Genomic DNA, 288,358 nt, shown 5'->3' with positions numbered 1-288,358 from the left:
TCCCCAGTTCAAATACCATGCAGCAGAGGGCAGTAGCACATATAGAGTAACTACCAGCTTTTGCACTATACCTGAAAAATACAAACACGCGCATGTTCTAATCATCCATTTATTTGACAAACATTGATACATTTTTTAAAAAACCAAAAACACCAGTTATCTTGATGCATATATTTATAACTTTAAAAGCATTTATCTTCTCAACAGTTATATATATATATATATATATATATATATATATACACATACATACACACACACACAGACACACACACACACACAAGTATACAACAGGGAACTCTTGCTAGACCTCAGAAGCTAGGACTATGTGACACATTCTTTCCGCACAAGAATGTCAGAAAGTAATTATTGTTTCCATTACAAAAAGTGGTGAGTTATCAAAGCTTTGATTTCTGACCCCTGATAATTTGAGTGGAAACCCCTAATTTCATATTTACATAGATATCAAACAAATAGGACACACATGTTCTGACTTTTTCAAATAGAATATACATGTATGCAGACTTCCAGTTGCTGTAGGACCTGCAGCACATACATCTGTATGTGCCGCAAGGCCTACAGCAACTGGAAGACATCTCTGAGCCATACTAGGGTTCACTGCACTTATTTATTTACTTATTAAATTTCTTAATCGCCCATCTGGCCGGTCACCCAGCCAGTCTGGGCGATGAACAACAATACAACAGTTTTAAAACAATAACATTCTACATTAAAACATCATATTTCTAAAAAAATACCCTAACCCACCCCAACAACCATGTTTTTAATGCATGGCGGAAGCTCATTAAAGAGGGGGCATGGCGGAGTTCCCTAGGGAGGGAGTTCCACAGAGTGGGGGCCACCACAGAGAAGGCCCTCTCCCTTGTCCTCACCACCCTAACTGTCCTGGCTGATGGGACGGAGAGAAGGCCATCCGAGGCTGATCTTGTTGAGTGGCCTGTCTAGTGTTGCTGGAGGTTCTCCTTAAGATAGGCTGGGCCGGAACCATATAGGGTTTTATTCAAAACCAACACCTTGAATTTGGCCTGGAAAACAACTGGTAACCAGTGCAACTCCTTCAGCACCAGAGTGATGTGATCATGCTGGCAGCTGCCTTTAATCAGGTAAGCTGCTGCGTTCTGTACCAGCTGCAGCTTCTGAACCATCTTCAAGGGTAACCCCACGTAAAGCACATTACAGTAGTCTAGACGAGAGGAGACCAGAGCATGTACTACCGATGGGAGCAGATGGTCGGGAAGGAAGGGGCGCAGCCGCCGTATCAGATGGAGTTGGTACAGTGCTGTCTGGCTCAGAGCTGACACCTGAGCCTCCATGGACAGCTGGGAGTCTAAAATGACCCTCAGGCTGCACATACATGGAGACCACTGGTACATTGTGTAAATCTCCGATATCACTGACCTTTATCACCCTGTGATGTTGTACTAGAAGCACTGGGTATAACATGCAGTGTTGCAAATTGATTGTATCACTGGCTTGTGCAGTGAACTGGATGCATATTCTGGGTACATTGAATGAATCCCAGCGCTTCCCCTAGACTTTCCAGAATCCAGCAAACCTGGTGCTGGATTGTAGTAGATCCTGGTATCGTTTTCATTCTTAGGCAGAACCTAAAATCTGGCCAACTCAGTTTAATTAGTTCTAAGATAATGTATTTCAGATCTTTAAGGGGGAGGGAGCTGTTGGTGGTGGCATCTCTGCTACAGAATATCCTTCCCAGAGAAGCTCACCTGGAGCCAATTTTATAGTCTTTTCAGCACCAAGTGCAGACCTTTTTTTATTCAGCCAGGCCTTCTAAATAACTGATGTCTTTTAGCTTGGGCCTCTCAAGGTTTTTAGCTTAAGGGCACAATCCTATGCATGTTTTGACCAAAGAAAAGTCCTGCAACTCCCAGCATTCGCCAGCTAACTATGCTTACATCCTTAATAGTTTTTTTTATACTATATTTTAATATTCTATTTGTTTGTCAGCCTCCCAGAGAACCTGTGTTATGGGACTGCTACCTAAATACATTAAGTAAGTAGACATATAAGTAAGTAAAAGATTATTTAAATCTTTTAAACCATTTAATTTTATCAGGTCGTGAAAGACAGACCCTCTCACATCTACCACACCTGCTATATCTGTTATCAGTTATCAATTCTTCTAATGGTAAATAACTTCGTACACAAACCAAAACCAGCAGGGAGTTGTCTTGTTCAGTATGCAAGATGCTTCAGTGGCTTGTTGGCTTGACTAAGGGTGCAATTCTATGCATGTTTAGACATGCGTATGATTGTGCCCTAAATGTGTTGTACTTGGCTAAAACTGCACTGGCTACATATTAGCTACTAAGCCAAGTACAAGGTCTTGCTGTTGGTTTATAAAACCCTGAAGAGCCAGTGTGGTGTAGTGGCTAGAGTGTTGGACTGGGAGTCAGGAGATCCAGGTTCTAGTCCCCACTTGGCCATGGAAGCTCACTGGGTGACTTTGGTACAGTCACAGACTCTCAGCCCAACCTACCTCACAGGGTTGTTGTTGTGAGGATAAAATGGAGAGGAGGAGGATTATGTACACCGTCTTGGGTTCCTTAAGGATGAAAAAAGGCGGGATATAAATGTAATAAATAAACAAACAAACAGCTTGGTACCAGGTTACCTGATAGACTGCCTTCCCTAATACAGACCGGTAAGATTCTTAAGGTTATCAGAGGAGGTCTTGCTGGCTATAACACAGTCTGCAGATTGCCAGCTTGCAGCAATACAGAAGTGGGCCTTCTCTGTGGTGGCACCCAAGTTATGGAATGATCTCCCCTGTGGTATTCGGGAGGCGCCAACTGTAGCATGCTTAGGCAGTTATTAAAGACCCATCTCTTCACCCAGGTTTTCCCTGAGTGAGTGTGCAGCCCAGTTTAATTATGGTGTGGTATTGGTTTTAATTTTTTTATTAATGTTTTATATTAATGTTTTCACAATTATTACGTATTTTAATTTTATTATCATAATGTATTTCAATGTACATCATAATATATTTTAATGTATTTCATTTTCTTGTAAACCGCTTACAGATATTTTTAAATATGGTCAGTGGTATATAAATCTATTGAAGAAGAAGAGGAAGAAGAAGAAGAAGAAGAAGAAGAAGAAGAAGAAGAAGAAGAAGAAGAAGAAGAAACAAACCTTGAGATTTAAATGGACAGAAATGGATTAATTGTCACAGACAAGAGAAGTATGTACTTCTGTCAACACAGAATCCTCTCTGACTTCCCTGATTTAAAAGAAAACATCTAGAAAATGAAATGTACCATAACTCATGATTTTACTGAATTTAAATATTTCAGCAGCAGTCTTTGACTTCTGGGTTATTATAAAAGCCTCCACTCCATTTCTGGACAATACAGTGTGTACTCGAAGCACAAAAACGTTTTTCTTAATTAGATAATTTTTCCAACACACACACACACACACACACACACACACACAGGCTGTCCCCCCATCTACACTGTATCCCCCTCATTTCTGCTGGGAGAGAAAAGCCTAGTTAATTTTGCTTTCGCTAAATGAGAAGTCAGAATATTTGGGCCTGTGATGCTGTGGCAAACTTTCTCCTCACTGCATATACAAATAATTTTCATCCAAATCAGAAAGCCAAATACTGCAGGCATGGAATTACCACTGGCACTTCCCAGTTCTTGGTGGTTGATAGTCAGCTGGTCGGTGGAGAATGGGCAAGTCTGTCAATTCCAGTTCCATTCATTTTCTGACTTTTCTTACCTTAAATTTGTTTCAGCCCAATTCCACAACACATGTGCAGATTTTATTTTTTTAAAAATCCACATGAAATTTGTATGGATTTTTGTGCACACTTCCCCTAATATATGCACTTCTGTGCACCCTTTGTCCAAAAGTACAGTTTTTGTGTAAAGTTCTTGGTAATGTATGTATTTTCTCTATGGCTCAAACTAAACTTTCTCCTAATCACACATAGTGGAGCGATGCATGATTGTTTTCCTGACTCTTCTGCAAGTGCACACAGCTCCAATTTGTGGAGAGTTGGGAGATTTAAGTGCCCCCACCCTATTTTCATCCTGAAATTCCACTTCCCTCCCGCATGGAGAGCAGGGTTAAAAAAGAAAAGAAGTCTCCTTTAGAATCAGTGCCACCTAAACACTGCCACCTAAGGGGTGTGTCCATGGGCGATTTGCTGCCAGCTGGCTGTGTTTGGAGGTCATTCAGGGCACGTGATGACATCACAGCCATCTCGCAGTCATCCCAGAACTTTTTGCAGAAAAAACGGATTTCCTGAGACTACTTAGAGTCCCATTCTTTTCCTTAAGTTGGATTCTCCGCACTACAGTTGTTGTGTGTCCCAAACCCCACACTGATCTCGGGTATGCTAGTCCTGCCCGGGGGTGTGCCTTTCACCATGACCCCGGTCAAGGAGTGTTTCCTGTCCCTGTGTTTCCCAGCACAAACATATGTGTGTCTACTCAGAAGTAACCCCCATTGTGGTCAATAAAGCTTGTTCTGAAATGCGCACTCCCAAAGTTACTGAGATTCCCATGCATCGAAATAGCACATTTAGGAGCCTTAAAGCTATGTTGAAGCTGCATGCCTTTGATGTTCGCTTCCTTGCTTTTTGGAAGCAATTAATTCACATCTTCGATCCTTTGCAGCATAGGGATCTTCAGGGGAAAGGAGAAGAGGATTAGAAAGGGGGCTGGCTGGAGCCACAGTGCTTCAAATATTCATAGGGTTAACTCTCCTCTCTGAAGCACTATGTCGAAGTTGCATATCTTTGATATTTGATTCCTTGCTTTTTGGAAGTAATTAATTCACAGCTTCGATCATTCATAGCATTGGGAGCTTCAGGGGGAAGGAGAAAGGGGGTAGAACCTGGACTGGGGAGGGGGAAGCCTCTCTTATTGGTTGAGCAGCCCCTGCCAGTCTGATGCTGTTCAGTTTCAATCCCCCTCCCACCCCACCCAGACGTATGTTCCCATGAAGTGACTTATAATGGTGTGGTGCACTTGTTTGTGGGTCCCTGTGCGGACCAAAGCTGATCCCTTGAAAAATCTGGGTAATCCTCCACTCACTTCTCTTTCCATTGTCATGGAGATCCCCCACCCACCCCCCGTATCTGGGATTTCACACCTTCACTGAATAAGTTTATGTCCTGAGTTTTGTCTCTGAAGATACATCCAGAAATTACATTCTTTTTAATAATATAGGAACTGGCTAGAACCAGTTAACTCCTTTATAATTATATAAAAGATTCTTGTGCTCTCTGTCAGATCATCCTCTCTGCAATGAACTCTGCATGTGCTCTGAAATAATTATTGACAATTGATTTTTGTTTGGAATTCTGTGTCTGTGATTGTTGCCTCCTCTTTCGTTTCCTCCCCATCCCCCAAAAAAATCTTTTTTTTTTTTAAGGTAAGCAGTATATAAATCAATTAAGGGTGCGATCCTATCAGGGCAGGCAGCCACCTCTGAACTTGGAAGCGACCGCCTATCTAATGCAGGGCAGAAGCATGGAGGAGATTGTCCCATCTGCGCTTCACCCGCCTTGCATTTACAGCTACACAGCCGATTTCGGCTGTCTAGCCATGGGACCCGCTCCAGCCGGTTAAGCTGCTCCAGCTGGTCCAGGGACTACAGAAGCAAGCAAGCTCCCAAAGAGCGAGTGACCAGAACGAGCAAACAGGGGGAGCAAACAGGAGTTGGCCAGGGGAGTTGCAGTGGAAGAACAGACAAAGGAGACAAAGGAGACAGAGGCTAAGAGGTAAGTGGGCTGCAGGAAGCCCAGGGGGCTGCCCTTTATCCTTCTGAGTGGCTGTGAGCTCACCAGGTGCTTCTGAGAGCCCCAACTGAATTGGGGGAGTGTGGCCTGAGTACTCCCAGCAGCTGAGTGGGCGGGAAGCTTCAGTCTGTTTCCCACCTCCCAGGTGAGCAGAGCAGAGCAAGCTGGACCAGCTGGTCCAGGGACTACAGAAGCAAGCAGGCTCCCAGAGAGCGAGCGACCAGAGCGAGCAAACAGGGGGAGCAAACAGGAGTTGGCCAGAGGAGGTCAAGGGGGAGGCCCCTAACATTTTTTTCTTTTTCTTTTTTAACTTTTTTTTTTCATTTATTTGTCTTGTAACACACACTTCCACACCAGTGGGACTCTGCTTTTAACCTCTAGTGAGTAGAGGAGCAGGAACAGGGTAGTCTAGAACGATCACAAAGCTAGACACAAAAGGGGAAAAGAGGCTATGGAAGGACAAGGCTCTGCAGTGCTGGTGACCTGCAAGGTGTGTGCAATGTTTGTTTTCTTGCCTAGGGATGGCGGAAAATTCCACCACGGATTTCAGTGAGGCTGAATGCACTGGCATTCGGCCCCCCGAAATCCATGGCGGAACGGCCTGCCACAACCCCCCCACCACCCCCGCAGATCCCCCCCGGGATGACACTTACTTGAGGTGGATGTTCCGGATGGCAGCGGCTCCAGCGGCGGCTGCAGCGGTGGTGGCGGCTGGTCTTTCAACCGGCTGCTACAGCCGCCATTTGCACTCTGGTCTGTTTTTATTTTTACCCAGACGTGATAGGCTACATAAAGACTTACATAGCCTATCACATCTGGATTAAAAAAAACAAAAAACGGCATACACAAATGCCATTTGCATTCCTTATTTTTCGCCGTTTTAGTCTACGTAAATATTTACGTAGACTATTACTAGGCTAAAGATGTCCGGCTGCGGGCGGAGCCAGCTGGCGGCTCCACGGAATCCCCGCAGAGCGGAGCCGGCTGGGCAGGACTTCGGGGGAAGGGACGGAGCACCTCCCCCCCGCACCGTGAAGCAGATCTGCGAAATGGTAAGTGACTTTCGGACATCCCTATTCTTGCCTGAGAACAACATGGCCTACACCTGCAACAAGTGCAAGTTGATCATGCTGCTGGAAGAAAAAGTAAGTTGGCTGGAGTGGCGACTGTCGACCCTCCAGGGAATAAGAGAACACGAAGAGTTCTTGGACAGAATGGGGGAACTACAGCAGCAAAGTGAATCATAGAATCATAGAATAGTAGGGTTGGAAGGGGCTTACAAAGCCATCGAGTCCAACCCCCTGCCCAATGCAGGAATCCAAGTCAGAAGGTTGAAGACCAGAAGCTTGAAGAGCAACAGCAAGCTGAGGCAGAAGTGGGACATGCTGAGGTGAGGAAAAATGCAGTAGAGGATACTCCTTGGAAAAGGGTGACAGTTAGGAGAAGAAGAACTAGATGCCACTTTGCAGCAGTGGAAGCAGTGGAGCTGTGGAACCGATTCTAGGTACTGGAGAATGAGACTGGAGGACAGCCTGCAGAGGAAGAATTACAATGGAACCTACATGAGAGTGAGCAAGAGGCTGAAGAGGCTCTGTCAAACAGAGGCGATGAAACCCAGGTATACAACAACAAGAAGAGAAGAGTGGTAGTAGTGGGAGACTCCTTGCTGTGGGGGATTGAGACCCAAGTATGTTGCGAGGACCCGTGGACTTGCCAGGTATGTTGTCTCCCGGGAAGACGGATTAGAGACTTGACTGAAAGGTTGCCTGCACTCATAAAGTCCACTGACAGGTATCCCTTTCTTCTCATCCATGTGCGAACAAATGATACTGCCAAGCGGAGCTATGAAGGAATCAAGTCAGACTTTGAAGCTTTGGGAAGGAAGCTCAAGAACTTTGGGGCCTAGATAGTTTTCTCATCCATCCTTCCAGTAGTTAGAAGAGAGATAGAAAGGGAAAGAAAAAATACTCTGGGTGAATGACTGGCTACGAAGGTGGTGCCGACGAGAGAGATTTGGATTCTGGGACCATGGGCTATACTTCCTGGAAGATGGCCTGTTGGCAAGGGACGGGTTGCACCTCACAATGGATGGGAAGAATGTGTTTGGCCACAGCATGAAGAACTTCATCAGGAGGGCTTTAAACTGAATCCTACGGGGAAGGGTGATGTAAAGTTGGGGTTAACAATGGACGTAGGCGCATGCACTGCAACGGAGAGAACAGCTCTGATAGCGCCCAATAATAGTCTTCACAAACATATAGGAAGAAAGCCAGACTATGAAGCACATGGTCTTCGATGTCTATATACTAATGCCCAGAGTATGGGAAACAAACAGAACGAACTTGAACTTTTAATACAAGAGGGAAATTATGACTTGATAGGTATAACTGAGACTTGGTGGGATGACTCTCATGACTGGAATACAGCAATTGAAGGATATAACTTGTTCAAAAAGAACAGGCGGAACAGAAAGGGAGGTGGGGTTGCACTGTATGTGAAAAATATATATCTCTGCACAGAAATACAGGAGGATGAGCTTGGTAGCCCCATCGAGAGCATTTGGATCAAAATAAATGGAGCAAAGAATAAAAGGAACCTGGTGGTCGGAGTCTACTACTGGCCACCCAATCAACGAGAAGACGAGGATGAAACTTTTGAAAAGCAAATAGCCAATGTTTTAAGGAAGCATGATGTAGTAGTAATGGGGGACTTCAATTTCCCTGATATTTGTTGGGAGACAAATTCTGCAAAACATGGCCCCTCCACGAAACTCCTGCTAGGGATGGGGGAGAATTTCTCCATGAATCTTCGGCATTCGGCCCCCCAAAAGTGTTGGGGAAATTCTCCACCGGCCCCCTGCCCCCCCGGGATGGGACTTATCTTCGGCGAATGTCCCTCTCGGCGGTGGGTCCTGGTGGCGGTTCAGCGGCAGTACGGCGGCGGTTCGGCGGGGGCGGGGGTGGCGGCCGGTCTCCCGACCAGCTGCCGCCGCCGCCGCCACCATTATGAAATAAAAAAGTACAGTAAAAAAAAAAAAAAACCCACACCCGTGATAGGCTACGTGACGATTTACGTAGCCTACCATGGCTAGATTTCCAAAGTCAGCCGTGATAGGCTATGTAAATCGTCACATAGCCTATCACGGATGACTTTGGGGGAAAAAAAAAGCGCGTACGCAATTTGCGTTCCTTATTTTAGCACGTCTAGTCTACATAAAGATTTACGTAGACTACGGCGAAAATAAGGGAACGCTATTTGCCTTGCCCTTATTTTCGCCATAGTCTACATAAATCTTTACGTAGACTAGACATGCCAAAATAAGGAACGCAAATGGCGGTGCCCATGGGGCGCCGCCATTTGCGTACGCACTTTTTTTTTTTCCAAAGTCACCCATGATAGGCTACGTGACGATTTACGTAACCTATCACAGCTGACTTTGGAAAACTAGCCGTGATAGGCTACTCAAATCGTTACGTAGCCTATCACGTGTGTGTGTGTGTGTGTTTTTGTTTTACTTTTTTTTTCGCGGCTGGGGAGACGGGGCGCTCCTCCCCGGCCTGAATTTCGCCGGCAAGGGATGGGGCGCCTCCCCCCCAGCCTGAATTTCGGCCGGGCGAGGCGGGGCGCCTCCCCCCCTCGCCTGAACTTCGGGGGGAGAACCGAAGCGCCTCCCCCCCAACGCAAAGCAAGCTGCGGGACAAGGTAAGTCCCTTTCGTCCATCCCTACTCCTGACTTGTGTGGCGGATAACTTCCTCCTACAGAAAGTAGAGGAAAGAACTAGAGGATTGGCTATCCTTGACTTGATCCTAACCAACAGAGGTGACTTAGGGGATAAAGTAGCAGTTACAGGAACTCTGGGGGAAAGCGACCATGTTGCACTTGAGTTCTTGGTTCTAAGGGAAGCAAAAGCCGAGTGTAGTCAAACGCGTACCCTGGATTTTAGGAAAGCTGATTTTAATAAACTCAAAACAATGATCAATAAGGTTCCATGGCAAGCGATGGTAATGAGAAAAGGAGTCCAAGATGGGTGGGAGCTTTTGAAAAAGGAAATTCTCAAGGCACAATTACAAACAATTCCAACAAGAAGAAAAGGTGGAAGACAACAGAAGAAGCCAATGTGGCTTCACAAAAAGCTTAGAGATGACCTGAAAACAAAAAAGGACACATATAGGAAGTGGAAAGAAGGCCAAGCAACAAAGGAAGAGTACAGGCAGGTAGCACAGAATTGCAGGGATGGCGTCAGGAAGGCTAAAGCTGAGAACGAGCTGAGGTTAGCAAGGGATGCTAAAAAGAATAAAAAGGCTTTCTTCAGCTACGTGCATAATAAAGGGCAGTGGAAAGAAATGGTTGTTCAGCTATTAAATAAGGATGGCAAAAGGATAACAGATGACAAAGAAAAAGCAGAAGTGCTCAATTCCTACTTTGGCTCAGTCTTCTCCCAAAAGAGGGTCTACGACCCCCCTGGCAAAGGTGAAGTACAGGCTGAAGGGGCAGGATTGCAGCTTGAGATCAATAGGCATATGGTCAAGGAACACCTAATTACTTTGCATGAGGTCAAATCTCCACGGCCAGATGAACTGCATCCTAAAGAAATAAAGAACTGGCAGAAGAACTCTCAGAACCGCTGTCTATTCTCTTTGAGAAATCATGGAGGATGGGTGAAGTGCCAGATGACTGGAGGAGGGCTAATGTTGTCCCTATCTTCAAAAAGGGTACAAAGGAGGAACCTGGGAACTACAGACCAGTCAGTCTGACATCAATCCCTGGGAAAATTCTGGAGCAGATGATCAAGCAATCCATCTGGAAGCACCTTGAAAACAATGCAGTGATTACTCGAAGCCAACATGGATTTGTCAAGAACAAATCCTGCCAGATGAATCTGTGTTCAAACTACCGCACAATTGCGCTCATTTCACATGCCAGCAAGGTGATGCTCAAAATCCTACAAGCTAGGCTTCAGCAGTATGCGAACCGAGAACTACCGGAAGTACAAGCTGGGTTTCAAAGAGGCAGAGGAACTAGAGATCAAATCGCCAACATTCGCTGGATCATGAAGAAAGCAAGAGAATTCCAGAAAAATGTCTATTTCTGCTTCACTGACTATGCTAAAGCCAAAGCCTTTGAGTGTGTGGATCACAACAAACTGTGGCAAATTCTTAAAGTGATGGAGTACCAGACCACCTTACCTGTCTCCTGAGAAACCTGTACGAGGGACAAGAAGCAACAGTAAGAAACAGACATGGAACAACCAATTGGTTCAAAATTGGGAAAGGAGTACAACAAGGCTGCATATTGTCGCCCTGCTTATTTAACTTATATGCAGAGTACATCATGAGAAATGCCGGGTTGGATGAATCACAGGTCGGAATTAAGATTGCCAGGAGAATTATCAACAACCTCCGATATGCAGACGATACCACCCTAATGGCAGAAAGTGAAGAGGATCTCAAGAGCCTCTTGTTGAGGGTGAAAGAGGAGAGTGCAAAAGCTGGTTTGAAACTTAACATTAAAAAAACTAAGATCATGGCATCTGGCCCCATCACTTCTTGGCATATAGAAGGGGAAGAAATGGAAGCAGTGACAGATTTTATTTTCTTGGGCTCCAAGATCACCGCAGACGGTGACTGCAGCCATGAAATGAAAAGACACTTGCTCCTTGGGAGGAAAGCTATGGCAAACCTAGACAGCATAGTAAGAAGCAGAGACATCACCTTGCCGACAAAAGTCCGTCTAATCAAAGCTATGGTTTTCTCAGTAGTAATGTATGGCTGTGAGAGCTGGACTATAAGGAAGGCTGAGCATCGAAGAATTGATGCTTTCGAACTGTGGTGCAGGAGAAGACTCTTATGAGTCCCCTGGACTGCAAGGAGGTCAAATCAGTCCATCCTAAAGGAAATCAACCCTGAGTGCTCATTGGAAGGACAGATACTGAAGCTGAAGCTCAAATATTTTGGCCAACTAATGCGAAGAGAAAACTCTCTGGAAAAGACCCTGATGCTGGGAAAGACTGAAGGCAAAAGGAGAAGGGGACAGCAGAGGATGAGATGGCTAGATAGCATCACCGATGCAATGAATATGAACTTGAGCACGCTCTGGGAGACAGCGCAGGACAGGAAGGCCTGGCGTGCTATGGTCCATGGGGTCATGAAGAGTCGGACACGACTGAATGACTGAACAACAACAATACCTTACTAAAGGTTGTTCAGGATAGTAGTTACTGATATAGAGTGGAGAGGGGGATGTAGGGTTGTCATCTTTCAACCTCCAGATCATTTCTGTACCTTTAAAAAATCTGAAGCAAATAAGGTTCTGCTTGGCACAGCAGGCAGGACAGACAAAGGGAGCATTGAATGAATATGGTAAGAGGAACAAGGTCTGCTTCTACTCTCACCACTTTGAAGCCTCAAAGGGACAGTTATGATAATTGGCCTCTAAACTGACAACTGGCTTGCCTAAAAGGAAGTGAAGAAGGAATGGCTAAGGGAAAGAAAGATGGGGTGGGGCAGGGCAGGGGGAACAAGCAAACAAAGAACCCTAGGAATCAGTACTGCAGGAGAATAAATGTATAGAGGTTTTCATGAATAGAAAAGTGCTCTCTTGCAGCCAGAAACTGGGACATGATGCCCAGGAAAGTTGTGAAAAGAAAAGGTAAAAAGGTAAGGTAAAGGTGTCCCCAACCAGTCGTGTCCGACTCTAGGGTGCGGTGCTCATCCCCGTTTCTAAGCCGAAGAGCCAGCACTGTCCGAAGACGCTTCCGTGGTCATGTGGCCGGCATGACTGAACACCGAGGTGCACGGAACGCTGTCACCTTTCCCGCCGAGGCGGTACCTATTTATCTACTTGCAATTTCTTGCTTTCGAACTGCTAGGTTGGCAGAAGCTGGGACTGAAGACGGGAGCTCACTCCGTCACGCAGCACTCGGGTCTCGAACTGCTGACCTGCCGACCTTCCAGTCTGCAGTTCAGCGTCTTAACCACTAAGCCACCGCGGCCCTGTGAAAAGAAAACTCTATCACCAAATAAGAGGAGGCTCAGTAGATATCCACCAAAGGTTTCTAAAGCACAAACTACACATTATGTGCAGTTGAACAGAACAGTACCATGATAGCCTGTTTAGACGAGGAAAAACTGATCAGCTGTGGAGAAGCAGTAGGAGATGTGGTGCTTAACCTTTTCCCCCACCCACCATTTAATGGTTAAGGTGCTTGAGCTGTGTGTGAGAGAGAGTGTATGTGTGAATGGATAAATGGCCAGGGGTGAGGGATGGAGGTCATGATAATTTTCAGAGAGAGTGTGGGATGACTCTGCGCCCCAGCCCCACCATTTATTCACTCAACTATGCCCATCAGAAGCAACATCTCTTGATCAGAATGGGCTGTCTTCATGTATCGTGTACTTTGGTCCTCTTAGATACTGAGTGCCCTGTATCTCAAAAGGAATTTAGAAAACCACTCCAATGGTATAACATAATTTTATATTGTAAAATATTTTAGAAAGATAGGACCACAAAGAAGAAACAGAGATCCCTTGTTGCTCTTTTCCAAAGAGGTAGTCTAAGTGAAGCCTGTGGTCCTGGCCTCATCAAAGCCAACAGAGATTCTTCTATTGACTACATTGGGGTTGGTGTTACTTACAGCTAATGTGTGGAATACCATGAAAAACAGAGGCTTCTAGACTGTGGTTTTGATGTTATGACAAACCATGGATTTGACCCTTCTTTGATAGCCACTATTTAAGAAGTTCAGATACAGCAAGAAAGAGTGGATTTGTTGCTAACTGGGAAGGGAAGCTTTAAATCTCCAGTCCTTGCACACAAAGGGGAGGGTGGGTGGAGTATGGAAGCCGCAGGCTCATGCCAGCTTCTTCTTCTGAACTGGGCCTATGTCAGTGTCCCTTATGTACGTTTTGACACCAGTAGAAATCCTTATGCATTTCATACATGCTTTCTAGGGTTTAAAGCAGGGGTGCATCCCATTTCAAAGATGCTCTCTGTAACAATATGAAAGAACTGCTGGATGTGGCCTGGATGGGCTGTGCTTCCTGGGAGGAGCCAGGAAATAGTTAAGGGTAACACCTATTACTTCTGGTCTGAGCAGAGAGAAGCCACAGCTTGAGAGAGCTCTGTGGAAAAGGCTTTGTTTAAATAAAACTTAGGTTTGTTTGGAAGGCAGAGTCTGTTTGAGTCTGTGAGATGCAGGCTGGATCTACACTTACCGCCTTTTTTTGCTTCCAATGAGGTTTCACCGCCCGCCTTTCACACTATGCAGTACCCGCCTCGAATTGGAACTGGAATTTCCCACTTCCGTGCTCCCGCTTTCAATACCCTAATATCCCGGTATTTCCCCTTAATGTGCTCTGATTTTCTGCCTTTGCTACCATATCCGGTCGTAGTCCCCTCCCCTGCCTGTCCATATACGGCGGTGTTTGTATTTCCCTCCTGTCCAGTCACAGCTCTCAATGGCCCCATGTCTTCATCCAGCTACTGATCACATAGCTTCCTCAGCAGCTCCCATTTCCTCAGCAACAAACAAAGGGCTGGATGTGTGCACGCTTGACTGATCTCGGAAGCTAAGCGGGGTCGGCCCCGGTCAGTAGTTGGATGGGCGACCGCCTGGGAATCAGGCTTCCTGCACTGAGCAGGGGGTTATTCTATCCCTTCACAACTTCGAATCTTCAAAGATCATGCCTGAATTAGAAAAAAAAAACATCGCGGAGAAGCCCCGATTCTGCGAGGATAACGGCTTAATTTTAAAAAACACACAACAGGAACGGGGGATAGGATGGGGTAAAACTTAGTCTATTTGAAGGGATAGAACAACCCCCTGCTCAGTGCAGGAAGCCTGATTCCCAGGTGGTCGCCCATCCAACTACTCACCGGGGCCGACCCTGCTTAGCATCCGAGATCAGACAAGCGCACGCAGGAAAACAGCACAGCGCTCAAGTGTGAATCGAGCTCGCGCATTTGATGAAGCACTGCAACGAGGAAAATGGGTGAGTGTGAATAATCACGTTTTAATGCGAGAGCGTTTAACCCGACGGGACACTGAATTCATTGCGATGGCGGGCGCAATGTAGATCGGCCTGCAGTCCACCAGCTTGGAAACATGATGACAGCAGTGACTGAAGAAGAATAACAAACAATGAGTAGAGAGAGAGAGAAAGAGGGAAAAAAGAGACAGTGAAAATGAAAGGCCTGAAGCCACATTAAACGTGCAAGCTCAGAACTTAGCCCAGGTATGGACACCCTGGAAAGAAGAGTTTAATCTCTATGTGGACATTGCAGTGGCAGATAAAGAGGGATCTGTGAAAATGAACTGTTTCTGTATTTGATTAGAGTAAGGGGGAGAGAAGTATTTGAGACACTGTGTGCAAACATTCCCCAAGCACAGGGTACTTTGGCTTCAATAATATGTTGTTCTGATGCCCACTGCAATCCCAGAAAGCATGAAACAGTATAAAGATATAGCTTTTTCAAGTGGAACCAAGCAATAGGGGAAGGCATTGGGGAATACTGCATCAGTTTAAAGATGTAGCAGCCAGCTGCAATTTTGGAGATATCAAAGACTTCTTAATAATGGGCCAGATAGTGTGTGGAACACAGGACATGCAAGTAAGAGAGAGATTGCTGAGGGAAGCAGACTTGACCTTAGAGAAAAGCCTGGGGATTTGGGAGGCAGCTGAGTTCTCCAAAGATGGGATTAGAGCCCTGGAAGGACAGACCATGGAACCTGTACATTTAGTATAGAAGAAAGAGAGGAAGAAACCAGATGTAAGGACAGCAGTGAACACCATAGAGGAGCAATGCAAAACTGTGGGGAAAACACATACAAGAGAAAAAGAAAGTTGCCCAGCATATGGGAAGAAATGCCACAACTGTGACAAACTTAACCACAATGCATTTAAGTGTCTATCAAAACAGAAACAGCCCAGAGCTAGAGTGCATACCATAAATATGGAAAGTAACAGCAATTGTGAAGGCATTCTGTGGATAACTGATCAAGGAGTAAACACACTGCAGGAAAAGTCAACAGGACAACATAAATAATTGTATGCAACCATGTGCCTGGGGGATAAAGCGTTAGACTGTGGTGCCAGCTTCAACATTATCCCCATCTACCTAGTGAACCCCAATATACCATTGGAAGAGACTAATCAGCTTTTAAGAGTGTATAATCACACTACATCAAAAGCAGTAGGAAAATGCAAACTCAAAACTTCTAACCCAAAGAAAAACAAGAAATACATTAGATTACCAGAGACCAGTACCACTATTAGGCCTTAAGGTGGTCCAGGCTATGAAAATGATAAAGGTACAGTTTTAGAGCAGATTTACAGTAGATAATGGAGTGATGGAAAATACAGATGAAGCTGGAATCAAGAAGGGACCTCAAAGGGAATTCTGGGATGTGTTTGAAGGAGAGGCCTAAATGCCATAGGAAAAGATGCACACACCAGAGATATCTGGGGAGGGACACTGTGTATAGGTGTTTCTATGCAAATGCTAGAAGCATCTGAGCCAAAATGGGAGAGTTGGAGTGCTTGGTTTTAAAGGAGAACCTGGATATAGTGGGCATCACAAAAACCTGGTGGAATGGAGAGAACCAGTGAGATGCAGTTGTCTCTGGTTATAAACTCTACAAGAAAGACAGGGAAGGGCGTACTGGGGGAGGTGTTGCTCTGTATGTCAAAGAGGGCACAGTGTCAAGCAGACTAGAACACCTAAAAGGGATAGCCTCTTCCACAGAAGCACTGTGGGTGACAATACCAGGTTCCAAAACTAATTTAGTGCTAGGAACATGCTATCGTTTCCCAGACTAGAATGCCCAGGGTGACCTTGAGAAGCAAAACAAAATTGGGGAGGCCTCCAAATGAGGAAGAGTTGAAATAATGGGTGACTTCAATTACCCCCACATTGACAGGATAAATGCATATTCCATGACAGGTTAAAATTCTTGATGCCCTAAACAACTGTGTCCTAGAACAGTTGGTCATGGAACTGACCAGAGGGGAGGTGACCCTGAATTTAATCCTAAGTGGTGTTGCCCAGGCCCTATTAAGAGATGTAAATGTTGTTGAACCAATGGAAACAGTGACCACAATGCTGTCAGATATATATATATATATATATATATATATATATATATGGAAAATTGCCCAGGAAGTCCAACACAGTCACATTTGACTTCAAAAGAGGAAACTTCTCTAAAATATAGGAACTGCTGAAAAGGAAGTTGAAAGGGGGAGTCAAGATGGTTAAATCCTTTCAAAATGCTTAGAGGTTGCTCAAAACCACAATTATAGAAGCTCAGCTAAAATGTATACCACAAGTTAGGAAAGGTAGCAGCAAGTATAAGAGGTCACTGGCATGGTTAACAAAGAGCATCAAGGAAGCCATGAGAGAAAAGAAAAGCCCTATTTTCTCTCATGGTTTCCTTCAGATAATGGAATTCTTGCCCAAGTGAGGAAAACAAAAGGGAGCACAAGCTTGCACAAAAGCGATGCAAGCCAAGCAGACAATAAGATATGCAAAAAAAAAAGCATTTTGAAGAGCATATCGCTAACAACATCAAGGCCAACAATAAAGAATTGTAGAGCTGGAAAAGGTGCAGAAAAGGGCAACTAAAATGATAAAGAGGCTGGAGCATCTCCCCTATGAGGGAAGGTTACAACAGCTGGGTTTAGCTTGGAAAAAAGGAGGGTGAGAAGAGACATGACAGAGGTGTACCAAATCGTGCATGGTGTGGAGATGTGGATAGGAAGACATTTTTCTCCCTTTCTCATAATACTAGAACCCAGGGCCATCCCATGAAGCTAATCAGTGAGAGATTCAGGACAGATAAAGGGTAGTACTTCTTCACACAGCACATAGTTAAACTATGGAATTCGCTACCACAAGATGTAGTGATGGTCACCAATTTGGAAGGCTTTACAAGGGGGGTAGACAAACTCCTGGAAGAGAAGGCTATCAATAGCTACTAGAAATGATGGCTATGTGTTGCTTCCAGTATCAGAGGCAGTATACCTATGTACACCAGTTGCTAGGGAACATGGGCAGGAGGGTGCTATTGCACTTGTGTCCTGCTTGTGGATTCCCAGTCGACAGCTGGTTGGCCACTGTGTGAACAGAATTCTGGACTAGATGGACCCTTGGTCTGATCAAGCAGGGCTCTTCTTATGTTCTTATGAGATGGACAATTCAATGGAGTTTATAAACTAGAGATCAATACAAGTGTGAAGTTACCCAAGAGGAAAGTACTGGTAGTTTTAATAAAGCCTTTGAAAGAAGAATTATGAAGTACTAGGTATGTACGAAAGGTACTTACCTTTCGCGGATTATGTTGATGGTTGGGGGGGGAGGAGTTCCGTCCCTCCCCCCAGAATCCTGGCCGGGGGAGGAGGCGCTCCATTCCTCCCCCCCCCCCGGAATCCTGGCCGGCCGCCTGTGCTCCGCAGGGATTCTGCGGAGCCGCCAGCCGGCTCCGCCAGCAGCCGGACATCTGGCCACTGGCTAGCAGGGACGCAAATGGCGGTGGCCGTAGCTGCCGCTGTTTGTGTCCCTGCAGTCAGCCGTGATAGGCTATGTAAATGTTTACGTAGCCTATCACGGCTGACTTTAAAAAAAAACACGCGCATACGCAAATGGTGGCAGCCATGGCCGCCGCCATTTGCGTTCCTTATTTTGGCACATCTTATTCTACGTAAACATTTACGTAGACTAAGACGGCGAAAATAAGGGGAATGCAAATAGCGTAGCGTCTACGCTATTTGCGTTCCCCTTATTTTCGCCATCTTAGTCTACGTAAATGTTTACGTAGACTAAGACGTGCCAAAATAAGGAACACAAATGGCGGCGGCCATGGGCGCCGCCATTTGCGTACGCGTGTTTTGTTTTTGTTTTTGTTTTAGTCAGCCGTGATAGGCTATGTAAAGATTTACATAGCCTATCACGTGTTTTTTTTTAACCTAGCCGTGATAGGCTACGTAAATCTTTACGTAGCCTATCACTTTTTTTGTTTTGTTTTGTTTTTTTAACTGGAAATGGCGGCGGCAGCCAGTCAGAAGACCGGCTGCCTCAGCCGCCGCTGTCGGAGCCACCGCCACCAGGAAGATCCGCCCAAGGTAAGTCTCGTCCCGGGGGGGGCGGGGGGCAGGCTGTTCCGCCACCGATTTCGGGGGGCCAAATGCGCTGGCATTCGGCCTCCCCGAGATCCATGGCGGAATTTTTTACATCCCTATGAAGTACACAATCGTGGGGAATTATTTAACCAGTAGAGAAAAGTGCAGACTGGATAAACATTCTGATGGTGACCTGAAAATCATCAGGGAAACTCAGAATATGCATAGATCCAAACCCCTTAAATAAAGCACTGAGAAGTCCTTTTCCATTGCCTACTATTGAAGATATATTGCCAGATCTGTGAAAAGCAAGGCTATACTCTGCCTGTGATGTCTAAACTAGATTCTGGCATATCCAGTTATTTGACAACATTTGCTACACCCTTTGGGAGGTACTGCTGGCTAAGAATGCCAATGGGCATCAGTCCTGCCCCCAATGCATTTCAAAACAGCCTTCTCTACCGTATCTGGTCGTAGTCCCCTCCCCCGCCTGTCCGTATACGGCGGTGTTTGTATTTCCCTCCTGTCCAATCCTCGTGTGGCACAGAGTGGTAGGTGGCAGTATTGCAACCGAAACTCTCCCCACAACCTGAGTTCGATCCCAGCGGAAGCTGGGTCCCGGGTAGCCGGCTCAGGTCGACTCAGCCTTCCATCCTTCCAAGATCGGTAAAATGAGTACCCAGCTTGCTGGGGGAAAGGTGGTCACGACTGCGGAAGGCAATGGCAAACCACCCCGCTATAGTCTGCCATGAAAACGCCAGCGAAAGCGGCGTCCCTCTAGGAGTCAGCAATGACTCGGTGCTTGCACAGGAGGAACCTTTCCTTTCCCTGTCCAATCACAGGTCTCAACAGCCCCATGTCTTCTTCCAGCTACTGATCGCATAGCTTCCTCAGCAGCCCCCGTTTCCTCAGCAACATGCAAAGGGCTGGATGTGCGTGTGCTTGTCTGATCTTGGAAGCTAAGCAGGGTCGGCCCCAGTCAGTAGTTGGATGGGTGACCACCTGGGAATCAGGCTTCCTGCACTGAGCAGGGGGTTATTCTATCCCTTCAAATGAGACTAAATTTTACCCCCTCCTATCCCCCACTCCTGTTTTTTTTTAAAAAAAAAAATTAAGGCATTATCCTCGCAGAAATGGGGCTTCTCTGCGATGTTTTTTTTTCTAATTCAGGCATGATCTTCGAAGATTCGAAGTTGTGAAGCTTCACAACTTCAAATCTTCAAGTTGATGCCTGAATTAGGAAAAAAACATTGCGGAGAAGCCCCGATTTTGCGAGGATAATGCCTTATTTTTATTAAAAACAAAACAAAACAAAACAGGAGCGGGGTATAGGAGGGGGTAAAACTTAGTCACATTTAAAGGGATAGAACCACCCCCTGCTCAGTGCAGGAAGCCTGATTCCCAGGTGGTCGCCCATCCAACCACTGACAGGGGCCAACCCTACTTAGTATCCGAGATCAGACAAGCGCGCACAGGAAAACAGCACAGCGCTTGAGTGTGAACCGAGGTCGCGCATTCGATGAAGCACTGTAATGGGGGAAATGGGTGGGTGTGAATAATCACGTTTTAATGCAAGAGCATTTAACCTGAAGGGACACTGAATTCATTGCGATGGCGGGTGCAATGTAGATCAGCCCCAAGTCAGAGCATCCTTGATAGATGGCTGTCCAGCCCCATCTTGAATGCCTCCAGTGTGGGAGAGCCCACCACTTCCCTAAGGAATTGGTTCCATTGTCGTATTGCTCTAACAGTCAGGAAGTTTTTCCTGATGTTCAGCCGGAATCTGGCTTCCTGTAACTTGAGCCCATTATTCCATGTCCTGCACTGTGGGATGATCAAGAAGAGATCCTGGCCTTCCTCTCTGTGACAATCTTTCAAGTAGTTGAAGAGTGCTATCATATCTCCCCTCAGCCTTCTCTTCTCAAGGATCAAGGCATGCCCAGTTCTTTCAGTCTCTCTTCATAGGGCTTTGTTTCCAGTCCCCTGATAATCTTTGTTGCCCTCCTCTGAACCTTCCTTTTTACCCTTTTTGAAGATAGGGACAACATTAGCCCTCCTCCAGTCATCTGGCACTTCACCCGTCCTCCTTGATTTCTCAAAGAGAATAGACAGCGGTTCTGAGAGTTCTTCTGCCAGTTCCTTTATTACTCTAGGATGCAGGTCATCTGGCCCTGGAGAGTTGAACTCATGCAAAGTAATTAGGTGTTCCTTGACCATATGCCTATCAATCTCAAGCTGTAATCCTGCCCCTTCAGCCTGTACTTCACCTTTGCCAGGGGGGTCATAGACCCTCTTTTGGGAGAAGACTGAGCCAAAGTAGGAACTGAGCACCTCTGCCTTTTCTTTGTCATCTGTTATCCTTTTGTCATCCTTATTTAATAGCTGAACAACCATTTCTTTCCACTGCCCTTTACTTTGCACGTAGCTGAAGAAAGCCTTTTTGTTGCTTTTAGCATCCCTCGCTAACCTCAGCTCGTTCTCAGCTTTAGCCTTCCTGACGCCATCCCTGCAATTCTGTGCTACCTGCCTGTACTCTTCCTTTGTTGCCTGGCCTTCTTTCCACTTCCTATATGTGTCCTTTTTTGTTTTCAGGTCATCTCTAAGCTTTTTGTGAAGCCACATTGGCTTCTTCTGTTGTCTTCCACCTTTTCTTCTTGTTGGAATTGTTTGTAATTGTGCCTTGAGAATTTCCTTTTTTAAAAGCTCCCACCCACCTTGGACTCCTTTTCTCGTTAGAGTCACTTGCCATGGGACCTCACTGATCATTGTTCTGAGTTTATTAAAATCAGCTTTCCTAAAATCCAGGGTACGCGTTTGACTACGCTCGGCTTTTGCTTCCCTTAGAACCAAGAACTCAAGTGCAACATGGTCGCTTTCCCCCAGAGTTCCTGTAACTGCTACTTTATCCACTAAGTCATCTCTGTTGGTTAGGATCAAGTCAAGGATAGCCAATCCTCTAGTTCCTTCCTCTACTTTCTGTAGGAGGAAGTTATCTGCCACACAAGTCAGGAATTTCCTGGAGGGGCCATGTGTTGCAGAATTTGTCTCCCAACAAATATCGGGGAAATTGAAGTCCCCCTTTACTACTACATCGTGCTTCCATAAAGCATTGGCTATCTGCTTTTCAAAAGTTTCATCCTCATCTTCTCCTTGATTGGGTGGCCAGTAGTAGACTCCAACCATCAGGTTCCTTTTATTCTTTGCTCCATTTATTTTGATCCAGATGTTCTTGACGGGGCTACCAAGCTCATCCTCCTGTATTTCTGTGCAGAGATATGTATTTTTCACATACAGTGCAACCCCACCTCCCTTTCTGTTCCTCCTGTTCTTTTTGAACAAGTTATATCTTTTAATTGCTGTATTCCAGTCATGACAGTCATCCCACCAAGTCTCAGTTATACCTATCAAGTCATAATTTCCATCCTGTATTAAGAGTTCAAGTTCATTCTGTTTGTTTCCCATACTCTGGGCATTAGTATATAGACACTGAAGACCATGTGCTTCATAGTCTGGCTTTCTTCCTACATGTGTCTGAAGACTATTATTGGGTGCTATTAGAGCTGTTCTCTCCATTGTGGTGCATGAGCCTTCGTCCATTGTTACCCCCAACTTTACATCTCCCTTCCCCGTAGGATTCAGTTTAAAGCCCTCCTGATGAAGTTCTTCATGCTGTGGCCAAACACATTCTTCCCATCCTTTGTGAGGTGCAACCCATCCCTTGCCAACAGCCCATCTTCCAGGAAGTATAGCCCATGGTCCCAGAATCCAAATCTCTCTTGTCGGCACCACTTTCATAGCCAGTCATTCACCCGGAATATTTTTCTTTCCCTTTCTAGCCCTCTTCTAACTACTGGAAGGATGGATGAGAAAACTATCTGGGCCCCAAAGTTCTTGAGCTTCCTTCCCAAAGCTTCAAAGTCTGACGTGATTTCTTCATACCTCCGCTTGGTGGTATCATTTGTTCGCACATGGATGAGAAGAAAGGGATACCTGTCAGTAGGGGTGCACGAAAGTCCCTTACCTGTCCTCGAAGCTTTTCACGGTGGGGGGAGGCACTTCGCTGCTCCCCCCGCGAAGTTCAGGCGGGGGGGAGGCTTCCCGCCTCACCCGGCCAAAATTCAGGCTGGGGAGGAGGCGCCTCGCCTCACCCGGCCGCGAACTAAACAGTTAAAAAAAAAATGGCCCCATGATAGGCTACGTGACGATTAACGTAGCCTATCACGGCTAGATCTGCATAGTCAGCCGTGACAGGCTTCGTAAATCGTCACGTAGCCTATCACGGGTGACTTTAAAATTAAAAAAAAGCGCGTACGCAAATGGCGGCCCCCATAGGGAGCCACCATTCGCGTTCCTTATTTGGTCGCTGTAGTCTACGTAAATCTTTACGTAGACTACGGCGACCAAATAAGGAATGGGAATGGCGGCTCCCTATGGGGGCCGCCATTATCCGTACGCGCTTTTTTTTTTTTAAGTCACCTGTGATAGGCTACGTGACGATTTACGTAGCCTATCACGGCTGACTTTGCAAATCTAGCCGTGATAGGCTACGTTAATCGTCACGTAGCCTATCACGGGGGCGTTTTTTTTTTCTTTTATTGGAATGGCGGCGGTGGCAGCCGGTCGAAAGACCGGCTGCCGCTCCCGCCCCGGACGAAGACCCGCCGAACTGCCGGCCGGACCCGCCGCCGGGAGGGACATTCGCCAAAGGTAAGTCCCGTCCCGGGGGGGGGTGCGGGGGGGTGCGGAGAATTTCTCCCCGAAACTTGTTCGGGGGGCCAAACACGTTGGCGCTCGGCCCCCCGAAGTTTCGGGGAGAAATTCTCCGCCAACCCTACCTGTCAGTGGGCTTTATGAGTGCAGGCAGCCTTTCAGTCACATCTCTAATCCATCTTCCTGGGAGACAACATACCTGGCAAGTCCACGGGTCTTCGCGACATACTTGGATTTTGATTCCACACAGCAAGGAGTTTCCCACTACTACTACTCTTCTCTTCTTGTTGTAGGCCTGGGTTTCATTGCCTCTGCTTGACTGACCTTCAGCTCTTGCTCACTCTCATGCAGGTTCCCCTGTAATTCTTCCTCTGCAGGCTGTCCTCCTGTCTCATCCTCAAGTACCTGGAATCGGTTCTACAACTCCACTGCTTCCACTGGTGCAGAGTGGCGTCTAGTTCTTCTTCTCCTGTCACCCTTTTCCAAGGAGTATCCTCTACTGCATTTTTCCTCACCTCAGCATTTCCCACTTCTGTCTCAGCTTGCTGTTGCTCTTCAAGCAGAGTCTTCACTTTGCTGCTGTAGTTCCCCCATTCTGTCCAAGAACTCTTCATGTTCTCTTATTCCCCAGAGGGTCGACAGTCGCCACTCCAGTCCACTTATTTTTTCGTCCAGCAGCGTGATCAACTTGCACTTGTTACAGGTGTAGGCCATGTTGTTCTTAGGCAAGAAAACACACATTGCACACACCTTGCAGGTCACCGCCACTGGAGAATCTTGTCCTTCCATAGCCTCTATTCCCTTTTTGTGTCTAGCTTTGTGATTGTTCTAGACTAGCCTGTGCCTGCTCCTCTACTCAGTAGAAGTTAAAAGCAGAGTCCCACTGGTGTGGAAGTGTGTGTTACAAGACAAATAAATGAAAAAAAAAAAAGTTTGTTAAAAAAGAAAAAGAAAAAAATGTTAGGGGCCTCCCCCTTGACCTCCTCTGGCCAACTCCTGTTTGCTCCCTCTGTTCGCTCGCTCTGGTCACTCTCTCTCTCTGGGAGCTTGCTTGCTTCTGTAGTCCCTGGACCAGCTGGAGCAGCTTGCTGTGCTCTGCTCTGCTCTGCTCTGCTCTGCTCAGCTGGGAGGCGGGAAACAGACTGAAGCTTCCTGCCCACACAGCTGCTGGGAGTACTCAGGCCACACACACCCAATTCAGTTGGAGCTCTCAGAAGCACCTGGTGAGCTCACAGCCACTCAGAAGGATAAAGGACAGCCCCCTGGGCTTCCTGCAGCCCACTTACCTCTTAGCCTCTGTCTCCTTTGTCTCTTCTACTTCCTGGTGAGCTCACAGCCACTCAGAAGGAAAAAGGACAGCCCCCCTGGGCTTCCTGCAGCCCACTTACCTCTTTGCCTCTGTCTCCTTTGTCTCTTCTACCACTGTAACTCCCCTGGCCAACTCCTGTTTGCTCCCCCTGTTCGCTCACTCTGGTTGCTCGCTCTCTGGAGCTTGCTTGCTTCTGTAGTTCCTGGACCAACTGAAGCAGCTTGCTCTGCTCTGCTCTGCTCTGCTCTGCTCTGCTCAGCTGGGAGGCAGGAAACAGACTAACCAAAAACAAAAGTGCACCAGTACACATATGAATGCACAGTTGATGTCCAGACTCACTGTAATGTCTGGAAAATATAAGGAAAAACCCTTTACTCAATGCACCAAAGCATCTGCAATGCATGATTATGTATTTACAGAAGTGTGATATACAAATCAACTACTGCCCTGGCAGAGACCTAGTGTTAGCAGATACCCCGAGCTGGGCATCCCTACCAGAAGCTGCCATGGAGGGATCAGTGGAAGCTGAAGCAGAAACCATCAATATGGTACAGTACTTACCCATATCAGAGGAAAGACTGAGAGCTATTCGGGAAGACAACATCCTCCAGAGATTAAAGCTCATGATATTACAGGGTTGGCCAGAAACAAAAGATGCATGTACTATGAGAGATAACACCATTCTTCCAGATACAGGATGTACAGAATGTGTGCACAATGCCATCAACTTCCAGGGAGAAGAAACAGTCATACCAGAAGCCTTTCAGACAGAAATCATGCACAAAGTACATTCATCACACCTGAGAAATGCAGGATGTCTACAACAGGCCAGGAATGAATGAGCAACTGAAGACTTTCATGGGGAAACGTGAAGTATGCAGCTCCTGGGAAGACTGCCAACCCAAAGAAACACTATTACAGCATGACATTCCAGAGAGACCTTAGGCAAAAGTAGGTGTGGATTTGTTTAGCTGGGTTGACAAGGAATATATAATCATTGTAGATTATTTTTCAAATGATTGGAAGATAGACTATTTCTCAGATATCTCTGCCAGAACAGTAATATGTAAGATAAAAGTACACTTTATACGATATGGGGTACCAGACACTGTGTGTTCAGATGATGGGCCCCAGGTTGTTGCAGCAGAATTCCAGAAATTCAGCAAGAACTGGGATTTTGAAGACACCACTTCATCACCTGGGTACTCTCAAAATAATGGCAAAGTAGAATCTGCAGTAAAAACAGCTAAGAAACTCCCAGTAAAAATAAAAGCGGCAGGGTAGACCCATATCTAGCACTTCTAGATCATCAGAACACTTTATCCCAAGGCCTAAACTCAAGTCCAGAACAAAGGTTAATGGGTCAAAGAACAAAGACACTTTTACCAACAAGTGGGAGGCTATTAGAACCAGGGGTTATAGCAGTATCCCTCGGTGAACTGAAAAGTCAGCAACAACAGAGATAGGCCCTGTACTACAACCAACCATCAAGAGATCTTGCAGGCCTAGAGCCAGGGGACACAGTGAGAATCCAACCCCTAACAAAACAGGACAGAGTCTGGCACAAGGCAACTGTAATTCAACACAATAACCCACAATCATATAAGGTACAGATTTTACAGCAGATGAATACTGCGACATAACAGAAGGCATCTAGGGAAAACAACAGAAGAATCAGGTGAGGCCATACATTCAAATGAGGGACAAGCATGTAACCAGCAGAGGGTCCTGCGGGATGAGACAAGAAGGGAATCTTTGCCATGTGCTGACCAGGTCAGAGACACACCAGAGTATAGTCCAGGGGAGATGAATGCAAACGAAGACACTGCAGCAAGGACACACCCTGAGTCTAGAGGGGAACAGACTATTGAGTCTATGAGGGTGCAGTCCACCAACTTTGAAACACTCTTGGGGGCTGCATTCCAGTGGTGAGTGGGGCCAAATGCAAAAGGATCAGTACCAAAATTATTTTAGATTAAAGCTCATGCTGCTAGTAACTAAGTCTTAAGAGAGGCATTTCAACCTTTTAAAGTGTGTGTGTGTGGGACTGAGAGAGGGAGAGAGAGAGAGAGAGAGAGAGAGACTGCACAAAAGCTGGGAACCCATGAAACAATCTATGGTTGGGGCAATTGGGTGGGAACTGGGGAAGGGGGAGGCCTTGTGTGGATCTGAACCTCTGGTTTAAAGTAATGTGTCTGAATTTCCTCTGTGATTTCTGTATTTGCCACATCTCCAGGAAGCTGTCGTTAAACGACTAAAAATACAAATTGACGATCCTTCCCCCCACCACCAAAAAAGAAAGAAAGAAAGAAACCTTTAAATTAACTACACATAGCATTCATGTTTTACCTGCCTCAGAAAAGCACTGCAAGGAACCATAAGCAGAAAAGACCTCACTACCTAATCTTCCTCCTCAGCAATAAGAAAAAAATTACATGTTGTTCCTGAAAGTGGTACTTTAGCACAGTAGGCAGCTCTTATGTTGTGACAAGATAATGTGTGTGTAAAGCACTCCTATAATTTAGCTGTCACACAGACACAGCTCTTTGACTACATCTGGGTTGAAAGAATTTGCTTTGATTTGCTAAAATATACCAGGCAATTTTAATTTTGTCGCAATAGAATTTACTCAGCTTGATCAGAATTGTTTCCCCACCCACCTCCCTCTGTGGTTTTCCGTGGCAAGAAATTGTTACCTGCGTTTTGCTAGGTTGCAAAGGCAAGGAGAAATATTTACAGCTTGGTGCTCTGCGAACATACAGTATACCTGCCATTTTTGGAATATTTGGAAATAAAAAGGGTCATTTTCAGCCCCTAAGGAAAGAATGATCAGAAGATACTAATATCTAGTGGAAAATTTGGTGATGATTGTGTGTGGGGGTTCCTTAATGAGAGGATGGACATATCACTCCCAGTACTGACAATACCTGCCTTTGCTGCTGGAAAACAATTTCATGACCTTCTAGCCTTATTCTTCTATCTGGGACAGGGATGTGTGGAGGGACGGTGATGTAGCTCATTACACATCACTAGCGCTATTGGTATATCAGGTTAACCAAAAGTTAACCTGTGTGAACCTTGTGATTCCCTATTCTCTGTCTTTTACAACTTGGCAAAGCTAAATACTGTAATACATCTATATGGTAAATATTTTCAATATTGTCATACTGATCCCTATACCTGGAACAGACTCTGGCTCTCAATTGTCATGGTCTATGAGAATTCTCTCTCTCTCCCAGCTCCCTGTCCAACTGACCATGCATCTTGTGTTTGGCCAATGGGACAGACTGGGGATTCTGCTGGTGTCTTGGCCACCCTGCTACCCAGCAGCCTCCTTACCTGTGATGACAAAGGTGGTCTTGGATTTGATGCTGAGGTCCCCCAGGCTGTTGGTTTTGGAGGACATCAACTTTCATGCCGAGGGCATCTTGTCTGGGGTGGCTCAGGTTTTCATGACAATCATGGGACTGTCCCAGTATGTCATCAGCCCAGCAGAAGTAGCAGGGCACGCTCTAGACTTGTTTTTTCAGCTGGTCATGGGGATGATGATCTGAAGGAGGGGGGTTGTAAATCAGTCCCTTTGTCATGGTCAGATCACCTCCTGTTGAGGTTTAGACTGACAGCGGCCTTTCCCCTCTGCAAGAGTGGGGAACCTATTAAGATGGTCCTCCCCTAGAGGTTGATCCAGATGGTTTCCACAGGGCTCTAATGGGTTTTCCAGCTGATTTGTCTGGCATTCCTATTGCAACCCTGGTCAATTTGTAGAATGCAGAAATGACCTGGGCAGTTGACACAATATCTCCTGAGTGCCCTTTCCTCAGTAGAACTTGTACAGCTCCATGGTATACCTCAGAGCTGAGAACAATGAAACAAAATAGGAGAGAGCTTGTATTCAGATGGAGGAAAACTCCCAAAAATGTAATGAAACATTGGTGAGTGACTATACTCAAGCATATTCAAGGGCAGTGAAGGTGGCAAAAAAAAAAACACCGTAACCCTCTCTGCCTTTGTTGAGTCCTCTATGTGCAATCCAGCAGAGCTTTCTGGAGTTTATTTCATGGTGGCCCTAAGGATGCTGGGGATCCATCAGTGGCCTGGTGTGATATGTTTGCAAAGCACTTCCAAGATAATCTCTTGCATCCACCGGGACTTAGACGTCACTGTTATAGAGGTATCCAGAGCACAGTCTTATTCAGTTTTGTTGGATAAGTTTTAGTTGGTACAGCTCAAGGACATTGACAAGGTGCTTGGACAGGTTTGAGCCACTTCTATATTGGATCTTTGCCCCTCTAGGCTTATAAAAACCAGCAGGGAGGGAACAGCTGGCTGGGCGAATGAGGTGATTAATGTCTCCTGACAAGATGGAGTAGTCCCGAGCCACCTGAAAGAGGTGGTGGTGAGACCATTCCTGAAGAAATGTTCCCTGGACCTGGAAGATCTTAACAACTTTAGGCCAGTGGCAATTGTTCCTTTCCTGGGCAAGGTCCTTGAGCAGGTGGTAGCCAGCCAGCTCCAGATACTCTTGGATGAGACCAATTATCTAGATCCATTTCAGTCAGGGTTCAGGACCATGTTTTGGCATGGAAACAGCCTTGGTCACTCTGTATAGGGATGGGTGGATTACTCACCCGCTTCCGGTCCGGGGCATCTGCTGTGGGGGAGGCGATCCGTCCCTCCCCCCTGGAATCCTCCCCGGCTGGCTCTGCTCCACGGCAAAGTCGCAGAGCCGCCAGCCAGGGCCGACCGCAGCCAGATTTTCGGCCGCTGCTGCCACAATGCGGATGCAAATGACGGCCGCTATGCCAGCCGCCATTTGCGTCTGTGCCTTAGGCCATGATAGGCTATGTAAGTATTTACGTAGCCAAAGAGCAGGGGCGGAAATGGCGCCCATTACGCCATTTGCACCCCTGCTCTTTGGCGTGATAGGCTACATAAGTATTTACATAGCCTATCACGGCCTAATGCAGGGACGCAAATGGCAGCCGCAGCAGCCCAACAGCAGCCAGAAGATGACCCACAGCCGCCGCCGCCAGGTAGGCTCTGTCCCGGGGGGATTCTGCAGGGTGGCGGGAGGGATTGCTCTGTTCCACCACAGACTCCGGGGGGGGGGGCGAATTCTAAAGAATCCAGCCTCACTGGAGTCCGTGGCAGAATTCTCCAGCATCCCTAACTCTGTATGATGACTTACGTTGGGAGACAGACAGAGGGAGTGTGACGCTATTGATACTCGTGGATCTCTCAGCAGCTTTCAGTACTAACCATGGTATCCTTCTGCAGCAACTGTCTGAACTGGGAGTGGGGGGTACTGCATTGGAGTGGTCTGCTCCGACTTGGATGGCCTGATCCAGAAAGTGATGCTTGGGGAATATTGCTTGGCCATGGACTCTCCAGCATGGAGTTCCTCAGGGGTTGGTTTTGTCTCCCATGCTATTTAACATCAACATGAAAGCACTGAGTGGGGTCATCCAGAGTTTTGGAGTGCATTGCCATCAGTATTCTGATGACATGCATGTCTGTCTTCTTTTCATCTTCATCAGGTGAACCTGTGGATGTGCTAAATCAGTGCCTGGCTCTGTCAATGGACTGGATGAGAGCTAATAAACTAAAGCTCAATCCAGACAAGACTGAGATGCTGTTAGTGGGTGGTTCTTCTGGCTGGATGGAGTGTGCTCAACCTGTTCTGGATAGGGTTGCTCTCCCCCTGAAGGAGCAGGTTCATAGCTTATTTGTTTATTTATTTATTTCTATACCGCCTAATAGCCGAAGCTTGAGGGTTTTCCTGGAGCCATTTCTATTACTTGAGGCTCAAGTGGCCTTAGTGGCATAGAGTGCCTTCTACAAGCTTCAGTTTAACCCCCTATCTGAACAAGGATAATCTGGCTTCATGGCAACCTCCAAGTTAGACTACTACAATGTGCTCTATGTAGGACTGCCCTTTAGGACTGTTCAGAAGCTGCAGTTTATGCAAAATATGCCAGCCAGCATATAATAAGCAGAACCAGAATGTCTGAGCATATAACACTAATCCTGCCTTGCTTGGATTGGCTACCTGTATGTTTCCAATCCTGATTCAAGGTGCTGGTTTTAACCTATAATGCCTTACAGATCAGGACCATAATATCTGATCTGAGGCCTTCCACCAAGTCCCTCATCCGAGGGAGGCTTAGAAGGTGACAACAAGCGAGAGGGCCCCCCAATATGAAACGATCTCTGCACTGAGGACCACTTGGCACCAACACTGTCATCTTTTCGGTGCCAGGTTAAGACAGTCCTCTACTCCCAGCCATTAAATGGAATATGATGGGGCATTTATGTCAGTTGTTTTTATCAGGCCCTGTATTTTACTGTAACTGTTGTAGCTGTTTTAAATTTTGTATGTTAATGATTTTATACGACGTTTTCATTATCTTGTATTTGTGGCTTGTAATTTTTGTGAACTGCCCAGAGATCTTCGGCTATTAGGCAGCACAGAAATAAAATAAATACATACATAAATAAAATCTATCAAAACACCTCCTTCTGCAGATGCCCTCTCAGTTCCTTTCTAGAACCAACCTAGCCTCACTTTGACATCTCTTCTCTGAACTTCTGATACTTTTTTAATTCATTTTCACCATTAAGTCAATCACTAACTTCTACTTTTATCCCCTTTTGCTTCCTGCTAATGAAAATAGTTATATGGAAGTCGCTACTCCCAGATGTAGTGATGACCACCAACTTCAATGGCTTCAAAATGGAGTTGGGCAGATTTATAGAGGATAATGCTATCAGTGGCTTCTAGTCACGATGGCTATATAACTGTATTACCTCCAGTATCAGAAGCAGTATGCCTTTCAATACCAGTTGCTGCAAACATAAGCAGGTGAATGCTGTTGCAATTATATCCTGCTTGTGGGCTTCCCATGGGCATCTAATTGGCCACTGTGTGAACAGAATGCTGGACTAGATGGGCCTTTTGGCTGGTCCAGCACTTCTCTTCTTACATTCATAAAATATCTAAGCCTTCTGAGTGTGGATCACATCTTTCTAGGCTCTATGCAATGTCTAGTGTAGCAACAGGAGCACCAGTAGTAGAAGTAGTAAGGGAACAAGAAAAAGAAACAGAAGTGGCAGCAGCAATAAATATCAATGGAGATAAAAACCTAAAAAGAACAAACACATACTTGCTAATATTTTTGAGAGAACAGCTAAGTTTAAAATGCTATGCATTGATTTGATTTTAATGAAAATAATTTCACAATTTATACATGGATGGATGGATGGATGGATGGAGACAGACAGACAGACAACTGGTTGACCTGCCATGTTGTTGCAGTGGAGCAAATCAGGTGGAACTTGAGTTTCCTTGGCACTGGCTGCCATTTATTGAGCTGCTATGATGATCCTAAAGAAAATCACACCAGACAGAAAAGCCATGCGGAAGAAGGATAAATGAAGCAGAGGCCTAGGATTCAAAGGGAGACTTCCAGGGTTTGAGAAGGCAGCAGGCTGATGAAAGCAAAGAAGGCTAGGAAGGGTGAGTTGCAAGAGGAACTGGTCCAGAGGAATGAGGCATAGAGAAACTGTTCTGAGAAGGAAAGGAAAATTGGGACAGATAATGGGCAGACATAAAGGCTGAGATCCACATATTTATTTGATTTGAAATGAGCAGCCAAATCTTTGACTTCATGTCTCTAGATCATAACATCTATAAACTTTTCATCCGTTTCTAACTGTGTTTTGCCGTTTTTGCCTGTAGCCTTGCACCACACTTCACATTTGTCTAGGATTAAATTGAGATGTTTGCTTCACATGTATATAGCATCTAAAAAATAATCTCCCCCCTCCCAGTTGCATTTTAAGTGCTAATGCAAAGCAGATATAAGCAGTAATGATAATATTCCCGTTATGAGGATTAAATAGCCACACTAGAAACATTTATTGTGCACAGTTGGGTACAAAGTTCAACATACCTTTGTTGGCAGCACTTTAGATTTCTGGCTGATAAGGTACAGAAAAAAGGAGGTTGCAAACTGCATGCACAGAATTTGACTCAGGAATGAGATCATATATTTGTATACAATAGACATTTGCCACTTCTGGATGTAGGCTAGATTCTGGCATGAAGAAAACGAGCTTGAAAAGCCAGAATGTGAGTAGGCAGGAACTTAAAACAGATTTGCCTCTGAATTACAAGAAGAATGAAGCTCGAGTGCTGTATCTAATAAGTATAATGGTTTTCAAAACGGTGGTGCTGTGCATTCAAGAGCCCAAGTGGTAGTAAATAAAGGCATTAAAAACCCACTTATGCAAACTGACTGGTGGAAAATATTTTCTTTTTGTGGTGGTGCATGGGAAACATAATCTTGCCTAGGGGGCAGTGTGGAAAACTGGCTAAGCAGAAAAGGGGAGGGAGGAGTTGTGGTTGCCATGATATTTGTGCTAGTTATTATGAGTAGGGGAATTTCATTTGTGGCTGGATCCCACATGGAGTCAATATACACAAGATGTGGTCTTAACAAGTCGAACTTTGATTGTTACAAGGGGAACATTTGGGGTAAATAAATCCAATTCCAAAGCCTCCCAAGCAGCAAACCCAGAACTTTCCCATCAACTGTTCTCCATTAGCTGTTCTCCATCAGCAGTACTTAGTCAGTGAGAACTTCTTGCCAAGAGGCCCTTAACCTGCCTTAAGCGTGTTTTTTTTGCTTCTTAAGTCATACCCTCAGAGGAACTGGTTGGGATTTAGCTTAATGTCTATTCCAGGTAAATTGGTTGAAAGCATTATTAAAGATAAAACTAGTAAGCACATCGAAGGACAAGCCCTGCTGAAATAGAATCAGCATGAATTCTGCAAAGGTAAGTCCTGTCTCCCTAACCTTTTAGAGTTCTTTAAGAGTTTCAGTAGACATGTAGACAGGGGTGATCTGGTAGACATTGTCTAGTTGGACTTCCAAAAGGCTTTTGTCAAAGCCCCTCGCTAAAGACTCCTGAGCAAATTTAGCAGTCATGGAATAAGAGGAGAGGTCCTCTTACGAATCAGTAACTGGTTGAAGAACAGGAAGCAGAGAGTAGGAATAAAATTCTTCCAGTGGAGGGATGTAAATAGTGGAGTCCCACAGGAATCTGTATTGGGACCAAAGCTTTTCAACTTATTCATAAATGATCTGGAATTAGGAATGAGCAGTGAAGTAGCCAAGTTTGCTGATGACACCAAATTATTTAGGATGGTTAAAACAAAAACGGATTGTGAGGAGCTCCAAAAGGATCTCTCCAAACTGGGAGAATGGGCATCTAAATGACAAATGGGGCTCTATGTAAGCAAGTGTAAAGTGATGTACATTGGGGCAAAAAATGCCAACTTCAAGTATAACCTGGTGGGATCTGAACTAGTGGTGATCAACCAAGACAGAGATCATAGCATCATAGAATAGTAGGGTTGGAAGGGGCCTACAAGGCCACCGAGTCCAACCCTCTGCTCAGTGCAGGAATCCAAGTCAGAGCAGCCCTGACAGACGGCTGTCCAGCCTCATCTTGAATGCCTCCAGTGTGGGAGAGCCCACTACCTCCCTAGGTAATTGGTTCCATTGTCGTATTGCTCTAACAGTCAGGAAGTTTTTCCTGATGTTCAGCTGGAATCTGGCTTCCTGCAACTGGAGACCATTATTCCGTGTCCTGCACTCTGGGATGATGGAGAAGAGATGCTAGCCTTCCTCTCTGTGACAACTTGAAGTACTTGAAGAGTGCTATCATATCTCCCCTCAGTCTTCTCTTCTCAAGGCTAAACATGCCTAGTTCTTTCAGTCTCTCTTCATAGGGCTTTGTTTCCAGTCCCCTGATCATCTTTGTTGCCCTCATCTGAACCCTCTCCAGTTTGTCTGCAGCCTTCTTAAAATGTGGTGCCCAGAACTGGACACAGTACGCCAGATGAGGCCTAACCAGTGCTGAGTAGAGGGGAACTAGTACTTCCCGGGATTTGGAAGCTATGCTTCTATTAATGCAGCCCAAAAGAGCATTTGCCTTTTTTGCAGCCACATCACATTGTTGGCTCACATTCAGCTTGTGATCGACAACAATTCCAAGATCCTTCTCACTTGTAGTATTGTTGAGCCACATATCTCCCATCTTGTAACTGTGCATTTGGTTTCTTTTTCCTAAGTGCAGAACCTGGCATTTCTCCCTATTACAGTTCATTCTGTTGTTTTCTGCCCAGCACTCCAGTCTATCAAGATCACTTTGATCTTGTTTCTGTCTTCCAAAGTATTAGCTACCCTGCCCAATTTTGTGTCATCTGCAAATGTGATCAGCATTCCCTGCACCTCCTCTTCCAAGTCATTAATAAAAATGTTGAAGAGCACTGGGCCCAGGACTGAGCCCTGCGGTACCTCACCCATTACCTCTCCCCAGTTTGAGAAGATCCCATTGATAAGCACTGTTTGAGTCCAATTCTGTAGCCAACTGTGGATCCGCTGGATCGTTGTTTCATCTAGCCCACTTTGAGCTAGTTTGCTCATCAGGATATCATAGGGCACTTTGTCAAAAGCTTTGCTGAAGTCGAGGTATATTATGTCCACACCATTCCCACAGTCCACAAGGGAGGTTACTCGATCAAAAAGATGAGATCAGGTTCATCTGGCAAGATTTGTTCTTGACAAATCCATGTTGGCTTCACGTAATCACTACATTGTTTTCAAGGTGCTTCCAGATGGATTGCTTTATCATCTCCTCCAGAATTTTCCCAGGGATTGATGTCAGACTGACTGATCTGTAGTCCTCAGGTTCCTCTTTTTTACCCTTTTTGAAGATAGGGACCACATTAGCCCTCCTTCAGTCATCTGGCACTCCACCCGTCATCTGGCACTCCACCCGTCCTCCATGATTTCTCAAAGATAATAGTGGTTCTGAGAGTTCTTCTGCCAGTTCCTTTATTACTCTAGGATGCAGTTCATCTGATCTTGGGGTTGTTGTGGACAGCTTGATGAAAATGGCAACCCCCTGTAAAAAAAAAAGAAGAAGAAGAAGAAGAAGCAAACTCTATGTTAGGCATAATTAGAAAAGGAACTGAGAATAAAACTGCCTGACTTCCGGTTGGAACCAATGTCGCTCTGGTAGCATCCCACGGGCGCTCCCATAGGAGCTTTCTCAAACAGCTTTTTAAAAGGTTGATAAACCTTTTCTTTCCCCCTTGGAATTAAAAGGGGGCAAGGCAACATCTGGATAATATCTTGGAGAAAAGTACCCCCCATGAGATAGTGGGGGGGGGGCTGGATTCCAGGATTATCTCTCCAGAGCTTTACCAATGCAAAAAGCTGTACTGAGACTCCTATGTCATAGGAGAAAACAGGGCTGATGTGTTCCATAATAATATATGCTTTAAGAAATATCAACAACTTCTGAGGGGTGATTTAAGAAATGTTAACAATATTTGAGAACATCTGAGGACCTGCAACATCTGTTTGAGAGAAACATGTCTGCGCCGAGGAGAAGAAAGGAGCCAGCATCAACTTCCCCTGCACCCCCTGTGTCAAACGTTTCGAGAAGAGAAGATATAGGGGAATTATTTACTCTGATAAAGACTTTATCTTCGCAATTTATGGAGCAAGCCAAAAGACTGGATTTAATCCAAAATTCCATCACCGCCTTGCAAGGAGCTGTAGATTTAATTAATGCATCATGGCAAAAAATGGAGATGAAAATTAATGAGCTAGAAGACTGAGTGGCAGGAAATGAAACTACGACACGAATTTGTTTTAAAAATGCCTCTGATAGAATTTCTGAACTAGAGGCCTTCACGAAGAGATCCAATGTATGTATTATTGGGATTAAAAATCTGTCTAATGATGTAAAAGTGCCTATTTTTATGGATAAACTTTTGCATGAGATACTCCCTATCCCATCTGATTATTTACTTGATATTGTGCAGGCATTTCATGTGCCAAATGATAAAGGGACTGATTACACTATCATAGTCCAATTTGCAAAAGTCTCCACAAAGAATTATATCCTGCGTTTGGCAAAAGAGGGTGGAAGCCTTTCCTGGAAACAAGATAAAGTTATGTTATTTCCCGACTACATCAAAGAGGTGGTGAATAAAAGAAGTCGATTTATCAAAGCAAAAAACATGGCAAAACAAATGAACTTACAATATTACTTAAAATATCCTGCAACACTTTGTATTGTGTCTGAAGGTCAGATGAAGAAGTTTCTAAATCATGAAATGGCGAAGACATGGCTGAATGTAAAAATGCATGAGAATTCTGTTACAACCCCATGAACTGGAATCTTTAAACAAGCTTTGTTAACTGCTTGTGTTTAGTCTACATGATCCAGGCTAGGTCAGAAGATAAATAATTATACATATATTCGTTTATTCTCTTTCATCTTTCTTTTTTTTTTGCTTTTCTTTATATGTTTTATTTCAAAATAGATATGGTATGCTGTATTTAAATTTATTGTTTGAGGGTAATTGTGCACATGCATTTCTATATAAAATATATTACTGATTGTTGAAGGTTTATTTTAAGTTTTATTATTATATAACACTATATTATTATTATTAATATAGGCTACTGGGAATGAACTGTAGACCTGTTTCTTTGATATAAGATTCTTATATTCTTTGATATAAGATTGATGATATGATATTGAAATGTAAGGTTGTTTATTAAATTGTAAGATTGTTAAGGTTATAGATATAGTTTTTAAAATAGAATGGCATTGGGGGCCGGGGGGGGGTATTGGAGTTTAAACTTAATTCTTTAAAGGGGAGGGAGAGGGAGAGGGGGAGGGAAGGGGAAAGAATCTTTTTTCTTCACTTCCTTTCCTCCTCCCTTTTCCTTTTTTTTTTCTTTTTCCTTCTCTTCTTGTTATTGTGGTGTCCTCATCAGAATATTGTATTGTTGGGAAATTGTAGTATTGATCAGGTTGTTGGTAATGTTGGTATTATTTCATTTATAATGGTAAATAAATAAAAAATATTTAAAAAGAGAGAATAAAACTGCCAATATCACACTGCCCTTATACAAATCTATGGTGTGACCACACTTAGAATACTGTGAACAGTTCTGGTCACCACACCTAAAAAAGGATATTGTAAAGCTGGAGAAAGTGCAGAGGAGGGCAACTAAAATGATCAAAGGGTGGAACAACTCTCTTATGAGGGAAGGTTACAACAGCTGGGATTGTTTAGCTTGGAAAAAAGGAGAGTAAGGGGAGACATGATAGAGGTTTACAAAATTACGCATTGGTGTGGAGAATGTGAATGGGGAGGCATTTTTCTCCCTCTCTCATAATACTAGAACCCAGGGTCACCCCATGAAGCTGATCAGTGAGAGATTCCGGACAGATAAAAGGAAGTATTTCTTCACACAACACATAGTTAAACTACGGAATTCGCTACCACAAGATGTAGTGATGGCCATCAGTTTGGAAAGCTTTAAAAGGGGCTTAGACAATTCCTGGAGGAGAAGGCTAACAATGGCTACTAGTCCTGATGGCTATGTGCTACTTCCAGTATCAGGGGCAGTATACCTGTGTACACCCATTGCTGGGGAACATGGGTGGGAGGGTGCTGTTGCACTCCTGTCCTGCTTGTGGTTTCCTGGTCGACAGCTGGTTGGCCACTGTGTGGACAGAATGCTGAACTAGATGGACCCTTGGTCCGATCCACCATGGCTCTGCTTATGTTCTTATGGTTTTATTTCCCAGATTTGCCTGGAATTTGCCAGGACTTGGTTTCCATGAAAAGACAGATTGTACCAGTACAGTACAGTTTGTGGGCTGCATCGTATGTCCTATTGCAATCTTTTAAGATCAGTGGACAGTGCGTTCTTGATTGCCCCACCCATAGCAGACACATCCTTAATGTCTGCTCCTTAAGAGTGAAACTCCATTCCCTTTAATTCTCAGCACAGCCTACAGTATATACTGCCTATTCTTTTGCGGTGACTCTTGTTGGATGATGCTGGTATTATGGAGATGGTTTTAGTGGTCATTTCAAAATCTTATTGGGGGAGGTGTATTTTACATTAGTTAAAAGTTGTTACCTTTTAGAGATGATTCTGTCTGGTTTAGAGATGTTATGACATGCCTGCAAATGAAAGAAATAACAATTATTCTGAAAATTAATGACGGCATTTTGTGTTTCATTCCATTGCCATTTACTATCTAAGGGGAAAAGCTGCTGAACAGGACTGAATTTACTAACCCACATGTTTGGCAGGCTCAAGATCTAGATCAGCCTTCCCCAACTTGGCACCCTCCAGATGTTTTAGACAACAAGCCCTGTCATCTCTTAGCATTAGCCATGCTGGCTGGGGCTGATAGGAGTTTGAATCCAAAAGATCTGGAAGACGCTAGGTTGGAGGAGGCTGATCTACATAATTACATGGTTGGTGCACAGCCATATGATGGCATTTAGAAAAGAAGCTCAAGGCACTGTATTTTCCAGTTGTAAAATTGATAAATGACCTCTTTTCTTACTAGGAGACCAAAGGCTGATGAAATCATTAATTTCTTTTATTCCCACCCACTTAATCCATAAAAGATTATGGGTTCTGTCCAGTGGTGGCCATGCCTAAGCAGAAAGCTCTTCAGCTCATACTAGTCGGGGTACCTGATTTTTGCAGGCCACACAGTACCCACTTAAGCCCCCTTCCCCAAAAGCCGCTTGTGAGGGTTGGGAGACACTCCAGAACAGAATAGAATATATGCTGCGGAAAGGTAGGAAGGAAGGAGCGGAGAAGACCTGCACAAGAGGAAGAGCTTTCTGTTTAGGCAAAGCTACCATTGGATAAAACCCAGTTAAAATGCAAATGTTGATATTGGATGTCCTTCATAACTGAATTCTTCTGTAGGAAGAGCTATCTGGTCTGGATATGATGCCAACCAAACAACAGACCTTATTCAACCAGCATTATCATTCTGCTGCAGCTGCTGCTTGGCTTTTAGAAGTCACGTAAAATATAATCCAGACTCACTTTAGATTATTGTTTTTGCTGGTCTTTTGTTTAGACATTTAGGGTGCAATCCTATGCATGCGCAATCCTACTGTGTCACATTACAGCAGTCCAAAGTGCCATTAAAAAAAAATGAAAACAAACAGTAGATTAGAATATTAGTGGATTATGAACACTCTAAGCTCCTAGTATGTTAAGAAAGCTGGTGAGAGGATCATCCTTCAAAAATTAATTCATTATATGGCTCTTCATATTTGTCATCAGTTTACCCGGATTCAAAGTGAAAGAACAAGTGGTCATTCACAGATACTAAGGGACTCCACAGTATGTTCCAGAAGCATATGCAAACACTAATATAGGTAGTCAAATGCCAGCTCAGTTAGACAGGTCATTCTCTCCCTCCCATTTTAATTCAAGTAAGAAGGAACTATTTTAGTGAAAAAAGAAATGATCACTCGGACCCACAATCTGACATAGAGGGTTATGCACCCCACCTTTTCCAGAAAAAAAATACTCAAGCTCAATAACAACATACTATTTTTTTTTTACATTTATGACTTGTTAACCTTATCTGTTGCAAAGCCATCACAGTGGTGTACAACCATTTTGATTTTTTTTTTGAAACCTTAAAACAATAAAAATACTTTAAAAACACTTTTTTAAAAGCCACCCATAACAGCCCAAGGACCAAAGTACAATAACATGAATTCAACTGTGAAGATTAAACACACACATCTATTTCACACACCCTTGCATATTGGAGAATGGACAAAAACTCTTTCATACAGCAAGAGAAATGATGAACACACTGAAGGTAGAGGTACTTGCCAAGCCCATAGATGTAGATGAGTTCTGGCACATCAAACCCTTTCAGGCACAAGTGAATAATTACTCCTTATTTGGATCAAAGTGCCCAATCCAGATCAAGACCACAGCGGCGGGAGGGGCAAATGGTTAAAGCCCCCTATCTCTCCCACCAAACTCCTTAGCCAGATCGGAGACCCGGCAGCTGCTATTTACTCTAAAAAAAAAAAAAATTCATGTACTTTGTAATTGAGTGAATAGTGTCACATAATTTGGCCGCCTAGACCAAAGAGATTATGTCAAATCTGACAGTGAACGCTAGTGAAACTTTTGGACAATTATTAGTAGTAATAAATAACTAGTGAATCAGTGGCATGTGAATATGAACTGTGTATGTACTGGTCCCCTTGAAATGTGACAAAATAATAATTTAAATTTTTTTAAAAAATAATTGAACTAATTTTAATAATTAAAAATAATAACTAAAATAATTTTAAAATATTCATGTACTTGCTAGTTGTGTGAATGGTGTCACATAATTTGACCACCTAGCCCAAAGAGGTTATGTCAAATCTGTCAGTGAACTCCAGTGAACCTTTTGGACAATTATAATTGTACTAATTTGTACTAACAGATCAATAGTGAATCAATGACATGTGAATATGAGCTGTGTATGAACTGGTCCCCTTGAAATGTGACAAAATAATAATTAAAGAATCTATCACCATTTAAAGAAGGCTCAACTAAGTTTGATTCAACATTGTTCCAATTCTGTCTTGGACTGTTAATAACTGAATGTTGACAGCCATGAGCAAATAAGTTATTTTGTGCTATTTTTCATAAACTCTAAAGCCAGCTGTTAACAGTGGTGTGCCTGAGAACAGGAGGCAAGTATTCTGTAAATGGATTAACACGAATCTTGGCATAATTTTACATATCACACCAAATGCTGAACTGTAATAATAATAAGAATCAGTTACATTATACAAATGTATTATGTAAATCAGAGGTGAGCAACACGCAGCCTCCATGCAGCCCACCCCACCCCAAAGTGTAATTTTTTTCCTGAAAATATGCTGTCTGTTGCTGCTACAGAGCACCAAAAGGGGCCAACATTAGCTTACAAACAAACTGATTTTGACCTTTTGGGCACTCTATAGGCAGTACAGATGCATTTTTAAAAAATAAAATAAAATAAAGTAATAATTTTTATTTTGGGGGGGCAGCAATTGTGCAGGAGGGTGCAGTCCACAGGGAAGGAGTCCAAGAGGTGGTGAAAGTGATCCCTGGATCTCCTGCAATTGCCCACCCTGATGCAAATAATCAGCTTGAAATCATAACAACCTATTACTAGACTTGGTTGTTACCAACAAGCTTTAATAGATGGAAATGTTTCACTTATTTAGTTGTTGCCTTTTAGTAAAAGGTTTCCATTCAACTGCAGTGTTTAAAGGCTGGCTGTTACAGGTAAGAAATGTCCTTTATTTATTTATTTTTTAATGAAGAGCTGTCTGGATACTATGCTAATTGAAGAACAGAGTTCATTCTCTGTGCAAAAGAAAAAAAGATTTCTCAATGAACCACTTTGAGATGGAAGCTATTTGATTTATTTATTTTTTCTGAATGACGCAAGGCTGAGCTCAAGAGAGTCAGATCAAAACCAGTTAAAGAGACAAAGATGTTGAGAAGGAGTGAGAGTCCAGCTGGGATTCCTGCTAGCCACAGACTCACAATCAAAACTTTGATAAAACATGATCCTTCTGAAGTCCAGGTTCTCTAGGGGAGGTAAAGCAATTTAAACTGAGACAATGAATATTTGGCACCAAAAATAAATAAGAACATTTTTAAAAGAAGGAAATAAATCTTAACACAGCATACAGAGGCTTGATAAAAATGCAAAGATCTAATTCAAAAGAGGAAGGTTGCATAACTTCAGCTTCAATGACATGCTAACATAAAAGGAAACATTCCTGTTGAGGCATTGAATTTCATTTTCTAACACATAGTGTTTCAATAAAGAAAGAACTTTGAGAATTTTGGTAAATTCTTATCAAAAACAAACAAATTCTCACCCACCTGCACCAGCGTCATTCACTATGTACCTGGCATGGAGAGCTTCCTGCCATAAAGCTGTTAAAGATGAGGAGCCAGTCCAAAAAAAGAGGTGGCAACCCAAATTAAAACCTAGACTTCTGAGAGCTAAACACTCAAAGGCACTGGGCCTGGATGAAATCTGTCCATTTCAGTTTCACCCACATTTGATTTTTTAAAAAACTCTCACGTTTGTTTGTCCTGTACATGGGGAACTTCGCAAATTTTGGTAAATCCTTATTAAAACTTAACTGAAATGAAATTCTCACCTATCACTGGGTATGTATGTATAGGATTTCACAGTTAGATCCACATCCAAAAGATCATAAACAACACTTGGCTACAGCAAAACCAATAAAGATAGTTACGTATGTTCCAATAAGCTTCATGTGAGCATGACTAGAAATCAGCCTCTGCTAAAGAATTCCAGTTATTGGCCTCATAGAGGTCATTTCAGAAATTCTCTAGGTGAATGAACAGTTATCTGAGAAGCATAAGGGAGCAGTCCTATGTTCCCTAAACAGTGTCTGGGGGACATAGGATTGTTTGGTTTCCTAGATCCGAGCTCAAAGACAGGTTCCGAGCTCGGAGCCAAGAAACTGCACTCCCTGCCCCTGCCCCTCCCTCTCATAGTTGGTGCAGAGATAACTTTGCCAGCTACCTCTCCACGCTCGGTAAACAGAGTACGGAGATGGGGGGAAAGAGGGCGTTCCTCATGGCAGGGATGTGAGGAGACCAGGGCAGCTGGCTTATGCCTTTTCTATTACTGCCCCAACCTCCTTCTCTCCCGCTCCCTGAAGCCTCCACTAGATGGGCAAAATCGCCCATCTAGCTTAAATGCAGCACAGGAGGCACAAGGCACCTCCTGCTCTGCACTGGATACATGTAAGCTTCCTAATTCAGAGTATTTACCATAGACCTCCTCCCTCAGAAAAGGACTCCCAACAAGTTGCTAGAGGATAATAAGACAGACCACCTTCAGCTATGATAGGTGCCACAAACCACTCCAACCTTGAAAATATAGTTTCTAGAATGAGAAACGTAGAGCCGTTGTTGCCATTGCCATCTAAAACAACAACAATGGGGCAGCAGCAGGTCAGGCAGAACAGTAGCGGGGCGGGGAAGCAGCCAGGAGAGTGAAGGGGCAGAAGGCACATTGCCCATGGGCTGTCAAAGCTGGCAGTGTCTCTGAAAAATAATATAATGGAACTTGCTGTTGATGTTAACCTGAGTCTATTACCCTTTAGAACGAAGAACAGGATGCAGATGCAGACTATGTTCTGTTCTTTGTAAGTCAGAGCTTATGAAGGTGTAGCTCTGAACTCTGTTTTTTCAGTGCCAAAACTCAAACCTGGAACCTGTGAAGGGATAAAAGGTATGCTCTCCCTTGGGCATGTGCAAAAGTTCCTGTTACTCAACACTGAGGAACCACAGTTATCATGCACACACGCACACGTATGTAAGAAAAGGGGAGGCATTTCCGTAACAGGATGTGATGGCAAGCTTGAACCCCAGTGCCTGCCATTTCAGGAATTGCAACTGATTGCTAGATTGCTAATGCTTAGGTCTTTCTCTTGAGAAATATCTGAGACTTTGATCCCCCAAATGGCTGCCAACTCTCTTTGCTTTGCCCATCATCTTCCTTTTGAGAGTCTCTCTTCCCTTAATCATTCTCTTCATCTTTTCTGAACTGAAGGTGCCAAATGGAACAGAATGGGAGAGAATAGTAAGCAGGGCCTATGGTTGATAAGGCACATTCTTCTTAGTAACCCTAGCGGAATGTGGCTGCTATGCCCTTATGTGATCCTGGAGCAGTGTCTGAACAGCAAATTCAGTTTCTCTGATTCAACTAATGCTTTATACTTCTTCCTCCCTAGTAACAAGCTGCAACTGTTTTTCCTGTAGACATATGAGATACTACGTCAGAAATGTTCACTGCCATAATAATGGGACAAAAACAAATGTGAAGATCAAATAGACACCATCTTCCCATGGATACATAAAATACCTAACAGAGAAGGCATGGGGCCTGCCAATGGAGTCAACCAGAAAGGCCAGAGAGAGAAGAGGTGGAGTTGTGGCCCAGATGGTGGTATTGGACTGCCTTACAACTAATTACCATTAAAATGTTCCTGAGCTCTCAAATGGTGACCTCAGAAGTTACGGCTGCAGCACAGCCTTACAGATTGCCCCCACTGCCTCAGCTTCTTCCAGGGCCTGCAGAAGCCTCCCTCACGACAGGTGTGTGGGTCTTCTTGGTGTTACTGTTGCTGTGTGAAGAGTGGCTGTTGAGCCATAAAATACTATGATATCTTTTCACTATTCTTTCTGCACCCTCTAGCTAAGTATGCATAAACAGCAGTCAGAAAATAGTAAGCCCCTATTAGAGAGAGAAAATAAGCACACAAGCGCTTGTGTCCCTTGCATAGGGGCACTATAAAAACTTCTGAGCTGGCCCCACAGAGACTCCTGTGGTATTTTGTGTGTGAATAACCCTAGAAAAACAGGACTTTAAAAATGCATTGCCATGCATTGCATTCAGCAGAAAATGTCACTGAACTAATATGTTTCCATGGTCAAAGATTTGTCTTTCACGTACACTGAGCAATTGCTAGGAAATGTATCCAGGATGGAGGGCTTCTATCTATTTCTGAGAGCTTATTGTATACTATGTTCTTGGGACTTTTATCAAGGTGACAATTATGCTAATGAGTCTCTCTCTAATCTCCCAATAATTCAGGGCAACTAAAAATAGGCCCTTTAGAAACAATGAATCATCATAACTTCACTGTGGAAAGCTGAATCCATTTTAAAATTGGAGTCACAGCTTCACAGCTTCCGCCAAGCAGGCAGCTGATAAAATTGATCAAACTATTTTCTTCTATTTGTGGTTTCCTGTTTGCTAGGATAGAAAATTAGGATCCAAATAAAAAGTATTCAGAGTTGACATAGAGAGGAGGGAGGAGAACCAAAGGAAGAGTAATAGTGGGGCTAAAAGATCAGGATAGTAACCTATAAAAAGCTAGACAGGATGATGCCAGATAGAATGACTATCATAAAGAGGAAGCATGTGAAATGCAGATATTTCTAACAGCCCTGCTTTGAACACACTACAAACTCAGTATGGGTCAGAAAGACTGAAAATACTAAATAAATAAATAAATATAGGCATTTCAGTGTTTCCTGTGTGGACAATGTCATAATATAGTTTAGTCCAGGGAAGGGCAACTTGTGGCTCTCCACATCTTTTGTTCTGCAGCTCCCATCATCCCTTACCATTGGCTATGCTGGCTAGGGACGATGGGAGTTGTAGGCCAAAACATCTAGAATGTCACAAGTCGCCCACCTGGTCTAGTCACCAGGGGTGCCTCTAGACCACACATAGGCAACTTGTAGCCCTCCAGGTATTGTAGGACTGCAGCTCTCAATATGCCTCACCATTGGCTATGCTGGCTAGGGCTGATGGGAATTGCAATCCAACAATTTTAAAATTTTTGTGAACCGCCCAGAGAGTTTCAGCTACTGTGTGCTATAGAAATGTAATAAATAAATCAACTTCCGGAGGGCCACACATTCCCCACCCCTAATCTTGGCAGAGAGCTCCTAGTGCTACCAATCAAAAGACATTGTGCAGCTCTTCCATCTTTCCCTCCTTAATGGATTTTCTGTGGTTAAAAAAAGCAGCAGTGGTAAAACATGGGAGGGTTACAAATGGTAGACAACAACATCTGGGGCCCCAATAAAACTCCATAAATGATGTGGGGTGATTGCACTGTAAAAAATCCATCTGGAAGCACCCCAGGTGACACTGGACTTAGCTGTATCTGGCTGGAGTCAGGGGTTTCCTGTTACTGACATATAATGTTTGAGAGAGTAAAAGAATAAAGGTCTTATCTAGCTTCCTGACTGGTATGTCATCTAATTCCTTCCATGACGTAGCAGCAAAACATTATCTGGGAAACCCTAACTTCATCACCAAGCTAGGTGCTTTAGCAGTATTTGAGACTTTTTCTTCTCGGTGTGTCCACCAAATACCCAAGATTGACCAAAGGCCTGCTGCTCACCACCATTCAAAGGTCTGTTTACAATGGGTCCACTGCACTTGTACAATTGGTGTAGCTAAGCGACTTCCCTAGCACAATGTCAGTAGTGTAAGCTGATGCAACCGGCTTTTCCGGGTTAACTCACAAAGAGACAGTATATTGAAGAGCAGTTGCTGCTATTTTCTTTTTAAAAAACCTCATCATGACTGCAGCAATTTGAAGCAACAGTTCTTAAAGCAAAGGGTGGGTGTATCTGAATGTTGTTTCATGCACTTGACATCACAGCCATCAAGTGACGAGAATATGCACAGGTGTTTGTGGACTCACCCTTAACATCCTCTTTGTAACTATGTGGGAGGCAAAAGGCATGTAAAGAGTAAAAGGAGAGAGAGAGAGAGAGAATGAGAGAGTCATATAATAATGAAGGGGTGGGGTCATTTCAGCCAGTATCAGCAGCCATTTTTCTGACAGTGAGATCAGTTTAAAAAGCTCCTGAAGAATTGTCACTGCATGGGACATTTGAAGCTAGGCTAAACAAAATGTGAGGAAGCAAAAATGCTATATTTGCCAGGGGATGGAGTGGCTGCTCTAAAAGAACATTGCAGCTGTGACTCACACAGCAGAATTAGCAACTCTTACCTTTATGGGGCTGTATTTCCTCCACATCTCTTTTGGACAGTCTGTGACTGATCAGAACCTCATTTCCTTTTCATATACTAATTTGCTTGTCATTTAAGTCTTTTTTATAAACCTGGAAAGCCGGTCTTTAAATTAAAAGCAGGTTTCTTTCTATTCCTAAGTCTTAGACCTGGTTTATACATTAGCTCCAGCAGTGGTTCTTGTTGTGTGATAGTGCGGTGCTCCCATACCTATCTACCATATGGATAACTACATGTATGAATCAGGACTCCATGCTGACATCCAGGCACATCACCAGATCCATGCAAGCTCCCTCGTCTTTTTTTAATAGGAGACAAACCATACACATTGGAGGCGCATTTTATTTATTAGGTCATGTCCACAGTAGATGTGAGAGGATGTGCCTGTTCCTTTACCACATGAAGGACAGCACCACGAGGGCTAATAGATGAACTGAGGCATAGATACTGGGCTTTCATACTGACCCCATAATGCCCATTACTGGGAAAGAGTAATGGGTGACCAGCCAGATGGGCGATTAATAAATAAATAAATAAATAGCTACTGATAGCTAAACATGTATGCCCTACTACTGCAACTGGCTGGCCACTGTTGAGAACAGGATGATATCCTAGATGATTCAGGGGGCTGTTAGGTACCATCTAGTGAGCCATGTCACCAAATGACAAAACTCTTAAGTAAAACTGTTCCATACAATGGCATTGTATAAAGTCAGTTCTTAGTGTTCCCTCAGTAGTAAGGATAGCCTTAGAATGACATGGTACCAGGGATATTGCTGGGCATTTAACAGATTTGGGGCCCAGGCCCATAGGACACAAATCTGCATATGCTAATATATATCTATATATGCACATTTAGAAATAATTACTAGGATTTAATTAAATTTCACATGGGGCAAAGCCAGGCAATCAATTCCTCATCCAAATAATCTCAAATAAAATAAATTCTTCAATTAATGTGCACCCTGACCCAGATCATCCGAAGCTAACAGAAAAAGCATTTTTTCTATCTTAGTTGCCATGCAAGGGAAGACTGGGGTGGGGGTGGGGATTGCAGCATGTGAGAAGGGGAGTGTTAACCTTCCCTTTCACACTTCAATCACCCTTGAAAATATCCTACAGAGTCTGCACTGGAATGTGCCATCGTCACCCATTGGCTATCACTTGCCCAGGTTTGGTGATTAAGCTGAGAGGGAGGGCTTCCATTGGCACCAATGGATTATCAGGGCTCTGTGGAATAGATCTAGGGCCTGAAAAATAGACCTAGGCCCAGTCCTAGCAACAGCCCTGCCTGGGTCCACTAGACTCTGGAGCTGGGGAGATATTCTTCCTTGACCTGCCCTCTAACTTCCTTTAGATACAAAATTGCTCTTACACCAAGGAGAATAAGGCCCAGTGTGGTCATTTCAAAAAACCCTTGCATATAGGTATTATATAACTTCTCTATATTTTGCATATAAATAGAATACTTCACAGGTTTATTAATGTCCCAGTTTGATGTGCCCACTAAGCCTGACTCAATAAAGCTTCCATTATGACAAACATTATTGGGAAAGTTGCTAAATTAGTCAGATTGACAAGTTTTAAATAGCCTAAATGCTGACTGATTGAATTTTGTATTTCTTGAGAACATCTCGCTCCTGTAACTGGCATAATGTTACCACAGATGCTCTTACTGGAAAAGATCCTTTCAGATTCTCCCCATCCTGCCCTGTCTGTTCCCTTGGATGGGTCACTGCTTTAGAATCTACATCTCTTGAACAACAGTACACATAAATAACACATTAGTGAAAGCAGGTCAAAATCCTCAGAAATGGGTATTCCAAAACTATAGACTATCACAAATTATACAATGTATAATTGCCACAAATTGCAAATCCTATTATTCTTTGTTACCTTGTGTAAGCAGCCAAGATGAGCCCAATGCATTCATTTTGGCAATGAGAAGTGAGAAGTGAGAAGGCAAATTTTGGCCCACATCTATTGTGAACATGTCTATCAGGATTAGAAATATAGCTGTCTGAAAGTTACTATGTCAAATGAAACAAACCCAAAATAGAGACCCAATTCTCAAGAGAACGGTTCCCAGAGTGGGGCTGAGAATTATGTTTTGCCTGTGATGGAATCATCACGAGAGCCTTTTGTCACAGTCAAAACTTTTGTCACAGTCTCAGAATGCAGCTAACCTCCAAACCTGGGCAAGTGTAGGATATTTTTGTAAGCCTATACTGTAAGAATGGCTATTTAGAACAGATGGCATGGTGACATGGTTGATTGGGGAACACAAGAGTGGCATATTGCAGAAGAGATACTCCTGACACATTCAGGAACATCTGAGTCGAATTTGTCAAACAGAGCCTTTTAATGAATCACATTCAGCCCCTCGAGCATAAGTCAAAGTCCCTTAGTCATACCCTCAAAGCCTTTTACCCATCCCCACCTCTTATCCCCTCTTCCAGCTTTCAGTTCTGTTTTATTTTCCATCTTTCCCCCTTCTTTCTCTTCCTTTATTTCCTCTTTTCCCTTTGTTGTCATTAGTAGTTTAAGGATGCAGTCCTATACTTAGGATTAAGTAAGCCCATTAAGGCTACAGTCCTATGCATGTTTAGGCAGAAAAACATCCTACAAAGTCTTACAGCTGGCTGGGGAATGCTGGGAGTTGTAGGATATTTTTTCTGTCTAAATACGCATAGGATTGCACCCTAATCCAATGGGACTTACTTCTGAGTAAACATATATAGGATTGCACTGAAAGTTGAATGGTTTCTGAGTATAGGAAATTTGAGGAGGGAAGAGAAATTATTTTGGCATGCCAGTCTGTAGTCTGGGGATGATTTGGGGTTCTATCAAATCTTACTCTAACTGAAGTGCCATTTATTTCAATGAGTCTACTCTAAATAGGATTAACAATGGATACAACCTTGGTTTGTACTGTAAATTATTATACAAGAAAGTAGAAGGGTCCCTTGAAGATTTGACTTAAAAAAATAATTTAAAAAAGGAAATGTGTTTGCAGTTGCTTTATTGTTGCTTAGAGCTGAGGTGTCCTTCCAGGACTTGTGGTTCTGCAGCAGCATTCCCAGTAACTGTTATTACGCACTGCCAGCAATGATGTCCTAAAATATGGATGTCGATGTTGGCACAGGCCTTCACTACTTACAACAAACCAAGTGAATGGCCTTGTAGGATGTGGCTGAGGGAATTAAGTAAAAATGGGCCCTGAAACTCAGACAAGTTCTCCTAATTAGTAAATCCCTATGAAAGGAATAAGTAGTACTACCACTAGGAGTAGGTGAGGCCTGTAAAAACTTAAGGGAGATAAAATGAAAAAGCTACCAATGCAGGTACCTACTCTCTCTTTAAGTATCTGTGGACTGTCGTTGTGTTCCTTTAACCAAATGGGCAGTAGTTAAACTACTTTTCATGTAGCTGAATAGTAATTACAACTACTTTATGCAAAGTAGTGCAGACTACATCATTAAATTATTTTTGTTGGTGGCTAACTATTGTAATTTCACAACCAAAAATTATTATTTTCACCTATCAGGCAAAAAAACAAAAACCACCTATTGTTTAAATAATTCATTTTTTATTTTCATACTGAAATCTCCATATAAATATAAATAAAAATACCAAATCAATCACTAAGAAGAATGTGGGCATTCCTACAATTACCTGCAGAGGTTGCGGCAAGCCCCTTCCATTCCATTTAAGGAGCATGCTTAGCTTGTAGCATTTCTAAGGGAGTTGGCTGCACTCAGAATATTCTAACAATTCAGCCTGACCTAAGAAAAGAGCAGTTGCACCAGATGAGTGGAAATACCTGCAGATTGTGCTTTTTACCAGCTTCTTTGACTACTTATAGCCGCCTTCCCCAATTTGCATCCCTCCTGATGTTTTGGACTACAATGCCCACCATCCCTGATTATTAGCAATGCTGGCTGTGGTTAATGGGAGTCATAGTCCAAAACATTTGGCGGGATCCATGTTGGGGAAGGCTGACTTACTGGTATGTCCTGGGACCAAAGTCTTACAGCACAATCCTATGCATATCTACTCAGAAGTCCATAGAGTTCAATAGGACTTACTCCCAGGTATGTATAGGACTGCAGCCTAATAGGGATCCTTCCAAAAGGAAACTAGAGACACATATGAATGGTTCAGCTTTTACAGAACACCTTTACAGGTTATTTGACTAAACTAAATGTCGAAAATCCTTAAATTCCAGAAAATTGTTTTGCGTGAAAGTTAAAGTCTTTCAGCATGGCTTACAGTGATTAAAAACAGCACAACACATAAAACCCATACAAAGTATTTTTAAAAAACAAGAACCTCAGCAGAAAAACAAATTAAATATGCTAAAAAGTTTAGAAGGTCCAAGATATCAAAAAGTCCTGGGCCAGAAAAATGTCTGCACCTACAGCTGTAACAACATCAAACTTAGCACCAGGCAAGTTTTCCCAAAGACAGCATTTGATACTGTGGGAGCAGCATGACTCTTTATTCACCATCCTCTAGCCTCCAAAGGTGATGCTGGAGACTCAGAGGAGGGCCTCTGAGAATGATCTTAATACTTGGTCAGGTTCAATGCAGCAGAAAGGGATCATTCAGGTAGCTGAGACCCATACTATTTACGGTTCCAGAGTAGACAAAACCAGTGCAAACCTAAAGTCTGCTCCTTTGACCACACCAGCACAAGCAGTCATAATGGCCCAGTTCAGATAACCATATCTTGGTCATATATGCGTTATATCAAATATAATACATTGTTACAGGGCTGACGCCAAGGGTAGGCATGGTTGGGCACTTGCTGAGGGCCCACACCACAGCAGGGGCAAACTTAAAAGACTCCCCAGGAATTGATTCTCTTCTTCACTGTTGCAGTCTGCTTGTTCACGTGCCTCTCGCTCTGGCCCAGACAGCAGTGGTGGTGAGAAGGACGAGCTGCCATTGTTTACTTGCTCGCTGGTTCTCTGCCTGTCAAGCAAACAAGTGCATCTGTGTACAATAAGCAAAACAATACATTAAGCAAAATGTCTTCCATCTCAGGAAGCAGTAGCGGAACAAAAATCTGGATGTATACTCTATCTTTCAGTCTCCCAACAGAGTTATTTATACTGGTGAGGTCTATAAATATGCTCCTTTAGGGATTGGATTAAATTTAATACCGAGTCATTACTAATGCGTTCAAAAATTAAATTATAAAACATTTGTGATGGTGTCATCTGTCTCAATGGGAATGCGTTGCTATCATAACCATTTTGTAATTGCTTTGCCTCTCCGTTCTGAATTGAAGAATCATTTATCACAAAAAATGTGAATAAAGCAGTAAATTGCAGCTGTTCTGGATGCTTCTCTTGGCAATTACCATCTTCTTTGGTCTTAACCAAATACTGCATTATATCATCAAAATAAATGTTCATACATTAAAGAAGGCCAATATAGCCTAACGCACATTGTCGTATTTTTCATTGTTGGTCATAGTGCCTTAAATCTTTGCCAAATAACTCTGTGGAGGATTTTACCAGTAAACAGCATTCTAAGGCAGTTATTGGGGAAGGGGCATTTCTAACTAAATGTAATGACAGATGTGTTTGATAGTCCTTGGGGAAAACATGGTAGTAGGAATAAAGAACAGCTGCCCTAAACTCCCTCATCATTTTTCAGGCGATTTTGAGGCATGCTTCTGTGGCATCAAACAGTCATGTGAACACTTGCACACCTCAAATCAGACTACATTTTTACTTCCCACAGACGCATGAACCCTAGGGATTTCAGGGCTGTGCACATCTGATCAGTGATTCAGCAGGGAGGAGAAAAGAGTTGATAGGCACTCATCAGAGTCTCTAACGGGGGGCATACATGCTTAGCCCTGACAGGTATATCAAGCAGGGAAATAATGTATGCAGCATCCATTTCCATGTGCAGGTTCCTGTCAATATATGTTTCAGTGTCCATACAGCTCCTAGCTGAAATCGAGGTGACGTCGTTCAACTTCCAGCCTGATCCCAAGCACATTTACTTAGGAGCCATCTTATTAATGTCAAGGCAATGTCTGACCGAATATGCTTAGAACTGTAGACATAGCTCTCTCTTTTAAAGGATGATCTAATCGAGAAAAAAAAGGTGAGAGCTTGAAATACCTCTCACAGTGACTGAATACACATCACCCTAAAAATACTTGGGATCCCTGCACCTTTAATAGCTGTGCAGAGGAGAGAATTTCAGCAGGTGTCACTTGTCATGTAGCCGAAATTCCCTCTTCCACACAAGCCATTAATAACGTGGCAATGTATGCATTGTCAAAAAACAGGAAATACCTCACCAAAAAGATGACAGGGGTTTGTATAAAATTTTCATCTGCTAATTTATATGTATAGATGCACATTTAGGAATCATTACTAGAATGTAAGTGGAATCGCAATACACCTCGCCCTAGTGGGGAAGGCTGTGACCGGATGAGTGCAGTTCAGTCCGCTCTTTAGGTACTGCTAAGTATGGATGGGCAATTTCACAGCCTTTGCATGTCCTTCTTATGGTTCTTTATCTTTAAAATGAACTTGGACTGGACAGCCTTCAAATAAAAAATGCTTTCAAATAGCAGACTGTCCTCTGCAACCTTAGGTGCAGGAGCTCTGTCCTCTTTTGCATCTGGCCAGGCTACTAGGGTATGATGACCCTGCCATGAAGTCCACTGTTGTTCTCCAGGCTCCTGGCATGACATTGTTCTTTAAATGCAGTGAGCTGAGAGCTGTGAAGCTGATTGTAGCGGCAGCGCAGTTAAAGGCTGGAAGGGTCGAAAGGAGCCAGGAAAGGAACAGAAAGTTTCAGCTGTGGGGTGCAAGATGTCATCTGGACAGCAGCTCTACCCATTAAAAACGATGAAAGGCATGCAAGATTCTCAGAAGCCAAGTCTACCCAGCTTTGTAGACCTGGCACCCAGGCCTCGCCACCACACAAGTCATCAGATCTCTCATCAGAAATGGCAGACCAGTCCTTTGTTCTAATTATGTATGCATATACTTTGCTGTCCCCAGTAAAAATTCCTGTGGATCAGGGCTGTGCACATTAGCCACCCTCCCCCGCCACCATGTACTCATCTCCATGGAGGTAGCTTTGAAACATAACTGAGTTTGGAAGAAAGCCCTTTCCTGTGTGCCTGACAAGTGGGCCTCTGTAAGCGAGGGTTTCTTCAAAAGTGTCTCTCCTGCTGATCGTAATCACCAAGCAGGTTCATGCAGAGATAGGCGGTCCCCCAGATAGCCAAGCCCTAAGCCAGAAATAAGACAGTGATAAACCATAATTATGTGACAGCTGATTACAGCAATTTCACAAGTTCAGGTTAACAAAGGATAACAGCAGTTATTGCATAGATGAACATGCAACTTGTGCTTAGTCCCACCTCACTTCCAAGCAGAGAGATGGACAGACTCCCCTGGACTCATCAGACTGACTCAGAAAGGATCCAATTTGTTTCCTTCCTCCCCGCTCCCAAATCAGAAACCAGTTGGTTCATTTCCTGAGACAATCCTCAGAATTCAGGAAATGAGAAACCCCCCTCCACCTGGCCCAGCTCGCCACAAAGCACTATCCCCCCGCCCCAAACTAGGGATAGTGACAGGAACAGTGGTAATAAATACAGAGGAGAAAGGAACCCTCTTCCAGCCCAGATATTGATCCTCTAGCTGTAGACGGGTTTGGGGGAGGGAGATTTAAAAGTTCACCTCTCTTTTCAGGCCACCTTTTAAGAACTCCAGACATTCATTTCTGAGCCATCTCTACTCCCAAGCAAGTGGTCTTACCAGCAATTCTACACAGGTTTTCTCAGAAGCAAGTCCCACTGCATTTAATGGGTTGCTTCTAGGCATGTGTTCATCGGATTGCAGTCTTAGAATCAGGGCCTAAACCCTTTGGTTTTGTCACCCCAATGAAACCTTCCCCAACCTGGTGCCATCCAGATGTGTCCCAGCTAGCACTGCTGGCTGGGGTGGGCTAAGAATTATAGTCTCGCCACATCCGGAGAGCACCAGGTTGGGGAAAGTTACCTTAATCCTACATCACACACAAGTACAAATAACAGAGTTCCATGGCATCTTGACATTTCACAAATATATTGTGGCAATAGCTACAGATAGAAGGCTGTCCCTCTTTGAAGATAGGCTCAGAAATGAAACTGCATATCATTTATGTTATTTAATATCACTTAAGGTCAATTGTACATTCTAAGTTCCACATCTAGAGAGGCCAAAAGTAACCGAGAGTGACTAACCCAATAGCTGGCCCTCCTAACAATGGTCTTGGCAGTTAATGGTGCTTTGCTACGCTTAGTGCCAATGCTGCACGAACTAGTAGCAATAACCCAAGACAAATGTACTGACAGTGGTTTCACAGGCCGGGCTGCATAGAGTATAAGATTAATGAATGTTCCTCTAACAGTCGTCTTTAAATCGGGGTGGGGGGGTAATATATTTTTAATATATTAATATATGTTTCCAGTTACAGATGGATAAACAGATGGATGGAAAACTCCACTGAATAGAGTGTTGGCTGCATGTCATTCTCTGACTGACAGCAAATAAATATCATATGGAGTAAACCTGCAAACTAATATAATGCTATTTACTAAACTCCATCAAAATGGGATGGGCCGCTTGCCAAGGTTTCATTAGAGCAAATGTCATGTAGGGCTGAATAACCTCTTCAAGGCAATAACACACCTCAAATTAGTAATTACTGTTGAATGGAAGGTTTTTTTTGTTTTTTTTTTAAGATATCTCTGCATTGGAATTTGGCCCACATGTTCCACAACATGGAAAATGTTTGCCAGTTGCCATTTTTGTTCTTGAAAATGCTCCAGAATGTTTTTACATGTCATATTTAGCTTATTAGCCAACCACAGGGCAGCTCCTCAAATAAAGATCTGTTTTCCATGCACATTAAAGGGGCACAGGAGTGAAGGTGACTCCCCAAAAAAGGTTCTGTCATTATAAGCTTCAAAATTCTACTGCTTATTAAAATGACACCTTTTGAGCTAATGACTTGAAACCTGGCAGGCATAATCAACTTCATGAGTTCTACAATTGGGCAAAATTTCAGGTTGATCCAATACAAAGTGACACAGATAGAGCACATTAAAATGTACTGAAAATTGACACTTCTGAGCTTTTTATGCTAAACTGCGGCACAACATTATATATTTCAAAATCTGGGGGAACTACTGATGTAGTTTACTCAGGCTTGTTGAAGAGGTGTGCCTTTCATTGGTCTGGTGAAATTCTGAACAGTAGTTTAAAAGTTATCAAGGTTTTTCAACCCAATGAAAGCCTATGGGAGCAACTGCTGGCAAAGTTACATCAGGCATGCTCAGTTTCACTCTGAAGTTAGAATGCTGCCAGTACTCCAGTGGTTTGAATTCCACTGTTCCTGTCAGCATTCTGACAGCAGAGGAGGGGTAGCAGGAGGCTGTCAAATGTGATGGGTGAGGTAATTCTGAAGGCTGAGGGAATCACTCTCACTGATTGACAGACCACTGGTGAAGAGAGGGAGGAAAAGTAAAAAGCTATGCTGGAAAAGCTGTGGCTTACTTGGAAGTAAGCTATTGAACTTACAGGAATATGTCTATTCATGTGTACACATTTTAAGTTGGGCTTAAAATGTGTACAAGATTCTAAATGGGCTTCTTAAAGAATAAACTGTATTTCTAGCATCTTGAGATTAGGACCATGTCTCCATGACAACGGAAAGAGAAGCAAATAGAGGAGTATCGGATTTTTTTAAAGGAATCAGCTTTGCTGCACTTTGGTCTATGCAGGGCTCCAGGAGCGAGTGCTCCGCACCAGTAAAAATCGCTTAACACAACACATTTCCTGGTGGGGTGGGGGTTGGAGTGAATGTCACCTGACTTGCAGCAGCTGTTCAATCAATAAGAGAGGCTTCCCACCCACCTCCGCTCTCCACCCCTTTCTCCTTTCCCCTGAAACTCCAGATGCACCTGCATTTCAGAAGCAAGCCTCATTGAGCACAATGGGAGTTACTTATGAGTAGACACATATGCTTGTGCTGGGGAAGGGGGGGGAGGAAACACAGGGATGGGAAACCAGCCCCCTTCCTAACTGCAGGATCTCTATAATGAAGGTGTGAAGTAGTTACTTCCTAAGGCAATAAACCAAGACATGGAGACTCTCAGGTTCAGTAAAGTGCTTTACAGGCTTAAGGAAAGTGCTTTAAACTCTGTATTCAGTTCAGGTAGATCTCTGAGGGCAAGACTCATTCAGCACAGTTGGAATTACTTCTGTGGAGACACTAGTGGGTTCGTTCTAGGAAAGAGAGCATAAACCACAGGGATGGGGAAACCAGCCCCCATTGTAACCCAATGCTGCACAGGATCACTGTAACGTAGGTGTGTTTTAGTTACTTCTGAAGGCAATAAACCAACCCATGGAGAAACATAGGTTTGGTAAAGTGCTTTACAGGCTTCAGGGAATCAGTGCTTTAAAATATGTATTTCAATTCAGGGGGATCTCTGTAAATCCTGATGTGTGCAAGCGTCACTGAACACAATGGGAGTTACTTCTGAGTAGACACTAATTGGTTTGTGCTTGGAAACATAAGGGACAGGAAACACCCCTTGACCAGGGTCAAGGCACACCCCTGGGCAGGGCTAGCATAGCCAAGATAAATGCGGTGGTTGGAGAACACAACAGCTATACCCCAGAGAACCCAACTTAAGGAAAAGAATTGGACTTTAGCAGTCTCAGGAAATCTGGGTTTTCCCTGATAAGCTCTGGGGTGGCTGCTGGATGGCCACCATGTCATGTATCCCTAATGACCTCAATACGCAGCCAGCTCAAAGTAAATCCCTCATAGAGGTCTCTCTTTTTTGGATGTACTTTGGATCTTTCCAGTTTTCTCATACTTCTTGATATCCATGATACTAATCCAGGAAAGAGAAAGCAGTAACCAGGAAGAAAAATGGCACGGACATATTAACAGGTGGAAGAAACAATAGCACCAAGCAGGATTTTAAAAGGCTCGTATTTAGACAAAGCATTGGCAGAAGTATTCCCTCCCTGAAATTGCTATTTTCAGCCCAAGAATAAAAATGGGAAAATATCCAACACAGATCTATTAGATATACATTCCTTGGTTTCTGTCACCCTCTTGTCTATAGGCTTCATGCTACTACTTCTTATTGGTTGGGAACCAAAGAGCTACTTTGGACATGCTCAAGGGCTTTTTCCCAGTGGCAGTTTTATAGCCCGCCCCCCTTGAATAGCTGATATGTTATATTACAAAACACTTATTCACATCTCACCCTCTCAATACATACAGTTTCAACAGCAGCTTGCTATACAGCAGGGCTGGGCAACTTGTGGCTCTCCAGATGTTGGACTGCAGGCCTCATTGCAGTGGCTCTCCAGATGTTGGACTGCAGGCCTTGGCCAGCATAGCCTGTGGTAAGGGGTGATGGAAGTTGCTGTGTAACAACATTTGGGGAGGGGCACAAGTTGTCGACCCCTGCTCTACATCAGCCTTCCCCAACCTGGGGACGTTTTTGGAGCACAACTCCTAGAATTCCTGACCACTGCCCATGCTGGCTGAGGCTGAGAGTGATGAAGTCCAAAACATCTGGAGGGCACCAGGTTGGTGCCACTCCTCTACAGCTTAGGGAGATCCCTTTTGAAAATCACAAGTCAAAAGCCTTGTTGGGCAAATGGACATAACTGTGTGATTCTGCCATTACGTTTTCCCCTTACAATAACCCGTATGAGAGAGGTCTCATTCTCTGTAATTTCCATAGAAACATGGTTAGATGAAGCCAAAGGAAAATCACTTGCCCAGGCATGCAGGAAGCTTTTATTCTATACCTCAAATGGCAAAATATCTTAAAAGTTGGACCATCTACATGGGAAAACTCCTCTGAATTCTTCTAGCTACATAGCAAACCTGAATCTGGTTTTGCAGCCCTCTGGCTTCATTGTTGTACACATTGACTAAAACATCCTCACACCCAGTGAATCATTCTCCAATTCTACCACTGGTGGCCTGTGGATACACTACTACACTTTAGAGTACTTTTCTATACTGAAATGTTATGCCTTCAGAGATGGTCAATTTATTAATGATTTTAAAAATACAGTCTAAAGATGGCTTTTCCCACCTGTAGTCTTAAACTGCAAGTCCAAAGATGGAAGCCAATAAGAAAGTACCTTGTGATATAATTTCGTCAAATATGACTCTTCAGACTCTTCCAGGCCTCCTGTGTAACATTAAGGAAATCAAGAATTGCTGACCTGTGTAACCTTATTCATTTCTTTTGGCCACAGTGTTGCTATTTGTGGCTTATAATACCACAGCTAGATAGGGATGATGTGACCCGGAAGCAAAGCCACTCCTTTACTTACCGCTAGACCTTTGTGGCTCCAGTGAGCCCGCAGTGAGGTCTTTACCCTGGATCCATGAGTTGCTATAGCTCTTAGTGGGAAACAGTTGGATTTGCACATGAACACATTCATTAAAACCAAAAGGACAGAAATCAAGCCTATGATAAGGAGGCATTTTGATAAGCAGTCAAGTCAAACATTTTATTGTTTGTGGTGAATGGCCATTACAAACAACATAAGCTATCTGAGAGCATTTAATTTGGAAAGATCTTTTAAAAAAGGATTGCAAAAAATATATTCAAAACACAGTCTGGAATCGAATGGTGCCATCCACCAGAGAAACAGATTTTCCCCTTCTCTCTGCAACTTCCCATGTGCTCCCCAAATCTACACTGGAGGGTTGGGGAACCCTCTGGAGCAGATCCAGAGTGTGTGCAATGGGTTGTAGGGGGGAGGAGAGGAAGGGAAAGTCCTGCTGTGCGAGTAGAAGTCCTAATCTTTTAAAAATTTATTTATTTATACATTAAGTTGTCCTGAGTGCCATTTTGCATGGAAAAGCGGGATCGAAATTTAATTAATAAAATAATGAATAATAAAACATTAGGAACATAGGAAGCTGCCTTGTACTGAGTCAGACCATGGGTCTATCTAAGCCCAGTATTGTCGACACGGACCAGTGGCAACTCTTCAGGATTTCAGGCAGGAGCTTTTTCAGGCCTACCTGGAGATGCCCGGGATCGAACTTGGGACCTTCTGCCTGCAAAGTAAGTGCTCTATCACTGAGCTACAGCCTCTTCGCATTGATATGCTGCCCTTCAGTTTACCAGAACTCCCAGCGCTGATGATTAATGGCTTTGTTTCTGAATCACTATATATAAATCAAGGCAAGGTTATCAGTGCTGCTGTATCCAGTTTCTATGGAACTGTTTGCAAGATATATTGGCCAGGATACTGACATTAAAATAGTGCTCATATAAGAGCAAGAGTTCAAAATAAGCTTATATGCAGATGATATTATGCTACACAACTGCTTCATTCTTCCTCTGAGGCCCTTGTTCTGGTCCCCTCATCATGGGAACCCAGGACAGGGCCTTTTTAGTTGCGGCACCAAGGATTTAGAATAACCAAATGTGGAGGTCTGCCTGGCCCCCTCATGGCCTGTCACTTGTGATAAGATCAATCTAGATTTTCCATTCATGTCAATCTAATTTCAGGTAAATTTTTCCAACTGAGTCAACAAAACAGATAAATCAGAATACTTGGGGATTTGAGCCAGCTTCTTCCAACTGACTTCAATGAAACCAAGTTTACACTAACAGTTTATGTGGTTGACTTTTTCTGGTTGATTACTAAGGTCAGAGTGAAGCTTTCTTTTGAAGGGCAGTCTTTCACCGCTCCCCTTCAGTCATGGATTTAAATATGTTATGGTGTAATGTTTGTGATACTTTTAAATTGTTGCTCAGTGATGGTCTAATGATGTTTGCATAGCGACAATATTAGCTCACTAAACATCCAGGGATATTCTACTTGGAAAAGAGCCAGTTCTTAATTTATTCTCTGTGGCAGAGAGACAGAAATTTATCCAGCTCTGACTGCTCAGTGTACACAAACTAACAACCACATGAGAGGATCTTGAGGATTGAAAAAGCGAAGGAAAGGGGCATTTTCAACTGCATGGATTTTAATTCTGATAAGAGAAACAGAGACTTTCTTTGACTGCTTACACACCCTCATCATTGTTCAGTAATTCGGGGCTCTTGTATTCTCTGTAGCTTAATTCAGCATAAACCACACATACAATAAGCAATTACGAAATGCAAGGAGAGCAATAATCACCTGTAAAATAGTCTAGACTCTAAATCTAAACTGTGGTCAAGATCCAATGGTCTTTGTATACCTGGGAAGGGCAACCTCTGGCCAGCCAGCGGAGCCTTGGGCTTGCTCTCTGGGTCTGGAGGGGGCTTTCGGAGGAGTTGGGGAAAAGAATACCCTTCTTAACAATGGTCTGTGATTGAAAACAGTAAATGAATGGCCCTGTGCACTGCTCCCCATCCCAATGGAGGGCAAGTGGTATGCAAGGGAATCCCCCTGTTATCTCCAATCACAGGTCAGAGATAACATGGGGGTTGGGAGAGTGGCAGCTTCACCTGTCCTGCATCCTCTCCCCAATGGGTCTTCACTGTATACACTAAGGCTTTTTTTGCCCTCTTTGCAGCATAGCCTCTATCACCACCACCACAAGCGGCTCTTCAAATCAAGGAGGCCTCCAGACCAGGATTTGCACCAGCACAAGGAGATGCGGTCAGAAGGAAAAGTCAGCAACTTTGTCCCTGTATAAGTGAAGCGGGGTTCCTTGGATCCCAGCTTGTGTGCGCGTTTGAGTATGGTGATTTATCACAAGCCTGAGTCTCCTGCTTGACATCAGCCACCCATGCAAAACAGGAGATAAATACTTTCTAAAAGAACATGAAGGGATACCCTTCCATGTTCCCAAAATCAAACTGTATACAAGAAAGCAACTTTCTTGCTGTAAAGAGAAATGCCACTGAAGAGAATACAGCTAACCGTAGTCCATTCATCATGAACAGTGAATTATTCGCTTTAGTTTTTCCACTACGCCACCCCTTTCTGTGGCAAGCCATCATGACTACAAGTACAGGAATAAAATGGAGTTTTCTTCTGCTGCCTTGTTCCTGAACACATAATAAACACCTACATTCCTTTGTAGAACAATACTATGTTTAGAAAGTAAAAATAATAAAATGAGGATCCCTAACCATGTACATGCTCATCTGGCCACCCCCTGTGTCAGGATTCCTTTTGCCACTGCTGAACTTCAAAGGCCAAATCAAAACACAGACAAGAGGCTTCAATCCACAGCTTTTAATCCAATTACTTCAATGGGTCATACGGATGCAAATTGTCAGTGACTTACAGTCTACAAAGGAAATGCCTTCAGGGAGTTCAAAAGAAAGTTACGAAAGTTGCCCGCCGTTTGAAGAAAAGGCAGGCTCACCATCCTGACTTAAGGGATTGGCTGGGGATCTCCCTCTCTCTCTTGAGGCCTCTAAATGCAGCTGTTCACGCCGGGCCAATCGGGCAGACTGTCTAAGCTCCGCCCCTGCCATCTCTCTCTCAGCTCTGCATCTGCACCTGGCATCTAAGAATTCAGGTTCTCCAAGCCCTGCCTCTCCCTGTTCGCTATCTCTCGCGGGGTGTGTGTGTGTATGAAGAGGGGCCCTCTCCATCCAGCTGTGCCTTTGAAGCCTGAGGAGTCTGCCTATCCATCTCTGTACAAGCCTGGGAAATTTCCTCCCCCATGTCTAGCGGTTCTTCTTCAGAATCTGAACTACTCTGCCACTCTCTGTGCTCAGAGGCAGCTCTGTCACCCTGACTATACATGTGTAACATATGCATGATAATTTAAATGTTTGTGTTTGAATTGTAAAATGTTATCCAGGTAAATTAGAGCTAATGAAATGTTGGTGTGTGAAAGGCAGGAGGGGTTTGTGAGTGAGAGAATTTAAAAGGAGAGAGCAGACAGTTTAATGGTTAGATAGGGTTTAGGGATTCAGTGAATGTTCATCTAGTGAGTGGGGTTTGGGGTGAAGGGTTTAAAAGGGGTAGGTATGTAGGTTAGGCATAAGTATAGGATGATTAAATAATAACCTATATAACTGTTCTTGTATTTAATATGTTAGTTGTTTTATTATATATATATCATCACACGTATTGGTTTGATTTATTAACGCTACCAAATAGAAAAGTCTATTTTCCTGTTACTACTGTTTTGTTTGTTTGTTTGTTTTATTAAATTTTTTAACCGCCCATCTGGCCGGACACCTGGCCACTCTGGGCAATGTACAACAATACAATTTAAACAGTAAAATCACACATTAAAACATTGTCTAAAAATACCCTGACCCACCCCAGATGCCTGCCTGGAAGGAAATGAGTTAAAGGATTAAAGGAAACCAGTCAACCGACTGGGTGTCTCCTTCACACAGGGTAAAAGGGCTGAAGGTTTGGGATTCAGTAAGGACAGCTGGCCAAAGTTGAGGCAAACATCCTGGTGGGGGGTTTTGTTCCAGTTTCAACAGGTGGGAACTGGAAGGATAATAACCTGGAGCAGGAATGCCACAACAGGCTTTTCAGAAAGGATGCTGGGCCTGTTTGCCACTGCACCCATCACCTGATGCGCTCTAGGTGGTCATTGGGTGTGTGTGTGTGTGCTGGACATCAGCCCCAAAGTCCAACCCTAGCCATACTACTGAGGACAGAACCCACATTTAAGAAAATGGACCCTTTGAAATAATAATCTGGGGCCATCCTGCTAGGCAGTAGTTAAGTTACAAGTAGAATCTAGCCACCAATCTTTAACAATCTGCTCTGACAATGTACACTTCCTCTAATTCTTGCTAAGTCAACACTCACTTTATATGTATTTATCATATTAACCTGTGTTCAGTTTCATAGTGGTTGCATTGTATTTTACAGTTTAGTGTTCTAACTGGTTTTATTTAAAAGACTGATTTCCCCCACCTGCCATACACACACACACACACACACACACACGTGCAAACACACACAAATAACACAATGATCCACAATAGACAATGTCGTTGATAATGCTACCCTTGAGAATAAGAGCGGGTTTTTCAGGATTATGTTCCTTCTTGTATGTTTTTGCAGCTGAACTAGACACAATTGATAAGCAGCAGTACAATCATTTTTGTTAACACACAGCAAATAGATACTAGAATGAATGAAGTATTTAGAGGTATCTGAGACAGCTTAGCTCAGGATTATTTATCCATCTAGAGGGATGACAAAGTCCATTTCTGAATGCAGATTTTGAGCATTGCTCTGCTGATCCAGGTGCTTACAGAACATTCATGAGGCCTGGGGCAAGGTGCTGGGATCTTATAATGAGTGAAAACATGGCTGGATTTTGTTCTCTGTCAAGATGACAAAGGGAACAAAGGCTCACATATGGAAGCATGGTAAAACCAGCCAAATGTCAAACAAGGAATCTTTGCTCCCAACAGGCAATGAAAGGAAATGATGGTGCTGCCTCATGTTTACAGTATAAACCATAAGGCTGTTAATACTGAAATGGAGAAAGAATGAACACACACGTGCGCGCACGCACGCACACAGACACACACCAGAGTGAAGGAAGCGTATGCTTAACAGGAATATTGTTAATGTAAAAAAAAAAGTTCTGCCTCCACAAAAGTATTTTGGCTTTTTGAAAAGATTGATCATAGTGTCTCCTTGACAGCTGCTTATGGGCTAACTTTCATTCATTGTATAGGTTTAAAAATACTCTGCTCCAGTGAAAACATATGAGTTGAAAAACCTTCATATAAATGACAGCACTCAAATATATTCAGTTGTTGGGCGTGTGTGACGCTTGTTAAGAGAAAAACATCCATGTCCTTGTCAGATTTTTGTGGAGAGCAAGCATTATGCTTGCACAGCTAAATGCATCCAAGTGCCCAGCTACCTCATGGAGAGCACCTTTCTGTGTCCTGCTCATATTAACCTGTGTGGCGTACCCCACTTTCTCTCATACAAGCTTTGCAGCTACATCAGTAAAAGCCTGAAGCCAGAGTTGCCTGCTAACTCCTCCACATGCTTCAGCTAAGCTAGTTATACACAAGCGAAACAGGGTCATCTCAGGTATGACCTCCCTCTTCCACACCTGATGCTGGGTTTATTATGCATGGATATTGCTGTTACCGACACTCATCCTCATCCTTCATTGTATGGTCACAGACCCATTAAAACCACACAAATAAATCATAATCGTTAAAACGTAGAAATATAAACACTGAATCATTTACACAAAAGAAAGAATAAAAGCATAGTCATTAAAACATACACATATCGAAATATGTACATATATTTAAAACAAAATGTGATACAAAAGTTAAAACATGAGATATGAAATGGGAGTTACAATTAATATAAACAAATTGTCTTACGAGACCTTTGGGTGGAAAAGAGGAACTTAGCCACTAGCTCTGTCACTGATCTGTTTATACCAGCTAAAAAAAATTCCAAATACCATTCCAATCGGTTTTGCCAACTTACCCTCCAGCCCACACCTTACTTGGAGTGTAGTATGTTGACAAAGACACTTAATAAGGTAGAGCAATCTTTTGTCAATGGAGGAGTGGTATAGCTTGGCCCATAACCTGTCTCTCGATATTGTGTCAAAGGCAGATTTCAGATCTATAAATGAGGCAAACAGACCATTTCCAAAATAGTTCATATATTTCTCCTCCAAGTGACTTAAAACTAGGCAATGGTCAAGAATTGATCTGCCCTTCCTGGAACCTGCTTTTTTGTTCCCCAAGATATTTTCACCCTTTATCCAAGTGGCAAGCCTCGAATTTAAATAGCAAGCATACAACTTCCCCACTATGGACAGTAAGCCAATGGGCATATAATTTGAAGGATCCTCTCTATCACCTTTTTTGAATATTGGAATCACAATAGCCTCAAGCCATGCCAGGGGGAGTTGGCCAGTGTTATTAATAAGTGCGAAGATATTAGCTAAAAGAGGAGTCCACCAGTCTATATTGGTCTTCAAAATTTCAGAAGTTAATTTATCTGAACCCAGGGCTTTTTCAGGTTTAAGAGAAATGATCAGAGTCGCTATATCAGCCTGGGATACCGGGTCCTATTGTGGCAAATTATTTAGATCCAGGGAAAATAGATTTTCCTTTGGCTGCTCCCTAGATTCTGCAAACATTTTAGATAAGTGATGCTCACAAACATTACCTGGAATATTACAGCTAATTGAACCTGAAGAATCACCCAAGGCACTGGTGACCTGTGCCCAGAATAATTTAGAGTTATTATTTAACGAGGAATCTATTAGTGCCTTCCACCTGTTTTGTACTACTTGTTTCTTCGTTTTATAACGCTTTTTTGGCTGAGTCTTTCTGAGGTAAGACTACGCCTGTTTCTGCCAGTTAGCCAGTCCAGATTAAAGTGGTTGGAGGCTGTGGATCAGTTTCAACAACACGTTTCCTGCTACCCCAAAAAAGAACATACAAAACATTCTTTCAAAAAAACCTATGGAAGTATCTACCATCAACAGCTCTATGGGAAGGATTTCAGGAGAGAGGCAGACAAAAAAGACCTCAGGGCCTAACCTAGTTGGACTCCCCCCACCCCCCCCAACGGGCTATCTACCATCAGCTGCCCTGAGGGAGGGAGATGAGGATAACACCAGACACCGGGTCCTGTTCCGGCCGGACACTCCCTGCCCCCAGGACCATCTTCCACCAACTTCCCTGAGGGAAGGATCCTTACTTATTTCTATTTTTATTGGTTAATATTGTTTATTGTGGTTTTATTATTTTTATATATCAGTTGTAAGCTGCCTTCATAGAATTTGTATCCTGAAAGGTGGCATATAAATAATCATAATAAATACATACATAAATAAATAGTGTTTGTAGCGCAGTTCCTTACCTTAGAAGTGACCCTGAATCCTTATTACAAGCTCACTCAGCATGAATGGCCTCCACATAGTTATTAGGGCTGTGCACTGCTTTGGCCTGAGGCCGAAACTCTGAGTCGAAGTGGGCTGCTTTGGGTCACTTTGAGCCCCTTCTGAGGCATAGTGGAGGGGGCATGAAGCAACCTGGAGAGGGTCAGGGGCTCCTCAAAGCACTCGGTGTGCTTCAGAGCTTCAGCACCCCTGGCCCAGCCATGCCAGGGCCTTACCTGAGCCGCCGCCACCGCCGCCGCCCTCACTGCCATCCTTACCACCGCCTCCACCCCCGCCATCCTCGCCGCCACCACCATTATCACCGCTGTCCTTGCTGTCCGTCCTCACCACCTCTGCCGATGTCCTCGCCAACGCCAACTCCTGAGGCCTGGATGCGCGCCAACTCTTATTGCGGGAGTCACCTTTTAAAAAAAAACTTCCTGGAAATTGCCATTTTAAAAATGGCGACTTCCTGCAATCGGCACGTGTGTCCAGGCCTCAGGAGTTGCTGGCAGTGGAGAAGGCAATGAGGACGAGGACAGCGGCAGTGGTGGAAGTGAGGATGACAGCGACAGCAACGGCTATGATGGGGCGATGGCAATCACGGCAGCAGAGAAGGTGGCAGCGATAATGGCGGCAGAGGAGGAGGAAGAGGCGGCGGCAAGGTAAGGGTTTTGCGCAGGGGCATTGGGGGGGACCTGAAGCGGGGTTCAACATCCGAATCCTGCTTTGGGTTCAAGGCCAAGTTGGGTGGGGGGCCCCCCGAATCTGCCCGAGCCGAATCGGGCCTGCCTCCGAAGCCATGAAGCGGCGTCCGAGTCGGATCAGGGGGTCCCTGCACAGCCCTAATAATTATCAGCTTCCAACCTTAGCTGATGGCATTCCCTCCCAGAGTTGGTGGTGGAGGCTGGCTGCATATCACTAAGGGAAGTGGAGTGTCTGTCTAATGTCTGTCTGAAGAATGTCTAGTGTAAGACTATCTTCTTCTAACTCTATACCCTTACCAAAAGACTAGATGGTATTTATCGGGCCTTTCCTGTGAAAGTGGAGCAATGTCTTGATCTGTTTTAAGATACCAGGCTCGCCATGAATAAGCACTTTTGCCTATGAATAAGCACTTTTGCCCATATGAAGACAAACTGGGGATCTTTGTGAAAGAAAGGTGAGATAGAGATAGACTTTCAGATTATACCAGGTGAGCAACTCGTGGCCCTCTAGATGTTGTTGGACTGCAACTCTCATCAGCGCTACCCAGCATAGCCAATAGTGAGGGATGGAGTTCCAGTCCAAAAACACCTGGAGGGCCATTATATGAAATGTCTACAGTTTAACATGTTGCATCCCTAATTCTCTGTTACAGAAATAAAACAGATCATCATCATAGAGAGAGGGCAAGGCAGAGGTTGGCTTGGTATGGCCATATAATGCTTTGCTGGGGCAGAAACACAATTTCTAAGTAGCTGCATGTAGGTCAATGGAACATGAGACTTCTGTGTGCAACTGAGCACTGGTTTGGATTGGGAAGGAATCTGAGAGGGGCAACTGAATTAGACTGACTTTTACTATGAACTGTATTCACAGTATTTTTGGATTGGATATCCAAACCAGCCGTTGACAGAAAATAACAAGATGGGGTAGGCTGGTGGTGTAATGACTTCTATTGCAGTGTTTTAAAGCATTGTTTAACAACCCTGAAGCTACACATGGTTACTTCAAGGTTTGGCCAGGACATTTATTGCAAATGGTACTGGGGGCAGCGGTGGTTAATTGGAACAGGAGTCACAGCTTTGCATACAGAACGCCCCAGGTTCAATCCCCAGGATTTCCAAGTAGAGTTGGAAAAAGCTGCTACCTGAAAGCCCGGAGAGCAGCTGCCAGTCAGTGTAGAAACAATTCTGAGCTGGATGGACCAATGGTCTAACTCAGTATAAGCAACTTCCTATGTTATTCCAATACTGAAGGTTGTTTTTTGCTAACAAAATTGCTTCTCCAATTGCCACCACGGGTATAATCTTACAGAAGTCCTACTTAGAGTAGCCCCATTGAAATGAATGGGACTTAAGCGTAACATAAGCCCCATTCATTTCAATGGGTCTACTCTAAGTAGGACTTCTGCTTTTACCACACAAATCGTCTTTTGTTTTTTTTACCCATAATGGGAAAGCAACTAACCAACCCCTTTCTCCTACCTCTCTGCTGCACCCGCAATCTGCTTTACATGCTCCCAACCTTAGTTCCCTAGAAAGGCAAACCAACATTCCTGAGAATGGATAGCTCCACTTCAAGATGAACATGCATGACACTCTTAGCTGGATTACTGTGCAGGGCTGATCTAAGCCACACACTCTCAGCCACGGGCCCCTAATGCAATAGGAGGATAATATTGATGGACACTTTGCATTTGAAATGGTAGAGCACATTTTAAAACATTTGCCTTAATAACATACTCACATTTCTTTACATGAAATAGCTGAGCTGAGTTAGAAAGAGCATGAACTCCTACCTTTACTGCTATCTTTTGTTTCTGGGTGGACATGCTACTGCGCAATCATGGGTACTTTAAAATCTTGGGTTTCTCCATTGTTTTCTATGGGGAGCTATCATTTCTGCCTTAGGAAGCCCTCACCCAAAGAAGTTTCACAAATAACCAGTAATGCCCTTCTCCGAAACATATCTCCTTTTCGGCTTATCTCTATGAATCACTGTTCCTCTAGAATTTCCAGCATGGGTAGGTTTTTAATCACATGCACAGATTTAGCCCAGGAATTGCCCTAATTAGTAGAGTTGTTGTTAGCAATTCCACTTAAAGGGTAATTAATTAGCATGCATCCTCTTGTAAGTGACACAGCACAAGTAAATAGGTTAAATGTGAAAACACCGTTTTTAAAACCTCCGAGTGCTTGTTGATAGGCAGGGATGCAATCAAATGCCGCTCTAAACTATCCCACTAGATTGCATATGGCCTATTAAATAGAGTGGAATACATTTGACAATAGCAAACTACAGTTTTGGCTGCAGCATCAGGATTATTTCAAGGAGCATTTTACTAAGATCAGGCCATACAAGGAATATGGAAGCCTGAGAAGTCTGTTCCTGGGCCAAGTTCCAAGCAGTCTGTAGAGAAAATAGCAGATGCCTGTATACATATAGACACGTGTACATAGGTACATGTTTGGCTACCTATGATTTTTCTACATGGAACTTTCCATTTGGGAAATTCACCTTCTTTACAGTGGCCTTTTGCTTTTCTTTCTTACCTCCTCTCCCTTGGTTTCCTCCCCACATGTGAAATGTAGACAAGAAATGTTGTTTTCTTTTGCTTAGGGTGCAAATCTATGCATGTTTAGCCAGAAAAAGTCCTAGAGTTCCCAGCATTCCCCAGTCGAAGCCACCCATGATGGGTTATTTGAGGGTTAAACAACCTTTGCATAACCCTAGAATATACTGAGGGTTGTTTAACCTTTGTATAACCACCCTCCCCAATGGTCAGGTTCAGACAACACACCACAACCCCATTAGGGGTTGCATATCCATAATGGTGGCCACACATGTCTGGAACATGCCACAGCTCATCGTGGGTTAAATAACCTATGGTGAGCGCAGTGTGTTGTGTGAACTAGGTCAATGTGTTGAAAAGAAATAAAAAAGTGTACTTTACAAATAGCTGGCAATCTTAAACAGAGATTCCAAACTTGTGTGTAGCAAGGATCATCCATGGTGTTCCTAGATGACAAAGGGATGACAAATAGATGACAAAAGGTTGACAGATTTAATAAGGAATAAGCCTGATGTTCCCCTTCATGGATCACTGCCTTGTTGTGGCGAAGGGGCTTGCGTAACTCAGTGAAGCCATAAGCTATGCCGTGCAGGGCCACCCAAGACGGACAGGTCGTGACAGAGAGTTCTGACAAAATGTGGTCCACTAGAGAAGGAAATGGCAACCCACTCCAGTATCCTTGCCAATAAAACCCCATGGAACGTAACACAAGGCTAAAAGATATGACGCCAGAAGATGAGACCCTCAGGCCAGAAGGTGTCCAATATACTACTGGGGAAGAGCAGAGGGTATTTCCAAGTAGCGCCAGAAAAAGTGAAGCGGCTGGGCCAAAGCCGAAACGACACTCAGCTGTGGATGTGTCTGGTGGGGAAAAGAAAATCCGATGCTGTAAAGAACAATATTGTTTAGGAACCTGGAATGTCAGATCAATGAATCAAGGTAAGCTAGAGGTGGTCAGACATGAGATGGCAAGATTGAACATCAACATCTTGGGAATCAGCGAACTAAAATGGACAGGCATGGGCGAATTTAATTCAGGTGACCATCATATCTACTACTGTGGGCAAGAATCCCTTAGAAGAAATGGAGTAGCACTCATAGTCAACAAAAGGGTGGGAAAAGCAGTACTGGGGTACAATCTTAAAAATGATAGAATGATCTCAGTACGAATCCAAGGCAAACCATTCAACATCACAGTAATTCAAGTCTATGCCCCAACCACTGAGGCCGAAGAAGCTGAGGTTGATTGGTTCTATGAAGACCTACAACACCTTCTAGAACTAACACCAAAAAAAGATATCCTCTTCATCATAGGGGATTGGAATGCTAAAGTAGGAAGCCAAGAAATCACTGGGATAACAGGCAGGCATGGCCTTGGTGCACAAAATGAAGCAGGACAAAAGCTAATAGAGTTTTGCCAGGAGAACACGCTGATCATAGCAAACACTCTTTTCCAACAGCACAAGAGGCGACTCTGCACATGGACATCACCAGATGGTCAATATCGAAATCAGATGGATTATGTCCTTTGCAGTCAAAGATGGAGAAGCTCTATACAGTCAGTACACACAAGACTTGGAGCTGACTGTGGCTCAGATCATGAGCTTCTTGTTGCAAAATTTCAGCTTAAATTGAAGAACGTAGGGAAAACCACTAAACCATTCAGGTATGACCTAAATCATATCCCTTATGAATATACAGTGGAGGTGAGGAATAGATTTCAGGGATTAGACCTGATAGACAGAGTGCCTGAGGAACTATGGACGGAGGTCCGTAACATTGTTCAGGAGGCAGCAACTCAATCCATCCCAAAGAAAAAGAAATGCAAGAAAGCAAAGTGGCTGTCTGATGAGGCTTTACAAGTCGCTGAGGAAAGAAGGGAAGCAAAAAGCAAGGGAGAAAGGGGAAGATATATCCAACTGAATGCAGAGTTCCAGAGAATAGCTAGCACGGAGAGACAAGAAGGCCTTCTTAAATAAACGATGCAAAGAAATAGAGTGAAACAATCGAATGGGAAAGACTAGATATCTCTTCAAGAAAACTGGAGATCTCAAGGGAACGTTTTGTGCAAAGACGGGCATGATAAAGGACAAAGAAGGCAGGGACCTAACAGAAGCAGATGAGATTAAGAAGAGGTGGCAAGAATACACAGAAGAACTATACAGGAAAGATCTTAATGTCCCTGATAGCCATGATAGTGCGGCCACTGAACTTGAGCCAGACATCCTCGAGAGTGAAGTCAAGTGGGCCTTAGGAAGCATTACTAACAACAAAGCTAGCGGAGATGACAGTATTCCAGCTGAGCTATTTAAAATCCTAAAAGATGATGCTGTTAAAGTGCTGCATTCAATATGCCAACAAAGTTGGAACACTCAACATTGGCCGCAAGACTGGAAAAGATCAGTTTACATTCCAATTCCAAAGAAGGGCAATGCCAAAGAGTGTTCAAACTACCGCACAATTGCGCTCATTTCACATGCCAGCAAGGTGATGCTCAAAATCCTACAAGCTAGGCTTCAGCAGTATGCGAACCGAGAACTACCGGAAGTACAAGCTGGGTTTCGAAGAGGCAGAGGAACTAGAGATCAAATCACCAACATTCACTGGATCATGGAGAAAGCAAGAGAATTCCAGAAAAAGTCTATTTCTGCTTCATTGACTACGCTAAAGCCTTTGATTGTGTGGATCACAACAAACTGTGGCAAATTCTTAAAGTGATGGGAGTACCAGACCACCTTACCTGTCTCCTGAGAAACCTGTACGAGGGTCAAGAAGCACCAGTAAGAACCAGACATGGAACAACCGAGTGGTTCAAAATTGGGAAAGGAGTACGACAAGGCTGCATATTGTCACCCTGCTTATTTAACTTATATGCAGAGTACATCATGAGAAACGCCGGGTTGGATGAATCAGAGGTCGGAATTAAGATTGCCGGGAGAATTATCAACAACCTCCGATATGCAGATGATACCACCCTAATGGCAGAAAGCGAAGAGGATCTAAAGAGCCTCTTGTTGAGGGTGAAAGAGGAGAGTGCAAAAGCTGGTTTGAAACTCAACATTAAAAAAAAACTAAGATCATGGCATCTGGCCCCATCACTTCCTGGCATATAGAAGGGGAAGGAATGGAAGCAGTGACAGATTTTACTTTCTTGGGCTCCAAGATCACCGCAGACGGTGACTGTAGCCATGAAATTAAAAGACGCTTGTTCCTTGGGAGGAAAACTATGGCAAACCTAGACAGCATAGTAAGAAGCGGAGACATCACCTTGCCGACAAAGGTCCGTCTAATCAAAGCTATGGTTTTCCCAGTAGTAATGTATGGCTGTGAGAGCTGGACTATAAGGAAGGCTGAGCGCCGAAGAATTGATGCTTTCGAACTCTGGTGCTGGAGAAGACTCTTACAAGTCCCCTGGACTGCAAGGTGGTCAAATCAGTCCATCCTAAAGGAAATCAACCCTGAGTGCTCATTGGAAGGACAGATACTGAAGCTAAAGCTCCAATATTTTGGCCACCTAATGTGAAGAGAACACTCTCTGGAAAAGACCCTGATGATGGGAAAGACTGAAGGCAAAAGGAGAAGGGGACAGCAGAGGATGAGATGGCTAGATAGCATCACCGATGCAATGAATATGAACTTGAGCACACTCCGGGAGAGAGCGCAGGACAGGAAGGCCTGGCGTGCTATGGTCCATGGGGTCACGAAGAGTCGGACACGACTGAATGACTGAACAACAACAACAAGCCTGATGTTTATCCCTCTAGAATCAGGGGAAGGGGTTGGTGGTGGAGGTGGAGATCCTCCAACCAGGTATGGCCCAGCAAGCTTGATAGGCTTTTTGCTTACCCTTGAGACATGGCATGTCCAACATGCACACAATGGGAGATGGGCCATTAACATTGTTCAACAATGCAGGTAGATAGATGGAAGAGGTATGAACTGATAGAGATTTCCCATGTACTCTGAGTTGACAAGGCCCATAAAGGATGTGGTTTGGGAATTCCAGTTTGTATCCCTGGAAGATCCTTGAGACATGACAGCTAAGATGCTACGTAATGAGGAAGCTAGGCTATTATGCCTTATATAGTGGAGTTTTAAAGAGACAGGCATTTTATTCTTAGATATTTCTCCATGGATACAGATGGATTTATAAGTGAATGAGTAAATAAAAGTGCCTATAAATGGCAGTTTTATGCCCTTTGGATATTATGAAATATGGGGAAGGGCTGCCTCACACTTTTTAGTTTTCATCCTTCTCCATCATGTATCAGAGCTTTCACATGTCACCCACACATGAGATGCAGGATCAGGCTTTTGTGCCTCTCATTGTGGTGGGAAGAGGTGCACATTGTATTACAGGTCATTTGAAGAAGTGTGGGAAACAAGGGACTGATTGGGCATACCCAATTCTAATGTGCAGGAAAAGCACATAGTGGAGGATTGCCACATAGGATGGGGTATGGTGTTAATTGGGACTGAACCACTTTGGACTGAATCACTTTGGAGTGCTGATGGGAGCATCATATATTAATGAAGTTCTGTATTAATATAAAAATAACCCTGCACATAGAAAGGAAGCTAGCATGTCAGGGAAAGACTTTCAATCCAGCCCTTTTCAAAGCATGCTAGCTTTCCATGTATGATAAAGCCCTTTACTTTGGATTACATTCTGAAACCTGAAGAGGTATAGTCCAGGAAAGGTTCTACTGTATGTTTTTTCTACAAGTTTGAGTCAGCTCTGAATCACAACATAGATCTGGAATTGAGACATGTAGTGCCTGGAATATTTAAAAATTACTGTCAAAGGTAGAATTAACTGACATTCATTGAATAGGTTCAAGCAAAGATATTATGAGTCATATTAGTTCTTGCACTTTGAAGAAATGCACTGATGACAGTCAAATTAATAAATTTTAAAGGGTTGTGATATTTAATAACCTATTTGACAGAAATTATACAATGTATTAATAGTGCAAATGTTAACTTGCTTAAGTGAGAGAATGATAGCCATAACCAAAAGGTCCTTCAAGATTAAACAGATTATTACTGAATGATTTAGCCAGTCAGTTGCTTCTTTCTCTCATACTTCAGTGAAGCAAACATTGTTTTCTCCGTCTCCCAGTTTCTCCTAAAGGCATTTCAACAACAACAACAAACAACAACAACAACACAAATGTAACTGTGATCTTATGTTCATATTAACCTTTTGTGATAACAGTACTCAACCAGATGGAGACAACATGGAGGGAATACATGTTTGAGATTGGTGCCCGCAGCCTGTTCCCTTTTCTGTCACACCTGTATGTACAACTCATGTTCTGTTTTCCAAGGCGGGGGGGGGGACCCAATTTCACTCAAGGGGAGCAAGGAATAGGAGTTTTGCTAAAGGTAGCAGAGCCAGCCATATCACCAGTCTGAATCCAGGTTTGAATCTGGCCAAGATGAGCTCCATGCCCGCCCCCCGCCCCCCCCCCCAAACCAATCCATGGGCCCATCCACCTGCAAGCTTACAGGGCACTAGTTTATTTATTTATTTATTTATTTATTTATTTATTTATTTCTATGCCGCCCAATAGCCGAAGCTCTCTGGGCGGTTCACAAAAACTAAAACCAAACAACACACAATAAAACAATTTAAAATATATAGAACATTAAAACCACAATATAACAATACAACCACAATAAAACCTAGCAGCAGTACAGGAGTTTAAAATACAGATTTAAAACAGCAAAGATAAAAATTTAGAAAGCTAAAATGCCTGGGAAAATAAAAAGGTCTTCACCTGGCGCCGAAAGGAATACAATGTAGGCGCCAGGCGAACCTCACTAGGGAGCTCATTCCAGAGCCGGGGTGCCACAACAGAAAAAGCCCTCCTCCTAGTAGCCACCCGCCTCACTTCCTTTGGCAGGGGCTCACGGAGAAGGGCCGCTGATGATGATCTTAAGGTCCGGGCAGGCACATAGGGGAGGAGGCGATCCTTCAGGTAACCTGGCCCCAAGCCGTTAAGGGCTTTGAATGTTAACACCAGCACTTTGAATCGGGCCCGGAAATGGACCGGCAGCCAGTGCAGCTGGAAAAGTACTGGCGTAATATGAGCTCGCAGGCCAGTCACTAGTGGGTGACGGAAAGGAGGAGCTGCACCTGTACTAATGCAGTCCGGCAGCAATGGAGGAGCATTGCCTGTGCTAGTCTGGGGCACCACGGCACCTTTATTTTCCCCTCTTTCTTTCGCTGCACTCCATTGAGCAGCAGGAAAGCACAAACATAGTTTTAAGGAATCTGGAGAGCCCTGGGGAATGCAGGCAGCGGTGCTTCTTAGTTGCTGACCACTGGCACTTCTGCTGTCCCCACCCGCCCAGAGTACCACAGGTGGTGTTTCCTCCAAGCTTCTCCCTGCGCTTCTATGGGCCGGCAGCAGAAGCGGCAATGCCAGACAGCAAAAGAAGAACATTGCTGCTCCCTGTGGTACTCTGGGCAGGTGGGAGCAGCAGAAGCAAGCTCTGGGGCCCAGGGCAGCGCAGGTGCCAGTGCTTCTCGGTTGCTGGCCACCACTTATTTGTTTATTGCATTTATATTCATTGCTTTTTTCCTCTTGCAAGGAACCCAAGGCAGCTTACATTCCCCTCCTCTTCCTCTCCATTTTATCCTCACAACAACCCTGTGAGGTAGGTTGGGCTGAGAGTCAGTGACTGGCCCAAAGTCACCCAGTGAGCTTCCACGGCAGAGTGGGGACTAGAACCCGGATCTCCCGGCTCCCAGTCCAACGCTCTAGCCACTACACCACACTGGCTGCCACCACTCCTGCAGCTTGGGGGACCCACTGCCTGACATTTTCTGGGGTCTTCAGCCCCTTTAAAATATACTTCTTTCTTTCCTGGCACTCAATGGAGCAGCAGAAAAGAAAGAAAAGTTAAAGGTGCCCCAGAGCAGTGCAGCTCATGCCTGCAGTGGAAGGCAGCACTTGGCAGTGCTGGAAGTCACCGTTTTAAATTCCACCATAATGCCCAAAACATAGTGTTGTTTCATTAAGGACACTGAAGGAATTAAAATGCAGGTACCTAGAAAATGCTTGTATTGTTTCTGAGATTGTACCCCAGTACTGCTTTTCCCACCCTTTTGTTGACTATGAGTGCTACTCCATTTCTCCTAAGGGATTCTTGCCCACAGTAGTAGATATAATGGTCACCTGATATAAATTCGCCCATGCTTGTCCATTTTAGTTCGCTGATTCATAGAATCATACAATCATAGAATAGTAGGGTTGGAAGGGGCCTACAAGGCCATCGAGTCCAACCCCCTGCTCAATGCAGGAATCCAAGTCAGAGCATCCCTGACAAATGGCTGTCCAGCCTCGTCTTAAAGGCCTCCAGTGTGGGAGAGCCCACCACCTCCCCAGGTAATTGGTTCCATTGCCGTATTGCTCTGACACTCAGGAAGTTTTTCCTGATGTTCAGCCGGAATCTGGTTGATGTCAATGTTCAATCTTGCCATCTCATATTTGACCACCTCCAGCTTACCTTGATTCATTGATCTGACATTCCAGGCTCCTAAACAATATTGTTCTTTACAGCATCGGATTTTCTTTTCACCACCAGAAACATCCACAGCTGAGTATCCTTTCGGCTTTGGCCCAGCCGCTTCACTCTTTCTGGCGATACTTGGAAATTCCCTCTGCTCTTCCCCAGTAGTATATTGGAGACCTTCCGACCTGAGGGGCTCATCTTCCGGCGTCATATCTTTTAGCCTTGTGATACATTCCATGGGGTTTTCTTGGCAAGAATACTGGAGTGGGTTGCCAAAATGACCACATTTTGTCAGAACTCTCCACCGTGACCTGTCCATCTTGGGTGACCCTGCACGGCATAGCTTATGGCTTCACTGAGTTATGCAAGGCCCTTCGCCACAACAAGCTATGGTTTTCCCAGCAGTAATGTATGGCTGTGAGAGCTGCACTATAAGGAAGGCTGAGCGCCGAAGAATCGATGCTTTCAAACTGTGGTGCTGGAAAAGACTTATGAGTCCCCTGGACTGCAAGGAAGTCAAATCAGTCCATCCTAAAGGAAATCAACCCTGAGTGCTCATTGGAAGGACAGATACTGAAGCTGAAGCTCAAATATTTTGGCCACCTAATGCGAAGAGAAAACCCACTGGAAAAGACCCTGATGCTGGGAAAGATTGAAGGCAAAAGGAGAAGGGGACGGCAGAGGATGAGATGGCTAGATAGCATCACCGATGCAATGAATATGAACTTGAGCACACTCCGGGAGAGAGCACAGGACAGGAAGGCCTGGCGTGCTATGGTCCATGGGGTCACAAAGAGTCGGACATGGCTTAACGACTGAACAACAACAACAACAACCTACCAACAACAACGCTGAGAAAGGGGAAAAAATAAAAGAGTGAGGAGCCCCAGAATAGTATAGGTTTGGGCACTGGTGGGCCCTGCCAGTAGGCATTGCCCATCCATGTCTACTGCTGGTGCCAGGCTTGCAAGCGGTCCCCACCTCTTGTGCAACAGCGATTTGGTGCTTCCCAGAATGGAAATGAGCAGAAATTCCTTCCATTTCTGGAAGGAGGGCGGTCTGTGGAGCTCGCATAAACGACCTGCCCCCTTCCAGAAACGAGTGTTTCCACCCATTTCAAAGTTTCCTCTGTGAACTGCTAAATTTCCTCGCATAAGTGGTGGGTCCCGCTTGCACAATGCAGTCAGCAGGACCCACTGCTTGAGGAAGGGGATCAGTGGGGTGGAAAAGAATCGGCAGGGGTACAAGCGCCCCATTCGATTCTGCCCCTTGTTAGCTGATCAGCTCATCTATGGTTCTCTGGAGACAGAATGGAGTGGGGAGTGCTCTGCTCTTTTATATGCTTCTTTCAGCATATAGAAAGGCGAGAGAGAAGCCCAAGGTAAGGCCCAGTTTGCTTGTCACCATATTACTGAGAACCTGAAACACAAATTACCCCACTATGCTGACAATCTTGTCTACCCGTTCTTATGGTATAATTACAACAGACATGTGTTTTGTTTGCACTTTTTTATATCATATATACTTAGATATACTTTTAAAATAACTTTTTAAGGGTAAGGGCTTTCCTGGAGTGCCAGGCTCTCCCCAAGGAGACATCTGAATGGTTTAAGGTTGTATCGAGTCATAGCTGGGCAAGAGGCAAATAGAGAATCTCTTCAAGTCAAACAAGCAAAAGGCCCCAGTGTCTAGGAGGATCCTTTTATCAAGCTAACTATAGAAAGGAGGAAGGTAACATGGCATGAGCAACTAAGAATTAAGGGCCCTTTAAGTCAAATAATGGAGCATGGCCCAGGAGATTTAGCGTAGCCAGTCCATCATGAGTTCAACTCCAGCCAGTCAGAAGCTGAGAAGTGGCTGCTGCTCCCAATCTCTCGGCATCCAATTAGCCTTAATCTCCTGGTTAATGCCATCTTTGTTTCATTTGTCAACTTTGTCATTGTAAATGATAATCTACACCAGCTTCTCAAACTTCATAAAATTGTTCTTTCCTTGCAAACAAGCTAGATATCCCAAGGTGTCCCAGCATAGGAATCTCACTGAATAGAATATCCACCTTTCCTATATACCTTGCACTGCTTTCTTGCCCATCCACCCAGCTCCTACACTCTCTTCCCCTTCCCAGTTTTTCCTGTGGCTCTACATATATACATAACCACTTAGAGATATTTTAAAATATGTTCAGTGGTAAATAAATCTATTAAATAAGCAAATAAATAGTTTTCCTTCTGCTATTTTATGTCTAGTCTGGTGTAACTGGGCCTACAATAGTCATGGAATTGGCAACTCCATTCCTTGCTCTTAGGAATTCTAAAAGGATCACTTTCTATCTTTTACCAAGTCTTTAGAGAATTGTACCTGCTAATGGACTTACTGCCATTATATGCAAAAAAATGTTTACATTTCTCTAGTGGATTCCATAGTCTCTCCCTTCATGAAAGGTCTGCCTACATTCCCAAAGAGATACAGATCAACACTATTTTTCAAATTAGCTCTGATATTTTCATCAGAATGATCAAACTGCTATATGAAGCATGAGGGTGCTGTGGAGTTCCACCCTATACCATTTATGATAACTTAAATAGCACCAGTCCCAATACAGAACCTTGGAGGATCCCACTGATTACTCCCCTTCATTCTAAAAGCCATCTGTTTATTCATATTCTCTTTATCAATTTGGAGTAAGTACACCTCTTATATTTGAAAAATTGTAAGAACTTCAAAGGTTTTTTGTCCCCCCACCCTTTTGTGGGGGATGGGATCAAATCAGCAGGCAAAATCAATTAGAAAGAACTGCTATTTTTGGAACATACCACTAATTACTTAAATGGAAAAGCAATGCCACTATACACGTGTGACTTCTGAGTAACTTTCCCTGAAAAATTTATGGCAATGTGTGCCCCCATATATCCTTTACCACCACTGTTCAGTTTAATTGTCGGAATCATAAATCCGGCTTTTGAACTGGAAATGTGCTTCAATGTGGAGCGTCATCCAAAAATAGTATACTTATTCATATTCAATGTTCAGAGGAAAACTATTTATTTAACACACAGTTGTTTTCTAGCTGACAATTTTTTTAAATACAATTATTTGAGGCAAGATACTTGGATGTAATATTTAATAGTACATATTTTGAAACTTGGGAAAGTAGTATAATTTGTAAGTGAAAATTATTGTCATTATTTATGTATTGATATCATGCCTTTTAAGGTACAATCATCTCAATGACTTGGTTCACATGACATGACAGCCCACCATGGCTTCATTTACCTGTGGGGGCTGTCATGTTGTGCCAGGCACCCATGGACGCCACTTTTGTATGGCACCCGCAGGCACCCAACTTGTCATGGCTATTTGGGTTTTGCGAACTCAGGTGGCAGTGGTTATTTGAGGGCTAGATTTGGCTTGTTTTAGGGTTATTTGAGGGTTGTCTAACCCTCAAACAACCCCTGCCACCTAGGTTCTCATGACATGACACGCCATGGCAAGCTGGGTGCCATGGAAAAATGCTGCTCATGGGCGCCTGGCACAACACAACAGTCCCCTCAGGTAAATTAAGCAACAGAGGGCATGGGAAACAGGTCATCGCAGCTTAAGCCCAACCAATGAATGCAATATATTCAGATGATAAGAAATCTAAGGGCAGAGGTGCAGTTTGAGAGGGCTATGTATGAACAAACCCATGTGAGGGAATATCCTGCAGTACTTGTTCTTTTACGTCCACCGTTAGCAAGTGTGTCATTCATTTAATCCAGTTCTGGACTGGGGTGACACTTCCTCATGCCAGTAGCAATTCAAATGTTTTAAGTAATTTATTTCAAAAGTTAAAATGTATAAATGAGCCTATTGGGTAATGTATGGATGCTTTTAAACCAGAAAGACTATATGAAGATGGCACAACTGTGTACTGCTGCGGGTCCACCAATGAGGCAGCCAGTACATCCAGCAGCTGCCAGATCTGCATGCCTATGGAAGAAAACACACCTGTTACATCTTTGTTATGGGTTATATCCAACATAATGCTAGTGGAAGATGTTCAAGAGGTGGCATTGTTCTGCTAGTGGCTGCACAAGCACTAGAATAACTAGCACAACAAAAACAAGCAACTAGTGTATGGATTTGACCCTTGCACAAGTACAAAACTGGGGTTTCCGCAAATGGTAGAAGCTTTGTGCTAGCTAGTGGAATGACACCGTTGGATACAACCCTATGTTATAAATAAATGGTCTTTGCCAAGAAGTCGACTAACCTTCATGGTGGAAAAGGTAGCTCAGAAGCTCAATAAAATAAATAAATCACTTAAGTATAAGACCGTGTGTGTGTATAATTTAGTTTGTAAATGAAACCACCCACATGAATGTTAGAGTTTCTGGAAGATGCTGTACATCCTAGGGAAGTCACATAGATGTGGAATAACAACTGATAATGCTTTTTTTACATGCCTACTACTGATAGTAGAACGGAGAAGGTGCTCCTGGTTGACTTTAGGCAGCACAACGGAGCAGAGCTCGAGCATATAGAGTCTGGGAATTTTCAGGTCACAATTACAAAATTAACTGTTCCTGAAATACCATGGCAAGACAATGAAAGACCTGTATATATAGTTCCCTGTGATTGAATGGGAATTCCATGTTCTGGTTAGGATCCAAAGAAGCGTGTAGGGAGCTTTACACCTACAGCAGAGCTTCCAAGACCCCTTTCTGATTTTCTCTTCCCTTCCCCACCCCCAAATTACTAGAAAACCAATGGGCCCTTGCGCTCCCCCAAGAGGCCTTTACTCTTATAGAGAATGCATAGGAGTATTGTCACACTACTCCCAAATTTCTGTGAACATACCCGTCATACCTAAAACTAAGGTATAAAACAACACAAAAAAGTAATAAAATAATGTAATTTTTTAATGTAGCTCAAAAACTTAGCTTTGTTTGTGTAATCTGAGGGAGGTGCAACATCTCCTTCATAAGCCACTTATATGCAGGGGGGGGGTTGTTGTTTTTTTAAGGATAATGGATACAATGAATCTCTTTCATGGGAAGCAGGCTATTACTTTTAACTCAACAATTTGAATTTTACTACCACTCTGCATTGTTAAGTAACATATTTGCATGCATGGCAGAGGAAAAAAAATGAGTAGTGTTTTGATGGACCAAATAATTTAGGTATGTGAATACTGCTGTAATAAGGTCAGTTCCGTACAACTGAGAAAACAAACAGAATTTTCTCTTGTCCTTTAATCTGCATATGTGAAGAACGTTGTCCTGTAGCAATGCAAAATATTTCTAACTGCGTCCATTTCAAAGGCACATGTTACATGTGGTATTCTCTTCAACATTCTAGTTTAATTAGAAATAAAATGTACCACTATGTAGCAAAGATGTGTGACCATCTTTTTTTAATGTAACCACATCTGTGTGTTCATCATCTTTTTTGCTGAATATTTATATTTCTTTAGACAAAAAAAAAACCACATTCACAACTTGATAGCTCCTCTTAGCTTTGCTGAGCGTCCTCTTGGATTGCTTTCAATATCTTTAGCCTGTGGAGTAAGCACTTTCTTCTGTATAGCTGTCCATTTTGTGTTAGCATTTCCACTGGACAATTCATCTTCCTCCTCTTGTTCTGAGGGGTTCTTTCCAATTTGCCTGACCTTCTGTCTTACACTGAGGTTGAACTTTTCTGACATATTTCTTCCAAGAAGAAATCTCTTGATGATACGATCCTCTAATGAATGGAAGGAAAGTGCAACAAATCGACCCCCAGGTTTTAGAAACTTCTCAGCTGCCTTTAATCCTGCATAGAGTTCATGCAGCTCATTGTTGACAAAGATACGCAAGGCTTGGAAAGTTTTGGTCGCAACATGCATCGGTCTGTGAAGCAAGTCTTTTCGAGCATACAAAGCTGTTTCAGGGAAAGCCCCTGTTATTAAAGAGAGAGAAAGAATATTACTTCCTTGACAGTCACACACTTCGAAATGGCTCTTCACTACTACCTTTGACTTTACTACTAACTGTAGTAAATGTCAGGAACTTTGTGACTGCTGATGTTTAATGATAGCTGTCAACATTTTAGAAGGCCAGTGGTCAGAAAGTAATGTTTCTGAATCTCCTAGTTAATCAAGCACCTTTGGCCAAATGCAAAATTTCATCCTCACTTCTGATCAATCTTGGCAATTTGCTGGTGTCAAGATCAGGAATGGCCAGAAATGTGAAGAATTGTTTTCAGACTTGTCTTTGCATATATCATCAGCAGACACAATAGTGAGCTTATTTATTCCAACAATAAATAATCGTGGCTATCAAAATGTTATTTTTTTACACACACTTGGGTTGGAAGGGCCTAATTAATTCCCTGCCTGCCCCTCTTGCTGGAATGCTGCAATCATCAGATCATTCACCTACCCCATCTGCTTTATCTGGTGTCCTAGGGAGGCACCATTAAATAGGAGTTACAGTCACTCTTCCTGCTGTAATTTTCCATGGGGGGAGGCAGTATTTACTCAGGTGCCCCCAGCCATGAAAACCTAGGTCCACCCACATTGCTCCATGACTTTTATTGTGGTTTTATTTTTGTCCCATCAACCTGCTGCTCAAAATGCTAGGCCGAAACGGTTAGTTACAAGCAGGTCTGCTGGTGGACAGGCATTACACCCTGCTGCTTGAAATGTCATCCTTTACTAGTAAGTAACAGGAATGGAGGATGAAACCTGGTAACTCATCAAAGGTGTGCAAGTTGGCATATGTTTTACTTGCACCCCCAAATGTGAAAAATTACTAGTAAATGTCTACATTCAAATGTAGAAAATGTGTAATTCCTGCCTTATGTAACTACTAAGTGAAAAGGACAACCTCAGCCACTCCTTATGTCCGTAGCTGTAGGATTTATAAAAGCCAGTTATATCAGTTGTATGGTCTACTAGACTCTAGGGTAGAGGTCCTCAACCTTTTTGGACTAGTGGGAGTTCTCACAATATGGCTGCTATGAGTCATAAAACTCATATTTCCCAGAAGGCAAACTGATGAGGCTAAAAGAAATGTAGCTTGCCCAAGAACCTAAATATAAGGCAGAGGTGGGTTGTGCTCCAAAATACAAAGCTACTGTTTGCCCCTACAAAGCATAATAATACTCATTTCACAGAAGGTAAACTGGTGATGTACAGACACACACACAAGGCAAAACACTCACTCACATAATACATCCACACACACACAAATCCCCCAGACAAAACACACACACACACACACACAACCCACACAAAACACACACCACCCACAGGCACCACATTTAGCCCCACAGCTCTAGGCTGTCAGTGAATCAATTTTAATATTTTTATAGTTTACAAAACCCCAAGACATTGTTAAGATTGTATGATAAAACATTTTATGCTCACCATATACACAATTGCTCCATAAGACATTATGGCCCAAATAAAAAATGTCATGAGCAGCAGCACACAGCATGTAAGGCTCTGGGCTCATACCCAGAAGATGGCCAACATTTTCAGCTTTGAAAGCATCAAACATCTTTTGGAGGTGACCTCCCTACACACAAGCTGAATATTGGCATTTTCAAGGTTGACACTTTTCAGTGGTTTTTGTTGTTGTTGCCACACTTGTAATCTTAGTCCAGCAAGTGGATCTGAACCCACAACCCCCAGACGCTGGATCCTTCTAAGTGTATTGCTTCCAATCTAGAAGGAAATCTGAGAATGCAAGTGACCACTCACAGTGAATCAGAGCACATGATTAAAATGGTGATCTCTCAAGTGAGCTTTATTTTTTTAAGAGTTCTTGCTCCCCATTTTACATCTAAATATACATCAACTGAAACTGAATAAACTAGGTTGATGAGAGCCAAGTCTGTTCAGTGTCGGCTGATTTATATTTACTCATTCATAAATCATGTTTAGATGCTCAAGTTGTGTTTCTCTATGAATATGGATATTAACTGCTACACAGAAAAAATCACAATCTATTTGTAAGTAAAACATACACAGATGTCGTGTTAGCAGAAAATTATTTCTTCAGATACTTCCACACTTACATTTACTGTTCTTTAAATTATCACTTCTTTCCCATCATAATTCCAATACAAAAATCAGGCAGTGGCACTGTTTATGTTTCAACTGACAAGTATGATAACATTTTCAAACCTGCTTGTGCTTCTGTAATATTTAAGACCCACATATCATATTTATTAAAAATTCAAGCACATGGAGGTTGCTCTAATCTAAATTATTCTACGGCAATAATGTACTAGTGGCCTAATATAAAGATGCCACTTTTAGATGGAAGGGAAGACTTAACTAGCACCTTTGCTCTTCAATGATATCTGTAACATTCCAGGGTTATTTCAAAATACAACCACAGCAGTCTGGGGGCTGCTGCTAAAATCATTTCCATGTGGTTGCCACTCTGTGTAGTTGCTGTAACATTTGAATCTGGTTCAGTCGCATCATGTGTTAAGCATCCACACCAGTGCTGCATATCTTTGAAGCCAGCAGGCCAAAAGCATGGATACTTAACATAAGATCTAGCTGACTCATAAGGGAGTAGACTCAAACATTACTGCAGCTGCAAGAAACCCCAACTGGGCAGAAGTAATTTTCCATGATAGCCATGACAGTGAAGTAATTTTTGAATTGGTTAAATGAACTATGACATGATGTCCCCTGATCCACGCTTTGGTGTTCACCAAAGATGGTGGCTGTTAATCAGCAGAACATATAAACCACATCTGCACAAACAGATGGGTTGGTTTCTTCTTTTTTGGCATAGCAGCCCATCCCACATACATCGCATTGAAAACAAGGGATTGATGGATCTTTAGTCATGCTTGCTTTCCAGGCCACTCCACTCCACAGAACATAGATCCTAGGCATTTATATGAAAGCACATATTGTCATTTTTCCACTGGCCTACAAATGAAAGAATCAGCAAATGAAAGAATCAGCTAGGAACTTTTTGTTAACACATTGTTTATTATCGGTGAATGTATTTGTGGCATTCAGTCTTTCATTTTATATACCTGGAAGGAATAAAGAAACAGACAAAAGGAAAATTCAGCAAACTGAGCGTAGAAGGCTGAAGCCTAAATGAAGCAAAGGGATCTTTAAAAAAAATCACAGAGCAAGGTGTATTCCTCCTTCTGTTTAATAAATCTAAAAATATACTTTCATTTGAAAGTGAAGTCCCTGAGCTTAACGCTGACTGGAGCTTATACCTAGGGAAAAAAATGATTCTTCCATATAGAATTTAAAGATCACTGTGGTAAGCAAAGTGAACAGTTTTCACAAATGAGCAAGTAACTATAAACAGTATCAGGGTCATCAATGCTCTTGGGGTATTTTCAGATGACCCAGCATGCTTAAAACCTGGCTATACAGGAAAATCTGAACTATTATATGCACTTCTGTATGTGCATGAAGTGTGCTGCGCCATCCTTCATTCCCTACTTGTATTTTATTAAAAATGAAAAAGCCTCAAATTCTTTAGTTTTTCCTCATAGGGGAAGTACTGAAATCCCTGGTTAATTTTGGTGTTCTTTTCAGTTCCTTTTCCAGCTTTATTATATTATTTTTGAGATGGGGAGACTAGAACTGTATACACTGTCTTCTCAATGTGGCTACACATATTTGATGAATAAAAATGGACATATCTTGCAATACCTCTGAATTTAGCAATAGAACTGCGCATTCCCCCCTCACAGCAACTAGCCAGAAAACTATTTTTTCTGCATCTGCAATACATTTAAGAAATCTTATAGTGAGGCGTAAACAACAATAAGGGCCAATGTTCTCTTTCCCAAAGTCCTAGGTTGGACCTCAGCCAAGCTCTTATCTGAGAGTGAATTTGGCAGATAGGTGCGGTCCTGTGAGGATACCATTAAGAGCTGGAAGATGGGAGTCAGAGAGCATGCACACACACGTACACACATGAAGTACAAGAAACCATGGCTTCAGGAGGCACTAGAACAGGGTGTGGCAGAAGAGGTAGCACCTCTGGAATTTTATAAGGCTGACAATCTGATGACAGGGGAAGGAGAGTGTAGACCCATTGGGAAGGATGTGTTAAGAAGCTTAGTATTCATCTCTTCTTTCCCATGGGTCTAGCATCACATCACAAAGAATCTAATTGGGGTTTGACACTACCCAACCAGTTTCTTTGCATGTCAATGGTTCCTTCAGCAGGAAGGGCACTCAAATGGCTGTTACATTCAATCAGACGGCCCTTGGGGAACTCAGATGGTGGAAGAGCACCCACTGTTAATTTATGGGGTTAAATTATATACAGTTCACTGCCGCAATATAAGGTGGTCACCAGGTTTTATGGCTAGACAGATTCATGGAGGACAGACTTATCAATGGATATTATCTGCAATAGCAAAAGGGAACCTCCATTTTCAGGGGCAGTGAGCAACTGAATACCAATTGCTACGAGACAGAGGAAGGATGTTGCCTTTATGCACTGCTTGTGTGGGCTTCCTGGAAGGATATGGCTGGTTACTCTTTTAAAGAGGATACTGGACTAGATGTACCCTTTGGTCTAATTTGGTAAGACTCTTCTTATGTGTTCTGCCTAGTTTGGCAAGTCCCTTAGGATTGGGGTTGCTGCCCATCATCCCCTTTGGGGCAGCCTTGATTAACATCAGCCCCCACCAAGGACACAACTATAGAAACTGCTCTGCGTGCAACAAACTTACATTAAAATTATGGAACCAACACGTTAAATGACAGATAAACTACTTAGAGGCAAATGGCATACTCTGTGGCTTGGGTCCAGAATAGCTCTTCTGCAAATGGTTGCTCCTGAATGACTTCTCCCTGCTAGTCGAGACGGTGGGCTGGGGAGCTGATGAATCAGCAGGGATGACAGCTACAGTAGCTACCTTGAGCACTACTCTGGTAAGTGGGAAGATGGAATTTAAATTGTATGTATGTATGTATGTATAAATAAATACAGTGAGTGAGTGAGTGATGGTGGCAGAAAATTTGTGATAAATCTGATCAACAACAGCTAGAGCTTGTGTTAGAGTCTTCTCAGTGGCAGCGATAATGCCAAAGAAATCTTACTTTTCTATTACCATTGTGTCTGCTCAGTTGTCCAATAGAGCTTTTCTGGGTGGTGAGAGGGCCATTGCATCTGGGACCTCAAGAAGGAAATGACCACAGTGGATCATTGTGACCAAGTTACTAGGTACCTTTGTGAATATAACTGCTTGCATCAATTCTAACTTATTTGCCACAGTTAGGGCAGACCCAGTTTAGATGTACCTTTGACACCTGTTTGTCCAGTTCTGTTGGATTCTTTTTAATTTGTGCAGCCTGAAGATGTGGACAGAACTGTTAGAGAGGAGTGCTCTACCCTTGCCCTTTATGAGCTGCCAGAGGTGGATTGGCAGACTGGGTGGTAGGAGTGCTTAAACCCTTCTTGTGAGATAATATGGTCCCTGCAAGCTTAAAACAGGTGGTGAGACCACTTCTGAAAAAGTCCTGCCCTAATTCCACTGTACTGGAAAATTTCCAGCGCCTCTCACATGTTCTACTCCTGGGTGAGGTGCTCAACCATGTGATAGCCTTGACTCTAGGTTTTTATGGTTTGTATGAATTGCCTAGATCCATTTCAAACTGCTTTTAGGCCGAGTATTGGAACAGAAACAGCACCAGTCATTCTGACTGACAACCTAAGCTGAGAACTAGACAGGGTACCTCTTAGCAACTTTTGAGACTACCAAGCCATGGTATCCTTCTGGATAGTCTGGCAGGAATGGTATTTGGAGGAGCAGTGTTACTGTTATTCAGGACTGATTCCAGAAGGTGATGCTGGGGGACTAGTCCTGATGGCTATGTGCTACCTCCAGTAACAGAGGCGGTAAGCTTATGTATACCAGTTGCTGGAGAACATGGTCAGGGGCATGCTCTTGCACTCATGTCCTGCCTGTGGATACCTGGTAGACAGCTGGTTGCCCACTGTGTGAAAGAATGTTGGACTAGATGGACCCTTGGTCTGATCCAGCATGGCTCTTCTTATGTTCAGTGGCTTGGACTGTGGTGTTCCTCCAAGTTTCATCTTGTCCCTCACACTGTTTAACGTATACATGAAACCACTAGGAGAGTTTCTTCAGGGATTATGCTCAGCTTTCTCTTCACTTTCCATCTCATTCTATGTAGGCCATTGAGGTTCTGACCTGGACGGGTTGTGCGTTAACAAATAGAAGTGTAATCCAGACAAGCCCTGATCAGTAGGCCTGCTGAACTGAGAATGAGCCCTGCACAGAATGGGGTTTGACTCCCCTTAAAAATACAGGCTTGTAGTTTGGTGATACCACTGGATGCTGATGTGTTGGCTGTGGCCAAGAGAGTTTTTGACCAGCTCAAGCTGGTGCACTAACTATGTCCATTCCTAGGATTAGCAAATCTGGCCATCGTAACACATGCTATAGCTACATCACATTTGGACTACTGAAATGTACTCTATGTAGGTCTGCCTTTGGAAAATCTGTAAACTTCCATCGATCCAAAATATGGTAGCCAGACTGTTGACTGGGGCTGCTAATTGGGAGCATATTACTCCCTTACTGTAACTGCTGCACTGGCTTCCAATTTATTTCTGGACATAAAGTCCTGGTGATTACCTTTAAAGCCCTTTATGGTTTAGAGCCAGGATATCTGAAGGACTGCCTTTTCCTGTATCAACCTGCCTATTAGGATCATCTGAGGCTCTCTTACGTGTCCCTATCTCTTTGACTGTCTGTGACCAGGAAGAGGGCCTTTACCGAGGTGCTGGAATTCCTTCACAAGTGAAGTGCATCTTGTACCCTCCCTCAGGATATTTGGGGGGATAGCAAAGACCTGTATTTTAAGAAAGGCCCTTTACCCTATAAATAGCTGGCTGAGATGTCTTTATGATACTACAATGAGGTGCCAATTATAATGTTGCCACTTTGTGGTTTTATAGTTTGTTTGACCTCTGTTTTATGATGCTTAGGTTTTGTAATTTTAAAAGGTTTTATTGTGTGGTGTAGTGGTGAGAGCTTTGGACTGGGACCTGGGAGATCCAGTTTCTAGTCCCCACTCGGCCCGGGAGCTCACTGGGTGACTCTGGGCCAGTCACAGACCCTCAGCCCAACCTACCTCACAGGGTTGTTGTGAGGATAAAATGGAGAGGAGGAGGATAATGTAAGCCGCCTTGGGTTCCTTGCAAGAGGAAAAAAGGCGGGATATAAATGCAATAAATAAATAAATACAAATAGTGATGTGGTTGACTCAGCCTTCCATCCTTCCGAGGTCGGTAAAATCAGTACCCAGCTTCCTGGGGGAAAGGTAGTCACGACTGGGGAAGGCAATGGCAAACCACCCCGCTACAGTCTGCCATGAAAACGCCAGTGCAAGCAGCATCCCTCTAAGGGTCAGTAATGACCCGGTGCTTGCACAGGAGGAACCTTTCCTTTTTTAAACTCCTTCAACTATTTTTAGGAAAGACAGAGTATAAATCTTTTAAATAAATAGCTATGGTTATCTCTGCTGGAGTCAGCCAGAAAAAAAAAAAAGAATAGAAATTATTTAGGAAAGTATCCTAGACAGAAAGAAGTCCTACAACTGCCAGTATCCCCCAGCCAGCCATGCTGCTTGGGGGATGCTGGGAGTTGTAGAATTTATTCTTGTCTAAACATGCATAGGTTTGTGCCCATAGTGGTAGATTCCCTGCTAATCTCAGTTCTAACTGGAGAAGTCCAGTCAGGAGTAGGGTGGCCACTTATGCATCACCAAAAAAGAGGACACAGATTTGTATAAAATGTGCATATGCTAATTTACATTTATAAATGCTTATTTAGAAAGAATTATTATAATTTAAATAGAAATGCAATTTTATAGTGGGGTAGACTGTGACCAGGTGTGCTGTACCTGTTCGGTCTGCTGTCCAGGTGCTAATTGCTGATGGGCAACTTCAAGCCCCCTCTTCTCCCTCCTTATGGATCTTTATCTTTAATCTGGACATGGAGACGATGGCCCTTCAAATAGAGGACACCTTCAAATAGAGGATGGTCCTCTGACAGCTCTTCAAATAAACGACTCTCCTCTATAAAAGAAGACACATGGCCACCCTAGTATTTCTTTCTTAATCACTAATCTAGAAATAATGTTGAATCCTCACAAAAAGTCCATCTTGTTCTGGCCTTTCCACAAAGAAAATTGCATTGGCAGTGGAAGAAAAATCTTGCTTGGTAACAGGCTTTACTACAGATAATAATAGAACAAAATTTGTATGGAAAGCATGCAGAATGGATTTCATTCATAAAAATACCACGCCTCTGGCAAGATGAATGATTTAAAATCCCAAGGAGAGAAATGATCTTTTTTCGTTTTGGGATACCCTGATGTTGCTTACACTATTTAAAACCTAATAGATTCAGATGTTAAAATGCACTGAAATTTTAAGCTTCTGAATGAAATTACCAACGTGCTGTGCCTGTGAATGGGCAGCATTCAAGTCCCCTGTGTGAGACAGTGTGGCAGGCTTTAAAAATTAATTCTGAGCGGGGACCTGTTTACAGGAATTTCCCGTTGAATCTGAATCACATTTAATAAGTTTCAGTGACGCAGCTTATGTCCTTTTGTCTGTGATCTCTTAAAATATATATATATATATATATATATACCTGAAACTCACGCAATATTGCAAATTTCAAACTGTTAATTAAAAGTCTATGAACTTGCAGAGATCTGCATGAAACTAGATTTATCAACCAAGATAATTTTAAACTGTCTGTTGGCCCTTACACTTTACTTCCCAGCAAGTTCAGATGATTAAATAATCTCACTCTGATCTGTCAACAAGTCACAAATCTGAATAAAAGCAAGAAAAATAAAGATAAGATAAGCTATCAGTTAACAAGGAACATCAGCTACCTAAATGAGAGATTAGAAATACTTTAGGGAAGTATACAACACGTACAATGAGATGTCCAGGTTTTTTGGATCATTAGACAAAGGTCCTTTGATGCACTGACACTTTAGATGCTGGCAGACATTTCATGGCTCATGATTGGGAATGAACAAGATAAAAGATTGTCACTCTAGTCCAGTATGTTATGGTACTTTAGTAGAGACTATCAAATGCCTTATATCATTTGACAAATATTTTCTGAATGTTTTTATTGATGTATGAGTCATGTGAATGTTCTCTCCCTCTAAGGAAACAAACGAAAACAAAAAGCAAAACAGCAGCAATAATAATAATTTTAAAACCTGGAGAGTATGCAGTACTGAGATTTCTGCCTCTGTATGTGATCTGTCTGACAATGGAGGAAGGGTTCAATTTCTTGATATTGACATAGCGAGGCTGGGCGGCAGGCACTGGTGGAGCGCTAGGGGCAGGCCATGCCAGGTAAGGGGAACAAGGGAGAGATGTGTAGTATCTGTCCCCTGCTCTGGGCCTGTCCAGAGCTAAAGGATGGCTGGGGGAGGCGTGACTCCATCTTCTGGCCTTCATTTGCTGCTCTGCAATGCCAGGTCCGTTACCCAGAAAACCTCCCTCATCTATGACATGATCCTGGACGAGGGTGCAGACCTGGCATGTATTACGGAGACCTGGCTGGGCAAGGCCACTGCTCCAACTCTTGCGGCCATGTGTCCAGCTGGATTTTCGTATGCACAGCAGCCGAGGGCTGGGGATCAGGGAGGGGGAGTGGCTGTTATCTACCTAGAGTCCTTGGTCTTCATCAGACCCCCTCTCCGGGAGACCAAGGTTGCTGAGTGCATGTACTGGAGGTTGGGCCCGAAGGGCATTCTGGGGATTCTGCTTGTGTACCGTCCACCCCGCTGTACGACTGACTCCCTGGCCGAGGTGCTTGAGGTGGTCTCTGATGTGCGTGTACAGTCCCCTAACTTATTGGTGTTGGGGGACTTCAATGTACATTTGGAGGCCATCCTCACAGGAGCACCTCGGGACTTCATGGAGACCATGGCTTCCTGGGAGCTGCACCATATTCTAACTGGGCCCATCCATGTAGCCGGTCATGCACTAGACCTTGTGTTCGTTTCTGGAGAAGTGGGGAGTGATCTGGAAGTTGGGGGTATATCCACCACCCCCTTGTCATGGTCAGATCACTATCTGGTGACGTTAGACTTCTCGGTTCCACAACCCCTCTGCAGGGGTGGAGGACCCATTAAAATGGTCCACCCCAGGCGTCCTATGGATCTGAATGGATTCCTGAACGCGCTTGGGGATTCACTGGAGCACGCCAATAGCCACTCGGTTGAGACCCTGGTGGGTGGCTGGAATGCTGCAATCACTGGGGCATTAGATCGGGTGACTTCGAAACGCCCTCTCCCCCTGAACAGGGGTCGGACTGCACCATGGTTCAATCCGCAGTTAGGAGCTCTGAAACAGGAGGTGAGACGGCTAGAGCGCCGGTGGCGGAAGTCTCGCTCCAAAGATGAGCAGACACAGGCTAGAACTATATCTTCAGCCTATCATGTGGCGGCAAAGGCAGCAAAAAAGGAATATTATGCTGCCTCTATCACGTCTGCAGAGTGCTGTCCCAGGAGGGTGTTCCAAGTGGTCCGCAGCCTGATCGGTCCTGTGGCTCTGGAACCACTGGAGCATTCTAAGGCCTCCTGTGAGGCCTTGGCAAGGCACTTTGCAGATAAAATTGATCGGATAAGGAGTGTTACTCCGCACGCTGTGGATACAGTTAGTGAGCAAGAGGCGGCCTGTGGCAAACCGGTTTTGTGGGATCAGTTCCAGCTTCTTCCTTCTGATGAAGTGGACAAGGTGCTTTCATCTGTAAGGCCAACCACCTGCTTACTTGATCCTTTCCCATCTTGGCTCATTATGGGCTGCAGAGAGAGACTGGGTGAGGGGATCAGGGCAGTGGTGAACGCCTCCCTTGAGGAGGGAGTGATGCCATCAGCCCTCAAGGAGGCAGTGATAAGACCACTCTTAAAGAAGCCCTCCTTGGATCCCCAAGTTCTGAACAACTTTTGCCCAGTCTCAAATCTGCCATTTTTGTGCAAGGTGATTGAGCGGGTGGTGGCGATGCAGTTGAAGGCACACTTGGATGAAACCGATTATCTAGACCCATTTCAGTCGGGCTCCATGCTTGGGCATGAGACAGAAACAGCCTTGGTCGCCTTGGTGGATGATATGAGGAGGGCTCTGGATAGGGGCGAATGCTCCTTCCTTGTTCTCCTCGACCTCTCAGTGGCTTTTGATACTGTTGACCACAGTATCCTCCTGGACCACCTGGAGGGGTTGGGCATTCGAGACACCGTATTGCGGTGGTTCCAGTCCTTCCTCCCTGATAGGTACCAGAGGGTAGCACTGGGAGAGGAGGTTTCGGACCCGTGGCCACTCACTTGTGGGATGCCACAGGGTTCCATCCTCTCCCCAATGCTATTTAACATCTATGTGAAGCCGCTGGGGGCTATCAGCAGGAGGTCTGGGGTGCGGTGTCAAGAGTATGTAGATGACACGCAGCTCTACCTCTCGTTCAAATCTTCACCGAGGTTGGCCCTAGAATCCCTGTCTGGAGACGGTGAGTGGCTGGATGGGGAGGAATAAGCTGAAGCTGAACCCTGACAAGACCGAGGTACTTTTGGTAGGAGACAAGAGGAGGCTGGGGGATGTTGACCTGGTGTTGAATGGGGTACGGCTACCCTTGAAAGACCAGGTCTGCAGCCTGGGGGTCATTTTGGATTCCCAGCTGTCCATGGAGGCTCAGGTGTCAGCTGTGAGCTGGACAGCGCTGCACCAACTCCATCTGATACGGCAGCTGCGCCCCTTCCTTCCCGACCATCTGCTCCCATCGGTAGTACATGTCCTGGTCTCCTCTTGTTTAGACTACTGTAATGCGCTCTACGTGGGGTTACCCTTGAAGACGGTTCGGAAGCTGCAGCTGGTACAGAACGCGGCAGCTCACCTGATTAAAGGCAGCCGCCAGCAAGATCACATCACTCCAGTGCTGAAGGAGTTGCACTGGTTACCAGTTGTTTTCTGGGCCAAATTCACGGTGTTGGTTTTGACCTTTAAAACCCTATATGGTTCTGGCCCAGCCTATCTTAAGGAGCGCCTCCAGCAACACCAGACAGGCCGCTTAACAAGATCAGCCTCGGATGGCCTTCTCTCTGTCCCATCAACCAGGACAGCTAGACTGGTGTGGACGAGGGAGAGGGCCTTTTCTGTGGTGGCCCCCACTCTGTGAAACTCCCTCCCTAAGGAACTCCATCATGCCCCCTCTTTAATGAGCTTCTGCTGTGCATTAAAAACGTGGTTGTTCAGGCAGGCATTTGGGATGGGTTAGGGTATTTTAGAAAATGTTTTTATTGTAAATGTTATTGTTTTAAACTGTTTTATTATATGTTGTACATCGCCCAGAGTGGCTGGGTGACCAGCCAGATGGGTGATTAATAAATTTAATAATAATAAATAAAATAAGTAAATTGATAGGTTTGCTGTTTGGGAGCGTTGTTCCATTTGGCCCTTATTTTGCTATCCAAAGTGGTGTCGGTGGTACAAGATGCTTTTTACCAATGGGCTGTGAGCCCCTCTAGATAAGGTTTTACAAATGGTAATATCCACGCTTCACTACTGCAATGTGTTATTAATGGGACTTCCCCTGAAGATCTTTTTTGGAAACTTAAGTTGATTCAAAAATTAAAATGCACCAGCTCTTCTCTGGATGGGCATGGGTTATATGCATTAAATCTTATCATTTTCAAAACAGTTTCATTGACTTCCTGTGCATTTCTGAGTGCAATCTGAGGTGCTGGTGTTTACTTATAAAACCCTGTATTTGGGCTAGGATTTTCTCAAAGACTGCCTGTGCTTTAAAGTAATCAGGTGGAACCCTTCTCAGACCTCACCCATCTGCTGAGGTCAGGCAATTATCAACTGGGGAACTGGATGTTTTTGTAGTGGCCCCATTTTTGGAATCCACCCCACTCCCACATTTCTATGCCTGATGCCTACACTCATCCAGGTAAAAACATTTTTATTGCTGATGCTTTTGGACTATTGGAATTTTTGCATGTTTTTTGTTGTTTTTATGTCAATTTTTGTATGCTGCCTCAAACAATTCTAGAGAGGTGCAATACAAATCCATCATATTAATTAATAAATAATAAATATGTACAAAACTGCAGCGCTGGACTTTCCAATAGACCTTTGACTGACAAGTTGAGGTAAAGGTTTACAAGAGAGTTTGCATCATATATAAACATAAAATCAAGTGAAGAAGGCATCTTTCTTCCTATACTTAAGGGACAAATCACCTCCTATCCTGGGATAAATTATCTGCCAGCAGATGGCAATGTCCATTCTTCAGAAGGTTTTGAATGCCTGAGTTCCTATATATTCCCTGCATTCTAACAGCCAGTAAAATATTCACATTAACCACATAATCCATCAATGACACTTTGAAGGGGTCTGGTTTGGTCAGGAACTTTGTGCACTGATAAAGTGGAGACACTGATTTGGAGGGAGGAAGGGTTTCTTATGTATTATTTTAATATTTCTATGTGAGACCTCTAGTATGCCCTCAGAGACAGGAGATATATTTTCAGTGTTCTGCAAATGGCCCTTGCTCTGTATGCTCTGTCCCAAGTATGGGGGGAAAGACTTAGAAAATGTTTTTGCTCTCTGATTACAAAGTCTGTTTGCGTGAGTCTTGAAGAGCTCGTGCTGTTGGAAGAGATTCCTGCGTATCTGCAGATAATAATGTGATGTTGAAGGAGAGAAATAAATGTTACGGTCACTCATGAGGATGATCTGAATGCATTTTAATAATGAAATTGTGCTGACTGCCCCATACACTTTTTTTTTTAAAGTGTCTCTAGCCATCTTTAAATGCTGTAAAAATTATAAGATAGCACTGTATGTGTGTCCCCTGAGATATTAAGAATTATTTTACAGAATTATGTGTATCATTTTTAACTGCTTCTGCATCACCATTGACACATACAACAAAATCTTATACACAATTTTGTCTACTTAGATGTAAGTCCCACTGAATTTAATTGGACTAATTACCAGGTACAGCATTGCAGCCATAGTCATATAATTGTCGGTTTGGAAAAAGGCCTCAAGATAAACTTCTGATGGATCATCTATACCCAGCATCCTCAAATTTTAACAATCCTGTTTACAGTGAGAAAAGCAAAGTGAGTAATGTACAGCCTTCCAGAATCAGCAATAAGGAAATTTTGTAATATCCATCCAGATAATCAAGAAAGTGAACTGTCACACTTGGTCTAGGGGGAAGCAATTTGTCGCTAGTCAGAGAGGCCATAATTCAAGCCTGCTTCCATAAAACTGTATTTGCCATCTTATAGAGACAGGAGTAAGATCTACATTAGAGCCCCTTTTGTGTATGAGGCACTGCTGAGCTGTATTTTTTCAAAAGGCAATCGCTGCTCTGGGGGTACAAGCTAATGAATACAGTGCAGTATCCACCATGTTTATAATGCAATCAAGTGTACACTTAAATACACAGTGTTATAATTGTGGAAGAATAAGTTTGAGAAGTCATGTGTATTTTATCATTTGTAGTGTACACACATGGCACATGCCTCAATATAGTGCTGCAATTGCGGGAGAAATGGAGGGCATGCTGCCATTTCAGTGTGCCTTTTTTCTTTTTTGAGTTTGCTAACTTCATGTGCACCTCCAGTACCGTGCAGGAATGGAAGTTTAAAACTAAATTGCATGGTTATTCACCATGAGTTGCGCAGCTCCATAGGTGCACAGTCAAAAATGCCCCCCAACACATACACACACACACACACACACACACACACATAAATGGAGGAAGAGAAAAAAGACAGAGAGAAGAAGGTGGGAAGGTCATGGTACCATTTTGGGTGAAGTTTTTTCCTTCCCGCTAATCCCATGAAAATCAGTGTGAGAAAAAACCAGGGAATGAAAAGAGGAGAAGAAATGGAGTGGGGAGAAGGCTGGGAAAAATGTTGCAGAACACGTTCTACAACTTTAAAGCCTTCTACAACTAGTAGTTGTACAACTACAACTTCTACAACTACCAGTAAGAGGAATAATGCTGCTAGACTGGAATACACAGGTCTTCGTACCATCTGGAAACTGCAAGCACCAGAAAGTCATCATAAAAGTAGTTTTGGAAAAAATAGAATATTGAGGGGAAAATAGTCAGCACAACAGATTGGGGGATGTTGCGTGCCCCATGCTTAGGCAGACAGTAGAATATGAGGATAAAATGCTGATGTGAATTGGCTCAGGGTGGATTGGCTACTGTGCAGAAGTGCTACCCCAGTTACAATGAAGGAACAGCTTTGTCCTAGAATGAGTGGTATATATACTTTGCATGAAAAAGATCCCAGATTCAATCCTTGGCATCTCTAATTAAAAGAATTTCAGTTACCAGAGCTGGGAAAGATCACGGCGTGAGACCCTGGAAAGCTGTTGCTTGTCACAATAGACAGTAATGGGTTGATGAACCAATCGTCTGACTCAATAAAAGCCATTTTCATATATACATTCACAACTCCCCTAGGAACATGGTGATGGCTGACTTTAGTGAACTGTGAAATGGTCATCTGATGTCTCCTTCAGCCAAATGGTATAAAAAACAAAAAGCATACTCAATCAGCTCATTAAACACATGAACGTACAGTGAAATAGTTTCAAGATAGCTTTGTGGTGCACTGGAAGTTCACCATGCACCCAGATAGCAGCTATCACCATATACTCAGTGAGTCTATGAGGACTGGTCTGAAGCTTATTTGCTTATTATCTGTTCTCCTGAAGTCGTCTATAGAATAAAAATATAAAATCATCATAAACAGCAAGCAAAACAATCACAGCAAGAGGTTAAAAAACCAAGTGCTTAGGGAAATTAAAAGAAAGTCTTCACCTGGCACTGAAAAGAAAGATGGCACCAGGCCAACCTCCCTGAGGAGGGAATTCTAATGGCAGGGTGCCATTCCTGAAAAGGCCCTGTCTCTGGTTACCATCCACTATACTTCAGATAGTGAAGGACTTGGAGCAGGATCTCTGAGGTCAATCTTAAACTCTGGACAGATTCATGTGGGGGCAGATGGCCCTTCGGCAGTCTCTGGTGAACAGCAGTAAGACCTGTTAAGCCCATTTTGATAGCATCAGTAATTGAAATATCCTATTAATCACTTTGTCTTTACAACAGAGAAATCAGCTAGTAGATTGTTATTTACTAGTTGGGCAATTGTGGCATCTTTCCATATAACAAAATTAGGTGGTTTAAGTTAAGACAAAAACCTTGTCATTTTGGATAGTTGAGGGCTTCTCGACAGCAGGGATAAAACATTCCCTCTGCTCTTGTCACCTGAGATTTCACCTTGGTAGGCAAAATTATAAATGTCTTCATGTAAAGTCTATTATTAAACTAATCAGCATCCAACAGTATAAAAAGATAGAGCATGTGGAAAAATAGCTGACATCAGAGCAGGATAGACAGGATTAGATCTTGCATGATTTCAAGTACAAATAGATCCCTCCGGGACTCTGTGGATTAATATTTTCTCTCTCTCAGACACTGCTCAGAATTAACGAGGGTACCTGCAACAATGCTAGCAAGCTGCTGAGTTCTGGTGATGGGGTAGATGCTGCGTGCCTGAACAACTGCTGAAGCTATTTTCCTGGCATGCCTCTCTTCCCCGTATGTTCTCAGGATGGACGCAAGCGCCTGTTGATCTAAAGCATTCACAACATCAGCAGCGGTGTGCATGTCAGGATACCTACGCACAAGAACAGCCAATTAGTTCACTGACGTCAGCTTTCATTGACAAGGGGTGAAGCTTCACAGCATTGAGACATAAAGTCAAACACACACTCACTGAATACAAGTGCTTCTGAGATTTTACAATAAGAGGCAGAAATCATTTTAAAGCAGAAACAGCTTCTCTCATTCAACTCGCCCTCGTATTAATTCATATGGAGGCTTTCTCCCTCCACCTATAACCTCCTAACATTAATTAACTACAAAAAATAGTTGAGATGCCTTATCATCATCAACTTTAACATTATAAGAAGTTGATTTAAAAGAAATAACTGTAGCTCAGAATTAATTCAAAAAGACAAAATACTGCAAAGGCTGCCTTTGCTTGCATAATGCCAGGAACTCATTTTACAAGCAGCTATTTTTCCAAGACATCACTTTGCTTGATCTATTTCCTGATCAAAAAAAGAGAACCTTAATCTCTGTGACCTTTTCCCTTACATCTGGTGTTATGAAAAATGATCTTCTGTGAAGAAAATGTGAGGTATTTAATGATCACTTAAAGGTCTCACAATTCAGAAATGGTATACCTTTATAAAGGATGATAGTAGAAATTAGCAGTCTGGATAATATTCCCAGAATATAGGGAATAATGAACATTTCTTTCATTTGCCTTTATTAAATGATCTGAGGGTTTTTATGTATACACTGCTTCTGATTCAGAGTACTGCATGCTCTTTGCAGGCAAGAGTGCGCTATATAAATGTTACAGCACCTGAATCCACAAGAAATATTGCAATCGGGGCAACTGACCAAAGATTTCCTGACAAGAAGGAAAGAGACAACTTAGGGCACATTCCTATGCCTGTTTAGACAGAAAAAAAGGCCTACAACTCCCAGCATTCCCCAACCAGCATGGCTGGCTGGGGAATGCTGAAATTGTAGCACTTTTTCCTGTCTAAACATGCACAGGATTGTGCCCTTAGTTTTCTGATTTCATAGAAGCTATTCTTCTAGAAAATCATTGTCAGGCAAACCATTTTGTACTAAACTATAAGCTTCCAGCAGAGTTTCAAATGACAATAAGGAAAATATCTTGAAAAATTTAAATTTATCAAAAGTTGCAGAGTAGGAGGCTATTGTATCAAAAGGTATTACTTGCACTGCCTCTTTACGCAAGTTATTTAGTTTGACCTCCTTTTTTCAAAAATAAAATGTCTTCTAGTATTCTACTGTATTAAATGAGCCACCTTCAACTGGTTTAAAGTAACTTTCTTTTTAATGATGCTTTAAGTGACAGAAAGTCTACCAAGTCCTTTAGCACTCTGATTTAATGTTTGATTATCCTCAGTGAGAAATATTACATATGAATTTCAAATTGGATTTATACAGTCATTGACTTAGGGTTATAGCATTTTTGGTTATACTAACTAGATTTGTAGTGCTACTCTCTGTCCAAATTGATATTTACATACCAAATTTCTTGGAAAATTCTCCAGCTAATCCATTCAACCATCTTTCTATTTTATTTATTCACTCTATCTGTTCTATATGTCTGTGTACATGAGAGACAAAAGTTTTGCCAGCACTGCGTGCGCGCGCGCGCGTGTGTATAAACCCCTAGATATATGTGCTCACTACAATTATCAACAGTGGATGCTCCAGTTGGTCTGTCTGAAAGTTCGGTCAGTATTGTCTCTAGAATTCTTTTTAACATTGTGTCTCTCTTTATTTATTGTTGCATATACTTGCCAGTTTATACTCAGCTGCTATATATATTCAACAAAGTGTATTGTTAATATAAGCACATAATGTACCACTCAAATGTACTTCATATAACAGAAGCAAATTAAAGTGTTTGTCACACAGACACTAGTAGGCAAGAGCTACCCATATGGGGCAATTTTAAAATAGATAATGCCATGAAAGCAGTTTTAATACATAAACTGAAGAGTGGTTTCATTACAATTCCTATAAACAACCTGGAACAAAATGATCATTGGTCTAATTTGAAGAAAAAGTGAGATACTTATATAGGAATTGCCTCACTGCTCATACTCAAGTGTATTTTTTACAAGTATTCCAGATCTGTGTTGCTTGCTCAAGATTTGCTTTGTTATTATCCATGGTTTCCATTTCAAATGCCAGATTTTGAACCCATGGCCTTGTGAATTTTTATAACACTCAGTGTAGAGGGGAAAAATACCAGTAAGGAGTAAATGTAGGGCATTAAGAAAACTAGTTTGCAAAAGGAAATAAAAGTACATGTATATGCAGAAGTACATATGGGGATGTGATCCCAGCTCTGCAACCTGAAAGGGAAATTAAATTCAGCATGCTGTTGAGTGATTGATTTCTTGTTGAAGGAAGAAATGTTTTATCACTATGTACCTGCCACCATCCATCCTCATGTCCAAAGGGCCATCTTTCCGTAGGGAAAAACCTCTTTCTGGATTATCAAGTTGCATAGAAGAGCAACCAGCATCCAAAAGAACTCCATCTAGACTCCCTGGCTCCACTCCAGCAGATGTTAACAAGACTTCTGCTTGACTAAATTGTCCTAGAAGAGCTTGGATTTGTTGCCTGCAAGAAGAATTAGAGAAAAGAATATACCCGCTCAGTATCAGGATAGCTATGTTTAACCATGATTTCTTCCTGGTTCCCTGGGCATACAATCAACAGCAACTCTACCAAAAGCCATGGGAGAACATCATCACAGACTATTTCAATATAGTGTGCAGGGTCTCAGAGTGAACAGTGTATTTTGAGGACTGGTTCTTTCAGAAGACTGAAATATTTTTAGAAGTCTCCCTTTTTTTACTTGTTCCAGAAGGAGCTGCTTAGCACCCTGTCTCCTGCAATAACTGTACTCAGATCAGCTCCTTCTGGAGCACATACACAAAATAAGTCTTCTAAAATATAACGTTCCCCTGATGAAGAGCTAAATGCATTGGGATGCTTAATAAAACTGCCTGTACCCACTTGAATCACTCTCTTTGCATCTCTTCATGAATCACTGCTCTGGGCTTTCCTATGAAGAGGCACACTCAGAATAGGGTCTCACTCAGAAACGGGGGGGGGGGTTAATTTGTTCTTTTTTCACATTCTAAAAGTGAACCTTTGGGGGGATAAGAGTGAATTTTAATTTTAAAAAAATAATGTGCCTCAGCTATCAAAAGTTAGACCAGAAAACACTGGTCTACAGGGTACATATATAGCTTCAGGCAGGTACCATGATGTGCTCTCTACTGGGAGTGTGGGATGCAATCCCAGAACAGCAATAGCCTTGGAAGGGTGTCTTTCTATCCCTGAGAAACAAATGTTACTGTAGTTTGTACCTTCAAACTGTGGTGCTGGAGAAGACTCTTATGAGTCCCCTGGACTGCAAGGAGGTCAAATCAGTCAAACCTAAAGGAAATCAACCCTGAGTGCTCATTGGAAGGACAGATGCTGAAGCTGAAGCTCAAATATTTAGGCCACCTCAAACTCACTGGAAAAGACCCTGATGCTGGGAAAGATTGAAGGCAAAAGGAGAAGGGGATGGCAGAGGATGAGATGGCTAGATAGCATCACCGATGTAACGAATATGAACTTTAGCACTCTCCAGGAGAGAGCAGAGGACAGGAAGGCCTGGCGTGCTATGGTACATGGGGTCACAAAGAGTCAGACACGACTTAACGACTGAACAAGTTTGTACCTTACGACAAAATTGAATGATATTTAGCTCTGTGACCAGATCTTCTGCCTCTTTAATTTTTCAAAAAAAAGTCAAGCATGCTGGGGGTGCTGATTCAGGGCAGGAGGGGTACTCATACGTTTTTCCCAAAGAGGCATATAGCATCTGGGAGCACTGCAGTTTTCATTAAAGACAGGTTTAACCCTTCCCAGCACCAGAGTCCTAATCTGAGCCCACCCCTGTGGCTGCTTTTCATATAAATGTTGAAACCAGCAGGAGATCAAATCATGGATCTCCAATATCTTGTCTAGTTTGACCCTTATTTAACTAGCCTAAACAGGGCACCAGGCCTGTTATACTTTCCCACCTCCTTCACTAATAAGGCCTCATTCTTCATTGTGGACATTTTATAATCAATTATGGTATATTCTCAAAAACAAGCAATTTTAAATAGCGTGCCAAACATTCCCCAAGTCTTGAACTCATATGCACTATTTACACATTAAAAATAAAGATCAGTAAGGCATCTGAATAAAGATGTTTTGTGTACATTCACTCAATGTATTTTTCCATGCAGACACTATACAATTGAGATTTAATAGATGATTTGCCCTTTCGTACTCCTGTAACTAAATACAGAGGGCGGTATCCAAGTGGGCTTCTCCAGAATCAGGGCCAACCACTAATTCCATTCCACAAGTGGGGGCCACCACGTGCACAACGAGGATTTAACGCTTCCTCTAATAAGCCCCGAAATGAGTGCAAATACTTGTTTCTGGATCAGGACTGGTCAGCGGAGCTCCCTTATGCGAGCTGTGCTGACCTGCTCCATTCTAGAAACGAGTGTTTCCGCTTGTTTCCAGTTCCTAGACGAAGCACTAAACCCCTGTTGCACAAGCAGTGGGCGCTACTAGTGGAATGGAACTGGCAGTGGCCCCTGCTTGCACAATGGCCCACTTGGGTACTACCCAGAACTTATATAAAAAAAAACTAATTAAAATCTACTTATACTAATTTATCATCATAACTTTTGTATGAAAATCCTTCTCAACTAAGTTCAAGGCAAATATATCTATATAGGAGTAAACAACGGTATGTTACAGCACTATGAACATTTGGAGAGGAGATTTATTAACTCACAAACACTGGAAAAATGAAGGTGGGGAGAGTAATGGGTGTTTGGATAGCTTACTTGGATCTGGATCTGTTAAGTCTTTTGTTTAGCAGCATAAAAATAAAATGTGGTACACCATTGGCTCTATAGTAGAAAATGTATGGCTGATCTATGGATGATTTATTATGAAGACAGGCAGGCAGGCAGGCAGGCAGGCAGGCAGGCAGGCAGACAGGCAGACTTATAAGCAAGTAAATTAAATTCAGAGTGCGGTTGGATCTTTGAAGTCCAGGTTGGAGACTAATTTGAGCAACTACTAGATTTCGTATTTTCATAAATGGGGGAATCATCCATTATTTATTTGTCCCAAGAGTCCTAAGTGTAACCAGTATGACACCTAGTAGAACCAAATGAATAATATTTAAGTCTGTGCCTGTCCTTCTACTCCATCTTAAGACTGATCATGCAGACTTCATAACTTCAATATCAAGTCAGCCTTCTTTTTCTCTCCCATACAACCCATCTTGCCTGAAGAAGAAATCTGGAGATCTCAAAAAGCTTGTCAACAATGTTGTGCATACTTGGTCCTAATAAAGGACCATGGATTTTGGAATTATCCAAAACATACATTCTATAGATGCACAGAAGTCCTAACACCAAGGGAAACAATGCTTGTCCTAAGTGATAATACTAGTTTTCGAACGGGTGGAGGCATTTTGTCAAGATCACATGGACCTAACTATTAAAAGCCTACTCACAAATTAGCCTTGTTACTGCTGCCAGATCAATACCTGAATGAGACTACATGAAGGTGTTTGTTTTTTTCCAACTAGTTAATTAAGATGGTTGGGGATATAGGTAAGAGATGGTGAGTGAATGCTTTGGAGTTCAGAGGGCTGTCAGGGATGTGTCAGGGATACAAGTATTGATTAGGGATAAGTTAAAGGTGTGTGTGTGTGTGGGGGGGGAAATGTCTGTCAGAAATACAGAACTTTTATTCCCGAAGTGTTTTGTTATCATTTACCATTTATTTCTTTCATAAAAAGAAATAAAATGTGCCACACACTGGGCATATACAATAGTGACTGTCCGCAAGCAGCCAGCCCTGCTGATTCCACTGCACAAGCAGCGCCCACCACTTGCACAACAGAGATTTAGTGCTTCCAGGTGCAACCCAAAATGAGCGGAAATGCTAGATTCTGCAAGGGGGCAGGTCAGCAGAACTCATGTAATGGTTTTCTGCCAATCTGCCCCGTTCCAGAAACAAGCACTTCTGCTCATTTCAGAGCTTGCCCCCAGAAGTGTTAAATCTCTGTTGCGCAAGTGATAAGCCCCGTTTGCGCAATGGAATTGGCAACACTGGCTGTTTGCGGAACGGAAGTGGTGGTGGGCCAATGGATCCAATGGATACTACCCACAGTGGAACACCAAACGGATTGATATTGTGTTAAGCAAGTTCAACTACATCAAAACTTTGGAGAAAGGCTATTATACGGTAAGTAACACAATTCCCCCCCAATAATTGACCTAATCCCCCACAAAAACTGAAAAATCCTTTAGTACTGGAATTTCTACTTTACAAGTGGAGAAAACGTAAGACAGAGAAAGCAATTTTAAGTGAGCTGTCCAAGGATGAATAATAATTAGTGACAAAATTGGATTAACATTTAGAAAATTCACAACCCAAGTGCTTATAACTTCAAACATTTATGTTATCATCATTGATAGCAACATAGCAACATCACTGCTAGCATTTATTTTATTTCTTTTTTAACCATCGCTAATATATTCGCTCATTTTGCAAAGCATCCCATGATTATTCTTTTGAATTTTAAAAAAACATCTGAAATAAAATGCTAAGCTAAAATTTAAGATGTTGCTTCATAAAAGGGAAGAGGGAGGGGAAAAAGAGAAAAAAGGGTCTCAGCAATAGTCACTTTCACAGTCACTATTTGGCAGTTCATAGCAACGATAGGTAATTTCCAAATCACAACTTTCTATTAATATCACTTGATGGTCAACATTAGCAACTACCTGCTGCATGCCAGCACGAATAACCAAATGTGCCGCACTTAATGTAAGGAACATGTTGAAAGTTAAGACTTTCAAAAAGATCTTATTACTAAACTTCAAACAGGCAGGTCTGTCTAGAGAGCGTCAACTGCTGCAATGAAATTAACATGTATGCTTACAAGTGACAATGCATGAGGACACTTGCATGGAAAGAGGCTTAAACAGCTATTTTTTCTTTTTCATTTTTAGCAATTACTCTCAATAACTAGTAATTCAGGATGAGTTCGAAACAGTTTTAAAACTTACTCAGCAATTTAGCTTTTGACAGACCAACAGAAATTATTATTTTATTGAATAGGATCATGGTCTTCAAAATGGCTTTAATTAGGAGGTGAAATTGGGATAGAAAGAAGGAGAGAGAGAAAGTGAGAGAGAGAGAGGTCCAATTAGGGGTTAGGGCTACATTCATTTTTTGAGGAGAAAGGAGTTATTGAGGCTAATCGTCCAGGGATACAGGAAAATAATAACACTTTCTGTAACATTACATTTGCTATAAAGTCAGCTTTAAGACTACATCAAGTAACAGTACAAACATGTTACACACATTATGTTGCCACCTTGTCTAGGAAAACCACACTAGCCACTTCTTCCCTGCTAAGTGGAGGGGGTGATCAGCAGCAGAGATTACGTTGCCCAATGCTTCTCCCTCTACCCTGGTTTTCAGGCCCATGCTTGTGACAGAAACAGGGCTAGAACCCAAGCTGGGGGAAATCATTTGGGGAGGATATGTTGCAAGGGAAAGGTAGACAGGGGAAGAATAAGCACTTTTCTTGCCCATCACTTCTCAGCTGTGCTTCTCAACACCAAAAAAAGAAGCCATGGAGTTTTTACTACATGGGGTGGCCACATAATGTGTCGTTCCAGCTTCAGAGAGACATTCAAGGGACCTAGGTTCGTTTAGCTCAGTGCTTTTCTGATGAGATCTGCTACTGATATTTACAGAAGATAGTAATAAACACTAGGGAAAAAATGTTATGTGGATTCAAGACTGTAAAGGGAATGTTTGAAGAAGGTTCAAAGGAATTCTCATCCAGCCTCTCAGAACCCAGTTCACAATGCATGTAGGAAACCTGTGTGCACTGTAGGAGAGTTAATCAATGCCACTTCTTTAAGGAAACTATGAGAACAGTCAGGACAGACCTGTATTTAGCTTCTGAGAAAGGGCTCTGAGATAGTATTTAAAGTAGCCAGGTAACCTGGTTGTTTTAGTCACTGTCACTCAGCTTTTGTGGAGAGGTGAAATAGATCTGATAGCAAATGGAGCACTGGATACTGAGATAGTAGAATCTTTTGTCTGGGAAGCTTCCAGTCATGGTGCACTGACATCTCAATCAAACACAAGCATCTTTGTCATTGTGTTGCCACCAGAACAATGTCTGCCTTCATCTTGTTTAATCTCCCAATATACTACGATGATCAGAGGTATAGGTAGGAAGCCACACACCAGTTTTTGCACTTGTGCTATGAACTTCTTCAGCCAGTCAGTTTGTGGTGACACACACAGACAGAAATAAAATTACAACTAAAATGCTAACAACCCAAACAGCTAACAATCAATCAGAAGACTTGCTGATGAGAAGATTCAGATTAGCTCTACTGCCATACTGGAGGCTTCCATGCTGTAATGGAGGTCAATATGATGCTTGCTTCTCAATGAATAGATAGGAATCGATTAACTCTGTCTATTGATATGTTTCAGTAACATAATGTTCATCCATATGAGCACATGATGCTTTTAATGATATTTGAGATTTTCTTAATGGTTTTTGCTGCTGTTTTACCTGTCGGCGCTGCTACCTTTACTTTGTGGTTTTACAGATGTTTCATAGCACCCTAAATCCAACATACCGTTAGCAGAAGAAATTGCCGTGCTAGCAGAGCTCTGTTGCCTTTTCCTGTTGCGTAAGTGCTAGCAGACCACTTTGTAAACCTAAGATCTGCAACCTGTTTTTAAGTGGAACTTTAGTTGGATTCTCCCCTTGTGCATTGTTCGGAACTTGGTTTCTGCTAGCGGAACACCACCATTGGATATAACCCATTGTATTTTTATGGGATTGCATTACTTTCACTATTATAAACTGCCCTGAAGGTCCTTGCAGTGAAAGGCAGAATATAACTCCTGTAAATAAATACTATTTAGTTGGAGAGCACAAGAGCACCAGCCTGATGGCAACAATGTCTCTTGCGTCAGCAGGCTCTCCTAGTGAGTTCTTCCACTGAACAGGCTGGCATGTAATCAGGATTCTGTCAGGTGTATATAATCTCACTCCCTGGGACAGATGCTATGAAGCCAGCCACTAGTGCAGAGACTGGCTGAGATCCCTAGGAACATGCAGCACCATCTGGAATGCCCAACTACAGAATCAGGAGAATTACACCAGATTCTGGCAAGGTAGCAGCATGGGGTCTACCCATCCCAGTTTCTAAACTGTCAAGAGCAGCTACTTCTGCTGATACTCTTCACTTGTACAAATGTGTGTCTAGGACCACTGCCATATTACTCAAGAAATTAGAGACAATCTTTCACTCTCTTTTTCTCGACAACGAACTGCAGAAACTGACAATGGCTATGTCTGATCTGAATGCATAGATACACCTACGTAAGTCAATGGATGCAAAAAAAATCTGTTTTCATATGGCTAATACTATGAAGCATAGTGTCTGTGTCTGGAAGGCCTTGTGCTCCAGGAACTTGAGGACTATCCTAGGAATGCTCAAGCAGCCCCCTATTCTATTTCTGGAATGGAGAGAAATTATTCCTGAGTGCCTCTAATCACATGACCCATATATCCAACATATGCTGAATGGCTTGCACAATCATCCTCAGATAGCTGATGCACTTCTAGCAAACACAAAGGAATACTCCTGCATACTGACTTCCTCACCTAGGTATCTTTGACTTTGTTCCCAAACATCTACAAACTGGAGAAAAGGACCGCCTATGTACCCCAAGGAGTGGGGATGCAAAGTGAATGCTGCTTCTTTGTCCATTTGAAAAGCAAGACGACAGTTGAGTGATTAATAGTTGCCTTGGCTTGGGACCACTTGGATTTGGACCCTCTAGAACAGGGTTGGGCAACCTGTGGCCCTCCAGATGTTTGGGCCTACAATTCCCATCAGTCCTAGCCGGCAGAGCCAATAGTGGGGGAAGATAGGAGTTGCAGGCAAAATAATCCGGAGGGCCAGAAGTTGCACACCCCTGCACTAGAATCACAGAGTTGTGCTTTTCATTGATTTGTTTTTATGTTTTAATCAAAGTTCTGTTTTCATTGCTATTTTATTATTCTTAGCTGCCTTGAACACCCCCTTTTGGTGGAAAGGCAGGCTATACATTCATTAAATAAATACATACATACATTGTAGGATTGCTTAGGCCTTTGAAAAAAATGGTGTGGCTTGAGTTTATCATTTCCTTCCATAGAAATAAGTCATGCTTTGATTCCTGATTTCAACAGCTTCTAGAGGCTCACCAAAACCAAAACACAGTACTAGCTAAATGTTCTCGGGACTCTATTTCTTGAACTGTCACTAGGGTCTCTAGTACTTTGGCAGATTTCAAGCTGTCTGTCAGGGTGGAAACTGAGCCGATAGAACCCCAGAGCAGTTCTGATTCTGAGGAGGATCAGCAATCCGTGGGAGAGGAGCCAGCTCATCCCTCACAGGCACAGCAGCTGGCAGAGATTCCTCTCGCCAGCATTCCTGAGATAGATAGTGACGCTGGCAGTGAGAAAGTGCGGGAGGGGGCTTGCTAGATGCTCAATGCAGACAAAGGGAGCGACGAGCGATGGAAGGCGCGGAAAGGAGGCGTAGCGCCCGTTTGGCGCGCAAGCAACGGCCGCGTCCCGTGGACCCAAGGGAAAGAGGGAGGATCTCTCCCTAGCCCATAAGTTCAGGGTCTTCAAGTGATTCTCCTTCAAGCGGGGACCAACTGCCTTACCCGGAGCATAGGATACTCTGCAGTTCATTGCTTAGTCGCTGGTGATTAGCATCTGAAAGAGTCGTTAAGTTGTAAAAGGATTAAAGCCTTGAAAATAATCCTTTCGTCTGTGTCTTGAGTTGGCTATTGGAGTGTACTGAAAGAGGCCGCTAGGGTGCTCCTGACACTGTCTATCTGGTACAGAGGAAAGGCCTAGCTGGAAGTGGCTGCAGTAGAGAAAATCATGCAGGGCCACTGCTACCATTAAGCAGAGTGATGGGGCCACTTCAGGCAGGTGATTTGGAACATCAGGAAAGGGCAGCAAAATGTTAATTAATTAATTAATTATAAATTAAATTCATTAATTTTTATAGACAGAGAGGAGGAGTGGCACTTGTAGGATTTTCTGGATCAGGTACAAAATATGTTTACTGGTTGTGGGTACTATGAACCTTGACTGGGAGGAAAGGGGTGCCTTCTTGGGCTGGCCCTATAATCATGACAAGAGATAACTATCTCTATTGCTGTTATTCTGATGCCAAATGTAGACGTGCCTCGCAGGGGTTCAAGCCTTCAGTCTTGTCCGAAAGAAAAACATGACTGGAGGGATGACAGCATTACTAAGCTCAATCTGTGAAGGGCTGCATCTCTAACCATAATGTGGAGGAGAAAAGATGAGACCAGGGGGGTGTGGGTGGAGGCAGTTATGTGGAATAAAACTAACTCAAAAACTGAAGAGAACATCTGAAGGAGCTCTGCATAGACCCTGCTTCTGTGCCACTAGGAAGGGCCCAGTCTGGAAGGGCAGGAAAGCTCCGCCCTTTGGAGGACTGGATTTAATGTTGGCTCAGTCTCGTGTTCCAAGGGTAAGGATCCTCCCAAATAATTTGGCATGCCCTCCAAAAACAGAGTTTTATTTTGTTTTTAAGTCAATTTGTAATTCCAGGAGAAGAAAGTGCAAAGAACAGAAATGCCTGGTGGAGAGTGACTAACATCAAGGGGCTGAGCATTTCCACCTGTCTTGCCCCATCCTACCCCACCGCCTTTGAGGATGATAGAGCCGGCTGTCCACAAACAATGCTGGCTTTATGGAGAATGAATGAATAACGATGGAGAAAGAATGAATAATATCAAGAATGTGACTGTATCTGGACTTTAGAGAAAGACTGGCAATCTTTATCTCCCCAGGTGAGAGCTGGGGAAGGGACTGAGAGAGGAGATCCAGGTGAAAGCTGTGAGGAAGGCTGCCATGAGCGAGACATGTGTCTGCCAACCAATGCTACTCTTGCGGAATAGAGATCTATTTGGAGCTTTATTCTCTTGCCTGTTAAATCTAAACTGTTGGATCAGATCAGTTTATTTGTATTGTTTTATTCAATGTTGTATGATTTGATGTTTTCATTATGTATTTACCTATTGACATAATGGTTATTTGTAATTGCTTTCAGCATTCGTTTGATACACTGTGAGCCACTTCAGTACAATCTTGTGGAAAAGTGGCAAACAAATAAACAGAAGACGGTGGTAACAGCAACAAAAACTTCTGGACAATGAAGGCAAAAAATCTGAAATGAAATGCTACAAGATACTCATGTATGGAACTCTGCCACTCTAGACATCCCCTACATTCCAAGCCTAAGAATGTTACAAAAATAATAAAAGCAGGCATTCAGTAGCTAGGGATAATTGCAGAGATTCTTGCAGTGATAAATTGCATCTATATCTTTCCATTTACGTTTGTGTTTTAAAGCTATTGCTACCTACTCCAAGGGAAACAGATGGGAGAGTGAGTAAAAATAAGTTTAAAAGATTATTTTTATGGCAGTTTCCTGCACATCCCCAATAATTTCCAAAAATATTAAATGATGCTTTAAATAAGAACAAATGGTATAGTGTTTATGATTATATGTAAATAGTTGCAACTTTTGTGTCTCTGTGTAATGCCTATCTATCTATCTATCTATCTATCTATCAGAATGCTAATAATTTTCCACACAACTTGTGGTTTTATTTTATTTATTACATTTCTATACCTCCCCATAGCAGAAGCTCTGTGGGCGGGTCACAAAACCTGGAATATCTATAGCTCGACAGGTAGTACTACAAATCCAAAGTCACAGAATTTTACATTTGAGTATGGCAAACCCTCTTTCTGACTTCAGAACTTTGTTATTCTCCGATTTCCATCAAACTTCACATGCTGCAGTGAATGAGAATCATGAAGTTTTTATATTTCCTGGAAACTGGAGGTACTTCTTCAGAAACCAAAAACTGTTACCTCATAATATCTAATGTATTCATTGGGAACTTCAACTGAACCCAACAGCCATACTCTCCCAAGAATTGCTGTATCAGTCAGCTCTCCTGAGATAAAATGTAAATGCCAATAACATTAGGCCTACTCCAAATTATTCCTAGATATCACATAAATGACATACAACAGAATGAACAGAATATAGCATATGACAAGTACACACATTATAATATACTACTACTGTACTACTACTGCTACTACTACTACTAATAATAATGTAAAATCATTTGAACAGGAAAAACATTGTGCCTCAGATGGCAGAATTTACTACATTTATTTACAAATCACATGAAACACAACTTTATATTAAGACCTCAGGATACTTCACCATTTTAAGAAAGAATCACATGCTTTAAATATGACCAGGTTAAACTTTTTTGTTGTTTCAGCTTCTGTCTGCAGCCATCAATCTCTGAACATAAAGGAAATGAAAAATGGCAGGATAAAAAAAAGTCCAGTTTCTTTTAATATATACTGCAAGGAAAGATCATATTCTCAAATTTAACAACTGCCATTCATGACTTCTTACTGCAAATAAAAAACCACAGAAAACTTAATTTCAAGCGCCTATAGACTCCATACAATTTAATCACACCATAACCTCCAAATATCTGGACTCTTCAATATAAGTTATTTGGAATTTATAATCGAAACCATTACTGCAACGGGTTACAGGGCTCAATAACAATATGCTTACATTTTTGAGGGGAAACATTGTACAGGAACACAAATTGATATATTGGCTCATTTCTTCACCAACATTGATATGATGTTTCTGCAATATGCAATCTCAGAGCTATGTCTACCCTCCTCTTCTAACCTACTGAATTCCACTCCTTATTCCAACAACATCTTGGGGTCTTATTTAATTTTTATCTCACACCTTTAACACATACGTGTTCTCAGAACAGCTCACCATTAAAAATAAAAGCAATACATTGTTTGTGTTTGGATAGGATAAAAGTAAATAAAAACTGTATTTGACAGGAAAAACAACATTAGCAGCTAGCAAAACCAACGCTACATAAAGCAATATGGAGCTCCAGTGTATATACTCTATTAGATGTGCTAGAATCTCCAAAATTCAAACTTGTTATGTGATATATACCAGTGCTACGGAAACCCCTTCAAACATATTTTAAGAAGCATGAATGTACCTTCCTTCACTCAGTTTTACTTGATATCATGATCCATCTGCCTTGCTGTAGCAAAATGCTATGGAAGCCCAATTGCACAATAACTCAATAATGAACAAACTGAAAAAAGTAAGTTATAATTATCCCTTTAACTTCTAAAATAGATTCAAGCTCATTTTCCCAACTCAGAGCACAATCCTATGCATATTTATTCAGAAGCAAGTCTACTGTGTTCAATTTATCTTACTACCTTGTAAGTGCATTAGGATTGCAGCCTTAGATAAACTTGTTATCTGTGAAAAGGGTGGCTTTTACAAAAAAAGCAATGCAATATCATTTCACCTCAACAAATGCACACATTATTTGAGAAACATTTTGGCCACAGATTACAAACAAGTCCATATTTAAAAAATCGTATCGATTCAATTTAATATTGTTAAATGATCATTTAAATTTGTACTAATTAAAACTGCATCTATATATTCATCTGGGTGTAAATCATGATTCTGATTTTTTTTAATGTATATTATAGATTTAGAAAGTAACTGAAAATGGACTGTCAAAATATAGTATTCCTTTCTACATCTACATTATTCATTATGTTTCATAACATCACACTTCAGCTTGATGTACATTTTGTAAGGTTGTTATAAATGCTCACACAGTAATATATAGGAAGCTCTATTATCTTCTCTCAAAATTGGTTAATGAATGTTATTATTGAAAGGTTTTTTCTTTAGCTAACAATAACCAACTTATACAATTTCTTCTGTTTCATCATAAATTTTAACTCTTCAAAGAGATCTATTCGTAGAGAGGGCTTTTGGAAAATTGTGCATTGCTATTGCTTTGACAGTGCTGTTGCTACCATTACTTAGTGTACATTTGCATAACCTTGTCATTGTTAATAAACTATGTGTAACCTTAACAGCAAGTGGTGTTTCTGTCTGAATCAGTGAATGGAAAAGAGGTGTACATCTCATACAAGTTCTTTACTAATTGTAGAGTTTCTAAAGCTGCCATGGTAAATCTCAGGAGTTTTGAGCTCCTTTAATAGTTGTTCCATTTAATCCTTACAAGTCAAGATAATGGTTTGGGATCCGGGATCTACCTTCCACAGATGGAAGGGCTCTGCTAATAGAAAATGTATCTGCTTGATTTTCAGGGATTACCTCCTTCTCTCAGCACAGCCTGCCCCATTCAGCAGGGTCCCCCAACCCTCTGTGTAGCACTGATGGGGTGGGCTGCAAAGGAGGAGAGAGCAAGGAAATCTGCTTCATCAAGTTTTTATTTATCTAGGATTGTAGGCCGCCTTGTGCCTTTTTTTGGGGGGGGGGTAGAAAGGCAGGTTACAAATCAAACAAATCAAATCAAATCAATAAATAAGGAAACATGACTTTTCTCAAGAGTATGCGAACACATGGGCTTTGTTAGACTTTTGAAAGAAGGAAATTCAAGCACAGGAACTTTCTGCTTTTCCTGACCAGCCAATTTGCCACTTCCTTTCAGAGAGGAAGGTGGGGAAGCTTGAACAGAAGTCCAGGAAGACTAGCAACATGGCTAACCACTCCTGAGACTGTGTTCCCACGTAAGGGGTATCCTGGAATGCCTATATGAGGAACGTAGTAATGGACCCATGCTATGCCCAAGCAGGAGGAATGGAGAATGTAAAGATCTCTTTCTCCAACAGCACATTAAGGAAGTCCAAGGACTCTTGTCAGAACAAGACACATGTGGGACAATAACTCATTTCCTAGCCTATTTTTTCTGAACAAATTATTCAGAATTATTTTGATCATAGGCAGAAGCACAGGTAAAGAACTATTACCTAAGTTTTTGATCAGGAAGATGAATGATGACATTTATCCTAGGTACACTCACAAGGCACGGTTAAACTAAATGAGAAATACACTAAGCTGAAGGCTTTCAAGTTTTGTCCTTTACAAAAATGCATTTTGTTATGATGACTCTCCAACAAGATTTTAAATAAATAACAAGTTTTTACTTGCTACTGTAGTCAAATGAGTTCGTTAAGAAGTGATGCATGAACTGGAAAATTACAGAAAGATCAACTTCCAAGAGAATTACAATGAACACTTTCACTTCTGCCATCGATCTTAGAATAAACACATTACTGTGTTAAGGATGACATTCTCTGATGGTCAGCCAGACATTCAGGTACAGTCAGGATGGCAAAAAAAGAGTCTGTCTTGTCCAATACCGAGGAAATTTTCTTCCTTGATATATAATATCACAGAATAAAATAATGTATAGTATTATGGCAGATGAGGATGCAGTACTTCTTCTCTGGTGGTCTTTATCAACATGCTGTTGGTAGCCTTCAAGAGTGAGAAAGATTGCTTTTCCTTTTTCATCCAGGAATAAGTAGGTTCTTTTCTTTGGCATGAAAGGTTCCTTATATTCAGACAGGTATGTTCTGATAGGAAAACATGATAAATGTAGTTATTACAGCCCTATCCAGGCTGGCATCCAGTAGATTTTCTTCTTGTATATTGAAAATGTGTCAGGTGTCAGGATGGACCCCAGGCTCCCTGGTTTGGTTTCAGATTCTGAGGCAGATTCGGAGGCAGACCTGGAAGAAGCCCAGGCGAAACAGAGAGCAGGAAAGGAAATTCCCCAAGACTCTCCAGGACTCAGGGATGAATCTTCCCAGGAGCTTATCGAACAGGAGGGCCAGGTTCAGAGACCATCTCCCCCACCCCCATAGGAACTCCGCCTTTGTTTGGAGGGGGAGGGAGCACCAGAATTGACCAGAGTCCGCCACAGGGTTAAGCGGATAGAGTTGAGAGGAGGCGGGAGGCAGTCCGCCAGATTGGCTGCATGTCAGAAGTTGGGTCAGGAGGAACCTCCCTGAAGGAGGAGTCCAGTAAAAGCTTGCTGGGCATGGCAGGAAACTATCCATTTAGCTGACAAGCAACTGCCTTGCTTTGTTTAGCTAATTAGGCTTAGAGGAGAGCTCCTAGCCTTCACAGACTAAGGGCCAGAAGACGTTTTTTGACTGAATAAAGACTTTGTGGATTGCACAGCAAGTCTTTGCTGCCTCATTATTCAGCGGGAGGGCTTGGAACCCTGACAGCAATTCTCCTTTTCTGACAGATTGTAATTGTCACAATGGAACAAATGTGTACTTCTTAAGTAGTTTTAGCGAGTGAGAAATTGCACTATCCATTATCTTGCTTATAAATATATGTATTTATAAATATATATTTACATAACTAAATATATGTGTTATGGACCCAGGAGCTCCAGTGTGCACATAGAACTCCTTGTACACAGCTGCTCCCCTATTCTCTTCTATATGCAGGAGATGTAGTACGATCTACAGTCTACGTTTGTCTCTTTGCTTCCTGGATCCCACAAAAGCAGATATGGAAATTCTGCTATAGAGGCAAAATGGTTTCCGATCTACTGTAGTGTATCTTTACTAGCCAGGTCTGTTTGAGCCATGGGCACATTTTTAACATGAAATGTATCAAGAACCCTTATACTTAAGGTCAAAGAAAATCAGATAGAAATACATGAAATAAGAAATAAGACTGTATGTCAAATGCTGGACCTCAAATTTCAGACACAGGTTTAAAGATCTGTATCACAAAAGTGAGGGTCAGTCAGTAGGGAGCAAATTTGTGTGTATTTCTCCAATATACTTAACACTTTCTCCCTGAAAATTTATCTTACATATTATCAATATTTATATCAGTGGTTCTCCAAAGGAGCAAGTGGTGGCTCTGTCTGAATCAGTGAACGGAAAAGAGGTCTACATCTCATACAAGTTCTTTACTAATTGTAGAGTTTCTAAAGCTGCCATGGCTTTGTGTGTGAAATGAGAGGGAGGGCAAGCAGGTGAGAATATGCTGTCTTGGGTCTGGACGAAGGAACCAAGGACTCCAGGTTCTCCTTCCATCTCTCCTACTAATAGATAAAACAAGCTAAGGTTCCTATGCAGGCAGCTAATACAGGACAAATTTACATTCTGGGTGATAAAGAAGTTAGTATGTTAATCACTCTCAGATTAGTGAGTCCTATCTTTATGGCGAATACGGCAACAGTAGTGTAACGTTTTTAATCTTAAAGCTGCCCCAAATTTAGAGAAATAGAAGTAACTCTTTTTTGGAAATAAGACCAACCCCTTTGGATCATATATACTGACCCAGCAGAGCATTACATGAAGGCCAGTGAGACATAAGTTAGAGAGACACAAGATTCCAGTATCATATAGGTATGCAGCATACATATATTAGTATCACCAGGAGAGGTTTGCTGAAAACTAAGCAGCGGGAAAATCTGTCAGTTGCAGATGATGTTACATTTGGACACAGTGGCATTACCCTTTACTTCCAAAACACAAACAGACTGGCAGTGGTAAACAAACATTTAGGAGCAATCTCTCTTCCCTTAACACCACTGTAAGCAGATGGCATCCCCACCTTGCTCTGAATGGAATTTATACACTGTCTAAAGCCCCAAATTATCCTTTCCTAGAGTGTGCGTAAACAAACTACGTACAAGCATCATACTTTATTTTTAACGCTACTTCACATGAGACAAAACAGGGAAGACCTATTGCTCTTTGCTGTGGTTTAGGATTTAAAAACCCTGGAGCAGAGGTGGGCAACTTGAGGTCAGCATGGCAGTCTAGAGGCCTTTTCATGCAAGTTATGGGTACATATAGTCCTCACTGCCACACAAGATACAGAGTGGGGATTCCAAACTTTATTTCACCTTACTGCAATATTTTAAGATTTCTTTCTGACTCCCTACTTCAAAGGATACACAAGATCAGTATAAATATAGAAATACAGGTGTGTTGAATGAACCAATGTGAAGCACGGGCAACTGAATTAATTCTATAATGACTGAGAATTTACAGTCATTCTACTGCTGAGATGCCACATCTTTAAAACACCATAGAAAGCCCTTCTCCTTCCTTCTATATTGAGAAAGAACTCTAATTGGCCAAAACCAGTCATAAAAATTTAACTGTGTTTCTGAAAACACAAGTGCCAAGGGGTAATGCATCACTAATGGTTTCCAGTGGAATAAATAGCAGTTCTGACGTCAAAACTTTGTTATACTCCAATAACTGTCTCACTTGGGGTTTCAGGGACAGAAAGTTACATGTCAGTTTTAAATAAAGATATAAAAATAGAATGCATGGCAAACCACACTGTCATTATGCTACCTGACACAATACAATTTGTGCCCAATAAATGATTTGGAAAGGAGGTAGATAATACAAAAATAGTATTCTCTGGCTCATGATGCCCCTCCCATACCCTCCCCTCATAGCATGTTTTCAGCTTTTAGCCCACTCCCAACAAAGCACAGACTATTGCATTTTACATTTTTAGGATCACAGCAAAAACAGAACAAGCACTTCCTGGTGAGTACTGTAAAAATGAAAGTGTGTTTGTAAATTAAGGTAACAACAATTTTGCTGCAGCTTCCTAAGCTGAAAATTAAATCATGTCTCTAGTAACTCTGTGTGCGCATGAGAGAGAGAGAGAGAGAGAGAGAGAGAGAGAATGAGTATAAGTGGGGACCAACAATAATTTTTAGTGCATGGAGTAAGCAAGCCAGAGAGGAGAAAGAGGTTGTCTATTCTTCTCTTTCTCCTCCTACAGTAAATTCCTCTTCCAGCTGCCTTTACAGAACAGGCCAGCTACACGGTATTAACCAAAGGCAAAACCAATAGGTTTATTAACAAGCTCTTTTCCAATATTCCCAATGTGTTTCAAACATAAATGTTCTTTGAAAATTAGGCGGAAAGTCAACACCATTGCACAAAATCTAGTTGCGTAGGACTTGCAATACAAATTTCATAATTTCAAATATTTTGCTATAACTTTTATTTGTACAATGGAAGGGCATGCTTTGTATCATCTATATGTGAACAGATCCTGTATAGTTCTGTTAATTTGCCATAGCTTTCCAGTTTTCCTCAAGGAAGAAGGTTTATGCTCAAAACACGCTACATAATTTGGAAGGTGGTTGATCATTTCACCTCTCATTGATGTTGCCTTTGTTTGATTTTGTTCTGGCACGTCCCCCCCTCCCCCTGGCTCTAGGTTGGCTACAAGGAATCCGTTAGAAAAAAAGGAGAGCTAACAGCAGTCACCACTGCCTTGAGGGCACTGTGCAGTGTGCAGCATCCTTATGGCAGCAGCAATTCCTTCTGCAGCTGTCCCCTGGAGCTATTAGCTAAAGAACCGCATAGTGATGCCTGTATTACCACATGTCCACTCCACCCTTGGAGATCCTGGGATAAGGCTCAAAACCTAAACAGAGCTAGCAGAAGAGAACACCACACACCTGTCCTGTTCCAGAAATGAGTGATTCCATTTGTTTCCAGGCCTGCTTTAGGAAGTGCTAGCCTCTTGCTGCACTAGTGGTGGGTTTCACTGATGCAAGAGAAACAATGGGAGCACAGCGGCAGTACTAGATACTGCCCCATAGATATCTGGGGCGATTAGTGACTTTGTCTACTCTCACTCACTGTTATGGATGTTCCTATATAAGCTTCCTTTTCTATCAGAACTTCTGCATGCAGTTCAAAGGTTCTGCTCCTCACTTCCCTTCTGCCCGTTTCTACTTTTTTCCCTGGGTCTACAATCCTGTCAGCCCCAGTATCAGTAGCTCTCACTGTATCTGCCTTTGCCTGGTGTTTTTTGAGGGGGAGGGGAGTTGTTGATGTTACTTTGGAACTTTAACTCAGCTTTCTTCCTTGACTAATGATTTTGACTCACCCTTCAGCCTTACCCTCTTACTGGAAAAGGGCAGACTCTATGGGGAGGCCTTAACTCTACTGGGGCCAGGAAAGGATCCAGGGCAGGATCCTTCCAGTGTATGCAGCATCTTAATTTCACATAATTTTAGTTTAAGCCTGCTGAGCACATCTTCAGATCTAGTGTACATAAATTCAACTTGTACTGCCCACTTCGACTGGCATGGATGCATCGTTCTTATTTTAAAAAGAAGCAGACTACCTCAGAAGGCATGATAAAAGACAGCAGTGCAACAACACTGATTACTTTAAATCAGCTAGACAAGTGTAAATGGATTCTCTGTGCCCTTTTGACAGCTAAAAGGCTGTTATTACAACATTGGAAGGATAAATGCTTACGTCCTATAATGCAGTAGATGGAAGACCTAATGACGCTATCAACAGTTGAATGCAAATGGATACATATATGGATATTTGGTCTGCTTTTGTGGAAGTCTATGCATAATTTACTCTTTCTAGAATGCTGTATTTTCATACACACACATATATTTCACTTGAAATACTTTTAAATCATGTAGCTATATTAGGGTGCAATCCTTTCTGGATGCCCATCAGCCTCCAAACTCAGAGGCTGATGGGCATCGTATGCATAGTGGGAGGAGTCGCCCCCACGCTCCCCGTTCTACATTTTAACTAGACAGGTGTTTTCGCCTGTCTAGCTGAGGCAGCGGGGAGTGGGAGGGAAGGAGGCTGGGGCGGCCAAAAGGTTGTTTGTAAGCCAGCAGCCCCGGTCTCCTCCTCTCCCCATCCACAAAACCACCCCCTTTCCATTCCCTCTGGGCTCACATTTGCTCAGAGGGAATGGAGCTTGTAGAGGAATCCAGCATGGATCATTGGCTGCGAGGGGGAGGGGCATGACAAAGGGAGCTCAGACTCTTGGGGCCAAGGTAGGAGCACTGTCTCCAACCTCGGATCCAGGAATCTGCACTATCCTATGCCACGGGATTGCTCTCTTATATTCTTTTTCTTTTTTATGGTTTTGTGTTGTATAAATTCACAATAAAAATTAATAATAAAAAAGAAGTGTATCAAATATTGCAGCAGTACACTGAAGCACAGTAATCTCCCATGAGAACTTTAATTTGCGTACTCAAGGGTGATTCACACAACCAGATCAAAAGGAATTTTCCTGTCACCTGCTGTTGTAGGTATGATTCAACGGTTGTCCAATTTATGGGGAAATTGTGTTCACTCTCTAAAACAGAGTAGAAATCTGGATATGCTGAACCATTCACAAGACACAGCACACATGTATATCCAACATGAATATTCTTCTCATAGTTGGGACAGCAGTTTGCAAATTCACTCAGGTGACACTCTACAGATGGCTTACTCTGGTGCAACCCCATAGACAGTAATGGAACTTTAATAAGATTATCTGGGGACAAAGGGCATTCATCTAATTCTTCAAACTGGTAGAAAATTAGAAAGGATGCATCATTTCTATTATGACTAGATGAAGTTCCCGGCGTTGCCCAGTTTAATTTAATTAGAACATCCGATTTACAGTGGATGGGACTCAGGCATCCAATGGTGAGGAGGGGGTGGGGAGCAGGAGATTCAAATGGTATCTTTCTTCCTGGAATTATACGCTAAATGGTGAATTTGGTTTTAAGGGAGACAGAGATGGGTGTACAATATAGAAAAAAGACTATAAGTTGAAGGGAAGAAAGTTAACTGTGTATTGTATTTATATTACTTTTCAGCCCATTTCGCTTTTTGTGTATTAATTGTTATTAATTTTATAGTGCTTTTCTGTATAACTGGGCAATGCCACATATTTAGTCTATTGTACTCAATTACATTTAACAGTCTATCCCCTTTTTTGGATCTCTACAAACAAAAATTTAGAGGGCTTCTTTGTACTCTATGTTGGCTGCCAGACTGCTGGTTGAAAGGGCTGCCTAAACAAACCAAGGCGGGAACGAACAGCGGGAAAAGAGAACGGCGCAAAACACCCTGGAGCCTCCCTGGCAGTAACCAACCCCCCTACGCTGGAGCAGGGAGTGTCTTGATCCCACCACCTCTGTGCGATCATCACAGTCTTCATTATCATGTTAGTGTAATGTGAAAGTGTTTCATTTTTTTGAAATTACATAGAACTGATTTTTTTTGTTTTTTTCATACTTGAGCAGTGTTTTTTTAATATTTGGGGTTTCATTATTTTTTAAAAATATATAAAAAACATGAAAAACATCAATTGATGAATATTTGATGCTAAATTATTTCTATCAAATGGTATAGATGTAGTGAGTGTTTCAAGATGGCGGACACAATTTTGTGTGGTTAAAATCTGCTCAATGCAGCGCTGACTCATGATGCATAGTTTGGTTGAAATCAATCATATGGTATTGAAGCAGGAAGTGTTTAAAAATTTTGAATGGCTGCCATTTTGTTTCAAGATGGCAGATGGAATTTTCACCATGCCTAAAACCATCCCAGATAGAGGAAGAATAAATCCTGAAAGTTTCACAACAATCAGACGTAGTTTTCGAGTCCATTGAAGACATACAAACCGACACTTCCTTTTATATATAGAGAGAAGACAAGATGAACAGCTACCATACACACTGTATTTATTCTTCTAAAATTTTGCTTTAAACTTCCATATCTATCTGTCTGTGACAGACCCATCATGGGATGGTATATCTGTGACATACCCATCATGGGATGAATCCAGTGGTGTCATTCAGATGACAGAACTGCTGCTGTCAGCAGATCCCAGGATCTCCTCCCCCTCCTTCATGCACAACCCCTGCCTCTCCCAAAATCTGGTCTGGAGGGCTGAGAAAGGTGGTGCAGAAGGCTGCAGTGGGGAGGAGAAAGTCCTACTTTGCTAGTAGACTTCCAAGTACAGAGCCTTGGTGGACCCCCAACGAGAGAAGGAAAGCAGGAGAGCTTCCCCTCTGGAATCACTGAAATAATTAGATAGGTAAGAAGAGACAGGCAGCATCACAGAGACCTAAGGCACGTAGGAAATCAAGTAGCAGAGAGTGAACAACAGAATCAAAGGAGACAGACAGGTCAAGGAGGTGGAGGAGAATATATAGAGACCTTTGCATTTAGCATTGAGATCATCAGTGATTTTCATGTGGGTAGTTTCAGTGGAATGCAAGGGATACAATTGGGAGTCCCATAAGATTGCAATCTTAGCCCTCCCCACTTCTTGTTTGGACAATCATATTGTATTATTTATTTTATTTTTGATATTAATATACCGCTAAATATAATAAAATCCCTAAGCAGGATCATAACTTCCTGCCTCCATCTTTTCTTTCTCATCTCTGTTATTAGGAATAGTCTGCTGGTCTAGTGCTAGGAGTTGGTGTGCTAATCAAACTTCCTTCTTTCTGTAAACATTTATGGTAACATAAAACTGTGTTATTTCTTTATATTATTTGCAAGAGCGCTAAGTTCCTGACTTCATTTTGGAGGGGTTGTTTGCTTTTTGGGTCAAAGTACGGCTCACTATGTCCTTTGGCTCAGTGGTACAGTGGAGCCAGGGCTTGCAGGGACGCAGCACTGCCACTTATTTCTTAGCAGGGACGCTGACACCATCTGCCACCCAGCTCAGACTTCTGTGTTCCTTCTGAGCTTAGCTGCAATTCTCACAATAGCTGGAGGGAAATTAATTTTCCCAGCAGCAATATATTGTTTGCTGTTGTAATGCAAAGCGTTTTGAGGTGGCTTGATCCTGAATAGGCAATTCAGACCAATTAGCTTTACAAAAGACCTGCTCCTGGTGGAAATAGGAACTGGTTTGTCAATCAATATACCTGCCTGTTTTTTTTTTACTGTCCATGGGGATTAGCTATGGGGGCTGTCATGATGAATACCTGCACTTAAAAATGTACTACTATGCCTCTGCTGTGTGTGACCCATGCCTCTGAAAAGGATCCCCATATTTCACGTTTGTCAGGTACATGTGTACACATTTGAATCTGTGTGCGAATCTGAACAGAACAACATTCTGTAACAAGAAAGTAGAAATACTCTGTTAAGTAGATACCAGAATTCACCAGACAAAAGATTTAAGCTTTTAATGCATCCTGTGTATGGAGGGTGAAACTGACCATATTATTTCTGCTGATATTTCTAGCTCAACAAAGAGAGACATTACAGGCTGGACATTTATCTACTGAAGCAGATACATAATTCTGGCAATGATCAGATTTTCATCCTAGCGTAAGAGCGGTTTGTTCCCTATTACGAGCATAAGAAGAGCCATGCTGGATCAAACCAAGGGTCCATCTGGTCCAACATTCTGTTCACACAGTGGCTAACCAGCTGTCGACCAGGAACCCACAAGCAGGACACAAGTGCAATGGCACTCTCCTGACCATGTTCCCCAGCAACTCATGTACATAGGCTTACTGCCTCTGGTACTGGAGGTAGCACATAGCCATCAGGAATAGTAGCCATTAATTAATTCCTCCTCTAGGAATTTATCTAACCCCCTTTTAAAGCTACCCAGATCGGTGCCCATCACTACATCTTGAGGTAGCAAAGATGCAGTGATGACAATTACTAATGGTCCTGATGGCTTGCATTTGTGCCTGGGCTGCGGCTTCACATTGTTCTCCATCAAAAGCACTAAGAGGCTTGCTATTGCTTAGTCTCAAAGTGATTACTGGCTCAGCACTGCAAACAGTGCTGGACTATTACTCATAAGACCTAGACTACTGTATATCCTTTTGTAATCTGCATAATCAACTTTATTATTAATTAATTAAACCAGCTATTCGCCAAGATCTGGGACATGATTCTTTCCTCCCACTCCACTGTATTCTCACAACAACCCTGTGAAGTGCAGTTGAGAAAAACTAGCCCAATGTCATCTACTGAGCATCCCTGAGTGGAGATTTGAATCTAGGTCTCCTGAGTCCTAATCCAACACTCCAACTAATGTATCACACAACTGCATGTCACCTTCCCCCACCCTATAGTTCCACAATATTGTTTGGAAATATTGATTTAAATATGGTTGCTTTAATTCAACACATCCATATTTACAAGTATGAGATTCCCATTTTGGGAATCAAAGGTCTGTCATTCCATCCCTAATCCTACACCAGAGATGTGAAAACAAATGACACTAAATTACATACATGCATTATAAAATATGGGCATCATCAAAAAAATTATATAAGAAGATAATGTAAACAAACATTCTCAACCTTCTATCTAATGAAATTCTTATTAAATTTTCTCTTCATCCTTCAGCTAAGACTAGGGCCCAATCTACATGGAAACGGAAAGAGAAGCACTTTCTGTTTTTATCCGGGTTTTCATGAAATGTGCTTTGGTCCGTCAGCAGCATATGACGCAAGAAAAGCAGATTACACACTACCTAAAAAACGTCTTTCACAAATCACACGCGAGTACTTTAAACTGCCTTACTTACTTCGGGGTTGGGTGGAGTCTCACCAGTTGAAGTGAACAGCATCAACTGCAGGGATACTGCTCAGCGAATAAGAGGGGCTTATTCCCCGCCCTGTCCATGCTCCCGCTACTGGCTGCTCCCACGCCTTCCTTTCTGTGAATGAAACTGCTCAGTGAAGTGCAATGGACGCGCATGACTTACTTCCAAGTAGGCATGTTTAGAGAAACCTCCCCTCCTGTGCTCCCTCTCTCAGAGGAAGTTGGGGTGAATTGAGGTACTTGAATTAAATTGCTGTGGACATGAGGACAGACAGGCTTGCCCCCCCCCTCGACCCGCCTCCGCTGCCACTCTCTGCACTCCTCTGTTTTGTTCAGTCAGCAGGAGATGCCAAGTTACTTCTGCCCCTGTTCTCCTTTCTGAGCGCAATCAAGTGAAATGGATAAGAATGAGGGGAGGCTGGAGACAATCACTTTTTGAGCTTGTAGAAATGTGCAATTCTGTACTCCCGTATAATCACACGTTCAAACCATCAGCTCACCCCCCCCCCACAGCTTTAAATCAACAGGCTTCTCCCCCTGACTCTCATGCAATGGAGGAGTTACTTCCAAATAGGGATGGGCGGATTACTTACCCTGTTCCAGTCCAGGGCGTCCTTGGTGGGGGGAGGCAATCCGTCCCTCCCCCTGGATTCCTCCCCAGTCGGGCTTGCCCGCAGCCAGACTTCCATCCGCTGCAGGGCTGCAACTGCAAACAGCATCCAGCGTAGCGGACCAGACCAGCCGATGCCAGGTAGGGTCCATCCCGGGGAAAATTTCGCGGGGTGGCGGGGGGAGTGCTCCGTTCCACCATGGACTCCAGGTGAGAATCCAGCCTCATTGGAGTCCGTGGCGGAATTCTCTAACATCCCTACTTCCAAGTACACATGCAAACATCCCCCCCCCCGGTGGTGGCGCTCTTAAGCCTTGGTGAAGTAATGCAAAGGTGCGTAACAACGCTCCTCCAAAAAAGTGATATTGCGACTGACTGAGCAGCAGCAGTACTACTACCACTAATGATCCTGGTGGGATTAGGGGTCATTTGGGGCTATCCGCTCTTAAAACCAATAAAGCTCTGCCTACCTGAGAATCGGGAAGGCAGGAGGGGAAGGGCACTGCAGAAATGAATGTAAAACTATGATGGTGCATGGAGAATTTTTTTTTTTTTTAATAAAAGGAATGCAAAAACAACCTGCTGACTTCCTCAGGAGTAAGCCTCATTGGAAAAATGTGATTTACTTCTGAGTAGACATGGTTATGCAAAGGGAGAAAGAAGAGAATTGGTCCCATTCATATTCGAAGGTGTTCAGATAGGGAGATATGACTTTCCAACCCTGCCCACCCCAGGGAGAAGCTGAAGGTTAACTCCTTACATTCCTTCCCTCTCTCGCTGTTTGAGTAGGGATGTATGAAAGTGACTTACCTTTTCGCGGATTCTGTTCATGGTAGGGGGGAGGTGTTCCGTCCCTCCCCCTGGAATCCTCGACGGGGGGGGCGGCGATCCGGTGCTCCCCCCCGGAATCCTCGAAGGCCGGCTGTGCTCTGCGGCGGCTCTGCAGAGCAGCCGGCCAGGCCCAGGCCAGGGCCGTCCGCAGCCAGATTTCCGGCCGCGGAGGGCTCTGGGTAACAAAAAAACCCAAAAACACATGTACGCAAATGGCGGCAGCTATGGCCGCCGCCATTTGCGTTCCTTATTTTTCACCGTCTTAGTCTATGTCAATATTTACATAGACTAAGACAAAGAAAAGAAAGGGGAATGCAAATAGCGTAGTGGGCGCTATTTGCGTTCCCTTTCTTTTCTTCGTCTTAGTCTACGTAAATATTGACATAGACTAAGATGGTGAAAAATAAGGAATGCAAATGGCGGCTGTAGCCGCCGCCATTTGCGTACGCATTTTTTTTTTTAAAAAAACCCAGACGTGATAGGCTACGTAAGTCTTTATGTAGCCTATCACGTCTATGGGGGGGGGGAGACACAGTCTGCAAATGGCGGCGGCAGCAGCCGTTCAGAAGACCAGCCGCCGCCGCTGCCGAAGCTGCTGCTGGAGCCGCCGCCGTCCAGAACACCCGCCCCAGGTAAGTCTCGTCCTGGGGGGGATCTGCGGGGGGCGGGGGAGTGGCAGGCCATTCCGCGATGGATTTCAGGGGGCCGACTGCACTGGCATTCAGCCTCACCGAGATTCCTCGCGGAATTCTCTGACATCCCTATGTTTGAGGCTTACTCTCTACCACTCCCCCCCAACTTTGCAAGTGGTGAACTGCAAAAGTAGATGAGTTACTTCCAAGTAAGGATGTGTAGTTTGAAAATGGCAGGCTTGAGGCTTGCTCTCCACTACTCCCCCTCCCGTGCTCAATGAATATTATAACAACAGGCAGAGGAATTCTTCCAACCCCTCTGCTCCTGTACTCGGCAAAGTGCAATTTGAAGTTACTTCCAGGTTGACATGACTCTGCTCTCCGCACTCCCACCCCCTGTTACTTTCCCTTCTGCCAATTAGCGCTGCTCCAGCAGCCTGCAGTGAGGACAGTTCAGCTCATACAGACCCCAAAAGTGCTGTGAAAGTGCCACGACAGGCTAATCCATCAGAAAAGCAGTTTCAGAAACACCGGATTTTAGAGCTAGAAACAGCATGCTGGCTACAGAGAACGGTGCATGTTATCTGACTCTATCAACTTTGGGGTGCAAGTAGGACCGGCATAAAAGCCCTGTGCAGATTCAGCCTGTCTTATTAGTTTACTATGCAATGTATGAGAGACTGCAAAAGTCCAATTAACTTTTTAAAAATGTACTGAAATCACTGTTCAATCATTGATTGTAGAATTATAGTTTTACACTTTCCTAAATATTGATTCAAGAAATTATTTATAGAGATATTTTGGAAGGCAAAAATAACTCGATTTTCATTTATGAGAAGACATGATCATGATTATTTAGAGCAAGAGAACTCAACTATGGCTTACAGAGACTTCACAGAAATTTTTTAAAAAGCAATCTGCAAAATGCAAATACTAATACAGATTGCCTAATTTATTTAGTATATTCATTAGCCACCATGCACCTCATTAACTATTTATGGCACTCATCTTTAAACAGCATGCATATTTTTTAATTAAGGGTTGCAAACTCAGAGTGGTTTGAACTCTCATGGCCCAGCAATTCTACCAAAATGTATAACTCCCTACATGGACATTTTACAGACCATGTTTCCTGTGAAGCTGTATTTTGAGATGTTTGATGTCAACTCATTTAGATTCCTATTCCAACCTATCATGACAATTCAAAGGAGGTTATAACGATATTAGCTTTTAAAGATATTCCAGCATTAAGCTGAACAATATTTGAGTATAAGTATACTATCTGGGGGGAGGGGGAGGAAACTACCAAAAAAACACACATTTGGAACTATTAAACGACAAGTGACAATATTCTACAAATTGCCCTATGGCACTGATAAAAGGAACATTAGGGCAACAGCTTAAAAAAAAAACCATTCAGCATGTAGCTAGGTAAATAATAAAGCCATTCTTATTTGTAGTTCTAGGTTTTTCAGTTTTTCTAATCATCAGTATCAATGGCACCACAGGATCCCTTTGGTCATTTTCCTGATCGATTTCAAGCCCTTGGGTGACTTGTTAGCAAATGATTTGGAAATAAAAAGTGACGCAGAAGATGTGCAAATGCCTTATTAATCGTTAACTAACTTCTACCTCCAAGCTACCTGCTGTAGCTCCTAAGTTGATTATGGGCCAAAAAGACGTCAGAAAGCTTGAGAATGTTTGTTTTAGTACTGGATGCATCATGCATTTCACCCTGAGAAACTATTTGAATTGTCAGCCAAGCTGAAAATGTTTACAGGATCTGACCTTAGAACTTAAGAAGTGCGTCAGATCTACAGAAAAGACTGGCAATTAGTTGGTCATTTATAGAAAGACAAAAAAAATAAAAATAAATAAATCTTTGTTTATTTTTAAATACCAGCTGTTCAGTTGTTAAAAAGAGCTGGAATAACCAACTTTGTTTTGCAGGAATTGTTAAAAAAAATGATGACAAAGAAAACACAAAACTTATGATTATCAAACTATTGCTTTTAAAACTTTAAAAAAGTTTTAACATACGTCACAAAAGAAATCACAAATATTTGAAGCTGGAGTGTCAGGGGAAAGGTTTCAACCTCCCCTAGGATCCGGTTGAGCTTTCACATAGTCTCACATAGTAAGATCCACAGATCACAGATCAGCTAAATGCGATGTTTCCAGATAGATTTGTGTTACTGTAGATTTTATATGAAAAGATCATGACCAGGAGGATATTCTTTCTTGGAGAATCTGCCAGTCTTAAAGGAATTCAGTCAATCTCTCATTCTGACTGTCTACTTGAAAGTAAGTTCTACAATGTTCAAACGGATCTGCAGCCATGTAATAAGTATGAATATAACAGCAGGCAGGCCAATTGTATATTGCTTACTGGAGATCTTACATGGCACGAAACATCAGGAAAATGCAATGAATAAAGAGTTTTTGAAAGATAGCACCAATTTTTTTCTATAAGTGGTATTATTTATTTTTCACTAAATATATTTTACCCAAATTCTTCTTCACAAAAGATTAGTTTAGATTTGTAGCAGCCTTTAAAAACAGAACTATATGACCTGTATTGAATTTTTACAAGTCATTCCTCTTGAAGTTTACAATGTATATAAATTAAATACAAATTTGGCAAAGAAATAGGAGAGGCATTCCATCACAGGAACAGCCTAACTACTATGGATCATAAGACTGAGAACAAGAAGTGATTTGAAATAACTTCAGAATTCTATACAACTTACTTACGTTAAGAATATAAAGTCCACCAATAGAACAAACACCACTGGTGGAATGGATTCCCCCTCACCTCTGTGTCCCCCCAAATATGCTCTGGAGAGAGAAGGAAGGGGAAGTCCCATTGTGTGAGTAGAGGTCCACTTATGTGACGTTCAATGGAATCCAGTGATCTACCAGAAATGAAATGAAATTTTAGATTTGATTTTTTTCAGGTTATCTTGATCTTATCTTGTTTACAATTTGTACCCACTCATGGATTTCAGTGTATATGTTTGTGTGAATTGGGCCCTCATCTGCAATCAGCATATAAATGGGATCGCTTCCTTACTCATTGTTTGCTTAAGACCTTCCCAGCTGGTAAATGGCTAGGAGCAGCAGGAGTTATGTGGAATTCATAATTAAGTTAATATTTTAATATAAGCATTATTCTATCGAATTACAGTAATTTTTTCAGTGCTCGCATTGTATAATGTCTCAGCATTAGTTCAGTGAGCTTTAGAAAATATTTCTTGAATTATACTATATAGACATCTTTTTGTACAAAACCCTTGTTTGCTATGGGCAAAAATCTCAAGTAGTTATTTTAGATATATATGGTTGTATACAAACCTGACCATCTTCTAGTGGAATGGAAATGGCTGGTGAAGTGGTTTCCCTCTCCTCGCAATGTGCCTCCCAAATCTGGAGGGGGGGGGAGGGAAACCATCTAATAACTTCAAGCGCAATCCCATGGCTGCTACTCAGAGGCTGGATGGCCATTGGATAGGTCAGTTCCCTGAGAACCGACCTCCATCCCCTCCCACACTGTCTCATAGGCAGCGTGGATCGGCCCTGTGATCTGCGCCCGTAAGGGTGGCACAGAGCAGTGAAAACAGGGTGTTCCTGGGGGTGGGGCGGAAGTGCCTTTCTGATGCTTCCTATGCGTCGCTCAGCGTCCCCCCCCCACTCCAACTTCCTGTGGCTAGACAGCCAAAATCAGCTGTCTAGCCACGAATGCAGGGCAGAAGTGTGGAGGAGAAGTGCCCCTCCAAGCTGTTCCTGCCCTTCATTGGATAGGTGGTCACCTCCGAGTTCTGAGGCGGCCGCCTATCTCAATAGGATTGCGCCCTACATAGTTTTCCATATTCTGTCTTATTATAGTGCAGATGGTATCCCTTTATCTTACTTAATTTTGCTTTTCTGAGTAGTACTTCACCCGCGTATTCTCAACTCTACTGATAACTCACACCACTATAACTCTGTGCAATACATTTTCTCAACCATCGTTTATCATTGTTAGGAAGATAGTGTTTTTTTTAATTGACATCAACTATTATAAGCCACTGTGAGCCTACAGGAGAAGAAAGACTATACATGGACTAGATAATGACAGTGGGCATGGCCACAGCTATTGACATCATCAACCCGCCCCTGCCCCTTTTCACTTCCTCCACGCTGAGAAGAGGTAGCTCCAGCAACATGGATGTACATGCAACTACACTGCCTTTCTTCTGTCACCCTCATCAGGTACATGGCTGGAAGCCTGCTTACACACAAGACTGGATAATGGTGACCATCTAGAAAGCCTTCTATCCCTCAACACTTTGATTAAGTTAGCTTCCAATGGTCATACTTCAGTCAGTCTTTTGAATAATCAGTACTACACTTGACACTTCTGATTCACAAGAATCAGAAGTCAAGATCACACTGAAACACAAATAGCATTTATTATGGCTAAGAGAAAACAGAATTACCTATTCATACTTTCAAGGTCATCTATTCTTCCATTCTCTGTCATTTATATATACTATGCCTATAGCATAAGGATAAGAATAGAAACACTGCTAGCACTGCTATGACTAAAAGCTTCAAGAATACTTCACTAAACCTTGGGAATGCAAGTTACTGATTTAGATGTGACCTTTTTTGCAAAGAAGGGGGAAAAAGCCTAAGTGAAATGCTTTGTGTGTGCGTATACCACAAATAACCTATTAGAAAAATGCAAATAGAAAGATTCATGGATGACCTGGGCTATATAACTTAACAGTTACTTAGAAGAACAGATTAACATGCCTTACAGCCCAATCCACTGCATGTCTTACTCAGATGACGGTCTCACTGTGTCCAGTGGGACTTATTCCAAGTATGCATAGGATGCAACCCATGCCTGAAAAAACACACACACACTAAAATTGCAGGAGAAGGATTACTACCTTGGGACAATAAACTTGTTAGTCTTTAAGGTGACACAACACTCTTTGTTATTGATGCAGCAGACTAACAAGGCTGCCCTCTACCCTCGGAAATTGTTATTTTAATATAATCAGTGTACAGTAACTGCTCACGCAATGGGAGTTTCCCTTCTCTTCCCCCTACCCTCCTGCAGCCCCTGTACATATGCCAAACCTGCTCTGGAGCAGACCTGGAGGGAGTGCACGACGGATTGCAGGCTGGAGGGAGGATCTGATGCACCAGCAGGACACCACTGGATACAACCCACTGATTTGCACAAAATGGTGCTACTGTTGACATCAAGTGAAGAGAGATGGTGGAGGGACAGTTTTCCAATCTTGTGCCAGTAATAAGTATTGTGCCAGTGTTCTTACCCTTGCTTCAGTTAGCAAGCAAATAACCATAATAATATGTTATTTTCTTACATGTCTATCTACAGCCTTTAACAAAATAATTTGAGGGCTCAGTGGGATAGGATAATCTAAGATCTCTCTAATTCCTTGTACAATGTCTAACCAATATTTTTAATGTGAGGACATTCCCACCAAATATGTGCAAATTTCCACTCCCCCTTCTACAGATCCAACATAAATCTGATAAACTGGGGAACATTTTTGCCAGTCTAACTGGAATATAACACCATTTATATAGTATTCTGTAGAACTTTTCCTTCAATGCCACATCCAAAAAAGAGTTTTAGATTTCTTACAAACATATACCCAAACTTGGTCAGAAAGTCTAATACTACATTCCCAAAGAAAACCTTTTGAGACAGGAATAGCAAGGGCAGTTGTCTGTCAAGTCTCTATTCCAGAATACAGAGGCCTCAGCAGCTACAACTAATCTGAGACACCACAGGCAGCTGCACCAGAGGACTGATGACTAGAGCAAAGAAGCCTCATCTACGGGTTGTTGTTCAGTCGTTAAGTCGTGTCCGACTCTTCGTGACCCCATGGACCATAGCACGCCAGGCCTTCCTGTCCTGCGCTCTCTCCCGGAGTGTGCTCAAGTTCATATTCATTGCATCGGTGATTATATCTAGCCATCTCATCCTCTGCCGTCCCCTTCTCCTTTTGCCTTCAATCTTTCCCAGCATCAGGGCCTTTTCCAGGGAGTTTTCTCTTTGCATTAGGTGGCCAAAATATTGGAGCTTCAGCTTCACTATCTGTCCTTCCAATGAGCACTCAGGCTTGATTTCCTTTAGGATGGACTGATTTGACCACCTTGCAGTCCAGGGGACTCGTAAGAGTCTTCTCCAGCACCACAGTTTGAAAGCATTGATTCTTCGGCGCTCAGCCTTCCTTATAGTCCAGCTCTCACAGCCATACATTACTACTGGGAAAACCATAGCTTTGATTAGATGGACCTTTGTCGACAAGGCGATGTCTCTGCTTCTTACTATGCTGTCTAGGTTGGCCATAGCTTTCCTCCCAAGGAGCAAGTGTCTTTTAATTTCATGGCTACAGTCACCGTCTGATCTTGGAGCCCAAGAAAATAAAATCTGTCACTGCTTCCATTCCTTCCCCTTCTATATGCCAGGAAGTGATGGGGCCAGATGCCATGATATTAGTTTTTTTAATGTTGAGTTTCAAACCAGCTTTTGCACAATCCTCTTTCACCCTCAACAAGAGGCTCTTTAGATCCTCTTCGCTTGCTGCCATTAGGGTGGTATCGTCTGCGTATCTGAGGTTGTTGATAATTCTCCCGGCAATCTTAATTCCGACCTGTGATTCATCCAACCCGGCGTTTTTTCATGATGTACTCTGCATAGAAGTTAAATAAGCAGGGTGACAATATGCAGCCTTGTCGTACTCCTTTCCCAATTTTGAACCACTCGGTTGTTCCATGTCTGGTTCTTACTGGTGCTTCTTGACCCTCGTACAGGTTTCTCAGGAGACAGGTAAGGTGGTCTGGTACTCACATCTCTTTAGGAATTTGCCACAGTTTGTTGTGATCCACACAATCAAAGGCTTTAGCGTAGTCAATGAAGCAGAAATAGATGTTTTTCTGGAATTCTCTTGCTTTCTCCATCATCCAGCGAATGTTGGCGATTTGATCTCTAATTCCTCTGCCTCTTCGGAACCCAGCTTGTACGTCCGGTAGTTCTCGGTTCACATACTGCTGAAGCATAGCTTGTAGGATTTTGAGGGTACAATGCACCAAATGTCAAATGAATGCAAATAATTATTTCAGGAACATTCCTCACAAACATCCTTCTAGACATTTAAAAACCATCCACAAACCTTTACAACCTGCTGTTATTTGGGCTTTGAATGTGAAAGATATTCTACAATTGGGAAAATCTATATAAATATTCAAAATATTATTTTGAGATAACTCTAAGAAACATTACACAGCAGTCAGAACTTTGCATAATTATACTGAAATTAAGACAGTCATTCATAATGTGAAGCAATAAATGAGCTACACCTGAAATTTCTTTCTTCTAGGCAGAATTAAATAGCCATACCTGAATTCCTAGGAGGAATAAATGTCTTCTGAGATTTCCTCATTTTAAAAAAATGTGGAAAAATATTTCTATCAAGATCTTGCTGAGTACTAGGTAACCTGTCCTCAAATCTGACACAGTTGGTACCTGATTACTCATTAGCTGAAGACAATAGTAAGGCCAGAACTGGTTCATTCAGTGTCATGAATGAAATGGAAGGAAAAGCAAATTTAGAACAGATTCTGAGTAAAAATCTCCTTGTTCAGTCGTTCAGTCGTGTCCAACTCTTCATGACCCCATGGACCATAGCACGCCAGGCCTTCCTGTCCTCCACTCTCTCCCGGAGTGTGCTCAAGTTCATGTTCATTGCATCGGTGATGCTATCTAGTCATCTCATCCTCTGCCGTCCCCTTCTCCTTTTGCTTTCAACCTTTCCCAGCATCAGGGTCTTTTCCAGAGAGTTTTCTCTTCACATTAGGTGGCCAAAATATTTGAGCTTCAGCTTCAGTATCTGTCCTTCCAATGAGCACTCAGGGTTGATTTCCTTTAGGATGGACAGATTTGACCTCCTTGAAGTCCAGGGGACTCGTAAGAGTCTTCTCCAGCACCACAGTTTGAAAGCATTGATTCTTCGGCGCTCAGCCTTCCTTATAGTCCAGCTCTCACAGCCATACATTACTACTGGGAAAACCATAGCTTTGATTAGACGGACCTTTGTTGACAAGGTGATGTCTCTGCTTCTTACTATGCTGTCTAGGTTTGCCATAGCTTTCCTCCCAAGGACCAAGCGTCTTTTCATTTCATGGCTACAGTCACCGTCTGCGGTGATCCTGGAGCCCAAGAAAATAAAATCTGTCACTGCTTCCATTTCTTCCCCTTCTATATGCCAGGAAGTGATGGGGCCAGATGCCATGATAGTTTTTTTAATGTTGAGTTTCAAACCAGCTTTTGCACTCTCCTCTTTCACCCTCAACAAGAGGCTCTTGAGATCCTCTTCGCTTGCTGCCATTAGGGTGGTATCGTCTGCGTATCGGAGGTCGTTGATAATTCTCCCGGCAATCTTAATTCCGACCTGTGATCCATCCAACCCAGCGTTTCTCATGATCTACTCTGCATATAAGTTAAATAAGCAGGGTGACAATATGCAGCCTTGTCGTACTACCATCTGACAAAGAAGGGAAAATATCACATTAAACAAACTGTACGAAACCAAGTACTCTCATGGGAAGAGAATTTTAAATAGAACAGCTAAGGATCTAGAGTCATTAAATCTGGTATAAAAGCCCTGCCTCTTAAGCCCAAATGTGTGGAACAAATCGTGGTTATTCAGAGATGAGGGACATTTTCTCTGTATATGCTCAAAAGCATTATCTTATTCCAGTTTCACACATTTCAAAGCTAAGGATTGACACTAAAAATAAGTTGGCATTCCAGATATGAGCACATGTGTCTTGGGGTAGAAAAAGAACTGCCACATTTTTAATAGGGGCATGCCTTCTTTTAAAAGCGAATAGGACTCTCACAGATCTGTGCAACGTCATGGATGTCTATATTTCAAGAACTTTATGGTCTGTATTCAGATGATCATATCTTGGCTCAATAAGCTGAGATATGAACTAGCCCTTTGTCTGTGCATGAAGCCCCTTCATGGCACAAGCAATCAAATCCAGAAATCTCTAACCCATTTTGTCTGAACTGGTAACTATGTTTATTAGCTTTGGAACAAGCCAGGATATTATACCAAATTCAACCTATTATCCAATACCCTAACTTATTCTGAAGCTGGTAATCATAGTTTCCCGATTCAGATTCCCAGTGATTTTGTAGGGGAACAAGGAGTGTGGCCCGCTAAAGTTGTGTGTGCTGGCCTGTGAAAACTGCCACCATGCGACAGTGATTCTGTTAGGAAACAAGGCGTGCATAGGGATGTATGAATCCCTTACCTGGCTCCGCGTAGGGGCATCCACGGTGGGGGGGAGGTGCTCTGTCCTTCCCCCCGGAATCCTCGACGGGGAGGGGAGGCGCTCCGTCCCTCCCCCGGGAATCCTGCCTGGCTGGCTCCGCTCCGCGGCCAAGCCACGGAGCCGCCGGCCAGCTCCGGCTGCCCGCAGCCGGACATCCGGCCGCTGGGCAGACCTGCAGGGACACAAATGGTGGCTGTCGTAGCTGCCGCCATTTGCGGCCCTGTATTGAGCTGTGATAGGCTACGTAAATATTTACGTAACCTATCAGGGCAGGGGGAAAAACCCCAGCATACGCAAATGGCGGTAGCCACTGCTATTTGCGTACGCTGGGTTCCCCCCCCCCCCGCCGTGATAGGCTACGTAAGTATTTACGAATCCCCCTGCAGAGGCCATGATAGGCTACGTAAGTATTTACGTAGCCTATCACGGCCTCCGCAGGGGGATTCGGCCATTCACTTCCTCCTCTTCTCAGCTGTGATAGGCTACGTAAATACTTGCGTAGCCTATCATGGCTGAGGAGAGGAGAAAGCGAATGGTGGCAGCAGGACGGACGCCATTCCCAAAGCAGCGCGGACGGGAGCAGGTAAGTGCTCCGTTTCGTGTGCCTTTCATGGGGTGGGGGCGGCGGGGACTTCGTCCTGCGCACCTTTTGTGGGGTGGGGGGGCAGGGGCTTCGTTCCGCGATGGATTTTGGGGGGCCGAATGCACTGGCATTCGGCCTCACTGAGATCCGTCGCGGAATTCTCTGACATCCCTAGGCGTGCAGAATTGGGCTTCCTAGAGCCTGTGGAATAACTGTTTGGTGGGCTTTAGGGAGCTCCATTCTGCAGAGAAACAGGACGCATGATTCCCATGCACCCTGTTTCTCTGCAGAAACAGCTATCTGTTGGCAAACAAGGTGTATGGGGGAGCAGACACCCTGTTTCACTGTGGAAACAGTACTTCTGCTGGGAAACAAAGTAAGGGAGCATGCACCTTCTTTCCCAGCAGAATCGCTGTGGTGCAGCAGCAGCAATTTTCGGTGGCAGCAAATGGGCCCCCGCACAAATGGTCTGATGGGAATTACTTGGTATTGCTGCCTCCTGTTAAAAAGGCAGTTAGCAGGAAAAAAAAGACAAAGGGCAGAACAGAATGAACATTTACCAGTCCCACATCCACACAAAAGGCTAAAAAAAGAGACCACACTTTTCTGTAAAGAAGGAAAGAGTACAGCTTTATTCACAAAATACTCTTGTATATGCAGGTACAGCACAGAGTTTCAAAAGGAGTTTGTTCAGTCCATTTTGTGCTCCACTACACAGGCAAGAGCGAGAGAGAGCAAGCCATGTGCTCCCAGCAATGGAGTAAGGCAGAGAGAGAGGGGAGGAGGAAGAGAGAAGAGGAGGAGGAAGCCACACCGTAGGCTATAGAGATTCTAAGGCTAGCTATGCCCAAATTCCCATGAACTAACTGCAACACTGTCCCCTTCCTGTAACTTGCAGACGAGGTTCCAATATTCCCAACGTGGTCTTGGCCATGCATTCTCCACCCCTGCCCTACATGGTGACAGTTACATTTTGTCCCACCAGGAGAAACTATTCAGATACGTAGATATCTGTGTGCCTATTACTCAAGGCTTTCCCACTTGTCATTTCTGAAGCAGCTCAAAAGCCAACTCAGCAATTTACTTTGAAAGATATGTTTGGTGGTCAGTGCGAGGCTATGCTAGGAAGCAAGTTAGAGGGACAGTCCCAGTCTGATGCAGGCATTTGGCCTGCTTGTATTCAGCTCTTCCAAACTGAGGCCACGATTATTGAAGTCTACACAAAAAATATTAAAGCCAATGTACTAAATATGCACACATTAAAGCCACAAATAAAAGAGGCAGATAACTGAACTGTTTATTGTATGTGGGTGCCTAGATTTGGATTTTCATTCTAAATTTTAGACAAAATTACAAAACAGAGTCCTTCATGTCACAATAATCTTAATTTCATCCTGAAACAAAACTGAGTACATTAGAACAGCTTGACTCCACCATGTAGGTTTTGCATAGTTTTCTTATCCTCTCAAGACTGCAGTAATACTAGATAGGTGGTAGATTTCAGGCACCTTTCTAACCTTTCACTTTCAGTGGGTGTAAATGGTTTTATTTGTAAAATATATTGCTACTAGCAGGATTTTATTTTGTTCTCAAACCTTTGCAGCAATTCCTAAATTATAGGCTTCCCCGGAATGCACGTCAAAGGAATGTACTACCCACACACTGAATACCTAATAGGGCCTGACCCATTTCTTTTTCTTATTAAAACAGCACTGCTTCTTCTATAAAGACTTCACCGCTAGAAGAAAGACAGGAGCTAAACTTATTCAAAAACCACAAGGAGCCCTTAAACTATTGAATATATATATATTTTTGCAATTCCATGCTATGTTAGATCCACAGATAACATTAGTACCCAATTTGGCTGTAAATGGTATACCCTCTGACTCTGCCAACCCCAAGCAGTTAGGGAAGACACAGGCAGCAGAAATAGGTATTTGAGCAAGGAGACCTGAACTAGACAGTGTTGTCTAGCAGGATCTGAGCAGTGAGAGCAGATACTGAGTATGGATGCCTAGACCAGTTGGACCGGACCTCGGGCACAGAGTCATGTAAGGGGTGGCCTCAGACTGACCCTCAAGGGGGGTTGACTCAGAATACAGCTACTTCAGAGGTGAGAAGTCTCCCTTGCCTAAGACTTTTGAAAATTCAGCAGCCATAAAAGTGGAACAGCATGAAGAAGAATCAGAAAGATGTAAACAGCACACAGAGTAGATGCTTGGGAGAGGCAGGGCATGAAATGGGAAGAGGAAAGTCTGACTGATCTAGCCACCATAGGAAAAGCTGGGGGAGGGGGGGGGGATCCTAAAAGGTTTCCAGCTATCCTCCTTCTAGAGATTCAAATCCTTATTTACTTGATGATTCCAGCCACCACTAAATGTTACAGGAAATGTAATCATCCAAGTAAATCCCTTTTCATAATTAATTTAATTTAATCTACAGCAACAAAAAAAGTTTCCATTATAAAATCCTGGATCCATTTTTTTTCTTGGCTGTACAAAGTCTTGTTGTGGTACAACCAGTTTCATAAGGTCAGTGTATTCATTAAGTGCAGACTTGACACTAAATTATCTCAGAATTATGGGGAGAGTTGGGAGGCACTGCACTACAGTGGTTCTGCTCCTACTTGGACGGCCAATTCCAGAAGGCGGTGCTGGGGGATTATTGCTCTGTGCCATGGCAATTGTGCCATGGGGTTCCACAGGGCTCTATTTTATTCCCTATGCTATTTAATATCTACATGAAACCGCTGGGGGAGGTTATCCAGAGGTGTGGGCTGAGGTGCCATCAATATGCGGATGACACCCAGCTCTACCTCTCTTTCTCTTCAAAACCAGGTGAGGCAGTGGCTGTTCTGAATCAGGGCCTGAGCACGGTAATGGACTGGATGAGGGCCAATAAACTGAAGCTCAATCCAGACAAGATGGAGGTACTGTTAGTGGGTGGCTCGTCTGCCTGGCTAGGTGATATTCAACCTGTTCTGGAGGAGGTTGCACTCCCCCTAAAGGATCACGTTCATAGTTTGGGGGTGCTCTTGAATCCAGAACTGTCACTTGAGGCACAGGTGAACTCAGTGGCACGGAGCACTTTTTATCAGCTTAGGCTGGTATACCAACTACGCCCTTATCTAGACAGAGATAGCCTAGCTATAGTTATCCATGCTCTGATAACTTCTCATCTGGATTACTGCAACGCATTATACGTGGGGCTGCCTTTGAAAACAGTCCGGAAACTTCAGCTTGTCCAAAATAGGGCAGCAAGATTGTTAACAGGGACTGGCCTGCGAGCTCATATTACGCCAGTACTTTTCCAGCTGCACTGGCTGCCAATCCATTTCCAGGCCTGATTCAAAGTGCTGGTATTAACATTTAAAGCACTTCACGGCTTGGGGCCAGGTTATCTAAAGGATCGCCTCCTCCCATATGTGCCTGCCTGGACCTTAAGGTCATCGTCAGCAGCCCTTCTCGGTGAGCCCCTGCCAAAGGAAGTGAGGCGGGTGGCTACTAGGAGGAGGGCTTTTTCTACTGTGGCACCCCGGCTCTGGAATGAGCTCCCTAGGGAGGTTCGCCTGGCACCTACACTGTATTCCTTTCAGCTCCAGGTGAAGACCTTTTTATTTTCCCAGGCATTTTAGCTTACTAAACTTTTATCTTTGCTGTTTTAAATCTGTATTTTAAACTCCTGCACTGCTGCTAGGTTTTATTCTGTTTGTATTGTTATATTGTGGTTTTAATGTTCTATATATTTTAAATTGTTTTATTGTGTGCTGTTTGGTTTTAATTTTTGTGAACCGCACAGAGAGCTTCGGATATTGGGCGGTATAGAAATAAATAAATAAATAAATAAATAAATATTAACTGGTTAGTGAAAAGAAAAAAAATGAGTGATTAGCTGAAGTATTGTAACAGGAGTAGTTGAAGGCACTATATTGAATATTTACTTGCAATATATAAGCAAGTTAGGGCATGTAATTCTTGTTTTAAAATGCCAATTGTAAAGATATATATTCTACAGGTACAAACTTGGTGCAGCACCAACGCAGGTGGGAGAGTCGGTGGGAGGTGTGGCCACGGTCCATAGGACTTCCATCTCTCTCACTAGGTGACTTCTCTCTGTGGGGGCGCGCTTGGAGTGTTGGACCATATAGGCAGATTGGGGATGCAGCTGGTGAACCACCCATCCTGCTGCCCATCAGCCTCCTGACCAAGCTAGCTAAGGTAGTCTCTGTCAGGAGCGCCCTAGCTGCCTCTTGCAGTCCCCTCCAATAGCCAACTCAGGACACAGACGACGAGGAATTCTTTCCGAGACTTTATTCCTTTATTCCTTTATGACTCTTTCAGATACTAATCACTAGCGACAAAGCAAGGAACAGCACTGGAGAAAGACAGCAGAGTAGCCTAAGCTCCAGGTAAGGCAGTTGGTCCCCGTCTGAAGGAGAACCACGGGAAGACCCTGAACTTATGGGCTAGGGAGAGATCCTCCCTCTTTCCCTTGGGTCCTTGGGACGCGACCGTTGTTTGCGCGCCAAACGAGCGCTACGCCTCCTTTCTGCACCCTCCATCTGTCGCCGCTCCCTGCGTCTGCGCTGAGCGTCCAGCAAGCCCCCCTCCAGTGCTCTCTCACTGCCAGGGTCACTATCTCTCCCAGGAATGCTGGCAGAAGGAATCTCTGCCAGCTGCTGTGCTTGTGAGAGATGAGCGAGCTCTTCTTCCTCCTCAGAATCAGAACTGCTCTGGGGCTCTATGGGCTCAGTTTCCACCCTGACAATCTCAAGCATGGTGTTGAAGAAACCTAGGATAGCGATCCTTGGGGACTTCAATATTCATGTTGAGACTCCTAGGCCCTTCGGAAGCCTGCTGTGATTCTTTTGCTAGACATTTTGAGGACAAAATCGCTTGTCCATAGCAAATATGACACCACACACTTACTGCACTTCCAACTGAGGCATCCAATGCTGTATCTAGCCACATAGGGTCAGTTTCAGTTTTGCAGCCTGAGGACATAGACAAAGTGTTTGCACTTAAATGCTCAACCCCATGCTCTCTTGAACCTTACACTGATTAAAGCTACCCAATGAGGTTAGACCAGACGGGTCGTGGGTATGGTGAATGCATCCTTGCAGGAGGGAGCGGGACCTGCCACTTTGAAAAGAGGCAATGGTGTCACTGCTCCTTAAGAAGCTCACCCAGGACCCTGTGGTAATTGACAACTACAACCCTGTCACAAATACCCCCTTTTGGGATATGGTTAGTGAGAGAGTTGTGCCAAGGCAACTGCAAACATTCTTGGGAGGATACGATTATCTTGATCCATTCCAGCTTGGGTTCAGGCCTGGGTTTTGGACTGAACTAATGTTGGCCGCCGTGATGGATGACTTTTACCAGGAGGGGGGATGCTACTCTGTTCCTCTTACTGGATCTTTGAGCAGCTTTTGATACTGTTGATATCTTCCTGGACTGACTTCGTGAGATCAGTATCAGAGGCACTGCTCTTTGGCAGTTCTGTTCCTATCAGCTGGGTCAATTTAAAAGCGTAGTTTTGAGGGAATTCTCATTGGCTCCCTGGTGTTTAGGGCATGCGGAGCTGCAAGGCACTATTCTGTCCCCAGTGTTATTTAACATCTATATGAAACCATTGGGAGTGGTGGGTAGGGGATTTGGAGTAAGGTCCCATCAGTATGCTGATGACACCCAGCTCTATTTCTCTATAATGTGTGAATCAAGGAGGCTGTGTAAGTTTGGACTGGTGTCTGGATGCAGTCATGGGATAGATCAGGACCAATAAAGGGAATCTTAATTTCTGCAAGATGGAGGCTCTGTGAGTGAATGGTTCCTGTGTCTGGAAATTGGGTCAGTTGCCTCATTTGAACAGGGCTGTACTTCCTCTGAAGTAGCAGGTACATAGTCTGGGGGCGCTCCTTGATGCTTTAGCTGGCAAGACAGCTATGGCCATTTCTGGACAGGGATAACTTGGCCACTATGAGCCGTGGATTAGCAACCTCAAAATTGTATTACTGAAATGCACGTTATGTGGGGTTGCCCTTAAGGTTGATCCAGAAGCTGCAGTTGGTGCAGAATGGCATAACCAGGTTGGTAATGGGAGCGGCTTATCGCTGGCATATTATACGTCCGCTGAGGGAATTGTGCTGGTTGTCTATATGTTACAAAGCCCAAAACAACTCAGGACCAGGATACTTAAGAGATCACTTGACCTCCTACCTGCCTGTTGGGATGCTGCACTGATCAGGAAATACCCTCCTGGTGGTGCCTAAGGTATCAGAGGCCTAGTCCACAATGGCTTGGAACGCGGCCTTTAGTATCACAGTGCCCACTCCCTGGAACTTCCTACCAGTACAAATTAGATAGGTACCAACCCTTCGGGGTTTTCGGCACCTCCTGAAAAATTACTTACACCAACAATCTTTCCCAGAACGGTGATCTTCTCTTCCTTGTTGTCGTATTGTCTCTTTTAAGTTTGATACAATATTTTATTATGGTTTTATACTGCATTGTTTGCATATCACTTAGAAGTGTCTTTTTAATGTAAGTGATTCATAAACATTGTAAATAAATAAATAAACAAACAAACAAATAAACAAACAAACAAATGTCCATATAATTGTATGTTCAAGCTTGCATATATGCAAAAGCATACACACATGTCTGACAAACATAACAGCACTAAAAAGAAGGACTGTACTCACGGATGAGATTCCGAAAGTTGCTGAGCTAGTTGATAAGCTGTGGGGTCTCTGTCAAGTGCATAAATTTTAATATCCGTTGCTTTTTGCATAAGTGCCTTGGTATGGCCTCCTGCTCCAAATGTCATATCAAGAATACACTGATAGAAAAAGAATAATCTTGTTACTTTACTTAATAATAAAGAGAAACATGCAAACTTTTCTATAAACCTCTGCTAATTAACTTGTAATTTGTCAGTTATGTAAGTGCAAATTACTGTCCTTAGGTCCCTAGTTGGAAAACCTTCTAGCTCCAGAAGAAATGGTGACTTGCCTTCAGTTCATACTTTTGATGATGTCTTTATATTAACTTCCAAAAGCAATGGAAAGGTCCTCTACATGGTAAAATGTTTGGCAGCAATTGTGAAAACTGCAAACAAGTAGAGGACTTTCCAACACACTCTTAAACATTTCTGAAGGTCCCAAGAAAAGTTAATGCTTTTAGTGTTCCTGAGTCTAGCTCACAGACACTTCCCTAGAACTGCCAATAATTACTTGCTCATTTATTACTGTTAAAGAACTGACCTGGTGATATGAACATGCACTGAACCACTCACAAGACCAGAACTCACAAGCCTATCTGAGAACACTGACTCAGTAAAGGTCAACTTGAGCTGAAAATAATAGTCAAGTAAATTAATCCTTAAATTGCCACTGCTGAATAATATCACCTTTTGCATTTCTTCTTTCAAGCTTCACTAAATATACAGCATAACTGCACTGCATGTGGAGATGTACTACTTCTGTGATTTCACACATTCTGCCATTTATTAACAGCTCCATTCTGCTGGCCTGATACTTAGTTTTAATATGGCATAATAGAAGAAACAGTTGAAAGATAATTTGCTAAAAGTGATGGAACAGCATAGTACAGATGCTGAAAATAGCTTCAATAACTTAAAGAAAACTCAGGGATGTTCTCAAGTGGCTCACATATTTGTATGCATGTTACGCCTTCCTCTCCAACCTCATCAAATCTGATTCCTCACTTTATATCAAATAAAAACAGGTACATTCCCCTGGAACTTCCCTATATACTGAAGTGAACAGGAACACTCCTGAACCAGAGCCATACTAGGAATTAAACACTTAAAATAGAAATCTAAAAGGCCTGGGAAAATAAAATATCTTTTCACCTAGCACTGAAAACATCAAGGTCAGAGCCAGGCAAAGTTCCCTGGAGAGGGCATTCCAAACATAGGAAACTGTCATGTACCAATTCAGACTGTTGGTCTATCTAGCCCAGTATTGTTGACACTGACACTGGCAGTGGCTCTCCAGAGTTTCAGGCAGTAATTTTTCCAGCCCTACCTGAAGATGCTGGAGATCAAACCTGGGACCCTTCTGTATGCGAAGCATGTGCTCTACCACTGAGCCACAGTCCTTCCCGTCATGGACTGTCACCACCACATGTATGTGTGGAGATCTGTGATATATATTTGGAGATACATGATCACAGGTGTCTGTGATGTAAATGATGGGGTGGGGGCAGGTAGATCTGTACACCTGGGGAGATTATCAATGGCTGTCAACCTCCAGCCAACATGACATGTGTGTTTGTTTCCATTTGGGGAGCCTACATTGCTTGCTGCAACATTTTGCCATCCTGAAAGAAGCATCTTGTCCTTCAGCTTTTCTCACTCTTAAAATCCCCCTTCTAGGTTCATGGCAAGTCCTTGCTTGCTGTATATTATACCCATCTAGATTCCTAGGGATGGAAAAGTCTAGAAATTTTAATAAATACATATTAAAGAATAGGCCATCAAGTGAAGTCTTGGCTCACAGAATTTGCAGTTTAAATACAAAGTACTCGATAGAGACATGCACAAAAAGGAAGATAAATGTATACACCAATCCTAAATTCATGAAAAGGACATCTCATTGATCTCAGTGAAAAGCCTCATTGGTCTCAATGAAAAAATATATAGGCAAGGTTTAGGACCGCAGCCTCAGTTCAATTCCCAGTTCCCACAATACACTGTAACCCTCTTGAAAATTCTTAGCATCCCCACATTTTGCTCACACATGGGTGCTTCCAGACGGATGGCTCCTAGCACTACCAAGCAATATACATTGTGCAGCTATTCCATCTTTTGCCCTATAACAGATTTGTGTGTGTGTGGAAAGAACAAAAGATGGAAGTAGTGGTGGGCAAACCTGGGAGGGTTACAAGTAGAAGACAACATCTCCCCACCACCTCCATAAAACTATGTAAATGAAGCAGGGCGACTGCATGTCTAGAAGCACCCACTTCAAAATTTAAGTGGGGATAAGACAAGACTTACAAATAAAATGTCACAGTTAAAGAAATGTCCCTGGATTGCAGTAGTGCTGTCAAGAAATGCTCAGAAATGCAAGGAACATGTTTGCTTTGCGTTGTATTGCCTGTACAGCCCAAGCACAATATTGGAAAGGCTGACTTCAACACACCTATGTAAGTATTGTGCTATTTAATTAAAGGCATTTTGGAATATTAAGACAGCAATCCTATAGGGTTTACTGGGAGTAAGCCCGACCGAATGCAAAGGGACTTAGCAGACATGTATAGGATTCTACTGTAATCATATTTTAAGCACAGTATGTAGCACTTCACAACACATTAATTACAGAATGTATTCAACACAAAGTATAGAAGAGACATCACTGTTTGCTCATACTTTCCATCCTGCCTGGTTCTTTTATTTTTTTTAAAGTTCTGTACAACTAAATGACATTTTATCCCCACAGTCCTGTAAATACCAGAACAGATTATTATATGAACACTTCCTGCAATGAGTCACACTTCTATAGTTAAGTTATGATACCCTGTTACAGCTCCTCATAGGAATTTTATAATCAGTTTGTGACTGTACATTTTAGAAAGTATTCAAGTCTCTATGATGTCCACAGAAAAATAAATAAAACTTAGCAATTCCTTTTTTCTTTAATTTAGTGATATGGAATGCCACCAGTTTTGCATTTAAAGAAGAGGTAATGAACTTTACTCAATTTATGTTGTGGTTACTGGTTTAAATAACTATGTAACGCTTCTCAACAGTACATTTCAATATTCTCTTTTCTACAGTGTCTGTCTTTTTGTAGCCATTTTCTCCCACCTTTTAACAAAACTGATGCCAAAAAAATGGGGAAAATATTTCAGTTTATTAAATTATTGTATTAAATAAATGTATAAATCATACAGTCGAAAGAGCATTAAAATGATAATGAAATAATCATTCTTCTTAATTATCTCTTTTACTTATTTCTATGTATTTGGGGTTCATTTTATAGTGTGGTACCAATGACAACATTGTTACCTGTCATTTGTCACATATGAGGAGATACTACCTGGGAAGCTTATGTTTCTTTATCACCTGTTTGGAAATTTGTTGTTCCAACTCAAAAAATGCAATATATGCGGATGCAAGCATTTACAAATTAATTGATCACTCTATGTATTTAATGGTTTAATATTTCAGAACCTAGAACCCTGCTGCTAAAGAACTGGATCCCCCCCCCCCCGCCACACACACACGCACGCAGCTACTTGGCCCTCATTGCCCCATTTGGGTGGCAAGGTCACAATGCTGCAGTGACGATAAAAGCCCTCTCATGGTCTACTCTTGGCCTAGCAACCATAAGATCACCCCTGCTAGATCAAATCAAAGGCCTATCTAGTCCATCATTCTGTTTCCACAGTGGTGGGGTGGCCATCTGTACTACTTTGTAGAGGACAGTCTCCTATTTGAAGGGCCATTATTATAGTGAGACGTATTCTATTTCTATTTCAATTACAGTAGTCATCTCTAAATTTGCATCTATTCATATAAATTAGCATATGCAAATTTTATGCAAATGTATATCCTCTTTTGTCCTTTGGGGGTTATGCATTTCTTCTTTTTTTGTGATGCATAAGTGACCTCCTACACAGTGATTAACCAGATGCCTATGGGAAGCCCACGAGGAGGACATGAACACAATAGCATCCTCTCACTCGTATTCCCCAGCAACTGGCATTGGCATAAAAGGGCATGTTTGGATGATCGCAGGGCAAAAAGAAACCACTGTGGCTTCTCCTCCTTCTTCCGTGCATGCTGTGTGCACATTGGTTGTATACATAATTACCTGCCCTGCAGCACGCGTTAGTGTGTCGTGTGAACCTGGCGCACAGCGCGGGTGGCTTCATATCCAGCCTACAACCCCTGCTACTCATCGTGGGTTGTAGTGTGGATACAAAGCCACCACCGCTGCATGTGCATGACACACTAACCCACTCTGCAGAGTGGGTAATTATGTAAACAATGGGCATGTGCGCAACATGCACGGGGGTGGGAGAAGCCATGATAGCTTCTTTTCCCCTCGAGATTGTCCAAACCCAGGCACAGTCTCTGATACTGGAGGCAATATATAACCATCCTGTCTCGTAGCCATTGATAACCATGAATTTGTCAAACTCCCTTTAAAGCCATCCAAATTGGGGGCCATTATTATACTCTCAAGTAGCAAATTCCAGTTTAACTATGCACAGTGTGAAGAAGTACTTCCTTTTGTCTGTTCAGAATCTCTCACCATTCAGCTCTATTGGATGACTGGAATTTTGGTATTAGGAGGAGGAAATTCTCCTCCCTATCTACCACACCATGCATTACATCTCTATCATCTCCCCTCTTACTCACCCTTTTTCTTTGCTAAAAAGCCCTAAACGCTGTATCCTTTCCTCATAGGGGAGTTTCTCCAGTCTTTTGATCATTTTTGTTGCACTTTTTCCAGCTGTGCAATATTCCTTTTAAAGTGCCATGACCAGAATTGTACAAAGTATTCCAAGTGTGCTTGCGCAATAGACTTGTATAATGGCATTATAACATTGGTGGTGGGTGGGTTTCCTAATGATCCCCATCACGGAATTTGCCATATTTCACATTGGCCATATCCTGGATCAACATTTTCAGTGAAACTATCTGCCACAAGCACAAGCTCCCTCTCATGATCAGTCCTTGCCAGCTCAGACCCCATCAATATATATGTGAAGCTAGGACGTTTTGCCCCAACGTGCATTTGATCCTGATATCCCAAGCCCACCTGGGTTCCCAGATTTTCCCTTGCCTGCTTAGTTTGCTTGTTAATTGCCCTTGCAATCAACAGAAACCACTAAACTCCAGAGTAATTGCCTATCTGCTTTCTTCACCCAGTTTTGCCCCAGTTCCACTTTCCCCTTGGCCCCTTTCTTCAGCTCTGTGTCTCACACCACCCACTGTTTCCTCAATTTTCTACTTTGTATGACCTCCATTAGCCACCTATCTTTTAATAGCCTCTCTCCTTCCCATTTCCTCAACCCCCATTTTCCATCTACCCTTCCTTAAGACTCTTCTTTTTTGATCCATTGATTATTCTGCACCACTCCAGACTCCTTGTCGCTGAGTTCCTTTGTTCCTTCATTTCCCTAAATCTCAAGACCTCTTCTAAGTCCTTAATCTGCACTTGTATGTGGTTTGACACCCCGCCAAGTTGGGATTCAAACCACACACATTTCCTTTCCTCACAGAAGCTGGATTGTAAATAAACTTTGTTTTGCCACCACTTCATCTCAGCTAACCAGTGGTTTCACCATCAGAAGCATAATGGGTTATATCCAATGCATTCCGCTAATGGAAAGCCTGTTTGCAGAACCCCTATTTTCACCTGGCAGCAAGTGTCAAATGCAAGACTTTGCTTCCACTTGTGCAAGTTCTAAAGCAGGGGTGCAGAATCTCAGGCTTGGGACCCTAATCCGACCCTCCAGGCCTCCTCAGCTGGCCCCATGCCCTTTCTCCCAACCACCAATCATTTCCCCATTCTAAATTAGTGTGGTGTAGTGGCTAGAGTGTCACACTGGGAGCCGGGAGATCCAGGTTCTAGTCCCCACTCGGCCATGGAAGCTCACTGGGTGACTTTGGGCCAGTCACAGACTCTCACCCCAACCCATCTCACAGGGTTATTGTTGTGAGGATAAAATGGAGGAGGAAGACTATGTATGCCGCCTTGGGTTCCTTAAGGAGGAAAAAAGGCAGGATATAAATGAAATACATACATACATACATAAATAAAGGCTCTCTTAACGCTTAGTTACTAGCAATATTAAGCTAACATATTCTGGGATTTGGGGTCCTGCCCCTTTTTCCTTCAGCCCTACCCACCTCTGAAATGCAGGCCCAAAGAATTTCTTCAAAATGGAATTCAGACCTTGGGCTGAAAGAGCTTCAACACCGCTGTTCAAAAGCAAGCTGTTGCACAAGGGCTTTCACAACTCATTGAGACTTCATTAAGCTAAGTACTGCTTGTACTAGCTGTTCCTTCTTTCCACTTCTGTAGCCACAAGTGGAAAGTAACCTCTTGCACTTTTTCCACCAGCATTACACTGGATACAACCCACTAATTTTAGTTCAGCCGGTGTTTCCAAGGAAGTGTAGTACTGACAGGAAGTCTGTTTGGAGCTGTCAAAATTAGGAACGGCAGGAGTTCCAAACAGTTTGAAATTTTAAAGATTTAGATGGGCCATCAACATGAACCACTAAAAACCTGGAAACTTTTTTTTAGATTCCAGAAATGAGATACATCTTAGGTACAGTTGAAACCCACAATACATTTGCCATGCAGTTTTGGCCATTCCTAATGCTAAGCTAACCCAGCCACAAAGTATTTAACTCAGAATCAAGTGGAGAGGTTATTCACCTTCTTTTGTCCACAATTTAGCTAAATAGTATCTCTCTGGGTTATCAGAAAGAAGGCCAGATAATTGCTGCTCACACTGTTGATTGTTCTTTTCCACTTTCAGCTGTTCTCCCTTCATCTTTATAATTGGCAAAGGACCCTTTGCAAGGTCCTGACTGGTTTTAACATTGTTAACAAGAATCAGGAGTCAAAAGACAACATAAAATTGCGGGGGGGGAGGGGGAATTCAAATTGTACAGACTTGCAGATGTCTCATAAAAACATTTGAATTGCAGTATTGATGCCAAACTGCTATTCCCTGAGGTTGAGCAAGTCTCTTTGATGCAATTAAGATACCAAGTGTCAAGATAACAATAATTTACCTTGACATATTATTCTGACAAAAACAAAAGTTCAGCTCAAGATATTATGATGAGTTGTAGAAAAGGGTCATGTTTGTAACCTACTAAATGTGGTCCAAATCAAACAGGGCAAGATTTGGAATATTCTAACATTTTTAACATTTGATATACTAAGGAAGGGGAGGGAAACTTGTGGCCCTTAAGATGCTGTGGGAATACAACATCCATCATGGCTGACCATTGACTATGCTGGCTGGGACTGATGGGAGGTGGAGTCCAACACCATCTGGAGGGCCACAGGTTCCCCACCCCTGCACTTATCAGTCTGGTAATTAGCTTGCCTTTCTAAACCCAAATAGTAACCTCAATAAGCAGAACTGCAAATTGTTTTTAAAATAATTTATTTTTACAATCCTGCCCATGCAGCACCCAACAATTTAAATATAATTTCAACCATTAAAATATAATTTAAACAATTAACGTATAATTCTAATCCAACCATAACAGAATTTAAAACAGAAGCAACACAGTTACTAGAAGTATAGGCTAGCAAACTGCATATCAAGAAAATACTTTTTGAAACAAGGCCTATGAAATAGCACTCTACAGGGAGGGCGCTACAACTGAAAATGCCCTGCTCTCATTGCCACTTACCAAACTACCAACAGACTTAAAAGTTCCATGTAGAGGGGAATGATATGGAACACAGTGTTCTCTAAGATACCCTGGGCTCAAACTATTTTAAGACATTAAAAGTAAGCACTAGCACCTTGCATTATACAAAGCAACCCCCCGCCCCCCAATGTTGGCTTGGCTTAATAGCCAGCCATCATTTGTGGCTGCCACCAATCCTGGCCCATCTCTTGAGTCCTCTGGCAATATAGAGGGTTTGGGAGAACAGAAAGGTCATCTCTAATTTGTGCAGGGTATGGAGAAGGTAAGAAACAGCTGGGAGTCTTTCCCTGCTACTTGGGATGGATTCCTGCTCTTTCTTACCTGCTTAAAAAAACTGCAATGGAAATGAGACCTCTAAGATAGGGATCTGTGTATTGCTGTATGCCCTGCTCACCACAGGGCTGGGTGCACTTGCCCCTGGCCAGCTGACGAGTGGGTCTGTGGATGCTTGAAAGCTACCACAACATGGATGCCAGTACAAAGATCATTATTTCAGGAGATGGTGCACTTTCATATCAACCCATACTGGTAAAGCCACTCTTGACCATAGATCACCTGGGCCTCCAGAAGCATAGGAAAGTCTAGGAGCACCCCAAAACTGCAGATGTGATCCCATGAACTGAATATCATATTCTCCTAGGTTTTTTGACCCTCCTCTTGATTTTTTTCTGAATTGAGCTTTGGTCTGTTCACCCCCAACCAGCCAACAAATGGCCTCAAGCACCTCTTTAGATAGTTACCCACTACACCTGGGTCTAAAGAAAGAGGAAGATAAAGTAGGATGCCATCAAGCATACTGATGACACAATACTCCAAATGCCCAAACAATCTCACCCAGCAGTTTCATGGGACATTTCACCAAAACCTGCCGCGCTAGACCCGCATCCCCGCCTCCACCTCCTCTCCTTCCTCCTCCTCCTCATCCTCAGGCCTGACTAGGCTACCCCCCAAGCCTGTTGGGGGTCTCCAGTGTGGGGGTCGGTTCCTCACCAGGGGGGTGCCTTCCGCAACCCCCACCCACCCTCCCATCTGCTATTGCATGTTCACCTCTGCTCCTCCCAGTGGGGTGGGGTGGAGGCCCTAGCTTTAGTGGACTCTGGGGCTATGATCAGTTTCATGGATGAAACGTTCACTCTCTTCCACAAGATCCCTACCCTGCCTCATCCTGCCCCCTTGGCAGTGGAGACCACCGATGGGCGTCCTCTTTCTTCGGCGCGGTAACCCAGATTACAGCTCCACTCACTCTGCGCACCCAGTCCCACGTTAAGCAGATTCAGTTTCACTTGGCCAAAGTTCCCCAATATCCAATCGTGCTGGGTGTTTCCTGGCTCTCTAAGCATAATCCTCAGATTTCTTGGGGGCTTCAGCAAGTGGAGTTTGCATCTCCCTACTGCCGGGAGCATTGCCTCCCGACCAAGGCGCCAGTCCCAGTCCAAGCCTTAACTCTTTCCTCCCCTTGCTCGTCTGCTTCTGGCAGTTCTTCAGCTACCGTGATCCTCCCAGAGAAGTATGCGGCTTTTCGGGATGTTTTCGACAAGAAGGAGGCCGACCAGCTCCCCCCCAACCGCCCTTTTGACTGTGCCATTAACCTCATTCCTGGGGTGACCATCCCCGCTGGCCAGCTGTATTCGATGTTGGAGCCGGAACTTCAAGCTCTGCAGGAGTTTTTGGACACAAACCTCAGATGTGGCTTCATTCGCCCCTCCTCCTCCCCTGCCTGCGCCCCTACCATGTTTGTGCGCAAAAAATCAGGAGAACTCCACCTGGTGCACGATTTCAGAATGTTGAAATCGTCTACGCTATTTGAGTTCCCCTTATTTTTGCCGTAGTCTACGTAAATGTTTACGTAGACTACACGTGCCAAAATAAGGAACGCAAATGGCAGCGCCCATGGGCGCCACCATTTGCGTACATGCGGTTTTTGTTTTTGAACTCAGCCGTGATAGGCTATGTAAACATTTACGTAGCCTATCACGGCTGACTGCAGGGACGCAAACGGCGGCGGCTACAGCCGCCGCCATTTGCAGACCCAGCTGGCCAGGATTCGCGGCGGGAGGGACGGGGCGCCTCCCCCCTGGCCAGAATTTCGGGGGGGAGGGACGGGGCGCCTCCTCCCCGGCCAGAATTTCGGGGGGGAGAGACGGAGCACCTCCCCCACACCACGAATCAAATTTCATAAAAGGTAAGTGACTTTCGTACATCCCTACCTCCAGTGCCTCCACGAGCACCATCTTTATGCCAAGCTGGAGAAATGTGCGTTTGACCTAACCTCTTTGGACTATCTTGGCTACATTATCTCAGCTGACGGTATCAGGATGGATCCTGCAAAGGTCCAGGCTGTCCTCTCCTGGCAGGCTCCATCCACCAAGAAGGACTTGCAACGTTTTCTGGGGTTTGCTAATTTTTACAGAAAGTTCCTGCCCAGCTTTGCTCGGCTGACATCTCCTCTCACGGACCTCCTTAAGGGCAGGAAATCTCCTTTTCATTAGACGGCATCTGCCCAACAGGCTTTCGAGGAACTGAAGCTTTTTAGTTCTGAGCCGATCCTGTTACATCCCGACCCAAGGAAGCCTTTTGTAGTGCAAACTGATGCTTCTGACTTTGCAGTGGGGGCGGTGCTTTTTCAGCCAGATCGGGTGGGCGGTGGGTTGCAACCCTGCGCCTACCACTCCAGGAAGCTGAACATGTCTGAGAGGAATTATACCATCTGGGAGAAGGAACTGTTGGCCATCAAGTCTGCTTTGGAGACCTAGCGTCATCTGCTGGGGGGGGCACAGCACCCAGTCGAAGTTAGAACCGACCATCGCAACCTCAAACATCTTCAGACAGCCCATGCCTTAAACCAGCAGCAGATTAGGTGGTCGCTTTTTTTTCCCCAGTTCCACCTTAAGATTTGCCATGTGAAGGCCTCTGACAACCTACAAGTAGATGCTCTTTCTAGTAAGCTGGACCTCCAGCCAGGGGGTGAGGAAAATCCCCCCCCTCTGATTCTCCCCCCCCCCCAGAGCCTGGCTGCAGCTGCAGTGCCTCACTCTTGGGAGGAACTTATTCACTCTGAACAGGCTCAGGATGCTTTTGACCGCACAAAAGTGGAGGAACTGGGGCTAGCCTCTGGCCTCCCCCACTCTACCCCCTTCTCTTTGTGAGGTGGCCTGCTTTACCATTCTGGCCGGGTCTATGTGCCTTCTAGACCTCTCCGTGAGAAGGTCCTCCATCAGTGCCACGACTTCCCCACCGCTGGGCATTTTGGCTTCACCAAGACCCTGAATGGAGTGATGCGGGATTTTTGGTGGCCTTGTGTGTCGGGACATCAAGACCTATGTTGCCTCCTGCCCCACCTGCCAGCAGGCGAAGGCCCCCTCCGGCAAGCCCACAGGCTTGCTTCACCCCCTGCCTACCCCCTCAGGACCTTGGAAACTGCTCTCCTTTGACTTCATCAGTGACTTGCCTCACTCACATGGTAAGACCACTATTCTGGTGGTGGTGGATTTGTTTTCTATGATGGCCCATTTCATCCCCTGCTCTGGGTTGCCCACAGCCAGGGCGATGGCGGAGCTGTTTTTGGCGCATGTTTTCCGGCTCCACGGATGGCCCGAGGGTCTCATTTCGGATAGGGGGGCCCAATTCACTGCCCATTTCTGGAGGGAGCTACTTGGTCTTCTCCATGTGATGCTCCGTCTTTCCTCCGCCCACCATCCACAGATGGACAGTCAGACCGAGCGCACCAATGCGACTCTGGAGCAATATTTGCACTGTTATGTCAATTACCAGCAAGATGACTGGTTTTCCTTGCTGCCTCTCGCAGAATTTGCTTATAACAATGCCTGCCATGCTTCCACCCGCCAAACTCCATTTTTTGCCAATTTTGGATACCACCCCAAGGCTTTCCCATCCACCCTAGCTCCCTCTTTGGTGCCGGCGGCCCATGACTTTTTAGAGCAGTTGCGAGCGGTACACCACCTCTTACAGGACTCCCTCGAGCAAGCCAAGACAGCCTACAAGGCCTCTGTGGACCAGAGGCACCAGCCGGGTCCGTCTCTGCAACTGGGGGACTGGGTTTGGTTGTCCACCCAATACCTCCCCTCTCACTCGCCTGCAAGGAAGCTCACACCTCGCTGCATGGGGCCTTTCCAGATTACAGCCCAGATTAACCCTGTTGCTTTTCGCCTGGCTCTCCTCCCTCCATGAAGATCCATCCTGTTTTTCATTGGTCCTTGCTGTCCCCCCTGGTTTCTGGCGACCCTCATCGCTCGGTCAGCTCCCCCCCGCCACCAGTGCTGGTGGAGGGGGAGGAGGAGTTTGAGGTCGCGGAGATTCTGGACTCCCGCCTTTCTCGCAGCTGCCTGCAATATCTGGTGGACTGGAAGGTGTACAGGCCAGATAAGCGATCCTGGGAACCCGCAGAAAATGTGCATGCTCCGTTGCTGCTGAGGCGCTTCCACCAGCTGTACCCCCACAAACCTGGGGCCCCAGGGGAGGAGCACGAGGGGGGGCCTCATGGGAGCAGGGATGATGTCAGGGTGGAAACTGAGCCAATAGAGCCCCAGAGCAGTTCTGATTCTGAGGAGGAACAGCAATCTGTGGGAGAGGAGCTCGCTCATCTCTCACAAGCACAGCAGCTGGCAGAGATTCCTCCTGCCAGCATTCCTGGGAGAGATAGTGACCCTGGCAGTGAGAGAGCGCTGGAGGGGGGCTTGCTGGACACTCAGCGCAGACGCAGGGAGCGACGACAGATGGAGGGCGAGGAAAGGAAGCGTAGCGCCCATTTGGCGCACAAACAACGGTCGTGTCCCAAGGACCCAAGGGAAAGAGGGAGGATCTCTCCCTAGCCCATAAGTTCAGGGTCTGCCCGTGGTTCTCCTTCAAACGGGGACCAACTGCCTTACCTGGAGCTTAGGCTACTCTGCTATCTTTCCCCAGTGCTGTTCCTTGCTTTGTTGCTAGTGATTAGTATCTGAAAGAGTCATAAAGGAATAAAGGAATAAAGTCTCGGAAAGAATTCCTCGTTGTCTGTGTCCTGAGTTGGCTATTGGTGGGGACTGCAAGAGGCAGCTAGGGTGCTCCTGACACATTTATCATCTCATTGGCAAGCACTGCTGGGTAGCTGTCTATACAAGAACTCATTCTTCTCAGGTGTACCTACGCTTCAGGCTTATGTAAGGTGAAAATACACAGGAAGGGAAAGGCAATAAATACAGAATAAATCAGATCAATGCACTGCTATATATTTCATTTTCCCTCCATTTTACAAAGATCATTGGTGTTACTAGGATGAGTCATCCTATCTCAACTCTGCAAACACTTAGTCTTACTGTGCAAAAATCTCACTTCTTCACAGCAGAAATTGTCTCTTGCTGCACCTAACTTTTCAGTCAGCTTTAAACCATAAACTCATAGTACATGATAATTAAAAATTAAAATAGTCCACCTTTTTAATAATTTACACAGAGAGCTATGATTTGCTGTGGCTTTCTATAACATGTTGTCACAATATGTTTATCATTGTATATGGCAAATACATATATATTTACTTAGTTATTTTATGTGATTCAGGTACAGTGACAAATTTAGTATAAAAAGTTAGAGACTACATTGTCTGATGGTTGCAACAATTCTTTCTGCCATGGGAATCTCCACATACACACACTGAGTAGGCTTCATATTTATGGCTTTTGGTTAAATCCAGCTTGAGCTTCTTCTTTTTAATGTAAGCTCTCCCTTCTCCCACACAACATCTGCTACACTAGAAAGAGAAGATATTTCTAAAGAACCTGTAATCCCCACACTCCCACTGTGGTAAAATATACCTTTCCTACAATCACTCTCTCTTAAAAAGACTGGGGGGGGGGGGAATCTTGTGGCACCTTGAATGACTAACAAATGCATAAGCTTTCGTGGACTACAGTCCAAGTCATCTTTTTCTCTGTATAAATATTTGATCATGGTAGCAACAGATTTATTCTGGAGCAGTTACAATGAATATGGTCCCAGTCTTGTGGCCCAAACCATGTGTACACCCCTACCAGGAAATCTGCCATAACAACATGGGCAGGAGGGTGCTGTTGCACTCGTGTCTTGCTTGTGGGTTCTCGGTTGACAGCTGGTTGGCCAATGTGTGAATAGAATGCTGGACTAAATGGACCTTTGGTCTGATCTCGCATAGCTCTTCTTATGTTTGTAACAACTGCAAGTGCAGCATGTCAAATTTCAGTCCAATTTTTTTACATATAATTTGATTCAAGAAGGGTATATGGTTGTTAAATCTGGCTTTGGTGAACAGACTGCCATTGCTAGATGGCCACAGCTGTCATATGCGCCAAGCACAAGTCAGTCCTTCCTTTGGCTTAATTTGGTAAAAGTAGCTACTTACAGTATTTTGGACTAGTCATATTTATGCAAAGATAATTCAAACCACATATTTCTTACATGAATGCAATTTCTTGGTATCAGAGTAATGACAGAAAAAGACTGTGGGGAGCACATCATAATACTCATCAAATACCTGAACAATGGTCACACAGATGGTTGGTAATTTCCATTTTAACTATGTTCACCACCTACTGTACCTGAGAGCTGGGAGATTGAAGCCAAACACAACACAAAGTGGACGGTGCCAGCCATTTGCTGAGAAGCGGCTGTGTGTGGATGTTCTTGGATTGGGGCTAATAAATAAATGGGTATTCCCCTTTTAAATTACTTTCTTCACATAAAAAACTGTTCTGTTTATGAGATACAGAAGCAAAATGTTGATGTTTTGGGATAGCCATTTTTAGCTACGTAATCTGTGATCCCATCCTCAGGCTAATTTGTAGAAAATAAATGAAAGTGACTAAAAGAACATTAATTTTCTGATAATTTCCCCCCTAACTCCAGCTTAGTTCCTTACTTGATTTTAGGCTACCAAAAACATGAATATTTTTTAAACAAGTGAAAGCTTTCAGCAAAACAATACCAGTTATAGCACAGAAGAAAAAACAGTAACTTCCAGTAGCACTACTCTATTTGCCAGCTACTAATGTCTCCTTTCCCCATGCTTCTTCACCTCCAGTTTCAGTTAATTCAGAACTACACAGGAGTGAGCCCTCGAAATCCCCTTTGAATTGGCTGAGGATACATCTGGGTTTCCCCGAAACCCAGATACATCTCTTGAGCCCAGTACAAGGGCTTGGAAAACATTTTCCCACCCCATCAGCCCACTGTGTCCCCACCTGTCTCTGCCTCCCACCACCCCTGAAATACACTCCTCTTTCCCTTATTTTGGTGGCAGTGACGTAAGTAATGGCAACAGCATTTGTGAAAGTGTTACTTCCCCTCTCCCTCCCTTATTTATTCATATGTCATGCTTTTAACAGCACACAGCTGCAGGGGACTATGGGAGTGGTAGTTCTTATACGGAATCCTGCAGACATTCTGGTATGAACTATTGCTCCCATATAGTCTCCTGAGCCTTCAAGTGGTACAAATGAAAAAGCCTAAGCCTTAAGAATTTATAGGTCTTAAGCTCATTAACAATCAAGAAAGTATGTGAGCTGTTTATACTCCTCCTTGAACACTGATGCCTAGTCAATCCCAGCAAATTTATCTATAGTAGACTATTCCTGGGCTATATATAAAAAACACATAGTATAAAAACAATACACAATTAGTGAAAGAACAAGAAAAACAACACATAAAAACATTACTGCAAAACAATCATAAAACAAAGCAGTGTCATACTCCATTACAAGTTAGTGTAAATAAATATGTCTTCAAGAGGCGTTTAAAGCTTGACATACTTTCTGCCTCTTGAACAACACATGGGGGCGCATTCCAGAGGGTGGGTGCCACTACCGAGAAGGCTCACTTGCATGCTATTACTTGGTGATACCCAATTGATCATGGAATGACCAATAAGGCCTCCTTGGAAGATCTCAGAGATTGACTGGATATATAAAGGGGAAGGCATTTACCTAAGTATCCTAGTCTTGAGTTGAACATGGCTCAATAGCTAAAAGACAGCTAATGCAGCTCTTTTAATACAGGTGTAATATGTGTATAGCTCGGTGGTCCACTGAACATCCTAGCTGCTGCATTCTGCACTAGCTGCAGCTTCCAAACCAGATGAAAGGGCAGCCCCACACAGAGCACATTACAATAGCCTAATCATGAGGTTGCCAGTGCACAGATCATAGTGGCTATCCTACCCCTATCTAGGAACAGGCATAGTTGGCACACCAACCAAAATTGGTAACAGGTGCTCCAGGCCACTGAGGTCACCTGAAGGTACTTCCATTCACACAAGATCCCAGCCCCAATTTCTGCCAATTCTCCCCCTCCCACACCCCTGCCCACACACACAGCTGCAGCCCTCCATGCCACATACCATTCAATGGTCCCTGGACCCTCAGGTTTGGCTTTTCAGGGAAGGTGCAAGAGAGCATAGCAAGGGGGAAGCAGTCTGGAAAACCCCAGTGTGCTATCATTTAACCTCTTGCTACTCTGAATCCAACACCATTATGATTGCCAATGTCCAGAACAGAATATCGAACAACTGCATCTTAAGCTTCATGTATACCACACAGGCCCCTTCATGGATCACTGCCTTGTTGTGGCGAAGGGGCTTGCGTAACTCAGTGAAGCCATAAGCTATGCCGGCTAGATAGCATCACCGATGCAATGAATATGAACTTGAGCACGCTCCGGGAGAGAGCGCAGGACAGGAAGGCCTGGCGTGCTATGGTCCATGAGGTCACGAAGAGTCGGACACGACTGAACAACAACAACAACAACAACACCACACAGGGTTGGTCAAAATGATCTAATAATGACAAGAAAGAGTAACAATGGAAGATAGATACTGACAGAAACAAAATAATAAATTATGTTTAAACATAATGAAATGTATATACAAATATAATCCATGTAGGGCAGAGCTTGTGAGAAAGTGGAAGGAAAGAAGCCCTCCATCCACTCTTTTCCTTTTCCTTTCCATTCTCTGTTTCTACCGTTAATTCAGTCCACTCCTCTCCATGGATAGGGGAATTTATGGGATGACTTCACACCTTCATTTATGAGTTGCTATTAGCTTCTAAGCTATATTAACTCCAGTGCAGTCACTTATCCTTGCCCAGTCTAAGAACTCTCCAAAGCCATTTGGGAAACTAGGCTTCAAAGGAGCAAGCGGCAGGCCATCTACCACTTTCAGCCTATATCAGAGTCCAGTAAGTGCAACCTAGGGATAAGAACATAAGAAGAGCCATGCTGGATCAGACCAAGGGTCCACCTAGTCCAGCATTCTGTTCACACAGTGGCCAATCAGCTACTCATGGGAAACCCACAAGCAGGACATGAATGCGACAGCACCTTCCCACCCATGTTCCCCAGCAACTGGTGTAGATACTGCCGCTGATACTGGAGGTAGCATATAGCCATCAGGACTATTAGCCATCGATAGCCTTATCCTCCATGAATTTGTCCAATCCAATTTGTCCAATACCATGGCAAAAGTTTGTATTATGCTTGGGGCCTTTGCTGACTGAGCAACAGTCAATCCCTGCCCCCAAAGAGATCTTAGGTTCTTCAGTGGAGTGGGGTAAAGTAGATAGTTTATTTCTTTATTATTTATCTAAAAGATTGTTAACCCACCTTTCAGGGTGCACTGTGCTCACAAGACAGCTTACAATATTACAAAAACATGAACATACAATTGCAATTAAATAGACATGCAGGAGCTGATTTTTAATGATGATTGATAGTAGACCAGTAACCCTAAATTGACAACTTTCTCCCAAATAACTTCAATTATCCACATGGAAAACTAAGAGTGCAATCTTATGCATGGCTGGTTGGAGGGATGCTGGGAGTTGTAGGTCTTTTTATGTCTAAAAATGCATAGGATTGTGCCCTAAGTTCATTATTATGTATGACCTAGTTATACACAGTCCAATGCTTTGGGGAACTCTCTGGAAAATGCTTACATCTATACCTCACTGTAGCATTATGAAGAGTCTTTAATTGCTTAACTGTGAAAACTGTGAATTGAGATGCCCCATTTTATTACAAAGGGACCCTTGACTAGAATTAAAAACATACATGTGTCTGGGAAAGTACATTCAATTCAAATTTTCTCTGCTGTTCTACAAAACTGTACAATGTTCCCCAATGAAAGAAAAGACCTGTCCTTAATTACATAATTTAGGGAATTCCAAAGCCCACTAGATAGCACAACTAAAAATAATAATGCATAAGTGAATTTTGGTGACATCATTTACCATATTTCTCTATTAAAAAGGATATGTAATTACTTTCTGACATCAGTAACTGGAGGAAGAGATGGGAATGGATCACCTTACTATATTAACCAGGAACAATGCATGGACCACCTTACTATATTAACCAGGAACAATGCACTGGAGTGGGCAGACAATACATTTGCTGACGCTTAGCTGACAACAAACATCCAGGCCAGTTAAGGCTGTCTGAAGACTTTTGATGATGACAGCAGGAGGAAGATTAATACTGGGTTTCTGCCAGAGGGCAGATATGCCAACCACAGAGACTTAGAGGAGGCTGGATGGGTTCTGGAAGATTAGGAGTATAAAAAGGAAGCCAATGCAAGAGGCATGATATGAAACTTTTGACTTCACACTAAACAGGTGAATCAGCCTTGTATGTAGAAGCAGAAGAGGGACAAGTGAGGCACTTGTCCCTGAAAGAAGCCCAAAGGGAACCAGATGACCTCTTCAAGCAAGATTCAGGGCATTCCTGGGTACCCAAAATTTCTCGGGATAATTTTTTAAAAGCCCATCGTAGTTCTGTTACTTGAGATATGCCCCCCCCCCCCGCACAACTTAAGACCTCCTCTCTGTAACTAGTTACTTGGCTATAAGAGGAGCTCATGATCCCAATACCTCATGGAAAATGTGTGAGAGAGCATTAAAATCTGACCTAACATTCTGAAAAGGTAGAAGAAGAGAAGTCAGATGAGAAGACTTCCTTACACTAATAGTTGTTCTGAGCAACAACGCAGCCCAGAAGAAGGTAACAAAACCTGTAAGATAAAATTTAAGTCTAAATAATTGAAAAGGTGCTGCAGAAGTATAGAACCTAACAGTCAAAAAGTCATTTCAAATCCCCTTGCTATTAGCAAGTTCACAAAACTCTCCCCACCCTATCCATTTTTTGCTGCTTTTCCCATTGACCACTTAATTTTTCAAAATACCGTAGAAAAAAGCAGCAAGAAGTTTCAACAGACAAATACTCATTCATTAATATGGCAAAATGTACAGATTTATGTAAAAACAATGAATCTATAATTTCTTTTTGATGAAAACCTTAATTTATGTGCATTTGTTCCTGCTATTCTATGTAGGTTATTTTGGTATTCTGCACCCAAATATTAACACAACTTGAATCCACCAGTTTAATTTTAAGGAATAATTCAAAATATCAGTGTCAACTGCCTTACTGCCTTATTGTGGCTTATTGTTGCCTTATTGTGGCAACGGTCAATCTAAAGGAGACTAATGGAAGCAGTATCACTTTTCGTCTGGAACACATATGGAGTCTTTTTCCTGTCACTTCAAGTTCAAGCTCAGACTCGACTTACAACTCAGCCGAGTACAACATATATAAAGATATCATGGCATAAACCTTGTCAGCAGATGATAATGCATTACTTTGGAACATTCAAAATCATGACTGCAAATAACAATCTCTCTGTTGAATGATAAATACAATTTAAAGAAAGCAGACATGCTCCCTGTTAATCTGCTTTTCAAAGCAATATTGTCATCGTCGGCTACATGCACTGTAATTAAGATGAAAATTTAATACAGATTGTTCAAAACGTAAATTATCTTTTCCAAATATTTACAAAAATTCTTTGACCAAAATGGAAAAATGAGATCACCAGTTTGGAGGCAGGCTATTGATTTAACTATATTATGAAACAAATTAAAGTAGCAGGGAAGCAGATTAAATTATTTTAGGAGTTGTAATATTTAAAGCAAAGTATAATCACTTGAAAATATAGGGAACATTAAAGAGACTCATTTTAATCAATACTTTAAAAAAGCATTTGAGTACCATAAATGAAAAAGTCTTTCTACCACGGAATGGTATCTTTCAGGTAAACAGATTGTCCCTTCCCCCCATGGGAGGAGAAAGTTCCATCATGCGAGCCGAAGTATGCTCATGCAACAGATATGACCCTATAAATATATCATCTTGTACACCTATCCAGGTTATTATGCTCTTAAAAAAATCTATATTCAAATTATATGGCCTCTGTACAGACGTAGCTGAAATTATCTATGAGAAATCAAAACAATAGCATGGGACATTCGAGTACTACCATAATCTCTGGAGTAAGCAAATAAGAAAAAAAAAGTTCTTTTTCTTTCAAAGAATAATACATCTAGGAATACAATTTGGATAGGAATTCACATGAAAATTGTTGATTATGTGATACAACAAGACTTCGAGTGTAAGGCACTGATGCTTTATAGACAGAGCCCTCTGTTTATCCTATGCCCTGTCAGCAGGAGCCAGGTAGTACGGAAGGAGAATGGAAGCCTCCTGTTTTTCCACTTCTTTAGATTTACAGCTAGACAAGCCTCTCAGATCATCTAGCTGACTTACCTCTTGATGGGTGGGACAGGTGACGGAGAGACTTTAGGATCCTGCAGATCCTCGTCTCTCCTCCTTCCTCTCTCCTCGCCCACCAGCACACTCCCTTTTCTCCCTCTCTGACTTCTCTTAGGAGGTCATATTTGCACAATAGGACTTCCTCCTCCACAGTCATAGCTCTGTCTACAGACGTGGAGGAGACTTGCACCATCCTATGGGGCGCCACAGGATTGCTCTGCCCAGGATTGCACCATAACACCTTTTTTTACAAAGGTAATGAGCACACCAATTAGGCTAAATCATATATCATGGGCACATCAATTAGGCTAAATCATAAACATATCAGTACAAGAACTTGCTATTGCAGTTTCAGAGCTAAAATGGTTGGGGAGAGGGAAACAAGCATTCTAAGTTGAATTGATACAGGCTCAAGAGTGGATCAAGACTACATCAAATGGGGCAGAGGTCTTCTATGGTCAAGACGAAAGTGCACCTGTCAGAAATAAACTAGGGGTGCAATCCTATGCGTGTTTACACAGAAAAAAGTCCTACAACTCCCAGCATGCCCCAGCCAGCCATGTTGGTTAGGGCATGCTGGGAGTTGTAGGACATTTTTCTGTCTAAACATGCATAGGATTGTGTCCTAATTCTCTCAGACAAATAATGGTGATCTCAGAGTTAGAAATAATCAGAAACTTATATTGCACATAAGATACTTATGGTTCATTACAGCATAAGGCTGCAACTTGATTAAAAGCTATTTAATTTAATGCCACACTTTGGGTTGATTCACTTCCACGAACACATACACCCCCCCCAAGGCAGTCCTGTCACTACTTCAGCAACACTCACAGTGCCGCTGAAGCCGCAATCCGCTCAGGCTGGCCAGCGAAGCGGGGGGGGGGGGGCTTGCACAAGGCTTCCTCCTTTCCCCAGCCACACCTCCACCACTGAGGCCTCACAGATCAGCACTGAAGGGGCAATTGACTAAGGCTGACTGGGGAACGGAGGAGGCCTTGCGCAAAGCCTCCTCCCTTCCCTGGCCAAACCTCTCTCTTTTCCAGTCATCTGCTTCCCTCCCCCACCCCATGACAGCCCAGATCATCATACCCCTATGAAAATCCAGTACACTAAAGCAGTGATCCCATTTGGCTGGCTGGAGAACAGACAGATCCTTTGCCTTTTCCAGCCACCCACTGCTTGTACCTAACACAGCTTGAACATGTATGTGTATTCAGTCCGTGTGTGTGTGTGTGTGTGTGTGTCTGTATCTGCCACTCTATCCCCCAGTGTGTATTTCTCCCCCGTGTGTGTCTGTGTGTGTGTATGTGTTTCTCCCCCATGCCCTGTGTGTGCATCTGTGTCCCCGTATCCACCACTGTGCATGTGTCTGTGTCTCCCCACCACCCAGTATGCATGTTTGTCTCCCCACCCCCAGTGTGTGTGCATGCATGTCCCTACCGCCCCTTCCCCCAGGTGTGTGGTTTAAAACACCAATGATTGCCAATATCTATAATAATAAAAGAGGATGTGCGTCTCTTTGTCCAAGACCATGAAACCATAATACTTGAAACCTTCATGCACATAATCAATACACCACTTTAGGAGTGTTGTGAAGATACTTTCAACTCTTACATTAGTAAGGTACAGTGGTTCACAGAGTGGCAAATCTAAAAGCAAATATTTTGGGGATATTTGGGCAAATATTTTCAAATACCAAGGAAATTCAGTGATCAAAAAACATTTAAAAGACCATCCTCCCTAACTGGATTTGGGCCTGAAAGACCAAGGAAAAGAGCAGGTGCATGGAGGGTATGCTGTGAGCAAGCATAGTTTGTGACATTGCACAACGTCATCCCTGATCACGAGGCACATCAGTTAAGGCATTAGCCTTAGCTTCCAATCTCCTGGCTTTGTGGAATTTGGACCAACATGAGATAGCCTTAACTCCGGTCTTTAAAACTGGCAGGTTTTTCAGTCATTGAATATTATACCATGAATGAGACAGGATCAGATGTAAATCTACTTGCAGCTGATCTCTTCCTTTGCACCTGTACAACTATCTTGCCTTTAGGCAATACCAGACTTAAGGTGGTGCAAAGGTAGAGGGTTGGTCACATTACTCAGCATCCAGTCCTCTGTCCCAGGATCTAAACCACTACACTGGTACAGTAATTTGCACATAAAATATGTTAACACAGAACAAACCACTATAGTGGCTATAGCATAGCTAAAAAATGGTCAACTAGCACCCAAAGTAATTTTATTTGGTCCTTTATGGCCTTCCTGAATTTTAATCAATATGGCATAGGGAACTTAACTATAATTGCACACATAAGGGGAAAAAATCAATGAAATATTCCAGATTAAGATGTTACATTGCTCTTTACAGGTTTTTATGTAACATCCCAAATAGGCTTGGCTACAAGGGATCTATAACTGTAAGGCTTTTGCTGCTGGATGGTTCAAACTTTATTATAGCTGCCAGCCACAAGTGAGGGGGTTAGTTGGTGAGGCAAAAAGGAGTGCTGGCTGCTCAGCCACAGGGGCTGCACAGAGCAGCCCCTGAGAATGCAGAGGCCGACCATCCCTGGTCAAGGATCCGCGGCCCCAAACAACACTGTCCATCTTGTCTTCGTGACAGGAATTTTGTATTATAGGATCACAACTAAAGTGCAGTATGAAAACACAGTTTACACATGAAGATGTGTGTGTCACAAAGTATCTCTAGCCCCCCTCCCCTCAATACATGCACTGTGGAACTCGTTACCACAGGATGTAGTGATGGCCACCAATTTGGATGGCTTTAAAAGGGGGTTAGACAACTTCCTGGAGGAAAAGGTTATCAAAGGCTACTAGTCTTGATGGCTATGTGCTACCTCCAGTAGCAGAAGCAGTGAGCCTATGTACACCAGTTGCTGGGGAACATGGGTGGGAGGGAGCTGTTGCGCTCATGCCTCTCATTTAGACTACTGTAATGCGCTCTACGTGGGGTTACCCTTGAAGACGGTTCGGAAGCTGCAGCTGGTGCAGAACGCAGCTTAAAGGCAGCCGCCGGCGTGATCACATCACTCCAGTGCTGAAGGAGTTGCACTGGCTACCAGTTGTTTTCCGGGCCAAATTCAAGGTGTTGGTTTTGACCTTTAAAACCTGATATGGTTCCAGCCCAGCCTATCTCAAGGAGCACCTCCAGCAACATCAGACAGGCCACTCAACAAGATCAGCCTCTGATGGCCTTCTCTCTGTCCCATCAGCCAGGACAGCTAGGCTGGCGAGGACGAGGGAGAGGGCCTTCTCTGTGGTGGCCCTCACTCTGTGGAACTCCCACCCTAGGGAACTCCACCATGCCCCCTCTTTAATGAGCTTCTGCCACACACTGAAAACTTGGATTTTCAGGCAGGAATTTGGGGTGGGTTAGGGTATTTTGAGAAATACAATGTTTTAATGTGTAATTTTACTGTTTTAAACTGTTTGTACTATTGTACATCGCCCAGAGTGGCCAGGCAACCAGCCAGATGGACAATTAAGAAATTAATTAAATAAATATGCCCTGCTTGTGAGTTCTTGGTCGACAGCTGGTTGGCCACTGTGTGAACAGAATGCTGGACTAGATGGACCCTTGGTCTGATCCAGCATGGCTCTTCTTATGTTCTTAACTGTTCAACTGTGAGCACAAAAGAAGGAAAAGCCTGGTTAACATGTCACAACAGCCCAGGTTTTTTTAAAAAAAATCCTGAGTTGTTGTGTACGAGGTGTCCCTGGGTTGTTGAACGTTGCATCTGAACCACCTCATCTCCAAAATAACTCAAGAATAAACCATGGGTTATTTCTCTGGTTTGTCACAGGTTCAGAAGTAACACTAAAGAACCAAGAAAGGAGAATCCCTGGGTTGTTTAGTTACTCCTTTATGCAGCAGGAGCAATTTGGCAGCATGTACCAGCATGCTGTCTCATGCAGAACAACCCAGGTTTTAAAAAAATCCCTGGTTTGTTGTGACATGTGAATCGGGCCAAAAAAAGGAGATGGGGAACAGTAGTAAAACGACACTGCTCTACATGCACAAACAACTAGCTTCCAATATCCAACAACCACAGAAAATCAAAGTAGCAGGACTATCTGATCAGGCTATCCCAAAAGTATTCAAGTAAGTACAAGTTTTGTTCTTTTATTTCTGTGCCAACTTTTGTTTATTCTACACTTTTTGGTCATTTGCTTCCTAAAGTGTTCAAAATGTGTGTGCAGATTTAAACTGAGGCAATCATGTCACTGCAACTAAACAAAGTTACTTTGAACACTACATATATAGTACATTTTCCAGTAATTAGAAATGCAATGCTTCTAAGCATCACCAAGAAGGGCGGATTTAATGACCTCTGAAACACTGTAATTTGAGATGCTCATATTCTCATCTGGGATGCAGGTACAATACACTAATACATAATTAAAGACCATGCAGTTATTGTGATTTATATTTATGTGAGGTCAGTTTTACAAAAAGAAGATTATTTCAGACTCACAGGGAAATTAAAATAAGATTAACTTCTTAAGCTAATTTCTTACCACAGAAGCTCAAATTCCTCATCAGTATATGATCAACTCACAATTACTACCAAGCTCCCTGTTGAAAGTATTAAAATCCTACAAATGGACAGTTAGAGGACATTAAACTATGAAATATCAGCCTTGGTTTGAAAATCATTTTGACTGCCCTTATTGTATACTATTCAAATAAGTGCATACCAAATCATTTTGAATAAATCAGATGTATTTCAAACTACACTAGTGCATATTTTGTAATAATATCCACAAATGCATTCTCAACTCATTTTCTAAAGGTTTTCTAAAGCATGCATTCTAAACAATCATTTTAACTCAGCGTAATAAAGACACTATCATATCATTTGCCTTCTCAAAAACCAGAGAACAGAAGGCAGCTTACCTAGTCTTTCACTTTTTGACAGCAGTCAGTTTATAAGGTAAGTTCTATCTGTGATATCATATTACACACTGATGAGATCACTTTGCTTGCCTTTGTTAGCACTTGCTGGTTGAAATTTTAAAAAAGTGTACCATATCTGTGCCTAACTGAACTAAACAAATTAAATACTCAATTGCTATAACTTAACGATTTCTCAACATCCATATTTAGCACACTAACAGCTATATCCTAAGACTGCACGTGTTAACATAGTAATGTTTATGATGAGCAGTACAGCTGCATCAGTGCTATACAATATAAGACATAATGACAGCATGGAAGAAAAAGGCTTGAGAAAGTGCATAGGTTACTTTCTTCATTAAATATCTGTATAGTATTTTCTTCACACACAAAATTCAGAGCATTTACAATGGATCATACAACATTTTGTAGTGCCAGGTTAGAAATGAGGAACTTCATCAAGAGAGAATTTAACAAACTGATACATGATAATGCTGAGTATAAGTTTACTACCACTATCACTGTTTTTTTAATTACCTATATCTCTAACAATTATATTAAAATATAATAAATAAATAAAATAGCAGTCTTAGCTAAATTTTCAGGCTCCTGTCATTGTGCTGGATCCAGACTTAGTCCCTACGACAACTCCAAGTGATTTCAATGGGTCTCTTCTATGACTAAGTCTGGATCCAATCTGTAAGTGTAACTTAGGGATGTCACCATGGAAGAAAATTATTAGTCATTTGCATATGCTTGTTTGGAAATAATATACTGGAATCTTAGACTTACAACCAAACTCTAAAAAACCTCCTTGAAGAGTAGACCTTAAACAAAAGAGCTTGAAAGGAACTATGGGATGCATCCTTACTTTCTTTGTAAAACATCCTTAGAATGCTAGTCCTGATGGCTATATGCTACTTCCAGTATCAGAAGTATGTACACCAGTTGCTGGGGAACATGGGCAGAAGGGTGCTGTTGAACTCATGCTCTGCTTGTGCATTTCCCATGGGCAGCTAGTTAGCCACTGTTTGAACAGAATGCTGGATTAGATGGTCTGATCCCTTGGTCTGATCCAGCATGCCTCTTCTTATGTTCTTAGAAGTTATTTTCTGTTAATCCTTGGTTTTAAACAAATAAATTGAGCTATTTTAAAAATGCAAGTGGGATGAGCCCCATTTCATTGTATGTAACAGAATGTATCTGTCCACTCTTTACTAAGGCCTGGTTGTCCAGACTTTGTGACATTATGGGTTATTTATGTCAACCCAGCACCCGTACTCCACTCTGTCACAAGTAGTTGCAATGCTCTGCAGACCAATTTGTTAGACATCATGCAGGAGAACGAAGTCCTTTTTTATCCTTTTTTCCCCCTGAAGGCAGAACTCCCAAAATGATGTCACTCACACACAAGAAGTGATCCTAAGATACTTCTTCAGCCCATTTACTTAGTGGAAAACCTCCAGTATGGCTGAGGTCTATGATGATGGCATATTACACAGGTAAATAATCATATTAATCAACTTAAAGAACTTCCCAGTTTTAACAAACAATAAAAGTTGTTCAGTTTCTTGCATAATCAATGAAACGAAATTCTAGGTTTTTAAATTCATATCTAGGATTTGTATCAGTTTTGTCTGGCCTGACATGTGTCATCCAGTGCCCTGTACATCTTGCCTGACCTCTTCTCCATGTTAAAACATTTCATCAGGTTGTTTCCTTGAAGGCACCTTCCATGGTACACCACTTCCCAACTGGCACTGAACTGTGGCACAAAGGGACACTCATATCTTTTCCCTTAGGAGTGATAAACAGCTTGAAGAAGGATATTTTGAGCTGAAAAATAACCAATAAGTAGCCCTTCTTGTGCTCAAAGGTTTTAAAGAAAAATATATGGCGGAATCACAAAATTCTGTGTAATGTGTCCTTCCAGCCTAAGCCAGCCTGCAAGCTGTAAACAATTAAAAAGACACTATCTTCCAACAAACTTGTTATTTTCAAACATACACTCTTCTCTGCAAAGGCTAAGTGCTTGGGATTAAATCTGTATACACTTGTTGTATAACACAGTTCTTTGAAAAGAAACCCCACAGAGTTGTGACAACGTATATTTACCTCTAAAAAGGCAAAGCATTCAAACAATCTCAGTGAAGCCATTATATATGAAAGCTGAGGGATGTTTTCCATTACACCTCAGTCTTCAAAGCAGTCTGGTGGCACAAGCTTAATTCATTTTAATAAGAAGTACCATGGAGTAACACTGCAAACATTACAAGCAAGATCTCCTTTCAGGCATGAGAGGTATTCAGTGCATCCAGGTAAGAATCAAACCCAAGAATCCATGTCTGGATCATCTCCATTATTTTAAAAACATGAGCAGCAAAGCTGGCCACATTGAGCAAAAATTAATTTGCCTCAAGGGAACATTAACTTTTTCTTCAGAAGAATATTCGCTTCAACCTGAAGTTGGGAGGAAGAATTCCACTAAAATGGGTGGGGAACTGTTCCAAGGCTAGATTGCCTTTTGGCTCACCCTCCACCCCCGAGGCTGGGTGATATGAGGGGGTGGGCCCCTCCCTCCCAAAGCCCCACTCCATAGCATCATAGTGATCCCTTTCTCCATGGACAGAGAAGCACGGAGAAGTTGCTCCTGCCTCTCTCTGTACAGAGTTAGGACAGTACCTTTCAACACTAGAGAAAGGTAGCTGGGAGAAGCACACTAGCACTGGGAGAAGAAAGCCCCATTGCTATCTGTAACCATTTTGCCCATGGAATTCCTGACCAGGTACTGGAAGAGGATACCTCCTCTTATCTCCCACCGTGATTGGAGATAAGAGTGAATATTCTCTCACAGTGCTGGATGGGGAATCTCTACAAGTCAGAGGTTCCCCATCCCATCTCTCTCTTCTCACACTTCACATATCTACCAGATGCAAGTTACCATAATTTACTCACTGAGAGTAAAGTAAGTCTGGAATTCCAGTCAATTTTTGCCACTCATTATCTCAGGGCTCATGTTTGGCTTGAAATGGAATTCTAAATGACTCATTCGCTTTGGGATAATTTTTTATCTATCACAGGAACATTACAAGAACTGGCATTATTTCCCCAACAGCAGGACTTAACTATAGAATGAACAACAGAATCAAATTTCACTAACTTGGAAAACAGCCAGATCAGTGACGATTAGAAGTTTTAAAAAAAGAGTATGTTTTGTCTCATGATACCACAGAAGAGCGTTTATCGCCCGCTGATACCAACACCCACTCTAGGGCTTTATGGCCTAACTATTCATTTGGTCCAAGAATAATTATTTATTCCCAAACACTTTTGTAAGCTTACAGCTATGGCTTCTAAATGAGCCAATATAAACTTGAATTAAAAAATACTAGAACTACATTTCTATAAAACCTTTCTATAAAAGGAAAATTAAATTATAAATGTATATAATATGTTTATTTATGCAAACAGCACTCTCTTTATCCATTTAAAGTCCTCCCCATTGCATTCACATAGAGAGAAATGTAATCCATAAGTTTAACTAAATAGGTATGGAAATATATATGACTGAATCCACCTTGGCGAGGATTTGCAAGTTTTTGAAATTCAAGGAAATCTTCATCACTTTCACCCATTTCTGAGACTATATATGGTAGCAATACAGCATACAGCAATAAAGCACATAAGTAAACAAAGAACAAAGAACTACTAGAATGTTGCAGTCTTGATCTAGGAAAAACTGTTGTTCTTTAAAGTAATGTTTTATAGTTTTAATTACCTCATGTAAACTGCCTTGGTAGGTCTTTGCTCTGGAAGGTAGCATATAAATATTTTTTATAATAAGAGTTTGAGAACTGTTATATTAACTGACCGTGAATGAATGAAAATCCTCTTTGGCTCTGAAGAGAAGCATGATTTCTAACCAGATGTGGTGCATCACCTTACCTATCTGATTGATGCTGTCTTACCAAAGTCAGCTTCCGTATCATAACAATGTTGTTGTTCAGTCGTTCAGTCGTGTCCAACCCTTCGTGACCCCATGGACCATAGCACGCCAGGCCTTCCTGTCCTCCACTCTCTCCCGGACAGTGCTCAAGTTCATATTCATTGCATCGGTGATGCTATCTAGCCATCTCATCCTCTGCCGTCCCCTTCTCCTTTTGCCTTCAGTCTTTCCCAGCATCAGGGTCTTTTCCAGGGAGTTTTCGCATTAGGTGGCCAAAATATTTGCGCCTCAGTTTCAGTATCTGTCCTTCCAATGAGCTTGAGTTCCTTTAGGACTGACTGATTTGACCTCCTTGCAGTCCAAGGGACTCGTAAGAGTCTTCTCCAGAACCACAGTTCGAATCAAAACAATAATGCCTGGATTTCTCTACTATGTGAGTCATTTGGACCATATAAGCACTTCCGTACCTGTGCCATATCTCTTTTGAAGCTGCTGAGGCTGCCACCCATGCAACACCAGCAAACTATGCAATCTGTTACAATGTGAGGGCAGGCAAGCAGCAACTGCACTGCAAAAGTAACATGCAAATTGCACTGGTGCTTTTATGTCGTGTCTAAAGGCATGGGGACCATTCTATATCATGATAATACACAGACTTACTCTACAGCATTGCTGGTTGCTGTTATAAAGATAAGAACGTAAAAACATAAGAAGAGCCATGCTGAATCAGACCAAGGGTCCATCTAGGCCAGCATTCTTTTCATACAGTGGCCAACCAGCTGTTGACCAGGAACCCACAAGAAGGACACAAGTGCATCAGCACTCTCTCACCCATGTTCCCCACCAACTGGTGCACATAGACATACTGCTTCTGATACTAAAGGTAGCACATAGCCATCAGGACTAGTAGCCATTCACAGCCTAATCCTCCAGGAATTTGTTCAACCCCCTTTTAAAGCCATCCAAATTGGTGGCCATCACTAGATCTCATGGTAGCAAATTCCATAGTTTAACTATGTGCTCTGTGAATAAGTCCTTCCTTCTATCTGTCTTGAATCTCTCACTGATCAGCTTCATGGGATGATCCCGGGTTCTAGTGTTATGAGGGAGAGAAATGTCTCCCTATCCACATTCTCCACACCATGCATAATTTTGTAGACCACTATCATGTCTCCCCTTACTCACCTTTTTTCCAAGCTAAATAATCCCAGCTGTTGTAACCTTCCCTCATAAGAGAGTTGTTCCACCCCTTGATCATTTTAGTTGCCCTCCTCTGCACCTTTTCCAGCTTTATAATATCTTTTTTTTAGGTGCACTAACCAGAACTGTACACAGTATTCTAAGCGTGGTCACACCACAGATTTGTATAAAGGCAATACGATATTGCCAGTTTTATTCTCAGTTCCCTTCCCATTTATTTATTTATTTATTTATTTATTTCATTTATATCCCACTTTTTTCTCTTTAAGGAACCCAAGGCAGTATACATACTACTCCTCCTCCATTTTATTTCCTAATTATGCCTAACATGGAGCTTGCCATTTTTTACAGTGGCCGCACACCGGGCTGACATTTTGATTGAGCTGTCCACCAAAACTCCAGGATCTCTTTCTTGGTTGGTCACCACTAGCTCAGGTTCCATCAGGCTAAACTTGGGATTTTTGGATGGGATTTTTTGCCCCAATGTGCATCGTTTTTACACTTGCTTACATTGAACCATATTTGCCATTTGGATGCCCATTCTCCCAGTTTGGAGAGATCCTTTTGGAGCTTCTCACATTCCTTTTTGTTTTTACCCTAAATAATTTGGTGTCATCAGAAAACTTGGCCACTTCACTGCTCGCTTATTCACTGCAATAATCCCAGATCATTCATGAATACATTGAAAAGCACTGGTCCTAATACAGATCCCTGCGGAACTCCACTATTTACATCTCCCCGTTGGGAGAATATACCATTTATTCCTACTCTCTGCTTTCTGTTCTTTAACTAGCTACTAATCCATAAGAGGACCTCTCCTCTTATTCCATGATTGCCAAGTTTGCTCAGGAGCCTTTGGTGAGAGACTTTATCAAAAGCCTTTTGGAAGTCCAAGTAAACAATGACAGATTTTGGCTGTCTAGCCGTGGGAAGGTGGAGCGGGGGAGGAGGCTGCTAGACAACACATAGGATGTGTCATACCGGCATTTCCGCCTTCCCCACCCCAGAACGCCCTGTTTTGGCCACTCCATGCTCCTCTTCTGAGTGCAGAGCCGTTCCGCGCTGCCTGCGATGTGGTGCGGAGGGGGGGGGAGTTCAGTTCTCTGGGAACCAACGTCAGAGCGTGGGCTCCGAGGTCAGTTCCCAGAAACCCACATATCCCAGAAACCCACATATCCTAAGGCCATCTAGCTGCTGACTAGTGGCCATAGGATTGCTCCCTCCAAGAATTCTTTATTGCTGGCCCTGATGTCATTAGCAATATGCTCTTCAAAATGCTTTTTTGCATCTCTTATTGTCTGCTTGCATTGCCTTTGTACATGCTTGTGCTCCCTTTTGTTTTCCTCATTTGGGCAAGACTTCCATTTCCTGAATGAAGCCCTCTTCTCTAATAGCTTCCTTGATGCTGCTCGTTTACCATGCCGGTGACCTCATGGACTTGGTACTACTTTTCCTAACCTGTGGGATACATTTTAGCTGAGCTTCTATTATTGTGGTTTTGAGTAACCTCCAAGCATTTTGAAGGGATATAACCGTCAACTCCCCATTTCAACTTCCTTTTCACCAGTTCCCTCATTTTAGAAAAGTGTGCTCAAATGTGACTGTATTGGACTTCCTGGTCAATTTTCTACTTAAATATATATATTAAATCTGATAGCACTGTGGTCACTGTTTCCAATTCGTTCAACAACATTTACATCTTGTACTAGGTCCTAGGCGACACCATTTAGGATTAAATCCAGGGTCGCCTCCCCTATGGATAGTTCCATGGCCAACTGTTCTAGGACATAGTCGTTTAGGGCATCAAGAAATTTAACCTCTTTGTCATGACTGAAACACACATTTATCCAGTCAATGTGGGAGGTAATTGAAGTCATCCATTATTACAACACTTCCTCGTTTGGAGGCTTCCCTGATTTCGTTTTCTATCTCAAGATCACCCTGAGCATCCTGGTCTGGGAGACAATAGCCCGTTCCTAGAACTAGATTAGTTTTGGAGCCTAGTATTGTCACCCACAGTGCTTCTGTGAAAAAGTCTACCCCTTTTAGGTGCTTGACACTAGGGATGTCAGAGAATTCCGCCACAGATCTCGGTGAGGCCGAATGCCAGTGCATTCGGCCCCCCAAAATCTGTGGCGGAATGGCCTGCCACCCCCCCCCGCCCCCCCGCAGATCCCCCCTGGGACGAGACTTACCTGGGGCGGATCTTCCGGGCAGCAGTCTATGTGTCTAATGATCAAATCTCCCACTCTCAATGCAAGAGGATATTTGCTCATCTTCCAAGGAATGGGTCCCTTCTAAGGAATCATTTCCCTCTTCCTCAGAATGAGGCCCTCCTTCCTCAAGACCCCCATTTTCTGTGATAGCAGAGGAGTTGTCACTCTGATACCACTAATAGGTCCCTAAAGGTCTCATCCACCAACTTCTGTGCCTCTCTTAAGCTTCTCCAGGTCAGCATCCTTGGCTTCAAGGGAATGAACTTCTTCCCTGAGAGCCAGCAGCTCATTACACTGAGCACACACCCATGACTTCTGTCCAGCAGGCAGGCAGTCATACATGTGGCTTCCAAGGCATACTTGGAAGATGTGCTTCTGGGGTATACTTATTGAAATATCAAATCTGAACAAATTATTAACAAATTTCCCTGTGGTATCTTAATACAGCTGGAATTCCTTGCATATAAGGCATCTGGAAAGCAGGCCCACTTCCTTAAATATACGGTTATATGGTTTTTAGTTTTTTTATATAGGTCAAAAATTCTAAATATACATCAAAAGAGCTATTCTGCCCTACTATTCTGCCTACATGGCTGGCTGGGCAATGCTGGGAGTTGTGGACCTTTTCTCTGTCTAAACATGCATAGGATTGCACTTTTAATATTGTAAATAATCAAGCTCTCACCTAGCATAATTCAAAACACACCTGTTCAATGGGAATCTTATACCAGTTGTACATATTACAGATAATTTATTTACATTTAACTGACACAGCAATTGCAGTCCGTTTCCACAATAGTTTGCAATCTTGCTTACACCTAGCAAAAAATTTAAAGGCAAATTGCATACTTCCAATTAGGCTTTCAAATGCATTTCTTAAACTTTAAATTAGCGGGTAAAAGTCTGCAAACTGAGCTTGGCATTATAAACTAATGAGCAAAAGCACCTTGAGGGGCATGTTAGTCATCGACTTAGTCATCTTGATGACAAAAAGAAATACTGTATGTCTTTATATAATCCACAAATCTATTTATCAAAAGCATGTTTAGATTATGTAAAATTGCTTCTGCACTTTATAATATCAAGTGTGCATTTAGGTTTGCATTGGCTTGTTTCAAATGATCACTTAAGAGTACTATCACATTATTTAAAATTAATTATCCCAGCTGCCAAGAGTTAGCCAGTTAGCCAATGTTCCCAATTCAGTTATTAAAACCCAATTTAACTTTGATAATATTTGAAAAAAACTTGGGCGTGGGGGGGGGGGAGAATGACAGAGAAATCGGTTAAATACACACCTGTACAAATGAAAGCCTGCTGACTGAAAGATATCTTTTTTAAAAAATTAAGCAAATATGTATGAAAAGTTAGCAACTGATGTATTGATCATCTTAATAATATCTCAAGAATCTCCTATCTTCTATATATATAAAAGTCGAAAATTGTGTGTGGGTTTGTATGTTTGTGGCTGGCTGCAAGGCAGTCTGTAACACAGGGAATAAGGGGCAGCTGCCCTGGGTGTAATCACACTGTAGGGGCCCACTGAGCCTGCCATTTGGGCCCTAGAGTTGCTGCCCCTTTTACTTCACATTCTCACTTGCCAGAGTGTATGACAGGAGTCACTAGGTTACATTATTACTTTGTTTATACTTTCCCTTACTAACAAGTACACCCTCTCAATCATGGTGCAGGCCAGGTTGCTGATTTCAGCTATGAGTCATCCTATTGGCCATCTTTCATTCTATTGGTCTCTCTCCCATTCACTCTGACTTCCTTCACCTTGGATTGGCTGGCTGCCATTTGTTTCCTCCCCTTTACTCATGGTTTCTTTTCTGACTGTGCAGAGCATTTAGTTTCTCTCCCCTCTTCCTGCAATATCCAGCGAGCAAGCAGGTTAGTGTTAAATATCTTTACCCCTTTCAATGCCAGATGTATCTGTTAGTAGTGTGTGATTTAACACTAATGTGAAATGTGGTGTGGTGTGTGCTTGCCTGTCTGAGGGGCTGGGATGACACAGTGGAGTGGAGACTTAGGGCTTTATTCATAAAAGAGTGAACTGGGGGGAATTGAGAAGAGAATTGCAAAATGAAGTGCAAAATAGCGGAGTTTGACGTGTAGCTGAATTGAAGATTTTTGGGTTTGTGTGTTTGCGGCTGGCTGCAGGGCCGTCTGTAAGACAAGGCATAAGGGGGAGCTGCCCTGGGCCTAATCACACTGCAGGGGCCACTGAGCCTGCCATTTGGGCCCTAGAGTTGCTGCCACTTTTAGTTCACATTCTCACTTGCCAGAGTGTATGACAGGAGTCACGGGGTTACATTATTACTTTGCTTATACTTTCCCTTACTAACAAGTATACCCTCTCAATCATGGTACAGGCCAGGTTTCTGATTTCAGCTACCAGTCATCCTATTGGCCATCTTTCATTCTATTGGTCTCTCTCCCATTCACTCTGACTTCCTTCACCTTGGATTAGCTGGCCACCATTTGTTCACTCCCCGTTACTCATGGTTTCTTTTCTGACTGTGGAGAGCATTTAGTTTCTCCCCCCTCTTCGTGCAATATCCAGCAAGGAAGCCTCTGTTGAACATTTTAATAGTGGTATGAGATTCAGTGTGGATTATATTGTAGTAGTGCTTACAGATTCAGTCCCTTGCATTTTTAGTAGTGTTTTTTATTCAATCTGCTCATTATAATTGTTGTGCTTTTTTAATCAAGTCTGGTGGATTCAACTTTTCACCTTTCTTATGGGGCCTTTCCAAGAAGCATGCCTATGACAAAATTACATCCCGGGCAACGCTGGGTATATCAGCTAGTTGCCCAATAAATGATAAATGATTCTATTTTAAACTGAATCCTACGGGGAAGGGAGATGTAAAGTTGGGGTAACAATGGATGAAGGCTCATGCACCGCAATGGAGAGAACAGCTCTAATAGCACCCAACAATAGTCTTCACAAACATGTAGGAAGAAAGCCAAACTATGAAGCACATGGTCTTCGATGTCTATTTACTAATGCCCAGAGTATGGGAAACAAACAGAATGAACTTGAACTCTTAATACAAGAGGGAAATTATGACTTGATGGGTATAACTGAGACTTGGTGGGATGACTCTCATGACTGGAATACAGCAATTGAATGATATAACTTGTTCAAAAAGAACAGGAGGAACAGAAAGGGAGGTGGGGTTGCACTGTATGTGAAAAATACATCTCTCTGCACAGAAATACAGGAGGATAAGCTTGGTAGCCCCGTCAAGAGCATCTGGATCAAAATAAAGGGAGCAAAGAATAAAAGAAACCTGGTGGTCGGAGTCTACTACCAGCCACCCAATCAAGGAGAAGACAAGGATGAAACTTTTGAAAAACAAATAGCCAATGTTTCAAGGAAGCATGATGTAGTAGTAATGGGGGACTTCAATTTCCCCGATATTTGTTGGGAGACAAATTCTGCAAAACATGGCCCCTCCAGGAAATTCCTGACTTAACTTCCTCCTACAGAAAGTAGAGGAAGGAACTAGAGGATCGGCTATCCTTGACTTGATCCTAACCAACAGAGATGACTTAGTGGATAAAGTAGCAATTACAAGAACTCTGGGGGAAAGTGACCATGTCATACTTGAGTTCTTGGTTCTAAGGGAAACAAAAGCCGAGTGTAGTCAAACGCATACCATGGATTTTAGGAAAGCTGATTTTAATAAACTCAGAACAATGATAAGTAAGGTCCCATGGCAAGTGGCTCTGATGAGAAAAGGAGTCCAAGATGGGTGGGAGCTTTTAAAAAAGGGAATTCTCTAGGCACAATCACAAACAATTCCAAAAGAAGAAAAGGTGGAAGACAACAGAAGAAGCCAATGAGGCTTCACAAAAAGCTTAGAGATAACCTGAAAACAAAAAAGGACACATACAGGAAGTGGAAGGAATGCCAAGCTACAAAGGAAGAGTACAGGCAGGGGGCACAGAATTGCAGAGATGACATCAGGAAGGCTAAAGCTGAGAACGAGCTGAGGTTAGCAAGGGATACTAAAAGCAACAAAAAAGCTTTCTTCAGCTACGTGCATAATAAAAGACAGAGGAAAGAAATGGTGGTTCAGTTATTAAATAAGGATGGCAAAACAGATGACAAAGAAAAGGCAGAGATGCTCAATTCCTACTTTGGCTCAGTCTTCCCCCAAAAGAGGATCTATGACCCCGCTGGCAAAGGCGAAGTACAGGCTGAAGGGGCAGGATTGCAGCTTGAGATCGGTAGGCATATAGTCAAGGAACACCTAATTACTCTGAATGAGTTCAAATCTCCAGGGCCAGATGAACTGCATCCTAGAGTCATAAAGGAACTGGCAGAAGAACACTCAGATCCACTGTCTATTCTCTTTGAGAAATCATGGAGGACGGGGGAAGTGCCAGATGACTGGAGGAGGGCTAATGTTGTCCCTATCTTCAAAAAGGGTAAAAAGGAGGAACCTGGGAAGTACAAACCAGTCGGTCTGACATCAATCCCTGGGAAAATTCTGGAGCAGATGATAAAGCAATCCATCTGGAAGCACCTTGAAAACAATGCAGTGATTACATGAAGCCAACATGGATTTGTCAAGTACAAATCCTGCCAGACAAACCTGATCTCATTTTTTCATCAAGTAACCTCCCTTGTAGACTGTGGGAATGCTGTAGACATAATATACCTCAACTTCAGCAAAGCTTTCAACAAAGTGCCCCATGATATCCTGATGAGCAAACTAGCTCAAAGTGGGCTAGATGAAACAACGATCCGGTGGATCCACAGTTGGCTACAGAATCGGACTCAAAGAGTGCTTATCAATGGGATCTTCTCAAACTGGGGAGAGGTAACGAGTGGGGTACCACAGGGCTCAGTCTTGGGCCCAGTGCTCTTCAACATTTTTATTAATGACTTGGAGGAGGAGGTGCAGGGCATGCTGATCATATTTGCAGATGACACAAAATTGGGCGGGATAGCTAATACTTTGGAAGACAGAAACAAAATTCACAGTGATCTTGATAGACTGGAGTGCTGGGCAGAAAACAACAGAATGACATTTAATAGGGATAAATGCCAAGTTCTGCACCTAGGAAAAAGAAACCAAATGCACAGTTACAAGATGGGGGATATGTGCTCAACAACACTATAAGCGAGAAGGATCTTGGAATTGTTGTCGATCACAAGCTGAATATGAGCCAACAATGTGATGTGGCTGCAAAAAAGGCAAATGTTCTTTGGGGCTGCATTAATAGATGGCTAGATAGCATCACCGATGCAATGAATATGAACTTGAGAACACTCTGGGAGAGAGCAGAGGACAGGAAGGCCTGGCGTGCTATTGTCCATGGGGTCACGAAGAGTCGGACACGACTTAACGACTGAACAAGCAGCTTCCAAATCCCAGGAAGTACTAGTTCCCCTCTACTCAGCACTGGTTAGGCCTCATCTGGAGTACTGTGTCCAGTTCTGGGCACCACACTTTTAAGAAGGATGCAGACAAACTGGAGAGGGTTCAGAGGAGGGCAACAAAGATGTTCAGGGGACTGGAAACAAAGCCCTATGAAGAGAGCCTGGAAGAACTGGGAATGTTTAGCCTTGAGAAGAGAAGACTGAGGGGAGATACAATAGAGCTCTTCAAGTACTTAAAAGGTTGTCACAGAGAGGAAGGCCAGCATCTCTTCTCAATCATCCCAGAGTGCAGGACACGGAATAATGGGCTCAAGTTACAGGAAGCCAGATTCCGGCTGAACATCAGGAAAAACATCCTGACTGTTAGAGCAATACGACATGGAACCAATTACCTAGGGAGGTGGTAGGCTCTCCCACACTCGAGGCATTCAAGATGAAACTGGAGAGCCATGTCAGGGATGCTTTAACTTGGATTCCTGCACTGAGCAGGGGATTGGACTCAATGGTCTTATAGGCTCCTTCCAACCCTACTGTTCTATGATTCTATGAACCCCAGGGGCTATGGGTTTCATATCTGGGTTGTTCTTCCCCCAGCAACCTCCAGTTCCAGGTTCAGACATCACAATAAACAACCCAGGGAGAGAACATCCCTGGGTTGTTTGACTCGGGGGGGGGGGGGCACTCAGGAGCCAGCATGCTCGCTCTTGCTCATCCATGGCTACGCAGGCTTTGTTTAAACCCTGGGTAGCATGATGTGTCAACTGATGTGTGAACTATCTATATCAACAGCTTGATAAAACAGAAATAAAGAAAAAGATATAATTGAACTTGTGGAAGTGCCAGTCAATAATTGTGGATTTATGGAAATAATGATAATGATAATAATAGAGTTCCAATGGTTATTTATCTATTTTAGGGTGCAATCCTATGGCCGCTAGTCAGTGGCTAGACGGCTGTAGGATTGGTCAGTTCCTGGAGAACTGATCTCCACCCCTCCCGCGCTGCCTCATAGGCAGCGCATATCAGCCCCATGCTCCATGCTTGGAAGAGCAGCACAGAGCAGGGAAAACGGGGCGTTCAAGGGGGCGGGGCAGGAAGGTCAGAGGTGCCGGTATGACACTTCCTATGTGTTGTCCAGCTGCTCCTTCCCGCATGCTGAGGTTCTGCGGTTAGACAGCCAAAACTGGCTGTCTAGTCATGAAAGCAGGGCAGTGGGAGCTCAGACATCCACTCCTCACCATTCCTCCTGCCCTGCACTGGAGAGGCGGTCACCCCTGGGCTCAGAGGCAAGCATCGATCCAGATAGGATTGCTCCCTAAATTACTGTATCCACTCCTCAGGCAATGTTGACAATGTTTTTCATGTTGACAAAGTTCAAACATATAATCTGGTGTTGTATGTTGGAATACCTAAATCAAGGCAATTGGAACTGATTAAAGTAGCACAAGTTAACATTTCTGTTATGCAATCCTATTCATGTTTACTGAGATGTAAGTCCTACTCTGCAATTCTATACAACTTTACCTGGAAGTAAGTCTCACTGAATTCAATGGGATTTAGTTCTTGGTAGACATGGATGATTGTGTTGCTGCACTACAGTCCCAAACACACTTACCCGGTAGTAGGCCCAGTGAACACGGTGGAACTTATTTCAGTGTTAATGTGCATAGGATTGCCTTATTAATTGTGATGGTTTTCTCTGTGACTGGCTCTTGAAATTTTTAAAAAACAAGAATGCCTGGAACAACTGAAAACAACAGCATGATTTGCTGAAGTGGAGATTCATCTTGTGGAATAAAGAACTATGTGAAAGTGATATTCCAGAATTTTATTATACAAGTGGCACAGTAAATATTTATGTTTTTCCTTTTTTTAACCACAAACTCAAACACTGCACTTAGTAATAGTGTTTCCTTCTATCACAAGTTCAAAAATTACAGCTTAGAAACAGAGATGTTTGTTTCCTCCTGTCAGTTAAATCAGACTATGCAAGTCAAATTCTTCCCAGTCAAATGGCCATGTACAACATCTGTAGAACTGTGCACACCTTCAACAGTTAAGAACTTGTGCAAACAGAGGAAGATTTCGTATTTGTGTAATTAGGATTAAAGAAACCCTTTTCAAAGTACCTTAGCAGAAGATTTTGTGGCCTTTCTATATTGAAAATATATTTCATTCATAAATCTGTTTATCTCCAGTAATAAACCAAACATACACATTAAACTTTTTACCTTTGGAGTTTAAATTGACAGCTCTGCTATTGCTTAGACGTACTTAAAAATGCACAGGCTAGTGTTTGTTAATCCATTTAGACTAAAATATTTTTCTGAGGCTTATTATTGATAGGGGACATTTAGCAGAATTCATACAGTCTACTTTGAAATAAGATAAACATGGCCAAAAAAGCTACTGCACCATTCTCCTCTTGAGGAAAAAAGCATCTATACTTTCTATGTTGCAATGGAAAACATCTTAGGTGTGGTTCTAAACTTTTGCTCACCATACTTGCTCTGATGAGTGTGCCATCACCCTCTGGTGAGCCTGTTTTCCTCCCAACCTTGGAGCTGCATGCAGTTGTGTCGTGATCACCCCCACCAAGCTCTAAAATTAGGAGGAAAGCTGGGGATTGTTTGGCTGCTGCACTGTCAAGGAACCTGGTGTGCCTTGGCTGTACAAGGCCAACTCAGCAAATCCCTGCTACACTTTCCTGCTCCAAACTTGGAGATAAGAAAGGGAACAGGAGATTGTCCTTGACCACACGCAAAGGCATAGAACGAAGTCAATGACCTGGTTTGCACATAACTACAATTCATGGGTTGTTTAATTAAAGCTGATTCAAAATGGAAGTGATGAGAACAAACCATGGGTTGCTCCCCAACAACCCACAATTCCAGTTTCAGACGTCACAGATTAGGGGCTGTCGAGTGTCCAGCCTCGGGTCTGTTTTGTACAATCAGTTCTATCTATCTATCTATCTATCTATCTATCTATCTATCTATCTATTTATATACCACCCAATAGCCAAAGTTCTCTGAGCAGTTCACAAAAATTAAAACCACAGAGTGCAGCATAAAATAATATAAAATATACTTAAAACCACAATAGAACAATAGAATCAAAATAAAACCTAGCAGCAATGCAGAGGTTTAAAATACAGATTTAAAACACTAGAGCTAAAAGATTAAGAAGCTAAAATGCTAAAATACTGGGAGAATAAAAAGGTCTTCACCTTGGGGCTGGAAGGAATACAATGTAGATGCCAGGCGAACCTCTCTAGGGAGCTCATTCCACAGCCGGGGTGCCACAGCAGAAAAGACCCTCTTCCTGGTAGCCACCCGCCTCACTTCCTTTGGCAGGGGCTCCTGGAGAAGGACACCTGAGAATGATCTTAGGGTCCAGGCAGGCACGTATGGGAGGAGGCGATCCTTCAGATAACCTGGCCCCAAGCCATTTAGGGCTCTGAATGTCAATACCAGCACTTTGAATCAGGCCTAGAAATGGACTGGCAGCCAGTGCAGCTGGAAAAGTACTGGCATAATGTGATCTCATTGGCCAATCCCTGTTAATAATCTTGCTACCCTATTTTGGACAAGCTGAAGTTTCCAGACTGTTTTCAAAGGCAGCCCCACATATAACACATTGGATACGAGAGGTTATTAGAGCATGGATAACTGCAGCTAGGCTATCTCTGTCCAGATAAGGGCATAGTTGGTATATCAGCCTAAACTGATAAAAAGTGCTCCGTGCCACTGAGTTAACCTGTGTCTCATGTGACAGTTCTGGATCAAAGAGCACCCCCAAACTATGAACCTAATCCTTTAGGGGGAGTGCAACCCCCCTCCAGAACAGGTTGAATATCACCTAGCCGGGCAGATGAACCACCCACTAAAAGTACCTCCATCTTGTCTGGATTGAGTTTCAGTTTATTGGCCCTCATCCAGTCCATTACCATGCCCAGGCACTGATTCAAAGCAGCCACTGCCTCACCTGGGTTTGACGAAAAGGAGATGTCATCAGCATATTGATGGCACCTCAGCCCACGCCTCAAGATAACCTCCCCCAGTGGTTTCACGTAGATGTTAAACAGCATAGGGAATAAAATAGAGCCCTGTGGAACCCCATGGCACAATTGCCAAGGCACAGAGCAATAATCCCCCAGCACCACGTTCTGGAATCGGCCATCCAAGCAGAAGAGGAACCACTGCGGTGTAGTGCTTCAAACTCCCAAACCAGACAACCTATCCCAAAGGATACCATGGTCAATGGTCTCAAAAGCCACTGGGAGGTCCAGGAGAATCAATAGGGTCACACTCCCCCTGTCCCTTTTATTATTTAAAAAAATGCTTTTATTATGCAAACTACAGTTAGATCAGTAATGCCTCAGGTTACAATCAGAATCCAAAATCAGCTGTGAAGTATTAAGTTGCTAGACAGTTTGCATAATACAGGACCACTTAGGCTGCAAGCAACTCCCTTTGGTTAATGCACTATGATAGATAGTTGCAACGAAAACTGGTGCTGGCCATCTCTTTGGCAACCGGAGTGGCTAGTTAAACCCTTCCTTTAGTGTGGGTCTTTCTACAGCAACCTTCCCTGCATGGCCAGCCTTTTGGAATGCCTCATGAGTTGATGTTGTGGGTTGGACACGATGGACTTGTAGGTCTCTTCCAACCCTACTATTCTATGATTCTGTGCTGTCCTCTTGTGTAGCCTGACATCTCGCCCTGGGATCTCATATTTCTATCTCCTCCTTCTCCTCTTCCTCCTGCTCTAGCATTCCCATGGGTGAAGAGGGATCTGGCTGGCTACTTTCTTCTACATAAGGCTTTCTTCAGCTATGTGTATAGTAAAAGAGAGAGGAAAGAAATGGTGGTTCAGCTATTAAATAAGGATGGCAAAATGATAACAGATGACAAAGAAAAGGCAGAGGTGCTCAATTCCTACTTTGGCTCAGTCTTCTCCCAAAAGAGAGTCTATGACCCCCCTGGCAAAGGCAAAGTTCAGGCTGAAGGGGCAGGATTGCAGCTTGAGATTGGTAGGCATATGGTCAAGGAACACCTGATTACTTTGAATGAGTTCAAATCTCCAGGGCCAGATGAACTGCATCCTAGAGTCATAAAGGAACTGGCAGAAGAACACTCAGATCCACTGTCTATTCTCTTTGAGAAATCATGGAGGACGGGGGAAGTGCCAGATGACGGAGGAGGGCTAATGTTGTCCCTATCTTCAAAAAGGGTAAAAAGGAGGAACCTGGGAACTACAGACCAGTCAGTCTGACATCAATCCCTGGGAAAATTCTGGAGCAGATGATAAAGCAATCCATCTGGAAGCACCTTGAAAACAATGTGGTGATAACGCGAAGCCAACATGGATTTGTCAAGAACAAATCCTGCCAGATGAATCTGATCTCATTTTTTCATCCAGTAACCTCCCTTGTGGACCGTGGGAATGCTGTAGACATCATATACCTCGACTTCAGCAAAGCTTTCGACAAAGTGCCCCATGATATCCTGATGAGCAAACTAGCTCAAAGTGGGCTAGATGAAACAATGATCCGGTGGATCCACAGTTGGCTACATAATCCGACTCAAAGAGTGCTTATCAAACTGGGGAGAGGTAACGAGTGGGGTACCGCAGGGCTCAGTCCTGGGCCCAGTGCTCTTCAACATTTTTATTAATGACTTGGAGGAGGAGGTGCAGGGCATGCTGATCAAATTTTCAGATGACACAAAATTGGGCGGGATAGCTAATACTTTGGAAGACAGAAACAAAATTCACAGTGATCTTGATAGACTGGAGCACTGGGCAGAAAACAACAGAATGACATTTAATAGGGATAAATGCCAAGTTCTGCACCTAGGAAAACGAAACCAAATGCACAGTTACACGATGGGGGATACGTGGCTCAACAACACTACAACTGGGAAGGATCTGGGAATTGTTGTCGATCACAAGCTGAATATGAGCCAACCATGTGATGTGGCTGCAAAAAAGGCCAATGCTCTTTTGGGCTGTATTAATAAAAGCATAGCTTCCAAATCCCGGGAAATACTAGTTCCCCTCTACTCAGCACTGGTTAGGCCTCATCTGGAGTACTGGTGTCCAGTTCTGGGCACCACACTTTAAGAAGGATGCAGACAAACTGGAGAGGGTTCAGAGGAGGGCAACAAAGATGATCAGGGGACTGGAAACAAAGCCCTATAAAGAGAGACTGGAAGAACTGGGAATGTTTAGCCTTGAGAAGAGAAGACTGAGGGGAGATATGATAGCGCTCTTCAAGTACTTGAAAGGTTGTCACAGAGAGGAAGGCCAAGATCTCTTCTCGATCATCCTAGAGTGCAGGACACGGAATAATGGGCTCAAGTTACAGGAAGCCAGATTCCGGCTGAACATCAGGAAAAACTTCCTGTTAGAGCAATACGACAAGGGAACCAATTACCTAGGGAGGTGGTAGGCTCTCCCACACTGGAGGCGTTCAAGACGAGGCTGGACAGCCATCTGTCAGGGCTGCTCTGACTTGGATTCCTGCACTGAGCAGGGGGTTGGACTCGATGGCCTTGTAGGCCCCTTCCAACCCTACTATTCTATGATTTCAAATTGATTAGCTTAAACCTGGACAAACTCCACTCTGGGACAATTAAGTCTCTTGCATTATTGTCTCTGGGACAATTAAGTCCTTGGCGCTTTCAGAAAACTCTTCTGCTTCCTTCCCCTCTGATTTGGGGTGCATCTGTAGAGGGCCCAATCCCTTCAGGGACAGAGCATCCTTGGGTTTTTTAGCTCAGCAGGAGCAGCTGGGAGACAGCACGGTCATTCCCTCTAGTTCACAGCTACCCTCAACAGCTGTGACATGCGCACTGGGTTAATGTTTAACCATGTTTAGCACTAACCATTGTTAATTGCCTTAACCCTAGTTAAGGTCTCAAACTTACAGGGGAACCCCGCCCCGCCCAAAGGTGCATATAGGAAGGCACCAGCAATATTTTCTGGGCAGCTTGCAAAAAGAGGGGATGGAGAGGTGGGAAAACTTCCTTAACTAATATTTGTTTAGTGCCGATATTCAGTGGTCAACCATCGTCAACATAAACCATAGTTAGCAAACCCACTTCAAGCCATCACATCACGATTTATTGCCAATTTCTCATCATGGATTAGGTAGTCAGATGTAACACTTAGCCAGGCTGAAGGGAAACAAACTATGGAAAATCAGTTCCTGAGGTAAGATATTGTTAAATGTATTGTTAATATAAATATAAATATACGTTTTGCAAGATAATACCCATTTGCAAACAACAGTAACAGTGAGAGTTGAAAAGGTTAGCTTTAGCATAAGCCTAACTGCTACTTTGTTCTACGTTTACTCTGGGCAGCCTATATCTGATAGTTGCTCTAAAGAAGCTGTTAGAGGGACCTTAGTGGTTTACAGTTAGATTTGTCATATTAGACAGAAGGATTCAAACGGTCAAGGGTAATACCTAATTATGTTCTCCTGCTGATGGACTGCTTCCATTAGCAGAATGGGGAGGGGGTAATTCCCCCTCCCCCTGCAGCACTCTGCACACCCTCAAAATCTGCTCCAGAGGACTGAGGGACCTTCAAGAGTATATTTTTGAAGGGGGTGGGGTAGACTGCAGGAGAGAGGAAAGGAGAAGCAAATTGGGCTTTCTTCCACGTTTTGAACAGTCATTTTAAAAACATTCTATTGGCTCACAGTCAGGCCTGCCATCAGGGGTTGGCAGGGCTGGGCAGCTGCCGTGGGCCCATGGGCTCAGAACGAACCATCCCTGCCAACCCCTAAGATCCTTAGGGGAAGCAACTGTGACGTTATCTTATGTATGTTTTGGTCCCCAAGTCCTGGACCAGGGGAAGCAAAAGTGAGCCTGTCAGAGAAACAGTATCAGTCTCAAGAAGCCAAGGGTTCACTGTGCAAAACAACTGAGAGACTCTGGTTATCCTTGCATCTTTTCAGTAACTCCAGGAGCAGGGGCAGAACTTCAGAGTCTTCTCCTGTTATGTCATTCTAAGACAGCTAAATGGGGTGGAGTTAAGGAAAGTGTAATTGGCAGAGGACCTGCGTTTGGGGAAATGAACTTTGTTAAGGATACAACTACTTAAAGTGACCGGGAGTGTTTAACATAAATTAACTGTTGAAACATATTGATAACATCCAATCTTATATAACATTATTATACACTGAAAGTACATACCTTTCAAAATATAAAATTAATTATAAAAATCCATTTAAGTTTTAAAAAGTTCTCGATATCTGTTCATCCCATGCTCAAAGCCTATACCCTGCTACTGTAGTATTGGTGGTGTACTAAAAAGAAGGTTTTACTAGGATGTTGAAAGAGGAATTTAAAGGATGAGGAATTAAAGAAAATCCATAACAGCTGGAAGAAGGATTAGTAGCCAGAGCCTCCAGTTCAGTGACAGTTTTGGTGGGATTTTAAGAAACTCAGTCACCGTTTTTTTTCCAAATATGGTGATAAAGATGGGATATAAGTGCATGAACATTTCACATTTGGTGTCCTAGTGGTGGGATTGTATTATTGGTGGGATTATAAGTGACCCATTCTTCCACACAAACTATAGTTAAGTCTAGTCTCTGTATAGGACCAGAATAGTAGTAGTTCAATGCAACCTGTACAAACAAACACAGAGCAAAGCTGACCAATACCATCCTTCTGGGCTTCTAGGTAAAATGGGGCTCGACTTGTATTGAAATTGTTATCTGTGAAAACAGAGTTATAGTCTAATGAGATAAAGGTTCATCTTAAACATTATATTCTTTGCTCTGAATCTTCTGTCTCATCTTTTTTATATTTTGTGGTGGAAGGTAGTTGAGTCATCAAGCACATAAGAAGAGGAGGCAGAGAAAAGGTTTCAATGTGATTTAAACAGAAATGTACTAATGAATTTAGTAATAACTTACACCTTTCTCTAGTATAAGAAATACCTGAGAATGTAAAAGTTATGGTCAAGGAAGTGAAAATATTAGCAAGATCTATATGGCACATTTATGAGCTGCTGGGCTTCATTTTGTACAAATCTAAATATTAACAGTAATTGGAATTCTTGGGAAAACATATAGCCAAAATGAATTATTTACTCTTTAGTAATAAAGAAGTCATGCTTCTGCCATTGCTTTGACCACTAAACAATAATAGGGTGGAGGAGATACATTCTACATTTCTGATAATTGAAGTTTAATAGAAAGGTTTTTGAAAGAAGGTCGGTGAACCTGCTTTGCTTTTGATCTTTCATCCTTCTGGATGCTTGGATATTTCTTTAGTAAGAAAAGTTTTGCTGGATGAGTCAGCACACTGAGTCATAGGCAGCTTGAAGCCTGTAGTGCTGTAGACTAATTGGTAACAGTCTCAAATTTAATTAAAGCACAGTTGTCAGCTCAGATTACTGATTGACAATCCCACGGAAGTATTTTGTTTTTTAGGCAACTTATTTTAATTGTTCTCTTATATCAAGGATGTTTTGTTTTCAAATCCAAATCCCATTTAACAGGAAAAGGAGCTGTCATAGTGCTTTCTTGTCTCTTTTCACACACTTCCTCCTATTTATTTCCTAACATTCCCCAGTGGTGCAAATACAACAAACCCACTGCACCACCCCTTCCCTTTAACCATACCCATTGCATACCATCACCTCCTATATTTCACCTTGCCCGCTCTTAAACATTTTCACGTAAATATTATTATACTATTTTCATAGCTTCAAATATGAGAGAAAATAGTGCTATGTTGTGCCCAAACTAGAGAGGAAATGTTACGATGACACTTTCTTACTACCATAACAAGGTAAGTCCTGCTGCATCAGACCAGTAGTCCATCTAGTTCAGCACCCTGTTTCTCAAAATAGCCAATCAGATGCCAGTGGGAAGGCCAAGAACAGATAATAGCCTTTTCCATCTCTTCCTACTAGCAGCTAGTATTCAGTGGCATACTACTTCCGAAGCTGGAAGTTACATATAGTCTAATGACTAGTACTTTTGATAGGCTTAGCTTTCCTAAATTTCTGCAATCCCCATTGAAACCCTATAAGGTAGAGGCCATTACCACACCTTGTGGCAGCAAATTTCATAAATACATTTAATTTATTTGTATTTATTGTTTGAAGAAGTACTTCCTTTTGTCTAACACGAAGCTCCTGCCAGTTTCATTGGATAACCCCAAATTCTAGCATTATGAAAAAGAACAAAACACTTATTCCCATCCACTTTCTCGACACTATGCATAATTTTATAAATCTCTAACACACTGCCTTGCCTATTTTTCTAAATTAACTTAATCCCTAGACATTGCGCTGGTATCTGTTTATTTTCTTGAGTGACACTCCGTCACTATATTCCATATTTTAAGGCTCATTTAGGAGACAACATTTAAAAATAAATTTGGCACAATGAGAACAGTGGGTTGTATCCAATGTTAGGCTAGCGGAGAAAGTACAAGACGTAATGATATTCTGTGAAAGCACTAGTGGAACAACGAGCACAACTAGCACAAGCAATACCTAGACTAATTAAGTCACCATCAGATGTACAGTAACAACTGTTGGGGGAACCTAGCCAGGGCTATAAAAGCAGGCAGACTTCCAATGGATTGGAAGCTACAACTTGGTTTCAAACTCTGGTTTCAAGGCTAATTATGATCCAGGGACATGGCCCAAGGGCACATGATGCAGCAATCTGTTAAATCTAAGATGTTTGGGTCTGGTCAGCAACTAGATGGGGAACCTCATAGGAACTCCAACCTGGAGTTTTATGATAGAAGGAAAGTGGGATATAAATGTTAATAAATAAGACAAAAGAAAACAAACTAAGTCTTTGGAAAACCATAGTTTACATGCTGCAAACTATAGTTATCACAAATCAAGAACTCAATTGGAGAGTGCAAGGGGTGAAGGCCATATGCAAGCCTGAGGCCTGGCCCCAACAGCCAAACCATAGTTTGATCATGATATTTGAAATGGCTGATGAATTGACTCTACTCAGACAAACATGCCAACTTTAAATGACTAGGCTATCACATGGAAAACAAAGTTGAATGAATCTACCTTTATAGGTAACTCTAAGCTTTTCTCAGCATGTTAGTGCATAGGAAGAAGCAAACCATCAGCTATGTTAGCATAATATCATGGGCCCGGCTTCAAGCAGTGATCATGGCATGGATTCAAAAGAAGAGGGAATTGAAAAACCTGGTGAGCCAAGGTCCAGTGCTCAGGCTACAGAGCTATGACACACAGGCCCATTCCAAGGCCTCATGACCATGGGCCCCCTGGGTCAGAACATGTGGGTAATCAACCCTGCCCTGGAGGAGACATTACTGTCACTGTGAAGGATCGCTCCATTTCCACACCACACCTAATGGACAACAACACATTTGGCATGACAAAAGCATACTTTCCACTGAAACAGAGGTGGCAAGGATGACTAACATATGCTGAAGGTAGCATTTATCGGAAAGAGTAACTAAGTTCATGCCCAGCATTTTTTTTTTTTTAAAGATTGAAATGCTTTATTAATTTTGGTACTCACATTCTTAACTCTTAATACTCTTACAGTATTAACTAGGTAATTAAAAATGAGCAGCATTATACAAACACCTATAAAATATTACTCAATGTATTTAGCTTTCCTATGATACTAAAAACATGTCAGTTGATAAAGTTGCTATGAACTAAAAAGATTTAGAGAGCAATCCTATGCATATCTACTCAGAAGTAAGCCCCATTGAGTTCAATGGGATGTATTCCCAGGTAAGTGTGTACAGGAGTACAGACTAATCATTTGAAATGTTATGTTTTTCTTCTAACCACTGTTTGTTGGATAGATATTTTAATGACACGGTATTTTAAAAATCTTTTATCATATTGTGGTATAAAGTTTCTATTTGTAAGCCACTTTTGGAAAATTTTCTGAGAAGCAGGAGAGAAATCTCAAAATAAAATAAACACTGAAAAATACCTTCCAGCCATGCTGGCTGGGATGCAAAGTTTGCGCATTTTATGTTTTTAAGTAATCAAGGGCCAGAAAAGTAGAAGCCAAATAAGGAGATACCAGAATTAATCAGGTTGGATGCAGAGTTAACCCTCTGTTAACAGAAGGGCTCCTTCTATTGGCAGAGCAAACCAGGATGCACCACAGGAATCAGGGAGGGTGGTGATTTTTGCCGATTCATCCTTTGCCCTACAGCCCCCAGCACTACCTCACACATTGTTCAAGAGAGTCCCCCAACTCTCCAGAGAAGAGGGAGAAGGAATTGGCAGAAATCTCCACACACACCGCCCCCCACAAAAGGTGAATTCCACTCTGTGCAACTTTGGATCCAACCCATCAAGTTTTTCATGGATTCTTAAACCCATTCCAGGATTTGAAATAAAGAGTCATGAATTTTCATATGTTGACTTAACCATTACTGAGAAAGAATATCAAGGAATAAGAAATATGTTACAACCAGTGGCTTTACTTACACCATGATCAAGCAAATGGTGGAAAATTTGTCCAGCTATATAAGCATATACCTATATAAGCATAACTACTACCACCTCAGGAGTACTTTCCAACTGCTTTAATTCTAGCATTGTTTACAATAAGAATGACTTATGAGGCATTTGTGTTGTTTACCTTCATGACATAAGTTTGATGTCCAAGTACTATTTGGTACAGGAAGAACCTGAAAATTTGAATCACTGTGTGCAAACTAGTATTAAAATATTTATAAAGTTAGCCAATACTAAGAGCAGTATATAACTATTTATTTCTATCACTACTTCTGGGACCAGTGTCTCATTCAAAGGTCTTAGATTACTTTTTTGTGACTAGTTTTGCTAAAGAAGTGCAAAGAGTAATGCTGTAACACAGAGAGAAAATGTACATAGCGTCATTTACAAGCTGAGTCACCCAAAAGCACTGAATCTTTTTTATTATAATATAGTGCCTTAAATAGGCTCCAGAAATACTATCATTTGTTATGTGATACATAGTGATAGCAGCAAGCCAACATAGTATCACAAGAAAATGAGATCTGGTGCATACACAGCACGGCTCTCAGCAGGCAGACCACAAGTGCCTTACTGTTCTTTTCTGGTAGAAGCTACAAGCTCTCCTTCAGTAGAAACAAACATAGGAAGAAAGCTGGTGGGAACCACTACGAAGACCATAACAAAAAGCAAGCTCTGTCTGCTGAAAATGAAGCTACAGGTACAAACACCAGAAGGCTTACAAGCAAATTACAAAATATTATAACAAAATGAGTCTAGTTCAGGCTGCTCAAAACTCTTATATACCAAGCTGAATCTTTAGATTCTTTACACTCACTGCTATGCAAGTGAACACTTGCATGGACCCATCACAGAATAACAGTAAAGTTCTGTCAGTTGATTGTTCTAAAAGCGTTTGCCATTTATAATATTCACAAACACACTCTAGCTCGATTAAAACCACATCTGCAGCAAAGCCAATGTACTGCAACAGCAGTATCCTAATCTTGGAATTTGTGCACATGTTCAGCCCAAACGAAGATAAACTGAGAACAGCATAAAGTCATGTGCCTGCTATTGAATTTGTGGAGCCTTCCAGTCTCCTGTTTTGCTTCACAGATGATACGTGCTTTCAAAAAGGCAGCACTCACCACCTGGCTGGGCAAAAGCAGGGGGTAGTGCATACCAAACAAATGGCTAGATGCAAGGCTCCTCTGCCTGCTGCTTTTTGGAGACAGCGGTGTCTAAAGGAAGACCGGCAGAAGGAAGCCGCCAGAAATCGTTATCCTCAAGCTCCATTCCCCCTCCCCAATGGAGAGAGATGGGCACCCGTATTTTTTCTCCTGTAAGGTGAAAAGAGGCTTTGGGAGTGGGAGCAATTTTAAGCAGAAAAGGCGCTGTTGGGGAAGGGTTAAGAAGCCTCTCCCCCCACCCCCTTTGGTCTTTTGTAGAAGATTGTAGCTGGTGCAGCTGCATTTTGTAAAGGAAAACGAAATGTCAGGGAGAAACTACATGTGACTTAGCACAACGTGTAGTTTGCCCCCCAAAGAAATTAGTCATGCTGTTAACATCAACACTGGGGCAGAAATAAATAATGGTTAAGAATCTTCAATGTAAGTATCTCATTGTACAGCCTGTACAATTTAAGACCAATGTTGCCAGTCCTTTTTCAGCTCCAGCACGCCTACACTTCATCAATTATTTTGCAGCCCTCCTACACTTATTTACTTTTCCCATTACCGCCTGTTATCACAGCAAAAAATAAAAATAAAAATAAATGTCCTGCAGTCATTTAGCAGTAGGACCCTCCAAATGACTGAAGGTGAGGGGCACTAATCTAGGTATGATGTATAAAAGGTCATGTTGCTGTGACCTTTTATATAATTTGCAACATTTATGGACATATCAGTACAGAACCTTTCGTGGACTAGAATACCCTAAAATACTTTAAAATAATAGTTAGCTAATACAGCAAGTTTTACAGGAAAGAAGTTTCTGTGGATTTATTGCAACGGGCACTTCATTGAAAAGAAAATGAACTAAAAAGGGAGTGACTCATTCGTATAATGTACTTTGGAGAATACTGCACAAAAGGGATTCGGGAAAAAGGGTTCTAAAGCGATAAAGAGTCTGCCTGGAAAACCATCTCTTACACGAAGTGACAGAGAATTTTCCCACAGGTAAGAACCCAGAAGAATGAGCACAGGGTTATCTATGTCACAGATATATTTTCTCCCATCACCTGAACAAACCAGTAAGCTTTCTTTTCATTTTCTTAATGTATCTTTTGTCAAAGGCAATAGCTCTTGCCCAAATGCCATTTTAAGATTATCTGGTTACAGTTCCTGCCATAAAACCCTAACGCCCTTTCTCTGTTCGGGGAACACTGTGCTGAGCTAGACTAGAACAGGTCAAGAGATGGATGAAACTTGGAAGTCTATCTGTGTCACAGAGGAATCATTCTATATTTAGAAAAGTCTACTGAAGTCCTCATACACTAATCAGGGTGCAAGAATTTCAGTAAGCAGCTGTAATAAGGCAAGCATGAAGTTTGGGATTTGACCACTGGCCTAAGATCTCAACTCTGATAAAAAAGCTGGCCAAATAATATTAGCCCTTTTTGCCACATTTTGCCCAGCATTCATGGCTGATGAGCAACTCAACCGACATACACTCCCCTCCATTTGGAAATTACTATGCTAACCATCTCCTAAGACAGTATGCTATAAACAGCAGTAGCAGAAAGTAGTATCTGCTTTGCTACTGTATTATATCAGTAGAACTGTACTCTATAAACAGTTCTCTAAAGGGATTTTAAAAATCTACAAGTGGGTAACAGATACTATCATTCACCTAGAGAGCAAAAGCGGCACCCATTTGTGGTTATGAAATAACATTCAAAGTTCCAAAGTAGCAGTATTCTAGCCAACAATCAGCCTGAAACCATAGCACAAAGCGATCATAACATTCTTCACAGTGCAAGTTCTGAGCTGACCATGACTGCTGACTTTTGAACTCAAACTGAACAGACTATGTCCAGATTTTAAATATCCCTTTAAATTAAAAAAAATGTTTAAGTTTACATTTCAAAGAATGAAATCCACATCTCCTGAAGGATGAAATATCAGACAATCAAGGAACTTGAATAAAATACTACCTTTTTATTTTTAACAATGACATATGTGGTGTTTAAAGGATACTAGATGCTATTAACATGTTGGTGGTCTTTTGCCAACTGGAGTCTCACAGCTTGCTTTGTTAACAAGCATTTGTAAAGAACAGTTTTTGTGGCTTAGCCTGCAATCCTATGTACACCTACCTGGGAATAAGTCCCATTGAACTAAATAAGACGCACTTCTGAATAGACACACACAATATTGTGGTGTTATAGTATTATGGTAAACACTGAACCAGGAAGCAAAAATGAAATTTCACCTCATGCCCAGATCCCAGCATTACTCAAGCACAAAAATATATGCTGCAAGTAATTCGATAGATGTGTGTTTTCACTATGAAATTTGCATGTATTGTGTGACTTAGGCTTCAGTACTATGCATACACACTTATCTCACCATTACAGGCATTCAAGTGGGCTTTATAGACTCACCTGTTTACCTTGGCCTATAATTGAGTTAGGGAGCAATCGTATGTCCCCTAGACAGCGTCTGGGGGAAAGAGGATATTTCAATTTCCTGGATCCAAGCTCAGAGACAGGGCTCCAAGCTCGTAGCCAGGAAACCATGCTCCCTGCCCCCTCGCAGCCAGAACAGAAAGAACCACACTGACTGTTGCTACAAGCCTGCAAACGCAAGTTCATAGGGCTTGAAAGGGGGCATTCCCAGGGGAGGGGAGAAGACCGGGCAGCAGCCATACAACAAGTCTTATGGCTGCCCCAGCCTCCTTACCTACCCATCCCCAAAGCCTCCACTAGACAGGCAAAATCACCTGTCTAGCTTAAATGAAGAGTGGAAGGTGCATTCCAAGTTGGGAGGGTTACAAGTACCCAGGTGCATCCGATACGATTGTGCCCCTAAGACTCTATTGGGTCTATTGAGTATATGGTCCTATCTGGTTTTAACTTTGATTTTTTAACTTTTTTAATTATTGCTTTTATCGTTGTTTTATTATGCTTTGTGTTTTTGATGCATTCTGTCTTGGGAAGGTTTACCATAAAAGCTGGCTAATAAATCTTTTAAATAAATAAGTCCGATTGAAGTAGAACTTACTTCTAAGTAGACATGCATAGGATGGCACTCTTACCAACAATAAACCAACAGCATGATTATGAATCGTCATAGTTACCAGAAGTCCCATTGTAATCCATGGCATCTGCTCTGACACAGAATGATGCAGCAACATTTCAAGATTTTACAAGAAAATATCTTGAGGAAGATACTTTAACTTCTTTTGTACACATAGCTAGACATGCTGTCTCAATACACACAAAGGAGAAAGCTTACATGGACAACAATGTGACTTTTCAGACTTTAATATTCAAAAGCTTTTTAGATGTCCAAATATATACCATCTACCTCAGCAAGGAATTTATTCAGCTTCTCTATAATCCCCCTATCATTCTTCTGTAATCCTTTCACACCTTTGTCATCCAGTGTTCCACATGCATACTTGGCTGAGTTCCTGCTTCTGATTTACTTAAAGTGTTTATTGAAACACAAATTGTTTTTGCTCATCTTATTGTTGACCTACTGAAGTCTGTTCATTGTTCAGTAGGCAGCAACTAAATCCATCTCAAAGAAAAAGAAATGCAAGAAAGCAAAGTGGCTGTCTGATGAGGCTTTACAAGTAGCTGAGGAAAGAAGGGAAGCAAAAAGGAAGGGAGAAAGGGGAACAAATATCCAACTGAATGCAGAGTTCCAGAGAATAGCAAGGAGAGACAAGAAGGCCTTCTTAAATGAACAATGCAAAGAAATCCAGGAAAATAATATAATGGGAAAGACTAGAGATCTCTTCAAGAAAATCGGAGATCTCAAGGGAACGTTTTGCGCAAAGACGGGCAAGATAAAAGACAAAGAAGGCAGGGACCTAACAGAAGCAGATGAGATTAAGAAGAGGAGGAAAGAATACACAGAAGAACTATACAGGAAATATCTTAATGTCCCTCATAGCTATGACAGTGCGGTCACTGAACTTGAGCCGGACATCCTAGGGAGTGAAATCAAGCAGGCCTTAGGAAGCATTACTAACAACAAAGATGATGCTCTTAAAGTGCTGCACTCAATATGCCAACAAAGTTGGAACACTCAACAGTGGCCACAAGACTGGAAAAAGTCAGTTTACATTCCAATTCCAAAGAAGGGCAATGCCAAAGAGTGTTCAAACTACCATACAATTGTGCTCATTTCACATGCCAGCAAGGTGATGCTCAAAATCCTACAAGCTAGGCTTCAGCAGTATGTGAACTGAGAACTACCGGAAGTACAAGTTGGGTTTCAAAGAGGAAGAGCAACTAGAGATCAAATCGCCAACATTCGCTGGATCATGGAGAAAGCAAGAGAATTCCAGAAAAACGTCTATTTCTGCTTCATTGACTACGCTAAAGCCTTTGATTGTGTGGATCACAACAAACTGTGGCAAATTCTTAAAGAGATGGGAGTACCAGACCACCTTACCTGTCCCCTGAGAAACCTGTACGTGGGTCAAGAAGCAACAATAAGAACCAGACATGGAACAACCGATTGGTTCAAAATTGGGAAAGAAGTAAGTCAAGGCTGTATATTGTCGTCCTGCTTATTTAGCTTACATGCAGAGTACATCATGAGAAACGCTGGGTTGGATGAATCACAGGTCGGAATTAAGATTGCCGGGGGAATTATCAACAACCTCAGATATGCAGATGATACCACCCTAATGGCAGAAAGCGAAGAGGATCTAAGGAGCCTCTTGTTGAGGGTGAAAGAGGAGAGTGCAAAAACTGGTTTGAAACTCAACATTAAAAAAACTAAGATCATGGCATCTGGCCCCATCACTTCCTGGCATATGGAAGGGGAAGAAATGGAAGCAGAGACAGATTTTACTTTCTTGGGCTCCAAGATCACCGCAGACGGTGACTGTAGCCATGAAATTAAAAGACGCTTGCTCCTTGGGAGGAAAGCTATGGTAAACCTAAACAGAATAGTAAGAAGCAGAGACATCACCGTGCCGACAAAGGTTCGTATAATCAAAGCTATGGTTTTCCCAGTAGTAACGCATGGCTGTGAGAGCAGGAAGCCTGAGCGCCGAAGAATTGATGCTTTCGAACTGTGGTGCTGGAGAAGACTCTTACAAGTCCACTGGAGTGCAAGAAGGTCAAATCAGTCAATCCTAAAGGAAATCAACCCTGACTGCTCATTGGAAGGACAGATACTGAAGCTGAAGCTCAAATATTTTGGCCACCTAATGGGAAAGATTGAAGGCAAAAGGAGAAGGGGACGGCAGAGGATGAGATGGCTAGATAGCATCACCGATGCAATGAATATGAACTTGAGCACACTTTGGGAGAGAGCACAGGACAGGAAAGCCTGGCGTGCTATGGTCCATGGGGTCACGAAGAGTCAGACACGACTGAACAACAACAACAACTGAAGTCTAATGGATTCCGGAATGCTCTGAGGGATATCACAGGACAGTATCACTGGTGACTCTGTGGATGACCTTTCTGAGGGGCAGAAGAGAAGTCTGACTGCAGTAATAGCAAGGGTCAGGCACGCACGCACACAGATTTATTTATTAGATTTTTAATCCATCCAATAATAAATGTCCTTTGAATGGATTACAGTTAAAAAAATAAAATGCAAAACAAAAATGACAGGCAGCACAGGAACAGATCAATATGAAGATATATCAGAACAGACATAACATCTAAAAACTAAGTCTCTAAGGGCACAATCCTATGCATATTTAAACGGAAAAAGTCCTACAATTCCCAGAATGCCCCAGGCACCATGGCTGGCTGGAGGGATGCTGGGTTCTAAAATGCCTAGTGCTGAAAAGATAATGATGTAGGCACCAGGCAAGCCTCCTCAGGGCACCACAACTGAGACAGCCTTTTCTCTTGTGGATGCTTGCCTAACTTTCTTCAGCTGGGGCACCCAGAGGAGGGCCTCTGAAGATTACCTAAAGGTCCAAGGAGGTGCATACAGAAAATGTTCCTTTGGATACTCTGGTCCCAAGCCATTTAGGACTTTAATGGTCAACACCAGCACTTTGAATTAGGCTTGGAAACAAATTGGAAGCCAGTGTAGCTGATGAAGCACTGGCATCACATGATTGTTCAAGTCCCAGTTAGTAGCTAGCAACTCTATTTTGAACTAACTGAAGTTTCTCAGTTGTCTTCAAAGGTAGCCCCATGCACAATATATTGCAGTAATCCAACCCGGAAGTTACCAAAGCATGGATAACTGTTGCCAGGCTACCAATGTCAAGATAAGGTCACTGCTGGTATATCAACTTCAGCTGATAAAAGGTGATCCTGGCCACCAAGGTGCTCCTGGCACCAAGGCTACCTGTGCCTCAAAGTGACAATGATGGACTCAGGAGCACCTTCAAACTACAACCTAATCTTTCAGGGGGAGTTCAACTGCCTCCCGAACAGGTCGAGCACCACTCAACTGGGCAGACAAACTACCCACTAACAGTATCTCCATCATGTCTGGATTAAGCTTTAGTGTATTGGCCCTCATCTAATCCATTAACCTGCTCAACCTGATTCAGGACATCCACTGCCTCACCTGGGTTAGATAAAAATTAGAGGTAAAGCTTGGTATCATCTACATATTGTTAACACCTCAGGCCACTTCCCTGGATAACCTCCCACAGCAGTTTCATGTAAACACTGAATAACATGGGGGATAAAACTAAGCTTTGCAAAACTCTGTGACATAATTGTCACAGAACAGAGCAGTAATCCCCCAACATCACCTTCTTGATACAGCCATCCAAGCAGGAACAGAATCACTGTAAAACAGTGTCCCCAGCTCCAAACCAAAGCAGCCAATCCAGGAGGATTGCAAGGCCAATGGTACTGAAAACTGTTGAGAGGTCCAACAGAACCAACAGGGTTGCACACCCTCATCTATCTCTCAGCAAGGTCATCCCACAGGGCAACCAAGGCAATTTCTGTCCCAAAACTGAGCCTAAAGCTCAATTGAAATGGATCTAGAAAATCAACTTTATCCAAGAATGCCTGGAGTTGATTGGCAGCCATGTGCCTGAACACCTTGCCCAAGAAAGGGATGTTAACAACAGGCCTATAGGTGTGCTCTACTGCTGGATCCAGGTTACGTTTTTTTCAGACGCAGCCTGATTACTGCCTCTTTTAAGGAGGCTGGTACCGCTCCACTCTAGCAAAGAAGAATTTACAACCTCACCAACCAAGCCACCCATCCCTTCTTTATTAGATAGCCAAGATGGGCAAGGGTCAAGTATGCAAGTGGTCGGTCAAACTCATTCAAGCATTCTCTGCATCCTCATGCCCCAACAACTGAAACCCATTAATAAAGATGTTAATGCAACAATAGTGAGTACAAGTGCACTGCTCTAATAGCGGAGTACAAGTCATGCTGGATACTAGTGATTTTACCTTCAAAGTGTCTTGCAAATTTATCACAGCAAGCCTTTGAGGGTGTGACTAATTTCCTCTCAGGGTCAGATAGTAATAACCTCTTCATTGCCCAAAACAACTCTGTTGAACGGCACTATGAAGATGCAATGGAGGTGGAAAAGAACTCCTTCTTTGCCACCCTTACCTCCAGAGTAGGTTTGATAATGAGTTCGATAATTATGTTTGGTTGGATTCAACCCAAGCCTTCCTGCACTTGTGGTCTAGCCAACATCCAGCTTTCTCCACTGCCCTCCGTTCCAAGGCGTACCAAGGAGTTAATTTGGCTCTGCCAAGGGGAAGAACACACTTGGGCAAGGTCATGTCAACTACCCTGGTATCATAGAATAGTAGTAGTAGGGTTGGAAGGGGCCTACAAGGCCATCAAGCCTTGTAAAACTCCATGTCCCGTAGAATTACCAGTATTTTGACAATAGCACCAGTCGTACCGACTGGAAAATCTCCTAAAGGCCTCTGGAAACCACTAGAATCCATTAGTATCCAGGGGTGGACCATTCTAATAGTTCCCCCTTCCTTGAAGAGGGGGAAATCTGCTGAAAGTCTAAACATCTGCCAGTGTCCTTTCTCCTAGATGAAGAAGACTGGGGGCCTACATTGGCAAAATATATTAAATTTATTAGTTGCTTTATAAAATACAATTCTCTAACTTATGTACAAGATGAAATAACATTAACACACACAAAACCCACAATTAACCATAATCTCAAAATCCAACATAAAAGGATATAACAAATACCAGCACTAATGTCAATGAAACATATAAGAGAGCTAAAACTTAACTCACTAAAGTTTTTTTTAAAAAAATCAACAGAGGATATAACAGCGTTAACATGATGTTTAAAAAGTCTGGGAGAATAAAAATATCTTAGCCTTGTGCAAAAAAGATATTAATGTAAGCACCAGGTGAGCCTCCCACAAATGGGAGGCCACTGCCGAAAAAGCCCTCTTCCCTTGTAGCCATCCTCCGGACTTCAGACTGAGAAGGGACATGAAATGATCCACTGACGATCTTAGGGCACTGAACTTAACCGGGCACACCACAGTGCCTACCTGCAGGTCTATGTTATGGCAGTGGTGGAGGAAAAAATATCTTTCTACTTCATCAATATTACATCAATGAAATTGCATCCAGCTGAGATCTTCCATGTGGTGTGGTGTTTATAATGCCCAAATATTTGCCTTCTAGAAGGTCAAGTATTTGTTGTTCACTGTGACAAATTTGCACATTTTTTTGCTGACAGTTTCATAGATACAGTCCAGCTTGAATGCCACTATTTGTGTCAAGTCACACTGGGGATTTCAGAATCAACTGCTGCTTGCAGTTGCTTCAAGCAATTTGACCTGGTCTTCTTCAAGGATGTGGACAGGGTGCTGTGAAATCCACCACTTGTAATTTGGATTCCTGCCCTGTGTGGCTGGTGAAAGGCAGCAAGAAAGAGCTTGTTGGGCAGCTGACCAAGATAATTAGTGCCTCTCTAGAAGAGGGTAGGATTTCCCCTGTACTAAGAGGCAGTGATCTGCCCACTTCTTTAAAAAGATAACTAAACACGGAGGGACTGGCCATACCTATAGGACCATACCTATCTTTTTCTTTGGGGAGAAGACTGTGGACCATGTGGTGGCTGAACAAGTCCAAGCATTCCTCAGTGAAACGTCTTTCCTTGATCCTTTTCAATCAAGGATACAGCAGGAGATGGCTTTAAAATCCCTGGTGGATTATCTCCATTTTGAGATCTACATGAGAAATGTTTCCCTGTTGATCCTGCTGGACCTTTTAGCAACATTTGATACTGTGACCATGTTGTACTTTTTGGACGTGTTTACACTTACATCTCATATCAGATTCTGGGCATCACTCAAAATTAAGTTCAGGGTTGTCTCCCCTCTAGTCAGTTCCATATGAAATGGGCATGTATTTAAGTATGTATGTAATATTATTATTGTAAACATAAGACTTTAATATCACACATCAACCTAGTACAATAAGAATCTCAAAAGCATAAATTACAAAGCATTATTTATCTATAATTCATTCTCTCAGGACTCTAAAGAATGACATTTTTTTTAAAAAAGTGCATATCAACTTTGAAAATAAATTCCAGCTTACCTGTCCTTTCTGGGGTGCTAAAAAATTAGTAACTTCCTTGAGCATAACTGGTATATGCAGTTGTCGACAGTCTTCACTGCCTACTTCATAATGTAAATTTTCTTCATTGTACAAATGCAATGATTTTTCTTCAGCTCCACCCTTATTTGCTAATGAAGAGTGTATTTTTTTGACCAGTGTATGTAAGCAATTTGGGCTAGATCTAACTAAACTGAGAAAAAGAAATTGTTTGCAGATCTTGCATGAATACAAAAGTTGATGCATGTTGTAGATAAGCTTGATTGAAGGACAGGGTATAAATCTTAATAAATGATAAATAAATAAGTCAACCTGTAAAAAAAAATATCAGAAGTCAAATTTCTTATTTTCAAAATACCTTGTAGAAAGGAGAACCATAATGAAACCAATAGCAATTGTTGTTTTACAAATACACATGGAAAGATTTTTAGTACCACCAATGGTACTTACCTGGGAGTAAGTACCATTAAATCCACTAGGCCCTACTTATGAGTAAACATGCATAAGACTCCACTGTAAATACTGCAGGATGCTATTTAACATATGCCATTAAAGATGCTGTTGTATTCTGCTAATTCTAATGTCTCCAAGTACTCCAATAGCTTAACTTTACAAAGCAGGGGAAAGCAGCCATGACTATCTGGGGAGCCTCAGAGAGCCAGATTGGGATGCTTGGAGGGCTGGATTTGGCCTGTGGGCCTGAGGTTCTGCACCCCTGATTTAAACTCAAATGCCAAGTAAAATCACTGCCATTTATTATTTACATCCTTGTTTCCTATATACATCATTGCCTCTTATACCTGGGTGTTCTTCTAAGAGACACAACATATCAAGTATAAATCAAAGTTTTTTTTTAATTTTAAACCTTTTTTCTTTTAAAATCCATGGGTTGTAGCCAATGCGGCATGAGCACAAGAACTTGTACAAGGGGAATTCCTTGCTCCTTCCTTCCCACTGCGTGCCCACAAAAGCCACTTCTAACGGTAAGGAGACCCTGAAGAAAAGCCTGAGATGTGGGGTGAGGAACTGCAGTGGGACAGGGCAAATCAAGGGAAATCGGGCAGAGGCCATTTACATGAGCAGAGCTCCTTTTTGAAGGGAGACAGTTAATTCAAATACTTTCCCCTAAATAGAAAAGAACAAGTGGAAAGAATAATCAAAGCCAAAACGTTCTGGTCACAATCCAACTGACAGTTAAGAGCACTTAAGACTAATGAGTTCAATCAGGTTGGATTCCTGGTGTCTCTGGGGGATTTTGCCACCGATATTATTGGTGATCTTGCCAAGCCTCTGGTCTCTCTTTGGAATGAGTTGGCCATCAATAACCCAGGCCATCAATATGGTCACTCCTAGACACTTTTGCCCAAAATAGAGAGCCCATTTAGTATATTGAGGAGCTATGGGAAATGAACCAATTTGATTAACAGCTTTGACAGAACACAAATTATAGAAGATCTGATTAATCCAACCAAATGCAGACAGGCAAGATCTCATGTTAGAGTTTCTCTGTAGCGGTGGAACATAGGAAGCTGAGTCAGACCATTGGTCCATCTACGCCAGAACTGTCAACACTGACTGGCAGTGGGTCTCCAGGGTTTCAGGAACGAATTTTTCCAGCCCTACCTGGAGATGCCAGGAATTGAACATGGGACCTTCTGCATGCAAAGCAGGTGCTCCACCACTGAGCTATGGTTCAGTGAGCATACCTCACCACCACCACTGCATCTGCATGGTTCTAGCAAAAATAAATTTTCCAAGCAGCAAGGGATTTATTGCATTCACACCCAGAGCATCTGATTGCCTTGATAGCCCACACTCTCACTAGTTCGCAGTAGCTTTTGCAAATACGTTTCAGATGCATTCCACTGTAAACTCCATGGATTGAATCCGATGATGCCATTCCAGTGACATAACTTTTTCCATCAGCAAAACTGAGAGGGAGGAGATTCGCCCCCACTTCCCCCATCAAAATCTGCCCCAGGAGGCTGGGAAACCCTATGGAACAGGGCCATAGCGGAGAAAGTCTCACTGTGCTAGCAGACCTCCATGAGCACGATTTTGAATTTAACCCTATAACTGTACAGAATCACAGATATAAGCAGCCAGTATACCATCTAATCAGATTGTTATGGGTATTTTTCAGCTTGGGCAGCCTGAGGATGTGCTAGACTAGGAGGCTGAAGACCTACTATCTGTGCTCTTGTGCTTGCCCTTCCTAGCTAATGAAAGCTGCCAGAGTTGGCTTTATCTTAGTGGGTTTCTGAGGTGGCTGGACCTGGTGGATCTGAACAACTATTACCCAATGTAATCTAGGAGCAAGATTTGAAGTGGGTCGTAGCATCTCAACTCTGGAAGAGCTCTTTACTCTTTACATATGGCAACCTTACAGTTAGTTCAGTAACTACAACTGGTTCAAACCACAACTACCAGAATGTTTTTAGGAGCAAGATGCTCAGCATATAGACTATCATTGGAGGCTGTTGCCTCTGATTTCAGTGGGGCTGTAATTCCATTCTGGGTTTTAGTCAAAACCAACCAGAACTCTAAAGGAGCTATCCAAGGTGCTGAACCCTATTTCACACCACCTCTGTTTATCCTCAAGGAAAAGGGGCAAGCAAATATTTTTAAAAGCAGTACTATTCAGTGAGTTTTGAAATTACTGCAGTAAAGGAAATGCCAGTTCCAATAAGAATTGTAAACAAGGCCAAAGTAGAGACTGACTTACATGTGTAGCTTGCTTCACCCCAAAGACTCAGGAAAAAATGCAGTAATTTAGTATAAAGCAGGTACAGGGACTTAAATTGTTAAAATGAGGGGAAAAGATAGAAAAAATAATGAGTAGGCATAGCCACAAGGAAGCTTTGGATAGCAAAGACCCTAATAGATGGGCTTCCCTAGAGAATATAAAACACAGTGATAGTTGAGGTGACCTTTAGAGATGTGAAGGCCAGGGGGAGGGGGATGAAAATAAAAACCTTGGATTTCATTTTTTTAAACCACTTCTCCTCTCCCTCTTAAGCCTTCTACCTGGCCTGTCACCACTAGTGCTCTGAAGAACTGTGTGACAAGTGAGGACACTCCGGAACCAAAGCGGGCTACAGTCAACGTGGTTCTTTGGAACTTCAGGCAAGGCATCCCTGCAACAAGACTCCTCAGGTTGCCTCATGTCTTCTATTTATTTATTACATTTCTATACCACCCAATAGCTGAAGCTCTTCGCTGAGGGATCAAAATCCTCCTCCTCTTCCAAAGAGGTCTCCCCTGAGCTTGGGTCAGCTGGAAGCTTGTCATTTTTTCCAGTTTTTTTTCCCCTGGGGCATCACATCTCTAGTTTGAGGAAAACAGATTATTGCTTCAAGTATCCACTAAGTGCAAAGGAATAATTTCCTCCCGTATCTCCCATACACGCCATCCCAGTAGCATCAGACCTCACAGTATTCCTCAGTGCCTGCTGTTTTTGTAGCTTTATGGATTTCTCCATATGGTCTTCCAGTAGACCACCTGTTTTCCAGGAATGCAAGTTTAATGCAGTGAGGTCACAGAACACAGGCCAAGTAAAAGAGGCTGAAAGAATATTTGGGAAAAGCGGGGGCGGGGAGGTGTTAGTTATTGTCAGGAACAAAGGTACTAAAGGGACACCTGAGGGATTACAGAAAAAGCGGGAAGTGGATAGCGGGGGGGGGGGGGGGGGGGAAGTGGCCTGGAAGCAGAAGGAACTGAGACTGAAAGAACTATGACAGAAGCTGCTATTCAGCTAGCCATGTTATCAACATTAGCTTACGAGTCCCGTCTTTTGAGAATGTTGAATGAACATTTGGGATTCTTTTTTCATTGTTATATTTATTGTGTTAACTGTTTTTAATCTATAAGATAAATAAGGTTTATATTCATTAGACGAGAGCAACTGCCAATCTGCCTCACCCACAGCTGAGCACAGTGTGCATGTAAAAAATTCACATGTAAAAAAAAAAAAGCACCTATCACACAATTAATAAAAGGCAACACAAACAGGACTGTTTGGGCGAGGAGGAGGGAGTGCTTTGTTCTCGGCTTAAGGGCCCTTTGGGGACAACCGTTTGTTCTTCTACGCCTTCTGTGATTTTGTAAAGTGACTTTTAATTTTTCATTTGCGGTTAGCACGCTCCCGAAAAGCAGCCCTTTAGTTTAGATGCAGAGAATCAGTGTCCAACATTATTCACTGGAGGACGACAAGGAAAGTGGGGTGGGGAATACCTGACCACCACCTCCATTGCCTTAGCAACCAGGATGCCTCGTGGGCGGGAGAGGGAGAGAGAGAAGCCAATTTACTGCGGGTTTAGAAGTTTGTGCATCCAGAGAACACCATAAGGCCTTCCCCTCCCCAACTGCTCGCTTGTCCGCCCCCGTCCCGGCGCTTGGGGACACTCGGTCTGAGGCGGTACTCACAGCACTCGAAGAGGCCGCTGTCCCGCAGGTTCCTCGCTGCAGCCTGGCGCGCCGGGAGGGCTGCCAATAGGCTTCCTCCCCACAACAAGGCGCCGCTGCTTTCAGTTCCGCTCAGGACCTCCTTCCCTTAAGACAGTAGTAACCCAGCAAGAGACGGCTTGGGCGAAGGAGACCCACCCATAACGCCACGAGGCACTGCTCACCACCAACCCTTCCTCAAAAGTGTCTCTGACAACTGCTCTGTCTATGCAGAAATACAGGCACGCCAGCCTCGATTTCAATGGACACGGGGTTGTAAGCCGCAGTTATGCACGCTTACTTCGGAATATGCCTCAATAAACTCAGTGGGACTGACTTCTGAATAAATAGGCACAGTATCTCGCAGCGCAGATTCTCCACTAACACCGGCAGGATTTCTTTCAGTTTTTCGGGTCTCCCCTGTCCATTTTCTACGCAGATTCCCACACCTGTTATCCCTCCACTTTCAGTATCCATCCCCTTTTCACCATACTATTTCCTCCAGCACTACAATTGGCGGATCCAAAACAAAAAAATTAAAAGAGACAGCAGCAGCAGAGCAATGGTATCTGTTTTACGGAACATCAATAACGGTGAAACATTAAAAGTAATAAAATAAATATTTGCTCTAGGGACGTTGCAGTGTGGTGAAGAAAATTCTTTGATGGCCATCAGTGTGAGGACGATGTAAAGCAGAAACGGAACACGCCGGAACGGCCCCTTTATTTAAAACAACCATGTCAAAAACAATGGCATGTGTTACAGACACCTTAGAACAATATTTTAGGGCTGAAACCCTTGCTATATCATATTATTAACCCCATAACGTACAGAATCCAGAACGAAAGGGGCCGCGACACCAACTCCCACGTGAGCCAAAATGACAAAATTCACCAGTTACAGATAACTGGATGGGAAAGGTACAGTAGGCCACAAAGCATCCACACAAACTACATTTCAGTACCCATTCTGGACAATAAATAATATATAGGGATATGGCTCAGAATGACCACTTCTGAGTGAGCTAAACCAACAGAATTCACTAGTCCCACATGACTAGATGGGAATGATGTAATAAGCCATGAAACTTCCACAGAAACCATGTTAAAGTACCCATTCTGTGCAATAGTCATTATTCTAGAAAACATCCCGGAACACCACCTTCTGAGTGAGCCAAACTAACCAAATAAGCCCGTCACCCATCATTAGATGAGTGATACACTGAGCAGTAAACAAACACTACAACTCATTCTTAGAATGAAAAGCTATTTTTAATGTCTATTGCAAACAGAATCAAGTCTAAAAAAAAAATAAGAAATGAGCCTTTAACTCTTAGCCCCACCAAGTAACATTTGACATCATCAAATGAAATTTGCTTATTTTTAAACCAACCAGTTATATTTGTCTAATTTACCGCTGAAGATAAGTGCAGTATGTAGCCCTAATCTTTCCTCATGTATGTAAGAGGGATAGTGGTAAGTTTAATTGTTTGGAAGGCTTTAAATGTGAACATTTCAGGCTGCTTATTGCCATTTGAGTCAATGCATCACGTTAATTTTCATTACAAGGATATATAGGAAACTGGCATTATCACCTCCTAAACGGCCTATTGTCCAGAACAATTCTATTTAAAATCATAATTTTTGGTTTAATCCAATGTATAGACATGATTGGTTTCACCCTCTGAGAAACTGGTGTTCCAAATCATTATTCCAGAATATGGTTTATTGCTGGCAACAGATACCAGAATGTGGTTTCTGAGGATATCTTGCGGCTTATCATTGCAGGTGAATTTGGTTTGGCAAACTGAGAAATTGGCAATCTGGGCTGTTTCCCCAGGATACTGTTTATTGCCTAAAGCAGATACTAAAATGTGGTTTCTGTGGATATTTTGTGTCCAAGTTATGCATGGCTGGTGAATGTGGTTGACTTGACTCACTTGACAGGGGGTATTCCAGGCCATTTCCCCTGGATACCATTTATTGCCCGGAACACACACCAGAATGTGGTTTATCTGGAAGTCTCATGGCTTCTGACATCCCTTCCATCAGGGGAGTTACTAGGCCTGGGTCCATGGGGCGTCAACCCCAAATCTATTTCCCAGGGCCCAAGGCCTATTCCACAGTACCCTGAGTGTCCATTGGTGTTAATGGCAGTTTTGAAATGGGTTAAAATTTTATACTCAGCCCAGAGAGCTAGAGTCATGACCAACAGTTTACTCTCAGCTTTTTTTCTCTTTGGCCAGGGCACCAGAAAAGGATGTCCACTTTCTCCATTGATATTTGATTTATGTTTGGAACCGCTGGCGTGCGCTATTAAACAGAACGGTAGCATTCATGGTTTTGTGCATGCTGGTTTAGAATTTAAAAATACCATCTATGCACAGGATCTTTTGCTGTTTATTTCAAAACTCCAGTTGTCAGTTCCAGCTTTGATGAAGCTGATTAATACTTTTGGTGATTTGTCTGGCTATTCAATTAATTGGTCAAATGATGCCAATTGGAGATAGGATATGTTCTAGTGTATTAGGGAGCAATCCCATCGAGATCGACGATCACCTCCGACTCCGGGGGCGACCACCTATCCAGTGCAGGACGGGAGGAGTGGTGAGGAGCAGATCTCCTCCTCGCCCTGTGTCTGTGGTTAGACAGCCAATTTCGGGACCTCGGAGTGTGGGAAACAGCGGCCAGACAACACATAGGATGTGTTGTACTGACATTTCCAACCTCCCTGCTCCCGGGAATGCCCCATTTTTGCCGCTCTGTGCTGCTCTTACGTGCATGGAGTGGAAGGCTGTTCCGCACTGCCTACGAGGCGACGTGGGAGGGGTGGGGGTCGGTTCTTCGGGAACTGACCTCGAAGTGTGGGCTCCGAGGTCAGACCCCAGGAACAGACCTATCCTATGGCCGTCTAGCTGCTGACTAGTGGCCATAGGATTGCACCCTTAGCTAACTGGCAATTTCGATGGTGCCCAGATTTTATTAGCTACTTGGGAATACTTATCCCCAGATATATCTCAAATGATCAAGCTAAATTTAAATAAGTCAATTAATGTTATTTCATGAGATATGGATAAATGGGCATCTTTAAAGTTGAGTTTGTGGGGTAATGCACTTAAGATGAATACTATACTTTGAATTGTTTATGTCATATGTGGGATTCCTTTACTTATGCCTGGCAAATATTTTCAAAAGCTTAATGCTTTGTTTCGTACATTGGGGCAGGGGGATCCTTTGCATCAAGAATATCTTTGAAAAGGATGCAACTCCCAGTTAAAGAAAGTGAGTTTGGCTTTCAGTTCATTGGGCTTATCTGCTGACCTGCACTAAATTTCTGTCTTTTTTACTTAGATTTGATTTTCGACCTTGGTCAGTTTTGGAATCTTCCTCTCTGGAGCCTCTCTCCAAATGGTTGGCATTAGGTTCTCACCATATTATAGTGGACATGGCTCCTCCCACAATTTCAGAGGTCAGAGAGACCTATGGCATATAATTTCATGCCAATTAGTTTGATTCATTTTCCCATGCCAAATTGACTCTATGGGGAAATCCCAATTTAAAAATTGGAAAATGTTTTTGTGGCGGGCCTGGACAGACAAGATGCTTTTATCTTGGATCAATTATTGGGTGCTGATGGTGAGTTTTTGCCATTTTGGGCTTTGCAAGATACATTTGATTTGCTTGCTATAGCTGAATGGCAATACTTGAAACTGCAACATTTGCTAGAGTCTAGATTCAGTCCGGCTGCTTTTACAGCCCCTAGGTCTTTCCCTATATAACAATACATAGGGGAAAAAATCCATTGGTTTGGGATGATCTGAGGAAGGGTGATAAATAATTGAATAATTTATTTTAAGATTTGGATGCAAAATGAATTGGTTGGCTTTGCCTCCTGTAAAACTTACATAAACCCTAGTAATTACTTCTAAATCTCCATATATAGAGATATAAATTAGCACATACAGATTTGTGTCGCATGGGCCTGAACTTCCAATCTTTTGAATACCTAGCAATGTCCCAGCCTCCCATACCATTATGTATGACTAGTGAATTACTTGGTTCGGTTCACTCAGAAGTTGGTGTTCCCAGCCATTTCCCACAATACAGTTTATTGCCCAGAACAGGTACTGGAAAGTGGTTTCTGTGGAAGTTTCATGGCATATTACATCATTCCCATCTAGTCATGCGTGACTGGTGAATTTGGCTCCCTTCAAAGTGGTCATTCTGGACCATTCCATCCTTTTCCATATGAGTTCTGAGCATTATAGGGTTAGTAATATAATACTGCAAGGGTTTCAGTCCTAAGATATTGCTCTAAAGTTGTTTTTGGCATGGTTGTTTTAAATAAAGGGCCCATTCCTTCCAGTTTTTACATTGCCCCAGGAGGAATTGTACTTTATTGGAATAATCGCAATGTCCACAGACTTCCACTTTTCCTCATCCCATTCACTGCTTCAGCACCAGAATAACCATTCCTCGAAGCTGTTTGTGTTCCGCAACAGTATCTCCACCCTCTCGGTAGAAAAGCAGCGGCGGGGAAGGGGCGGACGATTCTGAGCTGGAAACCGATCAGAGGCAAGGCCTTATACCCCCCCGCCGCGATTCCCCCTTTCTGAATCGCAGCCTCCTTCTGTTGCTCTTCATTGTATCTCTAAAAACAGAAACAAGACTTCCTTCAGAAGCCTGATCCACGTCTCCCGAGGAAACGCCCAGTTTGGCCCCCGCTTCACCAGCGGAGCCTTTCAACCGTGCAACTTCAAGGACGGGCGTTTTTACACGAGCCGCACAAACGCTTTGTTGCGCAAGGCTCAAAGGTGTTTGCAGGCGTTCCGCGCTCCTCGAGGCGTTCTTTCAGGGAGGTGGTGGGACATCCTGACCTCCGGCACGTCGAGCCCTACGGCAGTGGGAACCACCTCAGCTCGTGACTACAATGAAAGTTTAAATCCCAGTCACTCCCGTCTACAAAGAGGCATCTAACCCAGTTGGCGCCAGGGACACGCTGAATCGGAAAGGGGGGCATTCAAGGCGAGTTCGGCTGCCACGCTCCGTTGACTGGGGAGTAATTCTCATGGAGCTCAAGGGGGCTTGCGACGTTTGAGCCACTAGGTTTAAGCCACTGGTGCAACTGGTGCGGCTGGAACGCCAAGCTTTGCTTCCGAGCCACAGCCAAATCCGTATCCTACATGATGTCCGTCTACTGCAACTTGACATTTAAGCGGGGGCAGCGAAACGTTACTTCATCAAACTTTTCCGGCCGCTTGCAGAATTCACTGCATCCCCCCAAATGCCGCCGCCGCCCTCGGCTCGCCCTTTGCGCGCATTCCTGCCAGGTATTCCCCATCCTCATCCCAGCTCGGCGCAACAACAGTCGGCGGCCGCCTATCCTTTGCTGGGAGCACACGTCTCCTCTCCCCTCGGACCAGCCCTTAGGGGCCAGCCCGGCCAGCCCCCCCCCCCCGACTTCCTATTGCCGCGGCCCTGGCCCGAGCACCGACTTTCCCTTCCCCTCTCCTGAAAAGACCGCGAAGACCGTTCCACGGCGAGGAGGAGGAGAGACGGGTCGTCGTTTAGACCAAAATACATCCCCCGGCTCGTCGGCGGCGTGGCGGCGCTGATGACGTTTTCCAGACAAGAGCCAATCGGAAGCCGCGGAACGACAAGCCGCTTGTGTTTGAATTTGGTGGCTGGCTGCGCCGAGGGAGCTCGGCCGCGGCGACGCCTTAGGAAGCGGCGCGGGCTGGCGGGCGACAAGGAGGGTCCCGATGCGCCCGGGTGAGTAAGTGGACGCGCGTTTACTAGAGAGTCAAGCTGCGTTGCGCTCAGTGGGAGAAAGGGGCCCCCGATGCTACTCTGCAGCATCTAACGTGCCGATGAGCGCGCATTGAATTCGCGACGCCGCTGGATTACCAGTTCGGGGGAGGACGAACTGCCTGTACTTACCGGAGGCTGTTCCCGCGTCTATAACATAGCAGCAGGAAGGGGTCGTGATGGCTAGATTTCGTTGCTTCTACGCGCGACTTTCTTCGACTTGCTCGTGGATGCCCTTACAGGAGCTTTACGCCGCTCCAGACATTTGAGCTGTATCTGAAAGGCTCCCCTCCCCCAGTCTTTAAGCCCGCAGCCTTGTGCACCCTGGCGGGAAACTCCCATTGAACTCAGGGAAGCAGCTTTTGGGGGCGAGGGGAGAATCCGGTGCTTGCTTGCTTACTAGAAACTAAGGCTGCAGTCCTATACGTACCTTCCTGGGAGAAAGCCCCATTTAATCCAGTGGGGTTTACTTCTGAGTAGACCTGTATGTAGTTGCACTGTAAAGCCCAGTTGATCGCTAAGCCTGTCTGAGTAAGCACTGCGTGGTTGTGGTGATAAAATAGCACTGAGAGCATCCCGTTGGAACAACGAAGAATCCTGTAGCACCTTAAAGGAGGGGTAGGCAACCTGGTCCCTGTGGGCACCCATGCACCCCCAAACACCTTCCTTGGTGCCTATTTATTTATTTTTATTTCTATACCGCCCAAAGCTGAAGCAGGTACCCTCCTACTGAGGTATCCTCCTCCTCCCAATGTTTATTTCAGTTACACACACACACACACACTACTACTACTATTGTTGTTGTTGTTGTTGTTGTTATTTACTGGCACCTGGGAAACCCTCAAAGCGAAGTGAGAACCTCTAGTTGCTGCCATCCTAATTTCTCTTGAATATCTCTGGGCAGGTTACTTGTGTATAGCTATGCCCACCCATGGCAGCTAATTTTATGGTTGTGCCCATGACCATTTCTCAAATTTCCAAACGTGTCCACAGACCCAGAAGGATGCCTACTCCTGCCTTAAAGACTAGCACATGGCATACTTTTTTTTGTGGACTTGCATCTGTTTTAAGGTGCTACAAGACTCTGCAGTGTTTGTAACTTACCTGGAGGTTCCCATTCTGTATTCATGACGACAATAATTTGTCACTGCCTTGTTCTGTATGGGAAGACTGGCAGTAGCAAAGTGGGATCCGAAGGACTTGTTCTTGAGAAAAATCCAGTGTAGCGGTCCTTATTCCTCTGACCGATAGCCATGTTGGTACTGACAGAGTTGTTCATGTACAGGATGAGTGAAACCTGGCTCCTTGTGCATACAAAAATGCTGCCTGAGACAAATGTGTGAACAAGCCTTACATTTTGGCTTCTAGGTTTGTAAGACTATACCCACTTACCTGGGAGTAAGCCCTATTGCATTCAGTGGTACTTGTATGTAGACATGTTTAGGATTACACTGTACCAAAGGAACCACCAAGTGCCTTAAGATCAATCAGTTAGGTCCATCAGTAGAAAGTATATTTTCTGAGGACCAATGTAACATTGAAAGAGCTATGTTGGGGCTGGGTGTTGTACAGTGTTGCAGCAATGAACAGTGTTTGGAGTGTTAGGAATTACACCTTTTCAGATAACTTAAAGTTCATGAATCTTTCCAACTCACAATCCAGAACAATAGTAATTGCTCTCTTTATGCTGAAATTTGATTGAAAAACTCATTTTGACAGAATTCTACTGTCTAGCTGAAATATTGGTAAGTCTTCCTAGATGAGCCTCAAGAATATTGGTACCTGTGGTAGTCCCACAGAATGAGACACTTGGAGCAAATGACACTACATTTATTGGGCTATGTGATCATTAAAATGACAAAGGGCATTGGCAAACAAAGGGTAGGACAGTCTAAGACACACCTGTGCTTGTGTAAACACTACATACATGATTTGCAGATCAGCTGTTGCTTCTAAAACCAAAATAACCATTACAAATTGTAGTTGTACAAATATAATAACTATCTCTTCTCAGTGGGGTTCAGAGATCAAAGCATCAATTCAAAGGGTTTTGGAACTGGGACTAGAAAAATATAACAAATTATTTGATACCTATGTCAGTTTCTCGGAGAACTAGCATAATCTTTTTTAGGTACTAGTTCTGGTTTGAGTTAAATATGCCTGAGTTTATGAGGCACCAGCATCAATCTCTAAGTGTCTGGGATTTTCTATCCCTGCTGGTATTTAGCATACCTAACACCTTGCATTTTATACTGCTTAGGACATGGCCTTACTGTAACGTTTTATCTGTATTTTGAACGCTCAAAGTAAGGTTGGGATGCCAGTCAGCTACTGGGACTATTTTTGACCATGGTCAAATATTCCATGGTGCAAAGAATAGATTTATATAGTGGCGGTTTATCCCGTTTCTTTGTATTTGTATATCTTGATAGCTAAGGCTGGAGTAAGGAGCTCCTCTGTTGTAGCGGTCTGGGTATGAACTTACAGTACACTCCAATGCATGGTTACTTAGAAGTACGTCCCACTGTGTTCAATAAGGCTTACTCTGCTATGTCCCCTTTCCTGGGAGTAAGCCCCATTGAACTCATTGGGACTTAGTTCTGAATAGACATGCATAGGGTTGTACTGTAAATGTGCATAGGAATTGCAGACTTTGTTTAGGAACACATGCTCCCTGCCCTGCGTTATAATGACAATCACAATTACAAACTAGCTTTTGTCTTCTGCAGTTTAATTTCTTCTAAAACATGTTTTGCAACTGTTTAAGCAATTGTTGAGGTTCTAGAGAAAAATCAAGAGCAATTTCTTGAGTAGTGTTCAGATGTATTCATATAACAATGTGAGCTACAAAAAAAGTACATTATATTAATTATAATAGCGTAGAATATAATTGTTTCATAATAGCCAGCTCATGGACTTTGTAATTGGCATAAATCTCTCTTTGGTACAATTCTACAAAATCGCTGCTATAAAAATTTGACCAGTCAATTTACATTTGTTTGCTTGCTTTACAGTGCAATCCTGTGTATGTTTATTCAGAAGTTCTACTTCTTTCAGTGAAGCTTACATGAGTAAATGAGTACAGGATTACAGCCTTTGTTGGTAATATTTAAATTACTTTCATTTACCCACTCTCCAACAGAAGTACCCACATTTACTTTATATGAGAAGTACTCTCCAGAAAACATAACTCCACTTCGTAATGTCTGCCGCCGTTCAAGAAGATGTCTGCAATCATGTGAAGGTAGTGGTCCGTGTTCGTCCAGAGAGTCAAAAAGAGAGAGATGGTAACTTCAGCAAAGTGATCCAGGTTGTTGATAAGCATATATTGGTCTTTGATCCTAAAGTGGAAGAAGTCAGTTTCTTTCATGGAAAGAAACTTCCATACCGTGATCTTACCAAAAGGCAAAATAAGGACCTCAAATTCGTGTTTGATGCTATATTTGATGAACATTCTTCACAGCTTGAGGTCTTTGAAGATACTACCAAAATCGTGCTGGACGGCTTTCTAAATGGATATAACTGCACAGGTAATGTTCCTCAGTGCTTCTCCTTTCATTGGTTATGAAAATGATCCTGTGTTAGCAACCATAAGATCTTTGAAGAATACTCCTGTACTTACTTAGGAAAAATAAGAATAGTTCGTCTTGCACCCTACATTGAAGTTTGCAGTAAAGTATTATAAGTCTTAAAATTGCCATATTTTTGTAGTTGCTGTTTTCTAAGCTGTTGCAGAACAAGTCGAGCTTCGGAGACTTTGGTTTGGTTTTATAGCTCTTGCTTCACATATATTAAGCTCCCTCATCTTACAAATGAAACCTGAAACTTCCTGTATCTCATTTGCAGAGCTGGATATTAGTGAAGAGCATTAAGAGCAATCTATTTTCTTCACTATTCCTTCCTGGCAGTTCTGGCTCTAGATGTTGTTTCCAACTTCTGCTCTGAGTAGCTGTTATCACTCAGGAGGAGAACAACTGTACACCTCAACATATTGCATCCACAACATGCTTACTGCTGTGTTATGGGTAGAATCACAGATTTATCACCCTGGCTGCAGGGTTACTGTTGTCTTTCCCCCTCTCTCTCTTTTTTTTTTTTTTTTTGCAAATGGGCAAAAACCATCTCAACAGTCATAAGTAGCCAGACTTCCTTGTTTCAAAGGTTGATTTTGCTCATTGATGCACTACTAAACATTGTCCCTTCTCACCCCCGCTTCGCAATTTAGTGCTTGCATATGGTGCAACTGGAGCCGGAAAGACTCATACAATGCTGGGCTCCCCGCAAGATCCTGGAGTGATGTACCTGACCATGATGGAGCTTTACAATGCCATTGATCGGATGAAAGAGGAGAAGCATTGTGCTATTGCAGTTTCATACCTTGAGGTAAGTTGCTAGAAAAATTTGGCACAATAAAGGTTGTTCCCAAATACAAATTATGGTGGAACATGACCAGACCAATGGCATGAGAGTCCAGCAGCAACTTTCCCTTGCTCCTGAGGAGTATATATGAGTACTCCAACCACATGGGTAGGACTGATCATGTGGGCCTTTCTCTCACCCAATTGGGAGCCTCCCTTCCATTTTACTCAGAAGCAGCTCCACATCTCTGTGTGTATGGGAATGGGGCCACTGTGTTTTAATGAAGGAAGAGGACATAGTTACCCTAAATATCCTCAAACTGACTAAAGGTGCAGTCCTATGCATGTTTAGACAGAAAAAACTCCTACAACTCCCAGCACTCCCCAGCCAGCAGTTCTGGCTGGGGAATGTTGGGAGTTGTAAAAAACATTTCTGTCTATAACATGCATAGGATTGCCCCCTAATAATGCTTAATAAATAGGGCTGTCATGATAGGTTGTATTTTAGAAAGGTTTTCACTATTACTCAGAACTAATTTATTTCACAAAGCAGATGATTGTACTTGATGAATATGATTAAGGAATGATCTCACTATTTCTGATGTTGCTAGCAGGCAGGAATAGAAAGAGTAACAGAAAAAAATGAAAGTGCTTTACTGTTTTTCAGTTCTTACAGCAGGACATAGACATTGACCCGTTAGCACATAATGACTACCCATCCGATGGGCCTGCCTGCAGCCTGCCCACCGCTTCCACTATTATTGTGCAGCTCACAGTCAGCTCTTTCGTAGGCTGTGGAGCATGATGTCAGGACCTAGACCACTGGGGTTGGTTAGGGGCTAAACAACCCAGCGGTTAACCTGTGGTTTGTTGTTGGGTTAACTGCAACCAAGAGATCTGGGTTTGCATGTCATGCTCCACAACTTATGAAGGAGCCAATTGTGGGTTGTGGGGTAAAAGCAGAAGCAGCGTGCCTGCTCGTGCACAACAACCCATGGGTTTTTAAACCGATGGGTTGTCATTACATGTGAACAGGCCCATTGTTTAAAACTCTATCAGGTGAAGATTGCTTCTCTATTTGTAAGTAGAGACTGCTTCTCAGTTTGTAAACCATGTACAGAAATACTTTTCTTTTAATATACAGCAGGTGAAAACAGCCTACAATACATAAAGTACAATCATATGCATACCTAGTGAGAAGTAAGGCCTATTGACATCAATGGCATGTTTGTATAGGATTGCAGCCTTCCTTGGGAGTGTACTATTGAACTTTATGGGGCATTCTTCCAAGTAAACATGCCTAGGATTGGGCTGCGTGACAACTTGTACGATTGAGTTGTTGGAGTCCCCACATTTCTGCTTCATTGGTGAATTTCTCATGTGAAATGGCCAAACCTCTTCCTTCACTCCATTATGTTAAAAATGAGATTTGGATATTTGGACAAAAAAGTTGGAGCCCTAACTGAATTTAAAACTGGGGAGAAAAAAAAATCTAAGGATGCTTGCTTGCAATGTTGTATATATGGGTTGTATCCAGTGTAAGTCCTACTGAGAGTAGACCTCTTGAAATGAATGGTACTTATTAGGCTAACACTGCATTCAACCCTATGTATTATCCATCTTTTATGTTGTGACTACAGTGATTGGGTTACCATGTTCGGCTCACTTCTGGATAATTGATCTGTATTTGTGAGTATTTGGGTATCTGCCCTTTTATGATTATTTCCCCCCCACACCCCAATTTATGCTTTCTAAGGTCTACAATGAGCAGATACGTGACTTACTAGTAAGTTCAGGACCGCTAGCTGTTAGAGAAGACCCTCAGAAAGGAGTACTGGTTCATGGGTTAACTTTGCATCAGGTACGCACATTTTTATACCTGTATTATCTACATTATTTCTTGATTGAAGATTTGTTTACTTTTATTCTACTTATTTACTGTATTTATGTACTGGACCTTTATTATAGGCCTTCCTATAGCAGTGTTCTCAGGACAGCTCACAAAATGCAGTAAAACAATTTCAGCTGTCACCCTAGAGAATTTTCAGTGCGGGAAAGGCAGGACTGAGTTGATGAGAGATCCCTAGGTCTCAGGAGAAGGAAAACGAGGCTTTAATCATATCTCCCCGGGTGGGCAACATTTGCAGCAAAAAAAGTGATTTGTTGCAAAAATTCTGTAGTGCAGCAGCAAAAAAGGCCTATTTAGCTTTAAAACAGAGCTAAATAGGCCCTTCTTTGCTACCCTGCCACCAAATTTTGGTGGCAAGCTGCCATTTTTCTCACTTATTTAGGAAAACTTGAATTTTGGCAGCAAATTTGGTGGTGCAGAGGTGGGGGTAGTGGTGTGTTCTGGGGTGGGGGGGAGGTGAAATTGGCCACTGGCCAATACCCCTCACCTGAGAGTAAGCCCTTTTATATTTGATGGAACTTCTGAGTAGAAATGTAGAGGGTTGCAGTACAAGAAACAACACCAAAATCTGTTAAAAGTAAGTGGCACAAAACAAAGGTAAGATGGGAAAAGATGCCCTAGAGAGGACCTGTAGTTAACAAAATGTGTATCAAATTGACCTTTTACTACATCTTTACTCTTAAGTGAGCATATTTGAATTCTGTATGCCTTATTGCTTCCTCTTCTTTGCCTTTTGTGGCCTTTACATTGCAAGCTTTTCCGGCAAAGTCTTGTCTTTTGCCATCTTACATAGCATCTGGTACAAAGTGCTAAATAAGCAAATAAGGGTGCAATCCTATCGACCCAATGCAGGGTGGGAAAAGCGGCCGAGGCAGTCTTTGCCTCCCATTTCTCCCAACCTGCATTTTTTGCTAGATGTTTTTTTTGCCCGACTAGCTAGGGTGCTTCGGAGGGGGAAGATGGCTGGAGGAGCCTCAGGATAGCTTGTATCCCGGCCTCTCCAGTCTCCTCCCCTCCCTGCCCACCCAAACACCCCTTTTCCACCCTGTCTGAGGTCACTTTTCTGACCTCGGAAAGCAGCTGGAACAGTTCTTTCCATGCTGGCTGCGAGAGTGGGGGGCGATCAGATCCATGACACACCCTTCTGAGATCAGAGCACTGTCTCTGACCTCAGAAGGGGGGATGTGAGCAATCATATGTCCCCTCAGACGATGTCTAGTAGCCATAGGATTGTTTTCTAATATTGTCCTTTAATTGTGTCAGTTTTAAGTTTGAGGAAACAGGATTGTCACCTACGTGCTGCTTTTTAAAAAAAAACGTGGTGAGTGTGGGTGAGGAGCAGGGGGACTCTGGGAAATCTTTGTACTTTTCGCAAGGTTTGCCTTGAATCTCCTTATATCAAAATTCTTGAGGAGAGGCATGATTTTTTTTTTACTTTCACAGCCTTTCCAATGAGTCTTGGTGTCTCACAAAACTGATGTTTGGGTTTTTCTTTGGGAATACCTGTTGCTATTCTGTGCTGCAAGCAGCTTTGAATGATACTGGGGAGGAGGGGTGGCAACATGGTGGAATTGGGGGATCAAACGTGCTCTGGTCATCCTGAACAAAATATCAATATATGGTGTGAAGTTTGTCCTGAATCACTATGAGCACACCTTTCTGCAGCTTTATGTCCAAAGTCCAGCACAGTTTCCTAAATCAGTATTAACTGGGATATATTGAGAAGTTTTCATGGATGCATCAATCACTTTGAATACTATGAAGTCATAGAATCATAGAATAGTAGGGTTGGAAGGGGCCTACAAGGCCATCGAGTCCAACCCCCTGCTCAATGCAGGAATCCAAGTCAGAGCATCCCTGACAAATGGCTGTCCAGCCTCGTCTTGAAGGCCTCCAGTGTGGGAGAGCCCACCACCTCCCCAGGTATCAAGTCAAATGAAGAGAGCTGATTTGATAGCCCACCAAAACCATGATTGGTATACTGTGGCAGAACCCAGTCCTTTTCACCCAAGTGAGCTTTTAGCTCCTATTAATCTTGCTGTAAAGACTTTACAAAGTTCCTTTCTGGGAAGGAAATACTGTGCAAAAAAATTACTGCACCACCTTCTCAAGACACTCCAGATATTAACCAGCTTCCAAGTGGCCTATTAGCAAAGGTGGTTGCTACGAAACAACTATTTAAAGCCCAAAAATAAATTAATAGAATTGAAGAGCTTGGCAGTGCTCTTCAAACCATGTACTCCAAAGTTGCGCTATCATCATTGAAACGGTTATTCTGGGCAGAATGGCTTGGGGCTTGCGGTATTCGATCAAACACAGACTCACATCCTCTTGTCAGTATTGTATCTGGCTTCCCACATTTTTATTTTAAAATCCCATGCACACACTTGGGCTCTGCCCTCTCACTTCCACCCCCATGCCTGGCTTCCTGCTGTGTCTCTTTCCATGGTTGCCACCCCAGTGGTGCATCTTAGCTTCTGCAGTTGAGGCTCAGAGGCAAGCTGGTAGCCGGCGCATTAAGAGTTCCAGGAATGGGGGGAAGCCTCCTTCCAGGCACTCTCCTCTACTTCTTATGCCGTTGTTTCCATTTGTACAGAAATCGAAGCTCCAAAAATAGCAGCAGCTGATGGGACTGGTACTACTGCTACTTAATGTATTAATGCCAGTCGTGCTAGACCGAAAGGAGAAGTGCTGCGGTCCCTGCCTGATTGGTGTCTAATATATTTTGGATCGGATAAGTTGGTGGGGTCTACAAAACGTGGGGGGGGGGATACACGATTGGGAAGTCCTCCTCCCCTTCCTGATACTATAAATAGCCTGAGATTGGTAAGTAGATGAGTAGCTTCCTGCTTACCTAGCCCTGAACCTTGGCAGTCTACAGCTGCCTTGCTCCTCTGGCCCCAGGCCTGCGTGCATATGCAGAGAGTGTTACACATAGGGCAGTGTAGCATATGCCTGTTATATTAATGTCTGTGTTTGCGCTGTTAAATGTGACCCAGGTAAGCTAGGGTTAATAGAGTGTTAGGGAGTGGTTGAAAGGTGGGAGGGGCTTGTGTGTGTGTGTGAGGATTCTGAAGTTTTAAAAGCTTAAGGCTACAATCCTATACCCACCTACCTGGGAATGAGCTCCATTGAACTCAATGGGACTTACTTCTGAGTAAACATGTATAGGATTATGTTGTAAATCCCGTAGCTCTGCACTTTGTTTTTAAGATCCTCCCCTGCTCTCCATTTCTGCTTTTGTTGTCGTTTTAAAGTTTTTAAATTGTTTTCAAAGTGTTCTGAAGATTTTTAAAAATATTTTTACAGTTTTTAAATGGTTAAGATTTTTAACTGCAAAAAGTGACTCATACATTTATAAATAAATAGAATATAAAACTTTCACTTCAGATATCTGAATTGATCGAGACTTTCTGAAGAGCTAAACATAGCAGCTGCTGTTGAAAGTAGCTGCCATGGAAGATTATAGCCCTCAAAGAGGGCTGTATGGGAATTTTCCCCTTGACAAGGCTTGCTATGAATGGATTAAATCCATGTTGCCAGTTCCTGAACTTTTTATATGAATTTTCTCTCCTCCTATATTTAGTTCTGTGTTTGTGAATACTCTTCTTTTTCGGCTGCTTTACGATTAGTTTTAGGTACACTTTTCAACTGCATTACTACGTACTCAAAGAACCTAGCTAGCCTGATTTGAATGGGCAAATGGCTTTGGAATAGGTAAAACAACTTCTTTTTTCTGACCCAACATCTTTTGGCAATATTGAGCAAGCTAATCTTGAACATAATCTTTGGGCAGGTGCTGAAGCTTGTGTGCACCAACAGAAGCTGGTTTGATAAAAGGTGTCATCTTTCTTGCTTTGTGTCCCTCGTCCTCTGGGACCAAGATGACAGCAAAAAGCCTAAACTATGATGTTAACGTTATTACTGAATCCCGTGACAATGAAACTCCCCGATTAAAATCTAGCAAAGATTTACTAATTTCAATTGGCTCTTTTCTCAATCTTTTGTAGCCCAAATCTGCAGATGAGATCTTGCAAATGTTGGATTACGGAAACAAAAACAGAACACAACATCCCACTGATGTGAATGCCTCCTCATCTCGGTCCCATGCTGTCTTTCAGGTAAGCTGATATGGCAGATAAGGTGTCTGAGGATCTTAGATAACCTTTGAAGCTTTGTTTAAGAGAGAGAGAGAGAGAGAATCCTCAGATTATGGCACTCTAGCCATAATAGCTTTGGTCTTGGGAAGTGAGATTCCGCTCGCAGTCTTGTCTGCTTTAAATCCTTTGTACTAAATAGCATTCAGGGGAGGAGCTGTCTTGTTCTGAGCTGTCATTAGTCTTCGGATGAGTAATCTATTGAGGTGTCAAAGCTGTTTGTGAGAAATAAATGTGCTTCGTGCCCATATACATTTAGCATTATTTTTCAAGCACAATGTTTTCTGTTCTTTTTTTATTTTTTTAATTTTGGAAGTGGTTCCCATTAAACTGGCTGGGTTGGTGCATAACAGCCTGATCCTATGCATATTTACTCACAAGTAAGTTCCATTGAGTCCAGTGGGGCTTACTTCCAGGTAAGTGTGCATAGGATTGCATCCAAAAAGAGTTACCCTCTACACCCTTACAAGCAACTAGAGAATAAATCCCGTGAAATTCAGTGGGGATTGCTTCTGAGTAAACATGCATAGGATCTTGAGGAAGGTGTCATTAAAATAACCAGCTTTCAAATTGTATACTGCCCAACTCTTGGTGTTTGTATTGCATGTTTAATTTAATTGTTTTAATCCCAAGAATATCATCTGATCTATATTTTAATTCTGTCTACTCAATAAAATCTTCCACTCTTTGCATGACTGTTTAAGAAAGTGTGTGTTATGAAAAGCTTATGTCTGTACGTTCCACATCTGGGAATCGGTAAAATTTAGCCCCCAAATTTGTGTATATGGGGTTGGCAGGGATTTTTTTTTCTGGATCTTTGCTTCATTTCCTTGTTCTTTACATGTCTGTTATAGATTTATTTGAGGCAACAAGATAAGATGGCAAGTATCAATCAAAATGTCCGTATTGCCAAAATGTGTCTCATTGACCTGGCAGGATCTGAACGTGTCAGTGCCACAAAGGCCAAAGGAGCTCGCTTTAGAGAAGGGGCAAATATTAATCGCTCACTGCTGGCGCTTGGCAATGTCATTAATGCCTTGGCAGACCCAAAGGTAGGTGCCATTTCCTTCCCATCCCGCAGTAGTTCTTGGTGAAGTTTCATACAGATCAATATGAGATGTGCTGCACAATGTTTACTGGAAATCAAGTCCCATAATCTAGAGCAGAATGCTGAATTACATTTGCTTGTTTAAAAAAAAAAAAATCCACTGTGGAAAGGAGCTAGTATAGTATGGTGGTTACAGGAGGTTCACACACACACACACACACACACCCATTTGTTAAAAGAACATCTGAGGGGGGTCATGGCGCTGCACAGCCATATCCCCTGCTGGTGAGTGCTTCCCATGGCATAAATGCTTCCCAGCTATCTGTGAGTTGGGCTGGTATGGAGAAGGGCTGTACACCCATACCACTGTATGTGTATGTTGTTGTTCAGTCGTGTCCGACTCTTCGTGACCCCATGGACCATAGCACGCCAGGCCTTCCTGTCCTGCGCTCTCTCCCAGAGTGTGCTCAAGTCCATATTCATTTTATCGGTGATGCTATCTAGCCATCTCATCCTCTGCCACCCCCTTCCCCTTTTGCCTTCAATCTTTCCCAGCATCAGGGTCTTTTCCAGTGAGTACTGTATGTGTATAGGGCTCTTCTACTTCATAAGACCATAAGAAGAGCCATGCTGGATCAGACCAAGGGTCCATCTAGTCCAGCATTCTGTTCGCACAGTGGCCAACCCGCTGCCGACTGGAAACCCACAAGCGGGACATGAGCTCAACAGCACCCTCCTTCCCGTGTTTCCCAGCAACTGGTGTACACATGCATAGTGCCTCTGATAATGGAGGGAGCACATAGCCATCAGGACTAGTAGCCAATGATATGTCATGGGGGACCTGGTCCAATCTGCCCCCCCCCTTATGTGAAGGGGTGTGTGGCCATGGAATGCAGGGCAAGGCACATTCTTTCAACACATGAGGGGGGGCATCATATGAACCTCCCTTATGAAACAGCTATAAACTGGAAAGTCCCCATTTGAAATCTTGCCTGTGCCATGTACTCACTAAGAAGGCTTAGAGCAATCGTGGATAATAATCGTGAACAACTCAGGGGTATTGTAAGGATTACAAACATCCAGTGAACTTTTTATTCCTTGGAAGGAATTTGAACCAAGGTCGCCTTGATCCGAGTCTATCACCTTATCTACTACTCTACTCTGCATTGGCTCATTATTAGTGTGTTGATGTCCAGCCTGCATTTAACTACTTTATCCCTAAGGCCTCAAGGCAGCTGAGTTCACTAAGTACTTGTATCTCTTAGTATGGTTATTATTTTTAATAACTTCTTAGGCTAGGTCTGTTCTCCATTTACATGCCTATCTCTTAGATCACTGAATATATTAGCACTGTGAAACATGGAGAGATGGGACTGAAGTTGAGTTGTTGAGCAGGAGTCACAGTGGATCAAATGAACCTTTGTTACCTGGTTAAATAGGAAATCTGATCTACGTCTACAGCACATGGATACCTATACTGTATGAGCAGGCCACATCTGAGAACATATATCAACTTCATTTGTTTGTTTCATTTCTATACTGCCCAATAGCTAAAGCTCTCCGGGCGGTTCACAAAAATTAACATGTCTAAAGTTTGACCAAGTTGTTATTGATTTAATGGTGCTCAGACAGACTAGCATTTTTGCTGAACTGAACAATTGTGATGGGGTGGGCTCCTTGGCGGTAGGCAGCTAACCAGAAAATACTGCACTTCCTTCCTGTAAAAAACCTCCAAATTTGATCTCCACTTTCCTGAATTAAGTCACCAACCTCCATTCATTGGATGGGAAATGGGAAATACATAACCATGATGGGAGGTGTTGGGCTTTCTTTCACTGGAGAAGCTGGATGGTCATCTTAAGTAGAAGCTGGATGGTCATCTTTCGGGAATGCTCTAGTTGCTTCCTGCATTGCAGATCCTTCACTGAGCAGGGGGTTGGATTAGATGACCTCCAGGTCTATGATCCTACAAATCATTTGAAGACAGGAAGTGATATTTAGATAATCCGTAAGGGGTTGATAATGTTACTCTAGATCTGCCTATGTGTAATATACTTCAGATATGCAACTGGAAGCAACTGTATCTCATGATCTCTGGTTTGCTTCATCACTGAATGCTTCGAAGCTCTGCTGTAAGCTTGTCTTAAGCCCCTTATAATCCTGCTCCTATCAGGGCAGGCAGAAGCAAGCCCCAGCTCTATGTCTCATAGCCTGTGTCAGTCTATGACCTGGTAAAGCAGGGATGAAAATAGGAGTAGCCGGCTCCGCAAAGCTGACACGAGTCGCTTCAAACCACCTGCAGTACTTAAAAGAAGCAGCTGAATTTAGGATAGCAGTCATATCTACTGGAAGCTTCCCTTTGTGTGTCCCTTCTGAGATTCCTCCACAAATCAAAACAGTGTTTGGTACATGCTGGAAATATGAACTGCTGCTGAATTTGGGAAGGGGCTTGATATATATATGTATGTATGTATGTATGTAATATATATTTTACCACAATGTCAGCTCCTTGTATGTGAAGGTACAGGAAGATGAGTGGCCGGGGGTTGGGGGTGTGGGAGGAGAGTTTCAGAGTTACAGTTTCAGTCCATTCCTCCTTTCAAGAATTTGTGAATGGAAATGGCTAACTTCTGATTTGATTGGAGGAAAAGATGCAGGGCACGTCGGAGATTGGCTAGGTGTTACAAAAAGCTTACTAATGGAGACAAAAGATTTCAAGGTTTTATCACCTGCCACCAATGTGCAGTGTGAAACAGCTGTTCACAGCGGGTCACGATCTGAAGCTGTAGTAATCTCTGCAATCCATTAAACACTCATCTTTGTCCGGGTGTTTTTTCTTCCAGAGTAAGAAACAGCACATCCCTTATCGGAACAGCAAACTGACTCGTTTACTGAAGGATTCTCTTGGAGGAAATTGCCGTACTATAATTATAGCTGCTGTTAGTCCTTCTTCTCTGTTCTATGATGACACATATAACACCCTTAAATATGCCAACCGATCCAAGGACATCAAATCCTCTGTAAGTAAACTTCCTTAAAAAAAAAAAGTTTTCTACTGATCCTTGCAAATTATGAAATCATGTGTGTGTATTTTTTATTATAGCTGCAAAGATAAATGCAACAGGCAAAATATAATACCCTCTCTCTATTTTATTTGCTTCATATTTTGAAATAGTTCTTGTGGTACTTTTACAGAACCCTTTTAAGACAGAAATATCACAGTTTTTCTGAAGTCTCTGAAACGTCTTGAATTGCCTGCTTCACTTCCTTCCTTTTCCCATCTTCCCTTCCTGCCTCTCATTATTTTCATTATTGAAAGAGGAAAAAATGAATTGATTCTCCGGATCTCTACCTGATTCTTGCCCCCCTCTAAATGCAGTCCCCTGCCACACAACCCAGGCCTTTCCAAAGATTCCCCCAATTCTACGGAGGTGCTTCTTGAGGGAACCGGGGGTTGGGGGCAGCAGCCAGGAGGAAGGGGTGAGGAAATCCCCCTGGCATGAGTGCAAACTTGGATGCCACTTATTGTCTTTAGCTATGTTTACTTAGAGCTGTTCTGGCTACTGGTGTCTGATGTCCTTGATATGATAATGATGTCGTAATTTTTTTTAAAAAATGGTAGCAAAAGGGAAAATGTACTGTGTCGCAAAGCTGAACTTTCTTATTCCTCCACAGCTGAAGAGCAATGTTGTGAGTCTGGACAGCCATATAAGTCAATACGTTAAGATTTGTGAAGAACAAAAGAAAGAGGTATGTCAGTTACTATAGCTGTTAGTTAATGTTGCTGACCTAACGCATGAAGCGTAACAATGTAACTAAGTGCAGTTATTAATTGTTGCTTACAAAATAATTTGTATTTAAAATTTCCAGAGAGCCTGATGTTTCCAGGTCATTTTAAGTGTAATGTAGATAATTGGTGTGGGGGGTATTTTTTAAAAAAAGCTGTTTAAAGATAGAAATGGGAAACTCAAAATGGGATATAAACCAAGGTCCCCCTTTGTTATAAAAAAAAATACATTGCTGCATTGTTTCAGATCATAATGCTGAAAGAGAAACTGAGAGTATACGAGTTGGAAAAATTGTCTGTTCCCAGTCACCATGACACAGCTATATGTACGAGTGAACAACAAGTGGCGATACCAAGGTAAAAACTTGTTATGGTTGCGTGTTCGCGTTGATGGCATGATCCTTTCCTGCCCGGAAGCCCACACTAACAAAGCACTTTTGTGCCTCTCCCCTTGTTGGCCCTTTTCCCAGACCAGTGTGCTATGGTGTGTTTGGCCATTCCTTATAATGGGAGCCTCACCCACCCCACCCATAGTGCTGTCCCATGTTCCCACTACTCCCCCTAGCTTGCGTGCACACATGTTCTTAAGGCTTGCAGGGAAAACAGCTAATCTGCAGCTCCCTTATGCCCTATGGGGATTGACTCCCATGCACAAGGGAAGGGGTGGAGCACGCCTTTAATTCTGAGTAAAGAAGTGTTCCATAACGCAGGGGTGGCGGGGGGGTGATCCTCATGAAGTGTATACAGTATCGTCATTGCTTTTCTTGATCGACGTGATGGTATTACCTTATGGGAGCGGCCATAGCTCAGTGTGATAGAGCACCTGCTTTGCACGCAGAAGGTCCAAGTTTTGATCCTTGGCATCTCCAGGTAGGGCTAGGAAAGAATCCTGCCTGAAACCCTGGACAGCTGCTGTCAGTGTCAACAATACTGGGCTGGATGGACCAAGGGCCTGACTCGCTAAAGGCAGTTTGCTATGTCCCTTAAGTACCACCAGTGCTGACCTGCAGATAGGGATTCACCCTGTGTTCAGTGGGGTAGCATTCCCCTTGAAAATGCAAGTTTGTAGTATGGGGTGGTCCTGGACCTGGCCTTGACCCTGGATGCTCAGGTGTCAGCTGTGGCCAGATGTACCTGTGGTCAGACTAGGCTGGCACATCCTTTCCTGGATACTGCAGATCTGACTATGGTAATACATGCCTGGACTACCGTTAGACACTCTACATGGGGCTGCCTTTGAAGAGTATCCAAACACTTCAACTAGTCCAGATTGTTATCAGGGTCCTCCTATTGAAAACATGTGACTCCCTTATTGACTACACTGAATTCTGATTTGTTGTGGGAGCGAATTCAAAGTGCTAGTGATTACTTTTAAAACTGCTTACTAATTGGATCCAGGATATCTGAAGGACCACCTTGTACCAAATGAACCTACCCACTTATCTACAGGGGCCTTCTCGTGTGACCCACTGTCCCCAGAAGTATATATGTTTGAGACCAGGGAGAGGGCCTTCTCAGTGGTTGTGCCCAGGCTCTGGAAAGCCTTCTCAAGGGATGGCTCCTTTGTCCCCTTCTTACTGACATTTCATCATGCTGTTAAGACCTTCCTTTTTTAAGAAGGCTTTTGTACCTTAAATGGGTTTAAGTTTAGTTGGAAATGGGTTTTAAAGGTTTTAATTCACATTCTGCTGTACTTTGCTTTGATGTTAGTTTTGTATTTTAATGAATGCTTTTATTCAAATTCTGCTGTTCTTTGCTTTGCTGTTCTCTTTGTACTTCTGTTTACATTTGCCTTACGTTTTAATATGTGTTTTTAGCCACTTTGGACACTCTTGAGGAAAGGCCTGTTAGAAATGTTTTCAATAAATAAGTGTCTCTGAATTTCTAGAGCTCAAATTAAAAAAAAAAAAGTTTTAGTTAGGTATGATGAGTGCTACTGAAATCCATAATTTGTATCTTGAGGTTCTAAAACTATCCGGGGTTCTGGAATCACCAGGGCTGCAATAAGGGCAATAGAGGGGTTAAAAGTGCAGCTGTGTGACTTGTGCATGTATGAACCAAAAGACTTTTTGGCAGGTTTCTAACTCTGCAGTCTTCTATCCAGGAGCTGGGAAGCCCCGGCCAATGAGAATTTGGGAACGTGTTTCATGCAAGGTGAAGATAACCATGAGAGCCTGAGGCCCTAGATTTTGTGACAGATTACATTTTGGGCAGCTCAGAATTAAAACAGGAATTTAACAATACTGCTATAGGGTAGAGGTGCACACACTCTTTCTATTAAAGGAGAGACTCGGTGACTACTGGCATAAAGATGAAAAATAGGTGGAAATACTTGTTAAGCAGAACCGTGTATATAGTGAGACAACTTTTTATCACCTTTTGCAGTATAATAAGCACATTAAGTAATTTTACATTTCTTAAATCTCTGGGATGGTTAAACTGGGGCTGCAGTAACTCCATTTATAGAAATGATTCCAAGGGGAGGATCACAGGTACTAATTACTGTGTGAACCGTTACAGTTTTTACAATAAAACTTTCCCATGGTAACCAGCATTTTAATACTCCAATTAAAGAGTGTTTAACCTTTCTACTAAAAAGCAGCCAAGGAAGGCACAACAGTTAAAGCACATGAAATCTTAAGTTCTAATAATTTAGAACATGTGTTGACAACTTCCTAGATTTATAAAATAAAATAGTTGAGCAGTATCCAGTTCGACGTTAGTGCTTACATAAAGTGCATTGCTCTAGAGCAGGGATAGGCAACATGGTACCCATGGGCATCAGTGTCTGTCCCCCAACACTTCCTTTGGCACCTGTCAAGGCACTTTACCCTTCCCACATTGTATTTTTTTTTTAATTAACACAATTTCTTATTGGCAACTGGGATCACTGTGAAATACATCTTTGTTGGTGCTGAAAACTGTGGGTTCGAAGGAGTTCGTTGTTCAGTTTGTTGGGGCTCAGACCCCAGCTCTGCCTGGTCATCAAGTCTGTTGGGCAGGTTATTTGTCCTTTACCATGCCCCCTATGGCAGCTATTTTGTAGTGGTGCCCAGAACAGTTTCTCAAACTGCCAGATGTACCAATGGCCCAAGGAAGTTGCCTACCCTTGCTCTAGCACAGCACCAATGGTGTTTGCTGGCATGACACGTTTTAGGCTAGTGTGTGTGTTAGTGCTAGTGTTGAATTGGATACTGCCCCTTGTTTATGCTTTGAGAGAGAACTATTTTGGATCTTTTAGAGCAGACATAGGCAGATGGTCAGTCTCCAGATGTTTGTGACTTCAACGCCCAGAAGCCTGTGACAGCATAGCTAATGATCAGGAAAGCTGGAGTTGAAGTCCAAAACATCCGCAGCTCTAGTTTCTCCCCACCCATGCTTTGGAGCAGTAGTTATCACTGATCTCACACTGGGGCCCACCTATAGCCCCAGCCTGAAACATATGGACCACCTTTTAATTTGTTATTGTATAGGTCAATCTGTTTCTTTGGGGGCATGGGGGGAGGGGAGAACCCTAAAAGGGAAACTATGGAGATGGAGTTTCTGCAGGCTCAGTCCCTTTTGGAACAGGATATTACCTTTCCGTCAGCTGAAGGCCGATGCTTTAGAACCGGGGTGGGCAACATGTGGGCCTCCAGATAGTTTGGTCTACAACTCCCACCACCCCTAGCATGCATAGGCAAGGGATCATTGAAGTTGTAGGGGGAAACATATGGAGGGCCACAAGTTGCCACCCCTGCCTTAAAAAAACATCTGTCCTGGCAGTGACCTGGTTTGCAAGTCACAGCTACAAACCCTGAGTAGCCATGAACAAGCGGGAGTGAGCAAGAACGCTGGCTCCTGGGCACCTCGCCGCTCCCACTGAACTAAACAACCCAGGGAAGCTTCGTCCCTTGGTTGTTGTCCATGATGTCTGAACCCAGAACTGGGTTGTTGTGGGAAGAACAAGCCACACAGAACAAGCCATGGTTTTGTTCTTCAAAAGTGGGCGGGTGGCCAAGAGCCAGCACGCTTGCTCGCTCCTGCTTCATTCACAACAATCCACAGTTTAACACACTGTGGGTTGTTGCGACTTGTGAACCAGGCCTGTCTCTAGTATTGCTTTCTCCATACAGCATTTTCTCTGTATCCTTTTCCTGTCTTTGACATACACATTAGAAAGAGCAGTGAGGACAGGGACGATTTCTGACATAATAGGGCAGTTCACAGGTAATGGCAGCAAAGCCTGAGTTAATTAATCCACGATTTGCCATGGTGCATGTTGGGCACATTCTGCAGCCTTTTTTTTATATTCATTCCTTAATCAGGGGTTGCTACATGACGTCCAAACCTGGACACTGTAGGTTTATCATGCGTTAAACAACCCGTAGTCAATCTAACTACTAATTGTAGGTTAACTGTGGATTGAGTTTGGACATCACATAGCAACCCCCAATTAGGGACTGAATACTCAAAATTACCACAGAATGCGCCCAGCATGCGCCATGGCAAATTGGGGGTTCATTAACCCACAATTTCCCACTGTTATGTGCAAAGCAGGGCAATGTCAGCCATTGCTGTGGAGCCTACTTTTAGCTTTTTCTGGGGCAAAAGAGCTGAAGGATGGAATCAGATGACCAGGAGGCACTCAGTAGCCACTAGAAAGTTTAGTGTCTGATGCTTAGGCCCACCACAGTTGACCCTACCACTACCACTCCTGGGTTAAACCATATGATGGCATGCTACAGATGGTTGCCACCCCAAATGGTAAAGTCTCTACATCATGGACAGGCAACAGGTGGCCCTCCAGATGTTTTGGCCTGCAACTCCCATCAGGCCCACTGGCCAGGACTGACATTGCTGACAGATGATGGGTATTGTAGGCTAAAAGATCTGGAGGGCCATGAGTTGCACACCCCTGCTTTTCATAATAAGTGTTTGAGGCCAGGCCAAGTGGACTGGGAATGATGGACATTTTAGTCCAGCACATCTGGAAGGCACTAAGTTGGCGACGGCTGGTTTAAGCGTGTGCCATGTGGCCCCGGGTGATCGGAATCCCTGTCCTTTTGATTAAAGTTGGGATGGAGAGCCCCAAGAAGCACACTGCTACTTAAAAGCTTTTCTTCCGCAGTGCATCATCTTGGAAGCGTGGAACTCAATAAGATCTGACGTCGTTCTCTCCATACAAGACCTAGGCCAAAATAGAGGAACTGTGCTAGTCAACCTAACAATTCAGTCTCTTGATAAACTTACACTTCCCCAGCATAACATAGATGCAGTAGGAAAAAGTAACATTTTTGTCAAGAACGTGGTAACTAATGCACAGTCATACGTGCTTGACTCCTGCGGAAACAAATTTCTGTCTGATCTTAGCTGTTACGCCTTTCTGTACATGTCACTGTAATATCTGAATGAACTGCTTATTGTTTTAACCTCTTCAGAATTTTTTTAAATTGAATCTGCTTTCTCCTGCAGTGTGAAACGCTTGTCAAAAATACTCTTTTCTTTAAGTGGCATTTATGTAACTGTCCTTTTTTATATAAATGTTTGGGGCAGGTTTAGAGAAATTTTGAAGTGTGTGTTCGCGAATCGTGAGGAAATTAGGAAAGAGTTCCTCAAGCTGGAACTGCGACTTAAAGAAAATGCCCTTAAAACCCATTATCAAAAACATTGCCATGAACAAATTGAAATGATGTGCTCTCCAGAGAGGTTGGAAAAGGTAAGCAGTTTGTACAACACTTCTGTCCTTTCTGCCATGTTTACGCAGTGCTGTTACATCCAGTATCCACTGAAGTCGCATTGTTCCAATTCAGACTGACTGTTTGCTACAGGGTCTCTTGATACTAATTGTTGTTGTTGTTCAGTCGTTAAGTCGTGTCTGACTCTTCGTGACCCCATGGACCATAGCATGCCAGGCCTTCCTGTCCTCCGCTCTCTCCTGGAGCGTGCTCAAGTTCATATGCATTGCATCGGTGATGCTATCTAGCCATCTCATCCTCTGCCGTCCCCTTCTCCTTTTGCCTTCAATCTTTCCCAGCATCAGGGTCTTTTCCAGGGAGTTTTCTCTTCGCATTTGGTGGCCAAAATATTGGAGCTTCAGCTTCAGTATCTGTCCTTCCAATGAGCACTCAGGGTTGATTTCCTTTAGGATGGACTGATTTGACCTCCTTGCAGTCCAGGGGACTCGTAAGACTCTTCTCCAGCACCACAGTTCGAAAGCATCAATTCTTCGGCGCTCAGCCTTCCTTATAGTCCAGCTCTCACAGCCATATGTTGCTACTGGGAAAACCATAGCTTTGAATATACGAACCTTTGTCAGCAAGGTGATGTCTCTGCTTCTTACTATGCTGTCTAGGTTTGCCATAGCTTTCCTCCCAAGGAGCAAGCGTCTTTTAATTTCATGGCTACAGTCACCGTCTGCGGTGATCTTGGAGCCCAAGAAAATAAAATCTGTCACTGCTTCCATTTATTCCCCTTCCATATGCCAGGAAGTGATGGGGCCAGATGCCATGATCTTAGTTTATTTAATGTTGAGTTTCAAGCCAGCTTTTGCACTCTCCATTTTCACCCTCAACAAGAGGCTCTTTAGATCCTCTTCGCTTTCTGCCATTAGGGTGGTATCGTCTGCGTATCTGAGGTTGTTGATAATTCTCCTGGCAATCTTAATTCCGACCTGTGATTCATCCAACGCGGCGTTTCTCATGATGTACTCTGCATATAAATTAAATAAGCAGGGCGACAATATGCAGCCTTATCGTACTCCTTTCCCAATTTTGAACCAATCAGTTATTCCATGCCCGGTTCTTACTGTTGCTTCTTGACCCTCGTACAGGTTTCTCAGGAGACAGGTAAGGTGGTCTGGTACTCCCATCTCTTTCAGAATTTGCCACAGTTTGTTGTGATCCACACAATCAAAGGCTTAAGCGTAGTCAATGAAGCAGAAATACACGTTTTTCTGGAATCCTCTTGCTTTCTCCATGATCCAGCAAATGTTGGCGATTTGATCTCTAGTTCCTCTGCCTCTTCTAAACCCCGCTTGTACTTCCGGTAGTTCTTGGTTTGCATACTGCTGAAGCCTAGCTTGTAGGATTTTGAGCATCACCTTGCTGGCATGTGAAATGAGCGCAATTGTACAGTAGTTTGAACACTCTGGCATTGCCCTTCTTTGGAATTGGAATGTAAACTGACCTTTTCCAGTCTTGTGGACAATGTTGAGTGCTCCAAATGTGTTGGCATATTGAGTGCAGCACTTCAACAGCATCATCTTTTAGGATCTTAAATAGCTCAGCTGGAATACTGTCATCTCCGCTAGCTTTGTTGTTAATAATGCTTCCTAAGGCCCACTTGACTTCACTCTCGAGGATGTCTGGCTCAAGTTCAGTGTCCGAACTATCATAGCTATGAGGGACATTAAGATATTTCCTGTATAGTTCTTCTGTGTATTCTTTCCACCTCTTCTTAATCTCATCTGCTTCCGTTAGGTCCCTGCCTTCTTTGTCCTTTATCATGCCCGTCTTTACACAAAACGTTTCCTTGAGATCTCCGATTTTCTTGAAGAGATCTCTACTCTTTCCCATTCTGTTGTTTTCCTCCATTTCTTTGCATTGCTCATTTAAGAAGGCCTTCTTGTCTCTCCTTGCTATTCTCTGGAAATCTGCATTCAGTTGGGTATATCTTCCCTTTTCTCCCTTCCTTTTCACTTCCCTTCTTTCCTCAGCTACTTGTAAAGCCTCCTCAGACAGCCACTTTGCTTTCTTGCATTTCTTTTTCTTTGGGATGGATTGAGTTGCTGCCTCCTGAACAATATTATGGACCTCCATCCATAGTTCCTCAGGCACTCTGTCTATCAGGTCTAATCCCTTAAATCTATTCCTCACCTCCACTGTATATTCATAAGGGATATGATTTAGGTCATACCTGAATGGTTTAGTGGTTTTCCCTACGTTCTTCAATTTAAGCCGAAAGTTTGCCATAAGAAGCTCATGATCTGAGCCACAGTCAGCTCCAGGTCTTGTTTTTACTAACTGTATAGAGCTTCTCCATCTTTGGCTGCAAAGGACATAATCAATCTGATTTCGATATTGACCATCTGGTGATGTCCATGTGTAGAGTCACCTCTTGTGCTGTTGGAAAAGAGTGTTTGCTATGATCAGCGTGTTCTCTTGGCAAAACTCTATTAGCCTTTGTCCTGCTTCATTTTGTACACCAAGGCCATGCTTGCCTGTTATCCCGGTGATTTCTTGACTTCCTACTTTAGCATTCCAATCGCCTGTGATGAAGAGGACATCTTTTTTTGGTGTTAGTTCTAGAAGGTATTGTAGGTCTTCATAGAACCGATCAACCACAGCTTCTTCGGCCTCAGTGGTTGGGGCATAGACTTGAATTACTGTGATGTTGAATGCTTTGCCTTGGATTCATACTGAGATCATTCTATTGTTTTTGAGATTGTACCCCAGTACTGCTTTTCCCACCCTTTTGTTGACTATGAGTGCTACTCCATTTCTTCTAAGGGATTCTTGCCCACAGTAGTAGATATAATGGTGACCTGAATTAAATTCGCCCATGCCTGTCCATTTTAGTTCGCTGATTCCCAAGATGTCGATGTTCAATCTTGCCATCTCATGTTTGACCACCTCCAGCTTACCTTGATTCATTGATCTGACATTCCGGGTTCCTAAACAATATTGTTCTTGTTGGACTTTCTTTTCACCACCAGACACATCCACAGCTGAGTGTCCTTTCGGCTTTGGCCCGGCCACTTCACTCTTTCTGGCGCTACTTGGAAATTCCCTCTGCTCTTCCCCAGTAGTATACTGGACACCTTCCGACCTGAGGGGCTTATCTTCTGGCGTCATCTCTTTTAGCCTTGTGATACATTCCATGGGGTTTTCTTGGCAAGAATACTGGAGTGGGTTGCCATTTCCTTCTCCAGTGGACCACATTTTGTCAGAACTCTTCACCATGACCTGTCCGTCTTGGGTGGCCCTGCACGGCATAACTTATGGCTTCACTGAGTTACGCAAGCCCCTTTGCCACAACAAGGCAGTGATCCATGAAGGGGTGATACTAATTATGTCAGTTTAAATCAGGAGTGCTGAATGGGCCAAATTTGGCACTCTGGGGTTTCCCAGGTGCCCATCATTCCCCAGATGCCCAAATTCCCCCAAGTGCCGATCATTTGGTGGTTTCCTGGCTTTTGTACAATTTCCCCCATTCTAAAAGGTTGAAATGCCTCTCTTAAGGTTTAGTTACTAGCAGTAAGAGGGATTTTTTTAAAATCTTGGCCCTGCCCTTTTGTCTTCAGTCCCCGTCCACCACTGGGCTGTAGCTCCGGAGAGCTTCTCTGAAATTGTCTTCAGCCCTTAAGCTGCAAGAGATGTGGCACCACTGATTTAAATCTTTGTTACCCATTAGAGATCTGGGAGGGGTTTGCAGAAACCCTCTCACACTGCAAGGTTGCGTGAAAGGGTTGCGGGGTTACGTTAGCTAGCCTCCCCTGCGCCTGATGAGAGCAGATGTGCCACCCACACCCCTCAGCAGCCATATATATCAGCTGTTCGCACATTCATAGGTATATTCATGGGGCTGCTTCTCACAGCTGCTGAACGCCAAGCCCTCAGTGGGTGTGCGGGGCCAGCACACATATTGACAGGGACAGGACTAGCCGGTGCACCTCTCTCACATACTTTCTGTGCATGAAGGGACTCGTGTGAACTCCCTTACATTGTTGCAAATCGGAATCCATCCCTTTGTCCTCCTGTCCCTTGGGCACGTTCTCTTCTAGTCCCGCCACCCTGTTGGCCCTTATCTATGCTTTGACTACTCTGCTTATCTTTCCCTCAGGCCCTGTTTCTCAGCTCATTGTTTCTTATTCCTGCAGCCATCATGCTCCTAGAATCCGCTGTCCCTTTGCTTCACTTTCTTGGCTTTCTGCCCTCTGAGTAGATCTTCCCAGCATTGCTGTTTCTGCCCCTAGAGCCTATGTAAAGTGTCCCCCGGTCAAACTGACCTTTCGCTATCCTTGAACTGCACAGTTTTTCTACAGTCTATCACCTCAGCAGTTACTCTACTGCATGAGACCATACCAACTCTTCAGTAACTGTAGGAAAGGGGGCTTGAGACCTAGTTGCCAGTTTTTACTCTGTGTATGTGTGTGTGTGCCTGTGTGTGTGTCCTGCTTTGTACATTTTATTGATTTTTAATCATATGTTGTTTGTATATTGCTTTTAACAGATGTTTTGGCTTAAGTGGCAGATAGATAGCCCTCTAAACCTCCCTCACAAAGCAGTTCACCATCAATGACAACCTTTGAAGTCCAGCTATAAAATAACTTTGTTTTAGCTTTCTTCAGCATCTGTTTTCAATTGAGTATAGCAATAGCCTTTTGAACCTAAAAGCTAACTATATCTGTCTATATTTTCTGTTGGTGAACAAAGCATGAAATATTTTAAAAATCAAAATGAAGAGAACTAGTATACATACACTAGAAGCATTCCCTTTGGAAAGCCCTCGTTCTTAATAGCCAAACTACATCTTGAACTTCAAGTTCAAAGAGCAGTTTGCGGCCACATTTTCCAAAGGTAGCTCTGGGAGGGGAAATACTGGATGCATGCGCAGAATATGCATACATCCACCCCTTTCGATTCAGGCCAAAAGGCTGAATGAATTGTTTTAACTATATTACTAATGGATTGGAAGGATGTGACCTGAACTACAGAGAATATATGGCTGGCACCAAAAGCAGCAACCCACTTCTTCCCTGATAATGTCTAAATTTTAAAAACAACAGTGTGTCAGATGATGACATCATACTGAGACTTTCCCTGATCCTGAAAGCAGCAGCCAATAAGCTGGGTGGCACCGGTGGAGAAACAATGCGATGATGTCATAGCATGGGCTTTGTTTAACAGGATGTTACCAGGGAGGAGGAGATGCCAGGCTATTGCTTTCAATAGCAGCCACACATTTGCCGTATCTAGTTCTGCTTATAGTTTTAAAATCTGTACTACAAAGTTAAGTTTGCATTATTACAGGCAACGGGCAAACATGACCACCGGCTTGCTTTACTTAAAACCCGTCGTTTGCATATGGCGAAGAAAAAAGAGGAGGAGATTAAATGCTTTGAGGACAACACTAATTGGTTGCATCGGGTGGAAAACGAAATGCGCCTCCTGGGTCAAGATGGTCATATTCCTCAGGTAAATGTCTTTCCAATTCCTGAGATAAACGTCTTTATCTTTTGTTCTTGAAAAAGGTGTTAGATTTTAACGTCAGACAAAGTTGGCCAAAGTTATGAGCAGATGGATTGCTCTTGATTCCACTGTAGCAGTAAGCATGCACGTGCATAATGTTTTTTTAAAATTCCCAACTTTATGTTCATGTCTCATTCTGTGAATGTGCTGGGGGTGGGGGGTCTCAGAGCTGCAGGGCCTTGCCCTGCCCACCCCTGGAATTGTGCACCATATTTCCTGAGGACATTTGTGTGAAAGAGTTCTCTCCACATCCAGTTGTATGTGTAGAGAGCGCCTACACTTGAGGAGGGGCCCTGATTAGGCAGTATCCCTCCTTGAATGTAGGAGCTTTGCCATGTGTACATCTGTGTTAGCTGAGAACCACTTCTCTCAGAAGTCCAGTGGACACTCATCAGGGCAGAGGGGGAGACAGCATGGAGTTCCAGTGGTGCTCAGCCTGTGAAGCCCTTGACTGAGTTCACACAACACAACAACCCACCTAGTGAAATAAGCCATACACTGTGGGCTGTTGTCAGACCAACCCACCGTGTCCAACAGATGATTGGGCACACTGTGGGTTATTCCTCTCCTCCTTCCCCCCTCAGTTTTCCAGCTGGCTCTGCCTGGTATCCCAGAGGACATGGCAGCAGAGCCTGTCTTGTCTGCCACCAAGTCCCTGCTCTGATCGTGACCCTGGTTGCTGTTGGAGCTTTTTTTAAAAAAAGTCCTTTATTTTATTTGTGCAAAATGGGGCCGATTGGGGGGGCAGGGAGATATTTTCCTGGCCCCAGGAATGTGTGCAAATGATGGAGAAAGGGAGGAAAGAGGGAAATGCATCTGGAACCTTACTCCGTGGTAGAAGACAAAGAGAGCCAATGTGTTTCCCACACTCCTGGCCATAACCCAGCAACTTGATTGGCGGAAATGAAGGGAGGCAATGGGTCGATGGAGAAGAAGTTGTTGGGAATAAGAGAGAACTTGCACTGTCTCTTCAGTCCATATCACTACCAAATGCATTGAAAGGGCATGTGGTGTCTTTCTTCATATGATATATAGGAAGAAAAGCAGGAAGAGAATAAAGCATGTCTTCCATTTAATTTCTTTTTCTGAAGAGAGATTTAAATAAAATAGACATCGTGTTTGTCGCATTCTTCCCACAGCGTCTACCATTGGAATAGTCCTTGATGCAGTTTTATACATCTTGTTACTGTTGACAATGAACAGGTCTTGGGATATAGAAATACCTTAATAAATGGGAAGCACGAGGACAAGAGCCATGCTTTTTAAATGCTAGTATGCTGACCTTTTTTTCCATATAACCTTCACTCTTAAGTTTGAACTTTTCAAGGCCTCATCTCAGTTTGCAAGGTGTTCTCCAGCACCATGTCCTCTTCTTCCTCCTGCTCAAATGTTTTCTAGGCACCAGCACACAGACAGGATCTTTTCCTATGTCTGTTCTCTCAGCCTTCCTGCATCTAGTCATTCATTTCCATCTGCCTCCCAGACAGGTCTTTGGCCCTGGCGGTCCCAGACTTAAAATGGGGCTCCTACAGACTTTCAGGTCAGACATCTCTCACGACTTTCAGGTTGTGTTTTACCTGGAAGCACTTTCATGTTGTTGTATTCTCTGCAGTCAGCTCTGACCCCATGTTGCTACCTGTCCTCTCTAAGTCTAAACTATTTTTCCCCACCCCTGCTGTTTTGTAGCATTCTCCTCCACCTGGTAAGGCTCCGAACCATGTCCAGCATAGAGACAGATAGGTTACATGGTTATTTCCAAGGTAGTTGTAGGCCTATAATTCCTGGGTTGACCCTATGCAAGTTTGATTTGAATTCAACTCTCTTTTCAAGGAGCTCTCTAGAGATCTGCAGTGCTGTCATTTGCAGTTAGAAGTTAAGGACCTGAAAACTCAAATTGAATACATGAGGACTCTAGCATCCCTACAAGAACAGCAAAATAAACAGACAGAAAAGTAAGTCTTTGTTGAAATGCCATCTCTGCTGATCTTACCTCTTTGAAGCCTATTTTCGATATATGTAGAAACTTGAATCATGTTAATTTTACATGAACGTACATGTGACTAAGCTTTCAGTGGACTGCTTTTGCACACAAAATCTGAGACAAAAACAGACTGTTTGTTTTTCATTCATCTCTTCCACAAAACTGAACTGATCTCTCTAGCTCTTTCAGGATATCTCTATGGTAACTCTTGCACCTTTTAAATGCACAGGTGGCCAACCTCTTTGGGAAGCGTACTGCAAGTCAAGCCCAGGGCATGAAAGCACACCCTTTTGCTGTGCATATGTAGACCCACTGTGACTTAGAAGCTTTGTCTCTTGGACTGGGGAGAAGATGTTGAAGATGCAGGCAGGCAAAATAAGCATGATTCCATACCATAGCTAGTCCCATAGACCCTCATACTCCAGTCCAGATGTTTCACACACACACACACCCAGTTGACTGTGCCACTTGTGGCACCTATGCTCCAAATAGGCAACTGCCTTTTAATGTAGAGGCAGTCAACCCTTCTGGACTTCACTGTTTCTTGTAACAAATCATTCTGGGATTCATACAAAAATAGTCATCTCTTTAGGGGAGCCTCCCCCAACATGGACCCCTCCAGATGTTTTGGACTACAACTTCTATCACCTCCGACCATTGGCCATGCTGGCTAGGGCTTGTGGAAGTTGTAATCCAACACATCTGGAGGGTACCAGGTTGCAGAAGGCTGCTGTAGGGCTCAGGAATCCTGATGTAAATGTAGATTAGCAGTTAAGGAGTATCAACCATGAAAAAGAGGCTCCTAAAAACACTCAGCAACACGTAGCTGAACTTTACAAAAACCAAGTCAACCATAAGGGGAAAATAGACACAACTTAAAAATCCCTAATGAGAGACTTGGGATGAAACGTTTAACACAAATCCGGGAGAGATCCAAAATTACAGCACTATGACTAAGGAGTGGGCGTAGCAGTAACCTTCCCAATCCTTAAACCAGAGTTATGGGCTTGAGAATGGGGTAAAAAAATATTCTGACAAGTTAAATGTAAGACCATTAAGGTTAAAGTGGGGTGTGAATAAGTTAGAGCACAGGCTGTGAAATGATATATTACACTCACACGGGTTCACACATATACCAAGTGATGAAAACCATTTATTCCTTTTCCTCAAACGTAGCCAACCTACATAGATAGTTTGACCGTCCTCATTCACTTCTGTTCTGAGCAGAAAGAAAGAAAGAAAGAAAGAAAGAAAGAAAGAAAGAAAAATATACAAGAACACTTGTGATCGCAACATCCTTTAAGATTCCCACAGGCAGAACCTGAGAGGAAAAAACAAAGCTTGAACTTGTGTTCTAAAAAAGGAAAGAGGGGTGTTCCATTGGCACTGATCATGAACATGACGAAAGGGCACGCAACCTTCTGTGGTGCAGTGACTGGGGGCTGGCGGGGTGTCACTGCCTCCTAAACAACAAAAGAAGATCCCTGCTGGATCACACCCTATGGAAGGGTTGTAGCTCAGTGGAAGAACATGCTTATGTGGAAGGTCCGAGGTTCAATCCCTGGCATGGTTCAGGTAGGGCTGGAAAAAACCCTCCCTGAAGCCCTGGCGAGCTGCTGCAAGTCCATGTTGGCAATACTGGGCTAGGTGGACCAAGGGTCTGACTCAGTGTAAGGCAGCTTCCTAGGTTCCTATGATCCTGTTTCCCATAGTAGCAAACCAGATGCTGCTGGGAAGCCTGCAGGCAGGATGTGGGGGTAAAAACCATCTCCCGCTGTTGTTCCTCAGTAGCTAGCATTTGGAGGTCTGCTGCCTCTGATCCTGGAGGTAGCATATAGCTATCATGACTAGCTATTACCTTATCCGCCACGAATTTGTCTAAATCCCTTTTTGAATCCATCTGAGTTGGTGGCCATCGCCACATCTTCTTGTGGCAAATCCCAAATGTGATTTATATATCTTAAACAAAACTTGCATGATGCCAGCACGCACTGTTGTTCTTAGAAGTATTTATATTTCTGTGATTCATGTTTTCGCTCACAGGGTACTCAGTGCTTTGCTTCCAGTTCTACGGAAACAGTATGTCACTTTGAAAAGCGCAGGGTTAGCAAATGGTGCCACTGAGGATGACTTCAAGGAGTTTGAACAGCTGATTCACAGAGAGAAAGCTGTAGTCTGGGCTGACCAGATGGTTGAAGAAGAACCGAAACAAAATGATCAGCCAATGATGTCTGAGCTCATGGCATTTCCACAACTCGTGAGCTATCGGAATACTCCTTGCCGTAAGTAAATAGCTGTCTTTTGTGGATAAAATGTTTTACCTTTTGTAGAAACCTTTTGAGATAGATTTACAGTGTGGCCATACCTGACCAATGAGGATTTTCCCTGAATTTCAGAAGTCACTGACTGGGTTCACATAGCATGACAATCCACACCCAGGATTGAATGTGGGTTGTCATTGAACCGTGGGTTGCTGTGCTGTGTGAATCCAATTGTGCTAACAAACCATGGGCAGTCATCTTAGGGGATTACATACCTTCCACGGCCTCTCCTTTCATTCTAACCTAATAATCTCTCTCCTTAGTTGCTTTTCCCTGCCTCCATCACTCCCCTCCTTTCCCAGGTTTTCTAGAGATGGAGGTCAGGAAAAATAAACTTCAGTCTGTCCCCCTGCCCCGCCTCTATCTTCCACCCAATAAGGGCTGCAAGCTTCTCATTCTCAAAAGGACTGCTGGGTCAAGGTGAGATTTTTGTGACCTACAAAAAGTGAAAGCAGATTGTCCAGAAAAGGCAGGAGAGAAACAGTGAATATCTAGCTCAGTAACACCTGGAGAAGCAGAATCTCCATCTTCCTACTATCTGAAAGACTTCTACATGTGCACCTTAAGGGCCTGACAAGCTTTGGGGGCCTGTTTGGTGACAACAGAGTTATTTAAAAAGCATAACAAGAGAGCAAAAACCAATTAGAATAACTGCTGACCTCCTCAGCATTGGCTGGGTGAACAGAGCAGTGGTGTCATAATCGTGTCAGTCAATGCAGGGCATTTTAAGTCTCCACCGTTGCTAGGCTAACTTCGAAGTAGATTTCCTTGAAAATTAACAGCTACGGTAACTGTTCTTGCTCCTCTACCTATTGAATACATACCTGAATGCCTTTATGAGGCTGATACTAGAATCTGAGAAATATCCAGTTGAACCTGCATTAAATTAAGAAAATCTCCATTGATTTGGTGTGGTAGCTAAGGTGTAAGCTAACAAAAAGAGCCCCTTTTTGTAAATGGTATGCTTCATATTGAGAGTACCAGCATATAGAAAGCAAATATCCCTTACATAGCAGTTACAAATTTAACATTGGCGGTGTCAGGATTGATTCTGAGCGTATGGAGATAGTTAGTTCAGATTCAGAAGGGGAACAGCCAGAACTGGGGGAGGCATCTTCCCGAGAGAGTTCAGATATGGATAGGCATGCTTCTCAGGATGCTAACACCCAGATGGCTGGGCCTGAAGCCCCCCCACTTCTGTGAGAACCCAGGAGGAGGAGGAGAGCGTGTGACCTGAGGGATGCTAGACTAAAGCGCAGAGCGAAGCGGGAAAAGTTAGAGGTGGAGCTCAGACAGTCGACCCGGTTGGCAATGCGTGAGGGTCGACATAGGGGAGCATCACTGGAAGGCAGGGGTTTCCTTCCCTAAATTATTCTAGCCAGCAAGTCCCTGTTCAACCTGCTGGCAACATCGTAGCTCCCATTTGGATTCTACTGTTATTCCTTTGTAGCCTGAGAGTCTTTGGGGATTTGCATCTGTAATGAACCTGTTGATAGTGAATTAAAGGCGTGAGACTGAAGCCTCTCTTCTTGTGCCAGGCACACTGCGATAGGAGCAGTAGTGCAGAAAGGAATTACAAAAAGATGCAAATTAAATAGTGGCAATGGTTTGATTTATGCAGTTGTTGTGGAGGGACTGGGGGGTACTGTTCTTTTCGTCCTCATAAGCCAGTGGTTTTCAAATGTTGGAGGGAACTCTGGTGATCCTTGGTACTGGGGAATTGGGATGGGGGGGATCAACACTGGCAGAGAGATTTCCCTGAAAGACTTCCATTGTTGATCTTTCTCAGCAATTCTCAGGAGCAGAAGATTTTGTGTTCTAGAATGCATGCTCAACTCACATGGCACAGTCATGAGGCCCAATAGATCTTGTCAACAGTCTGTGTAAACTCACTGTGCACCATGGAGCATGCCCCAGAATCTATGATCATTCAAGACCAGATAGGCTGATGTGGGAGAAGTTCCCTGGAGGAAGAAAGCTTGAAAGCCATTGTCTTCAGCAAAACACAAATGTTCTCAGAAACCAAAGAGTGATATGCTATGCTTAAGAAACATAATGTGTTTTCTAGGTATGCTAGAACTCTTAGGATTGTAAGCCAATGCTGTCTTTCCATTCATGGAAAGCATTTTGATCCAGCAGAGACTTCCATAAACTGAAGGGGGATGAAGATGATTTTCTTAAATTCCTCCTCTCTCTTGCAGCTCCCCACAGCACCTCCCTGAATATCCCCCAACTGTCTGGAACAGATGGGGGCTACAGTGGGAAGGGAAACTTGCCTCCCTTCTGCTTCCATTCATGGAAGTTTCTGCTGGAGCAAAGAGACTTCCATGAATGGAACAGCAGGATTGGATACAACTCTTACTATCTTTCATGGGGGTTGGACTCAATGGTCTTGTAGGCCCTTTCCAACCCTACTATTCTATTATTCTATGAAACCTGGATAAGTAAAATGTTACCATTGTACAAAACAAAGCAACCAAAAAAGCTAGAACTAATCAATGGTCATTCCGGTTTTGCTTAAAAACCCAACACAAAAATGTTATTTTTGTGTTATATGAATGGTTATATGAATGGTTATATGAATATGAATTCATATATAATTATAATTATAATTATAAATAATTCATTCATATTCATTTTTATATGAATGGTTTCCTGGGAGAATTCATTCTTGTGTGGGTGGGGGTTTGGTGGCTATTAAGTAAGGTTTTCCTATCTCAGATCTTTAATAAGGAAATTTTCGAACTTAGATTTATACAGATCCCATCGCACCTTTTGGTGAGCTGATTTCCCCCCGTTAATAATATCTTCAAGATGTTGGACAGGAAATGGGTTTTTGTGCACAGAGGCTGAAAAAACATTGGCCACCTGCTACACAGTGGTCATTATTTCTTATTTTAAAATCCATATTTCACATGTGGCATGATTGCATGGGCTTTACTTGTCAACATAATAGCAATGTAGTTCCCTTTTTTGGCACTAGACTCTTGATTTTCAATACAATTATGAACTGAGAGACACTAACTTCTTAAATACACACACACACACAATATTTTATAATACAGTCTTATGAGAATGTTACAGAGGATTTACAAAATTCTCTCTTTTGGGATAAATTTGGAATCATACTGTTTCATTTACGTTAAAGTTGAAGTATGTATGCAGTGTAGTTTTAATAAAATATGCATCTCGGGAATCAAACAGGAAGGGTGTGTGTGTATGTTAGTTCAGCTTGCTAGCATATGTATACTACTTTGCTCTTAAATGTAGATTGATCACTGAAAGTAAGTAATTTTGAAAGTTTTTTGCTAATGTCTTCCTCCAGCTGTGAAGTGTAATTATGCCTATAAATGCTAGCTATACTGTCTAGTATCAGTAAAGCCATCTACTGTGAATTATCAGTGAACGATGGCTTACTTCTCAGCATGTTTATAATATTTAATTGTGTTTATATACATTCAGCAAACTTGCAGCTCACAAAGGAGATAATGAGAGAACTGGGTGTTTGCCCAGTCGAAAGAAAAAGTTTAGTCAGTAAACTCTGGCATGTCTGTCTAAACCAGTTCTCCATTTCTGCTTCATGACATGCTGGAGCATGATGGAAATGAAGAACTGGTCCACTTTCCCTCCGTGGTCTTTTTCCTGATGGCTTCCTCTTCCTTGCTGAGCTTAAGAGCAGAATTGCCTCAACAAATCCGCCAACTAGAGGAAGGTCCCTCCAGTACACAGCTCCCTTCCCCAGATTTATCTGTGAATTGCAAAGAACTTGGGAAGTTTCTTATGTTAGACTGAGCTATGGAACAGGCAGAAGCACAAAGAGGAGAACTGGGCGGGTGGTACTTCCTATTGTGATCTTTGGAGCAGGCAGAAGCCATGTGAAAGACTCACTGCTTTTGCCTGTTCCAAGACAGGCAGTATGAAACCACCTTCCCATTGGCAGGGTCAATAACCAGCACAAATAATATCTGTCCATCTGAACCAGGCCAAAATTTGTGGGGCCTTGCTAGGAGGACTCCAAGCACAGCTTGACCAGGGAACAGGGAACCACTGAGTAATTCTACCCCCTGCCCCCATCTCTACAGCTATTGTCATTGCTCCAGCTCAGAATTGAAGGCTGTTCAAATTGGTGCCAAATTTGAGAGATCAGGCTTTTGGTGGTCTCATCTTTCATGGCAACATACTAGGGATGCCCGTGCCATCTGGAAGCCTCCTCTTCCCAGGTTGCTATTGGAAGAGACATTGATATGAAGGCTATGTGAGGGCAGTGAGGTAGGAGCGAAGGCAATAAATAGGAGGATGAAGGACTAGAAATTATCCCTAGAAATTGGGCCCAGGTCATAGTCTGAAGTCACATGAGGCAGCTACCTTGCTGAGGCTAAGCAGGTCTGGGTCTGGTCGGTGCTTGACGGGGAGACCACCTAGGAACCACATGTAGCCACCTTGAGTTCCACAGTGCAAGAAAGATGGGGTATCAATGGAATGAATGAATGAATGAATAAAATAGAAATCCCTCCCACCCCTTCCAAGTATATACACCCATTCTTCACCCGTGAACTAGGCACCTACCTAGTTGTCAATAATCTGTAACAGAAACAAACCAATTATCTCCCAAATAAGTACCAAAACAGTTCTTGGTAGTTGTGATATCATTTAAATGCTAAACAAATTATATCAAAGTATCATTCTAACTACTATTATGTAAACACAAATGTAGATGTTTTTCAGTGTAGCTTTTTTTTGGTATCGCCCCCAGTACAGAGTAGGTCTTGTGGTGTTAATTACAGGTGGAGGAGCAGGGAGGCTTTTTGGCGCTTGGCTTGGGGCAGTCAATATCTGCAACAGAAATGGAAGGCACCGAATGCAAGGGAAAAAAGGGAGGAGATCTCCAGGCACACAGAAATATGTTTTTATTGAGCCCAGTGTGTTTTGAATCAAATTCTTCTTCAGGGCCTTTTTGAGGTATCGTAGCAGCCATATCGGGGGTCAGACTAAGTAGCCTCATGCAGTCTCATGTTTCATGTTCTTGCTGAGCTCTTGCTCTCTGAAATATATGTTTGTAAGATGACGAGACACAGGAATTTCTTAAATTGTCAACAAAGGCTAAGGTCATAGAATTGTATATCTTGTTCTCTGCTCTTCTCTTCTGTTCTCTGCTTATCATGGCTACCCTATAACCCATTTCTTGTATTATAAGCAATGGTGCTAGGAGAAGAAATGTTGAGGACTGCAACCCCACGCGGGAGGGAGAGGAGGAGCCGTTTCCTATGTGTCACAATATCTATAAAAACAATGTGCTGATGTAAATCGGGGCTTTTGGCTCTTTGGAAATGATTCCAGCCTTAAGCCCGCGTGTTAAATAAAGAAACTCTTTTTCCTTCACTCCGTGGTCTCTGACTCTGAGTTCTGCAACAGTATAAAATCAGAAACGATATCGCAAACCATTTATGGGTTGGATCTAAGTTGCACAGAATTCTGCAAACTGGATGATCCCACTGGTAGAAGGGGAGAGGTGCTTTACACAAATTAATCCTGGACCCTCCAAAATCTGATGTGGAAGGTTGGGGGATCCCCTCAACCAGTGTGTGAGGCTGCTCTGGGGCCTCCAACAGTAAGGAGGAATGATGTTGCAAAATATTTTAAATAATAACTAACACATAAGTTAAAACATGCTTCAAGAGTAACACTGGCAAAACTGGTATACATGGCAAACTAAAAAGAACAATCCTCAATAATAAAACTTCAGTGTATGAACAGATCACCTATGCAACCAGAGAGAGAATCTTAACTGAAGGCAGCTGGCTCTTCAGGCTGATTCTTGGCAGGAGGAGGCTAGTCGGCTACTAAAAATGTTATGGCTAGTAACTGCTATAGACTTGCTTGCAAGTCTACATTAATTGCAATCTTTTCATCACACTTGCACACAGGTGTCCTTTATGCTAAAATGAAAAGGGAATTGTTCCCATTTCTTTATACTGAAGGGAGCATATTAACCACAATTTAGGAACTGCCTAACTAGCTTCACGTGCCCCACAGAGCTTATAACAGCAGCCTCTGTACAGATGTTTTATCACAAACTGCTTTTTAAACTTGAGCGAATATGAAAAACAACTTGCAATGAACAGGCAAGGGATGCTGTTAAGAAAATGATTAAGAGTGCAGTCTTTTTATGTCTACTCAGAAGTAAGCCCAATTAAGTTCGTTGGGACTTACTCCCATGTAAGTGTGCATAGGATTGCAGCCTAAATCTTCCACTGGAGAGGCAGCAGCCCTTTAGCCTTGCTGAAAGGCCCTGAGATCAGTGTAGCCACTATGTTTGTATGATGAGTACCAGAGATTGATTCCACCATATGCTTTCACACTAGTAAAGGTGTGTGTAAGAGATTGAATGCACAGACCTACCAAGGTATAAAAATGTGTAAATGACTTTCTAGTCCACAAAATCATACATTTTGAATTAGTTGTCCTGAGATATGGATTTGGTCTTGCTTTCAGAGTCTCCAGGGGTAATGAGTGCAGAGTGGGTAATATCATTCCACAAGAGGAGCACGTTACATTTCTTAATAGAAAAGTTTTATAGGTTGTATTAGCTCAGCTTGTGTGGGTCCATGTGTATTTAATGTAAAATGGCTTACTTAGTTTTAAACTCATTCCTTCCCAACACATTCCATTTTTATTGAAGGCACACTTTTTCTGATGGTCTTTTTCACCTTTCAGGATTTTATAATCCTCCCTCTCTTTTGATCCTATCCGTGTTAGCTAGTAAAATTATGGTGGCTCGCTAGCAAGTGATGAAACAAATGGACCTTATGGCTGCCATCTTTGTATATTCTTGTTCACAATAAAGGATGATCTCTATCTGCCAGCTTATGTGCAGGAAGGAAGGAATGGTTTGGGGAGCAGATGCAGATATTGGAAAGGTCTGCATGAAAATGTTAAAGTTTGCAATAGTTTGGAGACCATATTCTTTTTAAAACATTAAGGAGATTACGGATCGAATTTACCACTGTAGGAGAGCATGCTCCACCCCAAATTGATTTATGAATGCTTAAATGTAACATGTTGTAGCGTCCTAATGTAGGTGATACCTTTTTGCCCTGTTAGTTCTGTACAACCTTTATGTTCTGCTTTGTATTGCTTTTTCATAAGGTAATCTTATGAAAATTAAGGGAGAACGCTTAAATTCCAATTTGAGTTATGCTAATTCTATTCCCTTTTTAAAATGAATATTTTCCTACCATTTTCTATTTGTATCTTCTTTTTGTCACCAGCAACATGCTAAATCCTGTATAGAAGTTGTATGGACCTGACTTAGAGGGCTTACTTATTATTCTAACTTAGAGATGGAGTGGGTGGGATCTGGAAAATGGACTATTTGTAAGACATAGAAGAGTTCACTGGATCTCAGCATATAGAAAAGTTGATAATATGTTCTAGTCAAGGGAGATAGAGATGGAAGTGGAGAAAGAAGAACGGCGGCAGAAAGTGTGTTAGTTAAAGGGAGGAAGAACATAGTGAGGGAGAACATAGTAAGGACTAGCAACTTCAAGTTGGCATAGAAAGCCATAAGGAATACAGAATATGTGCTAGGGGAGCAATCTTAACAGCTGTTCTGAATTGACTAGAAACACAGAAACTGCTAGAGTCAAAGTCAGCAAGGATGAAAGTTTAAATTTTAAATGTGAGCAGAGCATACTGAGCTTTAGCGGTAAATACAAAAGGAATATTCTTTCCTCCCTTTCCTTTCCCCCTATCTTGCTATACATACTTTGACCAGATTGCTGAAGAGAGCTCTAAAAGGTGAAACAATCAGTCAGCAGATCCTTCTGGCCAAACTTTTTGAGAACTACCACCTTTTGCAAAATGCAACTTTTGCGAACTATATACCCAAACTGCCATGCCCCTGTATTGGCACAAGAATCTCATGGCAATTTGAATTCCAGTACTTAATTTGGTAGCATGGTTCCAGAAAGGTGGTTGAGATTTCTCCATTCCTAGTGGGGAGGGGACGGTGGGGTGAAGTGGCTCTTTGACAATCTGTAAAGCCTTTACTTTCCTACATCTCTCAAAGCCTTGTTGCTATAGGCTTTTAGGAGCACATGGAAGTGAAAAAGAGTTGAAACTTGGCTGCTGAATAACGTCATGCTTTGCTCTTAAAACGTCTTTAATTTCAAATAGATCGTTGTGCAAAGGGAGAGACGGAGAGAGACCTACCTTTTGGCTACAACTAGTGTGAGTTTATAACAGATTGCAAAATCACATGCAGCTGTGATATTTAAGTCCTGCCATTGAGTGCAACATAAATTATTATTCAAGTCAAGTAAAACACAAGCTCTAACTTAAGAGTGACATTCATGGCTCGTTGTGTAGAGGTTTGATGGATGGCGTGATCCATGCCTTCTCTATGTGTGAGATGTGCTCAAGAGCTCCACTTGCAGCCAGGCACTTGCTGGTATTTCTGTGAAGGAGAAGGCTCTTGGCATAGTTTCAGGTATCCCATTTCTTTAATCTTGCTGTGCATTAGTGGAGGGGGAAATCCATTTTTAAAGGTAGAGGAAAGTGTCCATTATTTCCTCTAGCGACCAGAAGCAAAGACAATTTATTACTGTGGGGAGAACTAATAGCTATGAATTTGTGATAGTAAAAATATTGACTTTAAGACACAGGATTGTCTGTTTTTCACTCTCTCACCTGCACTGTCTCTCATCACATCCTAGAGAGCTCCTTCCATTCAAGCTGTCCTCTTACAACTTCCTTTATTCATCTTGAATAATAGCATAGCGCTAATGACCATGTTGCCGTTCTTTTGTATACAAACTGTTCTGTAGCTTCTTCACATTGCATTTACTGCTTTAAGAATGTCATTAAATTGCCCGGTATAATAACGCCTTTGGGTCACATGAATATTAAATAGCTGAAATTCATTCAGTAGGCAACATTTGCAGCTCGGAATTCCGTGAGTCAGAAAGCTGTTAAAAGAATCAAAATTTATGATTAGTAGAGTAATTGGATCAATCACTGGGAGCCCAGAAATGTTTATTGAAATGAATGCATTAATATTTGATTTCACTTTAGCTGAACAACCTAGCAGACTTATTTTAGCACAGATTCCTGAAATATCCTTTCATGCATGTATTAACATGAGTTCTGGAAGAAGAAGAAAAATCCCAATCCGTTATTTTGCCCCAAACCCAATTAGAACTAGTCCCATTCATCAATGTCTTCTTAACATGAATTTGACGTTTGTGGACTGTGACTCATGTTGGCTAAATACTACTTTCACACTGTTCATATTACTTGATAGTGTGCTAACTCTCATGTTTGTATACTCCTTGATAAATGAGTTCCTTATCAGTAGAGATTTCTGGGGGAGGGGCATGGCATAACCAAGGCTGACCAAGACTTAATAAGCACGAATTTGTTCCACTGAGTACCTTCATATTCAACTCCATTTTGCACGGCAATCCAAAACCATAGCAAAAACATCATTCCGCATGTGCAGCACAATCCTATGAATGCGTACTCAGAAGTAAGTCCCATTGGGGCATAATCCTAGGTAGATGTGCAAAGGATCGCAGCCTTAATATAGCAATATTGTTTGCTTTTCCCCATAGTTCACTATGTAACAAGAGAAAAGGGAGGTAGATCCCCTTTTTTTACATCCTTTTCGAACTGTTAGTGTTGTGCCCAATTAGTCAGTAGTTTATGGGACTGGATGTAGAGATGTTGGATCTTTCTCCTAGCCCTCATGTTGTGGTGCAAAGGGGAAAGGATATAGTGGTTCCCACTGAGAGCCAATGTGTTTCCATTTCTAGCCTGACTATGCATTGAAATCATCTTTGATATCCATCTTTGCATTTAAGCCATCTTTGATATATGGCTTGGCCCAGCACTTAATAGAGCTTTTCCCCCATGAAGCACACCATTCAAAACAATATTTATTTCTTAAATATTTGTCTTATCGGATACTCTGTGATCTAATCAAATAATCTGGGCTTCCTTTTTATTGACATATCAGCTTTATTTTTAAAGTTTGTTTATTACTATTCATAGCATGAATTCCATAATGTCAAAAGGCTAACTTAGTATTGTGGTTTTGGGATATGAGCTGGGAAGTCTTTGATACAAAACTTGCTTCAGTGATGCACTCCTTGGCTGTGTTCAGGCTTAATGCTAAACCACAGGAATGAACCTGGGTGACTTCCTTTTCCCTTCTTCAGCGTAGCCATGATTAGAAGCATGCAGCTCTTGCACACACAGAGGCCGGAACACAGATGAAGCACCTTTTAAGCATGGCACTAGGCTGTGTGGAACTTTGCATGGGTAAGTGCTCATCACTCATCCAGCATGAAGTGTTGTTTACAGTGACATTAGACAAGCCCCCTCCCCAGTTAACTATGTTGGGGGGGGGTTAATGAGAGCCAGTGTAGTGTAGTGGTGAGAGTGACGGACTGGGAGCTGGGAGATCCGGGTTCTAGTCCCCACTTGGCCATGGAAGCTCACTGGGTGACTTTGGGCCAGTCACAGACTCTCAGCCCAACCTACCTCACAGGGTTGTTGTTGTGAGGATACAACGGTGAGGAGGAGGATAATGTAAGCCGCCTTGAGTTCCTTGTGAGAGGGAGAAAGGCGGGGTATAAATGCAATAAATAAATAAATAATGGAAAACTGGTTTTCTTCTCCCAGTCCTCAGAATACAATTGCATAGAAGGGATTTCTTTTGAGTCTGAACTTTCACATGAAGGTAATATAATGCAGTGACATTCTGCACTTGGATCCTATGTTTCTGGTCTTTTTCTATTTATTCTATTACTTGCTGGATTTCAAGGCATGAAAGCTGAGGCTGCAATCCTAAGCTCACTTCCTAGGGTGGAAGCACCAATGAACACAGTGGGACTTACTTCTGAATAAACTTGTATAGGATTGCACTGTGCATCTAGTACAGAACATACCAGTGCTGTTACAACATCTTTTTTAAAAACTCAGTTAAGTCCACATTAATGAATTCCATTGAACTACAATGTATTTAGAAATACATTGGCGGGGACAGCCCTTTCTAAATCCAGCATGTTGGCAAGTGTTACATTAATGGCAGGATTAACTTGGACACTCTCTCTTTTTACATTTATTTTAAGGAACCCTTTCCTTTGGATTTTATTTTGATGACATTAAGTAGCTATTTTTAAAGGCCAGGGTTTTCTTTTTCCTGGTGTGCTACATAGAACTTCTGCAGTCTGCTTTTTACTAACGTACTTGTAGTACGGTATGAAATATGGCTCATTGTGATGCAGTTCAACAAATTATTAATCTTGGCAATATCTTTTGTGTTCTCTACCTATCTGGTTTATAGTTTAAATGCTTACATTTACGGTTAATTTAAAAGTGGTTTGGGGACTTAGACTTGGAGAAGCTTCTAAAACTTGGCACTCTCACCAAAATGTCTCTGTCTCTCTCTCTGAGACTTCCTTCCCAGTTGCTCTTAGGAAATTTTGCAAAACCCCAGTGCCTTACAGTAAACAAACTTTATTTTCCTTCTGGAAGTGGAACCTCATTGCTATAATGTATAAACACAGACCAGTAGGGCCGCCAACCGCTACTTTTTCCCGAAACACACACTTTCAGATGCATAAGCTAGAGCAAAGCTTCCTAAATTAATATTAAATGTTGCCTAAAATGTTTAATGGATAGCTATTTGAAAGATTATAACTGGATTCCCTGGGCAAAGCTTATTGTTGACATTCAGAAAAGTGGATCTTCAAGATGCTACGGTGGGAGGATCACTATTCTTAGAACTGGGCTGTTTGCTGTAGGGTTTTGGAAAGTAAATATTTTGAGTGTGCAGAGTGAGTTTATTGTCCAGAAATGCAATGTGGCATTCTTAAGACTAATATGTATAAACTGGGAAGTAACGGAATTATTTATAGCTAAACATCAGTCTGAATTATTAGGTGGGATAGGGTGGGAGGAACCTGTCTCAGACCTGTAGAACTTTGAATAAATGTGTATGCAGTGTGTCTCGAGTAGAATTTGTTGCTCTTGTTCCTTGTAAGGTAGGAAGGTCCAGATCAAAAAGTTAAACATTACGCATTTACACTAATGGTCTGGCTTAACCCGAATGCTACACAGAACCCAGAATATTGTCCGGAAGGATAACACTATAGGCATAGCTATAGTGGCTATACACTTTGCTGCTATTTTATGTTGTGACCTATGGCATTATGAGGCCATTTTCCCTGATATCCTGGGACATATTATTCTTGAGATTAAAGATCTGAGTGTATGCTCCTTCCTCAGGCACAGTGGTGTAGTGGAGGCAGGGCTTGCAGGGACGCAGCCGCAGCCGCAGGGACTCTGATGTCATCTGCCACCCCCCTCAGAATTCCCTGTTCCTTCTGAGCTTAGCTGCAATCCTCACTGTAGCTGTGGGGGGGATGAATTTTCCAAGCAACAAAATAATTGTTTCATGTTGGAATACGAAGTATTTGGGATGACTTGGGCTGGAATGGACAGTTATGACCTATTCGCTTTACCAAAGATGGGCTCCTGGTAGAGATGAAACCTCCTATAATTGGTTTATTGATATGATCAACACAGCAGCCTGAAATTTTTGGACTGCCCTTGGAGACTGTCACACTGAGCACCTGCATTTCCAAATTTACCACTACACCACTGTGTGTGTGTGGGGGGGGGTTTCAATCCAGCTGTGTGTGTGAACGTTTTTGTTGGAGGGGGAGGGGGGAGACATAACGAAGGCGCTTAGGGAAGGCTAATGGATAATGTTGGGGCACTAAGGAAGTGTTGAAGGGGGCTGTTTAAATGAGAAGGGATCTGTCCATGAGGGCTGAGTTGAGAGGGTGAAGCTTCCATAGAGTATCATATTTTGAAAACCCAAAATGTTTGTGTGTGAGTGAGTGGGTGAAAAAGGCTTTAACACCACTGCATTTTTTCTAAGACGTCCAATTGAAATACCCCTGCCATACTCTCAGCTGCACTGTTTTTGGATCCCAGTTGAAGGCTGTATATCTTACAAGGTTGTACAATCTTAGAAGGGGGCATGGCTGTGACGGTCACAAAGGGACCCTGCACTTCTGAATTTGCCACAGCACTTCTGCTCAAGCATCATGTTGATGCTTTTAGCCTGTTATTCATCATGCATCATTGCACCTTGTTTGGGTGACTGATCTAAGATAGTGGTATAGTACTTTCTAAATCACTGAAGATAGTAGCACTGACCACTGACTCCCAGACTGCTAGATTGTATATGTGTTTTCGATTGTTTGTCAGTCATCTCTGGTCTAAGGATATTTTTCCCAGCCTCTTGTTGCTTCCCGGCAATATGCCAACTTTCAATTGTTTTGTAGCTTCCACCGCAACTGCAAGCTTTAGCAAGCCCTTTGTCACCGTAGTTCAGGGGGATTTCCCTGATTAGCTATGCTACCTCCAGTATCAGAGGAAGTATCCTTCTATATACCAGTTGCTGGGGAACACAAGTGGGATGCTATTGCATTCGTGTCCTGCTTGTGGATTTCCCACAGGCAAATGGTTGCACTGGTTACCAGTTGTATTCCGGGCCAAATTCAAGGTGTTGGTGTTGACCTTTAAAACCCTATATGGTTCCGGCCCAGCCTATCTTAAGGAGCGCCTCCAGCAGCCCCAGACAGGCCACTTAACAAGATCAGCCTCGGATGGCCTTCTCTCTGTCCCATCAGCCAGGACAGCTAGAATGGTGGGGACGAGGGAGAGGGCCTTTTCTGTGGTGGCCCCCACTCTGTGGAAATCCCTTCCTAGGGAACTCCGTCATGCCCCCTCTTTAATGAGCTTCCGTCGTGCATTAAAAACGTGGTTATTCAGGCAAGCATTTGGGGTGGGTTAGGGTATTTTAGAAAATGTTTTTATTGTAGAATTTTATTGTTTTAAACTGTTTTATTGTATGTTGTACATCGCCCAGAGTGGCTGGGTGACCAGCCAGATGGGCGATTAATAAATTTAATAATAATAATAATAATAATAATAATAATGGTTGGCCACTGTGAGAACAGAATGCTGGACTAGATGGACCCTTGCTTGGTCTGATCCAGCAGAGCTCTTATGTCCTTCTGTTCATTGGCCATGCTTGCTGAGGCTGATGACAGTGGGAGTCCAGTGGTATCTGGAGGACCACAAGTTCCCCAGCCCAATCCTAGTTCATTTACCGTTACTGTGCTAGACTTAACATTTCACTTGTGATTGTACATATTCATATTATCCCTATCTTTTTGCAATGACGTAATGGTATCTGGCTGCAGAGATTTATCTAGCAAAGTAAAGCAATGGTAGTTTTTGACTAAATGTTTTGGGAAGGTTAATTTTATTACCTGGTAGGGGTGGAAATTAATGCAAAGTGTCCATTTAAGCAGATAAGTAAGCAAAATGCACTTAACTCTTCCACATTCCAGAGGTGCTGTTGAACATCCTGTGTTTTTGTTTCTGAAGGTTTTTGAGATTCTAGCAGACAGAATGGAGGAGAAACTTGATTTGTGGGCTATAATTGTGACCTCTATGTCTAAAGCCAAAGGGCTAAAAGGGTGCAATGCAGCTGTCCGCATAGGTGCTCAACATGCTTGGGAACCCTGCTCAGTTGGAGTTCCCGACCACATGAAGCATCTGTTAACATAGACCTGTCTGCCATTTCAACCTGTGACTGCATGTTGAGGTCAGGGGCTGGGCCAGTTGACAATCCCACCCCTTCAGTGAAAACATGGAGAAGGAGATATAAAAGGAGTGCTTTTCAGTGCATACATTATCTCAGTCATCCTTCCCACCCTGTAAGATAGGTCAATGTTGTTGTTTTTCCATTTTGAAGATACTGGTGGGGAGGCTTGAAAGAATGGCTTCACTAAAGCCCGCCAGCGAGTTCAGGACTGAAGTGAGAGTTGACCCAGGGACTTCCCGGCTCACAGCTCATTCTAAGCTAGACTAGTAGCATAGTAGTTCATTTTATGAAATGTGTGCTGGCTTAGGGTTCACTTAAAAATCACAGAATATTCGTGAACATCTGAAATGGCAACGATGTTACACTTACATACACAGGAGTTTGAAATGCCATAGGGAACAGAAATGTAATGCTTTCTTATGAGACGGAAGAAGTTAAGAAGACCACTGTAAAAGTCCATTCCCGCTTTCCATGGTGTCTTTTGCTGCCTTCTTGAGTTCTTCTGCGTGTTCTATTCCCTGCAGCCCTTGACTCCCTGACTGTGTGATGCTTACTGTAAATCAGCCATTATTACAATGGCTCTCTTGTATGGCATACCAGCTCAGCTGCTTTTAATTATGAAGTATAAGCTGGTGCCGTCAGCAACCGTAGAGTTATGCATTGATAAATTAGTGTATTAGTCCCCCATTTCCTTCTCTCCCACACTGCTGCTGTTGCATTTCTTTTACTCAACCCATATTGTACAATGGCCAGAGGCCTGCTGTGCTGTGTATCAATGCAACCCTTGGGAAAAGGTCCAAACAACATAAGTTGAATGTGAAAGTGTTTCATAGACTGGGAAACATTATTGACAGTAGTTTTTGTGGCTGCTATTGAGTTTTTGTTGTATTTTATTGATTTATTTTTAATATCTGTATGCCTACCCCTTCTCCAAGGTTGTCAGGGTGGCATAAATCTCTCTCTCTCTCTCTCTCTCTCTCTCTCTCTCACTCTCTCACACACAAACACACGCACGCACACACACACACACACACACACACACTTTATCTTAACAACCCTGTTAAGTTAGGTTAGGCTGATGGAGAGCAACTCACCCTGTGGGTTTCATGGCTAAGCAGCAATTTGAACCTGGTCACAGTTGTTCCAGCACACTAACTGCTATGTTACATTGGTTCTGATTTTATTATGTATGGAAGATAAATGGTTACAGGAGCCTCCACCCAGCATGGCACCCTTCAGGGGTGTTGGATTACAACTCCCATCACCCCAGCTAGCAGGGTTGTGCTGGCTGGGGATGATGGGAACTGAGGGGCATCATGTTGAGGAAGGCTGCAGTACAGTCACAGAAATGGCACTCTTGAGTTTGGAACACTCGCTTTTACTATTGCAACAACACTGACCTCTGTGGAGCATGCCTTGGGTGTTTTATTTCAGCTTCTACCAGCTCTGAGATGCTCTAACCAGCTGACCCCAGTCAGGAAGCACTTCCCTGCTAGTGAGGGGAGGGTATGTCCCTGGGCAAGACAGCCAACCTCCTCCCTACCGGTGCCCCATCTGTCTTGAGTGCAAGAGCCTTTCCCTCAACTTCCCTTATACCCACTTGTCTCAAGAGGTAACAATGCAGACTAAATACATGAGTGGAGTTTTGGAATTTGCAGGTTCACCCCAGTTTTAAACAACTGAATATAGTAATTTTATTTTCACTGATTCCAGTTTTGGAATGATCTCCCTGACGAGACCTGCCTGGCTCCAATGGTGTTATCTTTTCAGTGCCAGGTTAAGACCTTCCTGTTCTCTCAGGCATTTGGCAGCATATGATGAGGTTTTAATCAGGTCCTGCATTTTTGTTATTGTTGATTGTTTAAACAACAATAATGAAATATAGATACATATTTAGATATATGTGTCTCTTTGTGTGTGTGGCCTGTTTATATGTTTGTACATAAATGGTTTTTATGCTATGTATAATGTATTTTTAATGGTTTTTAATCTTTGTAAACTGCCCAGAGAACTTCAGCTATTGGGTGGTATTGAAATGAAATGAAATAATAGATAAGGTAACATCAAAGAGAATAGGCTGCTCAAAAAAGAGTGTTGTGGTGGGACCCTTCTGACTTTTTTTCTATTTGCTCAAACTGGTGGTATTATGCTGAGATGGTTCTGAAATTTATAAGCTAGAAGGTGATCACTGCTTGAATTACACAGGGTGGGGGACATACCCTGCCTTTTGTGATGGGCCCCCTTAGCTACTGCTTTTAAAACTATATCGGACAGGCTGTCCTATAGGTAGGCCCAAGGCATGCCCTCCAGCCTGAATCTCCCCCATGTATCTCTGTGATTATTGCCCAGCTGAGGAAGGCAGTCTGCTCTCCAAGGGTGCTTCCAGATAAGGCTTTTATTGTGCAATCACCCTGCCTCATTCAGGAATTTTACGGAGCTTCCAGGGACATCGACTTCAATTTGTAGCCCTCCCATCTTTTCCAATTCTTGTCCCTTTTTTTGTTTCTTACCAGAAGATAAAAACTGTCCTGGAAGATCAGATGGAATAGCTGTGCACTGCCTTCTGCTTGTCAGTGCTCCATCTGAAAGCACCCCAACTCTGCGTTGCTCAGATTTCTCAGGTTATCTATCCATATCCACCTATATTCAGCACAGAGGGGGCTTGAACTCCTCACATTTTTGTGACAGCCTCCTTAGCGACTGTTTTTAGAAGGCTAAAATTGAGAGGAATTGGATGTAGGGCTCATGGATTTCATTAAGAGTCCCACCACCTCTTCACCCATAATTCAGATAACAGAGACAATTTGGTAGCATTTCCCAAAGAAATGGCTGAAGCCTCACCTTCCCTGGGAAGATTCTTTTTCTTTTCCCCCTCCAAAGAGTCTCAGGGAGCTGCTCACCTAGTCATCTTCATGGGCCTAAACCAATTTAAGGTGCTAACTTAATTTCTGTCAATGTTAAAAATACTCCCACAGCTATGGAGAGTACTTCCTTGGAACTAAGCATCACTTAATATGCTAAAATGTTTCTCCGACTGATTTCTTATATAATTAAAGAGGCTCAACTTGAAGAGGTTATCATTTTAAAGGTACATGTAGGCAATCAGGAAAAGGTAAGAGTAAATATTTCAGTCAGGAATGTTTAAGTCATTTCCAACCTCCCGAAAGGTGATAATTACTGGGGAGAGGCAAATCCATCAGTCTGCAAGACTGACACTTAAGGAGTAGAGATGTAAAATTTCTGGAAATTTTGAGGCCATGGGGAAAAAAACAGTTTGAGGTTTTTTGAGAAAAATGGGAAATTTTAGAAAAATTGAAAAATAAGCAATACTTACTTTTTAGTGCTCTTTACAGATCTGAAGTCACTTTGTTGCTTCAAGACAGCCTTCCCCAACCTGGTGCCCTCCAGATATTTTGGACTTCAGCTCTTATCAGCCTCAGGCAGCATGGCCAATGGTCAGGAATGCTGGGCACTGTAGTCCAAAGCACCCAGAGGGCACCAGGTTGGGGAGTGCCATTTTAGGACCATAAAGCAGCCTTTCTATTCCTAAAGTTATTTTATGTATGACTGAGTTTGCTCATAAAATTATCATTATATTTTAAAACTTTTAAAAGTAAACTCAGTTAGGAAACTTGTAATTATTGTCTAAATAGGTTAGAACTATATTAAATGACTGCTACAGCATCAGAAACACAGGACTCCATAGAACAAAACCCAAGCTGTCAAGAATGCACAATGGTGACTCTACTCACATGGTGGGAAACTGAGCGTAAATGTCTATCAGTAAAATATACTTTAGATCAATCATTTTAATAAGGAATGAAAGAATCTTACAGGGAATCTTACAGGAATATGCTGGGAATCTTACAGAGAGGATTAAAAAATATTCTCCCATGGCTTCATTATTTCCAGACATTTTACATCTCTAGGCTTTCTATAAAAGTGTTCTTATTACATAGTTTTTAGAAATCATTTTGTGGGGAGTAAAGGCTGGGTAACAATATATAAATACTTTGTCTTAACTTTTAAAATAAAATGTTTGCTAAAACAAAGCAAAAAACAAAAACAGTTGTGGGGCAGGGGGAGAACAGAGAAAATGTGTTTTTCTCTGAATTTTTCCAGGCTTTTTCCAGGCCTTCACATCTCTATCAAGGAGGCACGTTTATCAAACTGCCTGCCTAAGAGAGGCAGGTTTATTGCTGACTTGTATTTAATTTTATTTTAAAAGACATTTTCTGTCACAGCTACCTCCACAGATTCTGAGGTATTTTCAGTTTTAAAGTCTTGCACAACTAATTCAGCATTCTTGCCTGTCTTGAACTTAGGCACACCTTCAGGTATGTCATTGGACAAACTCAAGACACATGTACGAAGTGAGGCAGAATATGGACTACCTCCTAACAAAAGGACAAGGCGAAAATTGATGGAGTCTCCCCTGACAGTACCAAGTCCTAAACGTTCGAGTCAGCCAAGCCCAAATCACCTGGTGGATTCTCTCACCAAAGCACTCCATCCCATTGTGTATACACCAGAGGTTTGCAGGAAGCCTGTGGAGAACTTGTGTACAGAGACTGTGGTAAAGCAGGTATTGAATTCTGCAAGCCTGGAAGAAATGAACAGTTGTATGGCACAAATTCAGGAGCCATTAAAGCAGGACAGCCCTGGGGACATTACCTATACCGTGACTCCAGAGCGCAACATGAACTCGACCATTATTCTTTACGAAAATAACATGGGCGACACAGGGTGCCCTTCCAGTATATCCGAAAACAAGCCGCAGTCAACCAGCAGTGGTGTTTTACAAAGGTATTTTGTGTGGAAGAAATGGGTATGAAATCCTCTTTCCTTTTTTCTCTTCCTTCCTCTGTTTAAACTCTGACTTTTATGCTTTTGCTTATTTTTTTTTTTTTACCTGTTTAGTTTTCATTCCGCAGTTTGATGGTAAACTCATGATGATAGACTAAAGCAGCTTTCTCCAACCTGGTGCACTTCAGATGTGTTGGACTACATCTCCCATTGTCTCCAGCCAGTATGGGGGTTATGGGAATTGTAGTCCCAACACATCCAGAGGGCACCAGGTTGGCAATGGCTGGTATAAGCCTCTGAAACTTCTGCCTGGGTTGATAAACTGTGCATGGCCTTGGCCTTGGTGAAGAGATCATCTTGCTCTATCCCCTTTTTTCCTCCTTTCCCTTTAATGGGTTGCAGTTCATAAACACAAACTCTGGCAAACAAAGGCAATAAGACAAGTGAAAAAGTAGCTGAGGGCAGAAGCAAACTTTTCACAGTGGAGTGAAGGTCCGGGGTCCTCCAAGGAACTATACTGGGACTGCTGCTACTGCGGTGATCATTGAGGTGGGCAAGTTTGCAGATGACACTAAATTTATTCATGTTGGTAAAAACTCCAAAGGGTGAAATCCAGTGGTGTCCATTGGCCAGCAGCGTGGACACTGTTGGCAGAATGGGCTTCTCCTACACCCCCATGCCCCAAAATCTATTCTGGAGGGTTGAGGGACTCTCCAGAGCAGATCTGGGGTACACATGGGAAGGGGGAAGAGAGGAAGGAAGTTCCAATGTGTGAGCAGACGTCTGCTCACGTGACTTTGGATGCTGCCCAAAGGCATCTTTTCAAACTGTATGAATGGATAACAAAACAGCAAATGAGGTTTAGTGCTAGCATTTGGGCTTTAGGGCAAAAAATCATGCAAGTGCATACACCGATGGTTTTCGTTTCTTTGTGAAACAATGGTTTTAATTTCTTTGTGAAATTAAGCAGTCAGGAGAGAGATCTCAGGCTGCCCCATCTCACAAAGGATATTATAGAGCAAGAAAAGGTACAGAGAAGCAAGCAAAATGATTTGGGGCTAGAGTATCTTCCCTACAAGGAAAGGGCTTTCTAGTGTAGAAAAAAGGCAAGTGGCATGTATGAAATTGTGCATCATGTGGAGACAAGGGATAGAGAGGCAGGAAGCAGTCTCAGCCACTCTGAGCGTTGTTACTGCAACAGAAGGACAGGATACACATTTTATAAATGGAGATTATTATTTTTCTTCCTGTATCGTAATGCTAGAACTAATAATGCTCACCCAGTGAAATTGATTGGAGTAAATTCAACAAAGACAAGATGTGGTGATAACCATTGGATTAGATGGCTTTAAGGGGGAGTTAGATAAATTTGTGGCAGATGGGTACATCAATGGCTACTAGCTGTGATGGATCAATGAAACTTCCAGGTTCATCAGCAGTGTGTTTCTGAATACTGGTTTCAGGGATGGAGGATGGCAGATATAGAGGAGTTCTGTTGCCTGCAAGCGCTAATTCTGAGCTTCCTAGAGCATCTAGTTCAGCGGTCCCCAACCTTTTTGGGACCAAAGACCGGTCCGTGGAAGACAATTTTTCCATGGACTGGGGCGGGGATGGGACCAGGCTGCAGTAGGGGTGTGGGAACCCCCCTTACCTTGCGTCCGCGGGGGGGGGGGACCCGTGTCCCCCCCCCCCCCCGGAATCCTCGTCGGCCCTGGACTCGCCGTGGAGCTGCCAACCAGGGGAGGACTTCTGGCCACTGGGACGCAAATGGCGTCCGCATAGCGGACGCCATTTATGTCCCTGTTCTTTCCAGTAATAGGCTATTACTGCAAAGAACAGGGCTGGAGCCGGCCGGCAGCTCCACAGACTCGGAGCGGAGCCAGCTAGGGCCAGCAAGGATTCCAGGGCGGAGGGGAGGGATGGATCATCTCCCCCCCCCCCAGACCCAAGGTAAGGGGGGTTCCCACACTCCTACTGCGGCCCAGTCCCTAACAGGCCACAGACCGGGACTGGTCTACGGCCCAGGGGTTGGGGACACCTGATCTAGTTGATTGGCTGAAAGAGGATAGTAGACTAGAATGGACCCTTGGTGGACCCAGCAGGCCCTATGTCTTCAGTGCTTGTATGTGTGTTGCTCCCTGCTGACAGCAGCACACACAGAGGCCATGTGTATGTTTATCCAGGTTTGGGGGGCCTTGGCCAAGGTGTTCTCAGTGTCCCTGCCACTCAGTGGGCCCTTCCCCTCTACACTGCTGTCACCACTGTCGGTTCACATGACCTCTCCCATTAGGCCCAGTCTGCACTGCTGTCCAGAGACGTAGAGGGCAAGGCCAGCAGAGACTGTTGCTACTTCTCCTTGCTCCTGCCGCTGTTCATTTGTTTGGGGAGGGTAGGCAAACAGGAAACAACGGTGAGGAGGAGCAACGGGGCCGGGGGTTGGCAGGGGGTTCCCCTGTTGTGTGCGCTTTGGCGGGTGCCCAACAGTGCCAACTCCTGACACCGACCCTTTGTAAGTTTCATATTCTTTGTAAGTTTCAGTCCCATAGAAAGTCTCAGTGCTGGTGCCACCTGTTCCTGAAAGCTACCGGTGCGGGACCGAAGCAGCTGACTGCACTTCTGGCCCTGAGCATGATCAGTAAATGGAAGAGAGGCACATACTCCTCTCTCACTGCACTGATCTGAGTGGCAGTTTCATACTCTGCCCATGGCCATAATCGAGCCATACAAAATTCTGGTCTGAGGGGGAATCCTGCTTCCCCTAGCAACTGCTTGCATTCACTTGGCATGGCCTATGTGTGTGTGTGGGGGGGGGGGGGGAGACACATCAAAAGCAGGATTTGTCCATTCAATGTACTGTAAAATCCCCTGATGAAAACAGTCATGCAAGGGTCGACACCTGCAATTTCTGAACGTTGAAAGCTGTGCAAGCCAACTATCCTTCATTTGCCTGTCTTGCTTTATTGCCAACGCTACTTTGGAACATAAAATAATTTCTCGGAATATGTCGTCGTGGTTTCAGTGGAATACCCAGTGGATTTTTTGTGATGTTGATTATTAATATTATTATTTCAGACTTGGTCTTCCTTCGCTGTTAAATAGGCAGCCAGGCCCTATACACGAGAAGCCATCTTATATGGCTATGACGTCTGCTGCTGAGCGGAAAAGGAAGTTATTAAGGTATGTAATGCTTCAAGGTGGTGTGCTAAGTTTATCAATGCAATATTTTCCCAGCAGTGAAGTAGGTATTGGTAGTATGTTCACTCTGTGGTTTTACAGGAGCTGGATGTGCTTCTTGTATATCCCCGGTCCAACATTTTCCATTGGACCCCTGCCTATCCCTGCCTGCAGATGGTCATGAATGATTTGGGGGAGGAGGATGGGTAGAGATGTAAAATTTCCTGTAATTTTGAGGCCATGGGGAAAAATTGAGGTTTTTTCCAGGGTTTTTTTTTTTTTGCAAGGGGGGGATTTTAGTTAAAATTGAAAAATATGTATTTATTACATTCATATCCTGCCTTTTTTCCTCCTTAAGGAACCTAAGGTGGTGTACATAATCCTCCTCCTCTCCATTTTACCCTTACAACAACAACCCTGTGAGGTAGGTTGGGCTGAGAGTCTGTGACTAACTCAAAGTCACCCAGTGAGCTTCCATGGCCGCATGGGGACTAGAACCCGGATCTCCTGACTCCCAGTCCAACACTCTAACCACTACACCACACTTATTTTTTCAGCGCTCTTTAGAGATCTGAAGTGACTTTGTTGCTTTAAGACAGCCTTCTCCAATGTGGTGCCCTCCAGATATTTTGGACTTCAGCTGGGTAACAGTATATAAAGGCTGGGTAACAATATGTCGATATTTTGTTTTAAATTCTAAAAGAAAATATTCCATAATTCAAAGCGATTCAGTTTTTTGGAAAACAAAATGGTCCTCTGAAAAAAAACAATTTTTTAAGGTTTTTTCTGGGCCTTCACATCTCAGAGGATGGGTTATGCAGCAGGATCACATACTGAGCGGGGGCGGGGCAGTCTGTTTATTCAAGTCACTTATCCTAAGTGCCAAACAGAGCCTAGGAATCTGCCATTTTTACCTCTCTACACTGACCTTAGTTTTCTCAAAATTGTGGCAGAAATTGCAGTCCTTCTTCCACTCCACTCTTTCATCTTTAAAATAAGCACATTTCTAGCTCTTGTGGTGGGTGAGATATTTATTCAATTTATACACTGTCTTTCAACCAAGAAAATGGCGCTCAAAGCAGCTTTAAGATAGCATTAAGAAAGTGAAAGTCATATCTGCCAATGAGCCTGAAAGTACAGGGAATTCAGAACTCTGTTGCCATCTTTCACAGTTTCTTGTCCTTTCCAATAGGACTCATCTGGGGGGAGTTTAGAAGTTTTCACTTACACTTTTGTTTAACCACAGCTTGCCATGTTGTCCAGACCTGAATCTGTGACTAACATTAACTGTGGTTGGTTTGGACAAGACAAATTCAGTAACTATAGTTTGAAGGTTGCTTGTTTGAAACTAACCATAGTTCTTGTTAACAACAGTTTGTCAGTCTGGATGTGGTAAACCACAGTTAAATAAAAGTGGGAATGAAACCTTCCAAACTTCTCTGAGCTATACAGCAGGAGTGGGGGAGGGGGGAGTGCGAAAGGCTGAGCTTTATTCCAGCTCGTTCCATTTGCACTATAATATGCTTTAGCACAGGGGTGGGCAACTTTGGAGGGCCACATTAGCGCCTCTGAAAACTTTCAGGGGCTGCACCCACCTCCCACTAACACTGGAAGTGGCGGTGAAATCCCAGCAATTCTCCTGGGAAACAAGTAATCGCACTGCCCTCCAGCCTGCCGAACAGCTGTTTGGAGGGCTGGGAGAAGTGTGATATTGCATGGAAATGGCGGTTCTACTGGGAAACAGGGCACATGGAGAGCACACACCTTGTTTCCCAGGAGAATCACTGGGAACCCAGCAGGGGCTGCAAAAAATGTCAGGTGGGCGCCACACCCGGGGAGCCGGGCAAGGCAGGAGGATGGTTTAGCATAACGTGCAAACACTAACGTTGTATTTTGAGGAACCAAGATGCCATGTGTTGGTCTAATATGACTGTGCTAAAAGCAAATGTGTTCGGACTTTTTCTCTCAGTTCAGGATCAAGCAGTGGGTTAACACAAGATCACATGGCTGCAAAACGTATTAGACAAGACAGTGTGCTAAGTAATAAACCTCTAAGAGTACCTAAAACCACAGGTAAGTGTCAAAATCTACAATGTTCAGTAATTATACCAAATGTAAGCAATAGGCGGCTACATAGGAGGTCCAAGATTACCAGCTGACATTTTCAATTTGTCATTTTTATAGCCTTTTTTTGCTATGGTAATTCAGAAGCACAATTTGGCTGATATAGTGTAGCCACTCAATTAGGGAAAAATATAAATAGGTTACTCCTTGGGAACCCACGGTTGTTCCATTTTTTAATATGAGCAAAGAGGAAGCAAATACTAAGATCTGTGTATGTGCAGATGGAATCTTGGGGTCACGGTGGATAGCTCAATAAAAACTTCAGTCCAGTGTGCAGCAGCTTTTTAAAAATAAATGCAAATGCCATGTTAGAGATCATTAGGAAAGTGGTCAAAAATAAAACTGAGAATATTGTTACACCTCTGCACAAATCTATGGTGCAACCATACTTATAATACTGTGTACGGTTCTGGTTGCCACATCTCAAAAAGGATATTGTACAGCTGGAAAAGGGGCAACCAAAATGATCAAGGGGCTGGAGCAACTCCTCTATGAGTAAAGCTTAGCAACATTTTAGTCTGTTTCGTTTAGAAAAAGGATAGTAAGGGTGGGACATGATAGAGGCATATAAAATTATGCATGGTGTGGAGAAAGTGGATAGGGCATTAGAACCCAGGGTCATCCCGTGAAGCTGAATGGTGGGAGATTCAGGACAGGCCAAAGGAAGTTCTACTTCACACAACGCATTGTTAAAATATGAAATTTGCTTCCACAAGATGTGGTAACGGCCACCAACTTTGGCAGCTTTAAAGGAGGATTCGACCAATTCATGGGACTACTAGTTACGATGGTTATATACTACCTCCAGGATGCTTGCAAATACCAGTGGCTGGCGAACAACAGCAAGGGAGACCTAATGCGCTCATGGGCTTCCCAGATGCATCTGGTTGGCCGTTGTGGGGGAAAGGATGCTGGACTAACTATACTTTTGGGGTTGATCGGGGCTCTTCTTATGCATTCTCCCTTACATTGGGGCTGGAGTGAGATATTCCCTAGCGGTCCATCCATGGGGGGGGGGGGCTGTTTGTTCAGGTGCTCGTCCTATTGTAGCTCAGGGAAGGCTCCCACCACAGCTGAGGCCGAAAGCTGCTGAGCCACTCCCTTCCACAAATCCTCAGTGCCTCTTGAGACTACTGGAAACCATCCTTCCCTAACTTCCGCCACCCTCTGCCTGTAGTGCAGGGGTGTTGGACATCTTTCAGCCTGAGGATCGAATTCAAGTTCAGAGAACTTGTCGGCTACATTCCAGTGGTGTCACGGAGCCGAAGGCCAAAGGGGCAAGGCCAAAAATGCCAACGTCTTTTAGCTTAAAGCTTTTAACTGCATGTAGCTAAGGCCTAGGAGGGGCATTTAATGCAAAAGCCGGGAAACCACCAAAAGATTGTGGTATGGTGAAAAGGGGTGGGGCCATCAGGGGAAGGGTCATGGCCTTCGGGGAAACCCCAGAGGGACAGTTTTGGCTCCCAGGCAGGCTGCATTTGGCCCAGAGGTTCTGCTCCCCTGCTATAGCGTCTCCATCTCCCTGGGGCTAATCATCATCCCATTATATTTTTGAAACCAGAACAGTGACAACAGCAGAGACCTAGTACTTTGAATTGCCCTTCCTCCAGGCAAAATTAATGTTCTCCTTCGGCTTGGTGGAGTGAAATGTTGCGAGGGGTGTCCCCCAAGCTAATAAAAGCTTGAATACGGTTTTATCAGCACTCCGCACAATGCTATCTTCCTGTTAATTATTTGTACTAAATGTTGGGTAACAAAAGATACCAGCCTCAATTACTGTAACTGTATTGTTAAAAGACTCATGCAATTGAATGCCTAATGCAGAGGCTGCAGCATGCCAGACATGCTCAGAATCCAATATTCCAAGTCACACGGGCTCAGGCCTGTTCTGTGCACAGAGGCTGTGAAGCCTATGCACACTGGACAGCTGGAGAATGTTTCTCCATAGCCTTTAAAAATCTGGTCTCTCTTGCACTGGCTGAGATTATTTCATTATTTCTACAGCACCATCTATATATATGGGCCTTTGCAAAAGACAGGTTCCAATGGTCACTCCTTACAAGGGGCTTACAATCTCAAAACAGACAAAGGGAAGCACCAGCCGCTTAACCTCTCAGACACAGGGTTTGTGCCTATGAAAAGACAGGAGAGGTAGTAAGGCTTTTGAAAATCTAGCCTGATCAAAGAGCCAACTCCGCTTTCTCCTTAGTTGTAGCCTCTCTTAGCAAAAAAGAAAAGGAGGGGGGTTGCCCACCAGTTTTTGTGAAAAAGTGATGGGGGTGGGGAGAAGAATGGAAACACATGAGCATGTTCTTCCTGGGGCCAATAACTTGCTAGGGCCGGTGGGGCGCAAGAAGTTATCTAGTTCTGGTATGGGACCTTCCGTAAAACAACAGTAGGCAGAAGAAAGATCAAGATCCACTGGTAGATCTCTGTGTGATCTGCAGTAGGTCGGTAGGGTTCTAGTAAAAATCAGAGGAGATCCTGCAAGCCTGAAGTCTGCCCACCTCTTGTAATATGGCAACAGCAGAATATAACATGGTTGAGACTTTGTGGCATGATTCAGTCTTTGGGCCATGGATGGAGCCTTGCCTTGCATGAAAAATTCTGCATGTTCAGTTTTTTAAAAGGCTTTAAGCCAGAAACTGAACGAATATAACAGATATTGGTAACAAGAGTGAATACATTTTTTTAAAAAAAACTTTCTTTGAGAAAGTCAATACATAATTAGTAAATTTTCTAGGAGTCCCTTTGTTTTATTTAAAAGAATTACTAGCACTCAGAGTGGCTTACGAAGTATTGTATTTTAAAAATGCAATCAATAAAACAATGAATGGGGTAGCACAATGGAAAAGGCTGTCTCCATTCATGACCCACCTTACTTCAGATCAGGGGGTGGGGAACCAATTTCAAGTGGAGAGGCCAAATTGCCAAAGTTCAGATGGTGGGGGAACTCAGAGCAGGGTCTCTGAGGACAGTCTTAATAGCCTGTCAGATTCTTGTGGAATCAGCTGATTCTTTAGGTGCCTTGGCACCAAGCTGTTCAGAGCTTTATATGTTAGCAGCGCAACCATATGATTGTCTACTCAGAAGCAAGTCCCATTGAACACGATTGGCTGAACTCAATGGGACTTCCTCCCTGGTAAGTGTGTATAGCAGTGGAGGGTGGTGGCCAATTTGACCAGTGGGGCTGAGGGCAGGTCCGCAGAGGCGGAGCTAAGGGGGTCACAAGAGGTGGAGCAGTCTTTGAATCATAGAATAGTAGGGTTGGAAGGGGCCTATAAGACCATCAAGTCCAACCTCCTGCTCAATGCCCAATATCCCCAACAGCCAGCAACCCCTAAGACATAAGGGAAAACTGAGGAACATAAACATGCAAAGGACAGGTTGGGGAAAGCACACAGCCACACAAAAGCACTGCTTTAGACCCACATTCTCCTGTTCCAGCAACAACTCCCATTCTACAGAGAATCAAGTGACTTTAAGACCATAAGTGCACGGGGGGGACGGGGGGCGGAGGGAGTCACACAACCACACAAAATCATGATGCTGCCACTGCTAATGATGATGTCCTATGATAATACCCTCAGAGCCACACATCCAGATCAAGGCCATGATGGAACCCTGGGGCTCACCATCTGTAGTGACCCCTTACTCTGTCACTAATACTGAATCACACACAACATTTTGTGCACACGCACTCACAATCAGAACGTTTTTCACTACATATTTTAATGGAAATCAACTTCCATGCTTTCCTGGAAGCAAAAGACTAATATCTCTTTCATGGTAGAGAACTCAACAAAAGCTTCCCCTTTTATAGCATACAGCACACAGACACAGAAAACACACATCAAAGCACTCTCTCTCATGCACACACCCACTCAGGTGGATCAGACCCAGACTGACTGACTCATTTAGACGCAACAGCCAAACGGAAAACACTCATGCACAGCCTGGACTGGTCCAGGCCATTTTGCTGCTTTAGGAGGACCAGCAAATGCCTTCCATTTCTCACTGGATGATCTGGGCCAGTCATTATCTCTCAGCCTAACCTACCTCACAGGATTTTTGTGAGGGGAAAATGTGGAGATCATTAGTTCTTGGAGGAAAGGCAGGATGCAAATATAATAAAATAAAGTAAATAATTCTATACTAGAAAAACATAATGTCTTACAATATGTTCTTAATAAATATCCCTAGCATGTAAAATGACCATCTGTGCATCGCATTACTGTGTGCAGTCATTTACAAGCATGTGCAGTAGAGACAAGATGCATCAAGTACCACACTTTGAAATTTATCTTATGGAGACCCTGGATAGGGAGCCTGAAGACTGACACCAACTCTTATAACTCATATTAAACATTTAAAATTTGAAAACATCCTCTTGCTTCTCATATGCTGATATCTTCTGCCTGAAAATCAACTCAAAGACACTTCAACAGCAAAAAACAGAAAAGGTTGTGTGGCACCTTAAAGACTAACAAATTTATTCTGGCATAACCTTTCCAGGACTATAGCCTGCTTCATAAGCTGCATGGAGCATTATGGGCATTTTCAGGTTTATACAGTACCTATAGTTGCGGGGGGGGGGGGGTGGTATTGTAAACTGTCAGGTCAGAAAATAATTAAATACAGAAAGTATTTAATGAACGAAAGCTTCTTTTCATTAAATACTTCACAACCCCCCAATTGTATTTCCCTAAACAAAAAAACTACCCACCCACCCCATCCCACTAGCAGACTAGCTAACAACTCTGGGCTACATTGCAGTGATGTCATCCATTACTCTCCTTCCCAACAGTATAGGTATAACAACCATGGACTACTTTGATGTAACCATAGCCAGATACAGCAGCAAGTTCTCAGAACAACCAACATCCTTTTGCATGTTGTAACAACCGCAGTAATAATAACCCACACAAAAGCACTTATTTAAACCCACATTCTCCTGCTCCAGCAGCAACTCCTATTGCACAGATAATCATTTGACGTTAAGAACATGAGTGGGAGGGGGGAATCCACGCAGCCATATATCATCATGAATAGTAATCAGAATCACACAGAAAAGCAGCCCTTGAAACACAGCAGCAAGTTCTCAGAACATCCAAAACTCCACTGCTTTGCATGTCCACCACAAAGCATCCCCCAAACCTGCATGTCTACTCAGAAGTAACAGTTGTGAGAAGCAGCACAATACAACAATTCGGCTTATGCATATATGGGCGCAATCCTATGCATATTTAGACAGAAAAAAAAGTCCTACAATTCCCAGTATGCCCCAGCCAGCATGGCTGCCCAACACACTGAGACACACAGAAATGCTTCTTCTTTTTAAGTACACACAATCGAATGCTTTTTTTAACAAATTAATTTGGCCACTGTGATAAGAAATACCCTTTAAAAAAATCAATTTGGCCACAAATAGATCCTTTAGAACAATGAATATAACACTGTGCAGCCAAGAAACAAAACCAGTCTTTTACACGCGCACACACTCACAAATCCATTTTTAATAAATACACCAAATCTATTCTATATGTACTGAAGTCACACATTAATGTTAAAACTACTAAATTTTAAAAAACCACTCATAAATCTTCTATACATTGTGCAACCAATAAATATATAGGTGATTATTTTGGAGAAGCCAGTGGGGAATGATTTCGGAAGCAAGCAAGCAAGCAGCACACACATTTATTTTCTTCCAAGCCAGAGGAAAAAACACCATGGCAGGAAAGCCAGAGAGTGGGAAATGTTGAATTGGGAAGAAAGCAGCATACACACATAGTTTTTGCCCCACCTGAGAAAAACCTCTTTAATGTGGCCACTTGTGGGAGATGCATGTTTTGGGTTTGTTTTTGTTTCTTTAATCAATTATTTTGGCCACAGACTGATCCTTAAAAGAGAGAGAGAACATTTGGCCAGCCACAGAAAAACAGGGTTAGAAACAAGGACCCCAGAAGTTGCCATCACACCTGGATTGTTGTGCCGCCACCAGCGCTCGCGCTCTCTCTCTCTCTCTCTCTCTCTCTCTCTCTCTCTCATTTTCCTCCTCAACTTCCTCTCTTAAGGCAAAACTAAACATTTGCTTCAGTGTAAGTGTGCACAGCCCGATTTGGATCAGGACTATGGCACTGCAGGAGGGGGGATTTAAGTGTGCCCTCCCCCATTTTGTGCCAATGCCACATGGGGGGAATTTTAAAAAGGAAAAACAAATTCGTTTTCTAATGAAGGTTAAAAACACAACAGGGTGGGGGTGGGGGGTGGAATTTCATCACAAAAGGGGGGGCAGTTTAACCCCCTCCCTCCTGGAGCTCCGTGGTCCCAATCTGGGGCCACACATGCTTACATTGAACTAAACAAGTTTGGTCCTTACTTAGTCCTTTGTAAACACATGCAGCCCAATTCGGATTGGGACCATGGTGATCTGGGAGGAGGGATTATAACTTCTGCCCCCACCCCCTTTTCTTGCTGAAATCCCACTCCCCCATGGGGCGGTTAAAAAAAGTGAAAAAGCCTCCAGTGAAAGCTTTTTCTTTCTTTCTTTAACCCTGCTGTTGGTGGGGTGGGGGGGAGATCTCTGGATGAAATCAGGGTGGGGGAGAAGGTATAACCCCTCCCCTTGGATCACAATGGGCACATGTAAATAAAATTAGTCCCTTCCCTGATCCACCTGAGCGGCTCCTTCTCCCGTACCCACCCTGCAAGCAGAGCCCACTCTTGCTGCTCCCTCTCAGTCATGCGTTTTGTTTTTGAACTATACTGATGGATGATTGGCTGACCTGGCACCCTGCCTGATAACCAGAGGGTGAGAGTCGCCCGAGGTGGCTCTCTAGTTTATTCCCTTGCTCTGCAGCGAGGGAGTGTTCTTGAACTGTTCTGGCTTTCGGGGGAGCAATCAACGGGTCACCCCTGGCCGAAAGCCATTCCTCCCCCACCCCCTAGCTGCGTGTGCACACACGTGCTTGCCATTAACACCCCCCACCCAAACAACAACACAGGCACCATATTTGCTGGGGGAACATTTCCCATTAGCTGGCAACAGAGTCTTGGTGGAAAAGAAAGAGGAAGTCAGAATGATGCCCTGCCACAGCTTGTTTTAAAGGTCTGTTACTGGCTCTGGGGTGACTGCGGGAGGTGGAGAAGCGAGGCGGGAAGCAATAGGCAGTTCAGCCACCCAGCCGCCACTGGTGTATAGCAGCCTTCCCCAAACTGATGCCCTCCAGATATGTTGGACTACAACTCCCAGCATTCTTGGAGTTTAGTTCAGCACATCTGGCAGGCACCAGGTGGAGAAGGCTTGTGTGTAGGATTGCAGCTCCAAAACCAGCGCTTTGAATTGTGCTTGGAAATGGACAGATAATCAGTTGTGGCTGTTCAAAAACTGGCATAGTTGGCTCCATACAACCCATCTTAGTTAGCAATTGTGCTGCTGCATTTTGCGCTACCTGCAGTTTCCAAACAGTCATCGAAGGCACCCCCACGTACAGCACATGTCACCAGTGCGTGGATTTCCTCTATTATCATAAGAGAAACATTGAAATAGTGGTAATAGTCATATTTCTGTCCTATTCTTTAACTTATGATTAACTCTAACATTTAGAAGGCTAATAAAAGTGCCTTTGTTTTGTTTCATCAGTACCGCAGTGTCTATCTGTCTCTCCCTCTCTCTTTTTAATATGGCTAACATCCCTCTGTCTTCATGACTGCATCTTCTCCTATTGTGGATTATTGCTCATGAACAATAAGTACAATATGTGTGTTGTACTCTGTAATGCTATTGTTGTATTTTTTTATGAATTGTTGTAAACAGCCCAGAGAGCTTCGGCTATGGGGCGGTATAGACATGAAATAATAATAATATAAAAAATTCTTTGTTCCATAGGAATTAGAACAAGAAGCTGGAAGCAACATGATGGGCTAAGAAAACATCTCAGAAATAATTTCAAGGAAAATGCAGCAATAGGCATGAAACCAGGGGCATCAAAAAAAGCATTTTGAATGGTATATCTAAGCTGACATTATACTTTGTACATATTTGTATTTATTAGCAGGAGGGAAGAGCTGAACTTCCCATGTACTCTCTGCCTGTTTCTCACTTATCTGTTGTGGTACTTTACTTCTTGGGATAATGTATGGCACTAGAATGCTACTTCAATAAGCATTTAAAATAAAATCATTAATTTTAGTGTACAAATAAGTATTTTTAATGCTCACATTTGGACTATAGTTTATCATTCACTAGCACTTAATATGTAATTGGAAACATCATTGAACTTAACCAGTATTGCACTGACATCTCTGCTTTCCAGCATATTTCAGTGAAATAATACCTTGCAATAGGAATATGGTCAAAAAGATTGGTGGATGCAGTTATAGAAGGCACAGCTGTATCTTGATGTCTTTCTGCCTCAAATTTCTGGGCAAATTACAGTACATGTTTCATAACACATGCCACGATAATGTGGAGGGATGAGGCTCAAGAATACCTGTGGGGTCTCCTCCCCTCCATGCAGAGCTGTGAGCCTCACTTGGCTGGGGGGGTTAGGTGGGGAGAGAGAGATTGTGCCCATAGATTTCATGCCCTGTTAGGTTCTTTTTCATGAAATTCAGGTACTTCTCAATCTTTCTCTTTTTAGGTGGGAAAAAAGAAAAGAAAGAATGCGAATGTCAATTCTTATTAATGCAGTGAATGACCATACAGATGTCAAGTCTCTTTGTTCATTTTTGTTTTTCTTACATGCCACTAATATTTGCAGGATAAGTTACTGGAAGTATGTATTTTTAAAAGTAAAGTGGTAGCTAGTGTTTAGTTTCAAACTTTGTACTGAACTTCCTGGGCAACTTGAATGTAAAAATATATATATCCTTGTATAATTGGTCTTTCTACAGTCTGGTGTGTGTGTGTGTGTGTGTGTGTGTGCGCGCGTGCGTGCATGCATGTTTTAGATGGGTTAAGTGTGCTAACTGTGAATAAAGTTTATTAACTGTAAATCCAAACTATTGTCGTGCATCTGTATCTCTTTGTATCTTATTTGGCTCCGACAATTATTTGCTTTACTCTTTATTTGATGCGTGATGTTTGTATCATGCTTAGACCTAAAAAGTTCTTGCTTCTAACAATTGACATGCCGGTTCCCAGCTCAGGGGAGAGAATGTAGAATAATTCCAACGAATTTAGGTTGGTCAAAGGAGTATCCTCTTTCCTCTGTTGTTCGATTCTGTCTTTACCACTGGGTTATGTGGAAGAGTAGCAGCATCCAGACTTAGTCCTAGTGCTTTCTCCTTACAAACAAATCTGCACTGTGATGCATAGCTCCTAAGTTGTACTACTACAATAAGATGTTAAGAGAAGAGCAAGTGCTTAACAGCTAGTGCAAATATAAGCCCACAAGAAAGGAATTTATTTGTTTAGGTATTTTTCATCAGTGCAGGGATTTAAAATATTGTAAAAGGCCTGGGAAAATAAAAAGAGGCTTGCCTGATGCCACAAAGATGAGTGGGTGTTGGGTGGGCCTCCTGGGCAGAGCATTCCGTAACTAGAGCCACACCACTGAGAAGGCCCTCACCGAGTGCACCTCAAATATCTGGGACATGGGGTTGAAACAAGCACTCCTTTAGGTATCCCAGTCCTACGCCATCCAGATCTTTTGAAGGAAAGCACCGGCACTTTGAATTGCACCTGGAGATGGACCAAGAGCCAGAGCAGCTACTTAAGCACTGATAAGATGTGATCCCAACAGCTGGTCCCAGTTATCAGCCTAGCAGCAGTACTCTTGACACACGTCAGTGGTCGCCTCACATGCATATATTGCAGAGGTTACCAGAGCATGGGTAACAGGCCAGGCTATCTCTGTTCAGAAGAGGTTGCAGCTGAGGCACAAGCCTCAGTTGGTGAAAGGCACGCCAAACCACAGAGGGAGGCCACTTTAGAACCTACTGGCAAAGCTAGTTTGATAAGCACTCCCAAGCTGCAACCCTGATCCTTTAAGGAGAGTGCAACTTCATTCAGAACAGTTTGAATCCCACCTTCCAAGGCAGATGAGCCACCTGCCAACAGCACTTCCATCTTGTCTGGAGTGAGCTTAGTTTATTGGTCCTCAGCCATTCCATTATTCAGCACCTCTTCTGCTTCTCCATTGTGTCAGATTCAGGTGAGAGAGAACTGGGTGCCATTGGCATATTGATGACACCCTACAAATCACAAATGACCTCACTGAGCTGTTTCATGTAGATGTTAAATAGTACAGAGAACAAGATAGAACCTTAGATGAGCAGTGGTCCACTAGCACCACCTTCTGGAATCAGCCATCCACATAGGAGAAGAACCACTGCAAAGCAGTACCCCCAGTACCCAACCCAGCAACTTACAATCTTCTGGGTTCAGGAAGGGTTTTTTCAGGAGTGGTCCCACAGCCACTTCCTTCAAGGTAGCTGGAACTGCCCCATTCTGCAAGGTGGAATTTACCACTTCCTGGGTCTAGCCAGCTAATCCTTCTCTGCTTGATGTTACAAGCCAACAGGAGCAAGCATTGAACATACCAATGGTGGGCTGGACTTGCCAAATATCCTTGTCCACATCCTCAAGCAACAGCAATCTAAATATTTCCAACAAAACAGGATTACCCAGCGCTCTGGATGCATCCCTAGATAGAACTATCTGTGAAGAAGCACCTAGATAATTTGGAACTCCAATCATCTAGGCATCTAAATTGCATGGAGCAGTTACATGGGTAGACAGACACCCCTTTCAGGCCTTCTGGCTAAGACATAGAGGTGGGATGCGAAACAGAGCCAACAGCCACACTACCACTTCTGTATCTGGCGGCAATGATTAAAAGGCTACAATCTGATGACCACCTAGAGGTAGAACATAGTTATTGCATGCAGTCCAGTCCCTGGAGGGCTTCGTTTGCATTGCGGGGCAGGGAATACAAGGGGAAGGGGTTAGGAAGCAATAAGCTACCTGTTTAAGAGTGAATTGTCATATTTGTTTTAGCAAATTGCAGCTGAGATATGTAGAATCCAACTTTCTAGAAAGATGTGCCTGAGGATGGTTTATACTCATACCTCATCATAACAAGCCCTGGGCAGCAAATGGGGGTGTTGTTGGAGAAGATGCTAAGAGTTTCTTCCAGGTTGAAATCACAGCTACTGATACAAGAAAACTAGAATCATTAGGCTGGGAAGTGAATCACTGTTCAGGGAAGACTAAATGAACTGACAGTCTGCTTCTTTAGTCATGAGCAGAAGCTGGACAAATTACCTGCAGAGATAAGACAATGGGGCAGGATCACTCAAGCGCAATGCTAAACTACAGAACAGCTAATCTTGCTATTCTAGTGTTGTTTTCCTGTGTTGAAAGCAGGGATGAGCAACATGCAGACTGCATGCGTCCCCCCGCAAGCCAATTTTGCAGCCCTGTGGTGCCACCAAAATGTAGTGGCATGGCAGCTGGAATAAAAGTCCCCTTTTTAAAAAGAAAAATCTTTGGTTTGCTGCCGAAATGTGGCAAAGAAGCCCCCTTTCCCCACTGCCTTGGCAGCAAATCACTGGTTTTTCCTTTTAAAAATGGGCTTTTTTCATGCTGCTGAATTTCATCAGGGCAAGGGATTCAGCCTGCAGTGAGATTAGGGGGGCAATGTGCCCCCTCCCAAGCCCTAGAAGTTGCCCACCCCTGGTTTAAAGTGTTGAGATAATTATGTGGTTGTTTTTATAGACCTGGTATGGGCGTAATGTGACAAAGCCACCTAGTCAACATCGGTTCCCAGGTTTTCTGGGTTGGAGGCTCAGGCAACAGGCAGAACCCACTCACACTACAAGAACACAAGCTTTGGATAGCCTAAAGGGTTATTCACATCATGTTTGGAAGTCAGAAGAATCTGCATATTATTTTTGAAGAATGACTCGATCATGAAAATAGCTCTTTCAGTACCTTTGTACTGTGTACTGTGTGGTATAAGAAGGCATAACAAAGTTGACAGCAAGATTTCCTGCTGAGGCTATAGATTGGACTAAAAAGCATTAAGGAAAGAAGTTTCAAAATGGAATGCAGGCATGTCTTGGATCCAAAGTAGTGCAGTATTACTTCTGAGCATGCAAGGGACTTTTATCTTCCTCTCTCTTCTGGCTGCCCCCTCAAAAGCCCCTCCTGAAGACTGGAGCTGGCCATCTGGAGCAGATTTGCAGGAGGGTGCAAGGGCTGCAGCTGAGGGCAGGGTAGAAGGGTGGAGGTTGGATCCACAGCTGTCATCTCTTCTGTTCTTCCTTCCACTAAATAATATGAGCTCAGGAAGCCCACTAAATAATCTGAGGAAGCCCACTAAATAATCTGAGGAAGCCCACTAAATAATCTGAGCTCTTGGCTTCCTTTTTAATACACAAGAACTGTAGTAGACTGGTAGTTTGCTCAAGAGGTCACACTGGAAGGGAGGGGGCATAGCTCAGTTGTAGATCACATGCTTTGCATGCAGAAAGTCTCGGGTTCAATCCCCAGCATCTCCAGGTAGGACTAGGAAAGAATGCTGCCTGAATCATGGAGAGCTGCTGCTGGTCCGTGTCGACAATATTGGGGTAGATGGACCAATGCTCTGACCCAGTAAAGAGAATGGCACAATTTTGCCACTTATTTATGTCCTAATAGGTAAAGACACCTTGTTAACTAGCAGCAGCAGCAGCAGCAGCAGCAGCAGCAGCAGCAGCAGAAGAAGAAGAAGAAGAAGAAGAAGAAGAAGAAGAAGAAGTAGTGGTGGCAGGTTAATGCACCCATTTTGTATTACACATGGAGATTTCAAACCGCATTGTAACTGTCCTGATGAATATTTATCCAAGTAGTGTGGATATAAGGGGGATAAAACTCAAGGCAACTAGGTTGGGGCTTCTGAATCCCCAAAGCAAAATTCAAGAGAAATGTTATTCAGTAAAAGCAGGGCTTCGTTTTGAGCATATGAATAAAGTGCCACCTCTCCTAAACACTGCCCTAGTTGAATTGCTGAAGACTAAAAGCTGGGGCAAGATCCTTGGTTCAGCATGGCAGAAGATTCCCAGATCAAAGCGTACACCTGATCTCTCCAAATCATGCTACTTAAGGCACACTGTCCAAACCACAGCTGTGGAAATGGAGATATAACTAAGCAAAACTAACCATACTCCCACTAATAAAAATTAAACATCATTATATAGGGTTGTATCCAATGTTAGTTATAGTTAAAGCAGAAATGAATGGGACTGAAGTTAGATTAATATTAGGTACACCCCATAGAAAGGATTCTTCGATTTGTGAAACGTTATTCCCCATGTGCATCAGAACCAAATAAAAGCATCTTTTTAAAAAGTTCTGCCTGGAAGGAGTTTTAATATACAAATGGGCCCAGAGAACAATTGGAATGTGTTTGAATAGTTATTTGATTCCAAGGAACAATATGATGGACATTGAGTGGCTTGATTCCACATTGCAGACTAGCTATCTAGACTCTATGGGCTCTTGTCATCATGCATGTTGTGTGGCAACCTGGACACAGAGTGATGACTGCAAGCGGGTTAATGTAACAGAAATCTTATATAAGCATTTCCTCCTTCCCCTATATTTTTGCCACAAGGCCAGTAGGAGAGAATTATTGCAACCAACCTGTGAGTCTGTCATGAGTCTGGGTATGACTAACCCCAGCAAGCTTCAAAGAGATATTCTAAAGGGAAAGGAAATAAAAGTAAATTGTGAAGGTGGAGTAGGAGGAGAAACATTCAAGGCAAATGTTGCAAGAAGAATGCCAATGAAAAAACTGAAGATGAGCAGAAAAAGGAGGTAACAGGTGGTTTAGACAATAATTCACTGAGAAATATCCTTGAAAACAAGGTTTTAAAAGACAACAATCTTGGTGTTTGGTGTGTGTTTTTAAGGGTTTGGTGATTGGGTGAATAATATTAATCTGAAAATGCCAACTTCTGCTCCAAGGTACCCAAATCAGAGCACAGAAAAGTGAAATTATACAATCTGAATAAACTATGCTAGTTTGCATATGTTGGTTTGATTTGTATAATTCATCCTGCTTTTATTTATTACATTTCTATACTGCCCAATAGCCAAAGCTCTCTGGGCAGTTTACAAAGATTTAAAAAATTAAAAATACAGTATAGAGATTAAAAACCATTTACATAAAAACACATGAACAGACAATATACACAAGAGAACACATATCTAAAACAACTTCAAACAAGCAATCCATTTTAGAAGTGATAATGAAGGAGAAACAGCTGCATGATCCTGATCAGTTTCTTGTATTTTGCCCATCATTGCCTGTACATTTTCAAGTCTGTCACTTGCTGCCTTAAAGGCTAGAGACTTGTTTTTAAAAAATAAAATGAAGGAGCCTCTCCAGAGGATGAATTCTGCAGCCATGTCCATGTCCCATGACAGCACAGAGGTTGATTGCGGAAGCACAGAATGTGCATAGCCTTGCTCATAACTGAGAGACCAATAGGTCAAATGTAATCTGGGGGGGGGGGATCAGCTGTTTACATTGGACCCTGTTTGTGTTGCCTTTCGGGGGGGGGCAGGTGGAAGAGGGCAGCTGGCTCCATTATTACCTGGCCTGGTACAGCCAACAGGAAAGGAGGCCTCACTGCCACACTGCATACCATGGGCAACCTGAGAGGCACTCACCATTTCTAAGTGATTGGGCCATGCATAGTTGTGGGCTGTGCATGGTGGGCCACGCCTTCCTCATAACAACATTGTGGTTTGTTGTATATAACCCATTTGTTACGTTTTCCACAACTATTTGTTGCAGGTTCTGGAAACATTGCGCTGGATTCATTTCAGGGGTAAGTGGACATTGCACCCTGCTCCCTAAAATGGGTGGGATCCCCATAAGGAACCTTGGGGTGGTGCTTTTTGATTTTTCTGGAGGGTTCTGAGTGGAACAAATATAAGGAGCCTTTGAGAGGCATCTTCCTATTGTGGGGCTGGGTCTCCTGCCACGCCCTATGATGCCCCCCACCTCCCCACCAACACCCAGGTTGGGTTCAGGAATTGGCCAGCAGTGGGATTGCCCAACAATTGGATTCTGGCCATATAGCATACTGACATTATGTAACCTATAGCCAATAAAACCTTTGGCCATTTTTACCCAGTCATGGCTATGCATTGTTACTGCCCCTGCCC

At 43.0% G+C, this 288,358-nt stretch overlaps 2 protein-coding genes across 5 annotated transcripts; one reads left to right on the top strand and one right to left on the bottom strand.

The window, feature by feature from the left end:
• Nucleotides 1-83,133: 83,133 nt before the first annotated feature.
• Nucleotides 83,134-211,827, bottom strand: METTL15 (methyltransferase 15, mitochondrial 12S rRNA N4-cytidine). The gene is made up of 6 exons (XM_084852825.1): nt 211,783-211,827; nt 207,340-207,669; nt 146,071-146,207; nt 103,279-103,470; nt 100,728-100,906; nt 83,134-84,081 (listed from the first exon to the last, which is right to left on the bottom strand). The coding sequence occupies exons 2-6, from the start codon at nt 207,601-207,603 to the stop codon at nt 83,636-83,638; spliced, it is 1,218 nt and encodes a 405-aa protein (XP_084708951.1). The 5' UTR covers nt 207,604-207,669; nt 211,783-211,827; the 3' UTR covers nt 83,134-83,635.
• A 5,609-nt stretch (nt 211,828-217,436) lies between these two features.
• KIF18A (kinesin family member 18A) lies at nt 217,437-282,196 on the top strand. Of its 4 annotated transcripts, none has more exons than XM_084852804.1 (18): nt 217,458-217,571; nt 220,750-221,137; nt 221,833-221,990; nt 223,722-223,826; nt 227,885-227,995; nt 228,886-229,083; nt 231,923-232,099; nt 232,755-232,829; nt 233,114-233,223; nt 238,402-238,564; nt 243,879-244,043; nt 245,928-246,049; nt 248,122-248,360; nt 267,414-267,894; nt 270,967-271,071; nt 273,038-273,141; nt 281,084-281,202; nt 281,838-282,195. In XM_084852804.1, exons 2-17 carry the CDS (start codon nt 220,810-220,812, stop codon nt 281,197-281,199), a joined length of 2,757 nt encoding a protein of 918 aa, XP_084708930.1. In that variant the 5' UTR covers nt 217,458-217,571; nt 220,750-220,809; the 3' UTR covers nt 281,200-281,202; nt 281,838-282,195. The 4 variants fall into 4 exon arrangements, with proteins under 4 accessions (XP_084708910.1, XP_084708930.1, XP_084708921.1 ...); XM_084852813.1 differs by having other exon boundaries at nt 217,498-217,571; nt 220,753-221,137; XM_084852784.1 differs by having other exon boundaries at nt 217,437-217,571; nt 281,084-282,196.
• The last annotated feature ends 6,162 nt before the right edge of the window (nt 282,197-288,358 follow it).

Source organism: Heloderma suspectum, chromosome 1 (assembly GCF_057233095.1).
Source record: "Heloderma suspectum isolate Gila_16-S chromosome 1, 16-S_ref, whole genome shotgun sequence".
In the NCBI taxonomy this organism is placed as follows: domain Eukaryota; kingdom Metazoa; phylum Chordata; class Lepidosauria; order Squamata; family Helodermatidae; genus Heloderma; species Heloderma suspectum.
This window is presented reverse-complemented; position numbering and strand designations above follow the sequence as displayed.

Coding starts and splice junctions, on each gene's coding strand:
- METTL15 (XM_084852825.1), bottom strand. CDS start 207,603: ATGCATCAACTTTTGTATTCATGCAAGATCTGCAAACAATTTCTTTTT. Junction 103,471..146,070: donor CAACTTTCGGAATCTCATCC/GTGAGTACAGTC, acceptor TTCTTCTTGCAG/GCAACAAATCCAAGCTCTTC. Junction 100,907..103,278: donor ATGAGGATGGATGGTGGCAG/GTACATAGTGAT, acceptor TCTTGTGCGTAG/GTATCCTGACATGCACACCG.
- KIF18A (XM_084852784.1), top strand. CDS start 220,810: ATGTCTGCCGCCGTTCAAGAAGATGTCTGCAATCATGTGAAGGTAGTG. Junction 221,138..221,832: donor AAATGGATATAACTGCACAG/GTAATGTTCCTC, acceptor TTCGCAATTTAG/TGCTTGCATATGGTGCAACT. Junction 233,224..238,401: donor CAACAAGTGGCGATACCAAG/GTAAAAACTTGT, acceptor TGTTTGGGGCAG/GTTTAGAGAAATTTTGAAGT.